Source organism: Melanotaenia boesemani, chromosome 16 (genome assembly GCF_017639745.1).
Source record: "Melanotaenia boesemani isolate fMelBoe1 chromosome 16, fMelBoe1.pri, whole genome shotgun sequence".
Taxonomy (NCBI): domain Eukaryota; kingdom Metazoa; phylum Chordata; class Actinopteri; order Atheriniformes; family Melanotaeniidae; genus Melanotaenia; species Melanotaenia boesemani.
Window position 1 is genome coordinate 8,328,219 of NC_055697.1, and position 258,143 is coordinate 8,586,361.

The 258,143-nt window shown below is 38.9% G+C and overlaps 4 protein-coding genes across 8 annotated transcripts; 2 read left to right on the top strand and 2 right to left on the bottom strand.

Moving 5' to 3' along the window:
* Window positions 1-58,593: 58,593 nt before the first annotated feature.
* Window positions 58,594-184,480, bottom strand: dntt (deoxynucleotidyltransferase, terminal). Its single transcript, XM_042009579.1, has 11 exons — window positions 184,287-184,480; window positions 175,703-175,877; window positions 169,763-169,864; window positions 150,331-150,501; window positions 147,040-147,111; window positions 146,683-146,806; window positions 143,533-143,665; window positions 130,869-130,971; window positions 112,288-112,536; window positions 111,817-111,900; window positions 58,594-60,078 (listed from the first exon to the last, which is right to left on the bottom strand). The coding sequence occupies exons 1-11, from the start codon at window positions 184,478-184,480 to the stop codon at window positions 59,992-59,994; spliced, it is 1,494 nt and encodes a 497-aa protein (XP_041865513.1). The 3' UTR covers window positions 58,594-59,991.
* A 21,100-nt stretch (window positions 184,481-205,580) lies between these two features.
* On the top strand, window positions 205,581-232,384 carry blnk (B cell linker). Of its 2 annotated transcripts, XM_042009576.1 has the most exons (23): window positions 205,581-205,818; window positions 206,033-206,095; window positions 214,786-214,832; window positions 220,930-220,995; window positions 221,469-221,515; window positions 223,101-223,141; window positions 223,253-223,367; window positions 223,606-223,709; window positions 223,809-223,881; window positions 224,829-224,854; window positions 224,938-224,966; window positions 226,652-226,708; window positions 226,822-226,849; window positions 226,928-226,979; window positions 227,190-227,250; window positions 227,439-227,466; window positions 228,737-228,767; window positions 228,851-228,926; window positions 229,079-229,107; window positions 229,216-229,271; window positions 229,351-229,434; window positions 229,530-229,685; window positions 231,422-232,384. In XM_042009576.1, exons 1-23 carry the CDS (start codon window positions 205,750-205,752, stop codon window positions 231,536-231,538), a joined length of 1,455 nt encoding a protein of 484 aa, XP_041865510.1. In that variant the 5' UTR covers window positions 205,581-205,749; the 3' UTR covers window positions 231,539-232,384. The 2 variants fall into 2 exon arrangements, with proteins under 2 accessions (XP_041865510.1, XP_041865512.1); XM_042009578.1 differs by lacking the exons at window positions 205,581-205,818; window positions 206,033-206,095; window positions 214,786-214,832 and adding an exon at window positions 220,418-220,557.
* On the bottom strand, window positions 232,194-237,662 carry LOC121655130. Of its 3 annotated transcripts, none has more exons than XM_042009570.1 (3): window positions 237,575-237,662; window positions 234,512-236,720; window positions 232,194-234,399 (listed from the first exon to the last, which is right to left on the bottom strand). In XM_042009570.1, exons 2-3 carry the CDS (start codon window positions 236,700-236,702, stop codon window positions 233,726-233,728), a joined length of 2,865 nt encoding a protein of 954 aa, XP_041865504.1. In that variant the 5' UTR covers window positions 236,703-236,720; window positions 237,575-237,662; the 3' UTR covers window positions 232,194-233,725. The 3 variants fall into 3 exon arrangements, with proteins under 3 accessions (XP_041865504.1, XP_041865502.1, XP_041865503.1); XM_042009568.1 differs by lacking the exon at window positions 237,575-237,662 and adding an exon at window positions 237,416-237,492; XM_042009569.1 differs by lacking the exon at window positions 237,575-237,662 and adding an exon at window positions 236,871-236,926.
* Window positions 237,663-241,188: 3,526 nt separating this feature from the next.
* On the top strand, window positions 241,189-249,585 carry ccnj (cyclin J). Of its 2 annotated transcripts, none has more exons than XM_042009583.1 (6): window positions 241,189-241,505; window positions 241,744-241,834; window positions 243,177-243,323; window positions 243,423-243,722; window positions 248,112-248,271; window positions 248,547-249,585. In XM_042009583.1, exons 2-6 carry the CDS (start codon window positions 241,783-241,785, stop codon window positions 248,899-248,901), a joined length of 1,014 nt encoding a protein of 337 aa, XP_041865517.1. In that variant the 5' UTR covers window positions 241,189-241,505; window positions 241,744-241,782; the 3' UTR covers window positions 248,902-249,585. The 2 variants fall into 2 exon arrangements, with proteins under 2 accessions (XP_041865517.1, XP_041865516.1); XM_042009582.1 differs by having other exon boundaries at window positions 241,191-241,505; window positions 243,113-243,323.
* The last annotated feature ends 8,558 nt before the right edge of the window (window positions 249,586-258,143 follow it).

Genomic DNA, 258,143 nt, shown 5'->3' on the forward strand with positions numbered 1-258,143 from the left:
TAATGAAGAAATTACAAGGAAAATACACGTGTTTGTAATTTAACAGTCCCATGATCAAACTGAAAGGTTTTAACAAATATGAAAAATGTTTTCTAGTAGTTGTTTAATATTTTGATATGAAGTTGTAAGGGAATTTTAAAGCTATCTTTAAAAATGTAATCATCACTCATTAGCATCACCTCATATTGGCTTTCATCTCACTTTGGTTTCTTACAAGTAATTATCAATTAATTAATGTAAGAACCTTCCAGATTATTAACCCCCCATAGAGACAATACGTTTTTCAGTTTCTGTTGGAGCTGCCAAGGACTCAGCAGGGCAGGGAACATCTTTTTCGAAGTCAGCTTGGCCAGGCCTCCTTGGGCTTTATTCCTTGCATGGTGGCATTTTAACTGCTCTTCTTGCAATAAAATAAGGAAAAACTCACCACAACAGATAACAGTGTCAGCATAAAGAGATGTTCCTTTATTAGGATAATCAAACAAATAATACATTAGTCAGTAAACAGTATATATGTTTAAAGAACATGAAAAGCACAATTCAACAGGAAAGGTTTTCAAAAGGGAAGATCATCATTAAAGAGATGCAAAACTGTAGCACCATTGTGACATTTTGACAATGACGACAGCAGTGTTTCTTTCATGTGATTTGAAGCCGGTTTGAAGCCCATACAGCTTTGCAACATTAATAATGATGATGTCATCTTCTGCAAATGAAAACCAACATGGATGAAGAGAAAACAGCAGGTAAAAGGATGAAAGCCCATAATGCGTGTTCGAAACCTGGTGAAGTAATTTAATGCTCTGGAACTGGAGAATATATATGCATGTGTGGGTGCTGTGTGTGTTGGTGTCTATTGTTTACATAAACGATAACTATTTTATGCAGAGCTTCTAAATATTTAATGGCATGTTAGGGCTTTTTTTTATATAGATGTGCTGTACATGCATATTTATTGCTTTTAAGGCTCCGAAAATGACTGTGTTGATGGCTCATGGTGGATTCAATAAAGTTGTAAATATGGGAAAGTATCAGCTTTTGCAAATGGACTAGTACATTTATCACTCACTTTCAAATTAATTTATCACTTTCACTGAGTCTATATTTCAGTCTCTGGCCTGTAATTTAAAAACATAATGCAAATGCACACATACCAAGCGGAGGTGCATCCTAACATCCTAATTATTCTGCTTGCTGGAAGGTTGAGGTTGCCAGAATAATGCAAGTCTAAGTCATATTGATAGTACAGTTAGAGACTGCCTGAGATAAACTTTCCTTTCTTTTCTTCAACAGTCGGATTGTTCACGTGGCAGAGCTGGAAGCTGTCCACAATAACTTTGATCACTTCTATAATCGTGGCTGTGAAGGAATTGCTAAACGTGAGACGTTTGTCCTGCAGTTTTCCCCTCATCCCTGGAAATAAAAGAAGGTAGGGTAAAAATGAAAGAGTGAAAAGCTTTTTCTTTTCTGTCTTTTTGTCTGACAGAGCTTTGAAGTTGCTTTTACCTGCAGGCAAAGAAAAAAATTGTGATAGCTTTTTCTTTGCTTTCTACTCTCTTGTAAGATTTGGCTTTTGTTTAGTTTCTTTTCTCAACTTTTTTATGCAATGTTTCATATTTTAGACATGCTGATGGAAGCTGACCCTGAGGGAGTTACAGCCTTTCTACATGCAGAGCATACTTGTTATGGTCTTCAGGTTTCATTGCTGACAATAAAATAATAATGTAAGAACAGAAATACAGCAAAGTGCCGTAGGAATGCTGCGAAACCTTCTGATTTTCCTGCAGACAAATGGAAATGGGTGTCAAATTCTGACTTAGCAGGAATAGGAGTTTCGAGCTATAGCCATATAATATTAAATGACTGTAGTTTGCAAGAAATTTCTTATAGGTTATTACATTTATAAAATAAAATAGAAGTGTAATAGCTGGATGTTTTTCTTTCTTCTGTATTGTCAGTTTATTTTTTCACCAATATCTGCAAAGCTGGGTAAACGTAAAAATACAGAACAATCCAAAATATAGGGGACGTCATATACTGTCAACATAAAAAATACAAGATCATTTACTGTATGCAAAAGCATATGTTGCCATTAGGTAAACATTTGGACTGTCGCGTTGGCCCGGGGAGTGGGCGGGCTGTCCCGGGGGGTTTTGGCTGCTGGCCCTGGGGGGAAGGTGCTGTTTTGGGGGTGGGGAGTGGGGGACTGGGGCGGGGTGGGGGGGGTGGGGGCCTGGCTCGTGTCTCCTCGCCTCCTGGCTGGGGCTGTCCCCCCGCGGCGTGGGGTGGCGGGAGGATGGTGGTGGGGGGATGGTGTTTGTGTGTGTGTGTGTGTATGTGGGGGGGGGGGGGGGGGGGGGGGGGGGGGGGGGGAGAGTGGTGTGTGTGTGGGGGGATGGGTGGTGGAGGGATGGTGTGTGTGTGTGGGAGGGTGGGGTGTGTGGAGGTGGATGTGTGGTGTGTGGGAGGGGGGGTGGTGTGGGTGTGGGAGGATGAATGGTGGAGGGATGATGTATGTGGGGGAGGATGGGGTATGTGTGGGAGAATGTATGGTGCAGGGATGGGGAGTGTGTGGGAAGATGGATGGTGGAAGAATGGTGTGTGTGCAGGAGGATGGATGGTGTATGGGAGGGAGGATGGTGTGTGTGTGGGGGAGTGGTGTATGTTTGGGAGAGTGGGTGATGGAGGGGTGGTGTGTGTGTGTGTGGGAGGATGGGGTACGTGAAGGTGGATGTTTGGTGTAGGAGAGGGAGGACGGTGTATGTGTAGGAGAATGATGTATGTGTGGGAGGATGGGTAGTGGAAGGATGGTGTGTGTGTGTGTGTGTGGGAGGTGTGAAGGTGGAGGATGGTGTATGTGTGGGAGGATGAGTGGTGGAGGGATGATGTGTGTGTGGGAGGATGGGGTAGGTGTGGGAGAGTGTATGGTGGAAGGATGGTGAGTGTGTGGGAGGAAGGATGGTGTGTGTGTGGAAGGATGGATGGTGGAAGGATGGTGTGTGTGTGTGGGAGGACAGAGTATGTGAGGGTTGGATGGTGTATGTGTGGGAGGATGAATGGAGGAGTGGAAGGAGAGTGTGTGTGTTTGTGTGTGTTGGTCTGGGGGGGGGGGGGGGGGGGGGGGCAGGACTGGTTCTCGGGGTGTGGGGCTGGCCTCTGGCGGTGGCCGTCTGGGCGGGCCGGGTCCCCCCGGGTGGCGTGCTGGCCCTTGGCCTGTGGGGGTGGGGGGTGTCCCTGCGCTCCTGGGCCCGGGCCCTCTGCCCCGTCTGTCCCGGGCGGCCGGTGCCCGGGGGGGTCGGGGACTGCTGGCCTCGGCCTGCCGGGGCCGGTGCCCTGTGTCCGCGGGGCGGCTCCTGCTGGGGTCTCCTGCTGCTGCCTTCCTGGGCGGGCGAGTGGTCGTCTCTGTGGACCGGTCGGGATCTGTAGCCTACGGGGGGGCTGGTGGCCTGGGTCTCGGGACCGCTGGCCTGACTCTGGCCTCTGTTCAAGTGAGGTGGCATCTGCATGATCACTCTGCATGGTCACTCCTTCCTGAACGTCTCCACACAGTCTTTGCGTCGCCGTGTGGCCGAGTTCTCCAGCATATCCACACAGGTTTCTCTGCGCGTGTTCTTGAATACAGCAGTTTCACTTATATCTATTATCATATTTTTTTTTTCTTTTTTTTTTTATTATTTCTGTTCTTATTATTATTATTATTACTCTTACTCTTATTATTATTACTACTACTATTATTATTATTACTATTATTGTGATTATTATTATTGTTACTATTATCAACTAGTTGTGTAATGACCTACTGGCCAGGATGATCTTAGCTATATATGTTGCAAGTAGTATGGATTACATGGTTTTCTGTATAATGTTTTAAGTCCCCACCCGCACTCCCCACACCCTTTCTGTCCCTCTCTCTCCCCTCCCTCTTCTCTCTACTTTCTTTTCTCTCTCTCTCTCTCTGTCCCCTCCGGTCGAGTCCAGCATTAAGAGTCTGATTTAATAAAGTTTTTCATGTCATCAAGAGGGACTTTATACATGTAGTATAAATCCCTGCTTGATAGAGTAAAATTGCCCAGCACCAGACAGCAGCCAGACAATCATTCTGTTTGCAACGATGCTGGACAAGACAGGTTAAAAAAAAAAAAAAAAAAAAAAAAAAAAAAAAAAAAAAAAAAAAAAAAAAGGTAAACATTTGGAGGCCCCAGTAAATCATCCTCTGGGAACTGTGAATATTTATGGCATTTGATTGAGTAGTTGTTGTTGTGACCCCTAACCAAACCTAAACTTTGACCTCTATTTAAAAATGCTGGTATACTTTATAAAAATTTTGTTAAAATTAAAATTTTAAAATGAAAATTTTGTGATAATTTGCATTTCATGATGTACTCAATTATAAAAACATGTTATAATTGTATATGATTTAACATTGTCTTGCTGAAAAATGCAAAACCTTCTATGTAAAAGACTTTCTCTGGATGGAATTCTAAGACTAAAACCCGTCAGCAGTGGTGTTGCATTTCCACATGTGTAACATGTGTTTAAGAAGCACCATCATATTTGAACTGGCATTGACGACAAACTGGATGGTATACACACACACACACATATACATATATTTCTACTTAATGCTGAATCTCTGCTCATTTTTTATTCTTTTGGAGAAACTCTACCTCTTTAAGGTGTTCTTTTAACACCATTATGCTACTTGCCTGTTGATAATTAATCTGAATGGTTGCAACTTGTTCCTCCAGGTGTGTGTTTTTTTTTTTTTTTTTTTTATGTTTTTTGTACCACTCTTTTCCCGATCCCATTTATTTTTTATTTTTTAGATGCACATTTACCACAACATACTAGGATTAAACCATATTGCTTAAGGAGATTTGCAAATCATGTTTATTATAGTTCCCAACACTGTTTTGTTTCATTTGTTTTATTGGAGTGATAAGGGGAGTTTTGGAAATCAGAAAAGTCTATGACATAGTTGCTGACATAGCCAAGGAGAAACTGACCAGCATTGCCTTTCCTGGAACCGTGTACCAAGCAAGACTAAAAATATGATCAGTCTCATTTGGGTCATGCTATCTTGAGTGTTTTTCATTTCAATGTTCTATCAGTCATCTTAATATATTAAACATAAACCAATACAATATCTCTGTGTCTCTCTATAGAATTTCACTATATATTAAGTGCATATAATTTTTTCTCTGGTCTGTGTCCAACAAACTGCAATATTTTGAATATGTAAATTCAGGAGGAGCAAATTGGCAGACCATCAGAGTTCATTTTTAGTTGATTTATTTTCTATGTGCCAGTTCTGACCTTGCTTTTGTCCATCCAGCAGGCAGCAGCAACCAGTAAGTTTACTGTCTAGACTGTTACTGTGAATGTCAGTGTACTTAAATGATCTGTAATGACTTCATGTGTTTGAGTATGAAAGGTTCACTTTGCATAATCACAATTAAAACAGCATACTTTGTAAAGAGAGTTTTTCAGCAAGAGGACTCAGTTAAGCTGCAGCTAAGCAAAATAAATGAGCTGCACTCTGTGCTGCATGTATGCCACCACTGAACCCATGCTGCGTCAACTTAGAAGGTGCATTCATGGCCTGCAAGCCTTCCAATCGAAGTTCTTTCCACAAGTTTGATCTATTTGTAGTTAAAGCTATTTTTGCACTCAGAAAAGAAACATAATTGCACTACTTTCCTAAAGGGCCATTGAGACTTTGGGGTTTGTGTGTCTCAGTGGGTTATTTGGCACTCCATATTAAACAGCATTTTCTGAACGTACTTGTGTAACTGCTCTCTTTGTCAGTGGTGAGTGTAGGTGTAGTGGGTGTAAATGTATTCTTTCTTTAATGACTTCTAGATGTGCTGTGTAATCTATTGGAACATTTGTGTTACACTCACCAGGCATGTATTACTGAACAGACCTATAGGGAACAGATGCTCTGAAGTGAGTTTCAGCATTCTTGCTTGAAAACCCCATTGCTACACTAATAGAAGAGATGTCTAACCATTATAGGTCTTTAATGCCTGTTTGTTTTCTTAATATTAAAGCTGTACAGAAAACTGTTTACTGCAGTGCTATTTGTTTAATATATAGCTACAGTGGCGAGGTTGAAAGCTGCTCACAGAATAGCTCTGCCAAAAGAAAATAGAAACATCATTTCAGGTTTTATTGCTCCATATTCTGTGTCTACACGTAGGTATACTATACTGCAAGACAGCTTCTCTTTATCTCGAGTGTAAGGAAAATACTGAAGCTAAAGCTCAAGGGAAACCAACAAGCTCAAAGAAAGGCAAAGCTGCAAACAGACCTCATACTAATAAAAAAGAATGTTGAGAAGCCAATATGTAAAACATACAAACCCTGAACACAGAACTACTAGAAAAGTATTGTAAAAGAAAATCAAGATCATTTATCAAGATCAGACTGAAAATAAAGTCATTGAAAATGACAGAAGTGAACAAAACGTAAGCAAAATAGCCAAAAATAGATGTTTTTTGTTAAAAAGGGAAAAATTATAAATGCATGATTTGTCTGTTTTTCATTGTAAAGTCTTTTTCCTTTATATCCCATAAATGTGGGTCCACTTTCCTAAAATAAATAAATGCAACCAAAGTAGTTTTCAGAGCAGTGCTAGCAAAATAAATATTGCTTTTAGCTTTTACTATACAACAAAATAGTTTTTTTTCTTCTTTTTTTAATGCATCAAAATGTGTAACTCATATACAATTAAATTTATTTGAACCTTCGACATGGCTACATTATGACTAGTCATTTAGTTAGTTCTAGATTAGCTTGGCACCTATTGTAAATCTAAATAGGAGATGCTTATTTCAGGCCAAATTCCTGGAGGTTTAGATGGGGTAGAGGATTTGCTGACTCGTGAACATGCTCCGTTCAAGTAGTCGGTCAGCAAGGTGCTGTAATTCTTGAATAAGGCTAACTTTGACACACATGCTGTGTTTTTTAGCACAACAAATCTCAAATCTAGCCATATATTTGAGCAAGAATACATGTGCAGAACACAATAGTTAACAAAACGTATTTATCAAATATGTTTCTTAACCAAAGTTATGCAATATTATGTAATTATGTTATTTTTCAGTTCACTTTAATCAAGTTGCTGATTGGTTAAAAACTAGCTTGAGACAATTAAAGCTGGGAGGGGATGACAATAACTTTTGTTATAACAAAGAAGACGACGCAACAACATAGTACAAATAGCAAAGAATTTCAGGGCAAGAAATCTGATAACAGCTGCAGTGGGAATTTTCATTATTCATATTTAATTTCACTCCACCACAAAGCAGATGCATGTCCACACCAAAGCTAATGGAGCAGTACAAATGCATGCTTCAGATATTTTTCAGACTGCCCTCAAGTGGCAGCAAAGGATGGTAACATTTAAACAGTTCACCAGTCCATCACAGATAAACAACCATATCCACCAAATGGCTGCTTTAAAATCTTGGGGAAAAAACCTACAAGGATGCAGATTTCAGAAGAAGAGATAAAAGCCAGATTATAGGTTTTAACTAAGACATTACTGAGAGGCACCAGAGCAATTTTCCTGCTATGTTGTCTCATGTGATTTTATGTAACATTTGATAATTTTATCTGATTGTCTCAACCCAGTTTTTGATGTTTTAATATCCTTAAGGTCTTTTTTCTTTATTACCTTGGTCTGGGTGTTTAAATCATGTTTCTGACATGTCTGCATGTCATGTGGCATCTTTGATGCGCTAACTTCATTGCTTGAGTATAAATTATTGCAATAATAACTGCAAATGACACATGTACAACATTTATAGTGTTTACCATAAAAATGTATTAAAAAAATATTTTTTTGCCTGTGTATAGTGAATGATAACTCACACAGTTTTTTTAAGTAAAGAATCCTATAAGTTAATTAAAATAAATAAAAGCTTAATTCACTCTTTAATTTTCTATACTGCTTATTCCAATTCAGGACTGTGGGGAAGCTGAAGCCTATCCCAGTTATTAGCAGACAAGACGCAGGTACAACCTGGGCGGGTCTGCAGTCCATCACAGGGACAACACGGAGAGACAATCAACTATTCATACTCACACCTAGGGAGAATTTAGAGTGGCCAGCTAACCTAACATGCATGTCTTTGGATGGCGGGAGGGGGCCAGAGTACCCAATTTGCAAAAAGGCCCCTGTTCAAACCTCCCCCCAGCTGAGGCCCGAACCAGCGACCTTCTTACTGTGAGTTAGTCAACTATACAACAGTGTTTCTTTGTTAAGTTTCCTATTAATTAATTATTATATAAGCTCTGGGAAGTTGTATTAAACATGGTTTTTCATTAATCAAATTTCACCTTTAAAACTGCAGAATTCAGTGACTTCCACCAACCACAGAAATAGGCTGTTCAGATTCTTTTGAAAGACTGAAGTGAGGGGGTTTTGTAGCTTGAAGATTTGCATGAATACACTAGGGATGACTACAAAAAAGTCAGAAAAGCATTTGACTGATGAAGCGCTCAGTAGCAAATTTAAGCAATGAATCACATGCTTGATTTAGTTACATCAAGAGCACTTGTTATACAACAGACCGGCACTTCTGATTGTTTTGATTGGGTTGTAGTTGAGGGAACAATCACTCTCTAATCAAGTGGATTATATTTTGTGGGAGTCAGTTTCATTTGAAATGAATTTTGCATGATAAGGAATCAGTTTCTCAGCAGGGATAAACCGTTTGCACAAATTACTAATCACAGTTTTCACCTGATTTACCAAAACACATGAACATATTCTGTGCTAGTAAAGCTATTGCAGATTGTGACTGAAACAATCTGCTTGTTTTTTTCCAAATAACCTGCAATACTTGAGTTATTATGGGCCTTTTACACTTAATTAGCTTGCTGGGATGTTCTGTGCCAGTTTCTTTATTAAAATCCAAGCACAGCCTTGAATATAAGTCCACCTGACATCACTGGTGCAGAAGGCGCTGCTCTGTCAGGTGCACTGGGCTTTACAAATGACCCATGCAACAATAAACCTCTAATACAAATGAAGCAGAATTACAAATGCAAGGCTCTTGGTGTATACAGTGCCAGTTAAAAGTGAATCTGAATATTTATATCTGAATGTTAGCTATGGCACATAGCTGCAACTCCTACCAAACATCTTGTTTCAATACGTAACACCAGTAATATTTTTTAACAATTGCGTGATTTGCAGATTTATCAGTGTGTCAGTTCACACTGCCACCTTACTGATTAGCTTGTTGACAAAGGTGGTTTAAGTCACATTTTCAAGTTTATTTGTCTGAAATTTTTTACATGGTCTTTGATCTCCAGTTTTGGATTCACGGACAAAACTATTGCCTTGATTTCTCTATGTTGGTTAACTTTTGTGTGTGATGTCCCAAAACCACACAGAGGTTACTTGGCTTTAAGCATTGACAGTTTTATTTATTTATTTTTAGCATTAGTTTAGTTTCTAAAACTTTTAGAGTGCATTCACACCTGGGTAGTCCACAAGCCTTGGTACGATAGGGGTTGCAACATTCTTCCAGATCGACTTTGCTTTCACATTGTTCACCTTTAGCCACTGAGAGATTTATCCAATCTCTCAAGGCTAAATATTACCTTGATCAAACACCAGCCCCCTGCCATTTGCAGGATAGCTTTGGTATAATGTAAGCTACAAATAGGATACCAGTCTGTGCTAGAGGGTGATCAAAACTTAATCGGGGGGGGGGGGCATATACTAATATAGGAAATGATTGTGTTCCTTGCTCAAATAAACTGCTGTAACAACTGTGGTTACATTAGAAAGACACAAGAAATGAAAAATCTTTACATTAATATGTAATTTGGATCACCAAGAAATATTTGCAAGACGTTCAAAAAAATCCATAGAAAGGTAAGTTGGTTGTTTTGGGGAGCAGTGGTGCTTGATGTGATACTTCCTGAGCATCTTTATAGTTTATTTTCAGCTCCAATGTGAAATGTAGTCCCTAAATACACTCACTGGAAACTAAATATATGACATAGTTCCCCCACATTATCTTAAAATGAATCTAGTGCTGCCATATAACTAAATTATCTCTGCTACGTGGCTTCAGGCTAACATTAGGTTTATAGCCTTACATAACATTAGTAGCACTGGGGTAAAATAACTTCTAGAAACATGAAACTAAATGTAATTTTTTTTATTATTATTACTTTATTTTACCTTTATTTTACCAAGTAAAATGTTTGAGAACCAATTCTGATTTGCCAAAATCAAATCAGAATTGATTGACCTCGCCGAGAAGACCCAGTAGAGAGAAAATACAGAAATGCAGATATATACGAACACATGAACATAGCAAACATTTTTAAAAACTAAGAATGTATATCAACATAAAAATGGCAAGAGTAAGAGGAACATTTACTGAGGCAGCATCAACAGAAAGGAAGAGAGAAGAAATGTCTGTAAATATGCATGCACGCATGCAAGTGAGATCTGGGATGATTACCAAGAGCAGTGATCGCTAATAACCTGCAGTTTGAACTTGAAAGTGCTAAGAGATGTCAAAGGTGTGAGTTTGATTTATAAATTGCTCCAATTAAAAAAAATAAAACAGTTTTAAAACATGAAGAGTTAAGAAACCACTTTAAAATTTACTTCAGGCTGGTGTAGTGATCCTGGTCATCTGTGTCTGAGAAGATGCTTCTGTCCTCCTCCAGTGACCTGTCAATCACTCAAGGTGGCACCTGGGGTGCCTAATTAGATTTCAGAGGTGGCCAGTGCCAAACCTTTAGCTCCACCCCTGTGATTATTTTTATTATTTCATCCATCCATCTCTTCCTCCATTTCTATTTATCAATGTGGGCTTGCAGGGACTGGAGCCTAGAGGTTGTATTATTTCAAATAATGCTAAGAAGAAATGTACTATAGGTGAAGGATGTAAAAGCAATCCAAAAAACAAAACACAGATGGCATTTTGGTGCCCACTCACACACACACACAAAAAAAAATCTATCAGGCTCACCCTGAAGCAGATCAGTTGTATCCAGCACAATTTCCAGAGGGTTCAATTGATGCATGGAGTAAAATTTAAATTCTGCTTTAACAGATTCATGCTTAAGCAACTGGTTCATCAGAGCAAAGAAAAGGTTTCTGGATTAAAGATGCTTTAATGTTCAACAACGCATTTTCCCAAGCCACATTGAATTTTACACACATTATAATTTAGCACAGAAAAGCATCATCAAAGCCTCCGGTTCTCCTCAAACAGGAGACTCTGAACATGAACAGGATCAAATTTAAGTTGAAAGTTATTTAATCTCAATAATCTTCTCCTTTGACAGTGACAAAAATGGAATTTCCTTCTCAAACGTGCAGAATTCTTTTAATCAGTGATTGTAGGACATGTCCAGTTTGCACTAGCTAAAGCAGTAACATTGAATATTGCATAAAATCTGTCTAAATTTCTAAGGGAATTGTGGATTCATAATTGTGGCATTATAGTGTATATAGTGCAATTGCATTCCTCTTATCAAATGACAAGAAAAGTGTCTAACCTTTTGCCAAATACTATAAAAGCTTGATTTAATGCTGTGTATGTTTTATTATCATTTACTCAAAAGCTTATGCACACTGACTTCAAACTACTCAATGTTACTCACGCAAACACCCACACAGTCAAATTCAAATTAACAGATGCCAATAGCCCCTCAGGCTATCTGCAGAGGTTTCAGAGTCCACCTGCACAAAGCTCCTAGGTTTTGAACTCTACGTGACACCAACGTGTGAATGCGCCTCAGCATTCATGCCTGAATAATTCGTGTGCTTCCAGCTCAACCAGGTCCAGCCCCTCAGAGATGCACTCTGCTCTGCAATCTCAACTGATCCACATTTCATGCATCTGAGACTGCTCTGATGAAAGAAAAACAAGGTCATAAAGCTGCAGCTGCATGACAGAATTTTTTTTAAATAAATAATGCTATAGATGTTTCCCAAACCGTTCACGTTAACTGACTTATGCACATGCTCTTGACAGATTCAAATCATGGATCTCCACAAGTGGATATATAATTTGTTTAATGCTGCCAAGGGAAGTAAACATAGGAGCTATGTACTATGAAATGTATAAACTCTCCTTTGTGCCTTGTGAGTAAAATCACTTTGTACCTCTTAGCCTCACTGAGAATTATATGTATATAAATTAAAGATTTCTTTGCAAAGCAAAGATTCTCTGCTCTCTGACACAAGCACTGTATCTTAGCATTTAGAAAAATATACAATGTTAAAAACAACAACAAAAAAAGATCACAGGGAAATCAATAAGACACTGACAGAAAAAAAAGGAAAAGTGTTTCAGGGTAAGGCACCAGAGTTCTCCAAGGCTGTATTTTCAGCAATAATAGAAAAAGCTGAAAGATTTTAAATCTAAAAATCAATATTTGGATATTCAACCTGTTTATTTTCAAAAATGTGCCCTTATCTGAGGGTAAAGACACATAAACATGAGTGTTTTTAAGAATGAGTTTGTTATGGTCTGATGGGAAATGGTCACTATAGTCACTGGTGATGATAAGTTGGATTTTATGCTGTTGGACTGTTGTTTTACATAATGATGTACTCAATGATTCCTTTGACACATCTGTTCCTCAAAATATTTGGCGAGTATTTGCACATTTAAGTGAAACACATAAAAAGTCTTGTTAGTATGTCCACCACTGCCATTAAGCCAAGGAGATAATGGTGGTCAGGCTAATGTCACAAACCAAAAGCCATATTTTTCTAGTCCATACATAAATGTTACAGTAAGGGTCAGTGAAAGTATTTAAGGCATTTTTCCAAAATGTTCATTTTTAGTGCTGAAAAACTATTTGTATTTGGCCAACTGCTTGTAAGGCCTGAGACTGAGTCGTTAAAGCTCCAGTCGAAAAGTGAGTTGAGTTCTATTTAATTAGACAAATTTACATGTTTTCTATAAAAAATAGAAAAAAGTTTGTTGTCCCCTTCCATGAAGTATGTGCTGAATCAGTTACTTTTGCGTTGTTGGCCCCATTACTGATCTGAAAGTGGTATGTGTATGAAGCGTAAAGCTCATGGGTACTTTGATCTCAGACAATATTTAATCCAAATCTTACTACCAATGCAAAGTTTTGTGGTTTTATCTTTTAAGACTGGAGTGACACACATGCAGCATCAACATTTTCAAGACTCACCAACTAATGATTAAGGATTTTTTTTTTATTTTGAAGTTTTCATAAAATATGAGGTTAAAGTTAACAATTTGCAATTAAAGCGAAAGGTTTGACCACGCCACTGGTTTTTATTTCATGTTTCTTCAGAGGCTGAGGAATAAAAAGGTTTAGTGGACAGCGTTGAGTGTTCCGGAAAATGCTTTGAAGCTCAGACTTAAATTATAAGAAGGTTAATTAGGGAGACAGCACTCAGTTGAGCCGCTTTACTGCATGTCAGAAAACCACAAACACCTGCTGACATCTAGCTTTTCCAATACAAAAGGCTTAATTAACCAATCAGGTCCATGTCAAATGACTGCAGTAGTTAAAAGTTGCATTGGTGCACACACATTACCAACCATTACATCTCACATAGAGGCTCTAAATTTGACAGCAAAAGAGACCCAGCAACAAAGCAAAAGCATAACCCAGTGTAATTTACTATGGACACTAAAAATGTTGTTTTAAATTGAAGGGACTGGCAAAATTCTGTGATTGGTTAAGGGTTTGATCATACAGACACATCTTTAAAAATCACACAGGCCTTTAATTCTCTTTTGAATTTATTGCTCTTTGCAAAGATCAAGCACATTCAAGCACATACAAATCTCAGAAAATGCAAATTATCAAAAGATTTGGGTATTTATGTGAGATACGCCTTTGAGTAAACTATAATCAGGTTCTAGTTTAGCTCCATTAGGTATACATCACAAGGAAAAGGGGTGGTTGTTATATGCCTAATAACTTAGAGCATTAATAGAGGGGGGCATTAAGGTCACTATTCCATGATTGACCATGTAGAAACAAGAGGGTGTATTAATTAGAAGATGGGCTAACACGGTTGTTTGGATGCTAGCGTATAGTGTCACAAAACTTAGAAAAGAATTTTGTCCTGAAGGTCAGTTTGCCAGAAATCTACATAACTAATTTTGGGGAAAAACCTTAAAACAAAATGGAGCTGACCAGTCTATAGTTTACTTTCCTACTAGTCTTCCTTTACTAATGATAAGAAATCTTTAATTCCACAACCAACAACATGAATTGAGCTTACAGTGTGTGCAGAATTATTAGGCAAATGAGTATTTTGATGACATCATCCTCTTTATGCATGTTGTTCTACTCCAACCGGTACAGGTTTGAAAGCCTACTACCAATTAAGCATATCAGGTGATGTGCATCTCTGTAATGAGAAGGGGTGTGGTCTAATGACATCAACACCCTATATCAGGTGTGCATAATTATTAGGCAACTTCCATTCCTTTGGCAAAATGGGTCAGAAGAGAGATTTGACAGACTCTGAAAAGTCAAAAATAGTGAGATGTCTTGAGAGGGATGCAGCACTCTTAAAATTGCCAAGCTTTTGAGGCGTGATCATCGAACAATCAAGCGTTTTATTCAAAATAGTCAACAGGGTCGCAAGCGGTGTGTTGAAAAAACAAGGTGCAAAATGACTGCCCATGAACTGAGGAAAATCAAGTGTGAAGCTGCCAAGATGCCATTGGCCACCAGTTTTGCCATATTTCAGAGCTGCAACATCACTGGAGTGGCAAGAAGCACAAGGTGTGCAATACTCAGGGACATGGCCAAGGTAAGGAAGGCTGAAAAACGACCACCACTGAACAAGACACACAAGATAAAACGTCAAGACTGGGCCAAGAAATATCATAAGACTGATTTTTCTAAGGTTTTATGGACTGATGAAATGAGAGTGAGTCTTGATGGGCCAGATGGATGGACCCGTGGCTGGATCAGTACAGGGCAGAGAGCTCCACTCCGATTCAGAAGCCAGCAAGGTGGAGGTGGGGTACTGGTATGGGCTGGTATCATCAAAGATGAGCTTGTGGGACCTTTTCGGGTTGAGGATGGAGTCAAGCTCAACTCCCAGTCCTACTGCCAGTTTCTGGAAGACACCTTCTTCAAGCAGCGGTACAGGAAGAAGTCAGCATCGTTCAAGAAAAACATGATTTTCAAGCAGGACAATGCTCCATCACACGCATCCAAGTACTCCACTGCGTGGCTGGCCAGAAAAGGTCTAAAAGAAGAAAAAATAATGACATGGCCTCCTTGTTCACCTGATCTTAACCCCATAGAGAACCTGTGGTCCATCATCAAATGTGTTCCTGTTGAAAATAAAAAGGTGAAATGGGTATGTATTTGGTTTTTGTTAAGTTGCCCAATAATAAATATGCACAGTAATAGTCACCTGCACACACAGATATTCTCCTAAGAAACTAAAACTAAAAAGAGCCCCATTCAGCTTTGATTTTTATGAGTCTTTTGTGTTCATTGCAAACATAGCTATTGTTCAATAATAAAATTAATCCTCAAAAATACAACTTGCCTAATAATTCTGCATACCCTGTATGTCTAAGTTTAAAAAGAGGATCTATTCCCCTGTGCTCTGGTATTTGGGCACTTTATCATGCTATGCATTTTCACTTCCATTTTCCCAAGCTACCAAATTAATTTAATCCTTAATTCTGCCATCACAACTTTGGTCCAATATTCTTCTTGCTTGTTACATTGCGACCCATCAGTTGCAGCTCTAAAAAAACTTCTGTTTTCCCTCCAGGCTGACAGCTTTTCAGTTGAGCTCTCCTTATTAAACTAAAATTATTCTTACACTTTTGTGCAGCATGTAAAACCAGCTATGTTCTTATTTGTTTTACTACTCTTAGGACGGAATTACCTTTTAAGCAGAGCAAAGCTTGTTTTTACACAATACAGTGACATTTAAGGGATAATAAGGGAACCTTCCGACTCTTTTTGCTGCAGCATGTACACACTCTTTTAATTAAGGCTTGTAGACCAGTTTCAAGTCTAAACATTTTGTTGAAACTCCAATTAATACATTTGGAAAAATAATGCCAGCACTAGTCAGCTTCGTTAAAACCCTAGATTTTATGCTTCTTCATGATTTCCCTTGAAATTGAACATTAAAGCAATAAGTGTCTTGTATGATAACATATTGCATGTTACCCAGACTGTCTTTATTCTTTAAATATGATATAGTTCTATATTATCATTACTTATTGTCATTATTATCTTTTTTCTCTGAAAGAAAATATGTATTTTTTTTAAAAGGCTATGGACAAGAAACATTTTCTTAAGCTATCCGAATGAATTGTTAAGCTATTCATCCCTTTGAAGTTTCTGCATGACAACTTCTTGGAAATCATGTAAGCATGTATTTATGCAAAGACTTACACAGAGGCAAGGAAAGCCAAGAAGAAGCCATGGCTTTGCAGCATTCAGCAGCCTGAGTCAAGCATGAGCCACGTACTGTGGCAGGATTTGTTCTTCGTACAGAAATCACAAACTCCTAAATTGTTGCTGAAAAAGACAGATTACAGCATTAAAACATTAAAAGTCTTAATATTTTACACAAAACAATCTTCTATTTGATATGCATAGCAGGCAGTTGAAGAAAAATATAATCTTTATATTAATTACATCAAAACTAGAAATGCTGGCAGGAATAAACCAGGCCACACAGTGTTTTCAGAGGGGGGTGGTGGTACAAGCTAGTTTGCAAGTAGTTATAATTCAGCAGAAGAAGTAGTTGTCAAAGAAAAGAACAAAAACCATACAGGGTGTGCAGAATTATTAGGCAAGTTGTATTTTTGAGAATTAATTTTATTATAGAACAACAACTATGTTCGCAATGAACACAAGACTCATAAATATCAAAGCTGAATATTTTTGGAAGTTGGAGTGGGGCTTTTTTAGTTTTAGTATCTTAGGAGGATATCTGTGTGTGCAGGTGACTATTACTATGTATAATTATTAGGCAACTTAACAAAAACCAAATATATACCCATTTCACTTATTTATTTTCACCAAGGAAACCAATATAACAACTCAAAATTTACAAATATACATTTCTGGCATTCAAAAACAAATCAGTGACCAATATAAGCACCTTTCTTTGCAAGGACACTCAAAAGCCTGCCATCCATAGATTCTGTCAGTGTCTTAATCTGTTCACGATCAACATTGCGTGAAGCAGCAACCACAGCCTCTCAGACACTGTTCAGATAGGTGTACCGTTTTCCCTCCCTGTAGATCTCACATTTGATGAGGGACCACAGGTTCTCTATGGGGTTAAGATCAGGTGAACAAGGAGGCCATGTCATTATTTTTTCTTCTTTTAGACCTTTTCTGGCCAGCCACGCAGTGGAGTACTTGGATGTGTGTGATGGAGCATTGTCCTGCATGAAAATCATGTTTTTCTTGAACGATGCTGACTTCTTCCTGTACCACTGCTTGAAGAAGGTGTCTTCCAGAAACTGGCAGTAGGACTGGGAGTTGAGCTTGACTCCATCCTCAACCCGAAAAGGTCCCACAAGCTCATCTTTGATGATACCAGCCCATACCAGTACCCCACCTCCACCTTGCTGGCGTCTGAGTCGGAGTGGAGCTCTCTGCCCTGTACTGATCCAGCCACGGGCCCATCCATCCGGCCCATCAAGACTCACTCTCATTTCATCAGTCCATAAAACCTTAGAAAAATCAGTCTTATGATATTTCTAGGCCCAGTCTTGACGTTTTATCTTGTGTGTCTTGTTCAGTGGTGGTCGTTTTTCAGCCTTCCTTACCTTGGCCATGTCCCTGAGTATTGCACACCTTGTGCTTCTTGCCACTCCAGTGATGTTGCAGCTCTGAAATATGGCAAAACTAGTGGCCAATGGCATCTTGGCAGCTTCACGCTTGATTTTCCTCAGTTCATGGGCAATTATTTTGCACCTTGTTTTTTCAACACGCTTTTTGCGACCCTGTTGACTATTTTGAATGAAACGCTTGATTGTTTGATGATCATGCCTCAAAAGCTTGGCAATTTTAAGAGTGCTGCATCCCTCTGCAAGACATCTCACTATTTTTGACTTTTCAGAGTCCGTCAAATCTCTCTTCTGACCCATTTTGCCAAAGGAATGGAAGTTGCCTAATAATTATGCACACCTGATATAGAGTGTTGATTTCATTAGACCACACCTCTTCTCATTACAGAGATGCACATCACCTGATATGCTTAATTGGTAGTAGGCTTTCAAGCCTGTACCGGTTGGAGTAGAACAACATGCATAAAGAGGATGATGTGATCAAAATACTCATTTGCCTAATAATTCTGCACACACTGTAGTGGACATTTACAGTAGGAAAATAGAGGAAGCTTTTTCACAGGAATTACTTTGTCTTTGAGGAGTATCTGGGATATTCTGTCATTTCTGGGAATAAACTATTCAGTCAAATAAGTATCAAGTGCTGGCTAAGACTGAAAACAGGGGCTGGGTCACTTCATTTTGGTTTTTTGCCAACTAAGACAGACATCTAAAAGCAGTTTTCATGCCTCATAATGTGTACAGAAAAGAAAACCTCAGTCAAGTGTACATACTTTTTTTTTAGCATTTCCGTTAACATTTTTTTTTTTTTTTAGATTTATTTAACCTTATATCTACTAAATCTGAAACAGCGATGGAAACTTTCCACCCCTTGAAACATCGGAAATATCCTTTATCACAATATGTTCTAACCAAGTAGCAAAAGTATTGATTTATTTAAGTTTTTATTGGATAAAATATCTTGAGAAAGGAATAGTTAGCCTGAGTCCGAATAAAATCAATTGACTGAACATTTAGGAGATGTGGGTGCCAGCTCTTCTAAGGAAGATGAATCTTTAAAAAGAGCTTCTTTTTTTTTTTGTTTGTTTTGTTGTTTGTTTTTTTTCTGTGTGTGTGTTTCTGCTTTTGTAAAAGTTGTAGGAAATGTTCTGGTATGTTCATGTACAGGTGTAACAGTTTGTTGTCTGGTGATGGTGTGGATTGAAGGGTCGTTTTCCTTCTGTCTGTGATCTTTTTGTCTCCTTTCTTCTTTCCCTTTTGCTCTTTTTTGCTATTTTCCATCTTTTTCTGTCCCCTCCGGTCAGGTCCAGCAAGATTACATAGATTCCGTGATTCAAAGTAAATAAATAAATAAATTAATCACATTATCAAGAGGAGCCTTACCCATAGGCCTCCCCTTGGCAGAGCAAATTTGTTCAGCACGATATAGCAACCAGATTATCATTTTGCTTGCTATGATGCTGGACAGGACAAGTTAAAAAAATAAATAAATAAATAAAAAGAGCTGGACATCCCATCACTATGATGAATGAAGCTAACCACCACATTTCTCAAATAATATTCCATGGAGTATCATACATCTATTGGCTGCGTGCTGACTTTTGCATGACAGGCATCATTTATGAGCTTTTACCTGAACAAAGTGCAGTTAAATGAGGAGTAAAATCCAAAGGAAATAAGTGATGTGTAGAACAAAAAAATGAAAATGTGGAGTGACTGGATGTGTAAAGAATGAGGGTGGTTGGTAACTGGTTAGTAAATTATTTTGTTTCTTGCTGGAAAAGAGAATGTTGAGAATTTAAATTTAAAAAAAGTCAATTAGACCAATTTGAAAAAAATGGATGACTAAAATTAATTCAGTAGCACTTACAATCTTTCTGATTTTCTTCAAAAACAACAAAATATTGTATAGTGGACATTCTGATTGGCCGATAACTTTAGGAATCCGCCAGACAAAAAAATGTAAATTCAGAGCCCCATGACTCTGTCGATTTATGACGGTCCTGGTAGTTTCCTTGAAGATGGAAGGAGCTTTATAGTAAAGTATTCACTCTTGTTGTCATATGCAATCTTCTTTCTGGATCATTGTGGTGTTCCTTAGGTAATTTTCAGGGTTATCCCTTGATTCTCCTAATAGAGGTGTTGATTATCAACATCGGCTGATAGGTTCTTGAGTTATTTACCTGCATATCTCTTCCCTTAAAACATCTGTAAAAGTATTTAGGTTCACTTTTTGGCCTGTTGCACAGTTACTTATCAAACATGACTTTATAAATTCAGATACTATCCTCTTGGTTTCACTGGCAATAATGTGGTTTTCTTTCAGAAAGAGATAACCATTTAGGTGGATTTATCACACATGTTTTGGCTTTGTTTTGAGATCAAGGTTATGCCCTTGTCATGATGAAGATATACTTTATTTATTCTGGGTGTGTAATTAGACTGGAGGTGGACAAATAGGCCCCATCAAGAGGTGGTTAAACTTCTCAGTCTTGTGGGTCAAACAGTGATTTGCAACATAATACAGTCCATTCTGCTCATCAGAGGTACTGAATATTTCCTCATTTCTTGCTTTGGAACAAACAACAGGCCCAGAGTGACTGTGTGCATCTGCCTGCCCTATAATACATAACATTCCCTGCATTTAGGTCCACATGAAAATAAAATTACACAAAAGTCCTATTGCTGTACCCCACCAGAAAAAAAAAACAAAACAAAACAAAACAAAGAAAAAAAAAATAATCCTGTAGCTAATTTATTCATGTTTTCCATTTCTCCCTGCCACGACATCAAGAACTGAGAGAAGGAGAAGACAGAAAAGCAATTTTTTTCTTCCTTTTTTATGGTTTTCTATTAAAAATGAATGGTCCTCTGTTATGTTGAAAAGAGTAGTCAGCCAGATGAAGACAGGCAGAGTGACGTCATAATGAGTCCAAGTTAAATATCTTCTCCTTTACTTTTGTTTCTGTTTAAGGCCTTTCTGGCAAAATGCAAATGCACTCTAAAAAACTCTTTGAATTAAAGGCTGAACACGTCCTTACTTTCATCTGTGGCTAAGAGCGAGGATACAGAGGACAACAGCAGATTGATTTTTATGTCTCTTTTAACAGTAAAATTGTCCCACAACCATGTTAACACCACTCCAGTTAAAATCTCTACCAAATATTCATTTGTATTGTCAGTGAAAAGCCAGTAGATCAGTTACAATTGTCCCAACAGGCTTTGATTAATTCTGCTTTGTTCTAAGCAACACATAAAACTGTTTTATCTCTGGTGCACAGGAAGGATATCCAACATTCAAAATAAAAATAACATATTAAAACACCATATTAGCCTGTTTTATTCATGCAATGTTTGCAACTGACTGAAACTTCTGCATTGCATCATCTGGAGAAGATCAGTTTTAGGTTGAAATTGTAGAGCTTAGAACATTTTCTCAAGCAAGTGCACACAAGTTATTTCACAAACTGGGGCACAACATGGTGAAAGAAACTGTGATCAGATACTTATATCTGCAGTAATTACGGGTACTAGTTTTGCACTTGTGGGCTTCAACTTGGCCATTTTTGTTCTGTGATTCCACTTGAGCTGAGGTCACCACGAGGCCACATTTCTTTTCTCTATTAGTTTCTCACTTTTATATTTAGTAAAACCATGCTTCTTCTTGTTTTTTAGTTTGTTTTTTGCATTAACTTTTGTTTCATTTTCATCCCTCCTTATTTTTATTGCAAATGAGTTCTGGTTATAAGTGACAATTTAGAGCCGTGTTAGCTAGTATTATCAATCTGTCTAAAAATGGGATTTGAAATCTAGTTTGTAGATGATTTTTAGATGAGGGTTTCCTTAAAGGTACAGTGTGCAGCTTTTTTTTTCTTTTTTTTTTTTTTTTAGCAAAAATCGAGTATTGCTTTCATAAATACATATTTTACCAAAGTCTAATCACAATCACATCCAAGGAGGGGGCGGGGGTGATGTAAACATGCCAAGATGGCTGTGGATCATTCAGCTTGCCAGTTTACACTGAAATGGAGGACCATCCATACTCTTTGCCCCACAAGACGGAGGAAAAAATAGCCAAGAAAAGAAAAAGAAATAATAACCGGGAGAAAATGAGAGTGTACATCGGTGGAGCTTTTACCAGATGGAAGCAATTGATGAAGGAGAGTGACTCCAAAACTAACAGGGAGGTTGCAGGCTTTCTGCTGGATAGGTGAGTTAATTCCATCAGTGAAGTTTATTTTGGTGTTATGCTAGAAACAGGGCAGGGTAGTCCAGCAACTACTTTATCCTCCCATTTAAGTCAGATCATTTACTATTACTTGCTATATACAACGGCAGAAACGACTAATTTGTTAGTTTGCCTACAGTAGAAAAGCTCCGTTGCAACAGTTTTCAGTTGTTGTGACTCTTCAGAGAAGTCATACCAGTAGGCAACTGTGCACTTCTGTCAGATGTATTTTTTGAGAGCTTTCCCTCGTGTTTCATAATTTATTTCAGCTGATTTGTCAATGGGGTGGGGGTAGTTGTCCTCCTCCTAGTCACATAAAATAGACCAAATTAATACCAGTTTCTCGTTGTGATTTAATCACTAGAACCGCAAGCATTCTGATGCAAAAATATCTCTTAGATAATAATTATTTCAAATCAATGCATCTCCCACCTCCCTTGATAAATCAGCTGAAATACATGTTATTAAAACAGAGTAATGTTACAGCACGCGATCTTCCTCTTGCAGTGACAAGAGAGAAGCAGTCCGAGGCTATGTCCACATGCACATTTAGCAAAACTCAGTATTTCACTTCCTTCATCAAAGAAAATCACAGATTTTCAAAGATGCATGCCACACAGGTGGACACAGTGCAAGCTAAAAACACAGGTTAACCTGTCCACACATATATGCTATAGCCAGATTCAACATGGAATGTGTTTTCCTGCAAAAATGTTTTCATTGCCTCAAAACTATATTGCCCTGTAATGAGCCTACATGGCCTATGTGCATGCAGACAGTGGGAGTGAGAGCACCTGCATGAAGGGTAAAAATCATGTCCATGATGGTAATGGTCAACTAGACTGGAAATGTCCTATAGGGATGTAGTCCATTTATGACTACGGCTGGATAATGTTCGTGGTCAAGTCAAAATAATAAATTAGCCTATTTATCTCAGAGAATCTTGCTGTTTTTAGAAACTGGGGTCCAACACAGCCTGCAGGCTACAGTGTAAGGCCATCCCTTCATGTTGTCATAGCTTACAGGCTTATAGCCTGGGAGGTAATGGTAGTTACTGGACCGTTTCTTCACTCTTACCCTCAGGGCACCACAAGTAAACATGTGACTACTGGCACTGTGAGAGGGTTTTATAAGCTTATTATAGCAGATATCCAGATAAAACATAGTATTTGGTGTAAATAAAGTATATCTGTACACATCCCTCGAGCAGTGCCCTCTGAAACAGATTATGAATGCGTGAAGTGATTTTTACCAACACCAAGACCAAAAAAGCACACACACAGTCATCCACATACCCATACTGTATAATGACAATAAGATGCTGCTAAAGCATGTTTACAGCAGTGAATAATTCATGTATTTGAAGATTTAATGATGTGTACAGTAGTGGACGGAGGATTCTTGGTCAACCAAGGTTCCAAGCCCATCCTGCATCGGGACTGAAGCAGAATGCCAAACAAGGCTGGCAGAGTTTTGATGAATATGCGTGAGTGTGTTCATGTGTGCATGGCACTAGGGAGTGGTCCTAAGATCACAGGCTGAGGGATGTGAGGAAAATGCATCTTTAATTCTAGCCCTGTTTATCTTTACCCTTTTTAGAAGTGCAAAAATTTGAAGATGTATAGAGCCTCAGCGATAATTACTCTCAATTTCAGTTGATGCACTGAGGAAATTACTCCCTTTAAATCCTGAAAACAATCTTTAACACCCTCAGAGAAGAGTGTTTACATCAAAGCAGCATCAATAAATCCTGCCAGAGACTAATTTCCTTCAGGTTACACTTGTGTTTGTCCCTGACAAGCTTATGGCACAAAGCTAAATTACACAGGAGGAGTAAATCATGACAAAGTGTATGAAATATTAGGCAATTGTGTAATTTATTCATTCCAATCTTTCATGCAGGCAAACTGAGATGCAGTCTTACAGTAGAGTATGTATTAAATCCTTGTTCAGTGTCTATACAACGAGTGGTATGTAGAGAATGCAAAAGCTGAAACCACTGTGCTTTTCACTGGAGTTGCACTGCATTTGCATGAGCCTTTTCCACACTACATTAGGCAGAAAGTTGAGATAGGCCTAATAATGGGAGCCCCCTCTTTTATTGCTGTGATGAGCTAATTTCACCCATTCCCCTTGAGAAATCTTTTTCTTTATTACCTTTAAGGAGGGTTTGCTGAGCAGGCATGGCACTTTTTAAGTTAAACTTTTTGCCACAGGAATCTAACATTTTGTCTCTTGGCAAGAAACTAGTGAAAGCACAATGACAATTATCAAAGTGTTCTTCTTTAGGGGCTTTTCTCTAAGGGCTAATGTGATTTTCAATGATTAACAGAATTTTATTTTATTTTAGTTTATTATTTTTTTTGGTTTTATAAAATTATATTGTTAATTTATTATTTTGTTTTGGAGCGGTATCAACCACACCATTTGTTTTGTGCTGGCCTGCTGTCTATTTGAAGTGTTTTTAGGTGGTTGACTAATAAGGAGCATCTTGTACAGTTCGTGTTCCACATTTTTGGTGATTGTCTACACTTGGATTTGGTGATGGAGCCTTGAAATAAAACTGCAACTGAATATAAAATTACAACATGTTCAAAAAGTAGAACATTTTTAAAAAGTTGTTCAAGATATTTCTTTATTTATGAGATGCAGTATGGAATATTAAATGTAGTTTTCATTTCTTAATTACACATGAAAAAGAAGTACATCATATTTCAATTCTAAGGTTTTGATCAGGGTGATGATTAAAAATCTTCAGACGGTCTTATAAAAACATCTTCATAAAGACATCTTCAGATGACCAACAACACAGGGCATGTTACATGTTAAACAGAAATAAAACAAAAATGCACAAATGCATAAAAAACAAAGTATAAACCACAATTCAGTAGCTTGTGGAAAAATGTTTAGAGACAATTACTTTAAGTAAATATTTCCTGTTTGATGTGTTTTTCAGTGTTTACATGTTTTCTTAAGGACTTAGGGTCAATGCAACACTTTTTTTTTCATTTCAATTGAATTTAAATCAAATCGATTATTATTTATAAAGCACTTTATATACTAAAACATTCACACCAGGAGCCAGCCCACTCAAGACCACAGAGTCCACCACCACTGGAAACCACCCAGATCAGGACAGGCAAAGGTCCACACTACAGCCAAAGGGCTGCGGTGCAGGACCCCCCCAGCCACCCAGATGAAGGGGATCCCCATGCAGACTGGGCAGGCAAAGCCTGAAGGATCCCCATGAGGAAACACCAGAGTTAAAGATTGTAAACAATAAGACAAATTAACTGGTATAATATATGAATAGGGTTCATTAAAACAACGTACTTGGGTAAAACAATAATAAATTTTGGATCATTGTCTTGTTTCATGACCAGTTTCAGCCCAGCTTTAGCTGTGAGAGAGATATGAGATAACACTGTGTTTTTGAAAACTTTGATATACAGAGGAGTTTATGACTGCAGTGTTCAGGTCCTGCAGCTGCAAATCCAAACTAAATCATCCTTCCACTACTGTGCTTGACAGTTTGTATGAAGTGTTTGTGCTGATATGCTGCGTTTACTTTTCTCCAGACATGGTGCTGTGCATTATGAACAAACACCTCTAGTCTAATCTGTCCAAAGGACAGTTTTGCAGAACTTTTGTGGTTTACTTAGATTCAACCTTACAAGCCTAAGCTGTACCACATTGTTCTTTTTAGAGAGGAAGGGTTTTCTTTTGTACCTTCCAAATACATGATAGTTGACGAGTCTTTGTCTAATTGTACGTTCATGAACTTTGACATATAACAGCCTGTAGAGTCTTAAATGTAGTTCTTTAGTTTTTATTGCACAGTCTTACATTAGGGTAAACTGGTAGGGATGTCCACTCTTGGCAAGATTGATTACTACCATCAAGTGTTTCCACAGGTAGATAATTATAATTAAGATATGATAAAGGGCTAAATAAAGAGTTCCAAATTTTTTTGCTCAATTTTTTTTGGGTCAGGAGTTAAAGGGTTAATATATGCCTGAATGTTCCAAAACAGCAAATAGAAAAACATCTAGTTTTTTTTAAAGGGATTCACATTTAATGATGTTCAATTAATAAAAATTTTTTAAAAATCTATTTATTAATGGTGTACTCAGATTTTCAACATCTGTATTTGGCCTCATGCTGATGCATAAATACCGACACGCTGTAACATCCCATGTGATCATGACCTGCTACGAACCTTGTGTTTGAAAGAGGAGCTACTTGTTTTTTGTTTTTGTTTTTTTTTTAGATGACTGTGTTGCTACAGTGTTTGTGTGGCAGAACCAATGAGGTATGGAGAGGGCCAGTGTCTTTCAGTGCATGGACACACTACCAGCAGAACACCCACACAGAAACTCATATACTCTATGCTGAACATCAATTTGCTAGATTCTTGCAGGTAGTTTTCAAAGGAACCAGATTGTGGCGAGGATTTACAATGAATATTTGGAATTGGTATAATTCAACCTTTTTAGACAGGCTTCTCAAGCATCAAAGTGGATGTATACTTTGAGAAGTAAGAAACTGAGTATGAGTTAAAACAATGCCAAAAGCTGCCAAATAAAACAACATACTGCATGCACAGTATGTGATGTGAAGAAAAAAAAAACTAAAAAAAACACACAACTTACAAACAAATCTTATTGGGAACATTCAGTTTAGATGAGAAGCATGCTGAGCCAAACTATGTGGCAGCACAATACCTGACTAACACCCTTATTTGCCAATAAACTGTAGTCTTTTTACACTCAAGTTTTCTCACACTGCAGCTCTGAAGATATCATTCATGCTCCTGCTGGCTTCATCTTCTCAGTCTTTATGAGAAGGACGCTCGACACTGAAATAAAGCTGAATGGAACAGAACCAAAGTCACCGCTTGATTAGGGGAATAACTTCTTTTAAAGCTCTGTGCAACTAATTAAAGTGACAGATTAAACCAATCTTAGCAACTGATTGAATGTAATGGAAAGTAACAGCATTCAGAGATGCACTTATCTTCATTCACTGAGTGCAATTTGAAGCTAATGTTTAATAATTGCATCGTTACATACCATCTGTTATTGGGAGGGGAAATCAAGGAGGTTTTTAAACAAATTTTCCCCCACTATAAATAAGTATCCTGTAATTCCCCAAAAGCCCTCATCTGACACTATGTCAAATGAAGTTCTGTTTGGATGGGGTCAGTTTAGCGAGTAGGAACACAGGTGATGTAATCAGTACCAAAGTCTGAAATTACATTCCTGTCTAAGCAAGAAAAAGTCTAATTTCTTTTCATTTTAACCTGCTGAATGATATCCAGTGAAATTACCCGAGGAATTGTAAGTCTAGTTCAAAAATGATATCTCAGAGATTGTTGCCAAAAATTGGGTCATTTCCTTTGGGAAAGGGCTCTTCTGTATGTTTAGTGTACCATCTGCTCAAACTGGCAGCAGAGTTCCACCAAAAGAGAGAGCTGACCCAAAGTGTCAACTTTTGTCTGGCTGTGACTCCCCCTACACGTCATCCTCAGAAAATTTCATGGTCTGGCTTAGCGGATATCATCTTGCAAACAGTGAACAGATTTGAACAGTTAATAAAATCACAAACTGTGTGTGCACAGCCCTGTTTGAGTCTGTGTAATAAAGCACACAATGCTGGAACTTAATGGCTTTATTTTTTCCTTTTTTTTTAATTTATGTTTTTTGTGCACACATTTTCACCAGGAGGTTGACTCCTTGAAAATTCTTATGAGTCTAGACAGATATTTGATCAAGATTAAGTCAATTCAAAGCAGGACTTTCAAAGTGCTTAAAAGTCATTTAATCTGACAGTGCTGGCAACACAATGTACTTCAAACTCAGTAAACAGATACTATATGCTTATTACTGAAAACAACATTACTGTCATCATCTCACTTTAATCTAGAGTGTCATAAAGGAACCCAGAAGACGCCTAGCTGATGTTTGTGGACAGTTTAATGCCTGTCAAATTGACAGCCAAATATGTAATTACTTCACTTAAATAGTGTGCTGCTGCTGAATTAGAGACATAATGCACAATGAAAGCTGCAAATGCCTCTCTGTTGCACATCAATATCAGATAAATGCATTGTAAGTGGGACACAGTTTTGAAGAGGCTGGTGAGTTTATTGCTATCACTGCTGTGAAGATGTGTGTAAACAGCAATAAAATCACTGATTATTCTTCTATCGCCCAATACAGCAGGCTCTCTGTATGATAAAGTTTATCAAAAAAATATTAAAAAGCCACCATGCATCAATACGGTGCATCAGTATGATCATGTTTACATGTTTTTGTGAAGCTTCCATTCAGTGGTGTCATATTTTTTTTCATTCATCCGGTTGTGCATTGTAGTTCAGACCAACTGCACACATCATGCACAGAGCATAAAACAGAATTCCAATATTTTTCTTTTTATTGCACCTGCACTATCTGTGCATATTGTTTTTAGCAAACTGATTTGTTCAGGAAATCTAACTGTCTGCTCAACAGAAAACATGTTTTTTATTTATTTTTCTTCTATTTAAAAATGTCAAAAAAGAAAGACGAAGGAAAAGAATGTGTCAGTGAGTTTCTAACTCTAGTGTGTAGTGAATCATCTTAGAAAAAAATGGATTCTGTTAAAATATTCTCTTTTGGAAAGGTAGCTAAAGGCATGCCTCCGATCTGGACCGCACAGATACAGGAATCAAGGTAGAAGTCATTTCTGACTTAAAAGCTCCGCAGACTCAGAGAGATTCGCAGGTGAGTGGGCTGAGGGAGCAAAGACAAGTGAAGAAAACAGGCTGAATAAAATCATTCTCCAAGAAGCAACAAGGTCCCAAATTGCCAAAAGAAAGATGGGAAGACATATCATACTAATGTGTCTCCTTGCTTCTATCATTCTTAACGCTTCCATGTTTCTTGGCTCTTCTCACTGAGCATGCCAAACTTAGGTGCCAGAATAAGACACTCTACACCTGCTTTACCCTGTTTGGGTTTTTGGGTGGGGGTGACCCAGCTGCTCTGGCTCACACATGAAGACAAGTTTGTACACACAGCAAAGTAACACTACTAAATATCCTTTTTACACTAACATAATAACACATGTCAACCTGAGCTAACGATTTGAAACGTTATTGTTAAAGGAGTACTGTTGAATTTGGGGGAGTTTCTGCATTTTGGCGCCCTCTAATGAAGGCTTGCATCCTGTCTCTGCTCTGAGCTCTTTGTCTTGTCTCTTTCACTTCCTTAGTTGTTTTTCCTTGCAGTTTACCATTTATATGACAGATTTTGTTTTTATGTAAAATATTATTTATAATTACAAAGTTTTCATATAGATTAGATTCTATGATTAAGTTATTGATTAGGCGGTCCATTCTATGTCCATTTTCACCACAGGTGTATCTAGCTTTTAGGATCAACCAATCACAGCTTTTGAAACAACAGCAACAAGGTCAACTACACCTCTACGCTAAGACAGGAGTTTCTGTCCATTCCTTGCTCAAAGTTCTCTAAAAATGTTCTGGAATAACTCCTAAGCTAAGACTCCTTGCTAGGAATTTTTAGGCAACATTAGGAGCTCTCTGAGAGGATTCTCAGAATCTTTAGGAATACCGGACCAGGTGTTGATATCTACTGTGCTGTAAATTAAAATGTAGTCATCCCTTAAAGCTCTGGAATGGGGAAAAAAAGACTATTTAGATTATTTAGATCTATCTGGTTATTGCTATTTTCTGCTATACTATTACAGTTTCCTTTCTTTCAGAATAGTTTTACCATTATGGGACATAATACCTTTTCAAATATGTCTTTACAGGACTGGACTGGACAGGACTAACATGTCTTCGTTGCCCATCTGTGTTACATGAAAGAGCGATCTGAGGAGGCATAATGAGGTGGTTGAAGTTAATTCCCCATCAATACACTTCTGAACTAGCACATTATACTACTTAAACTTGCCACTCGGGCTAATGGTGCTGTCTTATCTCAGCTGATTCTGCAACGCAAGTTTAATCTGTGCAAGCAAAACTGATACAGGGTCAATCTGAAGAGGAACCAGTGGCAGGTTAAGAAGATATCTTTTTTTATCTATTTCATGCAACTCATATGTGAAAAGAGCAACATATAAAGGAACTTTCTAAATATGTTTTCTTCTTAGTTATTTCACATACTGTATAAGCTGCTATTACTTTCTGCTAAATGACTGGCTTTCTGCTACAGGGAGATAGAGAGCAGCACAACAACAGTAAGGATCTTCTCACTGAGCTTAAATTATACTACTGCACACAGATGACAGCACAGACTCAAAATGTGGTGCATGTCTTCATGTCTCATGTGTCTCTGTGTTGGGCCTGTGATGGGCCAGCAACATGTTGTACTTGGGGTTCAAATTACACAGTGGCTTCTGAGCCTTATTTACAGGTGTGTACCAGGACTTCCCAAGTTACATGTAGACATATATACATATATTACTGCATGCCAGCATGGTCGAAAACAGGGTTACGGCCAGAAACTGTTTGCTACTACTGTATGCAGCTGATTCAATCAGAAACATCATTTATAGGGACAGAAAGTTCTTTTAACAACCACAAAAAGCAGCAAATTAGGTGGTTGCCTTCTGGTTAGCTCACTGCACACAACAAACAAACAAACAATGCTGCTGTCCACAGTGCTGAAGAAAATGGAGTGGATAACTTGCGTCGCTTGGGAAATTTAATGTATTAAATGAATAAACACAATGCTGACAGATAATACTATTCTGCTGCATTATTGCTATTCTTTTCATTTAAGAACCATCTGGAACCTTATAGAAAATAACCTGAAAGTGGACCATTTTACTTCCCCTAAGTGTCTTAGGCATGCTTTTCAGGAGAGCCCATCTGCTATTAGCTCCTCCTTTAGCTCCTCCATGATTTGAACCATGGTTTTATCCCACCTCTCGCCTCACTCAATGGCAGCTCAATTACTATGGCGAGAGCAGGTATAGAAAATGGAACATTATGTGTTAAATCTCTTGAAGTGTAAAATTAATCAGTTGGGTGAGGATTTAGGATGACCAGTAAAGGCAGCGAGAACCATCAAACTGCACATATAACAAGACTAAATGTGATTAAATCAGCAGACGAATTAAATTAGGGCCCATTCTGCACTGGTGGTGCTACAACTTGAAACCGGAGGACAGCCTTTTCTTCCATTTTGTGCTTTCATGTTAGATTATTATTGTAACATCCAGTAAAGAAGTCATGCTCATATTATTAAACTTTATCGAGTTCTCCCTGGTAATATAAGAGCTTTTTTATCCACAGCAGCGTGGACTCAGAAAGGTATTAACAATAAATATTTGACTTTGTAAGTACACTGTTTTTTGTATTGAGCGTGATGAGAGTCCAGGCACTCCATGTGCAAGGTCGTGTCCTCCTTCACCCTCTGGATTCCCCTCTCCATCATATTTCCAGCCTATCCATCACTCTACCTTTCAGTCACCTCAACTGTTGTATGTGTTTCTTCACTCTATAGGACATGGTGTGTTTTCCTAATACATTATTGTAGGGTTGTGTTTGTGCAAGCTGGTGATGCGGGAATCGTTTGATTAATACATGAGGTGCAGAAATTTGTCATTCATTTGCACCGCCACTACAGCAATATCAACTGCATACATGGATCCCCAAAGGAATCAAACTGCAGCAGCTCAAATGATGTAAATTGATTTTCACACTGTGGAAAATAAATCTAAGGAGGTTTTTACCACATAAGTAACAGGCCCAATTCATCTGTGCCACTTATGGCTTCTCTAAATAACTAACATGATTATCTCAGCACCTCAGATTGCCAGTATTATCTGTTAAAAGTCACTCAGAGCCAGGGTAACTGAGTCAGGTGCAGTATAATAATGGGATGAATGTGCTATACTATTACAGGCATCATAGTAAGAAATTTGTTTTTCACCTTTGCTCTTGGCTCTGATTGTCAAACTGTTCCATTATGGCCAGCCTCTTGTATCCTAGTAAATGAATCTATAATTTTCACTTGCAGGTGTCTGAACAATATCACATAAATAGATCACTGCTGCATTCAAGAAGGTGTTGTTATTCCATCCACATATGCAGCCACAAAACAGTGCAATCACCATCAGTCAGAAACAAATGCAATTCACCTAAATGACCCAAAGAGGTCAGAGGCTGAATTTATGTGTGAAATTTTAAAAACTCACTTTTTAAAAAGCGTAATGTGGATGATGGCAGAAATAGTTACTCCTAATTACTGAGGATTTTCTTGCCTCGTTTTCATTTTCTGGGCATTTTTCTTAAACTTGCCCTCTCTGCCCATTAACTTCTGACCCCGGCTATCGGTCATGAAATATCTAGAAATTATGTCAAAAACAATTATCAACTAGCCAGCCAGATAACCTTTAAAAGGGTCATGTCATTAGGAGGACTAACTGAATAAATAACACCTGATAATTGCTGTCCAATAACCTTAAAAAATGACATTCTAAGGCTCCTGGGGAGCCTTCTGCAAATAAAAGCTGGACAAATAACTGTTTTTATATTAACCTATAGTAATGTATGTGAAATGAGTCGTTAGTTTAAATGCAGTAGTGTCATCTAAGTGAGTGGGTTTTGTCACATCGGTAACAATGTAATGGAGCAGAACTGTGTTGTAAATGAAAAAAATTAGCCTTAACAGCTCACTGAAATTGACAAATCATCTATTTCAACCTAAACCATGAACTTCCCTTAAATTAAACAAGTAATTCTGGTGCTTAAACTTGCACAAGTGACTCTATGATAAGTGTGTAACATAATGGGGGGGGGGGAAGTTGGCATTTTAAGTCTTGCAGGCAGCAGATGGATCGTTTGTAAAATTGTAGTTTTTATGTCAAGCTTCATCCATACCTATTACTTTTTTATGTGAACTTTATGACCACTTAAAATATAAATCATAAAATTACAGAAAGAATTCTATTCCAACCTTGCAGGTACCATTAGCTGCAGCACAACAGAGGGATAATTGCAGGGATATATATTTTTTTTTATTTCTTCAGATTCCTCGTCTCATAGCTCTTAATTTATAGTGGCAGCAAGCAGCTTGTTTTCCACAAGTTCCCACCTGTAAGCTTCCACCAAACAGTAAAGTTAGTAGCTAATTTGTAAACATTTAATAGAGCATTTAGCTGTTGAAATGCTTGATATTTTCCAAAGCAGTGATTTTCTTTTTGATAAAGACAAAACGACAAAAATGTTTAAAAATGGACAGGTGAACGAAAGCAAGACCTATGTTTGCCATGTCACCTTTATGCACTGTTAGCTAACAAATCAACCTAATTATTTGTCATTATTAAATAATAAAACACTGCTTTTTAGAACAAATTTACCTGCCCCAAGAGGCTAAAATATACTATTAGACTCTTTAGACAAATGTAATATTTAATATCATTAGCAGTAGACACATACAGGGAGAAGATTTAGATTTTTCAGCCTTGTTACATGTTCCTCTAAATATTGCCTATCCTGAAATCTTATACGGTTTTCTTTAGAAAATGAAGTAAGAGCTGTCACTATTTCTATAGTCAAATATCCATTTGGATGTTGGGAATATAAATTAATCAAACTGAATCTGTACGCCTTGTGGAGAAGTCACTCTAGTATCAGCTTGACCTAATGCATACCCAGGCAACCTCTCATGTTAGGTTTGCTAAAGGAGGCTAGCAGGGCTGGGCAAAACAGCTAAAAAAATAAAATCTCAGATATTTTCACACTAAATTTGGTTTAGAATTTTAATTGATTTATTTTTTAAAAAGAGATTAAATTTAAACAGCATTAAACTTAATTCGTTTGCAAGTTAATGTGCCCTTTCTGTATATTTGTAAATAACATTAGAAAAGCCAAGATTTTCCCAAAGGCCCCATAGCTTTAGTGATATGCCATTCAGCAGCATTTGTAGTTACTTTCCACTGGGCCCTTTTATCATCATACAGGAGATTGGTTGGCTCTTTGAAGGAAATTGTAGGTAGCTGTTGTCTTCTGCATGTCGTAGAGAGCAACATTTCTCACCGTGGTTAATGGCCAGCTATATTCCAGCAGCAAATGATGGTTCACTTGACTGTGTATTGTAGTGCTTACAGACAAGACACAGTTCTGGCTACGATTTGTTTCTGGAGTCTCGGATCCTTGGTGCTTTCTGGCAGACTGGTCTGTGTTCACACCAGTTTTACCAAAACCAAAGAGGGAGGACTTTGCAGAAGAAAAAGAAAAAAAAGAAAAAAAAAACTTGGAAATTTTGTCCTGAAAGTTGATAGATAACGTCATCAGGCTCCATTATAACCTACAATTTACCCAAAATACACAATATATTCAGACAACTACGAGAATTTCTTAAGTGTTGGCTCAGTTGACCACAGTTATTTCTCTCACTCGGGGGCATGCCTATTAAGGAAATTAGCTCTTCTTCGCTAGCTGCCATGTTTAGTTTTGTTTTGTGTGTGTCTCTGTGGGAAACAAGCGGAGTGGGGGCTGAGCCCACTGTTAACTTCAAAAGCCCAAACACGAAAGTTGGCAGTGGATATTAAAGGGAAAAATAATCCTGATTTTCATAAGAATAAATCATCATAAATGGCTAATTCTAATTAATCAGTTAAACTGATTATCACCCAGCAGAGGCTGGCTAAAAAAAACAGCCTTCTAGTAAGGTGTAATAATTGTGAATTTTAAACTGTAAATGATTTAGTAACGAAGATAAGGCTTTTTGTTGACTTTAAAAAGAAGCAACTGTTTTGCTCGACAGCAATGAATCTGAGGAGTCACCTGTTTGCTTGCCACCTGATTCATCTGACTGCCTGCTGTCCTGTGGATTCAGCTACAGCAGTCACTTGTCAATGGCTTATGAAAAATACAGTCGTTAACCATGTCTGCTGAGTAAAGACCTTTTAGTCATCTCTGTGGCCCCTGGATGTTTTACCATTTCCAATTAATTTATATTCAAGTCATCAACTAATAAAGATTGCAAACCCATGAAAAAAAACCTGTCCTGACTTGAAACACCATCTCACTTTTACTGATTCTCATCCTAGTGACATGCTTCTGTTTCCTTGTCAAATCATTCCTTTTCACATCCACTGACAGCTACATGCTAACCACAGAATTACTGTCAGCAAGACACTTAATTATGACTCAAATCATGCAGGTAGCAGAGTCAGGAAGTCCTGCTGGTCTCAGCATCTAACACTCTTCCTTGTAGAGAAACTGATTATGACACTTGTCAAAAGACTAGTCTCCCATGTTACTCAGCCCACAAATGTACCATTAGCTATAGAAATCAGAGGAGATTAATAGAATTATATTTAAGGATAATTCACAAGCTAATCACAAGTTGATTGCACAGTATGTGGCAAAGTACATTCAAATGAAAATCAAAAAATGTCATAGAAATTCTATTATTTCTTGGAATTGTGCAGATTTCTCTATTATATGATCACAATTTCTTATTGTCAAAGAGAGTCCTCTCCTTCCCAAAACATGCCCATGTTGTATATGTACATGCAGGCACATATAACCTATGCTCTATGTAAATATATATACATGTATGGTATGGACGATAAGCTGCACAGTGGTGTGCAAGTTACCTCTAAATTAACTCTAGGAGTGGGTTTGGATGGATGGATGACAGTTTCATAGTAAAAAAGAATTTATTCTAGCTTTTAAGCCGTCCAGGCTTGTACAAAGTTCAGAATTTAACTATTTAATTCAGTTCAGTGAATGAATTTGAATTTAAATTAGAATTGACTCCACTCCATTAGATGTTGAATTGAATTTGAATTACAGGAAGTTTAATTTAATTAACTGCAATTCAGAGAAATTCATGTGATATACGAATGTGATAACTTTTTGTTCTGAATATTGTAATTGGCCACATCATCATCATCATCATCAACATTATCATCCCAGACTTGGCTAATATTTTCAGCTGTATCTACCTTTAAAACGTGGACAGCTCAGTATTATGCTCTTCAGTTGTTACGTTTGTAGCATTTCCATCTACAGTGTTGATCACTAACTTTTTGGCTATTATTAAGTGTGTTACCTGCTGGTAGCAATCAGGTAAAGTAAGTTTGGGTTAATTCCTTTAGTTTGACCGTTGCTCACACATTAACAATCAAACCAAAACAGATAACATTTCGGTTTTATTTACAGGTTGTGGCTCAGGATCGGAAATGTGGTCCTTCATTTAGGAACAGACCCTCCTTTCAGCAAAAGCTTGTACACAAATCTCTCATTGTATCAGCCCCCTTTCATCCAGCAGTCTTCGGTAAAGTGCCAGTCTCAATTCTGGCTGGTTCACAAAAACAAACTTCATTCATTGCTGTCTAACTGTTGTTTCATTCATGAATTTGAATAAATGTTACTTTCCGTCACAGCTGAAGAAGCATTTCTTGTGTCACGTGTTGACACTGAAAACATTGTCCACCGTGGTGTCTTCCTTCTTGCACTGAGCAGTGAAGGTGGGTGTGCCTTTCGTTTCGTGAACATGCACAGTTTGGAGAAAATGACCAATAACTGAATCAACTGCAGAAAACTGCAAACTACCCACCTTAAAAAGTGAAATTACACTGCCTGCAATGGATGGCCACTTGCTGCTTAGACCATTTAAAACTTTGCAAACTTCTAGGTTAAAGGTTAAAGGTTAATTCAAAGTTACAAAGAAGTCGCGACTTAAAAGAAAGACTGCACTGTAATATTATACCACATAAAAATGTCAGTTTGTTTAATTACTATTCTATTCCATTCTATTCTATTCTATTCTATTTTACAGTCATTTAGCAGACACTTTTCTCTAAAGTGACTTACATCTGAGTGTAAGAACAACACAAGTAAGAAATCAAAGTGGTAGTCAGACTGCTGTGAGTACAGTGCTGTCATGTAATGCTAGGGTCAGTGTTTTTTTTTCCTCCTTCCATCCTTATAGTAGTCCTTTGTTTAATTACGAGATCATGATTGCATCACACAATAACATCTTGAGTGTAAGTGCATGTAGCTTATTCAGTGCTGATAGAAATCAAAGAGCTGGATAAAAGTCTCTAACTCATTCCAACGAAATGTTCTTTAACAGCCGACTCTTTAGCTTGCTCTTACAAGTAAATAAGGTCTCTGTGGATTGAACATAGTTCCGTGGATAATTCCACCACCAGGAAAAGAGTCTAGCTTCTGATTTCATGCCACATTGTGGTGGGAGCACTAGGCGTCATTCACTGGCAGAGCAGAACTGTTGAGATGAAGTGTAGATCTGAACTAAGGAGTGAAGGTAGACAGGAGCCATTTGGATTATTGTTTTGTAAGCCAGAAGCAGAGCTTTGAATTTGATGTGTGCTGCAACTGGAAGCCAGTGAAGAGCGATTAGCAGCAAAGTGACATGAGATCTTTTGGGTTGGTTGAAGACCAGACTTGCTGCTGCATTCTGAATCTTTAACTGAGCATGCAGACAGGCCTGGCGGTAAGAGCCTGAACCAGGAGCTGTGTCGTCTGTTCTGTCAGGCAGGGTCTGATCCTCCTGATGTTGTAGAGAGCAAATCAGCAGGACTGGGCAACCAAGGCAACATGGACCTCAAAGATCAGCTGGTTGTTTACTATGACACTAAGATTCTTGGCAAAAGACGTGGGCACAAGTGTGATAGTCGAGCTGCACACTTATCTGTATTTCCACCCTCTTAACATGTTGAGCATATGAGCCTAATGTTCCAGTGAAATACAGTTCTTTTGAAGTTATACTATGACAATGATACAAAACTCATGTTAATCAGAAAAACTTTTCTGTCACGCAACAATTTTGAATTTTCCAAGAGTTAAAATAAAGTTTCAACCTTCTGTGTATGAATTAACAAAACTTTTGATAGTCATACTTCACTAGATGGATGTGTAAGTATCTGGGTTATGACATGAAATGTTTGATGATTGATTTATTTGTTTATTCACTTATTCACTTGTCATTTCTCACACAGGACCATCATGAGTGGCTCTCCATAGGTGGAATCGGCAGAGGGAGGCAACACCTCTGTTGGCTCCATTTACAATAATGAACAAACACATAATGATGGCTCTTCAGCTGCCAGGAGTTCAGTTGAAAGAGTGTGAGCTACTGAAAACCTACCTGCTGTTCACATAAATGACATTGATGGAGTCGCTGCTGGCTACAGCTTCCTCTGAAGGATGTGTAGAATTCTGAGCTGCCGTGTTTCTATACAGGCATGTTATGTTGTGCAGTGTGATCATTTAATGTTTTTATTTCCTGATGTTTTATCAAAAAGGAAAGAAAGAAAGAAAACAAACAAACTGATTAGCTGTGTCCCAGTTCAGGATCTACGTACTTTGAAGTGCAGGTTCGTTGGCTACATACGTCACAATGTCGTGGCAAGCACTGCTTCATCTGGAAGGCACCTCCAAATCCACCTTACAAACCCGCACCCCGTTTGGCAAGAAGTGAAGGTGAATATCTGTTCTTCCAGATTTCATTTCACACAAGATGGTGGTGAATATTTTGAGTACGTTTTTATGTGTATTTCGTTTGCCTCACTTAGTAGAAATGTGACAAAACTAAATACATGTTTGTTAAACGGTAGCATTAAAATCGTGTAATATTCTATGTTCGTGGATTTTAAGGGGTTGGTGAAGTGTCTACTGGCTAGAAAACAATTGCTTCAGAGTGCTTATTTTATTTTATCTATTAAATTTTTATTGTTCAGTTAAAAAAGATAAGATAGAAAAACAAACAAAAAAGATAAGATAGGACCAACTTAGTCGGTCTTAATGTTCACTAAAGTGTTCTGTGATATGCAAAACCTAGAAATTTCAGAGCTTAAGTGATTCAGCTGTTATTTAGCAATAATTAATCATTTTAATAGCATTTGATATGATTATAATAATATTGTGGTATAATTATACTAAAATTAATTAAATTTTTCCAGATTTTTCTTTTAAAGCAACACTGTCATCTGCTATTGAGAGCTGTTAGAAGGGTTTGCACATGCAGCTTAATGAAGGGTTGAGGACATGGCGTTACTGGTTCACGAAACATGCATATTGGTTGTAAAATCCAAATTAAAATGGTGGCATTTTCAGATTTATTCGCTTTTGCCCTTGTTCCACCAAGGGGTCTGGCTCAGCACGGAATACTGTAGGGTAGTATGGATTTTTTTTCCATTTCCAAAGGAAGAAACTTGGAAGGGAGCCAGAATATCCAATCTGACCTGTCCTACCATTTTAGGACCCTTCCACTGGGGTCCCAATCTTACCGATCTGACCCTAAAGGATGGAGCTTGACACACTGCAAAATGTTGATTGGTTGAAACAATTGTCACTTCCTGTGTGACTCAGCAATAAGAACAAAGCAGGGATAGTGCCCTGTTTAAATATGCCATGGATTTTTTTCTTTCTTTGTTTTGCTTTTTGTTTTTGGATTAAAGCCATATGCCAAGAAGAAAGATCTTGAACTGCTGGATGCCCACCACTCTCGTCCTATGTCACATCGTTCGAGATTATAATTTAAAGAAGGCAACGCACCACCACTTTTCTGTAGATAATGCATTTATCACTATCCAGCTTATACCTCCCATATTAGAAAACGTGTTTCTGTTAGCTGTGGAAATGCAACAAAGATCAGTGTTTACCGCACCAAACTGTCCCAACAAATTAAGATCCATTGATGTAAATGGGGCATTTGAGACCTAGTTTACAAAATTACTGTTTCCAGGCTCCAAAAATGCCAGTTCACTGTGAACGAAACTTCCAACTAGACATTAAACGTTCCAACTAGATTCATCTCTGTGTGGACATAGCCAGAGCAACTGCAGATGTATGTGCTGTCCTGTACCACCACCGTAGGGGTCAACCACACAGAAGCTTTCCATGAGCATACAATCAGTTAACTGCACATTTGTGATGAGGTGTGGATAACAAAAAGTCTTTCTTTTCTTTAGAGCAAAAAAATAATCAATAGCATTTAATTGTATTTATGTAACAGAGCCTGCATGCACATTACCAGTCAAATAATGGGGTAAACAAAAAATAAAAACTATCTCAATCTGATAAATTGGAAAACTAAAGCTGCAGCTCTGATACAGCATAGATTACAAGAAAAACTTTTTTTTTTTTTTTATTTTAGGCTGTGGGTATCGACTGTGTATTCCTGTCTTCACACATGATCAATACTGGTATATAATGTCTGCTCTCCACCGCTCTTGATAATGAGCCTCAAATACAGCCAAATTCTCATTTTGTTTGGTTTTGAAAGAAAAACAAGTCTGTTAGTTACAAAGGTTATATTGATTAATATCTCTTCTCACCCATTGGTGGATGAGTTATTTTTTGTAATGGAGCATGGTTTGCTGAAAGAATCGATTGAGGGTCATGGAAGTGATGAAAAACTACCTGGCAAGTAACAGAAAAGGGTATATTAGAAGACAATTGCTAGTGAGGCATAGTGAGCTTCTGGTGTTTTTATATGCATTAACTTGAGGGAGTAGAAACAGACATAACAAGCCAGCTGGGATAAAGAAAAAATAAACAGAAATCACGCAACAACATCTATTTGTTGCCAAAACTACAGGAAAGCTACACAGCTTTTTGTAGAGCTGCCATAGAGTTTGATGTGGAAAACTGCAGTGTGTGTGTGCAGCTTGTTTCCTGCTTAATGACATATTTGAGTCATTGGATTTTGGCCAACAGTAATCATACATGTGGCAGAAGCCATAGTCTGTACCTTAAAATGAACCCTCTATCGTGCGTTAGCTTTAGCTGAATGAGTGACATTCTTTAAAATAAACAGAAGAAATTAAACTTTTGAGCTATTTTTGTAAAAGTTAAAGTTGGCATCCATGTAGCATTCCTCTGGAGGTGAGAAGAAGATGTGATCATTTAATCCCCACTTCCTCCTCCTGTTTTTTGCGGTTCCTACCCATCTCTGTGACTGAGGCAAACACTGATGGAGTGCCAGATGGTATGTGTTACACTTGTTTTGCTGTTGTGCGGCTGTTATTTATACGCCACAGAGGCAGCAGCAGCAGCAACGGGTCCCCTCGACGAACTCTTTTGTTTTCCATGCTTGAAGAGGGAGATAGAGAGTGGAGAGAGTGGGAGACAAAAACAAATGTCCCTATTAGATTATCACCTCAACCCCTGTGGAAAAACTCTCCAGCCCTGTCTTGTATGTCTCTGCTTTGCAGGCATGGGCATGTGTCCCTCCCCCTGATCTTCCCCGCTGCCGGGAACAGAAAACAGCAGTCTGAAATCTCAATATCAGTGGTATTAGCCCGGGAAAGAAGCCATGGATCATTTTAATGCCACCCCATGTACAGGAAGCCTCGGGTAGCAGATCGATGATACATGTCCCCTGGCGTCCCATGACACCTACCAGCCAAACGCACATACATCCCTTCATCCTGCCTTTCTTTTTTACTGTCACACAGAAAAGTGGAGACACCCCTCCCCTGCCCATTCAATAAACTGAGAAAAAGCAATATCTCTGGTGCAGGCAGAAGGATATGATTAAAGCTCTTGTGCTGCCATTATCATCCCATGAGCTGTTAACAGTGAGCTAAACGAGGCAAAGTGAATTACCTCCAGCTGTCACCCTGTAGCCTGCAGGCCCACAGTCAAGGCCCTGTAATGTTCAAAGCATTTTTGACTTTTATAATGCCATGAAGCAGTTAGGAGAAGCATATTGAACTTCTACAAAAGAAATTGTTCCTCTGTGGTGAAAGATTTCTGTAAGTGAGAAGTTACAAAGAAATAACTGACCTACAGCTTTAATTGTTACTGTATAGACAAATATGATGACATTGAGTGCTATAATCCACATGTCAAAATTCTGTTAATAATTGCTACACTAATCAAACAAAACAAACAACAAAAGAAGGAAAGAGTGGACAGAAGAGAAAAAGATAAAGGAAAGAGAACAAAAAGGAGACAAAGATACAAAAGACAGAGAACAAGCAATACAACCGACAACAGAAAACCCAAATAGTTATTAGTTATACTCTACCTTCACTTTTTTTTCTTCTGATCATATGATGCTTGGAAAAGTCAATGAATGATCCTTAATGACTATATTTCTTGGACGTGATCTCATAAAGTTCTCATAAAAGAACCATTCTAATGTCCTTTGAAAAACCTAGCAATCTGTTCAGTGCCATTTCATTTAGTTTCTAAGTTTCCTCAGTGTTCTTAAACCACACAAATTTGTTTTATACGTCAAATACACTGCCTAGCTCAAAAAAAAAAAAAAAAAAAAAAAAAACTCACTGCATACGTACGGGCCTCCTATTAAGTAATCACTGCAGGATGATTATTTTTCAGCTGGCAACAAATTTTTTAACTTCAACTGATGCAATGAGTAGCGTCTTATTTATAATACAACCATGTTGACACATCAGGACATCTTGTCATGACATGTTTGTCTGTTTAAAGAACTACTCCATAAATTTATGACCTCAAAACTCTGCGTTCCAGACTCATATGATGGCACAGTGATGTCTATTATGTTCATTTCTGGAGCCATCTCTGCACAGTAGAATCCAGAGGCTGAGAAACCGCATTATACAACTTTTTCATTCAGGATGCTGCATGACATGGCAGCTGAGTTTTGCTTTACACATCCTAGCAAGAGGATATAAACACAGCGGCCATTTTGAACTCACATTGTGGCTGATTTAGCAAAGAAACGCAAAAAGATATTATCAGATGATGAAAGGAAAAGAAAGAGATAATGAGACAGAACAAGAGATAAGACAATAGTCAAGATAAGTCTTTTACTGTCTGGAGAGAGCTCACAGTACAGATAGGATGCATGCTAAATTAGCCGTCGATTGGGGGAGCATCTCTTAGAAAATGTCAAAAGTTCTGTAGTGCGTCTGAAGAGTCAAATCACTGGCATGCATCAAGCAGAGAAAACATCTTAGGAGATGCATAAACAACTAAAACTGGGTTAAAAGCTGTCCAGTGTATTATTAAAAACTGGAAGGATAGTGGAGAACCATTGTCTTTGAAGAAGAAATGTGGTCCTGAATGATGGTCATCAGTGATCACTTAAACGTTTGGTGAAATCAAATTGAAGAAAAACAACAGTAGAACTCGGGGTTATGTTTAATAGTGAAAGTAAGAACATTTCCACATGAACAATGTGAAGGAACTTAAGGGATTTGGACTGAGCAGCTGTGTAGCCATAAGAAAACCACTAACAAGGGAGGCTAACTGGAGAAAAGGGTTTAAATTTGCTAGAGAGCATAAAGATTGGACTCTGGAGCAATGAAATAGGTCATGCAGTGTGATGAGTCCATATTTACCCTGTTCTAGAGTGGTGGGAGCATCAGGGTAGGAAGAGAGGACGATGAAGTGATGCAGCCATCATGCCTAGTGTCTACTTATACAAGCCTGTTGCGGCAGTCTATGATATGGGGTTGCTGCAGTTGGTCAGGTCTAGGTTCAGGTCTAGGTTTAGCAACATTATGTGTCCAAAGAATGAGGTCAGCTGATACTTGAATATACCTAATGAGCAGGTTATTGCATCTTTCCTGATGGCACAGCCATATTCCAAGACGACAATACTAGGATTCATGGGGTTCAAATAGTGAAAGAGTGGTTCAGGGAGCATGAGACATCATTTTCCCAATAAAATCCATTGAGAATCTATGCTGGAGAAGGCTTTGTGCAGTGGTCAGACTCCATCATTGGTGGAAGATCGTGGTGAGAAATTAATACACCGTTTTGTTGTTTGTTTGTTTTTTTTTTTGTTTGTTTTTTTTTTGGTGGAGACTTTTTTAAAAATTTTTTTCTTTATATGGCAATTTTTCTGATATTAATTAATAACATGAACTGAGTTATTGAGTTCTGCGCTTTCATTTCATTTGAAAAGTAGTGAGTCAGTTGCGAGACCAGGCCAGGGCTGCTCACTTTGGTCCTACAAGGGCTGCAGTCCAGCAGGTTTTCAGTGTATTCATGCTTCAACACACCTGATTTCACTAAATAAATCTAAGAGCCTATCAAGTTCTCCACAGTGAGTCATTAATTTGAGTCAGATGTGTTCGAGCAGGGATACATGGAAAACCTGCTGGATTGCAGTTCTTGTAGGACTGAATTGAGTAGCCCTATAGGGCACATTTGCACTGGCACTGCTTGGTCCACTTTAACCAAACCCTTGTTGTTTTTTGGTACTTGTGTGTGTGTTTATATTTAGTGGTAATGCTATATAAAGGAACAAACACTGAATGGAAATAATTAAGACTTCACCACACCAAAAGTGGACTGAGTGCCACAGCATTTTTTACACATATTTAGGCTTACATTTTGTTTAATCTTTGCCAAAATAATATATATATATATATATATATATATATATATATATATATATATATATAGGAAAAGTTATTGTTTTATGTGGGCAAAATACATGTGATTGAAAAAAAGAGATCAATGCAAAATAGCTAACTGGCCTCAATGTTTTTAAAGATTATTAAAGCTATTTATCATTCTTTAGTAGCCTGTAACCTGGACACATTTTTATCTGGCCAAGTGATTCATGCATATTGAACAATTTGTTAATTGTTCACACATAAATACCCTACAGTGACATAGTATTAATGAAAAGCACAGTCTGAGGCCTGTTGGGTCAAATGTGTGTTTTCAAAATTTGCTGTAATATCATTATCCAGAATGCTCTTTATTTGTTGGTGTGCAAACAATGACAAACTAACAGTAATGCTGTCATCAGGAAATATTTACCCCATCCTTTTAAAAAGCAAAAGATTAGAAGTAAAATATTTGTGCTTACTGCTGCCCTAATCAGTTGATGTAAAGAGCTGAATGGAAACTCAGAGAAGAATAAAGAAAATGAGATAGAAAGTAGGAGAAGAGCAAATAGGAGACTGATTGGAGGCAGCTGTCTGGTTGCTGTCGGTCTTCTTGTCTGATTGCACTCTTGTCATTGTGCCTGAGAGCTGCTTTGTTGGAGTTGATGGACTATGTAATGGTTTATTCTGTGATCTGCACTGAATGTAGGAAATGAAATGGTGCAGGAAGAGACGTCTTGTCAAACCTCAGGAAACATTAAAAGTAGTGTGTAGTAGTGTGTGGGCAGAAAGCAACATAAAGGCTGCAGGCTCCCATGTGAATGGGAAGCAAGTGTGTTGATAAATTAAGTCAAATAAATTAGGACAGGGGCTCATTTTGAGCCAGACTGACAATTAAAGATGCCTTGGGATTCATCCAGTGATAGCATCCATTTAACAGGGAACAATCAACGAGACTGACACAATGAGTGCTCATGAAAAAAGACCTTATGACATGTTGGAAGTTATGCTCAGTAATCTAGTTTAACCTGTTTTTGGTCTTAAGAAATGTCCTTTGGTTTTAGTTAAACAGCTTACTATCAGCTGAGCATCATTTCACCACCACAGCCTACCTAAGTATTATTGCTGTCCATGTCCATCCCTTTATGACCACACTATACCATCTTCTGTTAGCTACTTCCAGCAGGATAATGCACCATGTCACAAAGCTCAAATCATCACCAACTGCTTTCTTGAACATGACAATGAGTTCACTGGCCTCCATTGGCCTCCACAGTTACCAGATCTCAATCCAGCAGCTTTGGGATGTGGTGGAACGGGAGATTCTCATCATGGATGCAGCTGACAAATCTGCTGCAACTGTGTGATGCTGTCATGTCAATATGGAGTAATATCTCTGAGGAATGTTTCCAACACCTTGTTGAATCTATGCTACAAAGAATTAAGGCAGTTCTGAAGGCCACAGGGAGATTTGACCAGGTACTAGCAAGGTGGACCTAATAAAATGGCCTGTGAGTCTAAGTCCTCCAGATTATGTTGGAGTATATGGAATTTTTAAAGTAAAACTGTCTTGTGGTTTGACCTCTGCAACTCATTCCTCCTTTTAGCAAGAGGCCAGAAGCCTTAGATAACATCAGCCACTACAAGCAGTGCTGCAGAATAACTAAAAGAGCCCAGAATGACAGAAACATCTGGTAGAGGCAACTGTGGACAAAATAATATATCAACTTTAGATAGATAGATAGATAGATAGATAGATAGATAGATAGATAGATAGATAGATAGATAGATAGATAGATAGATAGATAGATAGATAGATAGATACATATATATATATATATATATGTGTGTGTGTGTTTTTTTTGTTTTTTTTTGTGGGAATGATTTCCTGAACTGTCTCCAGTGTCTCGAGGTTGAGTCCAATGATCTTACCAGCCTTATAGATCAGTTTATTGATCCTGTTGGTATCCATGGAGCTGATGCTGCTCCCCCAGCACACCACAGCATACATGATGTTCATCACAGACCATCTCTAGCAGTTTGCTGCATTAAAGGATCTCAGGAAGTAGAGTCTGCTCATTTCCTCCCTGTACACAGCATCTGTGTTAATCCTGAAGTCCAGTCTGCTGTCCAAGTGCACACCCAAGTATTTTTAGCTGTCTACAACCTCACCAAGGATCCTGATGGACTGGTGTGCAGGTTTCCTCCTCCTAAAGGCAATAACCATCTCCTTCGTCTTGTTAATATTCAGAAGGAGACTGTTCCTGCTGCTCCAGTCCATAAAGTTGTTCAACAGCACCCTGTATTCCTCCTCCTATCCATCTGTGATATATCCGCCCCCCCCCCAGAGTCGACTCAGTATTTCTGCAAGTTGCACGAGTCAGAGATGTATTTAAAATGTATTTAAAGCTGTTTCTATTTTGTAAGGCAACACACCTACTTAATCTCCACTGTGCAAAATGTGAAATTAACAACTACACAGAGAGGCTGCCAATCATCTCCCAATCAAAAATTAGATTTTCAGTTCCACTGAATCTTACAGTTTCACCTTTAACATCCAGGAGAAATAGGTTGTAAAAGAAGAGAACGGTCAGAAACACTTTGGTCATGGCAGTAACTTGCTGTTAGGAAAAGTGTGTTCTGATTCAAAAGAGCTACAGGTAGTACTTATACAGACTTCTTCGAGCCTGCACCATAAGACCTGCTTTTGCTGAATACTTTACATTTTCATTTTTTGCTCAGTCCACTGGGAAGGGATGGAGTTCGGCCCCCTCGAGTGTGGTCAGACATAGGTGTTTATTTAGCATGAAATGAGGTGAAGCCTAAAAATACATGGAGGTCATGAGGAGTACTGTGTGGGGTTAAACGGTTGGCCTTCCATTCAAAGAGCCCTAGAATGAACAGCGCTGCCTCATTAGCAGCCTGATATGGAAGCAGGTCCATCTGGAACAGCAGGGAGAGCAACTGTAAAGGCTCAGGCTCAGCACCAGGGCCGGTTCTAGGAATGCATACATGAGGGGGCAGGCATAAATTTGAAGGGGGCATTATGAGTACATACTTCAGCATTTTCTTGTTGTTGTTTTTTAAGTGTTTCTTTAACGGAACTGTGCTGTTAGTGGAGTCCAACTTCAAAGAAATGGATTGCACTTTGTCAGGCCTCTACTCTAAGACCTGTCCAGCTTGGGTGTCCCACCTGAAACCAAAGCTCCTGCTGGTATAGCTCTTAGAGTCACTGAGGCACGCAAACCCCCTGACCACAATAAGGTGGCAATCCCTCAGGGGGGGAACAGAAAATATCAATAACAAAATGAAGTAAGAAAAAAGAAAAGAATGATCCATTATCAAAGCTTTAACAACCAACAAAATAACAATTGCCCTATTGGACAGCCATTAGATGTCTAAGCATTTTGAATAAATTTGAAACTAATAACAATAAACTCAACTATCTGTGTGTTTGTTTCTGTCTGTATATAGACCATAATGATTAAAGAATCATAACTATCAAGCACAACAATAACAGAGCAAAAAATTAAACCCCCTACCAAAATAAGGCAGTGAACCTTCAGGGGGAAATAATGATAATAATAAATGAAAATGAGTAAAAACTAAATGATCCTTCATCAAAATTTTAAGAACCAACAAGGCATACATGAAGCTCTGAGCTGAACTGCTGAAAGCAGCGGGAATGTAGAGTGAAACTTTCTGTTATTTTTTTCTTCAAACTAGCATGCTGAACTAAAGGCTGGGCGGAGCTTGAGGGGTCTCATATGCGCAGCTCGTTTTCCCTCAGTCTAGTACCGAGGAGGCAGTCACATCTATGGCCCGTGCGTGATTGATCACTGCTCCTACTAACAGGCGTAGACACGTTTAAATAGAACAGAAACAAACCCCAGTTGACAGAATAGATGCAATAAATATGTCTGTTATTATAAGTATTTATTCAGTATCGCTACAACACATTTAACAGAGCTTTACTCTATAAGTTTTACCGCTGGAGCTCAGCAGCCGCTCTCTCTACGAGGGGGAGAAATATGACACCGCAAGATCAGGCTGTATGTCAACTCATTTGCATACTAAACACTGATTGGTTGTTTTCTGTGGTGGTGGGAAGGACTTGTTGAAGACAGTACAATGGATCCTGTGAAGCTCCGACACACAGCGTTCAGTACAGAGGGGAGAGAGCGTTTGGAGAGATTTGCCCATTTCGGCGCATTTGATTGAGGGGGCAGAATGTTTGTTTGAGGGGGCACTGCCCCCTCTTGCCCCTGCGTAAAGCCGGCCTTGCTCAGCACGGAGACGAACAGGTCAGAAAGAGCTAAAAGATGAACACAATGACTGTGACACACACCAGTGAAAGTGCAGAGGCAATGAAAGAAAAAGATGGTGGACAACTGCATATTGAAGAGTGTTAAAGTCAGACAATGTCAAGACAATTCACATCCAACGCACAACATGTAGCTGCTAACAGACAATAAAAGCAAACTGATACTTCAGCTAAGATTGTACTTGCTGCACTGATGACTGTGCATGCCAGTACAGTGATTTAACTGAAAATACTCTTACTTAATGCATGCTTACATCAGTGCTGTCTAATCTTAAAGGTATCCTGAGGAAAATACCTATATCAGTAATAAAAGAGGTAATGTACAGGAGATAATGAGAGACCGCAAGAATATATTTTATGGATATAAATGATCTAGAAAATTAAAGCAAATGTGGAGGAGTCTGTTTATTGTTGTAATAAGTTATGCTTTGAATCAGTATTTTTTTTCTGATGTTTAATTTCAACATTGTGCACCGTGCTTTTGGGCAGGCTAACACTATGATTAACAATTGTCTATGCTATGGATCAGATCAGTAGATCCGATTACCTACGGTTTGTCTGTTTTAAACAAGCAAAATGCCAATAGCCAAACTGTAAAACTTGATTCAAAATAGGAGTCTGCAAATAAAAGCTGTGCTGATATAAGCAGATATGGACCTACCACCATCTTGCTCATTTTGCCTATGAATGTGCACACCAAGTTCCCAACAACTGGGAAAAATTCACCCATTCAAACCACACCTGCAGGCACCCACAGTAGGGTTTTCATTTTGGCAAAAGCAAACATAATTTTAGTTTTTGGTTATGTTAGATATACCATAAGGACATCTAAAGTTAAGGACACATCCTTCATCACATCCTTCCCAGCTGGGAAAAGTGCATCCTTCCATTTGGAAAAGACATAGTCCAATACAGTGGGCACAGCAATGGCTTCACTGTCAATTACACACCCAATGGTTGGAAAACTGATATGACCATTAAAGAGCTGGTAGCTAAGAGCTGTTTCCATCAATCATCCATACTTTGCTATCATTTGATGCAACATATAACAATGTTAACAAAATTATAGACATCACAGAGAAAAACAAAATATTTAAATGCATATAGCACCAACTGCAATCCATCTTTCCATCTTTGATGTGCCCCAAGGATCATGAGTGTTTTGAGAACACCAAAGCACTGGTAAAGTGTGCAGATGAGTAATAAAAAAGCATTTAAAAAGACCTCATACCCTCCTTTGCTAACATCTTTCCCTTGATGTTATTGGAAAACATTGCAGGGTTAAGGAACAGTGATGTCTCTAAAATGAGAATCCAACCACCCTGATACTAACGCTGTAGATACACACTGTGTGTTCAATAAATAAACAAAATGTGCTTCAGATACTGAATCTATTGCAATCTTATTACAATGTTACGCAGAGAATACACATCATATAAGTTAAAAAATTGCACTTGCAACTTCAAGTTTCATAAATGAGGAAAAGAGTGAAATGTATTCTTGCTGTAAAACTGGCCAGTTGAAATCAAGCACTGCTTCAAGAGTTTTGGCCACAAGGAATTGTTGACTTGGATAAGCACCTTATGGAGTCCATTTAAATATTGTTAATGCCAAAAATGAAAAATACATGATTCCTCGAGTCAGTCCTTGACTTCTTGTGTAAAATCACAAATGGTGCACTGCATTTAATGTGGACTGATCTGTTGCTAAAGTGTATGCAGATTTTGAATGGATAGACTTCAATGTATTTCTTATTTGGTTGCATCAGAGCCTGAGTTGCTTACTATACTTTTTAAACCTTTAGCATAATTTCAAGTCTGGTATAGCTGTACCATAGTAACTGGATCTTATATGAAAACAGGACATCTGTATTTGTACAGCTGTCACTTACCCAGACACAACCAAGATGAATTGTCATGACAGCATGTATAAATCCCCACTGTTTTATACAGTAATGATGCAAACTGTACATGCATATGGCTCAGACATGTCTTCTCTCTGACTGCTTATTTTGACAAGTAAATACTACATGATATACTTCCAGGAGTACAAAAGTCAATGGGATGCACCCCTCATACTAGTTCTTAATGTGTTGAAGGCCCTCATTGATATCCATGTTGTTCCAAAGTTTTCATAATAGAGCAGCCAGGCAAGAATTAATGACTCCATAGGTATCTTTTCTCTTGAGGATACATTTTCTTTTAACATTGTGTTTGCTAATGTCAAAGATCTGTCCCCACATCTTTTCCTCATGCAGACTGAATAGCTACAGTAAGATTTTTCTTCACCTTTTGTACAAGTACTTTATAAAAAGAGCATATGCTTTAAGACAGGTGACACATGGGCAGGGTTATATAAAGATTGCACAAGCACATGGAACCACACACAAACATTAAAGCACCTTTTAGCCGCTGGATGGATGCAACTATCACACCATACAAAGACAATTGGGTCAAATCCTCTCCTGCTGCTGCTTTGCTACAAAGCAGAAAGCACAGAATAAAATGGAGAGTGGTGACATGTTGCAGCAGATGGCCAATCTCCTCCTCCTCATCCTCTTTGATTCTTCCTCCCACTTCTCTGCCACCTGTGGAGGAGGACACATGGGCTCCGAAACCACCCATCCTCCCTGAAATCAAGGATGTAGGTCATTTATCATGAAAGGGGCAGGTCATCTCGAATTAAAGTTTGCTGGGAGTTGGTGCACAATTTATCTCCTGCTCTGTGCATCACTCCCAAATTTGCAAATGGACTCTGAAAGTCATGCGACACCAACTGGGTTCATGAAATTATTCCTGAGATTCATTTTCAACATCTTTGCTGATTATGCATGTCTGTGGTTTCATTTCTCGTTTATAAGGATGGGTCATGTTTTATAGACAATTTTGTAATAAATTTTACCGATATTTACTGATATTTACAACATCTGTGACAATGAGATTTTTTAAATGACCATTTAAAGCAGGCATCTCTGTTCTTTTTCACTCTTTGTTCTTTTTGCTCTTGCGTCAGTTTCACTTCTCTCAGGTTGATGTTGTGACATGTCTTGAGAGGCATGCACAGTGTCCTTATTCTGTCACTTTCCCCTATTTGACTGGCCCCAACACTTGCATTCAGGCCTCTACAGCACAGCCAATAAATCACTGTCTTCTGTTATAATAAAAGAGAAAGTTTGTTGAAGGAGCTGGGTTCAGACTTCATCATCGTTTGCTCTCCATCTGTTTTGGTCTTTTCCATTTTCACTTGTTGGATGTGTTGACATGGAAGAATAAATATGCTAGAGGTGAAAACTGAGGTTAAATGCTGCAACAGTTGTTGGTTAATGAACTGTCTTCGTTCACAGATGCTTGCTCTCACCTTTAAAAGAATGTATCCACACAGTCATTCACATTGCACACATACTCATAGTTCACCATGACCCTTGTTGATGTAACTTTGAGAGAAAAGGGGCACTTCATATTCTATCATCAGAGCATCTCTAGAGAAACCTTATGTCTGATGTACATTCCCTCAGGTACATGTGTCCTCCTCAAAGAGTCACTCATTAATCTTTGAGCGCTTCCTATCAATGCAAACCTGTCCTCATATCATCAGCACTCTCAGTCAACCTCATAACGCAAGCAGTGACAAATTGACAGAGCTGTAGAATGACCTCATGTCAATTTACATTGTAATGTATCCATGGATGAATTATGAGACATGAAGCAAAAAGGTTCCACTTCCCACCTTTATAGGAGCGACGTATTCACATAGGTTATTTTCTGTGCTTTAGAGGTTGTTTTTGTTTTGAGTGCCTGCATTTGTCATTCTAACATAACTGCTGTTATACTCTACTTGAACTGATAAGATTGGAGGAGGCTGAATTTCAGCATTTGGCTGCCCTGCAACTTTGATTTAACCAAAGATGGCAGATGATTTGTTTTTTTATGATCAAATGGGAAGTTGTGAATTATTTCAAAAAGAGCAGGTAGTTATAGAAAGTACTCTGCAGCAGTCTTTTTTTTTTCTTTTTTTTGTTTTTTTAACTTCAGGATATTTTTGTGACCTGCGGTTAAACTGTCCTATGTCTTCTAAATACAGCTCTGCCCAAACCCAATTCAGCTGGTAAGGATCTATCAGGCATAGCTGGTAAAGTTTTATTTATTTTTTTTTTTTATCTATTTATTTTTTCAATAACTCCATGTCAGCAGAAAGATGGTCAGGCTGCCTCGTGTTCAACAACTTTGATTTGCCCTTTGATACTTGATTGATGTTAGTTTGGGGGTATTGTTAGGTTACATTTTAATGCTGGACCTGACAGGAGAAAACAAGAGAAGAGGAGTGAGGAGGTAGGAGAAGAAAAAGAGACCAAGTACAACCAAAATGGTGAAACTAAGCCCACCAGCAGCCACTACAGAACTCATGAAACTTAACCAGCTCAGCCCAGCGGTGTCAATACACCCACCCAGATGATGGTAGTAAGTAAGGCCCTCTGGCCATGAAGAAAAGGGCCCCAGAGGTCAGGGACACCAGCGTTGGGCTCCTCTGGAGACTGGTGCAGGAGTAAGTTGGATGCAAGACCCAGGACCCCACAAGCCCAAGAACAACTAGCTAGATTACAACTAGCTTAGCTTGTGCTAGCTTCTCCCAGTTTAAGCAAAAGGCCCCACCTAGCAAGTTGTAATTGGTTCTTTTGGTATTTTATGTTGGACACACAAGCTGTCTGTCCTCAACTTTCAAGAGTGTAAGTGGTGTTCTGCAGATTGAAAACAGAAGTTCTGGGTTGGTTCCTGATTTTGATTATACAAAGCATTCTTTGGTTCTGAGATAAACCATGTATACCGTCATGCTTGTTAACCTTTGTAGGAGCACTTGTTGACCATTGTCATGCCAAAACCCAAACCCCAACAGCCAGTAATGGAAGCTGTTTTGGTTGACTTAACTGGCACATTTACTAGAATAGAGCTAGCAGCATCCAAAATCAAATTTCCTTATTTGCAAACTGGATGATAATTTAGTTGGTGCCAAAAGAGCTATTAATACCCTTTTCAAACAAAATGTTTCCAGCACTGTTCCAGGGCTGGTGCTAAGGCCAGTCCTAAGACAGTTCTAGCTAAGAACTGGTTAGGTCTTATACAGCCAGAGAACCACTATAAACCCTCTAAATCATTTCAAACATCTCTTCTAAAACCTGTTTGACTCTCCCTCCAGTGTATTCTGAATATCTGTGAAAGACCACAGTGCAAGGAACAGTTCATCTTCACAAAAACAACAGCTCATGATGTCTGTCTTGGTTTTCCTGTAAGCTAAGCTACTGGTGCCTCACTATGCTCCTTCCGCTCTCTAAATGAGGACGAAGTCTCTAAACTTCTAGTCAGCTCAAAACCCACAACCTGTCCTCTTGATCCTGTTCCCTCTGACATCCTGCAGAGCATTTTACCTACAGTCAAATCTGCAGTAACTCATATTATCAACTCCTCTCTTAAATCCGGTGTCTTTCCTTCTGCCTTCAAGCAAGCTCGGGTTACCCCGCTGCTGAAGAAACCCACACTCAACCCAGCCCAGGTTGAAAACTACCGGCCGGTCTCACTGCTTCCATTCATGTCTAAATTACTAGAGCGTGCCGTCTTCAGTCAGGTCTCACAGTTCCTCCAGGACAACAACCTGTTAGATCCATATCAATCTGGATATAGGCAAGGTCACTCTACTGAAACTGCTCTCCTGTCAGTTACTGATTCCCTACGGCTTGCCAGATCCACTGGTCAATCCTCAGTCCTTATACTGCTGGACCTGTCGGCTGCCTTTGACACTGTCAACCATCATATACTGTTCTCCAAACTCTTAGAGCTTGGCATCTCAGGATCTGTCCTCTCGTGGTTTACATCCTACCTCACAGGGAGATCATTCAAAGTATCTTGGCGAGGGGGCGTGTCCAGATCACATGGGCTAACAACAGGGGTGCCTCAGGGCTCGGTGCTCGGCCCTCTTCTCTTTTCACTATACACCTCCTCACTCGGTGCAGTCATTAGCTCTCATGGTTTCTCCTACCACTGCTATGCAGATGACACTCAGCGTTTCCTTTCTTTCCCACCTGATGACACAACCGTCTCAATGCGAATATCAGCATGCCTTGCTGATATCTCTGCATGGATGAAGGATCGCCACCTTCAGCTAAATCTGTCCAAGACTGAGCTTATTGTCTTCCCAGCCAGTCCTTCTTTACCGCCACAGATAAGTGTGCAGCTTGACTCAATCACACTAGTGCCTACATCTTCTACCAGGAATCTTGGTGTCATGGTAGACAACCAGCTGACCTTTAAGGACCATGTTGCCTCGGTTTCCCGGTCTTGCCGATTTGCTCTCTACAACATCAGGAGGATCAGACCCTACCTGACTGAACACACGACCCAGCTCCTGGTCCAGGCTCTGGTCATTTCACGCATTGACTACTGCAACTCCTTACTGGCTGGCCTGCCTGCATGCTCAGTTAAACCTCTGCAGATGATCCAGAACGCAGCAGCACGTCTGGTCTTCAACCAGCCCAAAAGAGCTCATGTCACTCCGCTGCTAATTGCTCTTCACTGGCTTCCAGTTGCAGCACGCATCAAATTCAAAGCTCTGCTTCTGGCTTACAAAACAATAACCCAAACGGCTCCGGGCTACCTTCACTCCTTAATCCAGAGCTACACTCCCTCTCGAAACTTACGCTCTACCAGCGAAAGACGCCTAGTGCTCCCACCACAACGTGGTGCAAAATCAGTAGCTAGACTCTTCTCCTCTGTTGTTCCCCGGTGGTGGAACGATCTACCAAACTCCGTCCGATCCGCAGAGTCCGTATCCACTTTTAAGACCAAGCTAAAGACTCAGTTGTTTAAGGAGCATTTCCACATTTAGCTTAACTAAATGAGTCAGAAAGATTTGTCCAGCTTTTTGGCTCAACCAAGTACTGAAGAAGCTGTGTGCACTTATGCCCAAGATGATATTGTGTGATGAAATCATGCACTTATGCCCAATTTGATATTATGTGATGAAATCATGCACTTATGACCTAGTTGATATTGTTTGATGAAATCGTGATCCTGTATTTAAATAAAATGACTAAAAAAAAAAAAAAATTATATGCACTGCACTAGCACTACATGACAGCACCTGGGTCCAACTGGACTCAAAAGCGGTCTGACTATCACTTAATTATGACGTCCCATCTTGTTTGAATTCATGCTTGTGTTGTTCTTCCTCTCAAATGTAAGTCGCTTTGGATAAAAGCGTCTGCTAAATGACTGTAGAATAGAATAGAATAGAATAGAATTAATGTCACCAGTCTAAAATTTAAATACAATTTAAACAACTGGTGCTTGTGAAAGCTCCCAGTAAAGCAAACCAGCAAACCCCCTGCCTTACAGGGGGCATCAAATGCTGATCAGTATTTATGCACAGCGATACAATCGCAATTTATTAAAGCTGTTTTCAATAGGACTAATAATAATAATAATAATTTTTACTTTATTAATCCAGATTTAGAAATTCAGTTCTGCTTTTGACCCATCTCTAGATATACTAGAGAGCAGCGCCACATTTCAGTGCTCAGGGAGCAGTTGGGGGGGTTTAAGGGTCTTGGGCCCTGGTGTGTATTACAAGACAAGCTGACTCTTAAATAATCTAGCTATATAAACTAAACCGCAAATATTTAAAAAAAAAATTCAGCTGCTAATGATGAGCTTGTCTTTCTCCTGCTGCTTTGACTTCACATCATGTGGCTCAGTCATTTTTTTAATCATTCTTTCTTAAATCAAGCAGACTAAAAGCTAAATCTGCTCTGGATTTTTGAACGCAGCAGTCTTAAAGTTTAGCCGGTCTGGTTGCTCTCTTTAATTGGTCCCCGCTCAGCCTCCAGCATAAATGATTCTTACCTCTTGCCCAGCAAAGACTTGGTTGTTGTGTAGCACTAGATTTCCAAAGCTGATGTCATTCCGAGTAAAGCTCTGCACTGGAACCAGTTTAGCGAAAAAACAACCGGGACATTTTACTTACTATCATATTTAATGTTTTTAAGGTACTTTTGTGTCCTTTTGTGTAATGCATTGTATTAACTAAAACATAGTAGTTTTTTTGTTTTTCTTTTTATGTTTGTTTGTTTTGTTTTTTTGTTTTGTTTTGTTTTATCAACCCCCCCATTTGTCCCCTTTGGAGTGGCATCCAGTTAGCCCAGTAGGTAAATCGTACTTGTATGTTTGACAATGCTTATGTATACTAAAAGGTCAGAAGTGAGGCTGCAAAGCTGCAAACGAGTGAGACTGAGTTGACATATACCATCAAGATGTTCACATAAGGCTTTTGTGTGAAGTGCAGTAATGGATCCACCTGAGTTAAAAGAATGGATATCCACTGTAAATGATTGAAAGCTTTTGGCGCTGGGATGTCATTAAAAGAGAACTGAGGGAATGGAAATGATTGCATAGGTAAAAATGAAAACTGATTGGATGGCAAAATACATTTTTGTCAGCAAATCAAGCACTTTCATGCAAATTCCTGCAAGCAATTTTTCATTTATTCACACATCTGTCATCTCAGTCAGACCTCAGACGTCAAGTATGCAAAAGAGAAAAATGGCAGTGGTTGCAAGACAGAGGAGCCAAAGGCAATGCTTTGCATAAAAAATGGTTATGTGTGATTGGCTGACAGTGATGGATAAACAAATGAGCTGGATCTGAGGTCTCTGCAGCATCACCTGCAGAGACCGGTCTCTACAGGTGATGCTGAGGTTATTACAAATTTAACTTCAGGACTTGAGTTGTTTTATGCAAGAAGTACAAAAGAAGAATTATTGGAATTTTTAGTTTGTTCATTTGAGTGACACAGCTTAAAAAAGCTTTTTTTTTTTTTAATTTTTCAACTTTAAGAATGATGATATACGGTTATGAATGTTCTCAATTCATAACATTACAAAAATCATTAGGATAATCGTTTATTTAGGAGGAAAAAAAAAAACTTGATCACAGTCCCTGAATAGAATAATTTTGATGATAAAGTGTCGCATGTTTAGATATTCTGTCTGCTCCAATTACATCATAAGTGTAAAGAAAGACCCAGGTGCTGCTGTGGGCAAATTTTATGACTCTACTAAAGTCAAACGTTCATTTTTGGTTTTTCTTGTTGTTAGTTTTTGCTCTGACACACAAGGAGCTCATTCATTTTGTGAGCACACTGTGTACCTGAGAATTTAAAATATGGATCGCTGCCAGAAAACGTTGCTACAGTTTAGGTTTTTATTCTCATGAGGACGACATTTCTGGCGCTTTATCCAGGTTGTAAATAAAAATGGTCGGAGTAGTACAGAGTTGTAGCTTTCCAGCTAGAGTTTATTTTCAACCAGTCACTCTTTGTTAAGCACAATGCATCAGCCTCGCGGGCTCTGCATTGTTGGCTTATTAAAGCATGTGCGTTCACCCCAGAATCTGCACTTTGAAGCGTGTGTGTACCACCTACCACAGTTGAAATCATGCAAGGGTTAAAACATTTGTTGCTGACTGAAACACATTAATCACTGCAGTAATTTTCAAGTGGGAGGCTTTTACCTATTTGTTTAGTCAAATCTAGGTAGTGACTGCATTGTTGTTTTTTTTGTTTTTTTTTTCGTCGTGTGCTGTGTGTCACTCCACAGGGATTGAGCTGCAAGAATTGAGAGCAGAAAGGTGCATTTAATATTTGATTATATGGTAGCACTTTATAAAACTATAGTTTAAAAAAAAGGTGTCAATTTTTCAAATCGTGTCAAAGTATTTTTGTCTTTTCTCACTTGTGAATATTTTGTGAGAATGCAAAGACAGAGCTCGAATTTGCAGTGGAAAAACAATTAGGGAAATAGAGTAGACAAATGTAAATGAATTGAGGTCAGCTTGATTTTATTTCACTTTGGAGAGATCTCACTGGAGAATAATAATGATAAAAAAAAGACTGTTTCTCTTATTTAAAGTGAAAACTTGAGATAACCCAGGAGATTGGGGTGCAGGAGCTCACTCCACCCGGTGTAAATATTACAGCTCAGAAGCTTTAAAGTTTTGTTTTGTGTCGGCATAAGAGAAAGAACAGCACGGCGGGAGTGAAAGAAAGACATGCCAAAAAGGGGGGAGGGTGGGAGTAAAAGGCCTGGGTCAAGTCCTCAAAGTGCTGGACTGTTCTAGTTAAAGATCTTTAAATAGGGTGATTCACTAAAATGCTTTACTCTCATCTGTCTCTGCTGTTGTTGAGGTACCATGGGATAAAGTGAGGGCTGAGCATCATGGGAAAGTAGGTTGGGGTGATGACAGCAGGGCAGATCTTGTCATCGCTGGATGAGCAACTCAGCCTTACTTGTGTTGCCCAAAGGGATCAACAACGTTGCCTTAATAGTGGATTACTGTCCTGAAATTAAGGACACACGTCATGATAAGCAACCGTCATGCATTAAACATTAGCAAAGTCAAAGCAGTAAGATAACTGATGCACTAGAGCTGAAGTTGCTTTGAATGCCAAGATCCATCCATGTGGTTAGTGGACTCATTTACCTTCCATCTGAATTCGTCACAATTTCCCAGTGCAGCTGATTACCTCCAATTTCAGGAGACTATCTGGGGAGGGGGATTCGCTGTGGAACGATGAGCAGAGACTATGGTGTGTCTGGATTGTTGAATGCCAGTTAAGTGATCTCTATTGGATGTAGACCTAAATGGAGGCTAAATGGCGATGCAGACGCTCCTCTATCCGATGCTCATTACCCGCCTCTCCCTTCCTCAGAGACCTGGCTCAGCTTCACATTGAGCACTTTCCTGCCAGGAGGAGGGTGATTAAAACATTTTCCTCAACAAAAAGCCCCCTTCCCCCTCGCTTTCTCTCATCGTTTCCTGTTTTCTCCCTCACCCTCCTTTTCTCTCAGTGGTCACCTCCTCCCTTTCTGTCTTACTGCTGTGTTTCTTTTTTCTCTCCTGCATGTCGAAGGCACTCCAGGCAGTACCTACCGTATGTCAACTGATTTGTCTTTTTTGTCCAGCCTGTGATTGCAACACTTAGATGCAGGCAGGCTACAAATGGTATGTGAGGATGTTTATATGCTGGCAGACAATGCTGAATGAGATGAATGATGAATCGCATATCATTGTAATCCAGACGACAACAGCAACAATATTGGCAACAACAACACAAAATTTTGGAAATCAAAAGCTGTTTGAAAGTGAATCACGGCAGAGCCTCAAAGCAGCAAGCAGATGGGATAATCGCTGATGTACATGCAGGGTATCATCCATCCGGGGAGGAGCGCAGGCCTACGCATTTCTCTGCCAAGGCTCGATGTACTCGAGACCCAGATGGGCAAAGATGTCCTTTTCAGTCTTCGCTGCCAGGAACTCCTTCTAGAAAGAGGAAACAAGCAAACACAAAATCACCAACCTGTGCAGGAATTCGAGAATTTATGTCCATGACATCAATGCAAACCCATCATTTTACAACTTAAGGCCTCACTATTCCAAGAAATGTAGTTCCATCTGAGTTCATTGCTCATATTTGGAGTCCTGCATCCTTTGTAAGCTGTCAATATAAATCTAAGATGCTATTCATCCAGTCCGTGCCAAGGATCAGGCATGTCATAATGGTGGAGATTTACATTTGAGCATCCACCTACCCTCCACCCCATAAACACCTTTACCTTGCTCTAAGTGATTGCTCTCTTCAGCAGATGAGTATTTTCCCTGACAAATCATGACAGGGCTATTAACTGCTGGCCGTCTACCAGCACAGTGCGATGGGTTATGTCTCTATAGGAGTGGTGACGAGGCATGACTCACCTTGGGAGCGAGACAGCCCAGAGAGAGAGGGGGCTGTGATTCTGACATGGCCTGCCTTTAAGTGCTAAACTGGACTTGACACAAGAGCTTGTCAGCTCCGACTGCCAGCCAAAGGCAGAAATAACTGAGAGCAACTAGTAGGCAGGCAGGAGAGGGGAAAACCACTACAAGGCACGTCTCCCTTCATTCCGACTTGTTATTTTTTAATGCAAATGACGGGTAGGCCTTGCAGGGCGGGGGAGTTTTGGGTACACAGTGCAAGAAGCTGTTGTTGTATCAGACCTTCCAAAATCTCTTTCAAGGGAGATTGGGTTGAAATAAATGACAATTTATATAATTTGTGGTTTTGGTTGTGATTTTAATATTATTATATTATATATATTATATATTATTTTACAATTATTTTATGTTAGCATTAAGGAAAGTAACAGTTATGGAAATCTGAGAAGATTGCTGCAGTAAAGTGTGGAAACTGTGTTCCCACCAGGAAAGCACATCAGCTTTCTCTAGAATGCTGCATGATAATCAAATCAAATTTTATTTATGAAGCACTTTTTATACAACAAGAAGCACAAAGTGCTTTTCACGACAAAAAATTAAGAAAACTTTTAAAAGTTATAAACACGAGCCACTACAGGCTTATGTTTATTACAGAGCAATTTAGAAAACACACAGACACAATCATACTTTCTCTTTCTCTGTCTCACACACACACACACTAAGCACACATAGAGCACATTTGTATGAACTGTACAAAATTCTCTGTCATCAATGACAATAAATATAAAATATAATTTAAAAGAACGTTCGCTGACTTTTGGTCATCAGGAGGTACTTTGCCGTAAAGCTGTGTATCATCAGCATAGCTGTGAAAATCAGTGCTGTACCTCTTGATGACCTCTCCAACATGTACAAATTAAAAAGCATTGGGCCTAAAACTAATCCCCACACTGATTTTTATGGCACCTTGAGGAGCATGCATCCATACTTAGCACATATCCATCCATCCATCCATCCATCCATCCATCCATCCCGTCCGTCCCGTCCACCCACCCATATTTGAGGTTGGGTTGCAGAGACAACAGCTGAAGAAAGAAGCCCAGATGTCCTTTTGCTGGCCAGTTCTACTACCTTTTCCTGGGGGGATCCCAAGACATTGCCAAGCCACGTCTTGGTGGGACATGCCTGGAACACCTCCCCTGGGAGGCATTCTAACCAGATGCTCAAGCCACCTAATCTGGCTTCTCTCAATGTGGAGACACAGTCACTCTAGTCTGAGCCTCTCCCAGATGACTGCGCCTCTACCTAATCTCTAAGGAAGAGCCTTTCTTTTTCAAATAAAGAAGAAATAAAGAAGAAACAAAGTTATTTTAAACTATTTTGCTGTCTCTTCAGTAATAACATTTATTTTTATTATTATTATTACTTAAGCCAAGGCAGAGGTGTTCTGCACTGTAACTTTAGTGTATGTGTAATCCTTTAATATTCTCACTGTGTGCCCGCAGTAGGCAGTGAGAATGTTTTACAAATAGGTGTCATTCCCAAATTAAAACTGTGAGTCTTGTAATATTGAATTGCTATCACTGTAACACTTTTAATTGATCTTGTCTAGATTGTCCTAAGCTGAAGTTTTGAAGACTAAGGAGATCAGTCAATACACTGACCTTTCATTTGTCTATTTGTTTGATCTTAATGGTTCTGGTAAATTCTGTTTTGTTTTTTGGTTTTTTATCTATTTAATAGTAGGAGTAATAGTGTAAATGTAGCTAATCTAATTTAGTAAGATTAACTTCTCTTACAGTTGTATGGTGTGATTTTGTGATACCGGTGCTACTGGTCTTGGCACTCATATGGCTAGGAGCGGCCCTGCCTCAAATACACCTCTAACCACCTGGAGAGTTGGTTCAACCACTCAGAACTATTAATATGTTTTCATTCATCCTCTTTCATCCATCCTTCCCTTCCTTGTCCATTCATCTATCCTCATCCCTCACCCATTCATCCTTGCAGCCTTTCTCCCCAGCCATCTGTCCTTTCTTCCCTTCTTCATACCTCCTCTCTTCCTCATCCTTCCTCTTCATCACTCATCTTTTCCCCTATCTCAACTTTTTCTTGTGCCTCTTAACAATATTTTTTTATGTTTATTCTTGTTTATCCTAGATAAATAAGAAGCATGTTCTCTAAGTAAAATCTGATTAAATTTTTTGGGAGTAATAGTAGATGACAAAATGAGCTGAAAGCCATGGACCCAATTTTAAGTTGAAAACAATCTCCCAAGATCAATCGATTCAAAAAGAGAGATAAACCAACTATTTTTACAGGAAAGACCTACCTGGTATATGCTTGTCATGTATTAATAAATTAAATATATTAATATTTTTTTCTCTAAAATTTCTAATTGTATTGGCAAAATTATATACAGATGTAGCTTTACTTATATAATATAAATAGGTACAGATAGCGTATCTAGTTAAAGCAAAGAATATAATTAAAATAATACTTGTTTTCACATTTTAAATCAATATTTGATATCTGTGTTGATATTTGGCATAATATGTAAATATGAAGATTATCTATAAATATATTTAGATACATACCCTATATATTTCTACATAAATAAGTAAACATGTACAATTAATACATGTATAGCTGCTCATATTTTTATATTTATATTTGTACTTTGTATATTTTATTTGATTTAAATTGAATGAACCAAAAAAAGCAGCCAGACTTAAGTTTTTAACCTCTTTCTACTTTTTTTCTTGTTGTTTTGTGATTCTTTTATTGTTTTGTTAGTATATCTAATTATTTTAACCACTATTAATTAATATGAAGGAACACAGCAGTGTGTAGCCTATGTTGCAGACAAATTATCTTCCAAATTTTTATTTATTTTATTTATTTATTTACATATTTTTGCAGGGACAGTACAATTTAACATTATCACCCATTAGGTAACAGATGCAGTGTACACAAGGCTTCTAGCCAAAGGCTAATTTACAGCCCCTGTCCCTGGTTAGGCTTTTTGATCTAGATAAACAGAGTTAAAAGTTAACGACAAAGGTAAAAGTACAGTCCATTTACAAGTTACATTTAAAGTAAAATACATGGATAGGAAAAACATCCAGATTAGGTTTTCAGTGTTCACAGTGTTGTTGTTGTTTCAGCCAATGCTTCAGTTTTATAGAAAAGAGCCTCATGTCTGACAGTGACTTTAGATCCTGTGGTAAAGTGTTCCATAACTGTGATCCTTTGACTGAGAACGATGATTATCCCAGAGTGGTTCTGCACCTTTTGACTCTACAGTTCCCACTCACGCCAGCTCTTGTTTTTTGTTTTTCTTATTATGAAAGCTAATGGTGAGACCACAAGCATCACCATGTTAAAAAAAAAAAAAAAAAAAAAAAAAAAAAAACAAGACTGGATATGTTGAAATTACCAGTCTTAAGTCACTATGCATTTGTTCTCCAAACAAAGTTCGATAACTTTCATTTTTCAATTATCCTATTTGTGCAGTGCATACAAATCTATCCCTTTCATTAAAACAGTAAACCCACATTGTTTAAGTGTGATATTTGCTTATGATTATAAATCCTAACAATACTTGAACTACATTTCCCATCCTCTAAGATCTCATTTTGCATAATCTGCAACTATAAATCATAATTGTCTTCATTTGATTGAATTTCCTATGTTTTCTTATACTGTAGAAAGACGACAAGATCAGTCCCGAAGGCTAGTAATGTAAAGTAATCACTATTAATGCTGTCCATGTGTTTACATAACCAGTTCAAACAGCACTGCATATTTGTGTGCACCAAATATGTCCTGTTTAGTTCTATCTACATTTAAAAAAAGAAAAAAGTTAATCTTAGGCACTGAATTCATATGAGTGAAGTGAACCCAGAAAAAATAAATAAATAAAAACTTTTGCATCACTTTAAATGTTAGAAATATCTCTTTTGTCAGTCTAGGAGCATATTTTATTAGTTAATTTATTTATCTATCTATTTTTTATTTATTGATTTATTTTAGTAAAACTGATCTGTTTTCATTCATGCAGTCTGAACAGTAATTATTTATTTAGCAATAAAATATTTAATTGCCCCCCCCCACACACACACACACACAATTTCATCACCCTCACAAAGACAGATTGAGGTGGATGGATTTTTTTCTCTTGTATAATTAAGTAGTGTCATTTGGTTTTCAGCTGATATGCTGATGAAATTCAGTGAGCAGCATTCAAAACAAGATCAGTTGGGCTTTCTGTCAATGACTGCCAACTTTGTCATTCCAGAAGGATTTCCACTGTAATATACTCTGTAGTGGAGTTTGGATGCTTTGCAGCGAAATGTCTTTGTGCATTCCACTGAAAAAGCCCTGAAAACGCACCAGAAGTCGACTTTAGACTCACTCTGCTGTTGAATCTCATCCAGCGCTTTGCTGAGACTTTGAGTTCACAGATCCATGCTTCAAAGACAGGCTGCAGAGCAAAGTCCTGCATTTAGATAATTCAAATGACAATTACAATCAGTAAATTTTGCAGGGAGTTAGCCAGTTAGTTAGGAAGCTGTAGCAGATGGTCACATCCCCTCACTGGTTTTATCCTTTTGTTCAACTATTTTTGTCAGCATTTTAGGATTTCCAGCTTCCATAAATCATAAATCATTCAGTCTCTTTTTAGTCCAGCTTAATCTGTGAGGGGACTGGTCTCAGGTGTCAGTGTTTTTATAAAAAAAAGGTTCCTATAAACTACAACAACATTTTGCTGCACTAATTAGAAAAAAAGATGAGTCTTTTAGAGATCTCCATCTAAGGTAAAAATGTGAAAATGTGTGGTTTATACTTGCATGTCTGTCACTCTCTTTCCAGTGCTTACATCTGACATAATTGATAAAAAAAGCACATAAAACAAATACTGATGATGCAATATTGGTGCAAACTGTTCTGCTTCAATGCAGCTTAGAGATTAAAATCTGTTTATTGTCTCGCTGCTTACGTCCATGTACTTAATGTTGCATTTCACTGGGGATGGCAGACAGCAATGGCCACAAAAAAAAACAAAGAAAGAGAGGAAGAAAACCTGGGTGCAATAAGCCATAAAACCCCTTGTGATGAACGGAGTATCTCAGATTATCCTTTGCACTCATTTTCTCTTGCACACAAAAATGTTCCATCTCCACTGTGAAAGGGAGTGGTATCTCTCCTTAACACAAAGGGTGTATTGTTGGTAAAATGATTACATTTGACTGGAACCATCCTGAGGTCCATTAAGCGGTCTACCAATGCCTGTATTTTTCACTGCTCTCATAACCCTGAGCCCATTTATTGCCTTAGCCACTCTAAACACATTAAATACAGACACACAGCTGCAGTTTATGACGTGGCAAGCTGAACTGTATTAAACATGGACGGGATAATAATTGGAGACAGAATCAAACAACAGAGGAATCAAAGAATGCCAGACAAGGGCAAAGTGAATCAAAGTAGATATAGATTTTTATAGAAAGGCTTATTGTTCTGAGGAAACAGGAGACCACTCAAGAGGTACAGTTAAAGGAGAAAACAGTGCACAGATAGGATTCTCAGCATTACCAGTTTAGTCATTGTCCTGGATCAGAGCTAAAGCCCTCTGTCCCACGCACTTACCATTTTTCACAATGCCTACAGTTCTTAACATGCCCTCAGGTAGATGCTGCTTTATTTACTGGCTACAACACAGCATGGGCTCTGTGGGACATAAATCCACAAACCTTATGTACCTTTGAGTTCTCCCCTGTAGGCATACAAAAGAAGACTATGCTTGAAATGGCTAAAGCAGCTTTGATTCTGGGGCTTTATGGTGTATCAAAAGGAGCTTAGAGTTGAGGAACAGAGAGGCCGTTAATGAGAAAGAGAGGCTATCTGTCTGAGACACTCATGTTGTCAGCAGCTGGCAAACCGTCAGCACCACAAGCCTAAATGGCAGCAGTGTGTGTTTTTGCGAGCCTGTGTCCTTGACTTAATAAGGCGCTAATCAGCTACATGTTGCTCTGTCCGCCATGTAATGACATCCCTCATGGAAGTGAACACATATCAGTTCCTGCTAAACATCTGCCCCTTCCCTGCTGCCCGTCATCCTCCCTCTGCCACCCGGCTCACAGCTTGATGGATGGAGCTGATGGACATGGCTGCCTGCCCGACTCAACTGACACATCAAAGAGACAGAGGGAGACAGAGATGGAGGGAAAACCTGGTTCACTGTTCAACCCAACCCTGCCAGGAAACACTTTGAGGACATAAACATGGAGGAAGCTCAATATCAGCCCCAGCAAGTTTCACCCTCAATAAAGAAAAAGAAAGAAGGAGGGAAAAAACAGGTAGTGGGTCTGAAACTTTTAGGAGGGAAAATGGATTTTAATTGTTTAATAGTCATTTAATAGTAAAAAAGAGAGAATTTCAGCAGCTACTAGGCAAAAAGCAGAGCACACCTTGGAGAGCCAACCAGTTTCACATGTTTTTACCATTCAGTCCATGCATTCAATTTCTAAACCTGCTTAACCCAAAGCCAGATCACAGAGTATTTTCTGGAATAATTGTTGTTTTTAGACATTCCCAGGAAGGTAAGGACTATAGGTTGTGTTGATAACTTTCTGTTAGCTAACTCCAAAAAGTTTTCCTTGTTGTTACCCATCTACATCTTAGACTTAGATTCAGATTCACCAAGTAGTTAGCTCAGGCTAACTGAATCTATCAGTTGGTAAAATTTCTCTTTATTGCAGTTTGTTGCATGGTTCCACACAAGCTTAAAGACATATTAATTAACTTTTCAACCTTAAAACTTCGCGTTCCAGGCTTGTTTGATGAGACATTTGCATCTATTATGTACATTTCTGGAGCGTTCTCTACCTAGCAGCGTCTCGAGGCTGAGAAACTGCAGTATACGACTTTTTCAACCAGGATGCTGCTTGACGTTGAAGCTGAGTTTTGCTTTATGCGCCGCAAACATGCCAGCATACGGATATAAACACACCGGCTGTTTTGAACGTACACCGTGGCTAATTCAGCAAAGAAATGCAAGAAGACATTATCGGAAGAAGTAGGGGGAAAAAAAGAGAGAAAAGACAGAACAAGAGATAAGACAAGAGTCAAGGTAAGGATGTCTTTTACTGTCTGGAGAGAGCTCACAATACAGGAAGGATGCAAGATGGATGCTGAATCATCTGTCGATGGGGGGCGCGTCACTGCAAAATTGCAAAAGTTTAGTTTTTTTCTTATGAAACAAACTGTAATTGTTATCAATTAAATAGCTTAAACAATACAACATGTGGAAAACAATTTTATATACAGTAAGACTGCAAAGTCTAAGACAGATATTTATTTTACTCTTGAGAGATATCTATAGAAACCCAGTGAGACAAAATGAAAAAGAAGTCTGCAAATGGAGCTGAGCGAAAGGTCACACAGCTAAGTATGCAAACACAGCTCTAAATCCATGCAAATTCACCATGCAAGCTCTCGAGCAGGAAAGTGTATCTGCACATAAATTTCACTGAGTGCTGTCATCTCATTTTCAGTGCTGACTTTACTTAGTAACAGCAACGATGACCAAGCAAAGATTGAGAACCAAGTATGGAGGTCAGAGTCCATAGCAAACCCACAACAAGCTGAATGTTTTACCTTGTTGTACTGTTGTGGATCTGCTGAAAAAAGAAACAGCATTCAAGTTTAAGCACATTCACTTTTAGTACAAGATACATTTCCATCAGAGAAGGCTGAACAAAATCTGTTTTATTTTTTTTTCACAGGAATTTCATGTTATCAAATAAACTAATATCATCAGTATACTATTTTTTTATTATTATTATTTGTGCTTTCTCCTTCTCCTTGACAGTTAGAAATAGATTACCTTATCACCAAGAGATCAAGAAAAAAAATCCTTTGATTGTCTGTAAGTTAATTTGGCTTTATTGCAGCGCACAGGAAAGGGCTGACAGGAGCAGAAAAAGTGGGAGGTCGATTATGCCCCTGTGTTTTCCCTCTGCAACAATCTGCTGCACACCCACTCTTCCCCCAAGCTCCGGTCTGCAAGAGTTGGGCTCACAGGACAGCCTGAGCAAGCAAAGACGGCACAGACACCTCACTAATCACACCAGCAATTAGTGCAAGCATCATAAAGCACTGCTGCCTATAAAAGAGCTATTGAGTTTAGTGTTATTGTCATTACCTGTCCTTCTCCAGCTTGCTAATCAGCCCATGCGCTGGGCAGAGAGGCAGACAGGTAGAAAATAATGATTTCCCTAATCAGAAACAATAAGATCCTCACTCGACGTCCCTCGTGTTATGGCGCTTTGCTCTCGTGGAGGAGTAAACATTTGCAAATCACAGTTATTTAGCTGATTAGGCTGCCCAAAGGCACATCAAAAAGTCTGACTGAGGTGTAATAAAGGTAGAAAACATTCTCGCCAAAGCAGCAGCATGATACTTTCATTCATTCATATTTCATTTTGCAAGTATTGTCATTGATTAAACGAGCAACAGTGAAACAATGACAATTTACGACAGTTTGATGCAGCAAGTCATGCTGTGCAATTTTTATAATAATATATGCAGGGGAAATGGCTATATGACACATTTCTATCTCTAACAATATTCAATATTCTAATATAAAACAACCTTCAAATGTTCTCAACCATTTGCATTTAAACTTTTTACTTTTTTAAAAAGCTTTTTTCATAAAGATTAAATATTTACTAAAAGGTTGGTTGGTGTAATAAATATTACATTTGCATTTGCATGACCTGTGCAATACAGTCTGATGTAGCTATTTACTTATGCAACGCACAGGAAAATGTCACCTAATACATTTGTGTGTATTAAAATGTTTAGAACATTAGCATTTTTTTTTTAAATGGCTTCACTGGATCATTTTGTAGATGAAAATGCAAAAACAGTATGTTGTAATAATATTTAAATATCAGTGACTTTTGTTAATATCTTTCTAGAGGCAGAAATAGTTGCTCATTTATTCATGTAACATATACACTGTGTCATAAATGATCCACATCTGCCCTTCTGACTCCCCCCGTGCTTCATTTCTCTCTGTTAAAAGCTGAGTTTTTCTAAAATTGCTCTTACATCAATGTTGTCTGTGGCACAACTTCCAAGCACACATTGAAAAACCTAGATAACATTACTGTTAATGCTAACATCTGCTTAAAGTTGGTACTGAAGGCTAACTCAGGACACCAAACCCATTTCCTAGCATTAACTTTTGTATGATGTAAAACTGGGTTTCATGTTGTTTCTTTCAGAGGAGGCGGGGCTACTTTCAGAACAACACATCTGGACCACGAAGGCTCATGGGAGATGCCAAGTGAGCAAAAAATTAACATTTTGATTGCTGAGCTATACATTTGAGTAAAGTGCTTTACTTCCTGTGTTATGTTTACAGTGTTGGAAAGTTCTGCTCTGTTTGAATTTTAAAGTTGGTACCATGAGTGAGATTATTAATAGTGTGTACGATACAGGTCTTAAGTAACTTTCGGACATTTAATTTGGAATAACTGAATGCTTTTAAGTTGACTTTTTATGAAATTGAGTCAGTATAATTTAGTCTATTTGAAGGAACTAAACGATTTGTGTAAATCTGACTCAAGAGTTAGTTCAACCAACTAGGGGGTATAACAAAAATGAGTTAAGTGAACTACTGGGTTTGAGTGAAGTCTAATGGTCGTCTATGTTGGTAAAACTTGGTCTGTTAAGTTTTAGCAAAAGTTAAAACTAAAGTGGTTGAAGGCAACAATTTGTAACTCAACTAATCCTGGATTAGAGTATGGTTAGTGAATGAGATATTTATCTGCTTTCGATACCTGTGGACTCCATTTTAGGATAATGGCGGGACTGAAGTCTATCCCAGCTGAGCATAAAATACCACTGTTACAATGCTTTTTATTTTACCTCCAACCTAGTGTTCTTTGAAGGAAAAGAATCTCCAACGTCTGGCTTCTTATCATCAGTTACATTTTTTCCCTAACAAGAAATTTGTTTAATCTCCATCTGAGTGGCAAATTTCACCACCATGGATGTTATGTGTGTAAAAGTCATCAGTCATGTGGGTGTTGTACAGTTTGTTATGAGATGGTTTTAGCCAAGGTTTACACATATGCATTTCAGATGTCAATAGAATCACTTCTCATTTACTTTAAATGGAGTGACGTAATATGTAGCCTACTTGAATTCTGCAATTGAGGTATCAACCAATCAAACCGCCTGACTTTTTATGTGTCTGAACGCATCATCAGTCCTGCTAGCTGCTGAGCTTTATGGCCTCACAGTCATGTGAATAGAAATCCTTTAACAGCTGTCTACAGTCATTTGTAAAAAAAAAAAAAAAAAAAAAAAAATGTAAGTTACAGAAAGGGTCTTTAAAGTTGGAAAAATATTTTGGATTAAATTTTATTGTAACCACGACAACAAATTTGTTGGTTACAAGCTAATTAGTATGTATAGCATTAATGATTTCTATTCAAGTTGAAATAACCAGTGAAAGTTGCATCATGTAATATGATGTGATTGCTTTACTGAATTATGTGTTGATCCTTTGGCAAACTATGGAAAACTCCATGTTGCTGTTTGGAGGATTCCTCTAAAAAAAAGCGTCCCAATCATTTCACCCTACCACTCCATAGTACACATTTAACAAGTTGGCTTTACTGGTAAAAACACATATGCAAATTTGTTGTTTTAGAAACTTGAGTTAATGGGAACAATTTGAGTCTGTGGAAATTAAACTCTATAAATGTTGGTTTGTTGTAAACACAGGAGGCTATGGAAGAAATCCAATGTGATCTGTGTAAATTAGGTAATGGTAGTGCTTGTTGTCTTTATAAGTATTCCTTTATGTTCCCCCAAGAAATTAAGTTATCAGCCATGTAACTAAACAATTTAATAAAGTAGTTCATTTATAATTAATATGTCGCAATTGTTAAGAAAAAGTAGCTAAAACCTCCAAACATAAACCACATTTCTAAGCATTCAGTTTTCATGAAATTACCTAAAGGTCTTTCAGTTTTTCTTCCATCTTTTTGTCTGAAGTTCATGAAGTGTCTTAGAAGGTGCTGCTGTGCAAGTTTCCTAGATCTGCAGAGACTGAAACTGTAGCTTGACTCCTGCCCATATAGACTCAAACAGAATGGTCTTCTAATGATTACAATAAATTCACTTTCTTTGCTCCATTGAAGCCCATAAATAATTAATTGGTTTGTAGAAGAGGGGTTAGTTTTGCATGACCAATTTGCTTCCTGCTTCAGACATTGTGATCTGATGCTGCAATGTCAGCCATCTTCTCATTCTGCTCAATTAAATACAGCATTGCGACTAAATATGAGCCCCAGCTGTGAATTTTAATGTCACATTTTCACACTATTAGACCCAGGATCTTATTAGTCTTTTAAAACAATGGCTGAGCTAAAGAAGGTTTTCAGAGTGTATAAATCATTTCAAATTCTTCACTTAGCTGCTGTTTAAAAAATGTGCTTCTTTCCTCGAAGATTTCAAAGACGTTCGATTTCAAACTATTTGGATGTTCAATAAATCATTTACATTTTATTTATAAAGTACTTTCATATATGTGTAGCACAAAGTGTTTTACACAATCAAAAGGATTGCACATTGAAAAGAATATAAAATAACAAAACCCACACCACACTTTCTATCACACACACACACACACACACACACTCAAAGCATGCCCCGCTTTGGCTTATAATTTGGCTTAATGCTGATGTGTGAAAACTATATCTTGGAGATCCGTCCGCATCAGGAGTCCACACTGCAACCATATGGTCTGCAGCCCTGAGGTCCTCAGGTAGACCGTTCCAGACAAGGGCCGTAGTGGTAGAAGGAGGCCTAACCTAGGTTTTAGTTCTGACCTTAGGAACAACTGAAAAGCCGGTACCAGAAGACCTCAGGGTCTGCGAGGGCTATGAGTTCTGGAGTAGTTGTAGACTTATTGGAACAAGAGGAAATTACAATAATCTGTTCAACTAGTAATAAAAGTATACATCAGCACCTTTGTGCTGGCAATAGAAAGAAATGGGCAGACTCTGGCAATGTTTTTAAGATGATAAAATCCTGTCTTTGTGGCATTTCTAATATGTGGAATAAAATCCAGCTCCGAGTCATGTTAAGAGAGCACATCCATTCAAGTCTTTGCAGAGTTGGTCTGCTGGGTTCAGGCACAGTCCACGACTCGGTCAACCCATGAGTTTTGTACAATTACTTGATTTCACTCTTATGTTTTCTTGGCAGTATGCTTGGAAATAATCTTTTGACCTGAGATCCAGATAATTTTGGAGAAGCTCTCAGTCCTTATTGCGGAAGAGTAAACCTATGTCAGGCTGCTGCCATCACCATTTTTAACTCATGAGGAATAGTAATGAGTAGCGTTCAGTGCTTGGTTTGCTTCACATGCTGGTGTGAATTTTGATGAAATAGTGTAATCTTTGTTTGATCAAATCTGATAGTGCAAGAGTAATTCTTGTGCCTTTTAACAAGCTCCCAATGAGCTGTTAATTAACTTTTCAGTACTTTTACAATAAGCTCACAGTTGGCCATCAGGCACATCTGAAGCATAGAGGGATAGATAAGACCTTTATCCGTCCCCTGTGGGGAAGTTCTAGTGCACCATCAGCAAGACAGAAGGATCAAAAGTAAAAGTCTCAAAAGAAATTATAAATAAAACTAAACTGTTGAGATATATCCTTAAAATAGAAGAATAATAAGATATAAAAATGAAACATTGTTCATTATTTACAACATTTACAATAATATTTTGTGCTGTCTTTGTGCATTGTGTGTTTTTGGTCTGCTGGTGCAGTGCTTGTTATACAGTCTAACTGCTGCAGGAAGGGCGCTCCCGCACACATTTAGGGTGAAGGAATCTGTGGCTGAAGGAGCTCTGCAGTGCTGTTAAAGTGTTCTGGAGGGGCTGAGCTGTTCTTTAACATGGACGACAACTTCCACTTTTCTTCCACCATCTCTACTGGCTCCAAGGGGCATCCCAGTACAGAGCTTCAGTGAAAGTCTGTCTTGTCAGCTGTTTTTGGTCTGTACAACACATCACCATTTAAGACTCAGCTGACTTATTCTCCAGTTTTATATGCAGGAATGACTTCAGTAGGGTAAAAATGGTTGTCCTCTGCAACGTCTTTTTGTCCTTATCAAAGAATTCTGGATTTTATTCATTGCAACTGTAAGGTTTATATAGACAGGTGTGAACGTGGTCTAGTTAGGATGCATTAAGAAGAAGATGAAGTGCAGAAGTTTCTAATAGGAGTAGGCTATATCCAAAGTCAGTTGCATGTGTCATAATAAAGGTTTAGAATACTTTAGCAAATTGGGCGTTTTTAAGTCATGTATTCTATTAAATGTATAAAAATTATTTTTTCTGCCCTGTACTACTCACTTCTCTCACCCACACTCCATTTCTGAAATGATAAAACATTTATCTTCTAGAATTTTTAACCATAGCTAAAGTAACACCTCCTAAATTTAATTACTATGCAGACTGTCACATACAGCCTACAAATGTTGGACAAATTCACATTTTGTCATTGGAACTCTGGTTCTGGGAATAAAAACAAAAATAATTTAATCTGAAGGGACTGTGCATGGTGTCTGTCATAAACCCAAATAACTGTGATGTTTGACTCTGCAAGAGAGCTATTTTTGCAATGGTGCACTGGTGGGCTTTGTGAAGGTATTTTTGTCAGATGCGCTTTTTTTTTTTTTTTTTTTTTTTTTTTTTTTTTGATGGCACTCACCTTGTATTTTGGTAACTCCCTGTGGTGGCCTATGTGTCATTAAGGAGTCAAAGATGCCCAGTACTGTGAGCCAGTACTAATCAAGGTGTGTGGGGTAGTTTTTGTATGAGGGCTTACAGAGGTTCGGGCTTTCATAGCAGCATTTTTACTGGAAACATGTATTTTCTGTTATTTCCATGAATGTATTAAGCAGTGTAAACATCAAGAGACCCTAAGCCTCTAAAATAAACATCTGTGACCTTTTTATCTTTATATCATGCAACCAATAACTAAGTCGACAAATAACACCCTCAATCTATTAATACCATCCTTCTTCTTCTTCTGTCCCTTTCAGCAGTTTTTTTCCTAGGAAAATGATTCTGTTGGGAACGCTGCAAGGTTCTTTAATCAGTTCTTATGTGACTGTGAAATTTGTGGAAGTAAAACCTGCGATTTGCATGGTGGTGTGGTGTTAGCACAATGACCAAGAAGGTCGCTGGCTTGAGACCTGGCTGGGGAGGAGTTTGAACAAGGGCCTTTCTGTGTGGAGGTTGCATGTTCTCCACATGTATGCATGGGTTCTCTCTGGCTTCTTGAACCAAGCAATTCAAACTGAAATTAGCTTTCACAGTTAAAAATGGCCGTGTGAATGTACATCAACCAGTAACTCAGCTAATGTTAGCAATGCTACACCGGTGGAGTTAGCCAGCAGCTATGTAAACATAAGCCTGACAATCACGCCCGCTCTGTCCCCCACCCCTGTAAGGATGCTTGCAGGGAAGGAGACGCTGCCTTTTCGCCAACAACTAAAGATGCAGGTACAGCTTCTGATGAAGACGTCAATTTTTTTTTTTTTTTTGTTAGACCTTGTAAATGCTCTTAAAACCATGTCAGGGGTCGACAGTCACGAATATACAGTAGCTACAGTTACATTGTGTGTAACTGACCGTTTAGGATGAAAACTGAATAAAATAAAATGGATGACAATTTTACACGTTGAAGAGGTTTGTCATTGTTTCTCTCATTACATTTATAGCCTGTAATTCAGTCATTTTTATTGTTTTTCTGTAGACATCAATACTGACTGGCCAGACCTGTGGACTGTCCAACAAAAAGATTTTAAATCCAAGAACACCTGTTTGGGATCCAAAACAAAAATTTGGGTAAGTTTAGATAGTTGCTATTTTGGGTAACTTCTGAAACACTGGACGCTGAGAAATGTTGTATGTTTGTGTGGGTGTGTCCATTTGGATGTACTATATGTGGGAGAAATTGACCCTATGCAAACAAATGTGGATACAGTAGTTATATTTGCAGTACAAACTGCTCCTGATCAGGTGAGAGAATAGTTTTCTTCCAGTAATTCATTATCTACGTGCATAATTGTCTCTCTAGTCTCTGTGACAGTATTGGTTTTGCAATTTTACAACCCCTCCTCCCTGAGATTGAGCAACAGAAATTATGTGACGAGAAGCAAATACTTTTGGGGTAAAAAGAAATTAGAGTATAGTCTCACATGTAACTTTTTCTTAAAAGGTTTTTTTCTAAGCTACTATAAAAGGGTAAAACATTAAGAGTGTACCCACTTCTCGGGGGACCACTACACCACTGCTTCCCACCATCCAAACACATGATTGTTAGGTAAACAGGTCTCTTGTAAATAAGACTGTGTGTTTCAATGGTACTACCTGTATAAATAAAGGTTAACAAAAGTTTCCAGTAGGTATGGCATTAAGAATTACACATTTCTGTAGTATTTCCCACAGGGTTATTTAAATTCCTTCTTTTGAGTTTCAAAGGACTAAAAACTGAAATGGACCTAAAGAGAGATGTTGGGGACCTTACTGCTTGTAAACATTTAAACCATTTTGTCGTTTGGAGGATTTTCAACCATTTGTCATTGAAAGAGCGTCTAGTTGAGTGATATTTGTGATATGGTTTGCATGCACTCTTCTTTTATCAACAGTCAGGGGTTTATGGCTTTGAATACATCCTCGGAAATAGTCCAAATATAGATCTAAATGAATCTAATTAAGGCAATATCCCAAATGAATATCAATATAATATTCAGTTAATGTTACTGTTTATATCTTGTGAAGCATTGTCTGATAAATAGTCCTCCAACATTTCCCTCTGTACTTGTCTGAAGTCTTAAATATATCCGCAGAACACAGAGTATTAGACAGCTCAGGATACCCCAAATATGCATTCTTTTTTTTGCAGCAGCTTTCCTTGTCTGTGCTCAACTCTGCTGGAGTCAGAATTGCAAGAACTTGTGACAGAAACAAGAAACTTCATAAGCCAAAAACAAATAAAACAAAACTTGTATATTAAAATCAGATCTACCATCTCTGGAGCCCAAAGCATGCATGTTGTTGTAGATGTATTTCTCAAGATTTAATGAAAACTTAAATTTAATTAATGATCAGTAATATGATTAAGGAGTATATGTGTCTGAATGATGAAGCTGGGATCAGCATACTCCCAGCTCCAACAAGTAGCTTAAATTGAATTTTTCTCACTCCAAATATGACCTTTCTTCAGGTCTTCAAGTCTCAAAGCTTCACTGCTGAACAGATTTTCCTCACTGAGGTCCTGTAACAAAGGCAAATTTTGAATGCATTTTGTATCCTGTCTCTTCTTTGAGTTCTCTTCAGCCAGGAAAAGTCAGCCCAATGTTGACCCTTGTCTTATCTCTTGCCCTGTTCTGTTCTAATGTTTCCTTCTCTTGCTCTAATGTCCTCTTATGTTTCTTTGGTGAATCAGCCACAGTTCGTTTTCAAAACTGCCAGTGTGCTGAAATCCAGCTGCTGGTGTTTGATGCCATGAAAGGGAAATTCTCATGTAAAGTGAGGCTCCTAGACGGGAAAAACAGTTGGGGACTGAAGTTTCTCAGCTTCCAGGTGCTGCAGGGCTACAGGATGGATATAATGAATGTCAGTGTGCCACCTAAAGTAATTAGAAGCACACAGTTTTAAGGTTAAAATTATGTAGTCTTACTTTGATATGCTTCAGAATATTGCTGTTAATATAAATACAGCATGTAACATGAGTGCCAAACCTTCAGTTTACACCTATCGAGGTGGACCATATTGAATTTAGAGGGGTGGTTAAAGACATTTTTATTTTCAGAAGTCATCCTATTTCCTATTTAGCTTTTGTTGTTTGTTTCCCTCTCCAAACACTGTGATGTTTATGTCCAGAACTGCTGGACCGAATCCACAGATAACACCCTTTTTCCCTCCAAACCCACTTTTAATTCTTAAATGGACCAGGTTGTTAGGGTGCAAATTGTGAAAATTGATGTTGAATTTTGTGGTGAGAATACAGGCTTTATTCTGATTATTCTCCAAGAAGGTCAGATTTGCACACTTGAATAGAGTTGCTGGGCTTTGATTTGCTAACTCAGCAGCTGTACAAGCAGTACACTCAGAAAGTCTTTCTTGATCTGCTAACTGCTATTTCTTAGTTAAATCACCAGCTTTTGGACCAGCTTCTGGTGTGCAGTCTTTAAACAGCTTCCCCCTGCTTTGTGAAGAACAATTATTCTAAATTGCAGAGTGCTTTGCGGCCTTAAAAGTTGCATCACTTGGTGTTTCCTTAGCACTGCTTTATTAATAAAATTTGATTTGACTGTGAACAAGTCATCACACTAAGTAGCTAGCATGTGTCAGACTTTGTTACATGGATATCTTGGAGTGTCCACTTTTGAAAGAAGCTGATTTTTTCCACTCACTTTTAAGCTGTTCAAAAACAAAATATAACTGCCTAGTTTTAGACCAAAATTCAAACTTCAGGAGTCCCACTGGGAAATGTTTTCATAGCTCTTGTGGTAGATTTTTTTTTTTTTTTTTTTTTTTGCTCTGAACAGTATTCTGCATCAACATTTTAACTTTGATTGCTCAAAGCAGACTGCAATTCAAAGGAATAAATACAAACAATCATATGTGTGACTAATGTCAAAGCCCACGCAGGCTGATTAAAGTATTCCTGCAAATCACGCCCCCTGGTTCCGGTCGTGTGTCATTGTGGCCACAAGGTGACAAGTCATGTCATGTGAGCCTGAATCATTACAAAAACAGAACTCTGGTTGAACTACCGCATCTTATCTTTGTTTTGCCCCCTTGTCTTTTAATGCTGGAGGGCTCCAATCAACAAGCAGCACTCAGAATAGCTCAGATACCAGCATTTCTTTTTTTTTTTTTTTTTCAGCTGATAGACTGAATCATCCTTTTATGACATCAGCTGATGACAAGTTGCTAAATCGACATCTTTATTTGAAATATGTGCTTTTTTAAAGAAATGATTTACTTACTTTATTTACTCTTATTATTAGCTGCAGCCAAATTACTCAGCAATGGTAAACACTGTATGTTACATCACCACAGCTTTAAAGAATCTACTCAAGTGCAGAGTTAAAACAAAACTTTATTTACTGCATCAAACATGTGGGATTTACTTCAATGCTCTGTTATAATAACACATTTGCTTAGTTTTTTTTTTTTGTTTTGTTTTGTTTTGTTATACACAAAGAAATGAGCCTCATCTGGGACTTTTATCTGGAAAGGAGACAGTTACAGATGCTTCCCACAGGAAAGCTCAAGGAGGCAGCTCAGCACTGCTTTGCCAGATGTAGAAGGTTAACAAGACATGCACCTGCCAAAAATAAATAATCAGTGCTCACTGAAACTTTTCCACAGCAAAACCAAAGTATAAATATTGAAAACAGTGGGGGAAAAATGAAACAAGGAATGATTTTTATTAAGTAACTATCTTGATGCAACTCTCACATTTAGCTGAAGATTGCTGCTTTCCAATCAGCAGGCTTGGTATATTGAAATGAGGTTAAAAAAGAATGACACTACTCTTAACGACTGGTCTACTTAATCTGAAACATTTTAAATCTTTGATTAATCCTATCCTATTGCTGGGGAGCTTGAATAAACAACAGCATGGGTCAGACCTTGTGGGAATCTGCAGTTGGAAGCCAGAGGACGGTGATAAACTTAGACATACTTTTCTTTATCTGTTAAACACTCAATGATACATCTCAATCATAAAATTCTACTTCATCCTACAAACTTTTGTCAATTATCTTATCTGTTTTAATAACATGAAAACATGCCCAACTCTAGTATGTTCACAATGCTAGTGGCTGCTGTACAAGACATGTTTAAATTCCTCATTGCCAGGACCGGTGTCAGGGTGTCACATATTCTTACGAATTAAACATTAAACAAACATACAGGATCAGATTTTTGCATTTTGACACAAAAAGTAAGTGAAGACTTCAGACAACATTTCTTCTATCAATTTACTGACAATTATTCTCTGCTTTCAGCGAAGGGCGGCTATCCTCTTGATATTTTAAATCATCTTCATCAGTATTTTTAGTTTTAATTTTTCAGTTATCTGAATCGTCATCCTAGTTGTGGAGCTTGGTTGTGTCAAACAAATCAGGCTGAGCACTGCTGTATGCCCCTTGGTTATGCACACACCTCTGATGGTGTTACACAAAAGCCCATCTGTTGATACTGAACTTTTCCTTGGTCAGACATGTCTCATTTAAAACATCAAAATTTGTCCATACATGCCAAGGTAATATGACTCGTCTCATACTCTCCAAGAATTCTACAGTACCATCTAATAGACTAATAGACCTCAGCCAGCCCAATGACTGCTCAGTGGAGTGTTGCTGTAAATAAATGAATAAACTGAAACAGGAGTCTTACATGGGCGGGTGCCAAAGCTACAGCAAGAACTGTGTCAATTAATGTTACATGACAAGAAGACACAGCTCAACACCAGGTCTTTCTAAAACCTTCTGCCATTCGGTTTCATCAATAATTGAGCAGGATTTGTCCACCAAGTCAGCTGATATGTTCTGGTTCAGCCCAAGCCCCAGCCCCCCACCCCACACATTTCTCTAAATATGTTTCCTTTGTTTGTCTTCTCCTTCTCCTTCCATCTTTCTACTTCAGACTCAGTTCACTTCTCCTTTTAATGCTGTAATTCCAGAAAAAAACAGGCTGCAGGTGGCAGGATCCAGAGGATAATAACCTGCTATTGAATTCCATTATTTAGTGATGCGAAACACAGGCTCAATAGAATCTATAAATACTTCCCATCCTTTATTTCAGCCATTAAACACTGATAACAGGCAGTGTGTGGGTGGATGAGAGGATGGAGAAGTGGAGAAAGAGGGACACTGGTTAGGTGGGGTTGGTACCAGGGGGATAAAGAGATTAAAGAATGTAAGAACATTAGGTTAACAGATAGCATTCATGCAATTAGCTCAAATGTGCTTTTCTCCTTCTAGAGACTTCCCCTCCTCTACATCTGTCCGTCATTCTTTGGTCTATAATTTCCCTTAATTTCAACCTATTTTTCAACAGCTCCACATTCCCTCTCCTATCATTACCCCCCTTCTGCCAGGCAATAGCTGTCAATATAATTGATCATTGATGCTATCTTATGAAGTTGTCCCACTGTGAAGGCTGATTAGATGATCATCCTGCTGGTACAGCAGAGTCAGAGACTACAGTTTGAGGGAAGGTTGACAAAGCCATCCATCCCTTTATGTGCCAGTGCCTCGCTTTGCTTTGTTTTATCTCTGTTTGCCATCCATTCAGCATATGTTGACATTAAATATTATAGCCTCAAGCTGGTCTTGTATAGCTGCACAGAGAAACTGAAAATAATCTTGTCCTGTTATCATATAAACTGCAGCTCATTTTGATTCTACAGAATTGCCTTATTTGAACCAGACAAACTGAGATATTAGTCAGACAAAACTGTCCTGACCAACTGGGCATGATGAATTAGAGCAATAAGAAAAAAACCAAAAACATATATTTGGTTCATTCAGCAGGGAGAAATACTATATCATATAAATGTGGAAACCAGCCCTGTTTTTTTCCTTTCCTTTTTCCATTTTACCATATGTCATTATTAATTATGTCAAAGAACATTTTACAATCCAGACAGCATTTTGCTTTGTGTCTGCAGATTTATATCTACATTATCAATTGGCCCAATAACACATTTTCAGCCTGTTTAATAGAGTCAACTGGCTGCTTTACTATTTGTGATCCCGGGGAGATGAATCCCCATGATCTAATAGATTACGTGATGCATTGGCATCTCTTTTTACAACCTTGTTTGATTTTGAGTCAGATGTCTTAACAAAATTGATTGTCTTGAAATTGGATACAGACTATTTATCTGGATTCCCCTTATCTTGCCATGAACGGTTCAAATTCTCACTTATTTCGTGAAATATTAGCTTTTAGCTGGATTGATATTGAGCTATTTCTTCTGGGAACCTCCTCTTAGGGCTTCTCTTGAGGCATTTTAGGGTTGAGATTTGCTGGACATTATTAAGTCATCATCATCATCATCATCATCATCATCATCATCATCATCATCATCATCAGTGTGGACTGATCAATGAGTAGATCTTTGAATGTTGTACTCAAAGCTGACTTTTTAAGTTATATGTCCTTTGTATGTTGTGATTTGTGGCTTTTGTGATCATAATAACAGGAACATAACATCTACAAATGTAAAATGATGATTAAACTTTCCAATAACATACTAAGGCTCACTCCACATCGCTAAAATAAAAAATTACAACACCTGCTAACATCTGGATCTTGAGTAGTGTTGTAATCAATTAGCATTCACGCTATCAAATATGAAAGGTTTAAATTCACTTTAGCTAAGCTTAGCATCAATGGGAACATAACACCTGAGTGGAAAAGCTTTTTCACTAAGGATGCTGCTATTGAAGCAACAGAAATAGATATATAAAGTTTTTTATCATTATTATTATAATTATTTATTGTCCATTCAGCTGGGATTAAAAAGAAAAATAATGTATCCCCTTGTGGTGAAATAAATATACTTTACAGTAAATGGCGTTTCTTACATCATGATTAGTTTTGACTCATCATTTTGAGTTAAAACTATATGTAATGTGTACAAGTTAAAATTTGTATAATAACTTTATAAACAGGGATGCAAATCTCACAAACTTTAAAATCAGCACTGCTGAATCATGTATTGAAAAAGAACTCTAATGTTATAACAGTTAGTTTAGCCATTGCGGCAGTGGTTCCCAACCAATTTTCCCTGAGGACTTCTTAATGCAACTACCAGAAAGCTGCGTACCCCCACCCAGCTTGAGTTGAAACCATGCTTGCTTTTATGCTTTAATTAGCTGCTTCTCACTATAAATGAGGCATTCTAGCTGACTACTTTCCTGTGATAAAACCAAAGTTGCTGTTTGCTAAACCAGAAACAGAAATAAAAAAAATGGAACTCTAAGACTGCCGCTGGTAGCAAATCATTATCGAAGAAAAAATGAAACCAAATGAAGTGTGCCATCTTTTAAACAAGCTCTACATCACTAGCCATACTCCATTTTTACAGCAGCCCTCCCACTTCACACTCCCCAATCATTCTCATTAAGGTCCCTTAATTGTTTCTCTGACCTCTCTGTGAAACAACCCCATCACATAGCAACAGTATCCTGAAATTAATGTCCATATTTGCATTGTTCTTCTGTCATGGGAGTATCATTTCTTGGTGGCTAGAGCCAACAGACGCATTGTTCAAGGGAAAGGAAGACATAAGAAAGCTTTTCAAACACAGCAACATCAAATTTAAAGATGAGAATGAGAGATTTATAAATAAATAAAAGTAAAATAAATTTTAAAAAAGTCTAATAAATAACCTCTGCTTCTAATGGAATATTTAGCAGCACCATGCGTTACATTGTCATATTTTCTGTAAATAAAGAATCCAAAAGCATACAAGTCAAAATCAGCTTGTAGTGGAATCAAACGTCCCTGCAGAAAACACCTTCACATTACAGTAAATGAATGCCGCCGCTGTAAAAGCCATGCTGCATCCACTCTAATTTACCTGCCTGCAATCATTCCACCCACTTTTACCGATTTACTGTCAGAGCCTTTCATGACATACTCAGGGACAAACGAAAGAAAATGTCCAACCTTGCATGATCAAAGCAAATTCCTGAAATAAAAAATGCCTTGAATGGTTTTTGACTGGCAGATAGCAAGAAAGAAAAAGGAACATGTAACAGGCTTTAATGGTAAGCCAACAAACTAGTGTTGGTAATGCTGAGTGACAGTTTCCTCAGAAGAGTTTTTAAATGCAAGCAAAATAAAAAAAAAAAAAAACTCAGATCAGCTGCATAGCTAAAGCATTAATAAAAATGTAGTTAAAAAAAACTAAGAGAAGAAAATTGCAAATAAACACTCACTGGCCACTTGGCATACAAATTGGTAATCAGCCAATGACATGGGAGCAACTCAGTGCATTTAGTCATGTAGACATGGTCACAATGACTTGCTGAAGTTAAAAATGAGCATCAGAATAAGGAAGAAATGGGATTTAAGTGATTTTGAATGTGGCATGGTTGTTAGTGTGGGGTCCTTGGCACAATTCAGTATAATTTCAGTGCCCCAGCCTAGCTGAGTATTGTTGCTGACCATGTCCATCCTTTATGACCACAGTGTAGCATCTTACTTCCAGCAGGATAATGCACCATGTCACAAAGCTCAGATCATCTCCAACTGCTTTGTTGAACTGCACAAGACGTTCACTGGCCTCCAACAGCCTCCACAATCACCAGATCTCAATCAAATAGAGCAGCTTTAGGATGTGGTGGAACCAGAGATTTGCATGAATGTACAGCTGACAAATCTGCTTTAACATGCTCATTGTATGCACTAAAATATTCCTGGTCACAAAGTTCTAAAGATAAAAGGGGGTCCAACCTGGTACTAGTACCTAATGAAATGGTCATGAGCATGTATTTGTCACAGAGCAGTATCTATTTTTTCCCAGAAAAAAAAACATCTTTTCTTAGATGTAACAGTCATTTTTATCACTACTGTGAACAAGTTAAGAAGCCCACTTCATAATCTAATTTTTTTTTTACGTATATGGCATGTCCAGATCAGAATGTTAATGACAATCATTGACCAGAAAAAAGAAGTGCTTGACTCATAAGATTGGTGATATTCTATTGCTTACAGATAACACAGATAAGATTTAAAAAAAAATATTTCTTCCCCAGCTGTGCGAGGTCTCTGACATCAGGGAGCGATGAAGGCCAGGTCAGACTGGCTGTTATGGTCCATGTGTGTTGTGCTGCTGTCTCACTTCCTATGACCTGATCCGTCTGATCCTTTTATCACATTCATCTTCAGCAAACCACAAAAGTGGCATTTAGAGACTGCTACCTCGAAAATCCCAAGCAACTCCAAAGTGTTCTGTTACTCAGACTTGCCTCTCTGGTACACATAATCCAGACTTTATCTGCTGGATCAGTCCACCCAGACACAGTGATTAACTTTCTTTTTATTTGGAAATTGTAAACACAGATATAGGCGTTTGTTTTTTTTTGTGTTTGTTTGTTTGTTTGTTTTTAATGTATTTTCCTTTTTTTAAATTCTGTTTCATTTAGTGTTACGCATCAAAGCCAAGTTAAAGAGTCTACATCTGTGTGAAACAAGGCCAACAGCCGAGCCATTCCTACAGTTAGTTCCAGATATACTTGGACAAATACATAATTTTTCATTTATTTTAGCTGTTTACTAAAACATGTTTGCATCCCAGTTGTATAATAAGCTTGAATCCGTCTCATACAGTAACCCAATAGTCTCCATATGAGAATGTGTTTTGTTTCCTCAACACTACATCCTGTTTAAAGACAGTGCTTAGGTTTTGTCTTTATCAGGTCCTACTCATTCCAGATAGCCAGGAGAAATTAAAAATGCACACAAAATCAAAGCTAGGCCCTTTTGTTCAACCCTTAATCACTGGTCTCCCTTGCTCTAAAAAAAAACACATCCACACAAAAACAATTGTCCCTTTCTCATCTTTTGCAGATAATCACTACCTAAACTCTGTAACCAATGGACATTAAAGAATGAGTTTCTTTCTGTATGATGATTTATCAGCCTCTTCTGCCATCAGCTGACCGACTCAACTACAGCTGAACATGATTAAGCCATATCTGCTGGACAATAGACTAGTACAGATATTTTTCTTCCCACTGGGTGAACAGCCTGTAGAAACCTGCAATTCATGTATCACTTTAAACAAAATATTGTTCACAATGTTTGTTCAGATCTGAGTAAGGGATCATTAATTTTCAGTATACCCCCAATTATTTATGTCTGTATTGTCTGAACATTTTTTTATTATTATTTATTAACACATTTTTTGCTCACATGTCCTCATTATTTCCAATCCTTCATTTTCTTCCTCTATTTATGTTTTCCAAGCGTATTTATTTGTCTATTTCCATTTTAAATTTCAGTATGCATTTCTGCCTCTGGAAGATACTCGCCTATTGGTCAGTCAACACTGAGCAGGTCACAGGCTGTCAGTGCTTGTTTCAAATGACTTTAGGCTGGTTTTTTTGTAAAGTCACTTGAAATATCGTCAGTAGAGGGTTGTGGGGTTTTGGGCTTGTTTTCTTAAGTGTAGTTGCTTATTTGGTCTTGTCCTTATTCTTTCTCAGCAGTCCACAATAAGGCAATAACCCCTGGCTCCAGACTGGGACACGCGAATGCAACAGTTCTTTTTTTTTCACTTGTGTCCACAGGCCTGTTTCCTTGGTAACCGTAGCTGTCCCATCCAAGCACCCCTAGCCACTCACAGATGCACATATCTTTACCTGAGAATAAATAAGGACACACACACACACACACACACACACACACACACACACACACATATATATATATATATATGAAACTTTGACATACAGAATATCAAAGTTTAGATTCCATAGTTTGATATTAACTATGATAAAAGTTTAATTTATTTAGAGTTATCTCATGAAAAGATATACTAAAATATTTGCAGAAATGTGAGGGGTATATATATACAGTCATGGATGAAATTATTGGCACCCCTGGAATTTTTCCACAAAATACACAAATACTCCCAGGAATTGTTGCAATTACAAATGTTTTTGGTTTAATTGTGTTTATTTCCTTCATGTGCATTGGAAAAACAAAAAAGCTGAAGAGAAAAGCCAAAATTGACTAAATTTTACACAAAATCCAAAAAATGGGATGGACAAAATTGTTGGCGCCATCTTATAACGGGGGTAAATAATTTTATTTCAATTAGGTGATGCTTGTTTAAACTCAGCTGTGGCACTTACCAGGTGCTGGTAATATAGAAATCACACCTGACACCAGTTAGAAGGTATAAAAGTTGACTTAACCTTTGTGTTGTGTGCATATGTGTCACACACCAAACATGGAGAAGAGAAAGAAGCGCAAAGAAGTGCATGAGGATTTAAGAAGCAAAATTGTCGAAAAATATAAACAATCTCAAGGATACAAGACCATCTCCAGAGATCTTAAAGTTCCTTTGTCGACTGTGCGTAATATAATCAAGAAGTTCATAACCCATGGAACTGTGGCTAATCTCCCTGGACGGGGACGGAAAAGAAAAATTGACGAAAGGATGCAACGCAGGATAGTTCGAATGGTGGATAAATATCCTCAGTCAACATCCACACAAGTTCAAGCTGTTTTGCAGACTCTGGGTGTAGAAGTTTCAGCTCGGACCATACGTCGTCATCTGAATGAGAAGAAGCGCTATGGCAGAAGACCAAGGAGAACCCCGCTGCTGACTAAGAGACATAAAAAAGCCAGAATGGAGTTTGCAAAAATGTACCTGAGTAAGCCTCAATCCTTCTGGGAGAATGTTTTGTGGACAGACGAGACTAAGGTAGAGCTTTTTGGAAAAGCATATCATTCTACTGTTTACAGAAAAAAGAATGAAGCCTACAAAGAAAAGAACACAGTGCCTACAGTCAAACATGGTGGAGGATCAATGATGTTTTGGGGTTGTTTTGCTGCCTCTGGCACTGGGTGCCTTGACAGTGTGCAAGGAGTCATGAAATCTGAAGACTATCAAAATGTTTTGGGTCGCAATGTAGGGCCTAGTGTCAGACAACTGGGTCTGCGTCAGAGGTCATGGGTGTTCCAGCAGGACAATGACCCAAAACATACCTCAAATAGCACAAAGAAATGGCTAAAAACAAAGCACTGGAGAGTTCTGCAGTGGCCATCAATAAGTCCGGATCTGAATCCCATTGAACACCTATGGAGAGACCTCAAAATTGCTGTCGCAAGAAGGCACCCTTCAAATCTGAGAGACCTGGAGCAGTTTGTTAAAGAAGAGTGGTCCAAAATTCCATCTGAGAGGTGCAAGAAACTTGTTGATGGTTATAGGAAGAGATTACTTTCAGTTATTTCTTCCAAAGGGTGTGCAACCAAATATTGAGTTGAGGGTGCCAACAATTTTGTCCATCCCATTTTTTGAGTTTTGTGTAGAATTTTGTTAATCTTGGCTTTTCTCTTCAGCTTTTTTGTGTTTTTCCAATGCATAAGAAGGAAATAAACACAATTAAACCAAAAACATTTGTAATTGCAACAATTCCTGGGAGTATTTGTGTATTTTGTGGAAAAATTCCAGGGGTGCCAATAATTTCATCCATGACTGTATATATATATATATATAGAAGAATATTCCGAATTGTGATATTATGAGTTACTATTGTTTAGATGATTTAGCTAAGATAGCAAGTGTCATAATGAAAACATGACAAAGCCATTAGTGTAGCTACGCTCGTGAACTTTAAACCACAGAATAATGTACAAGATAAAACAGTTCATATTGATCTTGTACATTATTTTGTGGTTTTGAGTGATTTCCCCATCCAATCATAAATGCTTTCCCTATGTCCAGCCCAGACAAGTTCAGGGAGAGAGCCAGACCAATGTAGGCAGCCCAAAGACTGCACCACCTGAGAGGGAAAAGGCTGTAGAGAGATCCTGTAAAGTCTGTTAAAAAAAAAAAAAAAAAAAAAAAAGCCGCATACACATTTGTCAACTGGACAAACATAGAAATCCAAGAGAGAGATGACACGGACATTGAAGTGGAGGCCACACTGCCACAAAAGAGGAAGAGCATGAAGAAAGTCTTGCCTGGAGAGATGGCTCAGGATGAGACCCTGGATGATTCTATGAGTAAGTAGTATAAATATTATGAGGTTAATGTGCATTATCGGATCATGGACACAGCAGTTTAAGCCATTCATAGGCACTTTTTAACATGAATATGTGAAAGGCTTGATCAAGTGATATTAGCATATAAGCATGAGGAAAAAAGCTGACCAATTTATTATGAACGCTGTTGGAAAGAATTGCTGAAATAGAATTCAGAGTGGAATCAATTGCTTATATCTGAGATTTTTGATGCAGTCCGTTATAATCCGATACTTTTTTTTTTTTTTTGTTTGTTTGCTTGTTTGTTTTGTTTTGTTTTTTTTGGGCAGAAATCGGACCTATTTCCGATATCGTATCGGGACGCTCACATCTCACAGGTTCCAAAACTGTAAGTTTCATCTTGCTATGACCTAAGATTCACCGAACCAGAGGCAAAAGAAGGCCCAATTTATGCTTCACGTTAGTCAGAAAATGTCTTATGTTTGCCATCTTGCCTCAAAACTTATATCCAACAGGCTAAAACAGCATTTAGTTTTAGTTTTATTTTTGCTCATCTGCATGGGTTTTGATGGACAAAGAGAAATTATGGTTCTCTTTCTTCTTTCTTAAGTTCCAGACAGAAAACGTCTCTTCATTTTAGCAAACCCACTCTCTCCTGATTACATCAGATGCACCGCTGCAGCAGGATGAGACACGGAGGAAGAGACGTTGACTGCAAGCCTCTGCATGTGGTCTTTCTGTGTTCAGAGCCAGTATGCAAGAACCTTGAAAAAAAAAAACTGCGCTAACGCGGATAACAAAATTAACGGCTTTAAATAATGTGTTAATGCGATAACGCATTAAAATGCCCAGCCCTAATAATATCATATATGCTCTTTGAGCTGGTCGCTTGTTTTTTTCACAAGATCTGGCAACACTGTGTGCAGCATGCCTGGCTCTGTGGCTTTGGGAAGGAAATGAAGGTTTTAAGCCATTAGATCCAGTGAGAAATGGTTGATAGGAGAATGTACAGGATCTTTGGCACATTGTTATTTTAGCTGAAAAATCACACAAACACTGATGACTCTTGGTGTGGATGCAGTAACTGCGCAGCTGTTCCAGCTGCAGACATGCACAACTAACAGGCTGAAGGTTCTGGAAAAATGTGGCTGTGATGCTTAGCGAACATTGCCTGGATCGTTGAGATGAAAAATTTATGTATATGTCTGCTGAAGGTCGCAACACAAATTTAAAGAACCTTCCCTGAACCACCATTTCCCTTCTTCCTGTCCCGGTCTACCGCAGCCGCTGCTCCTGAAGAAAAACTTGCTCCTTTCGGATTGTATAGCATATCCGAGCTTTCCTTTAATTCTATCACCAAAGAAGTTTCCCTCACTTGTAAGGACAAATACACAGGAAAAATAAATTAATTGAACTCCTTTTTTGTTATTTTATTTGATTGATCAATACAGTTCTCATTGTCAAGTACCAGCGGTCAGGGTAGGGCCGACTCACTGAATGCACAGACCAGTTCCTGCATTTCTCTGCTTTTCCCTGGTCAGCTTGGAGCATCATCTTCTCAGTTTTGTCCCATCTATTTCAGCTCTACATCATTCAGCAGCATTATCCATCCATCCGTTAGCTGTACTTGCTTTATACAGTTTAATTAAGTGAATAAAAATAGTTCTCACAAAACGCGACTGGGTAATGTAATCTTTTGTGAAACAACTGAGTCATTTTTATTCACTTTACTGAACTGAATTAAATAAAAATGACTCAGTTAGACAACTCACAACAGGGCTCTGCGGTACGCCCTGAAACGCATCTTGGAGGCTGTGAATCAGCGCTGGCATGGTTGTTAGGGAATACATCCACTAGGGGGCGGTGCAGAGTTTAGTTATGTCTGTTTCAAAAACAATATACTTTAGCAAACATGGCAATGGTGGAGTAGATCATGATAATACAGTCACAGAACAAAACATAAAAGAGGCATCTGTGTGGCCTTTAAATACATCACAACTTTTTTTTTGTTCTCTACATCTACACGCACCAACCACTTTATTACCTACGCTTTGCTAGTGCCAGTTTGGACAACGTTTTGACTTCAGAACTGTCTGAAGTCTGTATTGTAGCCTCAGTTTCCTGATCTTAGCAGACAGGAGTGGTGCCTGGTGTGGTTTTCTGCTGCTGTAGCAAATCTGCTTCAGAGTTCCACATGCTGTGTTCAGAGGTGGCATTTTACATACTTTGGTGGTTACAAGTAACGAAAAGTTACTGTTACCCTTGTCTCGTCTCCAACCAGTGTGTCCAGTCTTCTCTGACCTCTGACATAAACAAGGCATTTTCATAGAAACAACTGCTACTCACTGGATATTTTTTCTTTGTTGGACCATTATTTGTTTACCATAGAGATGGTTGTGTGCACAAATCCCAGCAGATTCTGAAATACTCAGAGCAGCCCATCTGACAGCAACAACCATGCCATGTTCAAAGTCACTTTCTTCTCCAATCTTCGATTTGAACTTCAGCGAATCGTCTTGACCATCTCTACATGCATGAATGCAGTGAGTTGCTGCCATGTGATTGGCTGATTAGCTATTTGTGTTAATAAGTAAGTGTACTTAAAAAAGTGGCAAGCAAGTGCACATGTAATTGTCATACCAGAGGAAAAAGCCAGTCATGCACAGGATATAATAATAGCATTGCTCCTACATCCAAAAGACAAGTTTGTGTCTACTGTTTCAGTGTGTGTGCTGCAGCTATGCCCTTATTTATTAATCGGTCTCAGAGCATTTTACTTATCCACACTGGCATCTGTTAAGTGCTTATGTTTTAATTCACTTTTCTCTAAAAAGAAAACAAAATGTGCACCTGCAGAAATTTTACTGCTTGGCATAGCAGCGTGGTTGACTTGACTCTGTCACAGCGCATTGCAAGAATGCACATGGCTGCAACATTCGAGATGGTCCAATTTTACAAATCCTATTTACAAATCCGAGTGACTCGTGTAATCCGTCATTTCCTGTCCTTATCGCACCAGTAGGTGGAAGCTTCCCTTGGAAAGTAAGACAAGGTATTATAAGAGAAATCTGGAGCGGATGGCCTGAAAATATGAGATATGCTCAGATTTTTTAAATCCTGCAGTCTGATCCCAGCTTAAGAAGCTATTCCTCATCCACCTCTGCTCCAAGATGTCTTCATGCAGCGTACTGGTCTATTTTTATAACTGCCCAATTTTTCCCGGGCAGTTTTTGTCACATCATAGAGCCCTGTTTTTGTAGGTCTCTTATTGACTCTGGGGATGATAATTGGCCACTTCACATGTGACCAGGAGAGGAGGGTATGTTATTACCCGAGATAACGTCTCTTCCCACAGTGATGACATTGACACCTAAGGTGGTGACATTCCTATCTGCTGGGATAATGTTGCACTTGCAGCGATAACCGCTCCGCCCACTGTTAGGCTGCTTCCACTCACAATGACAGCTTTGCATCCCAACTTTTGATGTTATTCATTTTGGAGGAGTGATGTTTGATTTTGCACAGTGATGAGTATTAATTGACTGAAACCGCTTCTTGCTATTTGGTGTGGTTGTTACTGGCTGATATCATCAGTTGCAAGTTGTTGACTTTCTAAATAAAAATCTTAATGAAAAAAAAAGAGTAAGATACAAGAAGATACAGGCCTTTCAGAGGGTATTTCTACATAATACACTGCTCAAAAGATAAAGGGAACACTATAATAACATCCTAGATCTAAATGAATGAAATATTCTTATATAGTTGAACGTGATGACAACAAAATCACATAAAACTTATCAATGGAAATCAAATTTATTAACCCATGGAGGTCTGGATTTGAAGTCACACTCAAAATTAAAGTGGAAAAACACACTACAGGCTGATCCAACTTTGATGTAATGTCCTTAAAACAAATCAAAATGAGGCTCAGTAGTGTGTGTGGCCTCCATGTGCCTGTATGACCTCCCTACAACGCCTGGGCATGCTCCTGATGAGGTGGTGGATGGTCTCCTGAGGGATCTCCTCCCAGACCTGGACTAAAGCATCTGCCAACTCCTGGACAGTCTGTGGTGCAACGTGGCGTTGGTGGATGGAGCAAGACATGATGTCCCAGATGTGCTCAATTGGATTCAGGTCTGGGGAACGGGCGGGCCAGTCCATAGCATCAATGCCTTCATCTCGCAGGAACTGCTGACACACTCCAGCCACGTGAGGTCTAGCATTGTCTTGCATTAGTAGGAACCCAGGGCCAATCGCACCAGCATATGGTTTCACAATGGATCTCATTCCGGTACCTAATGGCAGTCAGGCTACTTCTGGTGAGCACATGGAGGGCTGTGCGCCCCCCCAAAGAAATGCCACCCCACACCATTACTGACCTACTGCCAAACCAGTCATGCTGGAGGATGTTGCAAGCAACAGAACGTTCTCTACGGCGTCTCCAGACTCTGTCATGTCTGTCACATGTGCTCAGTGTGAACCTGCTTTCATCTGTGAAGAGCACGGGGCACCAGTGACAATTTGCCAATCTTGGCGTTCTCTGGCAAATGCCAAACATCCTGCACGGTGTTGGGCTGTTAGCATAACCCCCACCTGTGGACGTCAGGCCCTCATATCACCCTCATGGAATCTGTTTCTGACCGTTTAAGCAGACACATGCACATTAGTGGCCTGCTGGAGGTCCTTTTGCAGGGCTCTGGCAGTGCTCCTCCTGTTCCTCCTTGCACAAAGGCGGAGGTAGCAGTCCTCCTGCTGGGTTGTTGCCCTCCTACGGCCTCCTCCACGTCTCCTGATGTACTGGCCTCTCTCCTGGTAGCGCCTCCATGCTCTGGACACTAAGCTGACAGACACAGCAAACCTTGCCACAGCTCGCATTGATGTGCCATCGTGGATGAGCTGCACTACCCGAGCCACTTGTGTGGGTTGGAGACTTCGTCTCATGCTACCACTAGAGTGAAAGAATCATCAGCATTCAAAAATGACCAAAACATCACCCAGAAAGCATAGGAACTGAGAAGTGGTCTGTGGTCACCATCTGCAGAACCACTCCTTTAGTGGGGGTGGCTTGCTAATTGCCTATAATTTCTACCCGTTGTCTATTTCATTTGCACAACAGCATGTGAAATTGATTGTCAGTCTGTGTTGCTTCCAAAGTGGACAGTTTGATTTCACAGAAGTGTGATTGACTTGGAGTTACAATGTGTTGTTTAAGTGTTCCCTTTTTTTTTTAGCAGTATATTTTATGGATATACATCACCAGCACAATCTATCTGCAGCCAATAACTCATAAAGACTGGGGTAGTTCAAATAACTCAAGAAGCAAGAATTAAGTTTCTTATTTAGACCCTCAATTATGGCAAAAACAACAGCCTGACTTATTCTGAAGACACTTCAGCTAACTAACTTGTATGTTTCACTTGCTGTTTAAGGGCTCTTTTGCACAGCAGAGAAATGTCAAGAAACCAGCGACAGACTACCTTCTGCATCTCCTCAAGCAGGGGAAGAAATGCACATTAATACACTGTAAGTATGACTAAGTGCCTAGTGTGACATTTAATATGAGCGTGCACACCAGGATAGAACTTTGAAGTTCAGAATGAAGCTGGAGAAAAAATAAAACCCTGTTTGTGTAAAGCTGGATTATAATTTCTTCAGCTTTTAGTATCCCACAGAGTTCTCGCTTAGACATCTTTCAAAACAAAACTGTTTTAAATTAAAACAATATGGATTTGTTTTGTACATGTACATTTAAATGTATATTGTGTAAGAATTACTGACATTAGTGGTAAAGATGGGGTTATAAATAACTTCAAATTACTTCAACAGTTGTGAGAAAATATGGATCCATATATATATATATATATATATATATATATATATATATATATATTTTTTTTTTTTTTGGTTCCTATTGAGAGTCACCTTTTTACATTTTATGTTTTTAGCATAACTATGACACACAAATCTATATAACCATCTCACCAAGAGACTACAGTTTGATCCAAACACTGGTCAACTGTATTGATCAAATTAAAGATTGGATGTGCCAGAAATTCCTTCAGTTAAATGAAGACAAAATTAAAATTGTAGTTTTTAGAGCCAAGGAATAAAGATTAAAAGTCAGCACTCAGTATTAAAAAGCTAAGTTCAAAACTAACAACCAAGCCAGAAATCTGGGAGTAGTCCTGGACTCAGACCTGAATTTTAGCAGTTATATTAAGACAGCTGTGAAGTCAGCCTATTATCACTTAAAGAACATATCGAGGATTAAAGGACTGATGACTCAGCAGGATTTAGAAAAACATGTCCATGTATTTATCCTTAATAGACTGGATTACTGTAATGCTGTCCTCACAGGTCTCCCTAAAAAATTCCATCATACAGCTGCAGTTAGTCCAGAACGCTGCTGCTCAAGTCCTCACTAAGACCAAGAAAGTAGATCATATAACTTCAGTCCTCAGATCTTTACACTGGCTTCCAGTCGCTCAAAGAATTGACTTTAAAATTCTGCTGTTAGTTTACAAAGCACTGAATGGTTTAGGACCAAATACATTCAGGATCATTCCTCAGGTCATCAAAGTCAGGTCTACTTTCTGTTCCCAGAGTCAGAACTAAACGAGAGGCAGCTTTTATGGTCCTCACATGTGGAACAAACTCAGAAAACTGCAGGTCTGTTGAAAGTCAGCAGTTTTTAAATCAGGGTTTAGAACTTTTCTATTTGCTGCCTTTTATCAGAACAACTGTTAATTCCTCACACTGGAACTTCATTTATTGCATTTTATCTATTTTATTTAGCTTTTTCTGTTTTTATTTAATTTATTTTTTTAATTTATTTTTTTTAAGTTTGTTTTAAATGTACTTTTTGTGGCTTCCTGCATCCCGCTATAATGCTTTTAATGTAAAGCACTTTGAATGGTCTTGTACATGAAATGTGCTATACAAAAAAACGCGCCTTGCCTGATGGTGATTAAACAAGTTGGATCAGGTGAAGAAGGAATGTGTAGCTTCCAACTAAACCAATGGTGTTTTACACGCTAAAAACATTAAAGATATTTTCAGTGATGCCTCAGTTTTAAACGTTTCTGACAACAGACTTTTGGCTTGATGTAGAAGGCCTGAGTCATACACACCGAGGAACTCTGTGTGCCATTATTTCTTCAGTCGTAACCAGCCTGAACCGCACACACAGCGACCTATACCACGCTGCAGACCCCATGTTTTTCTGTAAAACTGCTTTGTGCCAGGCATGCTCCCCGTACTGAAAGATATTGCATGAGTTTCCCCCATATTTCTATTAATGCTGAATCTCAAGCAGGTTGTCATGTTTTTCACTCACAGTGACTTTTATCGAGCTGCTCTGTTATGTAGGCCTGACTGATGAAGTCCTGCTGACTTATTCATCTCAGACGGTTCTCTGATCTCTGCAGAGGACATTTGAAGCTCTTTTACTTGATTTCATGGCTTCTTCCCTAACCAGAGCTTTAGAAATAGTGCTAGTACTACTCAATCCACAGTATATTTGACTAGAGTTTTATGATTACAAGTTTGTGAGACTATAAAAAACACCATTAACATACTGCATTCACAACTGTTTGACTTTTAGACTACAGCACAAGTGGACTTAAGATAGAAGTTTACCTTTAAGTTTGTATCATAAAATCAGTTATTTGCGGTATAATTTATAGTCTTGCTAATGCAGAATCATAATGATGTTCTTGTGTTCTTGTGCTTATACACCTTGCGCCACCAATGGTTCTGAACAGTTTATGATTATTATATCCATGCAATAAATGCTTACAAGTGAGTGGCTTTATTCAGTGTATATACCAGCTCTGAAAACCTCTAAACGTAACCTACCGACTTCAGCACATTCCCATCACAAAGTTTAACCTCAGTAATATTTTTTCTTATCCTAGAACAGATTTTGTTACAGTGTGTAAATGACACAGAGTCTAAAGCTGCACCGCACACAAGCATTTACTCCTTATATCTCACCTCTGTACTCCCTACAGCACCGGGTGATTTTATGTGACTGGAGAAGAGTTGAAAGCAAAACCAGAGAACAGTTCAATACTGAGGGGAGAAAAACCAACCACTAACAAACCACACACTGTCTATAACAAAACATACAATCCTTGAACAAGAGAAAGTCTAGAGGAAAGAAAGAAAGAAAGACGGAAACTTTAAATCACTTTTTGTTCCGGAAAATAGATAAGCCAGTGTAGCAGTTACGAGGGCAATGTTCCTGAAATACGCTGCTTCCACCACAATAATGAACAATAACAATAATTCAACCTGAAATACACCAAGTGCTCCTAATGAAATGCTTCATATTGTTTGTAACCATGTAAGACAAAGAAAAATTCTCTCAACCTCTGACTCTTACTTGATTATCTACACTCAGTCGTCCTCAGTTCTATTTTACATGTGAGGACAGAACAGAGTTATTGCATGCTTTATTTTATTAATCTGACTCTTGCACTCTGCACCAATTTGTCACTCCAAGGTTTTAGTGTCTTATATTTTAGGTTGGGTTATGTGAAGCACGTTTAGTCGTCAGTGTCTTTCTCTACTGCCTTACTTCTTTCAAACAAGGCTGAAGCTGGATTCTGATGTAGTGAAACAAACCTCTTAAGGAGTTAAAGGATTATTCCTTCTTTCTCCTACAACTTAGGATTTGTGATAGTAGTCAGTATTTGTTACTTGTAGTAGACAGTGATCAAAACACTCACAGTTTGGAGAATCATGCAACTAGGTCACCAGAGGAGCAACTCAAACCTCAAACCTTTATTATATATATATATATATATATATAATAAATATATAATAATAAAGTGTTTGGTGGTTCAGTCATTAGGACTTCTACTCTATGTCTGCTTAGGAGGCAGAAAAAAACACGAGTAGAGTTCTTATCCTCTTTGAAGGCTTCTTATTTTTCCAATAGTATGATATTTTTTTCAAATTTTTTTAATGAAACTTTAAAAAAGAAAATAAATGAGTTGGTTTAAATACTCTCTGATCAGTAAATGAAACTAATAACCACACACTGAGGACTAAAGTAGACCAATGTATGACCTTGAAAAAAAAAGCATCACAGTGCATTTCCCTTCTTTAAAAACGGCAACACTTCTATTCATCTACTTCTGCTAATTAAAATTCATAAGAACAGACATGCCACCAAGGTCGGGAAGAAGCGTTTGCAAATGTGACTGCGAAGAAAAGGATTCACAGCCTTCCAAACTCTGCACTTGTCTCTGTTCAAATGGCATATTTCCCAGTTCTGTAGCTGCCTGCCAGCAAGAGGACAGCCCCGCCCCCACAACCCCCAGTTTGACTCGCTTGTCTGTAACAAAGTATGCACAGATATGTATGTGTGCTACTCTATGTGACGCCCAGAGCGTATATGAGCCACCATCCGCTAAATTAAACCTCTACTCCCACTTTTTCTGCTGGAGACAGGAGGGCCTCCTTCCAGCCAGCTCCCCTGTCCCCAACGCAAACACCCGCCAACCAGTCGACCACAGGGAGCATTCAGAACCACTGCTCCCCAAAGCCCAGTGCAATTGCCCTGTAATTGTCCACTCATCCACTGCTCAGACGGTGAAGGAAATTGGGGGGGGGTTGCAGGCTGGTGAGTACCTTACATGCAAGATGTAGTAATTTGACAGTGAGCTTTGTATTAAATTCTGCTCCTACCCCTGTGGTCAGGACAGGAAAAGTAGTGCTGGAGCACACTGCTCGTGCCTGTAGTATTTTTAATTTGTAACCACATTTAAATTGAATATTTTATGCTTGTCAGGGAACAACCCGCAGAAAGATTTTCATTTGGTTATGCATATAAAATATGACTAAAGGAGTCTCCTGTGACATTTCAGACAGCTGTGGGTGTTTTGATTTGTGCACAATTCTAAAACAGATTAGCTTCTTTTCTTTTTATTTTATTTATTTCTATTTTCTCCTCATAAAAATGAAATTACCAGAAGTTTTTAGTTTTTTTATGTGTATTATATATATATATATATATATATATATATATATATATATATACATATTAGTGCTGGGCACGTTAATGCCATTAATTCTTTTTAATCATGCGTTAAGTTTTTTTTTCTTTCTTTTTTTTGGGGGGGGGATTTGGCCGCTAACTTTGCCCACAGAAACATGGCAGCCATGTCTACCTTCGCTGCTGCAGCGGTGCACCTGATAGCCATACTGGTCTCCTCTAAGAACACTTTTCTGGTGGTCCAGTACCCTGCACGTGGTAACTTATCTGAGCCTGCAAGTTTCTCTCTCTTTTTATGGAATCGGAATAAGGTGGTGTGACAGATGGCAAAGTCCTTGGCCACTGCCCTGACTGACCTGCCTTCATCCCTGATGATGTTTGATGCTTGTTCCAAAATACTGAGGGGAACCCCTCTTTCAGTAACCCTTATCCTCACTCGTGGCATACTGAATACCAACATAATACATTTAAAATGATTATTTATTATTATAATTATTATATTATACTATTATAAATTATTAAATATATTATTATATTATTATGTTCCCAACCTGACAACTGTGACAGAACATCATTTGCTATCTAGACACACTGTCCTTGACACATGCTAACAATGTGACTGAGAAGTCAACAAAACAGTGATTCAACCTCAGTAAGTTTTGATTAATTCACACAAAAGACCAGGGGTCTCATTTATAAAACTGTGCGTAGGATTCTTACTAAAAGTGTACTTACGCCCAAAACCGGAAGTTGGCGTACGCCATAAAATATTCTGATTTATAAAACCGTGCGTACGCACAGGTGCAAGCAATTTCCCCTTTATAAATCACACTTGTCCTTGAAGTTTGCGCAGGTGAATTTGGCTCATGTTCCGCCCACTACACACCCACTTTCCACCATAAATGGTCAATGCAAAGTACCTCAGCGTGTATTAAAATGAGCCAGCTGATCCATGTTGTGATCCATGAACAACGGCAACCGCAGGGAAGCGAACCAAAAAACGCAACTTCACAGAGGCAGAAATCGATGCATTAGTGAGTGAGGTGGAGAGTCGAAAAATTATTTTGTTTGGTAGCCACAGTAGTGGCGTGACAAATAAGAGTAAGTGTCGTGAGTGGCAACACATAGTTACCTCAGTTAACTCTGTGAGCGGGACAGAGCGGACCATGGCGAGATCAAAAAGAAACCATCAATGAACTGAAGGAAATCAGAACAACACTGCATAATTTGTGTGACATTATGTTCGACATTTCAAACACATTAAAAGAGCTTGTGAAAAAGTGAACCTTATTGTCTGCTTAATCGCTGCATGACCTCCTCACAGAGCCGTGCCCCGTGTTGGAACTCCCTGTGTCTGGGAGGGGGCTGTGGGTGAGGGTCGGCATTCCGAGGAGGGGGGAGGCCAGGAGGTAGTTGGATGCCGTGCCTCAGTGCCAGGTTGTGCAGCACGCCACACGCCCTCACGATCCTGCGCACCTTTTGGGGATGGTACAATAATCTACCCCCTGACGCATCCATACACCGCCACCGGCATTTTAAAAGGCCGATGGCGCGCTCTACAGTTGAGCGCGCACGGGAGTGAGCGGTATTGAACAGGGTCTCCTCTGCGCTCTGGGGGTTTGGGAAGGGGGTCAGGAGCCAGCGCCGGAGGGGGTAGCCACTGTCCCCTGCATTTCAATGAAACAGTGCATCAGTGGTCTGCATCTGGCTAAGCTGGTTGTCAATATAAAGTTATTGTCTTACCAAGAAGCCAGCCATCACGTACAGCGCCCGCCTGCAGTCTCTTCTCTACACTGCTTTGCACTAGGATGTAAGAGTCATGTGTAGAGCCAGGCCATCGTGCAACTACATTTGTCAACATCATGTTGGATTGACATATGACTTGAACATTGATAGTATGCACATGCTTCCTATTGACATACATGAATTCATCGACATATGGGGCCCTTATAGCAATATGAGTGCAGTCAATTGCGCCGATTACATTAGGAAAACCGGGCATTGCTGCAAATTGCCTTTTAATGTCGGCCTGTTCTCCTGCAATATAGAGAAATTGGATGTGGAAGAGTGTAGCAGGACGCATAGACAGCGGAGACGGGTTATGAACTCTTGCCGGGTTGAAGTCATGCACGCTGACCAGTGAGCCGAAATCACATCTGCGGTCATACAGCCAGAGCGCAAAATTAATTGGAGACATGGTGACAGGACCCCACGCTGCCACAAGAGGACTCTGGATGCAGTGTGTTGTTAATTCCCCACCTCTCCATCTGTGTCGCCAATTCCCCCAGCCTCCAAAACCAGCGTACGCATGGGTCAGAGCTGCCGTGAAAGACCGCACATTTTCACGTCAAGTTTGTTTTTTATAAATCACAACCTTTGCGTGAAAAGAGGCGTACGCCAGTTTCAGGCCCCATTTTGTGCGTACGCAACGGTTATAAATGAGACCCCAGGACAGTATGACAAAAGTACAGTAAAAGAAAAAGATTACTTTCATACCTCCAAAACAAGTTTTTTTCCATAAAATGCAGCAATAGATGTTAAATGTGACTTCTGTGTTTCTGGTGGGGGGAGAGTCTAACTGAGCATGTGCAGTATGAGTGTCATCACTGTAGCATGTTTCTGTATGGAGGAATAAGACCGTCCCCAGTTGTAACTGACCCCAGTCTCCCCTACTTGGCTTTTGAATTGTTCGTTGTCTTAACTGTGTTTTGTGGTCATAGAAATGGTTTTGCTGAGCTGGTAGATGAGATTCTGGACTTTCTGTGGATACCACACATGTTTATAGTTACATCTACAGACCTGATGCTACACCCGAAAACAAGATCTTAACCCCTTAACTCCTGGTAGCGGAGGCTGCAGGTGCAGTCAAGCTAAAAATTAAAGTTTAGAGAATTTATAGGCCAAAAATCTTGATAATGAAGCACTGAAGGTGCATGGATGGAAGTTATTGTGCATATTGTGAATATTTCTCTCTCCTCACCATCTAGAAGCTGTGAGATTCTAATCCTGCTTTCTGTCTGTTCACCTGATGCTGATATTCATCACATATTGTTCCTTCTGTGTTTAGAAGGAAGCAGCTTCACAGCTTTAAATTCATCCTGCTGACTTTTTACCTTTTAGTTAGTAAATCCTGAACATGTCATCCTTCTTTCTCATAAATATTTGATTTTATAAATATATATGAAGAAATATTTTAACAGTTGCTGTTTAAAGAGAAAACTGCTGCTAAATCTGTTTAGGTGTTTAGTGCAGGGGTCTGCAGCCTTTACAATCCAAAGAGCCATTTTTCTCTCAGCCGGCTAAATAAAACTTCTTAAGAGACGCAAATGTTAGAAGACTTTTCAAAAATGCAACTTAATATTTTTTTTAATGAAGAGCCACCATAGGATATTTGTTATTTTTGAAAAATCACATTTTTATTTCTGTTTTTAGGTTTTAAAATAAAGAAAAACATTAACCCTTCATAAAAAGAGGATAAATAGACTTTCTTCTAAGGGATGTAAATATTTGTGGAAAATTATGTAAAGTAAAGAAAAAGTCCCTGGTTTCCAACTTAATGACGAGAAAGATAGATTTAAAAAAAAAATGTTTTAGCCACGTATTTACAGGCATTGTGGAAGGTCCAGAGAGATGCTTGCGGCTCCAGAGTCGCAGGTTGGAGACCCCTGATGTCGTGTTAGTAAACCAAAATTTACTGCATTTTCTTTATATAGCTATAAGCCTTCTTTTAAAGGAAAGAGCCATTTTACGCATTACAATGCGATTAATCACACTAATATATATATATATATACATATATATATATATATATATATATATATATATACCTGTCGTGCCTGCTCCAACACTTTTTGTATGTACTACTGTTTTTCTTATTATTTTCTCACTGCAAATCTGTCACTGTTTTTGTTTGTTTTCGTTCTTTTTCCTGTTGTGTTCAACTGTGTGGAGTTAGATGCACAAAGCATTTCATTGCTGAATTTGAATTTGAAACTGAAAATGTTGATCCTTTATTCCCCCCCATGCCAACAAAACAGGTGTTATTCATTATAGAAAGCGCCAGTGATCTCTGGTGAGTTCTGCAGGTTTGTGGATGTAAGGAGCAGATTTGAGTATTGTATTTGCAGCCTCGTACAGATGCTTGATGATTGGGTCGGAGATCAGGGGAGTTTTGTAGGATCAATGACTTGATTTTTGTCATGTTCCTCATCCTTTCCTAGACGGTTTTAATCAGTCTGTGGCATTTATAGTCGCCTTTTTGTAGTCTTTTATTTTATTTTAGCCAACTTCATATAAGTTTGTTCCTAAATCTGCTTGTGTTTAGATATCAATTATATGTCTTTATTTTAGGAACAGATACTCTTTCACTCAAAGTTTAGATAAGAATTTTTGTGAGCCATTGATTCTCTATAAAAGCCTCAGTTTCTTTGTTTACAGCATAGTGTTGTATGGTGTTACACTGACAGTGTTCTCTTTTTGTTTGACTCTAAGTTAACAAAGACCTAAACAAGAATGTGGTGTAGAGCCGGAAGGTGTCAGCTAAGAAGACGGAAAATATAAATGATCCTCTCATATCTGTACCTGTGCTTCAGGACCAAAGCCAGGACATCCATGCTCACAGCCTTTTGACCAGAGCCTCATTAATCACACTCCTACATATGACATAGAGTAATTACCCTCTGAGAAAGACACATATAGATACACACACTCAGACTTAAAGCATAGAACATACTCCATGCATATAATTCCTGAAAGTATGCATAGATATTCCCAGCACTTGATAATGACTTAATTTACATGAACATATCATTAACAGGTGTACTTTGGTTTGCTTCTTAGGCATAGCTGAGCTGCACCATTAAGCATTCACACACAGTTTCACACAAACACACACAAGTTTCAAGGGTAGATCCAGCAGTGTATAGAGGGTTGTGTTTTTTCAAGATGTTGGGCAGGGTCACGGAACCCTCTTGCCCAGGGAGGGAGTCAGTCTGTCTAGGAATGATGAAATCCTCCACCTGTCCTCATTCATCAAGCTCACTAAACATATTAATTATCACAAACCTTCAGACTACAGCAAAGGACACGCACACACACACACACGGAGGCCAACCCACCTCCTTTTTACAGCTCTCTACCCTAGCGAGCACTGCAACCTTAGACTTAAACTTCAGTTAAAATTCAGCTATTTTTGTCAAATACTGATGGTTTTGCTAAGTACTTGTGGCACTTCAAATAAGCTTAGCATAATTTGAAGACAACTAAGGTATGGAAAGTAGGGTATCCCAACCAAAACTGACAAAACAGATGCAGACATATTGACCACACAAGAATATCAAATATTCCTAGGGAGTCCAAGATCAAGTCTGTGATCTCCACCCAGATAAAATCCTTTTAAAAGAATGTCTTACGAGGCAGCTGAAAACTATGGTTTTAGATTTGGAGGTGCTTCCCATTTTCCTTTTGCATCCCACTCCAAACTACAAGTCTATGCTGTAAAGCCTTCTGCGATTATACCCAAAAGACTGTAGATTCTCAGTTATCCAGGTCATTGTAATCTTATGTGCTTAAATACGGGGCAACCAGACTTATTTTATAGGTTATTGATGACTTTTCAGCTCTTATTCAAAAAGCCTCTTCAGTTTTAACAGAATATTGAGTTGCTCCAGGTTTTTAACACTTGTTGGGGAATGTCATTGACCAACGTAAGCATCCCATGGATGTTTTGGGTTTTCATCTGGCTTGCTTACTTACATACACACACACACACACACAAATGGTGATTTGGTAACATAATTCAAGGTGCAAATGGGTTAAGTCTTGAAGGTCCCTCCAAAACATGGCCCACATTTTGCTTGAATAACATTCACCACTGCTGGTAAATACTAAATATTATTTTTTTAAAGAGAATTCAGCTCAGAGTCCAACCTTCTTCAACCAGCCTCCCCCACCACTGGCATCCAACAGTGGGTCCTTGGGTTGCCACCACATGATGTATCAACAAGCTGTAGACCACTGATTTAGATATCACAAAGGACGTCTGAAGGAGAAATAATTTTGGACCCCATTTCCCTATTGCTTTTGGGACATGAGAAAATCTCTCTTGGAGGGGTGAATTGAAATGATTACAGGAAAATTATCCCCTAGCAGACACTGGCAACTAATTTGGGTCCACTAGGTCTGTCTGGCAGTATCCTCAGCCATCTGATCCAACTCACCACCAGATGGTGATCAGTTCTGTTCCTATTTTCATTGTCCAAATCAGACAGCTTCAGATTTGAGTTAAAATAAAGAAAAACAGAAGCCAAACAATAGATCCTAAAACTACAGGATGCCCTCTGATGATACTGCCTCCCTTATATTTAGGTAACACATTATTTCTGAAAAGGACATTTCACAGTTTTACCACCTCACTGCTTCTGTCCGATCTGTAAATAAGCAGCTGTTTGCTAGCAGAGTCCCAGACACCTGAATAACGGAGCAGGTCATGCAAATGTTTCTCCAGATTAATAGTCAATCTTTAATCTCCAGCAAAGATATGACTTTCCTACCTACCCTACTTTTTCTTAATTATATATCAGCCTATTAAAAATGTACTTTTTACGCAGTGAAAAACTAAAAGAGAGGCATTAAATGTGACACGGAGCAGCACGGTGCAGCTGTAGCAACTATTGCTTGTTATTCAGACCAGTCAGGGGAACTGGTATTTTTGGGTTTTGGAATTGATTTCCATGCATGTTGCACAGAGAAATCTAAGTCATCCTTTGTTCTCCAGAGTCCCTCTTGAACTACAAAAAGTTATATGTTTGCTCCATCTCCTTTCACAGTGCAGATGCAAGCTGGTATGAGCTGGTTTGGTACAAAGACAGACGCAACTTTGTGTAAAAAAAAGATTACTATGCCACATAAATTTTTGAATATAAAGACTTCAGTTCTGAAATCTAGTCACAAATCAAAATAGCTCTTCTCTCCTCTCTATCACCCCCCCAATGTATGTTCAGGACAGTGTTTTTCTTTTCTTTTTAAAAACACACAACTGACATTGCGGTGTTCCTCAATTAAACTTAATCTGGATTATCTTTTCTCTGAGCGCTCTTCAGTCGGTCTGATGTTGACTCTTATCTCTAATCTCTATTTCCTCTTTTTATTTATTTTTTGCTGAGTCAGCAATGGTGCATGCTTAAAACGGCCTGTGTGTTGACATCCAGATACTGACATGTACTAATGCCGTAAAGCAAAACAGTCTCAAGACTCTGCAAGGCATTGATGGCCCCACCAGTGACCCACCAACACGAGTCTGAACACAGAGTTTTAAGGTTGGAAGCTTCTGTAGTGTCGCTTTAAATAACATTTGCTTATAATTATAATTAATAACTTTGAATTCAATTATAAGGAACTAGATTTAATTGGACTGGAACTGGAACTGTTTTGAGTTTATCTAAAATAACTACTGTTGTGAATTGGCCCTATACGAATTAACTGATATGTTAATACACAGTTACTGACATGTATCCTAAATCAAGCTCTTAAATCTACAAAATAATAAAACCATTTTTTGAAATAAAATCATATTTAACACAGTTTTTTTTTTCATAGAAGAAGTAACATTAGCTTTTTTCCCCCCAGGATTACATCACTTTTGTGACTTTAGCTGACAATGGAGGGCACACATATTACTTAAATAAATAAAACACCTTTCATGTAGGTCAGCTTTTGGTGCCCTTTGCTCTTCAATTTCAGTCATGAAAAATGTAAATATTCATTAAAAATGCAACTTTTCAGGTCAATAAGACAGCTTGGAAAGTCTGCACCTGCAGCACATTCAACAATAAAATCATGTTCATGCGCTGGGATTTATCTTTAATTCATCATGAATAGCTTCATGTGCCAATGTGTCAGAGGACGAGTCTTTGTAGTCTCATCAGCTAACATAACAGATGATATGATAAAATCCAAACAAAACAGTACAACTTACGTCTCTTCCCCATCAAAACCTTTTCAACTTTGCCAATTTAATAATTCCAAAATATATATTTAAACATCAAAGAACATGCTGGAAATCTCTTTCCATTCTTTTTCCAGTATTAAAACAAAAGGAATAATTCAAAAACCTGTTTGTTGATGTTTGCAGTATTTTTCCATCATTGTATTGCAGGTCACAATGATTTGCCTTAACACGCACAGAGCAACATAACCCCAACCTTTTATCTTTGGGCTGTAAAGAAGAGTTAAACTTCTTACACTGATCTTTTGGAAAAACCAGATACTTGTATGGCAAATGAAAGGAGAAAAAAAAAAGAGAAGGCAAAACAAACATAGCTTAACATCTCAGTAAAGCTGAGTTTTTCCATCAGGAAGCAGGGCACACAGCTCCTCGGCCCATTTTCTTAACGCAGGTTGCAGGTTGCAGGTTGCAGCTCTGCTTGCTGCGTTATGTGAGGCTGGATGAGCATGAGGGGCTGCAGCGGTTTCAACCTGGGAGCACATTTGGTGTGAAGGAACACAAAGTCGGTGGGTCTCTGCCTGGCAGTTGTCAAACCCCCTTCCCACATGGTGATTCCAGGATTTCCCCTGAGCCTGTTCTTAATTGGGAGGAGATCATTAGTATACTGTAGCCTTCTTATCTTTTTTTAAGCATTTTATAATAAGACAGAGACTAGCTTGTGTCCATTGAGAGTCTCTCAGAAGCTCGCAAGATTAAAGTCCTCTAAATGACCGCCTTTGGTCCTTAGCTGAGATGTTTCCCCTTTAATCAGACATCAGTGCTCATCGCTCCCCTGTTTCTCCGACACCAGTCACACGAGCAGCGCAGAATCTTTCCAAAACTGTTGGCCAATTTGAAAGAACACAAAAGAGATGAAAGCCCTATTATCACACTGTCCTCAGCCATACGTTGAACCAATTAATGATGGTGAATGTGGACAAAAAAAAAGAAAGAAAATGGGGCGTGTATTTCCTTTCCTGCCTTAAGGCAAAGAAAGAACAAGCAGTGTTGTGTGAAGGCGGTGGCAGGACAGACATCGGGACAGTTAATTGATCTTCATTATGTTAATTATGGCTGTGATGTGGAGCGTGGGATGAAGAACGGGCCAGACTGTTGCATCATTCTGACTGAATGTGAAGCTTCCTGCTGACCTTGAAACTGGAGACTCCTTAGCAGAGGGCTGTGCAAGTATCGAAGTAGCTTAACTGGTTTTGATGGACTTTAAAAAGCCAGATGTCTTTTGCAGCCACCTTCTCTTGAGGATTAACTTCTTCTAGAAAAATCAGCCTGTACCTTCTTTTTTTGTTGTTTTTACCGGTGCACGCAAGGTTTCTGCAAGAAGGACTGTGTTTGTGTTTGATTCCCTGCTGTCCACTTCACAGTGCACGGATGGCTGCACTGTCAGCAAGCCTGGCTCTGCCTTGCATTTGAATAAACACATTCTGAGTTGGCTGGCTGTGTATAATATCTGTCAGGGAGCTGCCACCCAGTGATCTCAGGGACTCTGACCTCTGTCCCCCAGGGAGCAGCTGACGGGACACTGCGGTGACAGGGTGTCTTCCCTGTCGATCCGCGTACTGATACGCCTTACACCCTTGTCCCATCTCAACCCGGAACTCAAGCAGCTCGCCTGTCTGTCCTAGGCATTGTAAATTAGCTGGGGGGGGAGGGTGGAGGAAGCGGTGAACAGTCAGGCAAACAGGAAAAAAAAAACAGGGGTTTTAAAGATGCCTCTCACTAAGATGGATGGTTTCTTGGATTTTTTTGTACTCTTGTCAGTATTATAAACTTTTCCTTGCTGAATAGTGAGTCCATCAGCTAAACAGTCTAATCAATCTTTTTTAGATTTTTGCTGAGGAACTCTTACTTTCAGGAACAAGCTTTAGTCTGACAGCTATAGATCCGAGACTGGCAAGAATAAAGAAAGCAAACCATGTACAGCATAAAATCACTCTAAAATGTACAAGTCCCCTCACAAATAAACACACTTTAAACCTATTTTGGTTGTCAGCAAACTACCAAATAACAATGTAAAAACCTTTTTCGTCTTTATGATGTTGCAATTCCTTCTTATAACACTTAAAGGCATTCTGTCATTGAAGAGTTTCAGTTGTCATTTTGTCACATTTTCCATCCATTTATTCATCATTTACTCATTTTCTGTACCGCTTTGTACAATTCAGGGTCGCAGAGAAGCTGGATTCTATCCCAGCAATTAGCAGGTGAGGGGCAGATAGACCCGGACAGGTTGTCGGTACATCACAGGCGAACAGGCGACTTTCTTGCTGTGAAGCTGCAGTGCTAACCATCATACCACCACACAGCCTATGTTCTATAAGATATGCAAACTTTTCTTAAAGTGTGTTATCAGGTTTTTTTTCTTTTTTTTTGCTTAAAAATTCTCCAGGTCTGGATTTCAGGCCAGTACATGTACCTTTTTTTTCCCACAGTTATTCCTTTACAATATGTGCAGAATGTGGTTTTCCTCCGGTTGGAAAATGAAAGATGTCGTCTTGAAGGCAGAATAAGGTGCTTTAAAATCTCAATGAACTTTTCTGCATTGATGCTACCGTGTGAAAGAACTTCACAGAGGGTACTGGCCAGGGCTCACCAACCAACTCACCAACAATGATTCAAATTCAGTTTGCTAGGTATAAATACAGAAAGTACTTGCCACGTTGGCAGGTGATGAATGATGTAGGATCAAAATGCCAAAATCAAAAAAATATAAAAAATGGCTCAATAAACAAATTGATGTGTGAAAGAAATTGTACAAAAAATATTGGAAACATTTATTTGATCTGGAATGCTGATTCCTCTGACCACTATGCATGTCTCCACTGTGTGATGGTCCATCCTAAATGCCTCCTAGTCCAGAGAAGCTGATGCCACCTCTGGACAATGTTAACAAAAGGCTTCTTTCGTGCACAGTAAAGTGGCACTTGTGAGTGTAACTCTGTACAGTAATCCCTTGTCTGTTTTTTTTATCAGCTATAAATAAATGACAGATACTGCTGCAGTGTAATTTGAAAGACTGACGATCATTTGTGTCTTTACCTTTTATGCACTTAAATACATTATGCATTGTAAAGGGGAAACATGCAAATCCCTTCCATTATATCTTTGAGAAAGATGATTTTTAAATTTTTTAAACTATAAATGCTGTATAAACATTTTTTTCTGTATCTGGGACTGAATGTAAACATTTAAATGTTTAAATCCCTTGTTTTAGCTGTCTCAGTGGAATCTTAAAATGAACTTCTAGTGTATTTTCAGCATTAAAAATGTAACTGTGCTCTGCGCCACCTATGCCCCTCAGCTCATCACGCCGAATGTCAGAGCTAATTTTCACATCTGAAAAATAACTTCTCCGCATGGCTAAATGCTTTTTCTTATATACCCAAATGGAAATCATACAATTATCACCACTATATGAGACATGACATGAAAACACACCTGTCTTCTTTAACCTTTCTGTGGCTTATTAGTATTTATTACACAGTTCTATTAAAAGAACAACCTCCCAACAAACTCTAATTAGCTGTAACACTGTAGGTATGCAAAGAGTGCATGTGTTATTCTGTAAATAGGTTTTCTCCTCCTCACTGTGCAGTTCTATGAGGTAAGATGTGATTTATTCATTTTGGGTCTGTGTTAGGAACCCTGAACTCCCCTCTGCAATTACATTAACAAGCTTTTGCCTTTATATACTGAAACACTAAGATGTGTTTTGCTATCTCAACTTGCTCTGATGAACTCACACTGTGTATTCGTTTGTGTTTGTGTGAGATGCTGGGAGAAAGCCAGACCCTGCCCACCTCCTACTGAGCACTGTGCTATAATTAAAAATGTCGCAGCCGCACGGTATCATCTTTCTACTCACTCGGAGGAAACACACATCGTAATGAATAATTTAAGTTAAGTTTTCTTGACGGGGGCCGTGATCTTTTCAATAACCTCTGAGGAGCAGGGGTTTGCTTGCAATTCTTAACTGTGAGCCACAACCAGGCTTCCTGCATGTGCTTTTTTTAAATGCTTTTTTGAGGGCACATACTGTATGGTGTATGTGAATGGTCATGTGATGTGTTTTGATGGATATTAATGGGAACAGAGATCATTTCTAAAATGGTGCAAAGACATTCATCAGGATGAAAATCTTCTTGTTAAAAGCACTGTGTAAAAATAAAGGAATGATGCAAGCTTTCCCCCGTGTGGCTGGACTCTTCATGTCTTCTTTCTCTAAGAGACTCCCTGGTCTCTTTGCTCCTCTTTTTATAGCCAAACATGTGACATTTTGTGTTGCCAATGAGCCAAATTAGATCTGAGATGTTCAAGTGCGAGTTGTTTATCTACTTATTCATTTTCTGTTTTTATTCTTTCTTGTTTTCCAGCATTAAAACATCTTTCCCTCCTTTCGCACCAGATTTAAAATCGCCACAAGTATTTATTTATTTTTATTATTCAAAGTGGAATTTCTGATTTTTTTCCCCCTCTTTTTTCATTTCATTACTCTGACTTTCTTATATGCAGTTTGGAATATTTTGGTGCATCTGATGGCAAATTATAATACATCTACATTTCCACACGTTTACAACAAGACATCCACGTCTGCTTCTCTTAAGTAGGACATCAAATGTCAGGGAGCAGATTCTTGGATGGGAATATAACCCCGAGCTTCATGCAAGAGATCACTGGTTTGAGGCCCATCTTTGTCGAGTTTCTCCTCACCTTGTTTGCTTATCCAATTCTGCTTCTTATTTTTCTTACTACCACTCACTAACTGTTATTAAATAAGAATTTAAAATGTACATTTAGGATAGTCATTGTTCCAAATGGTGACGTTTATGTGTTACAAAAACAAGGCTGGATTTAGAAAATTATCCACTGTGACAGAATATGAAGTTTTATGCTAATTGGTCATGATTTTCATCACATGATGTGGTGCCACAACAAAAAAACAGCTGCCCAAAAAAACAACAATCTGTCATCTCACAGCTTTGATGCCTAGATAGTAAAACCACAACATATTGTACGTGTCAACAACCACTAAGATTTCTCCTTCTCTGGTGAGACTGAGCTGAATATTTATTGGCAGCTTGACTCTCTTGTATAATATTTTAGCTTTGTTATGCACTTTTGTAAATGAGAACTAAAATTTAAATTCAGTTTAACAATCACTGACTTAAGCAAAGGAAAAATCAAGGCCTCACCTTTTAAAGGTTGCAGCAGGAGCATTTTTTTCCCCAACTAAAGATAAACTTTCTGGTACTTTTAATGAGTCAGAATGAAGAGTGATTTAAAGATTTATTGAGTATAAATGTTATAAAAATCCAGTACACTTGTCCTAATAGTCTTGAGGAATATTTTTCCATGAGTTCTTGTTCTTGTTTTGCAAATTATAACATCAGCTGACTGAGAGTCAAACAATGAATTGTTGTTTGGGAACATAAAGGAAGGCAGTACCTTGGTTTTGTCATACAAGGCATGGTTGTCCAGCAGCATCCGCCGCTCCGATCGAGCAAACCTCCTTAAGTCTCTTTCAAACTGCTGTGGAAGAGGGAATCAATAGTCTGAAATCAATGATCTGCTTTGCTCGTCTGTTTTATGGATTTGAGGAAATTTGTGAGGCTTTAATGCTTAGTCTTCATGAGGACAGGTATCCCTTTTATGTCATTAGCAAGGTGATCTTAGTAAAGACAGCCTTACAGATAATTTAAGTTAATTTCAACTGAACATCAGATAAAAAAGAAAAAATATTAACCATCTAAACAGATGATATTTCAGATACTGCTTTAATATAATTTAAAGTAAATTTTATTTTATGGTTAAGGGCACAAGCAAGAAATGATGTTCAACTAACGAAGGAATGAAATTCAGTGGCTGCATGTACAAACTCTCTTTGTTTTACTTATCAGTCAGTATGATTCTTCATACCCTGGAGCCAGTCCAGCCAAGAAGAGTAAAAGCGTAACGATCCATAGGTGGTGACACCAAGTCCACGCGTACAGCTCTCCAGTCCCGTTTGTCCTCCTCACCCATTTGAAGACCTCCCTCCACTAGGCTGCCCTTCAACCGCACAATCAGGAAGCATTTTGCATAGTGGTCCATGGCCTCAAACCTGTGGCTGGGAAGCTTTGACATATCAAAGGTGGAGGTCTGGTGTTCGCAGAAGAGAAGAATGCCCTGATGAAGAGAACAAAAACAAGGGCTTAAAAATGCAATACAGCAAATCAGCAACTCTTGTTTGTCCAAAACACAGCAGTCCAGCAAATATTATGTACCCACTGATACTAATATTTTGAGACTTGACATTTAGGATGAGGCCTGCAATTAAAATTATTCACATATTTTACATGGCTTTTGGCAAGTAACTTAAAGGACAGCCAGTCTCTCCTTTTCAAATGAGCAACCCAGGGCCCCTGAGATGGAAAGCCTGGTCACCTTTCATCTTTGGTCCAGACTTGTGAGCATCCAAAATGAGAGGAGCAAACTCAGAGCAGATCAAAAATTCTGAAGTGCAATTAAAAGCACTGTCATCTGGAGGGAAGATGTCAACTAAACCTAAAAGGTTTAATGGACAATTATGGTTCATTTTGTCACCAAATCTCAACCATAGAATGGAGTAAAAGTAGCATGTGCCATAAAAGCTACAATAATAGGAAATACACCCAAATTTATTCATTATTATTTATTGGAAGAGTCATTTCAAGGCTCTTCAAAAGGTACAATCTAATCCAATTTAATCCAATGAAATCCAATCAATCATTTAATTCACATTAGCCCAATCCTAGATGAAAGGTTTTAAAAAAATGTAGATTTGACCATATGTTAATATAATCGTGTGTATACCATAAAACGTTTTATTTCCTATAATACTATTCAAATTTAACTTGGATCAGAATGCACAACTATATTTATAGTGTTTATTATTGGATCAACTGATTCACTTTATACAAGCAATCAAAACTCAACATCAACTTGCAAAGTAGTTCATTTCTCTTAAAAAGATTTAACATAATTGTGTGCAAAGTCTCTGTAGCAAAGATTATTCACATCTTTCCTGCTACTCTGACCATGATGAGAACAATTTCCCCATAAAACCAAACTCATATTTGCAAACCTGTGCAACGTCAAGATCATTCAGGAACAAATGCTGCACTTAAATGCAGCAGCCCTATCACAAAGCGCCACCCTGCCTCCGAAATCTTCACAAGTTTATTAAAATTTCAACACAGGCAGTGAAGCAGTTCTGTCAGAAGCCTGACTTCTCTCTTAGAAAATGGTATTACTTTCCGCAAGCACAGCGACTTGCTTTAGAGCCAGACTCTGCTTAATCTCAGAGATAAAAGGCAGCTTAGACACAAGCCTGGAGGTATTGAAAATGGTTGAGTCAAGGTTATGTTTCTTCAAATAAGCCTGGATATTTGCCATCTTAAAGTAGCGAGCTGAGAAATGAGTGTAGTTTTCTGGGGATGATGTCAGACTGGTGGATGCTCTGATTTCAGGTTAATTTGTACTTTTTCTTGTGGGAAGCATACAGATGAAGACTCTGCACCCTCTTGATGACTATACAGCTTCCAATAAATGAGTAACAGAATGAACTGGTAGTAGTTCAGAGCAGGGGGAAACTTTAACAACTATCGAATAAATATGAAATTTGATACAAATTCTCTTCCAGAGGATAAATCAATATAAATTTGATCTTCAGACTTTTTGAAACGTCTGGGAACCCTCAGTTCAAAAAGCTCAACAATGCCACCATGCACTTATGGTTTTAGGCAAAATACTACTGGGTGGCCAAAAGATACTTCTTACAAAGCCGATACTTATGTTACCCCCATTATTAAGCATGTCAACTTCTGTCATTTTCTGAGTTCTGTAAATTGGACCAAACACAAAAGGTTTTAATGATAACATGTATATGTAATGCCTGGGACAAACATGGTGGGACTGTTGACCAAGACCGACCATCCCTTGTCAGTTGCCGATTGTTAAAAAGCTGGAAGGTGCCACGTGTAACAACATCAAAAGTCAATAACAGAAAATTTAAATATATCATTAAAAACTGAGTTCATATTTTTTAATCACTTTACAAACATAACTTATGTTTTAATTCTCATATAATGAGCCATTTACATCTACCTGCCATGGGTCCACATACATGGCAGACGCAATATTTGTGCCACCATTTTTACTACGTGTCTCTAAATGGACAAACAACTGTCTGTGTGAGGTGAGAACCCTCTGAGTGCTAAAACTGCAGTACCAGCTTTGAAAATAGTTGCTAGAGCAAGAAACTCGGGTCATTAAGGGCCAGTATCCTGCAGGTTTTAATGTTTCCCTGCTCCAACATACATAATTCAAATCAAAAGGATCCAACAGCTTGTGGGGTTCTGGGCAATGAGCCGTTCATTTCAATCAGGATATGTTAAAGCAGGGAAACATCTAAAACCTGTGGGACAGCGGCCCTTGAAAATTGGAGTTTGACACTCCTGTGCTAGGGCAACATTTGTGATAAATATCTCCGTAAAAAGGCACAGAGAAGAAAACAGTACACAAGTACACAATTTTGAAGTATGAACCTGTAATGCAGTCATGGCTGTATCTGAGGCCACTGGATCCACTCGCAGGTGAAAACATGTTTGGAAAATTTTGGACTACTAACAGCCATCGTCCATTCACAACTGTGTTTAGCTGCATTTTCATTACAGTTTTTTGCTAAATAAAAGCAATATTTAAAATTTGTAATTTGAAGGTGTTTCTACAGAATGGTGTTTTGCCCATTTGTCATTATTCTCATAAAATCTCGTCCCGTGAGACTCAACTTTGAGGAAGAAGGAGATTTTTTAATTCTTTGTAAAACTGCATTTCGCTGTTGTTTGCTATCATGGAAAGCAGTTATAAATTTTTCTTTAATTATAAGTAAAAACATTTCTGTCTTCTGCTGCGTCTACTCACACTCTCTCCATCTTTACTTGAAATGAACTGGTCATGTGACCCTCTACGTCACATCCGGGGACGAATAAATACAAAAAAAGTACTTCCATTACACTTTTGCATTATAAATAAAAACCAATTCATGATAGCATAAAAACTTTTTAGCAAGTTTTTTTTCAAAATGTAGGTGTTTCCATTACCATTTTTTATTGCGATACTTAGGTTTGCGCAACTCTAGGGGTAATGGAACAGCACCTTTTGGTATTTGTAGTCATTTGTAGGCCTGTTTTTACCACTTAATGCCAGTAATTCTTACACATTATACCTATGAGCTTGATGAATGTTTGCTTAGGTTAGGTTATGTTTGTTTATATTTAGTCTGTAACATTGTTTGCTTGCTCCAAGAGGCAACTGAGGTTTCCCTGGTAATGCTGAATGCAAAATTTTGGCTCATGCTGAGAATTTACTCAACATTGCTTTTGAAAAACCTGCTAAAATCAGGTTGAAACTGTAACTCCTTTGAGCCCTGCAAGGTATTTGTATTTGTGATTGAAAAAAAAAAGTAAATATATAAAGGAGTGAAATACAGAGTAAATTTTGGTCATTATCTGATTTACTGTTTAAATCTAACAGGCAGTGAGGTGGTTTCTTATTATCTTGAGACTTCTAGCTTAGAAAGCCCAAGATAGTTGGCCTGGACATATTGGCAATTAACCACATGCAGCCACAACAACCTGGTGCCTCATTCTCATGCTGGTCACCAGCTTGGTCCCACACTGCTGTGGGATGGCATCCCATTCTTCAACCAGTTTTTATTGCAAGTCAGTAGTTGTGTTGGTCACTCTGGCATGAACAGCATACCCAAATTCCATGAGTTCAGTAGAGGTGATGTTATGGCTGCAGGCTGATGCTCTGTGGGGATGAGTGATATCATATTGGAGGATATATTCTGGTCCCAGACTGTGGAGATTTAGGATTGCCACTGTTGCAGAATCTTCTCTCAATATCCCTCTGCACTGAGATTGCCTCCAAAGATAACAAGCTTTGTTTATCTAGTGAGGGAGAGGCGTGATACTGCTTCCACAAAAAGCCGTTGTCCAATGCAACAATCAACGCAGCATTTTTACATGTTTTCTTCAAACTTTGACTCTACAATACAATTGCCATCAGCAGAACCTGGACTTATTGCTAAAGATAATAGTCCTCCACATGTCCAGGTTCCAGACACCACCACTTGAATATGGTAGAAGGGCTCAGTCCAAATCATGCTGTAACTTGGTTTTGCAGAACATTAGCTTTAAGTAGTCTGATGACACGAACTGTATCCCAGGTGTGTCCAGCTCCAGTCCTCGAGGGCTGAAGTCCTGGAGGTTTTAGATATTTTTCTACTCCAAATAAAATTGCTCTCCTCAAGACCTTGTTATGAAGAGCTGCCCAAAACAGTTGATCAATTAATTTTATTCAGGTGTGCTGCAGCAAGAAAAATCTAAAACCTGCATGCCAGCAGTCCTTGAGTACCGACTTTGGACACCCTAGCACTATCCAGATGGATTTGGGCAAACACCAACTGATTGCTGCAGCAGGGTCCATGTTCACAGGTGCTGCTAATCAAGCACCAATCAGGAAACTCAGTGTCAGCACCTGGGATACTAGAAGCTCAAAACAAGACTCTGAATCAGAATAAGTTTTGCTTTGGTGGAGAAGATTTTCAAGTTTTTCATGGGTACAACTCACATTTATCTCTGCTGCTGATCGGACAAAAGCATTTTCCTTACAAATATGACACCATTTAAAAGGGGAATACAGAGACCTCCCAAAAGTATAAGATTGATTGCCACAAGAAGTATAGTTACAGCAGAGAAATAATCCACCAAACACAAATTCCCTCACCTTGTTTGCTAAGTTGAGTTGTTACACTTGCAGCAGCTGTATGAAAGAGGCAGGAATGTTCCTGTCTCTTATTGTCCTGCATACTTTATTTATATAGCAAACCTAATTATAAAAAGTTGTGTTTTGAGTAAATGAGGTCCCAGTGGTCAAGCAGATCTTTATGACTACAATCAGCCCTGTCAGTGTGACTTTAATAAGGCTTTAGCTTTTTTCTTAGTATGCAACATTATGAAAATAAGCGGCTAAATACTGAAATCTGTTAAATGTATGATTACTTTATATAATAAAAGTTTACAATCTGGCTATAAATAAACTTATATGTATGCGATAGTCATCTAACTTATATTCTGTTCTTTTTGTTTTCAAACCCCTCAAAGTAATCTGTGCTAGTAATGCTGCTTCCATAAAGCAAAGACTGGAATGAATCAAGATCACTCATTAAATATGTTTAAATGGAAATTAAATGGAAAAGAAATGCTTCACAGTGAATATAAGCAGCAGGAGGTAGATTTCTGATATGGTCGTAAGGAAACATGTGGACAGTGAGTCCCATATGGACAACATGTTTAAAAAAGAAGGCGGCTCTACAAATAAAACATACAGTATCTCTGCCAAGTAAGACCTCAGTATGTTGACGAGCAAGAAGATGAGTGTCACTGAAATTAAAGACAAAGCCATAAAAAGGAGGGTGAAATGATGCCAGTAAAACAAGAGAATAAAAAGTTCAGCCTTTAAGAGAAAGTCAGATATGTGTGAATGAGCACAAAGACTGAGAGAGAGAGGGAAGCAAAAAACAGAAAGTCCATGAATCGATTACCTCAGGGCCTTGCCCCAGCTGATTACGCTTCTCCCTGGAAGTTGCAGAGTTAAGGCGATTAAGATTACAAATTGTCAATTTTCTTCCTGTGCCTTGCGTAATTGTTGGGCTACTGCTCCTCTCACAGGCTATAAATCTGCCTCACTCTCCTAAAAGAGCAATAATTAGGGGAGTGAATCCTGCGAGCAGCCACTCTGCCTGTCCAGCAGATGAGTGAGGTTAATCACAAAACATTAAACACATTGTCAGCATAGCGTGAACTGTCTCAACTGAACAGTGCTTGCCTAAGCAAAGGTCATCAGATGAGGATGTTTCTGAAAGGGCTTTGTGAAATCCAAGCTGCTGGCGGTTAAGAAAACTTGAGTGGCACGTGGGAAGTTGAGCTCAAAGAAATCACCAAACCTCTCCTTGCTTGTTCCTTCTTTAATTATCTTCAATAATGGACTCCTTTCTTGTGCAAGTGCAGGCAAACATTCTCCGTGTTACCCTTGTCTGCACCCCTGGTTTGCTCTCCCTCTGCAATCACAGATAACCATTCACCTTCCCATAATAGGCAAGGATAGTGATTCTTAAAGTCTGGTAATAACGTGGCTAAAGGCGGTGACAGCACCCACTTAGATGAGTCCAAAATGACTGTGTAAAAGCACTTAAATACAAATAAATCTAACATTTAAAATCTCCCTGAGCCATTAAAAGAGACAAGTTGTGGGAGAAGGTCTGCGTTTCATCTGATACATGAGGCCAGAAATGTATCTGTAGGTCACTTTGCAATCCCAGTTACCATTTCAGGTCTTCTCACAAGTGGATTCAACCTTCAGTCATACTGATCAGAGGGAAATATTACCAAGTGGCAGAAATGTTGGCAAACCAATCGCTGAATATTCATATGCAGAGATATATCTACTGGCTACACTGGAAGCCACAAAATTTTGGCAAGTTACCCTACAGCAGGGGTGTCAATGTATGGCCCAGTGGGCCAAATCCTGCCCACCAGAGTGTCCAATCTGACCGATGGGATAAATGTGGTAAATATATAAATGACATAATAGACAAATAATGGCCAATTTTTAATGACAGTATTTCTAATTCCTCATTTGTTCTTGTGATGTTAGATTTTGTTTTGTGTTTAAATATAAAACATTTTCAAAGCAGGAGGAGAACTTGTTTATCTTTTAAATCTTTCTAATTCTCGCTTCAGTTTGTATAATTAAACCTTCTAGAAACAACAACCTGCGACTGTGTCTACCTGTTCAGCGTCAGATCTTACAGTATTATGAGATGAGTCAGTTTAGGTAGTCAGAAGTACTATACAGATGTGGAAACATTCAAGTATGTACATTTATAAATTCACTTTTAATTCTTGGTAAGTTGCTCTAATCATAATGTGAAATACAGTATTTTTTCAATTCCAGATCCCTGTGATTAAATCTTAAATGTGATTTTGTGAATGCAGTGTGATTTGTTAGTTGTAAAACGCATTAATGAGTAAATGTGTAAATGTGTAAATGTGTAAAATAAAATATATAGTCAAATAAATATTACAAATACAAATCAATATATATATATATATATATATACTGTATATATATATATATATATAGCCAGTTAATTAAATGTATATATTTATTTAATTATTACATTATATATAAATACATAATATATCAAATATACATTATAAAAAATAAATAAATATGTACAAGTGCAACTGAGACAATATGTTAAACCTTTACCTATTTTTCTCTAGAAATTTCAGGTTGTCATACATCAGCTCTCTCATGCTTCCATGCATTTTTTTGCCATGGTTGTTAAGTCAGTTCATCTACTAGTGGGCAGTGCTGAGTTCAGAATTCACTTCTGGGTTCTGATGTCAGTTTCAGACACTGGTTGGTGGCGGTAATGCGTCGCTGTAAATTTGTTTGCAACCGCCCAACATCCCTGACATGCACACTCACATGGCCTTTCTTCACAAGCTCCTGCCATCTCTACAGTTGTTGTTTTTGATGTCTTCTTCTTCATGTTTCTTCTCTTCTTCTCTGGTTTGTTCCTTTCATGGTATTGCCCTATTTGCTGAGTCAAGCAACGGATCCGCAAGGACCCCAACAATCTACCAAATTACGCACATAAATGATGCAGGAAATGGACAAAAGTGTCCGTCCATCTGCCTATCTATCATGAAAAGACATTTAGGATCAGAGCCCCTGATCCCCCTGGACTAAAATTAATTTGACACCCCTGGCTTAGCAGCTAAGCTAGCAGACAATAACTGATGGTTTCCCAATTGCTGGTAGCACTTGCAGAGACCATTAAGAAACTAAATGAAGATCCCCTTTTTTCATTGAGGTCTAGCCTCCCAACCTACATAAATGCAGAGCAATACTGTAGCATGTTTTTTTCTCAATTAAGGCAAGATGTCATGATGATCCCATCTCAGCATTTCCTGGGGCTGTTTAAACCAACAGCGGCCTCTAATCATCTCTTACGCAGCAGGTAATGTCAGCAAGCATCTGAGAGTAAGCACATTCCACCAGAACTGTTTACAGAAGGAATTACAGAGGAGGACAGCGGGAAGATAATCTTTTCCCCAAACCTTTACCTCTAAGCACTAAAAAAAACAAGATTGGCATGAAAATGACTCTTGAAATGATCATCTAAAAGGTTGAGCTGTATTTGTGTCAATTTGATTATTTTCTCTGGGACTTTCTTTGAGAGTGTGATTAGAGGTTGTGGTGGCCTCCTGCATCCAGAAGACGAAGCATGGTGTTGTCAGGGACCATGGGGCACTTAGATCTTATCTTCAATTCTCTCTGACACACACACACACACACACACACACACAAAGAGAGACTTCAAAACCTGCCTTCAAGTTGCAGATTAGTCCGTGTTAGCCTGGACCGTTTGAACTGTGCTACAACCTTGACACGTAGCTGTGCCAGAATGAAAGAGCCTGATTACAGAAATGAAAGTTGAGCATTTTGTGTGTCCCTCTGTATAAACATCTCCTCAGCAGCATTCAAAGTAGCCATCACTGATTTTATTTTTGTTTCAAAGTGACAAACTTTGTTTGACTGTGAAATAACTTCAGCTGTTTGGCCAGCTTTTTTTTTTAAAGAAAAGAAAAAATCCTGTCTCCATTACCTGTTAACTCAGGCAAAATGAGAAACAATGAAGCCTAAGCTGAATAGCACTAATGACAGTGAAATGTGTGGAGCTCAGCCTTCAAAAAGTAGTGCTTATACAGTATTTAGAGACAGAGATGATAGATGGCCTTCTGAATTGCTCTACTGCTATTAGCAGGGCCAAGTTGAATCTCATCTGTCTCCCTCTGAAGCTGGTGGCTGACCTTGCCTCTGCCCCCAAGTTATGCTTTCTGAATATCAGCAGTAGATAGAGGATGGGGAAAAAATGATGAACCCCTTTTTACAAGGACATTTCTAGATAGATGTATTTTTAACTCCCTGCAGGCTGGAGAGGAGTGCTGGATGGATTGGGAACAGGTGGGGTGGGGGGGTTTGTGTGTCCATGGGCTGCCTATAATTTTAGGCCTCAATGAAGACATTCTGGCCCAGAGGGACTTGATTGCAGATGACAAGGTTACACGACTTAAAGTCAACCTTTGCTACCTCCATTTAATCACCGTCTCTTGTGTCCTCATATCTCTTGTGCTCCCCCCTACCCGGACCTGTTGAGAAGAAAGCTTCCAGTCATATCATTATGTCCCTTCTTAGACTCCTAAAGCCTTTTTATCACCTGTGCTATCCTTCTAATTCACTGTCTCACATCCATTCTGCCTCTCTGTCCACACCTTCACTCTTGTCCTGTCTACCTTTGGCAAATGTTAATGCTAATGGTGGGAGCTCCCATAACAACACACAGTAAGTAGGAGGTAATTATCATCAGGATGGACTTCTGATGGGGAGCAGGGATGGGGATGTGTGGATGACAGAATTTATTTTTAAAACCCATTGATGACAAAAGCAGTCAGTGACTACACAGTATGATTGTGCTCTTCATAAAGCACTTATCGCTTCTCTCCAAACATTCACAAAGTCCTTCCATGTCCTATCCTCCACCCCCCACAGAATGTCATGACTTGTACATTTTTTATGCAAGGAATGCTGCCTCTAATGTATTTTTAATGGCCTTCTGGTTATATACTTTTGGCTATTTGAGCGGCCTGTATCTGTCTGCATATTAACAAGAACTTTTCCCTGATAAAGCTTTTCTGAACGCAAACATAATGGATGGTGTGTCATCAATGCAGCTTTGACAGTGAGAAATCTTCCCTTTGTATTTTAACAGACAGTGTTTCAGTTTATCGAAAATAAAACTTTCCAACTTTCCAACAGAACTTTCTAAAATAAAGAAAAATATACATTGATTAGTTTTGCTCAGGTGGTTAAAGCCCTATGGGCTTGAAGGTTCATGTGCGGCTATTGTCATGCAGCTCTTCATGGCAGATAAGGGAGACAACAGAATCCATGCATACACTGGGAGAACATGCAAACTCCACAAACTCAATAATACATGAAATTAAGACTTTAAAAAATATATATATCTCAGTTGTACCAACCTTTTCCTGGTCAGTGCGCCTGCCTGAAAGGGCGGGTCAAAACATTTCTTGATAGCTTTCTTGCATAGCTGACGTATAAATCCTTTTTACCACGAGTCGACTACTTTGATTGTGAAGGGTCCTGCTCTGACTTTTAGAACCTGTTCATAATTTCTCTCACCACATTCATGGCCCACAAATGATCAGCCCTGTGTCCCCCAATGTCTGCACAGCACCAATGAGTTAGTAAAGATGTCCCCTTGCTTCCTTTTGCTGTTTCACTCTCACTCAAGCGGAACCTCGGCCGGTAAAATGTGAAGCCTATGCAACAAATTACAGTTCACCCGCTAGGGGCTTGTACCGAAACAGAGTCAATCCCCATAGACTCCCATGTTAAAAAGACCAACTTTACAGCAGAAATAAACATGTTTAAAGCCTGGTACAAAAAATCCATTTTAGGATTAATAGGTCAAGTTTACCTTCATGACAAGTGTGAGGGGGGGGTGAATTTTTTTTCTAACTCATCCGTTTGGATGTTATTTAATCTTGAAATTTAGCATAATTAGGGGCGTGACCTTTTGATTGACAGGTATCCAATATCCGCAGCAAGAAGGGAGAATGTAGCACAAACGCGTTTTTTAACCGGCTAACAACATGCCTTAGCTTTAGCCTGCCTACCTCCGTTAGCTGGTTAGCTACAATTAGCTCCAAGTTAGCTCGGTTAGCTCTTAGCAACAGGCAGCTCAGAGTTTGATGGGTGTCTGTCATCAACCCCCACCTTCACAGTCCCCCTCTCAGCTCCATCTCTTTGCCCATTTTCAGATTTTCCGGGACTGATGACACACGTGACACTGCCAAGAAGGCGATGGTGGGAACCACCCAATGAGCTTCAATTCAGCTCTTCAGAAACCTACGGGTAACGTCATGGAGGCTCCGTCCATCTTTTATATACAGTCTGTGGACTCACTAGATATCTGAACCTGATCTATCTTCATAGATGTGTGCATTGCTGTCCTATGACTAGCAGATTTTACAGCTATTTCACTAGCAAACCTCATTAACACTAAAACAAATTATATGAAATAAAGGCAAACAAATCTAACTGAAATAGGCTGCTGTTATCAGCATGTTTCATTCTTCAGCTTCACATGACAGTGACATGAATCTGAATGACATGAGACTGATAAATGTAGCTTAGTACTTTAGCTAGCATGTCCAAAAACAATACTTTTAGGTAAAAATGTGCCAGTGTGAATCATGAACTGCTAGTTGCCTACTTCTCAGCTGACTGATAAACAAACACAATGAGCTAGACGATGCTAGCAACAGAAAAGAAGATCAGCTGATGACCAACAGTTGCCATGATTCACAACAGAAGAGGGAGGGGGCGAGGAGGAGGCTTCCACGCTGTGCTGTACAGACACAGAGACGACCGGAATGATGTTGGTTCATGGAAAATCTTGTAGATTGATATTGTGACAATCTGTGAGGGACACAACTGTCATTTTATGACTGTGACCAGAACTGTTTTCACAGAACACTGTTATTTTAAGGTCAACCTCTGGGTACAATCTGAATACAATTGTAAAACACATCAAAGGACCTTATTACCCTCCTACTGTGGTAGGTCAATGTGAAACCTGACTCTGAAGTTCTGCACCAGCGGATGAGACAACAGTTTCCCAGGGGGGATGATGGGGTATATAAAGAAGTGTCCCGAGTTGGAAGCCAGTTTTTCAACATTGTCAGCTGGCCTGTGTTCAACTTGTCTTCTGGCTGTGTTGTGAACTCCTTGCAAGTAAAAACCAGCTGTGCTTCTCATCGATCTGAGTGTCTGATGTTCATTGAGAATTTTTCTAACATTTGTTCAAAACTACGTGAAGTGTTTTTAAGAAATGAGGAAAAGTGCTGGTGTTGAACCCGTTCATCAGAAAAGGTGTGGGTGCTAAAACATCCTCATCCCAAATGGGTGAGAGTCCTTCAAGTCCAACCATAGAGTGAGTCAGCTCACCTTTAGTCACCTTCATGTCTCTGCTTCATAAACGATGGATGCTGCGCAAGAGTTAAAAAACTCATTAAATTACATAAATTAGTTACCACCATTATTGCATTATTTCTGACAGCCATATAACCAATAGTAACTTTGAGCTTTAATTAGCCAGTAAAAGAATGTTTACATCATAGTAGAGAAGCAAGCAGTAGGGACAGTGAGACCATGGATGAAGACAATCTAAAGGTGTGAACAGGTATGGATGTGGAGAAAATCAGTAGGTTGTGGATAGACTTGGAGGTGAGCAGTAATATTTTGAAGTGAGTGTGGTAAAGAGCCAGGGGAGATGTTGCAGTTGAGGTGTGGGGTGATGGGTAAATGGGTTCCTAGTGATGATGCAAGCTGATGAATTCTGTGTCAGCTGAAGTTTATGGAGGATTTTCTGTGGGACACCAAACAGAAGAGAGTTGCAGTAGTCAAGCTGAGAGCAGCGGTGTGAGGTGTGATGGAGGGTTGCAGGCAGTCAATAGCCCTGTTTACATGTACAAAATTTCTTCAATTATGTTACAATTCCGATCAGACATGTGCTGTTTACATGGACCCTAATAAGGTTATTCTAATTATAACATGAATTTACATGCATCACATGTCAGAATGGAATAAATCTTTTTGACATGTGCAGAATTGTACTGCTGTCTGACTTTCCAGAAACAGCAGCAGAAGAAGAAACAATTATTTCCAATGTAAACTATGAGTGATTATACTTATTGACCAGAATGAGTGTAATCGTATCAGAATCTTCTGACTGGTATGTTTACATGGTTTGTAAATTTTACAGTGACCCCAGGACAGGACAGAGGCACACCTCTGGTGACTAAGAGTAAGTGAGAAGTGAATGTTTTCAGTTGCATGGACTGTGTCGCTAAGATTTAAACAGATTGAGCGGTCCATCTGTTATGTAAATACTGAAAAGTCTGTTCATGCTTTCCATCCCTTGAAAAGAAAAAAAAACAGTGAGATGCTAGTTTATTTTCTGTTGACTGAGAAAACTATTCTGTCAAATCAGTTCAATCTAACTTATTCATGTGTCACTGTAGTGGCATTATTTGCATAGCTTGCTAAAGTAAATGATAAGAAATGTAGTAAATGAACTCCCCAAGCCCTGTTTGCTTGTTTTGTCTTTAGCTTTGATTACGACACAAATTCACTGTAGCATTGTTTCAGCAATGTCACAAGATTTATTTCCATCCAATGTTGCATTACCAACATGTTATATTGATGATGGTAGAGTCCGACCAGTGTGCAAAGCCTTTGATAGCACATCCCAAAGATTCATTGGGGTTCAGGTCTGGACTCTGGGGTGGCCAATCCATGTGTGGAAATGATGTCTCATGTTTCCTGAACCACACAATTTGAGCTCCATGAACCTTGGCATTGTCATCTTGGAATATGGCCATGCCATCAGGGAAGATGTGATAATCTGCTCATTAATTATATTCAGGTGTCAACTGACCTCATTCTTTGGGTACATAATTTTGCTGAACCTAGACCTGACCAACTGCAGCAACCCCAGATCATAGCAGTGCTCCAATCGGCATGTACAGTAGGCACTAGGCATGATGGCTGTGTGGTGGGTGTGCGCAAAGTGAGGAAGAAAAAGGTTATGAAGTCAGTACTCCTGTTACTATGCCGTTAGTGTCCACAGTCGAGTGCTTGGCGCTTAGATGTGGGAACCCAATATTAATAACACTACTTTTTGTCTACAGACCGCCCAAACCCCACCCTGCCTTCATCACAGAAATGTATGATATGCTTATTTCTCTTTGTTCAACCTTTACAGATGTCATTGTTCTGGGAGACTTTAACATGCATGTCGACTCCCCCTCTTCTCCCTTGGGAGTAGAAATCCTGCAAATGTTAGACTGTCTTGGTCTACAAAAGCATATTGGCATTCCCACACACACAAAGGGTCACATACTGGACGTGATCATTACAGACTCCATTCCCATTCACGATCCGCAGGTCTATGATATGGGTGTGTTAGCCCATAAGGGCATTTCACTGGGCATAATATCTGATCCATTTTCTAAACCAAAACATAAAAATTCAGTTCAGAAGCGTTGCTCAAATCAACCCAGTTACATTGTCTGAAGATTTAATAAATTTCACCATTTTCAGGTTAATGACTGTGTTGAATACTATTACAGCACACTTGGGGGGATTTTGGTCAAACATTGCCCTCTTGAAAAATAGAACTGTTTACTTTACAGCTGTTTACTTTAACGGTCGGTCCTGTTCTTGAGCAGTATTTTAAAACATCTGCCCTGACCATCCATGAAGTTGCTCACTGAGCACAAAAAAACATTATGCAAAATCACTCAAACCGCTCGTTCTCTGTACTACTCCATTCTGATAAATGGAATTCCTAGAAACTCCAAACAGCTATTTTCCACTATAAACCACCTCTTGAAGCCAAAGGAGCTTGCCAGCACTTCTGCCTCAAAGAAGCAGTGCAATGAATTTAGTGAATTAGTATTGTTCCAAGCAATACCCAGGGACTGCTGCTATGCCATTGAGTCATCAATAATTTTAATCCTTTATTTTTTTTCATCCGGGGATGCTGTGTGTGTGCATGTCCATGTGCACATACAATTTTTCTAATCAGTTGCTGATCCTGAACTTTATTGATCTCCTTTTCTAAGAGGACACATCTGTCCAATTACACCATCAAACTTAAATTTGCCTCATTTTTAAATACAAAAGCTGTCAGCTTAAAGGCATCAAAATCTACTGGCAAATTAAAGAAAAATCCCTAAATAAATTTGTTTAGTAACACAACACATGCAAATCTTGGGGAAGGGGAATTCAAAACAACATCTATTTTCTTTTTTTCATCCATTTTTTTCTCAAATGAATTAAACATCAGTATGAGGTTATAACGGTTTGCTGATACTTATTTAATTTTACTACTACTAAAATAAAAAGCTCTTCCTCTAATCTCAGCTATACCCCAATTCAAAAGCTTTTCTCACACAGCAGAAAATTTAAAAATTATTTATTTATTTTATGGTTTTTTTTTATTATTATTATTTTTATTTATTTATTTATTTATTATTTTTTGGAATTACCAGCTCTCCATTTATATCTAGATGAAAACTTGATTGGCTGACACGTGAGCCAGTCAGGCAGTTATCTCACTTTTAAGTTTTGCATATAAACTGGAATTTGCCATACTTGTCAAATGTGCAGATTAGTAGCAGTGACAGGCAAGATGTCTAAGTAAATACAATGCATACAGAGGGCTACATTTGAAAGCACAACTGTGCAGATGTAAAACAGCAGGCCTGCAATTGTTTTTCTAACTATTAACGGGGTCTCATCTGTGCTGACAACTCAGCTCTCTGAATGTGGCAGTGTGCAATATAACATGGAGTTGACAATAAAATGCTTTTGTGTGTAGGCTTCTGCATGTCCAATCAATGCACACATTCACTCCCCACTAAATTAGAAACATTCATTCATTGCTTTTTAATACAAATAGTTATTCAGCCAATCACACAAAAGCAACTCAGTATATTTAGACATGTAAATATGGTCAAGACAACTTTGTCCAGGTCAAACTGAGCATCACTATGAGGGAGAAAGTAGATTTAAGTGACTTTAAACATGGCAGGGTTGTTGGTACCAGACGGGCTGGTCTGAGTATTTCAGAGATTGCTGATCTACTGGGATTTTCACTCACATCCATATCTAAGGTTTATAGAGAATGGTCTGAAGAAGAGAACTATACATTGAGCAGCATTTATCTGAACCAAATGTCTTGTTCATGTCGGTGGTCAGAGAACAATGGACAAACTGGCTGGATATGATACAAAGGAATAACTAAGTAAAACAAAAAAGAAAAACACTGGTTCCAACCAAGGCATGCAGAATATCATCTTTAAACACACAACACTTTCATCCTTGAAGCAGATGGGCTACAGCAGCACAAGACCACACCGGGTGCCTCCTGTCAGCTAAAAACAGGAAACATTTCATACACACTCAGCAAAGATGTACAATAGAAGACTGAAAAATATTTCCAGGTCTTCATTTCTGCTCCACATTCAGATGGTAGGGTCAAAATTCTGTGGAGACAACATGAAAACATGGATCCATCCTGACTTGTATCAACAATTCAGGCTGCTGCTCGTGTAATAGTGTGGGGGAGATTTTCTTGGCACACTTTGGTCCCCTTAGTACCAACGTGGCCTGGTTTAACCACCACAGCCTACCTGAGTATTGTTGCTGACCATGTCCATCTTTTTATGAACACAGTGTAGCATCTTATGATGCTACTTCCAGCAGGATAATGCACCATGTCACAAAGCTCAAATCATCTAAAACTGCTTTCTAGAACATGACAATGAGTTCACTGGACTCCAACGGCCTCCACAGTCAACAGATCTCAGTCCAGTAGAGCAGCTATGGGATGTGGTGGAACGGGAGGTTCTCATCATGGATGCAGCTGACAAACCTGCAGCAACTGTGTGATGCTGTCATGTCAATATGGAGCAAAATGTCTTAGGAATGTTGTTGTTTTTTATATTATATTATATTATATTATATTATATTATATTATATTATTAACTTCCTTACCTCTCATAAGAGGCTATAAGAAATGTCAATTAGACACTTTTCAATTGAGTCATTTGAAGTAAACTTGACTGTATAGCACCACAAAGGCTGGGAGTCAAGCTAGGGTTTCCAATTCAATGACAAAAATTTAGTGTCATCTCAATCCAGGAGTAATTTGTCAATCACTGGACTTAAAACTCTGCCAGGTTAGACACATTTTTGGGATGACCAAATGGTTTGATTGTGCCACAGTGCTGTGACCTTTGCAGTCACCAGATCTCAACCTAAATGAACACTTATTTGACATACAACCAAAGTCCATCAACAAACACTACATGAAAGAATATCTTTTTGGAGAAAAATGTTTCATCCCTCAAGCAGATTTCCAAGAAACCAAAGTCCTATTTCCTTTGACTTTTGACTTGTCTGTTTACTTATTATGTAAAAATGTTTGATTGTCATTGTATTTTCTGTTAATACATCTGTTCAGTGCTCTTGGGTAAATGTCTTCATGCACTTACTTGCAAATTGGACACTTATGTGGCACATTAGTGAGATATTAGCATCAAATAATTGTCATCATTTATGCCCAGCCATTAATGAAGCCATTAAGTGTATGTAAACATAACCTGTTGTCTGTGTTTTATCTGTCACTCACACATTCTCACTCTTCTCACATTTTACAGGCTTTCACACTGCTTTCATCAACTGTGATCTGTCTGTCTCTTCTGCATTCACCATCTCCCTCTTCATGCTTCCACCCACCTTCATCTGAGGATCTATTTTCCATTGAAGATTGTCCAGAGCCATCAGTGGTCCCTAAAAGCTCCACTGAAAATATGTGATGTAACCAGTTGTACTATTTTTCTTTTATTGGATTTACTCACCTATTCCTAATTTCTTTCATTTACACACAACTACAGCAGCAGAGCACTTCTTTTCTTTTATCTTGAAGTTTTACAAAAAAAAAAAAAAAGCTGTTTCCATGGATACTGCTGTTAATGGTGGTAAATTGGCCAACTCTATTCACCACGCTATTGAATTCAGGCAGCATGGTCTCTGGGCCACCTTGCAACATGATGTAGGTTGGATTTAATTAAAAATTGACTGATTATACATTCAGGATATGGAAAGGCAGATGGTCAGATGGACCACAAAGTTTTAGTCTGCTGAAACTCAGAACAAATTTTAATATTTTCAGGTAAAGCATTTTATAAGCGTTGCTCTGAGCTCCTATTTGCCTCTCCAAAGCTATAATTTAATACATTTTGCCAAGAATGTGTTTCCCTCTAAGGTTTTATTTTATTATCTGCAGAACTGTGGCTTTGCAATTCCCTCCACTGATAAACAGATTTATCCAGGATTTAAAAGTTATTTTTCAAAAACATACTGAATTTCACTGGCTTTGTTTTAATTATTTTTGCTCCTTTACCAGGAGTCCCAAGATAATTTCACCACATCACTGTAAAAAAATATAACCGACAAACACCAGTGTGTCAGAATGCTGACTTTAATCTTTGAATTCTGATTTAAATCTCAAAATCATCAATGTATTGTATGTTATCTTGGAGGTTGTGGCTCAGACAGGTGGAAAATTGCTGCTCTGGTGGACTGTTCTATTCTGCTGCTTTTGTAGTTGATTTACAAACTTACATATTTCCATCTTTGACAATGGATGCCCAAACCTTTGCATGTCATTGGAAGTGACAACTTACTTGGTTTTCCAGTATCTCAATGATGTTGATGAGTAGACTATCCTCCCTCCCCACCTCTGGTGTGGACACTATAAAGTCTACATCATGGCCAAACTCCTTTCCCCTGGAAATAAAGACACAGCATGTTTACAAAACCCACTCAATGAGTCCTGGAAAGAAAATCTTTTAACCACAGTCTTAACAAGAAGATGGTAGATGGCACTGCCATCTTGCATCCTACCTTTACTCCAGAGGTGTAAAGTAACAACGTACAAAGTACAATTATATTACTTAAGTAGGAATTTCAAGTTTAAATCAAAATGATTCCACTTTTAACTTGGACATTTCAAGTAGCAGCAGTGATCAATAAAACCATATCTGCTGACATGTGCTAATAAAGAACATAAATATGGTCCAGAATAAACCATTTTTATTCAAAACTGTTTTTTTATTTTCACTTTGTTCAGTAGAGCTGTAGTCTTCTTGTGGCTGATAGGTTCAATCTCCCAAGGAGAACATCTTTCCACTCTTCTTTAAATTTTCTGGTTAGGTCTTTCTCAAAAGCCAGCTTCATCAGGTTTGCTTTTTACCTGTGCAGCATCCTGCTTCTGTGTTCTAAATAATCTTTCCTCAGTGTAGAAAAAGAGTTTTTCCACATGGCTGTGGAGGCCCCAGATGTCAGGGCATGTTTTAATGAAGGTTGAAGCCACAGGCATGGTATCCAAAGGAAATGGTAGAAAGAAGTAGCCCAACAGTCTGTGTTTCAGCAGTCTGGACACCATACCAACTTCCAACAATACAATCGATAATCCTGGAAAACAGCCTCCTATTCAATTTCCCACTCTTGATGACCGAGCGTCTCCTCCACCACCATTGATGCAGTTGCCTGACGCTGTCGTTTGGGGGGTGAATAGCCCCTGAGTTGGCCAAACTTTTGGCCCAAATTTTTAGAAACTCGTAGAATTTCAGATGTGCTTTTGATGAGCTGAACTGCAGTGATGTAGTCAGTATTTCAGCTTGGAGCATTTTGGTGGATCCATCAGTCCTAAAAGCTTGTGCCTCACAGAGGCACAAGCTTGTCAAGGCTAACTGTATCCAAATCACAAATGGACCATTGGATATAGAATCAGCCTTACTTGAAAGTAATGTTCTTAAAGAATAATAATTCTCTTCACCGCCTGCCTCCTCAGAAATCCATGTATCCAGTCATTTTGCAAGCAAAGAGCATCAGACAAACAAGAATCAGATTGAAATGAAAAAGATGGTGTAGATAATACACACTGAAAATTTAAAATATCTACTTACTAAATTGATCATTGAAATCTAAAAGCCACTAGCAACCTTTCAATAAACCCAAGTAGTCACTTTATCAGAGTAATTCCTCAGTAATTCCTCAGTAGCTTGAGAACAACTACAACCTATAAACTCAATTTTGTATTTTATAAAAGCAAAAATATGTTCTCTAAACAAAATATTGATGTTACCAGCATCATAAATGTCATGATCTTATTGTGCATCCACATATATTTATGCAGGTTGTATAGTATTTTACAGTAAGTCCTCGGAATGAGTTCCTCTTTGACTTGGAGCCACCATGGAAGGAAGCCACATGAAGTCCAGTAGATGGACAGGCATCTCCAGAACACCTTTTTTTTATATTATTATTTGATTTTTAAAAAACTAGAATAAGACCTGTTAATTGGCACAATATTATATCAGCATCTCAGATTGCAGGAATACATTTGTTAAAATTGCCAGTATCTCAAAGTCTGTATCCAACAGTCATGATAATGCAAAGTCTCATTCTTGACAAACATGTAATTGGTGTAGATTTTGCAGTAAATGTGTCTATATGTCCTGCGTAGGACTCACCACCTGTACAGTTTTTCCCTGGTCTTTCACTCCTTTCTTACGAGTTGCAGAATGACTCAAAACAGCAGCCAATGTACTGACAAAAACTAAAGGTGGGCATCTTTGATTATAGTAAATTTTACTACTACAGTGGCAAGTTTTTAGTTAGTTTTAAAAAAAAAAAAAAAGTTTTCACACAAACACAGCAAACCACAAGCACTGAAGTTAGCCCTAAAATAACAGAAGATTCCCATTGTCCCAACTAAGGGGGCTGCTGCCTCAGCTTAGTTCTACACCAGCACTACCTGCCAAAAGGCACAGCATCAGTGCAAACTGATCATTACCCATGTACAAATGCATACAATCCCTTTGATAAAGAATAGGCAAAATCCTGCAGTCATAAGAACTAGTGTCACCGTTAACTACAAAGCAAAATGACTGAATGTAGAGTGAATGTAGAGGAGCAATAAGGTAGCTCTAAAGAAGCCTCTGCAGCTGCAGGGCTCTGTGTCTGATCTTTCTTCGGTGCTCGTGACAAATGAGTGACGGCAGTCAAAGTGAGTATTATTAAAGGAATGAAGAGAGGCTATAAAAGGCTTGTAGGAAAACTTCAAAGGTCACAGTGGCTAATTCAGAGAGAGTATTAAAAAAAAGACTTCATGCAGCATGGGTATGGACCCTTGAGGCATCACAAAATGAGTTCATGGGTCACAGGCTCATTTTGATCTGCATTTGGCTTTACACTAAAAGTTTTTTCTTCTTTTTTTGTGTTTATTTTTTGTAATATTTATGCAGGTGTTTGTATTAAAAAAACTTGAGACTGCTTTAGTAATTTGACTGGTAGGACAGATATTTGAAGAATATAAAGATACATCACAACTTTCTGTCTGCTGAATTTGCACCTTTTTCCCAGCTATCTCAGCAGTCTTAATTGGCAATGCTGAGATACCCAAACATTTACAACTTGTAACTTGTAAGTTGTGAGATGAATCCTGCTAGCCTGTGCTGTGCTGGCAAAACTCACTTGGTTGCACGTTAACTGTGTGCCATGAACAACAAGAAGAACCAAAGAGGGAGATGGATGGATAAATCATAGGCATGAATTTAGTTCTTATTTTTATTAAAATGTACTCACTGTACTTCACGCTTATATATTCTCATATATTAGGGGGCTAAATAAGAAAATGGTAGTTATTTGAGAACATGACAGCATGCCATTATACTTTTTCTTCCTTGGAATATAATGGCACAAATACCTCTTTAATTCAACCTCAATAAATAGACAGCACATTATGCTACAGTAAAATTATTCAATGTACAATGTAAATTAGCATTACCTCCCTACCTTGTGCTCCTCAGGTAATATTAGTGTATTGACAGTATAACTTACACACCAAAAAAAAAAAAAAAAAAAAGGCTTTCCTTGCCACTCTTTCAAGGTGTGAACTTTCTGAAGTCTAAAAAAGAAAAGAAATAGAAGAGAGAAAAAAATATTTTCATTCATTAGCTACAAAATCCACGGATAAAAAAATAACTCATTGCACCAATGAAAACTGCCGTGACAGTCATAGTAATGAAACGTTCGGGGTAACAAAAAAATGTTGATCTTCAGAAAACTGTTGCTCGTTGTCCTGCTGCAGACATTTAGCATGCTAAGTAGCCAAACTGCACTTTGCCTTGATTAAATGCAGCACATCAAAACCTAAATAACTAATGTAGTTATCAAAACACAGTAAACTTAAAACAGTACAAATATTACCAAATGCCCTAAAAAAATAAATATTACACATAACAAATAATATTTCTATGTGGCTCTAACACTTAGCTTAACATCCTTTCAGATGACCCTTAACTTCACCAACATAGACAGCACCCTGTTTATTCTACTCTGGTCACACCTCAATATTTCTCAGTTTCCGCAATAATGTTAGCAGTAAATGCTAATGTCAAGCCTTGTTTCACAGCTAAGCTAGTCAAACAGCTAAACTTAGCCAAATTGGCAACTAGAATAGTTTTATTGACAGCAATGGCTTGTTTTTTTTTATAAAGTCAGCAGCAGCTTGAAAAGTTTATGAGCCATGATAACATTCACTGGCGTGCACAGATAGAGCCTTGGTGGTACTGAAGCACTTGCCCTTGCCGTCAGGGTTGAAGAAGTGCCCTTTTTCAGAATTATTTTTTATAAACTGTATGCGGCAGTGGCCCACTATGTTGAAACCATCACACACTCCTTACACACACATGCACGCACGCTTACGCCCGTTTTATTCCCGTCGTTTCTTTGGCAACAGCGCCAACGAGGTACATTGTAAGCATGTGTATTGCAGCAGCTGGACCATCTGCAAAGTTACCTCCCACCGCTCACGCCACGACTCAGGTAACGCTGAACTATTTTGCTCTTAAACTAAGCCTGATACCAAACTATTCGTCCCTGTTGTAAAGTAGCTTGTCTGTCTCATTACAGCCTAAACGGCCGAGTAAAAGTTATGTCATGTTAACTGTTTAAGGCCTTTTAATAATTAATAATAAATAATAATTCCTTATGTTTCTATAGCGCTTTTCTAGACAGTCAAAGCACTTTACAATGATTGGGGGACTTCAGGTTTTTAAAAATTAACTCTTCCACAAATTTTATTGAACCATGTAGAAGTGTCCACAATGTGGTTTGGCAGTGCCAAAACTCGTACAAGCTATATTAGCCCACAAATATAAGTTGTTTCCATGTACCTTACAGAATTCACAGTTATCTTGAATTTACGATTGAAGGCTAATAATGAAATGTTGAACATCATAAATACCCAATTAGAATTTGTCTGCACAACACAGCTAGTGGCAAGGCATTGCAGTCAGACTGGTGTTAGTCTTGTAATGCATTGACTCTTGTCACTAAGCAGTCTTACTCAAAGATGCATCACTCCATTCTCTCTGCTGTCCCACTGTAGACCTTCTACCAGCATGGAAGCTGAGGAAGATAAGGAGAGCCACATCAGATCAGTACCAGGTTCATGTACAGTAACATGTTTCAATAAATTTGCAAGTACATAAAAGGTTGTAATTTTTTTTTTCACACTATAATTAAACATACGTGGCAGTTCCATGCACTCTGCAAAGTGCCCTTTTTCTTTAATCTGAGCACCTGCCCCTCAAAATGTCTGTGCACGCCACTGATAACATTTAATATGAAAATGAAATATATCTAACCTCTTAATCTTTTTTTTTTTTTTTTTTTCAGTTTAGTTTGGGATCTGCCAAAACACAATGACTCATAGGTAAATTTCCTATTTAGTTTAATGCGAGGTAATAAATCTTTAAGGCCTGTAAACAGAGGAATAAAAACAGAGAAATAGAGACATTTGTTTTATCACCCAAATATTAAGATAATGTTTGTTTCACAGCTAAGTTAGCCAAAGCAGCTAAATCTAAACTCAAAGCTGTAACTAGTTTTAATGACAGCAATAGCTTGTTTTTTTAAAGCCAGCAATAACTTAAAATGATAAAAATTAAAACATTTCATATAATAATGTAATATATTTAAGCTTCTTAACCATTTTGGCTTTTACTTTTAGTCTGGGAACAGCCTGAACACATGTGACTCAGTTTATCTGCCTTTCTGTTTGGTCCCTCCGTCTGTTTATTGGGAGGTGATGAACCTTTATGACCTGTAACGACAAACCTCGTCCATGGCAGAGCAGAGGTTTGCATGGGGCTGTGTCCATGTCTTGATATGCTTAACATGTTGCATAGAATTATGTGCTTCCTCACTTCCTCAGCCAGCTGTTCCTCAAGACCATTAGGTTGATCTTATTCTCGGTTCATGCAATATGACATGCACTTTAACATCTTTAACTTTAACTTTCTCTGATGAATTTTATTGAATCTTTTTTTTTTCTGGCATGCACTGCCCAAAGAGAAACTTTCTACAAATATTAAGCTGGAACAGAATCTTTGATGGAACATTAATGTAATGTTCACACCAGCAGATTTCTTTTTGTTTAGTGCAACAGACCGGAGCTGTATATCTCCTAAATAAAATCCTGGTGTGAACTGAGCAAGTCTACTCTTTTGTTGCGTGACAGAAAATGGTAAATAATTAAGTGCTCTGCACAAAGCCTATGAAATATACATGGTTATTTACAAATTTGTGTGGACGACAAAGCGACATGTATGAATAATACAGACGTGGGAAGTGTTGCTGCTGCTGGAAAATCCACAAAATGAAGTCATCTGTAGGAAGGAGAGAGTTGGGCTGTACTTAAAAGTATAGGTTAAGAAGAACAAACAGCATCTTTTGTCAGTATGCATCATTTCACCTTCTATCACCCTTCCATCTAAAAGGCAATGGGATAATCAGGAAGATAAAATTAAAACAACAGAAAGCATTAAGCGTGTGCTGGCTGTATGTAGAGACCAGAGAGCTTGTTTTGCTCTTCCTTCTTGTTAGCTGCTAAGAGAGATGGTTTTAACAATCATGATACCCTGAAATAAATTGATAAGGTGTACTTATCACAGCTGTTGTTCAGGGGAAACAAAGCAGCTAGCATCAGCCCCTGTTTGAGGATTAGAGAGCAGACACCACTGGCCCCCTCATCAGTGTCACTTTGAGTTTTATTCCAGACAATCTGATGTTAAATAAGATCCACAGCAGGGACTTTCTGGCTTCATACTGAAATAAATATGCTTCTCTGTTGACACTGTGTGAGTCTCAGCGGTGGTAGGAGTTGTATTTTCACGCCTAATCTATTTTTAATCCTCCCCCCCCTCCACAAAACCGCTTTAAGACTTGTCACCCGCCTTCCACAGCTGTCCTTTCAATAAGGCTAATGTCAGTGGCATCAACAAATCCTCACCATGCTGTTTCTCTCTGAAGTGGATGACAGATTTAGCTTATGAAGCACTGTGCTTATTTTCTGAAACTTTTGGGAGCAGATATATCTTTTGTGCATCTTATTTGCAGATGAAAGCTCGGTTGAAGCCAAAAATATCTATTTAAAGAAAGTATATAGTATGTCTGTTTCCATTTTTGACAAGGGCTATCGGCTTTAAAGATGAAGCTAATGAGCAAGTCATCACACTAGAAAATTATAGGTAATTAAATTGAGCTTCGACAGGGCTTTAAAAGGAGAACATTTTCATATATTCAAATATGTCACAGTGAAGAGAATTAGTAGATTATTAATGATGCTGCCAGCATCTTTAAGAGCATTTGAACTATTTTGTTGTGATAAGTCTCATTATTGCCTCTGTGACTGGAGAATTTTCTATTCGACATGATAAAAAGGTAAATTACTTTCACTGACTGACACATAATGTACAAGTCATCTGTCTTCAATTACAGCTCTGCATGACTCCAATTAGTTCCCATGTAATGCTCCCCAAGTCTTCAAAAACATGAACTGAGGTAAATGTGCTTCATCTTCCATAAATACTCTCTCACAAGGTCCTTCACACTCTGAAGTCACTCCTGACCCATAAATCTTGGTCAGTTACTCCTCTTCAGTTTTGACTGTCTGTGATGCTTTAATCACCCTCTTCATGTAACTTGCCACATTTCATCCTTAAGGAGCTGATATTTACGTAATCTGATATCTGCCATCTCTCTTTTTTCAAATTATATATATAATCATCTTAATTTTATTAAAGGCAAGATAAGTTTTGAGGCAAGATAGCAAAGATATTTTATGACTATGTTTTACAAGCGTGAAGCATAAATTGGGGCCTTCTTTTGTCTCTGGTTCGGTGAGATGAAACTTAAAGTGTTGAGCTGTGAGATGTGAGCTTTCAGTAGAGGAGCCATTTGTCCATGTTCATGGAGAGACATCATCTGTGTTTGCGTATTTTTCGGACTTTGTGTACCTGCTCTTTTAAGTGTTTGTTGTCTTAACTGTGTTTGTTGGTGATAGAAATGGTTTTACTGAGCTGGTAGCTGAGATTCTGGACTTTCTGTGGATACCACACGTGTTTATAGTTAAATACCTGATGTTACACCCTAAAACCAGATGTGAACCTCTTAACTTCTGATAGCGAAGTGTGCAGGCACAAGAGGTTAAGCTAAACAGTCAAGCTAAGAATGCAAAGTTAGACAATTTATAGGCAAGAAATCTGGATAACGAACCACTAAAGGTGCGTGGATGGAAGTTATTGTGCATATTGTGAATATTTCTCTCTCCTCACCATCTAGAAGCTGTGAGATTCTAATCCTGCTTTCTGTCTGTTCACCTGATGCTGATATTCATCACACATTGTTCCTTCTGTGTTTAGAAGGAAGCAGCTTTTAGTTATTAAATCCTGAACATTTCATCCTTCTTTTTCATAAATATTTGTTTTATATACTTTTTCAGGGAACACAAATGGGTTAACAATTTAAAGCTGTTCTGCAGCAATGGAGGGGGATCAAGCCTTGAAAGCTGGTGCTACTAATTCCTACAGGTGTTCCAACTTTGCTGGATTACGTACAACCCCGTCTGTCTGCATAAATGTAGTGCAGTGTGGTACCATACCTTTGTGAGCATCCATTAAAAAGTCTGTACTGTAGAAAGTAGTGTGTTGCTACAGAAATGGCAAGAAAAAGGCAATTAACAATGGAGGAGAGACAGACCATCATACCACTTAAAAATGCTGGTCTTTCCTACAGAGAAATTACAGAGAAAGTCAAGGTGTCAGTGAGTACAGTTTTCTTTACCATCAAAAGGCAGTCAGAAACTGGGGCAAACCCTGAAAGGAAGAGGTCTGGGAGACCCAAAGCCACAACTGAATCAGAGGACGAGTTTCTGAGAGTTAACATATTGCGTGATAGGCGGCTCACAGGACAACAGACTAATAGTGGTCGTAGTAAGCAAGTCTCAGTTTCAACTGTGAAGAGAAGACTTTGAGCTGCAGGTTTGACAGGACAAGTTGCAGTTAGAAGGCCATTGCTAAGATGTTAGAATAAGACAATAAGGCTTGCCTGGGCCAGGAAACACTGCCACTGGACTACTAAAGACCGAAAGAAGGAATTATGGACTGATGAATCAAAATTTTAAATGTTCAGTTCATCACAGAGGATCTTTGTACGGCATCAAATAGGCAAATGGATGGTTCCACAGGGTGTGGCATCAACTGTCAAACATGGAGGAGGAGGTGTGATGGTCTGGGGCTGTTTTGCTGGATCCAGGGTCGTGTGACTTGTACAGAGTGAGAGGCACCCTGAACCAAAACAGCCACCACAGCATTTGGCAGTGCCTTGCAATAGCCTCTGGTATGCGCCCTGTTGGTCAGGGGTTCGTCCTACAGCAAGATAATGCCCCAAAACACAATTCCAAGCTGTGCCAGAATTACCTCAGGAAAAAAGAACAAGATGGTTAGCTTGAAATCATGGAGTGGTCAGCACAGTCTCCTGACCTAAACCCCATCAAGCTGGTTTGGGATGAACTGGACAGAAGAGTGAAAGCAAAGCAACCTACAAGAGCCACACATTTGTGAGAACTTCTGCAACAGATGTGGGAAGAACTTCATGAAGAATATTTGATTTCTATCGTAGAAAGAATGCCACAAGTGTGTTCAACTGTTACATTTCCCAAAGGTGGCTACTTTGATGAGTCAAGAGTTTAAAATACATTTTGGTCTATAAATTGACTCCATGATTTCTTTTTTAACTCTTTGTACTATGCTTTCATTTCAGAGTGCGGTTAGACATTAAACTGTATAATTTTCAATAAATAACTGGAAAAACTGGGGTGTTTAAAACTTTTGACAGGTAGTGTATATTAAGAAATGTTTTAACTGTTGCTGTTTAAAGAGAAAACTGCTGCTAAATCAGTTTATTTGTTTAGTACAGTGGTCTGCAACACTTACAATCCAAAGAGCCATTTTCTCTCAGCCAGCTAAATAAAACTCATTTAGAGCTGCAAATGGTTTTTGAAAAAAGACAACTTATCATTTTAGATAAGTTGTAATCTACTACAGGAAATTTGTTGTTATTTTTGAAGAGCCACAATTTTTATTTCTATTTTTAGGTTTTAAAATAAAGAAAAACATGAAACTTTAGCAAAAGCAGGATAGATAAACTTTTTTTCAATGGGATGTAGATACTTGTGGAAAATGATGTAAAAAAAATCTATATATATATAAAAAAAAAGCCCTTCATTTCCAACCTAATGACGAGGAAAATTGATAAAAATAAATACCACAGGTGGAGAAAATGCAGTACATTTTGGTTTACAAACATTAAATCAGGGGTCTGCAACCCACGGCAACTAGCTCCCTGGACCTTCCACAATGGCTCTTAATACATGGCTAGAAATGCTAAAGAACTAATTGTTTTTAAATATAGACATAATCACAAATGCAGGTTTCTTAGCAGTTTTCAGTTTTTATCATGGAATAATTGCATTAAATTTCCACAACATAATGACACAAAGTACCTGTGATATTTCTTTTATCAATTTTTCTTGTCATTAGGTTGAAAATTAAGGGCTTTTTTTTCCATCATTTTCCACAAATATCTACATCCCACTGAAAAAAGTTTGTCTATCCTGTTTTTGCTAAAGTTTCATGTTTTTCATGTTATTGACTAAAGTGTCACAGACTGTATGAAAATACATTCAAGACTGCACAGATGCTGTTTCCAACTTACTTGAATGGTGATTTTGTCAAATGATACTTTGGTTCATGATTTTATTGGAACAAAGGGAAAATCAGGAAACAAATTAAGCTTCATTTTAGTTACTATAAATCAGCATTTAACCATCTGACAAAATAAACTAAAAACTATTAATAAGAGCGACTTTTTTGGGAATTTGGATGCATTAACACATATTCTTTAAATGTTCTTACAAAAAAAATGCAAAATGATGGCATGGGACTCTGAACAATGTGCAGAATGTTTAGGCACATTTGAGTCTAGTACATGGGGGAGTTGTTCAGCCATTATTTGCATTGTCTGGATGTATTGTCTGGTTTTAAGAGCTGAATTCACACCAGCCCTTCTGATTCTAAATGTTTCAATTTGCTCAGAAAGTCTGCTTTGTTTGGGAGGTTCGAATGCACAAAAGAACTCTGATGATGATCCAAAAGCAAACTTTGGTCCAGTCTTGAGGTGAGCCAAATGCAGGATGCGAACTATAAAGTAGGGCATCATGGGTAAAACATAGAGCACTGTGCCAGACAGCTAATCCTGCTATTGACTCCTGTTTTGGATCGTCATTTATTGCATTGAATGATTGAAGTCTGGAGAAATAAGACGTATTTAAAAAACAGGGACCTCAGTAGCAGAACAACAGACAGCAACAACAGCCTGGAACCTCCTCATGCTGGTCACCAGCTTATTCACATGCTGCTGTATGATGGCATCCCATTCTTCAACAAGCATTTGTTGCAAGTCATTTAGTGTAGCTGTGCTGGTCACCTTGGCATGATCAGCACACCCAGGCTGATCCCACAAATGTGGGAAGGGTTGAGGTCGGGGCTGCAGTCAGTCATTTTACTCCCAAATTCTGGAGGTATTCACTAATAAACCCTGCTCTGTGGAGATGTCATCATGGAGAGTTCAGTCCCAGACAGTGCAAATATGTGACTGCCACTCGTTGCAGAATCTCACCTCAGTCTCTCTAAGCACTGAGATTATCTCCAATTATGACAAACCTAGTTTTTCCAATGGAGGAAAATGCCATCCCACCACCCCACTCTACAGCAAAAGCTGTTACCCTGCCAGTGCAGCAATCACCAGCACATGCCCATGTCTTCTTCGCACTTTAACCATATGATGTAACTGCCGTTTAGGCAGTGCTGCTAATCAGGCACCAATCAGGCGCCCGATTGTCACCAGCTGGAGCACCACTAATTCAACACAAATCTTAATAGCAAAATACGTGGAGAGATAACTTGGCAAGTTTTTCATATTTAACTCTGCTGCTCATCATACGTGTACATTTTCCTTACAAATGTGGCCCCATTTAAAAGAGAAATAAACTGGCTTTCCAACAGTGTAAGATTTATAGCCAAGAAATATTGTTAAAAAAAAAAAGACATAATCCACCAATCAATAATTTCCATTTAGCATATAACATACTGTTTTATCAAAAGCTATTTGGTTTAAAAAACCCTTGAGTACCACACCTTGGCAAATGCTTATATGTTAGATTTTTTTTTACACTTCTATTGTGCTTGATAGCCAAAGGGGAAAAAAAAGAATGAGTTCTGGTAACATGTGAAGTTTGTAGCCCAGGCACTAATAAAGGCCATCAGCTATGCTGTGGCAGCTCGTTGTCCCTGTTGAGAGGCAAGCGTCTGTCCTCACTGCCAGACTGCTTTTGAATTATTTACTTCATACACTGCTGGTTATGGCTGGATTTTTACAACACCACAGAGCAGAGTACCACACGCTTACTCGGGCACAAAGCACTGCTAACGGGGAAAAAAAAAAGAGGCATGGAGGGAGGTGCCATCTGTGAGCAAATAGTTGCACTCAGCAGGCTGCAGTACAAGAGTGCCTGCTGTGCACTCTGTTGTTGACAATGTAATGCATTTGAGTGACTTGATGTTAAGGCAAAGCATGACTGGACTGCAGTTTTCTGTCAAGATGAAGAACAAAGAAAGGAGATAAGGATTATCTGTAGCTTTGAATGTAAGATTAATACATTAACAAGATCCATTCATTGGATCAAATCATTTGCAGGCACCAACTCTGGCAGTAGTTGACAAGGAAAAGTCATATGGAGAACAAACAGATCTCTTGAGATTTGGGTTGTTCTTGTGCAAAACATATATGATTTGAACAATAATGAGAGAAAAGAAAAAAATAAAAATTATGTTCTCTTTCATCAATATCAATGCTGAAAGGAGGAGACAAGTCTTGTACCTGCGAAAGCCACCTGTCAGTGCTAGTATGGCATCCGGTGTGATCGCACGGACAGCTTCGTCAATAATGTTCCCCAGGGCCCAGGCTTCCGCTTTACTGACAGCCCTGGAGATGTCTCTATAATGCAGAAAACCTGCAGGGAAAGACCATGTGGTTATTAGTCTGACAGCCAGCCATCAGTCACAGCCATTTGCTCTGGGGAAGTGGAGAGTCAGGGTGAATTAAAAGTAAGGTAAAAATGCAATATGTTCCACTGGCTGATAGAAGGAGACTACTGCTGTATGCTGGTTGCAGACATAGAAGGATAAAAGTCTGCAGAAACTGTGCTCGATGATGATTGATGCATTGATGAGTATCTCCCTTAGCATTTTCTCCCATTTTGTGCCACATAAAAAGCAGTAATTCCCTTTTATTCTTCCTTAAATGAACTGAGGTGCACTTCCAATTAATTAGAAAACCTTTAATGACGTCTCTGTCTGCGCTTTAGTAAAATTAATGGAATGACTCCTGTTTCTTGCTTCAAAGACATTTCCCATGTCAAAACATTCACATTTTTTCCTCCGCTCCTAGTGGAGACCACTGTGCTCCAAATGATGGATTATGAGCAGTTTGATGGACATGTCTCACTATAATACACTAAAGAACAGAGTTTGAAACTGAAAGGACTCTTTGAACAGTGAAAAGAAAAGTTTTGATTTACAATCCTGTGCAGTTTTTATTTATGTTAATCCAGCAAAATCCTCATAAAAAATAAAACAAACAAATAAATAAATAAGACATAAGAAAAGCTACATATGTAAATTTAATTTAAATGTACATTTAATTTAATGCTTTTGGGGGGGGACGGGGGGGTTGTTTTTTTAATTGACTAATCCTCTCAGATTCAGATGAATGTAAGGATGTATGGATTGATGGGCTTTCATGAAGGTGATTCTCTGCTTGCAAATACTGTTATTCCCTCGCAGTGCAGAAATATGAGGGGCCGTTTGAGACATTATTCAGAATTACCCTCTCACAGACACATGTGAAATTTAAGTCATTCACACATTATACTGAAACCTCTCATATATCATACTGAAATCATTCACACATTATAGTAAAACCTCAGTATATATAAGAGCATTTCAGCATAGTGTATGAGAGGTTTTACTTTAATGTGTGCATGATTTCAGTATAATATAAGAGAGGTTTCAGTATAATGTGTCTGTGAGAGGGTAATTCTGAATAATGTCTCAAACTGCCCCTCATAGTAAACACCGGGCGTTTTCATACGCAGGGTCCGTTTTCAAGCGCGTCTTTTGGAGCTAAAGAAACCATAGACATGTCTATGAAAGAAATGCCACACCACTCTGCATGCTGTGTTTACATGCACGCCATAGCAGAGTCATTGTTGGGAAGCACTGAAGTTTCTTATGCTAGTTACTGTGATTTTAAACACATGTTGTTCACAATGTCTAGTTTTCATGGTAAAACATTAGGTGTGTCCCCAGTATGCATCGATAGTGAGTTTACTGCTTCCTTCAGATTTTAATGTGTCAGGGACGCAGGACATGTACCTAACAACATCACTGGAACAGTAACAAAAAATCTGCATAATACTGGCTTGAATGGAAGAGTTCCAGGAGGAAACATTCTCTAAGACAGGCCCATCAAACTCTGGTCCTCAAGGACTACTGCCCTGCAGGTTTTAGGTGCTTGCCAGCTCCAACATACCTGATTCAAATAGTATGGATCCAATAGCTTGTTGTCTCGTTTTTCAAAATGACTTAATAATTAGTGTCAGGTGTGTAAAAGTGGAGAAACATCTAAAACAGGGATCACCAACTCTGGACCTCTTGAGTCGGTGTCCTTCAAGTTTTCAATATGTCTATGCTGCAGCACACCTGATTCAAATAGTGAGTAGTTAAGAGGCTGATGCAGGCCTTAACAACAAGCTGTTGTAGAACTGCTGCGTCCCTGCTGCAACACAAAACCTGTAGGTCACTAGCTCAAGAGGTCTGGGGTTGGTAATCCCTGATCTAAAACCTGCATGACAGTGGCCCTTGAGGACTGGAGTTTGAGATCCCAGCTTTTGAATAAACATGGCTGCACAGCTTAGATTTGCAAATTTGCATCAAACTAAACTTATATCTTTTGTAACAGTGGCCTTTGAATAAACAAGACCATAGAAGAGATCTTTCACTCTAATTCACAGCACCAAGTTTAGTGAAACCCTAACTGTATTCCAGTACAAATACCTCATACCAAGTGTCAAGCATGGTAGTGGTAGGGGGATGATTTAGGCTTCTTTTGCAGACACAGAACCAGGACACCTTTCAGTTGTCTATATACCAAAGTATACATAGGAGCATCAATCTGACAGCTAAAGCTTCATTGAAACAATGTCCAACTGGACAATGTTTCCAAACACAGCAGCAAATTTACCGCAGAGTGACTGAAGATGAAAAGAATCAAGGTGTTCTAAAAGTCCAGACCTCTGCCTGGTTCTACTGCTATGATGGGCCCTTTGGGAGATCTGGGCAATAATCAGATGCACGTGATGTAAAGAAGGGGTAGCCAGAATTGTTCCACAATAATACATGAGACCAGTAAAGTCAAAGAAATCAATTAGCTCAAATTATTGCTGCTACAGGTAGCTCTACAAGCCATTAAATCATGGAATATGTTTAGATTTTATTTTCTTTTTACACACCATTTCTGCATTTTCATTAGGTTTTTCTTACATAAATAATGACAATATGATCTGTTTTGTGTTCATCTTAGGTTGCAATGAGCTTTTTTCATGGTATGGTGAGGACCAGATGATTGTTTTTTTTTATTATGTCCTCATACATTTAAACCAATCAAAACTTGGAGTTAGCAACTTCTAATGGCTTTCACATAGCCCCACTGCTTGATGAGATGTATGCATTTTCTGTTGCATTTCTTTAGTGCAAACTTTGCCATGTCTCATGTTGTTTAAAGGCTACACACTGATTTAAAACCATAGGAAGCTGCCTAAGGGACAAAAATAAGGCCTAAATGACGTGCAGTTTTCCTGGAAATTGAACAGTTAAGCCTCTAAGTGTCTCTTTAAAGCAAGCTCATGTTGAAGTTTCCAGTCTATAATTTGTGAAGTGGCTGAGTGAAGATGGAAAAATGTTGATGTACCACTTTGTTGCATCCGGTTTAGATGAATGCTGGGCTCTGCCAGAATGTCGCTGAATGAGCGCATCCCTCTGCGGTACCACTTCTCGGCTGTCTTAGGTCCAACCCCAAACACACTTGTGAACAGCTGGCAGGAAACGAGGTAAGGGCGTAATCAAGAAGACATGCACTGAAATGACAGGCTCTTCTCAGAAGGGGGTTAGCATTCAAAGATTCAAAGAGCTCTGTGTCCTTAAGAGATAGCAAATGCAGATCCTTTCACTGCGATTTCAAAGCTACACCACTGACAAAACAAATGATTGAGTTGTTTTCTTTTTTTTGTTGTTGTTGTGTTTTTTGTTTGTTTTTCCATCCACTGACCTTGAGTGTTTGATACCTTTCATCTGCGAGGATTTTCTCGACTTCAAATGAGCGGCCACATTGAAGGATCTCCTGGAATACATAAAAGTAGATGATATTAGCGAGGAAAGTTTTGACATTGACATTGACATGTGTTCCCTGGTTTCTGCTCCATCTGCTATCAGCAAATGGCCCAAAATTGCTGCTCATTTGAAAACCATTTCAACTTAAATCAGGTGTCCTCATTTCCATTTCCTTTCCAGAGATAACGACTTTGTTGTTGTGAAACCTGGGATTAATACCGGTTTAATGTCAATCATTAAAAAAAAAAAAAGCCCAAGGTAATGTTTTCCCAAGATTTCTATTGTTTGCTCTGAAAATACCTTTAACTGTCTGCGTCAAGCCCCACTAACTTGCTCGTCACATTTTAACTGCCGTCATTAGGTGAAGGTGTAAAATAAAGCAACAGTTATCTTATTCATGGGGGAAACTGTAAAAGTAAGAATAGGTCTCTGTGAATTTAGATGAAAGTCTGTACAGATGAAGCACTGCTCCCAAGCTTTAGACTGTGAGTACAGTAGAGTTTGAAGCAGCCTTCACTGCTCAGCGATGCATCCAGCCGTCCAATTCTGCTGTTCAAGCCTCCAGCTAAGGCCAACCTCAAACGCAAGGATCATGCTTCACCACACTCCTTGCTCTGGGAAAGACACCCCCCTCCCTTCCCTCCCTCACACACACACACACACAGACACAGAAAACGCACACTGACTATTCATCCCCGACTCTGCTTCAACGCTTGCAGACTTTCATGTCAGTGGGTTTATATCCTCTCCTCACTTTGGATGTTCAGTCAGCAGCGAGCGGTTCGGTCGCCTCTGATAGTGTCACTCTGATGTTCACAGGCGCATCAAGCGTTTTGTTTTTCCTCTGTTTGGTTTCACTTTGTTTTTCCTGTCATGTCATTTTCTTGTTTTGAGCAGCAATCTGTTCAAAGAGACAACCCAGCGAAAAGAAAAACCCCACCGCCGGGCGTGCATCGGAATCGCGAACAAACAACGAGGAGGAGAGGTCACAGACAGAAAGTCTGCTTTGGTCTCGCTGGAACATTTATGTTACTTTGTTTAATAAATCTGACTCTGCACTGACAGATTAGACAGATTTGGAGACCGGCTTTCAGACCTGCCATGTGGATGTCAGGAAGTTGGCTTGCAGGGCTCACCTTTGTTTTCCTGCAGAGAGATTTCCTGACTTTTCCTGTTATGAGCTGCTGTGATTCCTGATCTGAGCTCGATGAGGGTGATGAGATGAAGTGACCTAATAAGATAATAAATTTCTCCTCTCAAAGACAATAAATCTGTCATTGTGTGCTGCAAGTGTATGAGAACTTTTTATAAAGCACCTGTCTACATAAAATTCAACAACTTCTTATGTATTTTTTGGAAAGATTTACCAGAATTTTTCTTTGACCTGCCTTCAGTATTTGACAGCAGATGAGCTGTGCGGCAAGTGTTTTTGATGGCACAGTAAAATATTACCAACAAAATCCAGAGTACTCAGAAGATTTCATTGTGTGATTTAGTAATTGGCTCGATACCGACTGGCCCTGAAATAAGGACCCCTCTTGTGTGGTGCTTCCCAAGGATGAAGATAGTTTTCTACTGACTTTATTCATGCCAGGCTTTAATGTAACTCCAGTTTCCTTTTTAGTGAACTTGTGATGAATGTGCACCACTTTTTTCAAAACCCCTGAATAATCTCCACATCTACACAATTTTTCTTTTTTTTACATATCTACATATGCTGTGTTCTTTTTTTCTTTTGCTTACTTTTCTTTTGCAAAACTCTCAAAAATCTGTTGGGATCACTAGGAGACCAATCACAGTCTCATTCATCACAATAGTTTCAGTTCTTATTTTCCTGACAAGGAAGCAGAAAGTTAAAATCCTGACCCACAAAATTATTCATAAAACCATTGGTTTGAAATAAATTCCATAAAGCTCCAGCTGTCTTTTGTCACCAATTATGCTGCCAACAGTAGAGAGTACAAGAGTCTGCAAAAGTTGTTTGCCATTCATACTTCCTCCGTAAGTGTTTTAATCTGTCCAAAACCCCCCCATGAATAAATCATTGCATTAATATGAATATATATGTATATGAAAATGATTAGGATATAAATTCCCCTAACAGAGTGAATAAATGAAAGCTTATTGGCCAGTTTGTGCGATCACTACATTTCCCAAGAACACTGTTCCATGAGAAATCATGCATCCAATGGCTGCATGCTTACTGTAGCATACGTGGTGTCATCACTGCCTGAACAAGGTGCAGCTGAATGAGGAGCAAATGTGACGTTTGGAAAGTAATACAAAAATTTGGCTAAGTATGGACGCTGTAAAGAACGGGGCTGATTACAAGAAGGAGAAAAGGAGATAGGGGAAAGTGCTAATGACAAAAGAAGAGGTGAAAGCCATTGAGAGCTGACATGAAACAAGTCAGATCTCAGAACAAGAACAAGTATGATTAAATGCATTCAGTTGTACTTATAATCTGGATTATTTTCCCTGAAAAATGTGACTAGTGGAAATTGTGATTGATTGAAATCTAAACAGGTTTATTTAGACCTCTGTTAGTTAATGATTACGGCCTTTAAAGTTTATTACATTAAACATTTACACTATCATTTTCACCTTATTCACATTAGTCCTTCATGCCCATTTCATCTCCCTCCTCACATTGCTTTCTGACGCACAGGAAACTGCTTTACAACTGCTTACTGTCAGTAATCTTTTGTTGTGTTCTAAGGAAAGTAACAACAATAAACGGTGATATTAAACTTGAGTCTGCTGTGCTGGTCAGAGTTAATACAGTGTACAATAAAATATATTTTGTGGCAGAAAGATTTATTCCCTATTACCATGGCAACACATCTAGCCTGCTCTTTTATCTTACCAGCTCAGGAAACCATGCACGTCTAAAAGTGACACTGTGGTGACACCTTCAGCATTCACAACCAGCAGGCCAAGCATGAAGTTGGGAGTGAAACTGCTGAGAGTTTGTAAGTGAGGTAATCAATCACAATGAACACATCATTTATTCTGACTTTTTCATTTACGAGAGATGTTAGAAAATCAGTCCCAGTGGATAAAAACAGAAGCCATCACTGACTTAAACTCATGAAAAGAATTTAAAGTTTTGTTTATCTTCTTTTTGGTGTGGCTGAATTTGATTTAGCTTTCTTCTCTTGACAACACCTTAAGACAAAGTGGCTTTTCAACAGCTGGACCCTCCCTGCATGTTGGGTCTAGGCATTACCTCTATGACAGCATTGGTGTGTTCACCCAGGCAGGGCAGGTCCTGTGTTGCCCTGAGACAATGCACCGCCCAAGGCAGACTCTTCAGGACAGACGCAGCTCTTCTGAAGGCCAGGCATGGACCATCAATCTCGTTGAATTCATAGCTCTCTGCTAGCACTTCGAATGCATCCTACAAGGAGAAGCAGATGAGGACAGGTGAATGCAGACGGAGGGAAATTGTTGGAAAGATTAGATTTCCTCCTGTATATGTGATAAGCATTGCATGTCCAGCTTACTGGCTAAGTCATCAATTCTTTAAAGTATTTAAACAGAGGGAACGATGAGAAAAGGGGACAATGGGAGGTCAAGTGGAAGTGTTTCATGTGTGCACTCACATGTGAGACGCATTGAGCCATAAAGAAAAAGCAGACAGATACAGGAGCTCTCTCCATTTCCCTCCTTCAACCTCAATCCTCCATCTGTGTTCCTGTCCCTGTACAGGACCTGCAGCTTGTTGCTTCTCTTCTGGATGACCTGACAGCCACATTAGATGCTGCACGCACCAGACAAGAACCTGTCAATTTTCACTTGTTTGTAACAGGCACCCCAGGGGGCAACAATGGATTTTCCCTTTTTAAAGGTGACATGCAGTTTTTGCTCCAACAGGCAGCAACCAGAATTTTGGATGAATGAATACCCTTCTAGCATGCACACAGATAACATATAACTCTATAAGCCACTTGCTAACCCACCCTCCTCAGATGTGATAGGGTAATGTGCTTCTTGAGTCTGAGAACCAGACAAATCAGAATGTCCTCATTCAAATGCTGAGCCAATCCCAACCATCTACCTACAGTACTGTTACATGGTTTCTTCCTTGGCCTTCATGGTGCCTATTAATTTGAATTCAGAACAGGTGTGTATACACTGAGATCATGTGACACTTTACCTATTTTAATTAATTATGTGACCTAAGAAGGTAAATTGTAGTAGCAGAGCTTATATAAGGTCTTTATATCAAAGGGACTGTATGCATGTGCATATACCATTCTTGGTTTGTTTTTGTTATTTTTTTTCATTTCACATCACCAGTTTGTAGTGATGATGTGATGAAGCTTCGTGAAGCACCATTCTTTAGTGTTTAAACTGTTTTAGTTTTTGATGTATCTTGATCAGGAGATGTGGAAAAATTGGCTTTCAGGCAAAAACATCTCTGGACGCTGACTTGAATAATAAAAAGCAGTTTATTACAAAAGTTCAGACATCAAAACAGTTTTCTGCAGCAAAATCTGGAGGTCCCAAAGCCAGAACGAAGACCTCCAGACCTGATGTGTCGTTCTGTCTTATATAGGGTTTAAACAAAGAAAATTCCTCAGTCCTGTGTCCTCCAATCATAGAGTTTGCCTATAGGATACTCATTTGCATGGAATGCATGTTCTTGTGTCAATCCAGTCTGTGGGACAGAGAACCTTATATGGTAAAGACTTAAGTGTGTACCATACAAATGCTATGCTTAGATACCTCATTTTCATAAAAAAAGAAAAAAGGGAGAGTAAACACCATTTAATACAGCATCAGAGTGACAGTGTCTATTAACAGAAGCTGGACAGCTTCACGGTTTCTGCAGCTGAAGTGATGAGCTATTGTTGCAGAACCAAGTGAAGAAAATCATGGCACCACAGGAGTGGTGCATCATCATCATCATCATTGTAGCCATTCACTAACTAAACAAGTGGTTCTGTCATATGTGTTATGGAAAATGTCTGTTAGATGGAGTCCATTTGTGCAATGAAGAATAGAGCAGGCAGGGGCAGTAATATAACTTCTAATAGACTTAGTATTTAGTATTGAAGCAGCACAAATTCTCTGAAATAGGTCATCAAGTTTTCTTCTATTCAACATCCATCTTAAAGACAATCCAAAGTGTTTCAAGGAAGAAATGGCTTAGAGAAACAACAGTACAGGAGGATATGATCTACTCAAGCTCTACACAAATACGCATAAAAAGAGAAAAGAAAAAAGAAAACAGATCAGCACACCTGAAAAATCCTGGAAAAGTAATGTGGCTCATTATAGATGCAACAATGTGTCAGTGCCCTCCAGCATTTTCTGTTATGTGCTTCTCAATGACAGAAATGTGGTAATTGCCTTTTTTCATCAAATTGTTCATGTATAGCACACCATTGTGGTTATTTGATTGGTTTTACTTTGTTGCCTCTAACAACAATTCTAAAAAAAAAAAAAAAAAAGTCCCCCTGTGTTATTTCCTGTTCTTATTAGAAAGCCCATTATCACCAGGTGTTTGCTTCTTTAAACCCAGTTTGTCTTCTGGCCATTTTTTTCATAACCTGAACTCCTGTTTTTCAAAGCAGATTATTTTTCTTGTTATATCAGAAAAACACAAGTGTGGCTAATAATACCAATATATTGGTTCTTTTCAAGTGTCTCAGTGAGAAAAAAGGACCCAAATGCAGGAATGGTAAATTGTCTGTATTTATATAGCGCTTTACTGTACCTGTAACGATGCCCAAAGCGCTTTACATCATACATCACATTTACCCATTCACACACACATTCATGCACTGATGGCGGAAGCTGCCATGCAAGGCAGCTCAACCACGACCCATCAGGAGCAATTAGGGGTTCGGTGTCTTGCCCAAGGACACCTCGACATGAACTCGACTTGGCTGAAGATCAAACTGGCAACCATCGAAGTTACAAGACAACCGCTCTACCTTGCTGAGCCATGCCACCCCCCCAGTAGTGACAGCCCGACTCCTCTGACACACAAAGTTCTGACACATGCACCGTAGCGCATAAAGCAAACAAACCAAAGCACTGAGCTGATGTTTGGTCTCATCATGTGACATTTGGAACAATTGAGCAATGACAGAAGCAGCTGAGTCCGTCTGATTGGTTTAGTTTGTCAATCAAATGTATGTGATGGAGTTTTAGTTGTTAAAATTTCATAGGAATGAATGGGTGTGTCATGGGGAGGGTACCTCTCTTTATTGGTGTTAATGTGGCGTTTTCTTTTTTTTTTTCTTCTTCTTTTTTTTTTTGTGTGTGTGTCTTGTTTTTCCAGAGTTGGCTGGTTTGGTTAAAATGCAAAGAAATTTAGTTTATAAAAGCTTATAGCCAGTTACATACCTTTACTCTGCTCTCAAAACATGCCCTCTTTTGTCACACACCTATAAACTTCAACCTATAAACTGCAAAGTGAATTTGCACCAGTCACATGTGAAAAATCGCAGTCTATATTTGTACAGCACCATTTAAATGTTTCATTATGTAGTTCATATGGAGGTACAATTAGATATGACAAATAAAGTCATTATCCATATTGCTGGGACTTGATTAAAGGTAAAACATGTCTCAATTGCACTTTATTTTATCAACCATTAGAACCGTCTCATTGAAAACCATTTTTTAGTGAAGTGTCAAAGCTTCAATGAGCCATCACTACAAATGAAACAGAAGGAAAATGGACATAAGAAATGACTTTTAATAGAACAAAGGGCGCCACCAGAGTAGGATAAAACAGCACATTAGTTAACAAAAGCTAAAACTAAGAAAGACTCAAAGGGAACAACTCAGAGGATAAGGTAGGACAATGTGAAAGGAAGGATCAGGCCAAAAACAGCAAAAACCAGGGGTATGTATTAACTGAGGGAACTAAAGATGAGACGGGGAGAAGGTGGGTGGTAATTAGTTAACAGAAACCAGGTGAACCAAAAGTAAACTGAGCTGAAGCAACAACGGAACAGGCTCTACTAAATAAAACAAGAGTAAGAGAAACTAGAATATTAATCAATTCTTAAAACAGCTAAAGACAGAAACAGAACTGACACCCACAGATCATGACACCTTGAAACAAAATCAGCTAAATAATCTTTTTTCTACTGTTTCCATCTATCAGGTGGGCAGATTGGAAAAACAAACCCTATCCACTTTATAAATTTTTCAAATCTGTCATTTATGCCATTTATAAGTTCTCCAACTTTGATTATCTTTGATTTTATTTTAACCAATATAACAATATAAAATTCAAAATGTAATGTCAACTACAGACACCACCTAAAACATAAAACAAAGCTAATTTTTCTGTGGAAATTTGGAGTCATTTGTATATGTCTATTGTATTTCTGTCCATCTGAGATAAGCTCCTGTCCAGAAAACCTGGTGGGATTCCCACACAGAGTTCACAAAATGGCTTCCTTCTGAGTTGAAGAGTTTGAGGTAAAATCTCTGAATGTAGCAGCACACTGTGTTGAATGAAAATGGTTTTTCAGGGTACTCATGCAGTGCCATTTGAGGACTCGAGGGTCCTACGCATCCAAGTGTGGTTCCATCCTTGGCCATTTTTTGCACTGAGATTTTTCCATATTCTCTGAATATTTTTACAGCATTAGCCTCTGCAGATGGTGAAAAAAAAGGCTATTCCTCTTACACTGAAGAATAGTTTTTAAAACTCTTCACTAATTACAAGGCTAATTTAAAAGCAGAAAATGATAAGCCATGACCCATCCACTGTTAGAATAAGTCTTTGGTAGATGCTCAATCAGTCTAGCAGCTTTTCATGTAAACTGCAACTCAGTATGATTTATAAAACAATAACAAAGCACAAGCAAGAAATAAGAAAATAAATATGTATTTTAAAAAAAGTATTTATAGAATCAGTCATTTAAAAAAGGCAAAGTAGGGTTAGAAAAGTAAATAGTGCACGTTAAACATAAGCTCTTTCAAAGAGATAAGTTGTAACTAGTCTTTCAGATAGAAAGGTTGTGTGTGTTTTGCACCCAGACTGGCAACTGGTCCAGTAGAGGAGGAGCCTGAAAAGTGGTTTTGGACCTGGAAATTCTTTCCATCCATCCATCCATTTTCTGCTGCTTATCCGAAGTCGGGTTACAGGGGTAGCTGCCAAAGCAGGGAAACCCAGACTTCCCTCTCCCCGTCCACATTCACCAGCTCATCCGGAGGGATCCCGGGGCGTTCCTAGGCCAGCCGAGAGATGTAGTCTGTCCAGTGTGTCCTGGGTCTTACCCGGGGCCTCTTTCCGGTGGGACGTGCCCGGAACACCAGGGAGGCGTCCAGGAGGCATCCTAACCAGATGCCCGAGCCACCTCATCTGGCTGCTCTCGATGTGGAGGAGCAGTGGCTCTACTCTGAGCCCCTCACCGAGCTTCTCACCCTATCTCTAAGGGAGAGCCCGGCCAAACTCATAACAGTTATGAACAGAATCGGTGACAGAGGACAGCCTTGGCAGAGTCCAACCTGCACTGGAAACGATTCTGATTTACTGCCGGCAATGCAGACCAAGCTCTGACACCGGTCGTACAGAGACCGGACAGCTTGTACAAGCGGGTCCAGCACTCTGTACTCCAGGAGTACCCCCCACAGGGGTCCCCGGGGGACACAGTCGAATGCCTTCTCCAAATCCACAAAGCACATGTAGATTGGTTGGGCAAACTCCCATGCCCCCTCAAAGACCCTGAAAAGGGTGTAGAGCTGGTCCACTGTTCCACGACCGGGACAAAAACCACACTGCTCCTCCTCAATCCAAGGTTCGACTATCTGACAGACCCTCCTCTCCAGCACCCCTGAATAGACCTTACCGGGGAGGCTGAGGAGTGTGATCCCCCTGTAGTTGGAGCACACCCTCCGTCCCCCTTTTTGAAGAGGGGGACCACCACCCCAGTCTGCCAGTCCAGGGGAACTGTCCCCGATGTCCACACGATGCTGCAGAGGCTCGTCAGCCAAGACAGCCCTACAATATCTAGAGCCCTAAGGAACTCTGGGCATCCACCCCAGGGGCCTTGCCACCGAGGAGCTTTTTAACCACCTCAGCGACCTCAGCTCCAGAGATGGGAGAGCCAGCACCAGCTACCCCAAACATGTCTTCCGATGCTTCCACATCTGAAGATGTGTTGGTGGGATTGAGAGGGTCTTCAAAGTTTTCCCCCCACCGCCTCAAAACCTTTCCGAGTCGAGGTCAGCAGCCCCCCATCCCCACTGTACACAGTGTTCATGGAGCACTGCTTTCCCCTCCTGAGCCAGACCAGAATCGCCTCAAAGCCATCCGGAACTCATTCTCCATGGCCTATCCAAACTCCTCCCATGCCCGAGTTTTTGCCTTAGCGCCTGCCGAAGCTGCGCTCCGCTTCGCCCACCGATACCGATCAGCTGCCTCTGGAGTCCCACAGGCCAAAAAGGCCTGATAGGAGTCCTTCTTCAGCTTGATGGCTGACTGCGGGTGTCCACCAACGAGTTCAGGGGATACCACCACGACAGGCACCAACGACCTTACGGCCACAGCTGCGACTGGCCACCTCGACAATAGAGGCACGGAACACAGCCCATTCAGACTCAATGTCCCCCGTCTCACCCAGGACATGGTTGAAGCTCTGCCGGACATGGGAGTTGAAACTCTTTCTGACAGGGGACTCTGCCAGGTGTTCCCAGCAGACCCTCACAACATGCTAGGGTCTGCCAGGCCTGACCGGCATCCTCCCCCACCATCTGAGCCAACTCACCACCAGGTGGTGATCAGTTGACAGCTCCACCCCTCTCTTCACCCAAGTGTCCAGAACATGCAGCCGCAAGTCCGACAACACGACTACAAAGTTGATCATCGAACTGCGGCCTAGAGTGTCCTGGTGCCAAGTGCACATGTGGGCACTCTTATGTCTGAACAAGGTGTTCGAAGTCCAACAACAAAACACCACTCGGATTTAGATTAGGGGGGCCGTTCATCCCAATTACACCCCTCCAGGTCTCGCTGTCATTGCCCATGTGAGCATTGAAGTCCCCCAGCAGAACGAGGGAGTCCCCAGAAGGAGTCCGCTCCAACACCCCCTCCAAGGACTCCAAAAAGGGTGGGTACTCTGAACTGCTATTTGGTGCATAAGCACACACAACAGTTTGTGTTTATGCAGCAGAGGGAGGCTACCCTTTTGTCCACCGGGGTAAACCCCAACTTACTGCTTGCCACCTCTCACCGGGAGCAACTCCAGAATGGAAGAGGGTCCAGCCCCTCTCATCGACAGTGGTTCCAGAGCCCAAGCCATGCGTCGAGGTGAGTCCAACTATATCTAGCCGGAACCGTTCAACCTCGCGCACCAGCTCAGGCTCCTTCCCCGCCAGAGAGGTGACATTCCCTAGAGCTAGCTTTTGCAGCCAAGGATCAGACCGCCAGGGTCCCCGCCTCTGGCAGCCACCCACAGGAGGGGAGGCCCATGTCACCCTTTTGGGCTGAGCCCGACCCGGCCCCACCTCCAAGCCTGGCTTCAGAGGGGGGGCCCCGGTGACCCACGTCTGGGCAAGAGAAACCTTGCCCGGAATGGGGTCCCCGGTGACCCACGTCCAGGCAAGGGAAACCTTGGTCCCTGCTTTCTCATCATCATAGGGGTGATTTGAGCCGACCTTCATCTGGTCCCTCCCCTAGACACCTGTTTGCCATGGATGACCCTACCAGGGGCATGAGCCCCCGACAACATAGCCGCTAGGATCGTCAGGACGCACAAACTCCTCCACCACAATAAGGTGGTGGCTCAGGGAGGAGCCTGGAAATTCCAGGAAGCACAATATATTGTGTCCTGGCTGATTGATGTGCCTTTTCTCTCATATCAACACACACACGTGCACATGCAGCATATGTACAGTAGACTTGGATAAAAAAGAGCAAACACCCTGCAGTGCAAGGCCTCCAGCATGTTGACAACAGAAATGTCACGGATGAACAGATGAGTGGATATATATAATATCTGTCTGTAAAGAGTTCTTTTGACACGCTGTAGCTTATATCCTGTCTGTTATCCGAGCTCCTTCAAGCCGGAAAAAGTCAGTCCAATACAGACTCTTGCTCGGTCACTTTTTCTCTTTCTTTTCCTTGCTTCCTCTGATAAAGCTGTGCTGTGAAGCAAAAGACGGCTGTAAGGTGATGCCCAGGGTGGAAAAGAAAAGTTGTGAAGTGCAGTTTCTCAACCTCAGGATGCTGCAGGGCAAAGACGGCTCCAGGAATGTGCATAATGAATGTCAGTGTGGCACAGAGTGTTAAGGTCAGAAACTCAAGTAGTGTAGCTTTAAATGACACATCCTTGTGAAAGATTATTCCAAGGTCCTTCAAGTGAGGTGGAAACCAAAGTAATGCCTTCCAGCGTGATTCTTTGCTCTTTTTATAACTCATTCTGACACCCTCACCTTTTATCACTTAATATACTGATTACTGTTACTTTTATATTTTATAAACTTTTGTGTCTTTTTTTGCTTCCCTTTTGTCTCCACTATTTTCCATTTGAGTGTGCAGTCTCATCAAGGAGCTGAAAATGAATCTATAAATAAACAAAACATAAGATCAGCAAATGTTCGATAAAGGAAAAAATTTGTTTCATCATTTATGTTTTACATAAACAGGTAAATAATTATAAAAAGAATGTGAGTAGAATGCAACACAGCCTGTCAGTGCAATGTATCCAAAGGACCAACACCAAAAACTACTATAAGGCCTTAAGCTTAGGAGTGCTAAATCAAGGGTTTGAGCTTAATGCAGCTTAGTGCTCGCAGAGCTAGACTCCAACACATTCCTGCCTTCATTTCCTCTCCTCCAGCCAAGCTGTGAGCTGAGGTCACTGCACCACCCGTCGTCCTGTGTAGACATGCATCCTCAGGTCAGTGAACAGCAGACTTTTAAGTCCAGCTCACCCAGGAGATGCACTGACCCGTTTACTGCAGCACATGGAAAGGAAACGACCCTATATATATCACACAAACAAACACTCATGAGGACACAGCTGGGTTCTCCTCACAGCATGCAACAAATAGGAAAAGCAAGCTTGTGACTGGATAGGTTACAGGGCATGCTTGTGTTGTGCAAGTGTTTAGAGAGCAGAATGTGTTATAAGAAGGTTGGGTAAATGTGTTTGGATCAGTGGTTTGGAACGCCCAGAAAATTTAAAAATAACAAAAGCAAGGGGGTGAACTTTAGGTTAATTAGAATATAAAGAGATTGTACTAGAAGTAGTACTAAAGAAAATATATTGTTTTTGCCATTTCTTTAACCTTTTAGCTAGAATAACCAACACTTTCCAGACTAACATGAATGTGTCATTATGTCGGAACATGGCTGTACAGCAGAGTACAATCATACTCTTCATATTCTAATTACAGCCCCAAATTATGGTGTAGGCCAAGTGAACAAGACCTGTGTTTACCTGACCAACTCCAATTTTCATTTGCTATTCAGGCTGAGGGATTCCACTCGCTGTTGCGATCAATTTGTTGAAGCAATCAGTGTGAGGCTGTTTGAGGATATTCTGAATTAAATAATTTGAAGGGAATGCATGTTCAGGGATCTTCCCTGATAATGATGCCCCAATTTCTGAGTTGGCTTTTTTTCTTCTTCTTCTTCTTCTCAAATTCATATTGGAATGATGAGTGATAAGAGCCTACAAGTGGAGGCTGGAGTGATGGAGGGAGCATATTGTGCTGCAGTGCAGGGAGCAAGATGGGAACTTTGCTGCTTAATCACATTGCTCAGATTGGACATGGGAAGCAGCAGCTGCTCGAGTTTTCTGCTTAAACTAGTTTTATTAGTTTAAGGCTCTATTATTTAAGCCTCTATTATTTAAGCTTTATTATGGCCCACATCTACAGTTTTGTTTGGCCCATATTTTTCCTTAATTTACAGCATTGACTCCATGTGAGTGTAGCTGCCAAAACTCAGCCACAAGACCACCACGTGTGGACCACAAGGAACTTCCTGTAATCTATGTCTAGGCTGGCTCCTCAAACCTGCTTTTTATATTTTCTAGCTAACTGATTTATTGCATCCATAACTCATGGGAGAGCATAGCTGATATGCATCTGTACTTTGCCCACCCTGCCTCCCAACACCCACTGATCAATATCAATAGTCAAAAAGCCCAAAACAAAGCAAACTAGCTAATGTGGTGGTGAAGATTTGGACCGTTGTGTAAGGGTCCAAAGTCCTGGCTCCAAACAATTGAAAGAGTTCATAAGAACAACTCCTAACGGCCTAAAGCAACAAAATATGTACTCATCACTCTGCAAATGAATCTGCAATGTCAGGAAACAGTTGTTTCCTCTGTATATCTTGCAGTAACAGCAAATATGTTTGAACTATTGTATTTTAATAAACTGCACAAGAGAAGACAACACAAAAGTAAAAATCTTTTTTCAGATATGTCAACATTAAATATCCATGAGCGTTCGTAGGAAAAAAATGAGTGAACGCTACAATCATTGTTTAAAAAAGAAGTGTGTTTGCAGGATTTAAGAACAAATTGGTTCTTAAGAACTATTGGTCAATGACACCCAATGACATGAAACCACCTACAGCAGCACCGATTACCAGCTAAAGGAACATTTCTACATGTTTCGCAAGTGTTGCCTTTGTCAAAGTTCCTCATGAGGAGGAAGAAAGTGGGGGGGAAACAAGTTTGAAACCACCATATTATAACTATTTTTGTAACTCTGACTTAGCCTCAGTCAGTAAACACAACACTTCACTAAAATAATGGTCACCTACTGTCTGGGTTTAGACAGAATCATGATTATTCGGGATAAAATGTATTCCTTTTATACTGTAGCTTGGTGGCAAGTAAACATAGCAACACACTGCTACTAAACTTTCTGGCAGCTTTAACCCCTTAATGCCTGGTGTCATAAATTTGTAAACCACTTCTAGCCTTTGTTTATTTTATTTCTTTACAGCCAGTTAATGTATTTTATATCTGTATTTGCTTGTATTCACTCTTATGTGTTTTTTTCTTTTCTTTATTTATTATTAATCTTTATTCTTTATTAATTAATTTAATATTAAACTGTTTTTTTTTTTAGTTTGTTCCAGGTTTGTTTCATTTTTGCCATTTCCCCCCTTACATTTTCCCTGTTTTCATTTTATTTAAAAAACAAACAAACTGTAAATTCAGGTAATAAGGGGTTAAGCAGGAAAAGATTAATTTCTGGATAAAAAACAACCCATCATGTTTTTTGGAGCTGGATAATTTCTGCAGAAATGAACATTAAAAGCTGGGGAAGGAGGTTTTTTGTGAACAATTTATCTTATGAGTTCGGATCCTTGATTTTACAAAAATAATGGATCTGGAAACCAGAGGAGTGAGAAATAACATGTTTGTGGTAATGTTGCTTCTTTCATTGAGTCATCTATCTATCCTGAGTGTGTTCACACCTGTATTTAGTATAGAGGTTCCTCTGCTCTATCTGCCTGCCTTTCACATGGAGCAAATTAAGCAGTCCCATCCTAGCCAGGATTTGTGAAGACACTTTAGATGCCATAAAATATAAAAGCTTTTCCCCGAAGTCATCGTCTAATAATTGAGATTATTTAAAAAATAAAATTTAAAGAAATGATATATTCAGTAGAAAAAGTCAAATAAGTTGACCCCTGACAGAAAAGTTTCCGAAACGTGTGAAACAAAAACAAAACAACGATCACATTTAATAATCTAATTTGTAGAAAAACAAAACAGTAAGACCTCATACAAATGAACACACACACACACACACAACATGCCAGCGAGTCTATCAACTGTCATGTTGTCCTAGAAGCCGTGTGGAGTCAGCGGTCTGAGTTGGATAATCCACCATGCATACGTGTTCATCTAATTAATGAGGAGTTAAAGGCTGGTAGAGGGACTTACTGTGCGGGGACGTTGATATAGCACGTCGATTTACCCCCCACTACCAGATATCATGGACATGCCTGCGAGCAGTGTTCGCACAGCAGCCCGTCTCGCTGCATGTGCAAAAAGAAACCAAGAAAGGAGGTCAAAGAACCCACTGAGAAGAGTTATAATGTGGTTAGCATCCTGGAGGTGGCTTTTATCCCTCCTGTGTCTGATAAATGAGTTGTAGATATGCTTCTGGATCATCTGTTCTTTCCTTTTTTTACATAAAATATGAGGAAAAAGATGTAAGTAGCTCTGTTCAAACCCCATCAAAGAAAGCTGAAGGCATTCTGATATGAAACTTGAGTGAAAAGTGTTTTAGAATTACACCTTTCCACCAACTCTTGATTCAAAACACCGGCAGAAACAAGCTGCTAAACTTTTTGTTTGCTGCCCCTTTGGGTTATGACCTCCACTTGGTGGAAGACTGAATCAGTTTGATGCACTGAGAATCAGTGCTCTTCCACTCATCTGCTCATCCATGACATTTCTGTTGTCAACATGCTGGAGGCCTTGCACTGCAGGGTGTTTGCTCTTTTTTATCCAAGTCTACTGTACATATGCTGCATGTGCACGTGTGTGTGTTGATATGAGAGAAAAGGCACATCAATCAGCCAGGACACAAACATCGATTTTTGTGTTTTTGTATGTCAGACTTATGGTAAAATTATGACTGAAGACTCGAGGCTACACAGACAAAAAAAAGAAAGTGTGGGTGTAAGACTGACTTATGTTTATGAATGCAGTGTGGATTTCCTGCTCACATCGACAGTGCACAGTATGAATGGGTATGTGGAGGTGAGGTGTTGTTAGACATGACAAAAGGGCAGGCAAAAATGATAAGGGTGTGAAAGAGAGGCAGAGAGGGATAAAGATGGAGCAGGGATGTATAAATCAATAATGCATGGCTGTGGAATGAAGGGCCACTTGCTGCCAGTGTGTGATTGACACCTCACTGGGGTGCTGTTGCTGAAATGATGCTCGTCCACCTACAGTGTCTTGCAAAAGTAATCACCCCCACTGGCATTTTTTTGTTGTGTGTGTTACAAGATGTCAATTTTGATGATTTTGAGCTTTAAAATAAATACATTAATAAAGTTAACTAAGATTTTTGAAAAATTCTAAAATATTAAAAGTAAACATTGACTCACGGTTACAATATGCATTAACTCCCTTTGAGTTGAAACCCTTAAATCTGCTTCGATTATGTCACTTACCTTCAGATGGGACATTATTACTTAAGTATTGCTCACTTATTTGCGATCTAAGAATCACATGATCTCAATATATACACCTGCTCTGAAAGGCCCCAAAGTCAGATTAAGGGGCACCACCGTCCAAGTGACACCAAAAGCTAGAAGCTATCAAAACAGGTCAGGAACAAAGCTGTGGACAAGTCCAAATCAGATTTGTGTTATAAAGCAAATTATCTGAAACTTGGAAAATCCCACAGAGGATCATTAAATCCTGATGGACTTAATGATGCTTTGCATTTTAATGATGAAGGATGACATTAATGAGAGAAGCAAAAACGAGACCAAAAATAATCCTAAATGAGCTGGAAAGGTCTACAGCAGAGACGGGTATATTAGTCTATAAGCAACTAAAAACATTCCACACTAGTGGCCAGAAAAAAAAACAAAAAAAAAGCATTGCTTACAGAAATGTTCTTCAAAAGGCATGTGGCAGTTTCTCCAAACATATGGAAGAAGGTCCTCTGGTTTAAAATTGATCTGATGAAACTAAAATTTAACGTTTTGGCCATTAAAAAAAGGATATGTCTGGAACAAACTAAACCTTGATCATCACCAAAAGAACAGCTTCCCCACAGTGTAGCACGGTGGTGACAGCATAATGCTGTGGGGACTGGGATACTGGTCGGAATTTAAGGAATGATGGATAGTGTTAAATACAAGAAATTTCTTAAGAAAAATCTTTTGTCTTTCAGAGATTTGAAAGTGGGATTGAGGTTCACATTCCAGCAGAACAATGGGTCTCATTCATCAATGTCTTCTACAAATTTAGGAAAATTTGTAGAAGACATTTTCTATGAAATCCCTGTCAAATTCACAAACATGTTCATAGACTGTTAAATTGTTCTCACATTTTTTCTTAGATTGATGAATCTAGAAGCATAAGATACCGAGTAAATAAAGGGCTATTATTGTCAAAACCAATCAACATTTTTTTAATAGGAATGCCATGATTAACTTGTTAATAAAAAGACATTAATTGGGGAATTCTTTCTTTCTTTTTTTTCATTTTTTTACAAACACATTAACAACAACATTATCGTTCATGCCATAAAAATCTGAATTTGGCATTATCTCTGTTAGAGAAGCTAATTCTGAGCATGATGGTACTTTGTCACAGTGGTGAACCGAATCATCCAATAACCACTTTATATTTAAAGTTAAGGTTAAGGGCCTTGCTCAAGGGCCCACAGTGGTTCATCTCAGAGTGCCAACAGAGGGCCCTTGAGCAAGGCCCTTAACCTTAACTTGAGGATGAAGTCCACTGCTCTCTAGTACAACTAGATGGGTCAAATGCAGAGCCAAATTTTCCACTTGGAATTAATAAAGTTATTTAATAATAATAATAATAATAATGATAATAATAATAATAATGATAATAATAATAATAATAAAGATTCTGACTGTTTCAAGCCTTACTTTCAGAGGTTGGCCACAGGCTGACCCATTTAATGCATCACAATTTACCACTCAGTTGTCACATCTGACATTGTGATCCACGCTCCTTACCATTTGTAAGGTGGTGTGTGTACTGTTGCCCGGTGCCTGTTAAGCCTAGTTTTCACCAACAGGTGTGGGCTGGAGTGTGACGGTTAGGGTATAGATATGGTGTGTAAATTGTAATCTCACTCTCTTCTCATTACCTGAGCAGCAGAGTATCAGCTGGATAGCGATAGATGCCTCAGCTACGTAATATCATGACGCCATTGCAGCACAACACCTTCCATTAAGTACAACCAAAACATGACTCAGAAAGAATGGAGGAGAATGGCAGTTATCCAACAGTTTGTATTCTGTCTTCTTGGCAAAACTTTCTAATGCCCTTTAATCAACAAAATAAAATCTGTTGCTCTAAACAAAGAGCAAGAGAGGGAACTATTTTTTCAGCCAATCAACGGATTGCAGTGCTTCAATCTCCACCCTTTCAGGTTGGATCGGTTGGATTGGTACACCAATGCATGGGCGTTGCACCCGTGGGGGATGTGGGTGTCGCACCTGCACTTTTCATAGTGAGAGGGTCCAACACCCACACGTTTTTTTTTTGTTGTTGTTGTTGTTGTTTGTTTGTTTGTTTATTTATTTATTTTACTTTTGTCCAAATTTGCTGCTCCAGTCGCTCTGTGTCTCTGTCAAGCGGCAACCTCCACCTGTAAAATGTGGAGCCTATGCAGAAATGCAAAAAAATTAGGGCCTGGCTCCAAAACACAGCAAATCCCCATAGACTACCATGTTAAAAAGATCAACTTCACAGCAGAAATAAACATGTTTAAAGCCTGGTGCAAAAATCCATTTTAGGATTAATAGGTCATCTTCATGACAACTGTGAGGGGGTGATTTTTTTTCTAACTCATCCTTTTGGATGTTATTTAATCTTGAAATTTGGCATAATTAGGGGCGTGTCCTTTTGATTGACAGGTATCCAATATCCGCAGAAAGAAGGGAGAGTGCAGCACAGCCACGATTTTTAGCCGGCTAACAGCATGCCTTAGCTTTAGCCCGCCTACCTCCGTTAGCTGGTTAGCTACTATTGCTCGGGGTTAGATGGTTGTCAATCATCTACCCCCACCTTCACAGTCCCCCTCTCAGCTCGACCTCCTTGCACATTTTGGGATTTTCCGGGGCTAATGACACACGTGATGCTGCCAAGATGGCGACAGTGGGAACCACCCAACGAGCTTCACTTTTGATCTTCAGAAACTTACGGGTGACTGTTATTTACAGTCTATGGTCTCTACGCTGTGCAACTCTCTCTCCTCCCCCTCCCTCTCCTGTTGCTCCTTGAATCATGAAGTGACTGACGTGATCAGCAGATCGACTTTTCGGCCCGTCTCTCTTGTTGTTTGTTGATCATTCAGCTAGTTGAGGAGGAGGAAGCTAGCAGGATGACATCTAAAGCTTACGCTAGGTGAAGGTTAGTTTTACTACAGACTTAACTGTGCCCCCCCACCCACACACACACACACACACACAAACCTGTGTCTGAAATGGACTTCAGAACACAGCAACTCATAACTCAGCACTGTTCACTAGTGGATGAATGAACTTAAGAACTCTGACTACGTGAAAGACGTATGGAACTATGAGGTCGGTGACCTATGACTACATTTAAAAAGGGACATACCTATTTACACGCAGAAGGGAAAATAAATGAGCCTTTAGTCACCACATCACCACAGTGATGCTATTTTGACAGAAAAGACTGTCAACATCTGCAAAGAAGCAGCAGTAATCCATAACTGGCCAGTTTCGATCTTTGTGACAAACACTACTTGATAGTAATGCTCCCATTCAGCAAATGTGATCATTCTCAGACAATTAACCAGTGATTTCTTTATGAAAGAATCATTACTCAAGTTGAAATAAATTACAATTCATCTTGCACAGAGATCAACTAAAATGGCAGAGATCATTTTCAAGATCTTAAATTTGCCACAGCATCGGGAAGAAATGCACACACATGCAGTGAACCAACAACAAAAGCATCTAAAAATGTGTTACAAATATATACAAGGGGAAGATTTACTCCCAGTTCCCTCAAAGCTTTTTCATTACACATGTATTCACATGAATAACATCATTACTATGTCTTGCAATCAAGCAGACAGTTGGATAGATGAAGGATTGCTTTACCAGTATGGATCAATTGCTTGCTTCTCATTAGCACTGCCACAGTACAGTATCAACTGCCACATCTGATGCTTGAATGGCTCTTTTTCCCACATAGCGACTCGGTTTACAGGCAAAAGGCGATGCACCACATTTTCTAGTTCTGTCTGACGTGGATAGTTGTAGTAATTGCTTTTTTCTGCCTCAGTAAAGCGTTTTTACCTGTGGTTTTCTCAGGTTTGCAGCTGGAACAACCACTTACTCAAATCAGAAATTCTCCTTTGATGTGGCTTTATGCGAAGATAATGAGTTAATCATGTGGATAGAGAAACTGAGCGGGATTTGCTAATTAAGGAGTTAATGCTGTGGAAAGAAACGAGGGAGAAGAAACTGAACTGCAGCCTCCCCCACGTGTGAGGCGTGATGGTGCGCACATCTGTACCAGCTTGTCCATGTAGACCAGCTCGTGTTGTGTGCTCGCCTGTGAGAGCTTCAGTGCATGCATGTAAGCACACATGGACAAATATGCGTATGTATGTGTGCTTCTATTATAAACATTTAGCGTCACCGAAAAGTAAAGACTCATTAGCAAACAGATGCCTCACAGGCCCTCCTAAGCTGTGCTTAATAGGTCTAACAAAAACTCATCAGCAGGTCTCCACACTCCCACACACAGAGGATTGCCAGTCAGTTCACAGGAATATTACTCATCTCAGACCTCCAAATTCATTTTTGTGGACAAATATAGGATCAAGACTAAGCTTCCAAGGCAGGTTACGAAAGTAAACTTGAAATAAATGTAGTTTGGTATGTTATCTGCTTTTACTCTTCTAGAAATATAGGAAATATTCTTCTGTCACAGCAGAATTATTAAACTTACAAATAATTATTTGTTATGTTCACAATGGATTGATGTATTATTTCAGAGTTATTTGGTTATTTGGTCATAAGAAAATATCACAAACTGAACAAAGAAAGGGGAGGAAATGGAATTTAAGTGGTTTGAACTGGTTGTTGGTCCAGGCCGGCTGGTCTAAGTATTTCAGTATTTCAATCAACAGAGATTTTCATGCAGAACCATCTCTAGGGTTTACAGAGAATAGTTTGAAAAAGAAAATTTCCAGAGAGCAGCAGTTGTCTGGATGAAAATGCCTTGTTGATGTCAGAGGTCAGTGGAGAATGGCAGACTGGTTTGAGATAATAGAAAGTCAACAGGACCGAGCCACTGTTTACAAAGGTATGCAGAATACCATCTCTGACCACACAACACATCCAACCTTGAAGCAGATGGGCTACAGCAGCAGAAGACCACACCGGTGCCTCCTGTCAGCTAAGAACAGGAAACTGAGACTACAATTCACACAGACTCACCAACACTGGACAATAGCAAACTGGAAATAATTTGCCTGGTCTGATGAGTCTCAATTTCAGCTGAAACATTCAGGTGGTCGGTCAGAATTTGGTAAACATAACAGTATTCATTCAATCAGTCTTGTACCAACGGTTCAGATTAGTGGTGGTGTAATGGTGTGGTGGATATTTTCTTGGCACACTTTGAGCCCCTTGTTTGTCCACTGCATGGATGTGCAGCCAGCAAATCTGCAGCAACTGTATGACGCTATCATATCAATGTGAACCAAAATCTCTGAGCAATGTTTCGAACACCTTGTTGAATTCTTACCACAAAGAATTTTTACCACTTAAAGTCTGTGGTATCATATTTGATACATACTGTCTCTGAAACCTTTGCTTCACCTTACGGTAAAAACTTTCCTCACAACCCTACTGTCTGCATTCTGTCGACAACTTCTCTTCTGCCCCCTGGTGGATAGCTTTTGCATTACAACAATTTTAACATAAAACAACACATAAATGCAAATTATTTTTGCTTTTTTTGTTAAAGAGGCAGATAAAGACTTCAGTTTATTATTATTATGATTATCATTTTTTTTTTTTTTTTCCACTATTTCATGGGTCAGGAGTCAAGGGATTTTGAAGTCAAAAGGTGATCCCGTTTGGACTGCAGCCCATGCTCAGGATGGGGGACTGAATCAAAGACAAGATTTAATGCAAAACAGTGGTTTCCTTAGATAGGCTATTACTTTTCATGAATTGACTTGTATTAACACAGTTATTGTAAATTGGAAAAAATGTGGATTTGTTTTAATTGGATCACAGTGAATTGATTGTCTGTAAAGTACCTTGAGATGACTTTGTTGTAAAGCTGGATTTAGCAAAGTGTATCTAAAGTGGATGGTTTTTATTTACTTATCCCAATTCCACAAGAAAGAAAAATGTTTTATTAAAAATAATTTAAAAAGAAAATGGCAGCTGCATCACGCTCTCTTACCAAAGTGAGAAATAGACAGGCTGTTTTTCATCTAGTTTCTGCCTCTGCACCTGCAGTTATTGTGAACTGGCCTTAACCGTGCTACATCGTTTTCCCCTTTCTTCCATGATCATCAACACCCAAGTCAATTAACCACTTTGCTGTTTTGTGGGGGGGAACCTGAGTGGCCCCTTCCTCAGCTGCTCACTCTGCCCACCAGATGGCTGAGAAAGAGATCCATCATTCCTTGAGAGGGGTGTCACGTCCATCGCCCATCTTGGCATTGCGTGAAGGCGCCTCAGGGCATGTCTATGCCAGGGATCGCAGACATGTCAGCTGTTACGCCTCCAAACGTGCCGCAGCTGCAGATGCTACTCATTTGCAGGTTAATGAATTTTGGGAAAAGTCGTGTCGGGGTGCTGGTGAGTGAAGGAAGCCAGGTATCCAATTAGAGCAGAACAGATTAGGGAGCTTTTTACACGGCAAAGTGAGAGGAACAGCATCTGGTGATTGAATATGGCTGTGTAGAGTGAAGTTAGAGCAGCAGTTTCTTACTGTAAAAATCCTGTTGTTGTTTTCTATGGTTGTCCTTCTCTGGCAGGCATACTGAGAAACTGTGGCCACAGGTGTAGGTGTAGCAACTTCTGGCAAAGCTTCCTGTGTTAAAAAATAACCAGAGTCTCACAGTCAGATGCAGTTATGTAAGAAGATAATACACCTTTCTATTTTAAGGTTTGAATTTACATTTCGGGACATAAAAAGAATCATCTTGATCTTACCAGGTCTTTAAATTTAGATCTCAGAGAAACTGCAACATATAGCACATTAGCCTATGAGGTTATTTATCAACAAAATACAAGCCAGAAGGCAGAAGCAGTGTGTGGAAAACTCAGCAAATCTCATGATTCAGTGGTTTATAGAGCCACCTTTAGCAGCAGTTTTTTATGAAGTATTCCTGTAATGTTGCCTCAATGACCTGAAGTAATGCTGTAAGGTTCCCCTAAAACATTTCAACCAGGCCTGGAGGGCTGGACTTTGGCTTTACTATTGCAACAAATTTATTCTTTTCTCTCTCAATCATTTTGTTGTAAATTTGTTGCTGTGTACAGGATCATTGTGCTGTTGCATGACCCAATTTCAATCAGGATTTAGCTGTCAGAGAAATGCATTCTCAAGGCTCATTTATGATCAACGGAGAAGACGCAACAGACAGTTTGTCCATCTCCTGCATCGGTTTTTTTGGTCCAGTTTGGTCCATTTTTTGGAGAGCTTAGCTATCTGTCGCTTGACGCAGAAAATGGGCAAAGGGGCAATGTTGAGCACAATAGTGGATATGCAACCATCGAAAGAAACAAACCAGAGAAGAAGAAGAGTAACAGGAAGGGGGGAAAATGTAGAAGAAGAATGACACACTTTTCACGTTGAAAGGGTTCCACACCTGAACTTTTTTTTTTTTTTTTTTTACTTTTTCTGCATTTGCACAAGCAGTGGCTGGTCTAGTGTCTCTCTGGTCCTTTCTGTGTATGTAGCACAGCATGGCTCCTCATCTTCGTCTCTTCTTGTTCCGTGAATCATGACTGCTGACGGTGATCAGCTGATTGGCATTTCTATCTCTAGCACTGTCTCTCTTCATACGTTTGATTTTAGTTCAGCTGAGAAAAAGGAAGCTGTATGTTCATGGTTCACACTGAGCCTTAGTGACAGTTGGAAATCTGATGTTTATCCAAGGGAAGGTCAGTTAACAATAAATATTTGTATGCACTGGCTTTCAGTAAAAATGGACATATATCAGTCAAATGGTGATTAATCGTGATTAATCAGGATTAATTCATTTGTAAGCTGTGATTAACTAAAAATTTGAATTATTTGACAGCCCCTGTCTTGAATTGATTTTGTCTGTAAAGTGCCCTGAGATGACTTTGTTGTGAATTGGCACTAAGCTGAATTTATTTTAATTATATGTGATTATAAATAATTACACAGTCAGATTCAAAATAAAAGCTTAATGTAGGAATTGGGTAATTAAGCATCCTTATTAAGATGTGGTGATTGCATGCATCTGATGAAATAAAACCTCCAGGTAAGTCTAAAGGTTGGTCAGTGGTGGTACTAACCACACAGCCAGGGCATAATTTCAATTTCCTAATAAAATTAATCATAATAATAAATTAAATATAAAAGTAAATTTTAATTATTTAAATTTAATTAAAGATTAGATTCAGCAGGCAGTTGAGAGTCGCAGGTGATTTATGGGGTGTGCTCCAGCAGTTTATGAAACTGGTCTGGCGAGGATGCTGTAATGTGCTCGTGTGCAGTCTATTGCACCAATGGTTGTGGTTAGAATGGCAATAGAAATAAATCTGTCTTGACTGAGACTTGTTTCTTAATTAATAAAAATGAGTTTTATTTGCTTTAATATAACTAAATCCTTTGTGAATGACCAAGTTATTTTTGACAAAACATGACAGTTGTAATAAAATGGACAGCAGAAGACAACACAAACATTGACTTTGTTTAAACATGCTGACACTCAAATCTTAGTAAGAGTACTCTTGAGTGGTGGATTCTTTCTTTGGTAAGAACAAAGAAAAAGTCAAAGATACAGAATGTTCACAAATTCCACAATCTCCATAAAAAGTTAGTCAGTAGGACTTTTTGTCATTAATAAATTTGTTCGTACGAATGGTTGGTGACTGAGGCTCATTGTTCCAGAAGTCTAGATGTGACAGTGCAAACCTAACCTGTGCTGTCATGTTCTTTCTAGGTCCTGTTTCCAGCACAACACTGAGACAGTACAACGCAGACGTAGACACGTTTTGTTGTGTTCTGGCTTTTCATTTAAACGGTAACAGAATGGGGATAAAACCACAAACAACCTCCGGAGTGAAATTTTTCTTGTAACGCAAGGCGAGTCCTGTTGAAGATGATGTCGGAAACGTCATCTTGCGATTGTATACTTAGACCCTGCCTAACCTGCAAAAAACACAACAATGGCGGACCTCCATATCATGTTTGTGCTGCCGCATCTTTTTAATTTATTTGGTTTGTTGATGAAAACGTGTCTGGATAAGACCTGACAAGTTGCTGGTGGGACAATTTTGAGAAAAGCGTTGATGAGCCAGCATGGAGGCTGACACACAACACTGTTGTTCTGTTGTGTTTTCTGGTCTTATGAAGATGCTGTTCACACCTGGGTGTGTCATTGCAAAGTTCCACTGCCCGCTAGAGGCCTGGCATGTGCACCACATCATTTCTAGTTCTATTTGCATTTTCCCCTGCATTCCACTGGTGGGTAAATGCGATTTTTTCTTCCTCCTGGCAGCTCTCCCAATAAACCATAAGTCTTTTTCTACTTGTACCGTCATGAACTCCAACATTTAACATGTTAACTGAGACCTGTACAGTCTGCAGTGTAGTTCTTGGGGAAGTTCCAGTCTCTCTGAGCACTGCAGGGTTTGACTTTGACACGAACTTACGGCGACAACTGATAAATGTCATAAATGTTGAGCGGAGGCTCATTACGCACCTCTTCCTGACCTGACGTGCACCCGTGCTTGCAGCGCGGTTACATAGAAGTACTCCATTGTAACTGGTTGCTTTGTGATTACGTGTTTCCGGATTTCTGGAGCTTCTTGCTTAATTTGTGTGGTTATCGCAGAGGAGGAACTGCAACATGAGGCCATAACCATTTACTGAAGTGCGAGTTGGCTGCCCCGACACTACCATACGCAAAAGGGTATAAATCCAGCTTGAAATGTTTTACAGTTGTGAATAATCTCAGCCAGTCTGTATTAAAGGACTCCAGATTCTTTAGAAATGGCCTTATAATTCTTCTTAGATTAATGGGTAGCGATAATTGTTTCTCTAAGATCATTGCTGATGTCTCTCCTCCATGGCATTGTATTAACACACACCTGAATGCTCCAAACTAGCAAACTGCGAAAATGTCTGCGTTTTTAAAGGTGTGAGTGCTGATAATGATCAGTTGAAGTGTATTTGATTTGCAGCACCTTTCTGTTACAACAACTCTTAACTCCTGTTTTTCACACACTGCTTCTGTAAGGGTCTGTTTGCTTTTTTTACTTCAATTTAAATTGATATAGTATTAAGTCATATTCATGTGAGGTTATATTTATCTACCTTTAGGACCTTGTGAGAAGCAGATAAGTATTTTCCATTTAATCCCAAGAATTGACAGAGGCTATACATGATCTTACACACATAGGCTTTACATATGCATATGTAGTCAATCTTTTCCTTAAACTAAAAGGGTAACAGGCTAAATGTGAAAATGTGTGAGGCCATTCCTGATGAGCATAGTGCCAAGAGTTCAAATTGAATTACATAAATAAAAAAGAAGTGCCTTGAAGAAGTTATTTTTATGACTGTGTGTCTCCAGGGCAACAGGCTAATGACACTCATCTCACAGTCTGGTGGCATCCAAATCCATTACACCATCTAACCCGTGGCATTACAGATCTGCTTGCCATCATCCAATTTGCCTCCTGTAAATTGCCTTTTCATTCTATGAAGAAATGGTTCCCCATTTGTAATATATGTGTCAAAAGGATTACCAGTGCAATATTAATATTCTTGGAGACAATTAGGCATCACAAAATATAGAACTGTATTTGTAAAAAATTACCCACAGATTTCACCGCAGATACAGAGAGGGGAGGAAAAGGAGAAAGATATGATTGTCACCTCTACTGCCAGAGGAACACGGGTGTCTCACATATATGATAAAAAGAGCAAGCACATCTCACACTGCTGGACCGATTCAATGAGTAAGTGATTCTAAAATGTTCATTTATTATCTGCCAGGAGCCTTTTCTGATCCCAGAAATATATTTGATGGCACCATTTTTATGCCAAAAGTAAAAACTCCCTCTCTACATTCATTTTAAATACAACTGGGGGGGTTCTCTGTCACTTTTCTACCTCTGCAGTTTGTTTAATCTAATATGACACTCTATGTCCATGGAGACAAACTCCTGTGCATCAGCATGCAGAGGTTGGTTTTCTCCATCTGGGCTCATTTATTATACAGGCATAATGTATAACTGTGTGGAAGGTAAAGATCGCAGACTGCTCTCAGAGGTAGCGTATCCCCTCCTGGTCTTCTCTCTGGTGTCCTCTCCACCTTTACTGTATGACTTAGATGTAACTAAGCTAATGAGCGTAGTCTGCTCGCTTGGGCTTCATCTCTCTCATGCCATATGCTGAAATGAAAGGGTATGGTTTCTAGACACTCCCAGCTTGTATTTCCCTCCGTGTTGATGCCTGTCATGAAGATAGAGGAGTGGAAATCATCTCAGGTCACTGAGCATAGTAAAGGTCGGTGAGATTCCACCTCCTTAAGGAGGCTGCTTGGTCCTGCACCTACTCATATCACCCAAATAAAACCAAGACTACCTGGTTCCAAAAACACACACTTGGTAAAAAACTCAGTTTTCATTCCTTTCACGTTGATTATTTGTGCATCTTTGCTCATTAACACTTACACAGGCTAAACAACCTCTCTCTACAAGGTAAAAAGTAATGAAAAAAATACATTTCATTGGGTTTATTACATAAAATTCCTCCTGACTTTCTGCGGAATATTTATGATCCTAAAACATCTCCACATTAACATAAAAAGCAGCAGGCATATGTGTGAAGAAGTAGCCTATGTCTGCATGATAGCTCCTTAAATAGATTTAATCACTCATAAATAAAACCTATCTAGTGTAAGCACCACATCATAAATGCCACTCCACATTTCCATGTTTGATTCAGAGAGTGGCTGAATCAGACAACAAGCAGAGAAGTGGGCATGTGGTTACCCAGGGAGATGGGTCAATAAATGTCAGCATGACATTATTAGCCTCATCCGCTAATCATGCATCCAACAAGCATGCCACTAATGTTCTACACATTTACGCTTGAAGGAAATAGATGGAGTCTGGCAAACTGGGAAAACCTGAGGGTTTCATTTTTTTCCCCTCTCCACTGTGGATGAAGACAAAGGAGACAAAATATTTCTTTATTCTGTGTCCATATGCTGCCAAGCTCTCATATTGTCAATCACATGGGAAAATGTGTGTGCATCTGAGAAAATGTGTGTGTGTTTCTGTTAGTGGGCTGCTATGAGCCCTGACATCCAGTTGATGGGTTCATTTGACACTCCCACGCAATATGGAGGATGTTTTTTTTTTTTTTTTTTTTTTTTTGTGTGATCAGTGAGGTGAGAAGTAAGAACAAAGAGACAAAGTCAGTTAGACATGTCTTCTTTTTAGGAGCCTGCTATCAGGGGGTTGACGTTATATATTAGCAAATGGAGGAAAAAGCATACATAAGTGCAGAAAGTGCAATATATACTTACAAAATACTCATTTATTTGAACAAAAACTATTACATGATTCTGTTAAAACCTTCCCATTTGGTTTGTAGTGCCATCTAGTGCTAACATTCCTCCGTTCTTGTTTTATCTGCTTTTGTTTATGAAAAACAAACCTGAATGAGGTGTCTGGTCTCCACGGTAACGGGTCTGCCTTCTCTCATGCTGTCAGTGAACCAGCAGATGTCCAACACATGCATCATGGACAGATTTCTCAGTGCACAACCCTTTAGCCACATCCAGAGGCTTGATGCTTGACTATCCTCTGACACCACATGAGTGACCGCATCACTGTGGAAGAAGAGGGAAACAAAAGAGCTATCAGCTCACTCTGACATCTCTTTTGGTTTTATTCACCTCAAAGCGCAACAGAGAGTAAATGGTGTAACTCCTAAAATCAGTTGAACATTTATTTCATCCAAATGAAAGTTTAATAAAGCAGACATTCTAAATAGAGATATTTTATTGGCCAACCATTCACCTTTAAATAAAGGATGCAAGCAGCTGAATTTGTAGCCATGGTTAATTATTGTCACAATTCATCATGATAAACTGATTTTGCAACACTAAAAAAAACACCCTGTTGTTGCAGCTTCAGTTAGTTTAAGACGTTACTTCATGTCTCTGTCAAATTTAATAATGCTGTCTTCTGATTTATTTAGTTTAATAGTCCTTACGTAGATAAGTTTGTATTCTTACCACTATTCAAGACTTTGGTGTTGTGTGTTAACATTTTGGGTATTTAGCCATGATGGTAGGACTCAGGAGCCATTAATCCAAAAAAGATTTTTTGATGCAATTTATTATCACATTTTTATCTATCATATCAGCACAGACTAACCCAACAACATAGTCCTCCAGCTGCCACCTAGTTTTAATTGAAATCTTCTCCCTAATCGGACCATGACATGCAATGTCACTGTCTTAAAACCAAGGCCATTTTTTTATATTTATTCTTGTCTAGCACAAACATTTTAGTTCATTTTATTCTACTCTGATTTATTGTACAAACGGGAATGTGGGCGAGTTATGAGCAACACTGTAAGTCACATGCCTGCATGCAGTGAGACGGCGGTCACGCCTATGTACTATCTGTCTTCTGAAAACTAAAATTAAAATTTTATATATATGCATTACAGGGAGAAAAAAGCTGCCGACATGAAGATGTAGCTCTGTCTGGTTCAAGGGTGCAACATAAACATGATCAGTGTTATCTAAGCTGTAACAGGAGAATCTCTCCATGTCTCAGTCCAGCATGAAATACAACTTAATCACATAAACTAGAAGCACTCAGAGAACATAGACATCTGCCAAGCCTTTATTTTTTATTTTAATTATTTATTTATTTTATTTTATTTTATGTTTTGCTAATGATTGTCTTTTCTTCTTAGATGAACAATGTCTTACCCCAGACACCTTGGCTATACACAGATTTCAAGTTGCCCTCTGGCTTTTTTATATTTCCAGACTAAAATATATCCAAATTAGTGACATGCTACATTTGCAAAGGCAGCTTATTGCCTGTCAGATTTGTCAGTAGGGCTGGGCAGATCGATCCAAATACTGATAGTAACGATGCCAACGTTAGTATCAGTATCGATCGATACCAGTATTATAAGATTAATATTTTTCTTGCAGAGGGTTTTGGGGGCAAAAAGCCAAAGAATGTGAATGAGAGTCAAACTTTAGTAGGTTTGCTTTTGTTTAGCTAATTTACACTGTTGATTTAATTTTTCATAAACAATTGTGTGATAAAAGGGAAAACAGTTATTTTATTATTTTGTTACATTTTGCTGTTGTTATTTTATATTGTTTACAAACAAAAAAGCTTAAATTTCTCAGTTCTGCTATTGTTTGTTAATTTTTTTTGACAAAAATCTTTGTATAATGTTTTATTATGATCATAGTCATGATCAATAACTAAAGTCAAAATCATTAAAAGACTGAAATTTCAAGCAAAAAGTATCAGTGTCAGCGATACTTCCACTGGATTTACTTGGTGTCCAATCAATACCAAAAACTGCAGTAACACTCAGCCCTGTGACCGCATGGCTCAGTGGGTAGAGTGGTCGCCTTGTAGCCCGAGGGTTGCCGGTTTGAACCTGCCCTGGAGAGCTCATGTCGAGGTGTCCCTGAGCAAGACATTGAACCCAAATTGCTTCTGATGGGTTATGGTTAGTGCCTTGCATGGCATCTTCTGCCATCAGGTAAATACTTACAGTCAGTGCTTTATAAATACAGACCATTTACCATTTGCTGCTGCATATGATCTAGAAACTCAGAATAAAACACTAAATTATATATAATTATTTTTATATATGAGTTCTAATTGAAATATTTCATGAACTGATTCTACATCATAATATTTTGTTTGGCTTAAACCTGCAAAACACCCATAATTTGTAAACACAGGGCTTGAAAACTCCATCTGTACATCGGTGGAGTGGATCAGGGAATTCAGCCCGATATCCGGTTCTTGAATTATGCCGGTATCGGAGCCCGATACCAGTATTGGATGTGGTTGGTCCCAGCTCTATGAATCATCATGTTATATCATCTTATATTGATCACTCGCTCCTGAATCAAATAGAGAGATTGAATAGTTGTCCATTGAAATGATGTATTGTATCATGATAAAACTTGTGACTTACACCTCTGGTGAGTATATTAAGAAGGTTAACTTGACTTTTAGCAGAGGGGGAATTTAACAGCTGTGACCCACAGGTGGTGATGTAATTAAGTAGCAATGACAAGTTTAATTTTTTTAGACTGAACTGTCTGAATGATCCTTTATTGCTCGATTTAACAACAAGCACATTCCTGCGCTGGTCTCAGTAGAATCCAGGCATGCACTTTGATGCTTTTGAAATGCATCTCAGATCACAGCATCAGAGTCTTACTTGCACTGTTTAGGGATCAGCACTGGGTAAACAACAATTACCACAAATTCTCAGTGCCTCCCCCCAACATTTTGATAGCTGAAGTCATTCAACCAGTGCCTCATTCATCTCCACAGAGACTTTCTGAACAGACTTTTTATTTCAGCTTCTTCCTCCTGCTCCCTGCATCGCATAAAAGTACCATACCCAGTCAGGGCATTCAGCCGTGCATAATTACCCCCAGCATGCTCCTCCTCCTCCTCACTCTTGGCTTGGACAAATCAGAGCAGAAGCTCCTTATGGGAGGTCCCAACAGAGCTAAGCCTGAGCATTAATTGGCCAAATCACTGGTGAAACTAATCCTCTATCTGCTCAACATGCTGGTCTGGTCATCAGTAGGTGGTCTGTTTTTTATATTTTTTCCCCCCTCAAATTCCTCTACAGCACAAAAAATGTGGACAAAGACCTTTTCAAAGAAAAAAAAATATGTCCGTTTGTGCTATCTAAAGGCCCCATTATTGCCTCACAATGCTTTATTTGCTTAAGATGGACAGTAATTTACCGAAGATTGGGTTTCAGGGTGTAATTCCATGTAAAACTGTCGGGCGTTGTTACACTTAAATGAGTGTGAAGATCACAAAAATAGTTTTTACTTGCGTCATATTTACTTAATATTAATTTGTCCCCCAAATTTAGATTCTTAACATAACACATAGCTGCTCAGAATGTAAAGCAGCAGATTGACATGCAAATGAGGAAGAAAGAAAATCCAACACCACATTTTAATTCCCAGAGTTAGTGAGACTCCAGACGCAAGGACAAGCTAAAGTCAGTTGACTGGGATATGAAAAACTCTCCATTTGTCTCTCGGCCCTGTTCCCATCAGCCCCTACACAGCTTCTCCTTCCAAAAGTGAAATCCAACAGATTGATCAAAGCTTGACTATGTCCAGAACAGATTTCACACCATGACTGGTTCTCATCTGTTTTCTCTTTTTGCAGCAGCTCCTTCATTTTCACAGAGATCTAAATGATCTCTGCAGGTGGTTAAATATTTATCATTGCAAAGATATGGATGTATAAATTGGCTTACATTAAATTCACTCACCACATCAAAGATAAATAACATAATGAGGTGGTCAATAGGCCATTTGTTAAAAGCTCCGCTTAGCAGGAGTTGTCTTATCAAAGCAGTCAAATAAATGTCTTTTTAAAGGATCATCAAGTAAGGATGTGAACATAAAAGCAAGTTTATCTTTAGTTATATTATCTCAGTAAAATTTAATCCAACGTGAAGAGTTTTTCCATTTTATCCAAGGTAATGCTAATCTAATTAGCTAGCTAGATACAGGTGATAAAATGTGTTAGTGATAGTTACCTTGTCCAAGTCAGTTGTCTAAATTTAGGAAACATTGTTGTCAAAGGATAAGAAATTTGTATAAACATACATCTTAAGTACCAATATGTTTAGTTTAGTAAAGATCTTATATGATGCGTTACAAGCTGAGCTAACGGTAGGAAACCAACAAAGACTTCCAGTTTACTGTGCAGGTGTGGTTGACCTGTTTCACTAATGAGTACATGTAAAAACTGACGTGTGTTCTGTAGTAAAATTCATCTTTACCAAAACTGATCTGTGTTGCCAGATCACATGAGAACAAAGTAAATGTGCTTTTTACAACAATGTGGGTTCCATATTTCCTTTGAAAACTGCTGCTAGTGATGGGACGTTCTTAGAGGCGCCACATACCAACAGGCAAACCAGGCAAACGCTTGGTGCCCCAAACCAGAAGGGGGCTTCCGAGGGCCAACCAACTTTGAATCAAAGCAGAGCAGTGACAAAATAGATAGTTTGCAATGACAGTGACTGACCACTACAGAACTCCCTAAAGGGGCCCCATCTACACCTCTCAGTCTTTCCAGGAGTAGTGGTTAATCTTATGTAAACAAACAAGAGAGAGCAGGTTTATAATAATGAGAAGTTTCTATCTAGAAGTGACAAAAAAGAAAAAACAGGAAGCTTAAAGAAGAGAGCAAGACAGTGGTAAGTAGTGCCGGTAATACAGAAGCTAATTTAGCTCAGAGCTCAGTCTGTCATCCTGAAGACTACCTGGGAGTCAAAAGGTTGAAAATGAAAACAGATAACTTGGACAATATCAAATTAAAACTATCTATTTCAGCTAAGTGTTAAATTATGGAATTCACAGGCAAGTAATCTGATATGTACTACTAAAGTTCTTGGATGAAAGTTATTGTGTTCAAGTTCTGTTTACATTTTATTTTCCATGTCCAGTTGACTTTATGCTTTTAAAAACTACTTATGTCTGTGCTGTGTTAGCTGTACATGTAATCCTAACTAGTCAAAATGCAGTTTTTAGCACATAGTGAATGCATTTTCACATGAGTGAATGTAAGAGATTATGATCAGGAGGGTGTTTTTAAATTAGTTATGTGTTTATGTGTTTTTATTATATTATATATTTTTGTACGAAAAAATGCTTAATAAAATTAGATTTGATGTGATACAGATGGAGGACCTTACACCTGGTAGACTAATTCTCAATCTCATATTAGATTGTCAAAATAATCCGTTAAATACAGTATTTGTACAGTAACAAAAGACATGTCACACGTCTCATTCAAATCTAACTGGGACATGTGTCCAGACCATAGACTGTGTATAAAAGATGGACGGAGCCTCCGTGACGTCACCCGTAGGTTTCTGAAGTGCAAAAGTGAAGCTCGTTGGGCAGTTCCTGCCGTTGCCATCTTGGCAGCGCCACACCTGCCGTCGCTCCCTGAAAATACAAAAATGGGCAAAGTGGCGGACCTGAGAGGGGGGCTGTGATCGTGGGAGTGGATGATTGACGTCTAACAAACTCCGAGCTGCCTGTAGCTAAGAGCTAACTGAGCCAACTCGGATCTAATGTGAGCTAACCAGCTAATGACGGTAAGTGGACTAAAGCTAAGGCGCACTGTTAGCTGGCTAAAAACCGCGTTTGTACTGCACTCTCCCTTCTTTCCGTGGATATTGGATACATGTCAATCAAAAGGTCACGTCCCTAATTGTGCCAAATTTCAACATTAAATAACATCCAAATGGATGAGTTAGAAAAAAATACACCCCCCTCACAGTTGTCATGAAGGTAAATTGACCTATTAATCCTAAAATGTTTTTTGTACCAAGCTTTAAACATGTTTGTTTCTGATGTGAAGTTGGTCTTTTTAATATGGGAGTCTATGGGGATTGACTCTGTTTTGGAGCCAGCCCCTAGCGGATGAGGGGTGAACAGCAATTTTTTTGTACTTCGCAAAGGCTTCACATTTTACCGCCCCAGGTTGCCGCTTGGTCCAGACTTGACTGGTCCTGCATATCAACACAATTAAAAGATCTATTTAATGATTATCTATCCAATGCAGGGTTGCAGGTGGGTTGGAGTCCATCCCAGCCACAACTACTTAAATGGAAGGATACACTCTGTTGTATCTGTATGTCAGAGAGATAACAGACCACTCATGCTCACACTTACCCTAACCCTAACCCCCCTAACCCTCCTAGAAAAAATTTAGAAACATCAGTTAACTAAGCAAGCATGTTTTTGGACTGTAGGAAGAAGCCAGAGGACCCACAGAAAAACTGGAAGAACATGCAATTTCCACAGAAAGTCCCCAGCCGAGGTAATGAGGCAAACCACCACATTACCATGCAGCCCAATTAAAGAATGCTTCATAGAAGCATTAAGCTTTGCATCCTCACAGATCAAACAGTAAAACAAAAGAAAAAAATGTATTCCATCTTCACCTAACAAAATCTGGTTTTATGGTAACAGAGCATAATTCTCTATACATCACATTTAGCTTTTTTTGAATGGAATAAATGCAATAACCCAGAATGATGTACAAACTTGGTGTTACAACTTGATCACAAACCCCAAACAACAAGGCCACCATCTGATCAAAGCTAAACAATGAGCACTTTAAATGTCTTTATTCTGATCAACATGCTGTACAACAAAGCTGAACCAAAATTTGAAGCTACTCCTTCCCAAACATTTTTTCTAAAATGTCATTTTAAGTCTTGCTCATTCTTTATGTTAACAACATTCAAAAATATAAAAAAAACCCACAATCTGACGATCAACTTTAAAGTTGAGAAAGTGTATGATCGCACCCAGTTATGTCTTTATAAATCTGAAAACACAGATTAGATGTATTGATGTATTTAAGACAGTTATAAAGATCAAGCTAAAGGCAAAAATAAATAAATGTAACTAGTGGTCACAATATAAACTTACAGTGAGTGTGACTTAATAAGTATCTTGCTGCCATTTGAAACAGCCTTAATGCAGCTCATCAGTCAACTAAGAAAAACATGTCAACATCTGTCAGATGTATCAGGCTTTAAATTTGACCAGGAGATAAATGCATGTGCTGCGCTTGTGATCGTACATGCATATTTCTTTGTGCTGTGTATCTGAGCATATGCTTGAGGCAGTCTGTCTGTAAGTTCTGTAGGACTAGATGCAGGAGGTGTTGCTATCAGACTGCAGCTGATGTCAGTTTTTTCGGCTTGCAGAATTAATGTCAGTTTGAGGCAGGCATGCTCTACTTCCTGTCGTTGGTTTCAAACAATTGTATCAAGCCAAGTGTAACCGTAGGAGCGCTCAAGCTGTGTTTCTGGGAATGCTGCCATGGCCAAGCTGGCGTATGGCTGGCAGGCGCACTAAGAGTTGAATTCAAACAACTCGTCCCCTCACACACAAACACTCGCATTGAATAGACCAGACGTATGGGGACAGCAGTTAAATCATGAGCTTAAATTGAACTTTGGTTATTTTTTACCTATAGATCTTCAAATTCCTCTAAACAAAAGTAAAGAAATGAAGGAGAAACTCACCAAAGACACGCAAAGTCCACATTAAATAAAAAAAAAAGAAAGAAAGAAAGGAGGCTGTATCAGGAGTATAACCAGCCTCAAAGGGAACTGACTCTAAAATGTGGCTGATGTCAAGCAGAAGACTTCTGCTGTGCTCACAGTTTCTGATTTAAAGATGTTTTCAGAGACGAGGCATGCTGCTCACATAATTACCACACAACAGACGATTCATCACTGCAAGGAACAAGCTCCACAAAACCTCTTCTTAAGTACGACTTGACAAAGAACTTTGGCCAAAGTCATTAAAAAAGTTTTTTTTGCTCTGTTACCTTTCTTCTGGTGGAGTTTTCTCACTGCCAACAAGCTGAGGCTGGTTTAGTCAATTTCTTCCCCTTCCGTAAACGTATTTAGGTTGGAGCTGTGACTTATGGCTGAAGGTGAAAATCAGATAAGGTGAAACAGGGGTACGATGGATGCCCTAATCCTTTTTAATTAGGAATTCATGACTTAGGAGTGGCTCCATTACTAGCTAATTGAGTCTCTAACTTTTTAGAAAGAGGTAAAAGTTTGTGAGAAAATGCCAGGATATCTTTTCAGTAACTTCCAGGCATGTTTTTCGCAATCACATGTGGAATGCTGGTTTAACCAGAATCCAGAATTCTCTGTATAAACATTGATAACATCATGTTGTGATGGCTTTTACAAATGAATATTAATTCATGCATGAATATGAGTCTTCTGTCTGCATTTATAAGCTGGCTTTTGGACATGCTAAAAGAGGTCTTTGATCACAATCTTGCCCATCCTTTTTACAAGGCTTACAATAAAGGTCATGAACATAAATAGAAAAATGAAAGAAACTACTTTGCGTCCACTGTCTTAAGAATCACATTCAGGAAAAAAAAAAGCTTTTAGTCAGTGAACAGCAAGTACAAGCTTTTCCAACCTGAGGATGTCCTCCACAATGAAGCCCTTTGACCTGGCCAGCTGGGTCAGAAATGTTCTCCTGCTGCTTCCCATTTTCCTCTCCACCAGGAATATTCTGACATCCAAAAACTTTGCCTCGTCATGCCTGGAGATGCTTGCTTCCTCTGGCCTCGGCCGTTTCCTCGGACGAGGCATGGTAGAACTGTGAAACATGAGATGAGCCGTCCAAAGTTTTTTCTGCACCTCTAGGAATTTCTGCTTGTATGATCTTTGTTATTATGTCTAACTTTCCATCAGAGTAAATTACCCACATTGGTGATGGCACAGTTGTTTATTTCACACTTATAGCCGTCTTTTCCTTTTTTTTTTTTTTTCAGTTAGAGTTGGTGATAGTTGGCATTTGAAAAGGCCCCCGGCAACAGGTGTTGAGGATTTGGTGTTTACCAAAAAAACCACCTGCTATGATCAAATGATTGAGAATAGAAAGAAAAAAAAAAACACCCTGTTGGCATGGTATTATTCACTTCCAGTAAAAGTTATTCAAGCAGAGGGAAATAAACACTGCCTGATCCAGTAGCTTCTTAAAGAGCTGCTCAGAAGTTTTCATGGAGTTGTCATCTTTCTCCCTCTCGACATGAGCAAATTGACTCCTGGGGAAATGTCTAAATTCTGGTCAACTCACAAACCCTTCACAGCTGTACTGCCATGTCCGGTTCGTCTCGCCACTCACCGTCTCATTATGTTCGGACCAAGTCTGCACCATCTGCTCCATGGCTTTAATTAGCTTACTACCTAAAAGAGAGAAATTTTGTGGGCATTTCCCTAGAGAGCCCTGAAGCTCCTGCACAGCCTTTGCACTCATCTCAGGTAACTGTATGTGCAAGCCGTTGATGATTTATAGAATAGAATAGAATAGAAATACTTTATTAATCCCTTCGGAGAGCCCTCAGGGAAATTTATAGCCTTTATTAGAAGAAAATAACAGAACATGCAGTGATCAGGAGCACAGACTGAGTCAGTTTTCATCTTTTATTTCAATCTCCAGATGTGCAGTGGAATCAACAATGGAAAAGGTTTAAATGTAGCAGCATCAGCAGAACAGGCAGGAATGATTTGTTCGTTTTGGCAAAGGAAATAAAGTAATTAAAGGTCCTGATTATCTTCCACACTTTAATAAGCACACCATGTTTCTGTCTTACAGAAATTATTACACGCCTCTCATTAGCGTGGAGTTCTGAGGGTTAACAGGTGTTAAAGAGCAGATGCGACTAATTGTTTGAGTCTACACTTCCCCAATCATTCAACTGTTTATGAGGGTGCTGGCCCCCATCCAAACCTCCTGACCAATGAAATTCTTCCATCACTGAGATAAATGAGTCTCCTACTGCCAGCACGAATCACCACAAAAGCAATGAATCTCTTAGCCCTGAACGTGCGTTAGTGTTTGTTGCTTAAAACTACAAATATATTCAGAGGTTTATACAGCACTGGACTTGGACTGGAAAATATGCTAAATGAAAACATTTTTATCTTTATCATCTGAAAGGTGCTAATCTACACTTCTACAACTACTTTATATGTTGTGTATATTTTGTGTTAAAGGCTGAATAATTGGGATTTTTTCCTTAAAAATATTTTAAAATGTTCTCATTTGCTGCGAGAGATAAAAGGAAGCTTCCCTATAAACAATCTGTGTCCTACATCAACAATGTCTTTGTCAAGTTTTTCTCATTCAAAATAAGAGTTCTGTGCCGGAACAACTTGGGTGCAATGTGTTGCTCTTTCCAACTTCCTGGTTCCTTAACCAATCATATGCGACTCCCCACGGTTGCCTAATAACAACAAGGCAGCGTTTTGTATTTTATGTTGGCAAAAGAGCAGCAGCTTGGAGGAATGGAAGCAAGTAAAAGAACCGGACCATAAATAGTTTCAGAAAAACCTAAAAAGCCTCGGCATCCTGCTAAAAAAGCAAACGACCAAAAACGGAATAAAACGAGGATCAATATTGGAGAATCTTTTGAAAAGTAGAGAAGTCTGAGATGGCAAAGTTTCTCCTCCACAGGTAAGCACCGGAATTTTGCTTAAATTAACTGAAAAGTTTATCTTGATTTACAAAGATTTTAGTCTAATTTATTTCTCGGCACTCATTAAATTAATGTGTGACTGTATGGATGTATTAGTGGAGTAAATTGGTGGCCTGAATGTAACAACGAATGTAATGATGTTTGAGCCAAGTGAAAACTGTGTTTGTCCTTATAAACTTATGAAATTACTACCAAATTAATTTATTATGTGAGACAAAGGGAAAACTGCTGCTGCGTGGCATTTGTTGATTAATGTAGCTTTTGTTTACACACTATTTTATGCTAACGTAAATTAGCGCGTGAAATTAGCACTAGCATTGCAAAGCAACTTACTGTGTGTGTGAATCATCTGCACTCCTCATCATGATGTTTGCTGACGCTATGTTCTCCATCCTACATAGACTATAAAACAACCGTCCGCTCACAAACCGACAACCTGCGCGAAACTCTCCGAGGGGGAGGTGGGAGGGCAGGAGAACGCTCTCCGTGTTTTTCTCTTTCGACTGCACTTCTGATTTGAAACACTAGGTGTCAATGCTACTTATTTTGCCCTTAACACTTAAATATTTTAATTTCTGTGCTTCAAATTCTATTTTCACAATAGTTTAATTGGTTCTCTAAGTAGAGGTAGTATTTTGATTGTAATCTTAATGTAAAATATTAAGTGGAGAAGTATTTAGGCTACTAAAGGAAAAATTGACAGATGTAATATTCGAGTTGTTCGATCTTCTAGGGCCAGTTATTCAAAAAATTTAATCCAGATGAAAGCTATCCGGATTTGAGTCCGGAAGTGTCGTCATTTTTCTTTTTTTCTTTTTTTCTTTTTTTTTTTTTTTTCATTTACAATCAAAATTGGGAAAACAGAACCAATTTCTTTTCCCCTATTCCCAGAAATCAAAGACAAAAAAAAACCAAAAAACAAGAAAACCCTAATTAAAATCCGTCCCATTTTGTGATTTTGGTCATTCATTTTTTATGTCCTTTTCCTTTTTTGTCCCCTCGGGTCAGGTCCAGCAAGATTACATAGATTCCATAATTCAAAGTAAATAAATAACAGTAAATAAATAAATCAGATTATCAAGAGGCGCCTTATATCCACAAACCTCCCACAGCAACCAGACTATCATTCAGCTTGCTATGATGCTGGACAGGACAGGTTAAAAAAGACAAAAAAAAATGTACAGAGTTATGTAACGGCCGGCCATGCCGAGGTGTTGAGGGGATCCGGTTTGGTGGCCTCAGGATTGGGTCTCTGCTCTTTGCGGATGATGTGGTTCTGTTGGCTTCATCGGGCCGTGATCTTCAGCTCTCTCTGGAGCGATTCGCACCGAGTGTGCTAGCCAACTAAGCACAAGTACTGGTTCAGGCGCAAAGTCACAAACGCTTGAGGTCTTCATGAAAAAATCAGCTTATGCATCTGAATCTATGAATGCACAAGACCTCACTGCTGCCATTTCATACTTCATCGCCAAAGACAAGATGCCATTCAGAACTGTTAATAGGCCAGGTTCCTTGAGGCTGATGAAAGTGACTGTGCCACAATACAAAGTGCCATCACGTGCTTTATTCTCCCAAATACACATTCCCAAGTTATATAATGAGGTCAGCGCTAATGTAATGAAGAGTCTAAATGAAGGCACTTTTTTTGCTGCAACCTCTGGACAAGAGGAAGTGGAGCTGGTGTACCATACATCAGCTTCACTGTTCATTACATCAAACAAGACTGGCAACTGGGATCACAATGCGTGGAGACCCAATTATTTCCGACTGATAACTCTGCAGAAAACATCAGGAACTTTTTTGAGAACATGCTTAAGGAGTGGAGCAAGAGTTACTTGATCTCCATAACCACAGACAATGCTACAAGTATGGTCAAGGCTTTCAAAGACTTCCCTGATCTCTGGCTTGGATGTTTTGACCGTGATTTGAACCTCGCCATCTCAAAGGCTATTAAACTCAACAGAGTTTAAACAGCAGTCAAAGCTTGCCGAAATGTGGTTCAAGGCTTATCTCGGAACTGGAAGAGGAGGAGGGGACTAGCAGAAAACCAGGCTGCCCTTATTTGCCACAGAAGGCTCTGATCCATGATGTGGTGAGAGAAGATCTTACCAGCAGATACACAGAGAAGGCCGAGTGTCATGCAGATGGCTTGTTTCACTGACTCCAGGTTCAAGGTGAGATTTTTAGATGGGGCTGAAGCTGAAGTTGTTGAGAGCTGTGTTCAAGAAGCCTTGAGGCTGAAACCTGCTGTCCAGGTTGAGGAGGAACAACCGAGCACAAGTAGTGCCTCCACAAAGACAACAGAAGGAAAAGGCTTGGCTGGACTGCTGAGAAACTAACTTAATCAAAGCAGCAGAAAGCTGCAGAGGATTCAGCTCCTATCACACCAGAAGCTACAGTGAAGGGGGAGATCAAGGTCAACTTGACTCAACCCTCCATTCCAGAAGATGATGATCCACTGCAGTGATGGAAGGACCATGCATCAGAACTACCCCATCTTGCTAGGACTGCCAAGACGTTTTTGTGCATTCCTGCAACCAGTGTGCCTTCGGAGAGGCTGTTCAGTGCCAGTGGGCACATTTCTTCTCCTCAAAGTAGACTTTTGAAACCAGAAAAAGTAAATGTGCTTACATTTCTGCATTTCAATCTTGAATGAACATAGATACATGATGCAAGATCAGCAGTCAGCCTAGTGAGCCTACATTATGTCTTGATCAGGGACTTAATAATTAATCAGAGTTCTGTTAACACTTGAATGTTTGGATTTGTCCACATTGTCTTTTAACTCTTAATCTCTTAAGTGCATGTTTTTTATTTGCACATTTATATTTATTTAAAGTTTAAAGTTCAAAGTTTAGCTTAATCAGTTTGGTTTTAAGTTGCACTATTACTACTTGCACTAATTTTCTTGAATAGGTTTTCTTCCTAATTCTTTACATATTTAGCTGACTGTTAAAATGCACCAGACAAATAATCTTTGTTGCTGTAATTTGTTTACATATTTGGTTCATTGAAAATAAATATTTCTGTTGCTGTGCCAATTCGTTGCCCCTTTTTTGTCTTGTACATGAAATGTGCTATACAAATAAATTTGCCTTGCCCTTTTAATGTTAAAGTTTAATTTTAATATGATATTTTGGCTGTTAACATTTTAGTATGATAAGGAAGTTACAAGATTTAGTGAAATTATTTCAGTGCATCTCATTTATGGACATTTTACAACACTTACAAAATATCAAGATAATATTGTTAACCGTGATAATTTTGTCACTATAATCGAGATATCAAATCTTCCAAATCGTTACATCCTAGTATGGAATAAAATCAAGGAAACAATGGGGTTTGCTGCCAACATTTACACGGTCAGTAAAAGAAAATGCGAGAAGTAAGCTTCAGTCATTCATTCTTAGACCCAGCAGACTGGAAGCTGGAGCATCTAAAAGTGATGCAACGCTTATGAAACACACGCGGAGGATTTCCTTTTTTTTTTTTTTATTTATTTATTTATTCTTACATAACACTTTTTTATTGTTGTCCAAATTTATGTCAAGACAATCTCCTTTTCTCACAACTCCTTGACTACATTGTTAGCAGCGTTGATCGTGTCCCTCTGCACCTGCAGGACGTCCTCTGAGGACACGGCTGCAGCAGTTTCTGGCCTCACCCTCTCCAATCACAGCTGCAGCACCACAGACCCACCTGGAACACCCAGGAACTATAAAGAAATAGTATTTAACACTAAATAAACCAGCACCAATTTCAGATGTATCTGTACATATTTGCCATCATCATCATATCATTTGGATGAACCACTATCCAAATGATATGAATATTTATTACAGGCTTTCACCTGACCTTTTATAGCCACAACATGGGCGTGGGAAGGTGCTCCCTCACATGCGCCTGTTTCAGAGTTGATTCTGATTTATAAACGGAAACAGGCGTGGAACGCGTGTGTGCGCGCTTTTATAAATCTGAATGTTTTTGTGCACTGCATTTCTGTCAACATTTACATACTGCAACATCAAAAAAGTTAAGTACCTGTTCTCTTCTCTAAATGGATTATGGTTGATACCGATGTTTGGTTGTACCCATTGTCTGACCTCCCTCATGCTCATACCATGGACAAGAACATGGTCAATCACAGTAGCTTTGATTTAATCAGATATTACTGTTCTTTGTCTTTGCTGATCACCTCGACCACCTCTCACACAAATTCCTTCTCCTCCTCGAGTTGTTGCGTTCAACCTGTGCTTGTGTCTAAACACATGAAAAGTCCTTGTGATTTTGCCAAAAGAGTGACTGATTCAATCAGTACGTTCAGGCAACTGAGTGTTTGGTTCAGACAACAGGATTTAGTGTTTTAACAATTGAAAGAAACTGTAACCGTTGCCCACCGCTAATTATTATTGTGTAACACGCGGGGGACGACCCGGATCGTGACCAAGGACGGGATCGCAAGGGTCCTCTGGTAGACCTAACCAATTTCTGAAATAAGGTCTAGAGCTCCCTATTATGAAATGCACAAGTATGTTCAGGATACTGATTGACAGAAACAAACAGTCATACAAAAATAATTTCTTTATTCACATTAAATTTATTAAAACATTCCTTTGAGCAAACGGGAATTACGAACATAAAGAATCACTGCAAACAAAAGAAAATAAAGAAAACCCAACAATTGGTAATCAAACTCAAACAAAATTAGTAAACTAAGTGCAAACTTAAACTTATCAAAAGAAAATCCCTCATCACTCAAACTCCTAAAACTCTTGTGCAAACCCTCCACGCTAACCCATAAATGTGGGGGGAAAGCCGAATAAAACTAAATGCGCACATAAACCGCGGGGCAGGAACGACCATGCCACCCCTACTGCTCAAGCTTAGCCAGAGTAGTCTGTTAACAAAACGAGATGTGGCGGGCAACAACTGAAATAACAGAGCCTAGCGTCACGCTGAAGATGCTCAAGACGCTAAAGATGCTAAAGAACATAGCAGGGACAGGGGCAACCTGTAACACCAAAGAACAGAATTAGCCATCCACCCTGTCCATCATTATACATGTTAGCATCTGCTCCGCATAATTCCTACCTGCACACAGCTTCCTTCAAGCACCCATACGAGCACCCCTCAGCACAACCTGGTGAGGAACAGTTAATGTCAGCTTGATGTCAACAACCACACACACTGCCTTTAAATGCCAATGTCATTTACCTTCACCAGCCAGACTGGGGGACATCCGCGACTCCAACGGCAAACTCCACAGTTCTGCTTCAAACCCACACTGCCAGAACCCCGCAGCGACGCACTCAAATGCTGCATACAGCCGAAAAACAGAGAGCAACAATGCGGCTACCCCTTGATCAGCCAGAGCGGGCAACACGGAGGCGGAAACACCCCCGCCATGCCTTCACAGTTGCACATAGCGTCGGAAACATCAGCCTCCCTCACTACGCAGAACCACCTGGATACAATTGTTCTTAAAGACCCACTACAAAAAACTTTTGCAGATTTTCTGACTGACATGCCCCCTATCGATGGTTAATTTGGAATCATACCTGTACTGTTGGCTCTCTTCAGTTAGTAAATGTTTTATCTTGACTCTTGTCTTATCTCTTGTTCTGTCCCTTTCACTTTTTCTTTTCCTCTCTTCCTCCCATAATGTTGGGTTCTTTGCTGTATCAGCCATGGTGTGTGTTCAAAACAGCTGGTGTCTTGATATCCACATGCTAGCATGTGATGAGGTATGTACAGCAAAACTCGATGCAATGTTAAATCCTGTCCTGGAAGAAAAGTTGTGAAGTGGGGTTTCACAGCCTCGGGATGCTGCTGGGCATTAACAGCCCCAGAAATTTGCATAATAAATATTTCACAATGACATCAAAATGGGTCAGGAATGCAGAGGTTTAAGGTCAGAAAGTTACATAGTGTGTCTTTAAGGAGATTCTTTGTCACCTGCTAGATCCACATGATCTTTCCAAATTATAGTCACTGGCAGAGGAAGCTGCTGGATGAAGCCCATCCAGCCCATTGCTAATGCTAACACACCACAATCTCACAATGTCCAAACCATTTAGATCTTAGAGAATATGACTCAATGCTGCAGCCCCAACAATAGTAGTAAGTTGTCTCTGTGCTCAACCTTGCTGCAGAAAAATGCAGTTTAATTCAGCTGTGATATTCATGCAAAACATGCTGCATATGTTTTTGTAACTAAGCTTTTGAATGCATGACTTTATTGTATGGCATTTTTACAGTTGGGTATTGTCATTTGTTTTTACCCATAATTCAGCTGACTAGTATTATTTGTGACATGGATGTTTTTGCTCAGTATTTGCATAAACATTTGACTGTCAATGCATTTTTAGCAGCAATTATCTGGTGATAGTGATGTGTTGAGCTTTCAGGCAGGTGTTCAGATTTCCTTCAAGATTTCTGTGCATTTACCAACCTCATTTTTGCCGTTTCTCTCCATGTAGGAGGATGAATAGATGTCTGTAAAGGCTACCTATCCAGGGAAGAGAAACATAGAATACTTAATGAAAGTATTTTGATTAAGAGAGATTAAGACTTTGTTTTTTTTCTTTTTTATTATGGACAAAACCTTTTTCAGTTCTTTGTAAAAACAGAAAAATGTTAATTGAGATAAATATTTAGCAAAATTTGCCAGCCCAGGCAGACAGATGCATAATAAACAGGGTTGCAGATCTACACAAACAGTTTACATAAGAAAAAAAATAAACTACTAAATCATAATGGGGTCAAGAATTTATTCACCAATATCAGGGATTAAACATGAATGGTTTGATCAGTAAAAACATTTGTAAGTAAATGTGTTACATTAAAAATCATTTTAATTCATTAAGATCAGGTTTGTTAATAAAAACTTTAGCACAGTGATGAATATTCGAGCAGCATTCATCGGACTGTATGTTTGAGAGAGAAAGAAAATAAAAAGAACAGACATGAGAAATGATGGATCGGAAGAAAACTGTTCATAAACAGTCTCTGCTGCTGCTCTTCTAACCTGGACATGTCAACCAAGTTTAAATGGACTGCACAGTCATGCCTAGATTTATTATATTCTCTACTAAGGAAGCTAACAGTTGCAAGAATATGATATATGGACAAAAGTGTAAATAAATAAACAATGTTATATTGTTTCATTTCTGTATATTGTCCATAAACACCTACACAAAAGCCGCCTGTTACACATTTTGTCCCAAAAGTATCCAACTATCAGCCCACAACCAATAACAGATAGGAGGGAATTTGAAATTTGCTGACTCACTGTTAATGTTAATGAATAATGGTTAAAAATCATGTTCTCACTTTCAATAAGATGATTTAGTTCAGAAAAAAACTAAATTTAAGATCTGCTGTTTTGTAAACACAGCCAGTTACCCAGAGGGGTATTGCACGAAACCAGAATAAAGAAATCCAGGATAATTAAGCAAGCCCAGCTTGACCTAGCTTGCGCGGCCTATCCTGGCTTAATTGGTTGCACGTTTGCTGAGCCAGGATGAGAAGGTGCGGCTAGGTTAAGCCAGGTGAAGATAGCTGGGATAAGTGCGTGTGCACGGCATACTGAAGCAGACCTCGCGATCGCTCACAGAATCACCGATGGGGAAATGGATAAAAGTCGCGCGTCCTACGTCACGGCTGCTGAACAACAGCTCCTGACGGAGTTCTCTGACGAAGTTAAGGATATTATAAGGAAAAAGGCAATACCAATGCCATAAGTAAAGAACGCGAGAGAGCCTGGCAGACAATAGCCGACCGGCTCAATGCGTAAGTGGTCAAAAACTGTACAATTAATAAACAGTGCTCCACTGGAACTGTCATAATTAGGCTACAATTAAAGGCGTTACTTTTCAAATCCACTAACTGTTGTATACTTTAAGAGTGACAAGCAGGTGCATGTTACTCAGGAAATGTAGAGCAAACAATTATCCACAATGTGTCATTTAATCTATTTTCCTCATGTAACGTTTTTATCTATTTTATCTTTCTGTCCTTCATAAAGGACAAACCTGTCTGGCCATAAAAGGACCTGGCAGCAAGAAAAAATTAAATATAAGAATATTTTGCAGGCTGGTAAGTGACTCCAAAGTAGATAACCGTGAACAAATGAGGTGAATAGATGAGGTGTCTGCTGACATGTTCAATGTCTGTATGATTGTAGCAGTTAAAAAAAGGCCTATAGAACTGGCACAGGGGGCGGCCCACCAAGCCAGGATGTGACTCCAGCAGAGGAACTGGCACTCCATTTAAATAAAGGGAGGCCAGTGATGGAGGGGATCCAGGGAGGGACAATAACTGACTCTGTCCCAGCCACAGAAACTGTCCGCTTCATACAAGGTACACAAAGTACTGCAATTCTACTGCACATGGAACACAATCAAATATAATATAGTGTCTGACTTTGGATAACCTTGCAGTGTCTGGGAACACAATTACACTTTTGGAGCCACCAGAAGATGATCCGGTTAGTACAGTGTCTCGAAATCACAGGCTTGGTATGTTCTGTAAATTCTTAATCCAAGTTCTCTCGCTACATGAATACGGCAGGGGGAAGGCACATCTGCAGCTGCAGAATGCACGTCTGCAGATGAGGAGACTGTGTCAGTGGAGTCCAGAAGGCTTGAGGCATGTCAATTTTATGGGATTGGCGTGCTTATTTATTCCATGAAGGATATGAAGTCAGTGATGTGGTGCTAATAGAAAATGTGTAGCAGGACCCGGATGCTGCACAGTCTCCTAAGCGGCCTGGTAACATTGTGAGTATTGGCTAAAGTACATCTACGTTATGCACAAATCCTGCTGTGCTAACTGACATTTCCTTTACAGACTTCACAAACTGTCAGAACGCTTTATTCAGGGCACCTGGAGAGAGAGAGAGAGCTGGCAGATGTTAAAAGCTGACTCAAAAAGAGCAGGCTCCAAGGAATGGAGCTGGATCTTGAGATTAAACGCCGGACACTCAGAAAACTGCTGGAAATCCAGTAACCGAAAATCTGTATCTCTCAATGACACAGTCATCTCCAAAGGTCAGGGGATCTGACCTGTCCCTGAAGACTCGTTCACGTCTGAATGCTCTTCTGAGGATGCGGGCTTCCTCGTCCAGCACATCCTCCGATAAAGGGAAAGCCATTATGAAGAGGGAACAGGTGAAGGGGAGTTGGACCTGAATATTCTACATTGCCCTCGTCACGGATTTCTTTGAATACACCTTTGTAACCTCATCCGCTGTGTTTTGTAATCTCAATTAATGCAATAAAATACATATTTATAAAACCTCTGACAGCAATTTGACGAGCAGTCTTCATTAGCATAGCAATATAACACTTGGCCTGATGAAATCATGCACTTATGACCAAGTTGATATTGTGTGATGAAATCGTGATCCTGTATTTAAATAAAATGACTAAAAATAAATAAATTATATGCACTGCACTAGCACTACACGACAGCACCTGGGTCCAACTGGACTCAAAAGCGGTCTAACACTTAATTATGACGTCCCATCTTGTTTGAATTCATGCTTGTGTTGTTCTTACTCTCAAATGTAAGTCGCTTTGGATAAAAGCGTCTGCTAAATGACTGTAGAATAGAATAGAATAATAATACTACAACTCGAATCCATATAAAAAGGCTGTTGCGATTACGAACAGATTTCGATTAAATGTAAAGTGACTGTATATGTAATATTTTAATACTGGATGATTAAAATGACACGCCATACTTAGGAAGACCATGGACATGCTGTAAAACACATTAATTCCTCACAGAATTGACGTTGGACATGCAGGTGACTCACTAGGATTAATCTTAGCCTGAGCAGTTAGCCTGGTCTGGAGCAGGTTAGCTGCAGCGGATAAATCACCACAGTAACTTGGCTGGGATTAGTTTGAGCTGCTTTCATGCAACTGACTTAAGGCTAAATTCAGCCAGGATAACCAACATATCCCGGCTTACTCCCTTATCTTGGTTTCGTGCAATACCCCTCAGCTGTTCTGCTGGTAGAAACAATAATGTCATCAATTAATTTAATAAATGCAACGAGTAGGGGTTGGATTTTAACGTGTTAATTACAATTAACTAGTTACAAAATAATGAACATGTTAAAAAATTAACGCATTTAAACACAGAACGTTTGTCAATGCACGAGTTTCCGGTACACCGATTAAACTGATGGACACGTCAGATGTCAATTTAACTACTATGAAGCTATATTTAGCGAGTTTGCAGAGCTAGTCATCTAATGACTCTTTTCAGACAAGCGACTAGCAACATATCTAGCACATTTTTCTGGTTGTATTGGCGACTCTTGGAAACTGACGTGAAAGCACGTTTACGTCTTTTCAATAAGCAGCTCTTCCGCCCCTCCCCCGTCCATTAGCGCCATGGATGTATTATGGAACTGGATAACGGACTGAAAATGGCGGCCCATTCATTTCTATGGAAGTTGCTCATGTGGCTGCCAGATCTGTATTTCTGCCAGATTCGTATTTTTGTCGACTGCGCATGCGCATCGCGGCGGCCATCTTGGACGCTGAAATACGGCAACACCGTCTAGTCAAATCTGTGTGGTAGACGCTTTTTAGCTTATGGTGAACAACTTTTTTTGCCTCTTTTTGCAGCTTCGCGATGAGGGGATTTGTCTTCTTCAACAATGTTCAAGCCTTCATGGCTGATGGCGTGTTTCATCCCAGCTTGGGTCCAACAGAAAAAGCCGACATTCGGCGTGTTGTTGACAACTTTTTAATGAAAGGTTTGTACCTTAAGCTAACAGTTAGCTGCAAACAGGTTATGCACTTGTTATATTTTGGTCCTGAGATGTGAAGTTACCACACAGATTTGACTAGACGGTGTTGCCGTATTTCAGCGTCCAAGATGGCCGCCGCGATGCGCATGCGCAGTCGACAAAAATACGAATCTGGCAGAAATACAGATCTGGCAGCCACAGCTCACCCAGCGCATACGCCGAAAAAGTTCTCAGGCTTCCGGGTTACTTCCGCATATTGGGCCCATAGAGCATGCGCAGTAGTGTCACCTCCCATCATGCTTCATTCGGCATGATGGGAGGTGACACTGCCGAAGCATGCGCAGTAGTGTCACCTCCCATCATGCTTCATTCGGCATGATGGGAGGTGACACTACTGCGCATGCTTCGGCAGTGCATGTGCACAGCCGTGACGTCACCGGAGAAATAGAGACTTTTCTGTGGCTTTTATGGCCTTTTGAAAAATAATTGACGGATTAAATGTCCATGAATTAAAAATATTGAATAGAAAGATTAGTAATTAGCTGTGTTTAAAGCTGAAGACGTCCTGTCAACAGTTTTACAGCCGTGTCTTTTACCATTGTGGCCTATGGGAAAAATGCTTTTTGGGCCCCATGGGATTTTTTGTTGCAGTACCACGAGTGGCCACTGGGAAAAATCGGCGTGCCGCCATTTTTCAGTCCGTTATCCAGTTCCATAATACATCCATGATTAGCGCCCACAGCTGCAGTCAGAGCAGGAGACGTTGACCTCTGCTCCACAACCAGACTGAAAATAAAACGTGTAAAGCTGCCGCTGCTAATCCGGTCCTGGCATACTGTCAGATATTAATAAAGAGTGTGGACTAAAACATTTAAAAAGTTAAAAGTATTGTAACACAATGTATACTCCAATTAGAGAACAGCTGCTAGTTAAAGTACTTAAAATGACACTTTAACTTTAGGTCTGTTCAGTTTGGGCCAGGGATATTTTCTATTACTTTTTCTACTGTGTGATGGCTGCATCTACAGCCACACAGGAGTGGTAATCTGCAGTGGACAGTATTACACACACACACTTATATATTTCATATTAGATTTAATTTACAGAGCATTATAGGATTTGGTTGGACATTAGTTTAATTTCATAAGTGACAGCACGTATATTCTAGAACTGGCGCGCATTCTTGATTATATTGTGGTGTTATAATTTATATTCTTTAGTTGTTTCAGTGGCTCCAGTCCTTTGGCATGGGAACCAGCAGGTGGCCACGGGGTGGAGCCAACTAATTGGACCATATTACACACCAGCATCAAGAGGGGGGGAAATTGGGTTTTCCTTTGTTAGCTTAGTTAGGTTTTTGTGTGTTACCCCTTTGTGTTTTTTGTTTGGGCTGATCAGCCACTTTAAGTTTACCCTTGTGTCTCAGTTGTCAGGTCAGTTTGTTTCATTTGTTTGCTCGGTTTGTTTGAGTTATTTTTGCGACAAGTTCTTTAAGTAGAGTTATGTTATGTTGACCTCTTTTATGGGTTAGATTATTCATTGATTTAATAATTGTTTGGATGACTTCTTTTGGGGTGAAAATAAAACCCTCTTTTTTTGAACTTTAAATCTGTGCCTGATTGTCCTTCACTGCTCGGTCCATCACATTTGGTGTCAGAAGTGGGATCTTGCAGTGTAAGGCACAGATTTTCTTTTTTTTTTTTTTTTTTTTTTTCCTCTACATTCCCTCCCAACATACTGGACTATGCAGAAAACAGGAAGGAGTGGCAAAGGAGCAAAAGGAGATGGTCAAAACCTGCCTGTTGGAGAGGAGCTCACTCATGGAGGAGAGAATCATGGAGCCTCTGGGGGGGTGGACAGCACTGAAGGCCAAGGTAGGGAGCCAACCATGTCAGAATTGGTGTCTATTCTCAATTCTCATGGCCGTCAGCAGGAGGCTCAGGAGGCAAGACGGAAGGAGGACTTTGCCCGCCAGGAACAGCGTTTTAGAGCACTGCAGCATCAGTTTCAGCTCCTGCAGATGGAAGTGCAGGCTCGTACCTCCCCAGTCTTAGAAGCCCACGAGGAAGAACCATCTGAATCTGATAATCCTTCCTGCGCGGACTCCTGTGGTAAGGAAATGCATGCTCCACCAGGTCAGTCTCGGTTTTGTGAGCCCAGATTGGAGAAATTAACGGACCACGATGACATTGAACATTTTTTAATGACTTTTGAACGCATGGCTCTGGCTTGCCGGTGGCCGGACGAGGATTGGGCTTTTCACCTGGTTCCGCTACTGACGGGGAAAGCAAGAGGTGCGTATGTTCACATGGATATGGATGATTCCTTAGAGTATGACAAAGTCAAGGCAGCCATTCTACAGAAGTATGATGTTAATCCTGAGACGTACAGACAGAGGTTCCGTTCCCTGGAAGTTAAATTGGATGAAAATCCAAAAGAACTGTATGCACGCTTGAAAGAGCTGTATGGGAAATGGATAAAACCAAAAGGAAAATCTGTACAAGAAATCAGTGAAATAATTATTCTGGAACAATACTTGAGAATGCTGTCTCCTGAGTTACAGGTCTGGATCAAGGAACATAACCCAAACTCTGCAGCGGAGGCTGCACAGCTGGCGGACGTGTTTGTGGCAGCACGGAAAAAAGGACAGCCTTGGAGTAACACAGCGTGGCAGGCAAAGGATGGTCAGAAGGCCACCTCTCATTACCAGAAAGCGGGTGTGAGTAGACCTCCAAGGAGTCAGCCATTTAATGGGCCCATGAGATCTTCAGCCAAACCAGTGATTTGTTACTTGTGTGGAATGGAGGGTCACACAAGGCCAATGTGTCCCAGAAATTCTGCAAAGATAACACAAGTTTGTTTTGTGCCCCGACAGAGAATTCAACCAAAAATTGAGTTTGATAATGGGTTAAAGATGACATCTATTGAGCTAAATGGCAGAACAATAAAGGCTCTTATTGATTCAGGAAGTACGCAGACTCTTGTGCACAGAGATTTTGTCCCAGCTAATAAAGTTAACATTACTGACCCAATCCCTGTTCGCTGTGTTCATGGTGATGAAAAGCCATATCCGACAGCCGATATGTACATCAAGGTACAAGGACAAACTTACCTTTTAAATATTGGGGTTGCCGAGAACTTGCCATTTCCAGCAGTGCTGGGCCAAGATCTACCTGTGTTATTTGACTTGCTTAATTCCAGTCATGCATGTAATGTTGCAGTAACCAGAACTCAGGCTAAGAGAAAAGAGGAATCTTCTTACACACTCGGTGCCCTGCCCTTTTATGACGCAGACTTGGAGACGATGCCCGGGAAGTCTCGTAAGTCACGCAGACAAAGAAGGACAGAGAAATTCCAACACACTGCTAAGGTATCTTCTAACGCTGAACCTGAGTTGCCTTTGGGTTTTAAAATCCCTGATAATATTGGTGAAATGCAACATGACGATCCAACACTGGCACCTCTCTTTGAGAAAGTTGAAAAAGGGCCAAAATCTGATCGGGATATCAGCACCAGAGAGGAGTTCTTGCTGAAAAATGGTGTGCTTTATCGTCAACAGGGGTCAGCATTGCAGCTGATTGTTCCTAAAACAGTCCAGGAGGTTGTGTTAGCACTGGGGCACTCCATTCCCTGGGCTGGCCATCTGGGAAAGCACAAGACCATGGCCCGTATCAGGAAATATTTTCACTGGCCTGGATTACGGACGGATGTGGCATTGTTCTGTAAGAGCTGTCCTCAGTGCCAAAAGTCCTCCCTGAAAATCCCCTCCAGAGCTCCACTCCAGCCTTTACCACTCATCAGCACTCCATTTGAACGGATAGGAATGGACGTTGTTGGTCCTCTGGAGAGGAGTAAAACAGGCAATCGTTACATGCTGGTGATAACAGACTATGCTACTAAATATCCAGAAGTTTATCCTTTAAAAGGCATAAAAGCAAAAGCAGTTGCTTTATGTCTGGTTCAGCTTTTCTCAAGGGTGGGTTTTCCACAGGAAATTCTTACTGATCGTGGAACTAATTTTATGTCCAGTCTGTTGAAACAGGTGTACCAGCTCCTGGGGATCAAGAGTTTAAGGACTACTCCGTACCATCCTCAGACTGATGGACTTACAGAGCGTTTCAACCAGACGCTGAAACAAATGTTACGCAAGTTTGTCAATGAAACCGGTACAGACTGGGATCAATGGCTGCCCTACCTCCTCTTTGCATACAGAGAAGTACCCCAAGCTTCTACTGGTTTTTCACCCTTTGAACTGTTATATGGCCATGAAGTGAGGGGTCCCCTGTCTCTGCTGAGAGAGATCTGGGAGGGTCATCAAAAAGGATCTGAAGCGATTAACGTTGTCTCTTATGTTGTCCAGATGCAGGAGCGGCTGGAAAAGATGACAGAGCTTGCCCAAGCGCATATGGCCAAGGCACAGCAGCACCAGAAGGTCTGGTATGACCAGTCTGCTCGGCGGAGGTCTTTTAGTCCTGGCCAGAAAGTGCTGGTGCTCCTGCCAACAGATGATAGCAAGCTACTAGCTAAGTGGCAGGGGCCATATGAGATTGAGCAGAAACTTGGGCAGACTACCTACCAAGTAGCCATCCCAGATCAGCCCCGCTCTCGCAGAGTGTTGCACATCAACCTGCTTAAAGAATGGATGGAGAGACCAAAGACTGCAGATGTTTTATTGATCCAGGATGTTCCAGAGGATGAGGAAGTGGATGAACAATATTTGCCGGCACCCACTCCTCAGGACCTGGACCTCAACCATCTTTCTGGAGAGCAGCAGGCTCAGGTGAGAAATCTGTGCAATTCACCGGTGTTCCAGGAGAATCCGGGCAAAACTGACATTGTGGAGCATGATATTGTGCTGAAAGATGGAGCTTCTGTGAGACGAATGAGTTACAGGATACCTGAGCGACTGCTGGTTGCACTGAAAGAGGAGGTCAGTTTGATGCTATCATTGGGAATAATTGAACCATCAAGGAGTGAGTGGTGTAATCCGGTGGTCCTGGTTCCAAAGAAGGATGGCAGTATCCGGTTTTGCATCGACTTCAGGTATCTGAATGCCATATCACAATTTGACTCATATCCCACCCCTCGTATTGATGATATGGTTGAGCGTCTGGGGAAGGCCAGATATCTTACCACCATAGATCTTTCTAAGGGTTATTGGCAGGTTCCACTTACAGAGCGCTCCAAAATGCTGACCGCCTTCCGGACTCCATGGGGCCTGTTCCAATTTACAGTTATGCCTTTTGGACTACACGGTGCCCCAGCAACATTCCAGAGGCTGATGGATCAGGTACTGTTGGACATGTCTGATTTTGCTGCAGCATACCTTGATGACATTGTCATTTTCAGTTCCACCTGGGAAGAACACCTCAGACATCTGGAGGCGGTGCTGGCACGTCTTCAGTCTGCTGGTCTGACAGTTAATCCAGCAAAATGTGCCTTCGCCAAAGCGGAAACTGAGTATCTTGGGTTTGTCATTGGAAATGGAGTTATCAAACCACAAGTGAATAAAGTTGCTGCCATAGAGTCCTGTCCCCTGCCAGAGACCAGAAAGCAGTTAAGGTCATTTTTGGGGATGGCAGGATTCTATCACCGCTTTATTCCTCATTTCTCTGCCAGGGCGGCGCCTCTGACAGATCTGACAGGTACCCGCAGCCCAAATAAGATCTGCTGGACTGAGGACACCAGAGCTGCATTCCAAGACCTGCGACAATCACTGAGTAGGAGCCCAGTTTTGCATAGCCCTGATTTTGATGAACTGTTTGTTCTCCAGACAGATGCCTCAGAGAGAGGACTGGGAGCGGTTCTGTTGCAGGGACCACCTGATGAGCGCCATCCAGTGGCTTTCATTAGTCGTAAGCTGTTTCCAAGGGAGGTCCGATATTCTACAGTTGAGAAGGAGGCACTGGCCATCAAGTGGGCCTTGGATTCCTTCAGGTATTATTTGCTAGGACGGGAATTCAGGTTGGAAACGGACCACAAAGCTCTCCAATGGATTGAGAGGATGAAGGACACTAATGGGAGGATTACCCGGTGGTACTTGGCAATCCAGCCATTCCGGTTCACGGTGAACCACATTCCCGGCAAGGACAACTGCACGGCGGACTGTCTCTCTCGCTGTCCCAGCGAGCGATTTGAAGAGGGGGAGTGTGTGATGGCTGCATCTACAGCCACACAGGAGTGGTAATCTGCAGTGGACAGTATTACACACACACACTTATATATTTCATATTAGATTTAATTTACAGAGCATTATAGGATTTGGTTGGACATTAGTTTAATTTCATAAGTGACAGCACGTATATTCTAGAACTGGCGCGCATTCTTGATTATATTGTGGTGTTATAATTTATATTCTTTAGTTGTTTCAGTGGCTCCAGTCCTTTGGCATGGGAACCAGCAGGTGGCCACGGGGTGGAGCCAACTAATTGGACCATATTACACACCAGCATCAAGAGGGGGGGAAATTGGGTTTTCCTTTGTTAGCTTAGTTAGGTTTTTGTGTGTTACCCCTTTGTGTTTTTTGTTTGGGCTGATCAGCCACTTTAAGTTTACCCTTGTGTCTCAGTTGTCAGGTCAGTTTGTTTCATTTGTTTGCTCGGTTTGTTTGAGTTATTTTTGCGACAAGTTCTTTAAGTAGAGTTATGTTATGTTGACCTCTTTTATGGGTTAGATTATTCATTGATTTAATAATTGTTTGGATGACTTCTTTTGGGGTGAAAATAAAACCCTCTTTTTTTGAACTTTAAATCTGTGCCTGATTGTCCTTCACTGCTCGGTCCATCACATACTGTTTTGACTTGAAATGCAATTAAGTGAATTTATCCAGATGCTACTAGAGCTTGAGTTTACAATATTAATGTCTGTGTATATCATTTGATTCAGTCCTCCACTAAAATACATTTAAATAAAAAAAAAAGTTGCTTTTTGAGGCATATATTGTTATGCATTTAAAATGTGATTAATCAAGATTAATTACAAAGCCTGTAATTAATTAGATATGTTTTTTTTTTAAACAAGTCCCACCCCTAGTATTAAGATAAACTAATGTGGCATTAAAACTTCTATTTTATTGACATAGTAACTTTGTAAACAACTAGCATGTTCCCTGCTAACTCACTCATATGGATCAGACGTTTAATCGGTTTACTCAGAACAGCAGTGCATCAGTGCAGCTTACCAAAATCATCATCATCACCATCATCCACAACATCTGATGAAGGTCCTGTTGTGGCAAACATGTTGATTGTTTGTGGAAATTTGACAGCATCTTTTTTAGTGGGATGTGTCCGTCACTTTATATGCCTTAAATGAAAGATTGCAGATTTTCATACTTTCTCACCACTAACCTTTTCCTCATTAACCACAGCCAAATTCATGAAAATCCCACAATATTTGTCAGACACCAAATGAGAAAAAAAGTTCTGGTCAGATATGCCAAGAACAAGCTGAGAAATCCCCCCAAACCATGGCTACAAGAAATAAAATTACATTTTTTTTTTTCTACCAGCCTTAAGAGAAAAAACGTTTCTTGGGTTCTTGCAGAGAATGTACAAACCTTTAGGCACCACATTCCCCACACCCAGATCCCTTGACAGTCAAAGGAAAAGGTAAACATCCTCATTTGTGAAATTATTCATAAAATGAAAAAAATCAAGAGATGGTCAGCGCAGTTCTCCTTCTCCACCCCAAAATGTCAAAAGTCAGATTGATCAGAATAAGCAAATCTGAGGTATGAGAACAGAGTTGTGGAGGTCCGACAGAAACTCTTAAGTGTATGGAAGAATCTCTTGAGCTCTTGAGCATGCATAGCAAGGCCGTTTACACATGGGGAGCTGCTACTGCACACAAAACCAGATTTCTCTCATGCGTGTAGCTGCTTATTTCTGCACCTGCAAGTAATAAAAAATGACTGTATGAGAACAATATAACCAGCACGTGAGCATGTTTATCTTGAGAATTGACACAAATATTACACCATACCTGCATCACTGCATGAATGACAAAGTTGGCATCATTAGCTAACTTTATACTTTTAGATCTGACTTGAATATTTGCTTTTTACTCACCAGTAAACAACAAAATTAATTTCAGCACAAAAACTCCCACCTACTATAAATGACTTTTTGTTTAGAAAGTACAGCTGTTCACAGTCTTTTCACTTTTATTCTTTTGCAATCTAACTAAGTCTGCAGCTTGGACAAGGTTACACCCTGATAAAGAACATCAGGGTGTGTAGAGATATTGAGGATGTATAGACTGTGAATAGAGAATAAATTCACAGTATATTCCAAATTTAGTTTGATAGTAAATCAGACATGCCTGAGCTGGGAGGCGACAGTCATGTTCCAGTATTATGACTCGTTTGGTTTCTTAATGTTTAAACATAGCGTAACTTTCAGGAAGTCCCTGCTTCCTTTTTGTTGATTGCTAAACACAATCTAGGGCACAATTTACAGCTTTTTTAAATGGGAAGAGTGTTTTGGTTTTAATGAAAGGATCTTCCTGTGTGAGCTACTCTCTGCTGAAGCTAAGCTGGTGTGCCAGAGCTTCGGTGTATGACGGTTCATTTTATTACTGTAACTTCTAAAAGGCGCACCCTTGCTTAGAGGCTCCGTGTAGAGACAGAAATGAACCTGCCATCTAAACAGGAGTGTGAGGGGTGGGACCAGATACAAGTGGCCCTTTTAATGAGCAAGGTAAGTGTGAGAAAAGTGAGACTATATCAGACACTGTGAGAGTAGAAACTGACCAATTTTATCCTTTATGATTCTGTTATTTGTGCTTTTAGTTCTGTAGTTTCAGATTTTTAGGCATCAAATCAGACAAGTGACAAGTTTTTTTTTTTTTAAATTTACTTAATCAGAGTGTAAATATAACAGAAAGCTAAATCGATATGTTTAACATCCTCAGAATAAGATGCAGGATTGTGCTGCCACCGTGACCAAATTGAAAATTAATGGACAAAGACTTCTGGTGAGTTTCTCTCTGACACCATAAATTTTTACCCAGGAAATTATTCTGTCTGTCTTGCAGTTAAATTAACTACTAATCCTTTCAGGGTCATGTCAGGGATGCTGTCAGTTTGTTATTATAATTGCAGAAAAAAAAGATAAAATCCTGGCAGGCAATTATTATTCTAATTACAGCCTTAAATCAGCCTTTCCTAGAGCTGTTTTAGCTATTTTTTATTAAAAAAAAACAAACTGCTGGACACTGTTGATAGTTTTTGTTAGTTTTTTTTACATTATCATTCTTCTTTTATGATTACTTCTACTTTTTTCTCTGTGTATTGACAAATACCTGGTATTTCCAGAGAAAAAAAAAAGGTTACTCCTTACTGTAAAGCTGGACGCAAGTTCCCGGAGTAGAGAAACAGAAGAGAGTTTGCAGGATGTGAAACGTTAAATGTGTAAACACAGTTGCTTGCTTTACTTCCCAAAACCTAAAGCCCATTTAATATGGAAGTTGATCAGTCTTCTGCAACTTCTGCTTTAAGATTACTTTAAATGTTTTCTCTCTATCATCTACATTAAAGCGGGTCTCTGATGTTTCAGAGAAAGACATTTTGAGTGCAGCTCAAATTATCTGTGCGTGTGCAATTCCCTCTAAGTAAAAATATTTAAACCTGCTTCTGTCATGGGGATAAAAACAATTTAAGGAAGATTTTTTTAGCAGCAAATAAATGAAGTCTTTGTATTTTGGAAATCTTAATAAGAAGCCAGTAAAAGCTTGTGTACATCAGCAATCCTGTAACACTTTTCATTCATTTGCATTCTTTCAAAGCTATTCAGACAGCAGTTTTTGTTCCTCTATAAATGGGCAAAACTAAGCTGAGTCCTGTGTCTCACAAGTTTATTGCCCCAAAAAAATACTCAATAGGGGATTCAATCAGTCGAAAATGATGAATGTTTTAGAGCAGACTTTGATGTGAAGGGTACCAGCACCAATCTGGAAAATGCACACACACACAGAATGTGTACTGACTGAAAAATCCTGTGGCTGGACATTTAGTTGGTACACCACCCATACTTGTACTGAGTAGCTGTATTGTATTTTAGTTTTACCATCTTCAAGGCTGCTATACTTAGTCAGTCATAGAGTAATCTGTTCACAGTTGGAGTTGTGGGGACTTTTATGTTTTTCATTTTTAGCCATGATAACAGAATGGCTTACAGGAAATCCTAACTCAAATGTGTGGACAGCTTTGGGTTGGTTAGGTTTTTGCATTTTGGCCCTACTTATTCTTTGTGTGCTGCAATGAGCCCTGCGTTTGTGACTCTAGCAAACTGAGTAATCCTTTGAGCAGATGCAGTGCTTACATGCTGCACATTGGCCTGTTCACGACCCCCTTGGATGATTATCTGACTTTTTGTTTTGTGTAACAGACTAAGATTTGTAGCTATTAAGTGACTTGTCTCAGCTTCTTTGGTACAGATTGTCGACAACATTTTGTATGGGCAATTCCGATTCCCCAATTATTCATGCTAAGATAATCTACTGCCTTCTTCTGTGACAAATCTCACAGAACAAGGCAGTCTTCTGTGACAAATCTCCAATGGAATATCCCCACAATAACAAAATACCTGCTGTTATTCAGCAACATGGGTTTCATGCTGTGACAACACCAGCATGCATCTTTCTGTGTCCTTGTACCTCATCATTATCAGAGCAGTATTTCCTCTGAATCCATAAACATACATGTTTTGACTTCAGCTCCAAAAGACTATGTTATTCCTCTGGTTTAATGTTGAAACAAAATCACCACAAGGGGGCAGCACTACACGAACAAAAATCCATGCTGGAAAGCTTTTAACATAATTTTCTCAAGATAATAAGCCATGAAGCAAAAAGAACACATGCATGCTTTAACTTATTAGGAGCAACAATTGCTAATTAAAAAAGAAAAAGGTGCTAATCACTCATTTTCAAGCTCCCTTTGATCATCTCATGAGCTCAAGAAAGCAAAGCTTGATAACCAGTAGGGGATTATCTTGAGAAGACAAAAGATCAATTTAATAAGATAATGAGGAAAAACTAATTTATCACCTAAAAAAAAAATAGGTTTGTCATCTCAGGATAACTAATTAACAATTTGAAACCTGACCAAAGAAAAAATGGTGACAAAATTCAAATTATACAGATATAAATATATATATATATATATATATATATATATATATATATATATATATATATATATATATATATATATTTTTTTTTTTAATGGGAAGTCTTCATTTGGCCCTTTAACAAAATGTAAAAAATTAAAAAATAATTTTTGTACATTGACCGTTAACCATGTCATGTCAAAATTATTGTGGTACAAAAAATATCCATGAGGAGGCAGAAGAAGGGTCTTCAGCAAAGGTTTCACCATAAAGTGAAGCAAAAAATCTCAGAAACCATATGTAGCATTAAAGTGTTCAATTAAACGCTAACCACTTATTTTCAAACTTACTTTGAGCTTGTGTTTTCAACCTGGGCCAGCTGCATTGAGAAGCATTCAGAACAGCAACAGAAGTTGCCCTGAATGAGTGCGCTTTCTTTTTTGGTGTGTCCCGTCTTCTTCAGTAATTTCATGCTGCAGCGCTGCCTCTGGCGAGGAGAATTTCTAGGTTGTTTAAATATGCAGCGTGAACGAGTCCACAATCGTACCAAGTCTATCGGATTAACCTGATGTGAATGCATCATTTATACCCATTTATGCTCCCTTTATATAAATAAATAGGTGTGTCCATTTTAAATGTCTTGTCCTTATATTTCCACTCATCCTTTAGCATGGTTGTTAGCCAGTACATGTAGAGGGCAGGGCTGAGTTCAGAGTCTGTGCAAACATTTAATACGTCAAAGCTTCTTCTTCATCTTTGTTCCTTTTGTGGGTCACACATCAGCAACACAGCTCAAAACTGTCTCTACTGTTTCTGGAGGTACTACTCTGTTTGCTCCTTCAGAGTACATATCAGCAAGGGCTCCGAAAACAGACCAAATTTACTCAAGTAAAGGATGCAGAGGATGGACATAACGTTATGTAGTCTTAAGTCTCTGTATATGGCGTGGCCATTCAACCAAATGAGCTAAACACACGAAAATGAAGTCGATTCCTGCTGTGTTTGGAGTCAGTGGTAAACCTGGACAGTCTCTGAGTAATCATAAAAAAACTTTGATCTGATATAATTATTATTAACATTTTCTTGAAGGCACAATTCAAACTATTTTGATAAATTACTATTGAAGTAAGTATTGAAGTGATGTAAGTCTAGACACTGGAACAACTCAAATCCCATGTAGTGGAGCATACGGTATAACAATTAAAGTCAGCCCATCCCCAAAATATCTCACCTGAGTATATATAGACATCATAGGTTTTGTTTTCCTCAGTTCTAATTGTTAATAGTTAATTTTTTTTATGTTTTAAACTTTTTTTAACAGAGCACCTTTCAACTCCTTTTACAATCATTGATTAACCCCATACACACATTTCTGTTCATTAAAATAGGATGTTTAGAATTTTTTCCAATATTTTCGTTTGCCTTAAAATGACCTAAATATGTCTGTGCACTTTTAATATTCACTGATATGCAGATTGGTCTTCTATCACCTCTCGACCACTTGCCTGCAGCCCTCCCCAATCTTCCTCTGCAAATACAAAGAAGCCTGGTCTTCTGCTTCACTGGGCTCCAAATAGCTACAGTCAGCACTGCTCAAGTTTTTTTTTTTTTTAGCAGGAAGGAAACTGTCGTGATTCATTTGTAAACCAGTAGGTTTTAGAACATGGTGAGGGCTCTTTGTTGGGAAGCTTTCATTTCAACAGATCAGCAAAACAACAGTGGAGACTCTCATGGAGGGGAAATGCAACTGCATGTCTGTTCCCACAAATGTGATCTTAAGCCTAAGTCCTGATCACCAGACAGATGACAGGATAACAGGATTGATTCCTTTAGTTTAATTTAAATGGTCTTTTTTAATACTGGTTTTTGAGAGACTCACTGGTTTGCTGCAGTCCGACAGCAGAAATACTAACTCATAATGTTGATGGTTTCTTTTGAACATGATAACCTCCACCTTACAGCATTTAAAACAAGAAACACATGGGTACAGTAACAAGGGTTAAAAACTTGATTTTTACTGGAAGTCGTCTTTAGAAAGGTACTGTATATTTTATAGCTTAGCAGATGGTTATTTTTGTCTTTGTCTTTACTTCTCCTATCATAAATGTTTCTGCTCAGTGTGGCTGTGTGTCCTCTTCCATGCTTTGACAAATGGACAAAGTTTTCTTCTAGTAGTGAATTGTCACTTCCAGTATTTTGCAATACAGAAGCACATGCATTCAAACCGGATGAAAGCAAATCACTGCCCAGGATGCATGTGTGTTGTATTGAACATCTAGAGACTTATTAATTGAGACATTTTTTAGAGGAAAATTATTCAGAAACATAATGTCTTAAAACTATTTCCTCATTTGTTCAATTCAAACAAACTGAATGTCCTTATTGCTGCTTGTTGTGCTGAGATTGCAATAGAAAAGGAAGCAGAAACATGTATAAAGAGTTTTTGTGTCTACGGACAGAAAGGGGTTGTACTGTGGGTTTTGAATGTCATCCAGCATGTGCTGCGGCTGAGCAGCGCCTTTACTTTGCATATTCATGTGTTGCTTGTGCTGTAGGTGGAGCAAAAAATCAGAAAAATACCCAAATAAACAACTACAAGTAAGCAGGCAACATAGATCAGAATTGCTTACATATGACAGCATCGGGCTCTGCTGTCAGGCACAAAAGTTAGCCTTCCTCTGTCAGATTAGTGTTTGCTATGAGAGGTGAAGAGAAGAAAAAAAATATAATTCTGTATACTGCAGTAAGGCTGGGAATGACAGTCAGTCATCAGAGTGAAGATAAAGGTAATCTCTGTCTTTTTGATGCCACTTTTGCTCACACAGGTAGACAAGGTAAAAGAGATATGTAGCAGATCAAAAGAACTGTCAGGCTCCATCTATGAGATCCCGCCTGTGGTTGGTGGCTGTGTGAGGAAGTCACTTTCAGCTTCTGTGCATCACGTCAACATTTCAAACTAAGGCCAGTCAAAGAGGACAGCTTAGCCACACATCTCTGGCACACACAAATACCGTTAGAATCAAACATCTGCAGCGACATGTTGAAATGTAAATGATGTGAGCTTCACATGGAAGATTTTATAAAACTTCTGCTGGTTACTTTTGAATGGAAGAACAAAGATTTGATCAATTTAAGAAATATTAGTCATTCAGACAACTTACGCTTCACTAAATCAAAACTGAATGTTGACACGGTTTCATTGTAATGGACAAAAGCAGAAACAGGCCAAAGAAGAAAAACACTTCAAGTCAGAATTAGCTTGTCTTAGCTTAGCTAGAGAGTTTGTGCAGCTGCTGTGAAAGAACCAGGGGTAATCTTGTGGACATGTGGTTGCAAAGCTGTTCTCTCTTTTGTGAAAGGAAACTCATTTCAACTTTAACAAATCTATCAAAGACTCTGCTGGTGTTTGCCTCTCTGACAGCAAACCACACATGAACAGAAACAACACTGGCAACCATCCACGTGGCTGCCTCTGGGTGAAACTGAGATTTCACACTGAAATGACTTCTTCTTATTGTAGGTTTTATACTATAAAATATGTAAAAGCCACACTGATTTTTTTTAGCCACTGGGCTTTAGGTCAAGTGGGAATGACGCATGTATGATGAAGTCAGGCATGGGAACATGATCATTTAGCCACTATGGCTGCTTTAAACGTGATGATCACATAACATGATGTAAAATGCTTATCTGCAGGGGACAAAATGAGGAAAATAGTAGTTTAATAAAAATCTTATCTTACTAACTATGATGATGATCCCCCATGAGGTTGACTTTTTTGTTCTGTAGCATAATGTCTCATTAACTAACTGATGGATTAGCATTAAATCTGGAAATGAAATCTTTGGGTCTGAACTCACTTCTCCTTGTGCTGTTGCAGCCCATCAATCGGGGAAGGGTTGCAAGACTATTTCCAAACAATTCAGAGCTCATCATTCTACAGTGAAATTATTCACAAGCAGAAAACATTTAGGACAGTTCTCAAGAAGTTCACTGCAAGGTCAGGGTGTGCAATGCTCAGAGACACTGCAAAAAAAAAAATCAAGTTTAGAGAAACCTAAACACTGCATCTCACCCAACTGTCAAACACGGTTGTGGAAGACTGATGATATGGGTTTGTTTTGCAATCACAGAGCCTGAACACCTTGCAGTCATTGTTAATTCCTCCATGCATCAGTGTAATCTGAAATCAAATGTGAAGCCATCTGTTTGACAGCTTAGCTTGGCTGAAACTGGCTCATGCACCAGGTCAATAAACCCCAACAAAACCAGTAGAACTACATCAGAATGACTGACAAAAAAAGAAAAAAATCACGGTATTGCAATTGTCCAGTTAAAGCCTATAATTCTCTCTTGTTTGAAATGCTGTACTGACATCGCATTACCTGCTAACTAAAATTAGGAAACAAAAAGCATTGTACAGAAAACAACTGCTTCAAGTTCTTCTACAAACTTGAATCATGAGGTGTGCTGTTCAGACTCAACTCTGCATAGTTTGACATGAAAAATGATATTCTGTAATATTCAGCAAAGCATCAAGGACCCCAAGACCACTTAGATGGGCAGTGAGTGCTGAGAGAGTTGCCAACTGCGTGCACAAATCCAGAGAGCTCTTCTTAAACCTTTGAAGTTGCATTGCAAGGTTGTTTTTTCTTAAAAGGAACTGACTTGTCACCATGTAATGTTTATCCAGTGAGACAAGACTGAGAAAAGGGAAGTGGTGGAGTTTCCAGAACCTAAATCGGAAAGCAATGGCTGTGGAAGCACACAAGCTGTTAGCAAGCTTCACAGCCTCTGCAGTGTTTCTAAAACAATGTGTTTTGTGGCTGGATTGAAACCGTATTTTCAGCAAGCCTCCTTTTAAACTGCAAAATGAGTGAAAATCATATTGTTGGATTATTGAAAAAAATGCCCTCATACTGAAAACGTGATTGAATGGTTGCTAAATCAGTTTGTCACATCAGTGGCGGAATTGTGAAGTACGGTTTGCCCCCATCTGAAAGTGGTATCAACATTTGAAATGTTAAAATCCTGCACATGAGAGCTCCAGGTTTACTTCACTTCTCCAAACAAAACATCCGGTCTGTATTTGACTTTCATATGTATTTTACATCATCTCAGGAAAGAATCCATAAAAGACCATAGAAATAGTATTTCCTCCTCACCTTTTGGACTTTATGTTAACTCCAGCAGCATGTGAAGCGTGAAGATGTGACTGAATGTGGTTTTCTTGTGAGAGAGGTCTCCAGGTCTGTCATACAAAGGAGAGGCTGCAGCTTGTAGAGTTGTTGTGTCTCATCTGAACAAGCACAGACACTCCTATAAATAATTCAAAGTGAGGGGGTTGTACCTGAGTATCCACTAGGGTGGACTATTTGATATTTTATTCCATGTCAAAAGGCTAAGTCTGATTTTATACAGATGAATTTTTTCCTCCTGTAAGTCGCTGTGATGATTAAGTGTGTATCTATGAGGGCAAGGTTCAGCTCTTTGTAAGAGGTAAAGCCTTTCATATTAACTGATCTTGCTCTCTGAATTACAAATGATTAAATCACAAGATGAGCTTTAAAGGGCTTCAGCAATGCTATGGGCTTATTCCTAGAGGTAATACTGTATACTGTTACTTTTGTTGCAGGTTCTGTGAGCTACATAATAAAACTTCTCCATGTGAAACATCACATATAAATTCTAAACAGCAAAATAGTGTGAAATCAGTTGTGTGCATCTTAATGGCACGTAATCACAAATATTAGTAGGTTTGTGTTTGCACAGATTGGGCCACTCACACACACACACACACACACACAAACTCATATATATATATATATATATATATAGAGAGAGAGAGAGAGAGAGAGAGAGAGCTTGTGTGACGTCTAACCTCCAGATATTGTTGTCGTGGGTCTTCATTACATTACTGCAAATTAAAAACAGAAGAGGGAAAAGAGAGCAAGTAACGACTTGAAGCAATGAATTATGAATGAAGGGGGGGATACATAATTTAGTGGGATTTGTTGCATATTTTATGGTAATCGTCTTCTTTTCATTAAGGAATCACTGTGGCCTCACTGCATCAGATATACTAAAATATGACACAGAAAATGTTATATAATGGGCAGGTAAACTCTTTTTTGAATTTTTAATGATGTTGGTGGTGTTGCGTTTTAAGGAAGATGAGCTTCGCCTGAGGGTCAGCGTTTCATGTTCACAAAAGTAAAAGCTGGCAACGGCACAGGAAACATTTCTTTTATTCATCATTTTTAGGGATACAGTCCTTGAGGATGACTTTTTTTTTTTTAGCTGTCTTTGTATTTTTCTTTTAGCTGAATGGCTGCATTAAGCAGGTAACAAACACACCGTGTGTAACCATCTCTGACCCTGCAGTTTCCAGTGTGAGTTGAGTTTATAGAAAACACTTGTTGTGCTTCTTAAAATGCCTTCAGTGATATGCTGCCATCTACTGCTAGTTAACAATCATTGCATCTCAGTCCCATGTGCTTGTCGTGTGTCTAGCACTGTTTTACCCGAGTTCACAGCTCTGATATTGTTTTGCAGAACCTGTCTGACAACGACATCAGCAAGTTCAGTCTCATCCATCAGCCGTAAGTAACACTGTCCTTTCATTTCTTCTATCCTCCTTCAATTCTTTGCATCACTTCAATTTCCCTCTGGGATAAAAAGTACTGTTATTATTAAAAGTAAAGTATTTTAGCTGAATTGATTCCTTTTTGTTTTAGTAGTATTCACATTTGAGTTAAGATCTTCAGAAAAATAAATCAATTAAAATGTAGAACAGTTAATATATTATATTTGGTACTTATTGTTTCTAAGACTTATTGCATTAGTTTGTTTAGAGACTGTTCAAAACCCTGTTGTATACAATATGATACTTCTTCTGGCCTCTATTGGATACCTTATGGACTACAAAATTTTCACATTTTGTTATGGGGCAAAATATAGACTTAAGAGTTTTAAAAATTAAATTAAATTGAATTGAATTAAATTAAATTAAATTAAATTAAATTAAATTAAATTAAATTAAATTAAATTAAATTAAATTAAATTAAATTAAATTAAAATGCAGAAACACTACACTTTAGGTTGAGACTTGTGGACATTCATTTATGCACTGTTCTTTAAAAAGCAGTGGATTCAGTGCAGGCAACATGTCCAGCTTCTGTGGCTGCAGAACAAGCCAAAAAACATGCTTCTTAGTAGGTATGCTGTATTTTGTTTTCTCCAAACATGACTGGTATGGTCAAACATGTCCATTTTAGTCTCCTCTGTTCCAAATGGCAAAACGTGGTGCTGTGCATTATGAGTAAAGAAAATCTCTTTGTGTTGTTTCTTTATCAAAAGCCACTGTTGAAGAAGATTTGAGGTTGGTTTGGTGCAGTTTTGCAAGCCTAAGTTGTGTTGCATGTTTTTTTCAGAGAGAAAAGGTTTTCTCCTGACAGTCCTTCCAAACAAACCATACTTGATCAGCCGTTTTCTAATTGTAGTGTCATAAACTTTAACACTTAACATGCTACTGAGGCCTGTAGAGTCTGAGAAGTAATTCATGGGATTTTGCCACTTAATGTAATGCATTTATTTAGGAGGACTTTTCTGCTTCTTACCCTCTTAATTAAAACAGTGATGATGTATTCAGCGTTTCTGAATTTTGGCTTAGATTTTTTAAAACATATAATGGCATAGTATAGGATGTCATGTGTTCATCAGAAGTTGTATTCACTTCATTTTAGGACACGATAAGCACCAGATGATTTTATTTTCTTCTTTTTTTTTTACTTTTATTACCAGATACATAAAACTGTAGAAGTGGAAAACAGTGTACTTTCTGTTTCACATAGTTTAATATCAAGCAATGGATTCCAAGCATTTGTGACTGAGCAAACCTTAAACCTCTACATGTACTTGAAAACAAAAGAAAACACAGACTAAAGATCAGTGTATACCATGTGTTTCTGTGGGTGTTGGCAGCTGTGTGAGCTCGTATTCAGCTGTTTTTTTCTCATCTACACATGCAGCTTGACTTGTTTGTTTGTGCTGTTGTGTGTTGTGAGGCCTTTATGCCTGATCGCACATGCACATGCAACTGAATTTGCCTGTTTATGTCTGTGATGTGTGTTCCTGCTTATGCACCCCTCTGTGTGTGCATTTCTATGTAGAGGTATTAAGTTGCAATTGGTCAAACTGCTTCCTATATGCAATATGAATGGTTTGCGCAATAGTAGTGATCAAATAATTGATGTCATTAAAATAAAACTGAATTTTGATTAAGAGTTCAACATTTTTGCTGTAATATGAATGAATATTAAAACTTCTTTTAGTATAGAAATTTAATCCAATTCCGACAGCTCCAACTTTAAAGGTCCCATGTTATGCAAAATTCATTCTCTAAAGGTTTTCTAACAGTCATATGTGTCTTCATAGCCTGTGTATGAGGCCCAAAAATGAGAAAATTACGTCTCCTCTCTCACCTGCTTGCTACACCATCAGACTCCAAGCTGCCTGTAGGTAAGAGCTAACCGAGCTAACCCTGAGCAATGGTAGCTAACCAGCTAAAGGAGGTAGGCGGGTTAAAGCTAAGGCGCACTGTTAGCCGGCTAAAAACCGCGGTTGTGCTACACTCTCCCTTCTTTCTGCGGATATTGGTTACCTGTCAATCAAAAGGACACGCCCCAAGATTAAATAACATCCAAAAGAATGAGTTAGAAAAAAAATTCACCCCCCTCACAGTTGTCATGAAGGTAAACTTGACCTATTAATCTTAAAATGGATTTTTGTACCAGGCATGTTTCTGCTGTGAAGTTGGCCTTTTTAACATGGGAGTCTATGGGGATTTGCTCTGTTTTGGAGCTAGCCCCTAGTTGATGAGGGGTGAACTGCAATTTTTTTGCACTTCCACATAGGCTTCACATTTTACAGGCGGAGGTTGCCGCTTGGCTCAAACGGGTGAGTCTGAGATCTTTACTTTTGTGACCGCAACAAAGGGAAAAAAAACACTGCCCCGTAGGGGATACTGCCACTAGCAATGTCATGTTAAACCTTGTGAGCATGACCTAATCTCATGTATGCCTTATTGCAGAACCTTACACCAAGTATTGCAAGAAATGTAAATGTTGTGTTTTGCCAACATGAGTCATGATGTATTAATGATGTTCCTGTTTTTTTCATGAGAATTTGGGTAAAAAGAAGAAAGCAGTGATTACAGAAAATGTAGTTTCGGCTGAATTCAAACTTATTCAGATTTAACACTGATCACTGCCAGATTGCCACATCACCAGAACTCAACACAAATACTGGAGCTCCACAAGGATGTGTGTTGATTCATTTCCTATACTCTAGGAGAATAAAATAGGACAAGAAACTAAAAAACACTTAAGGACAATAGAAGCTTAGGAACAGAAAACACCGAAGTAAACATCCATAAACCATGACACATCCTTGCTCTCCTCACAGATAACCCATCTGTTATCTGTATATCACAACACCATCAGACACTTCACCTAGTGGTGTGACAGCAATCACATTCACCTCAATGTGACCAAAACAAAGGAACTGATCATCAGCCCTCCCACACCCCAGCGCCCATTTATCATTGACAACCAAACAGTAGATACCGCTGACAGTTTTAAATACCTTGGAGTATCATTGGACAATAAACTCACATTTGATTAGCAGATTAGAGACATTAAAAAACAAAGTCACCAAAGACTATCAGCCATCATCAGTAAACTTATGTGTTGCTCCACATTTTCTTCAGTCACTGAACCAAAGCATCATCCAATCCATCCTATTGTACTGCTCCACCTGTTTTTATAACATGCTCTCTGTTAGTTTAAACTGACATTATAACCAATACTGCTGCAAAAATCATTGGTCTGCTCACATCCAACCTCACTGAACCCAATAAAAAGGCCACCACATGCACAGCAACCAATGGCACAGGACTACATGGCTACCCCACCTCAGGGCATGGATATAGGACATTGCGGTGCAGGAAGGCTTGTTTTGGAAAAAGCCCAGTGCCTGCAGTCATAGCTGCCCTAAACAGGCCCTGCTGAGGATACCATGGATTATGTTGTGCTCTGTGCAGCTTTGTCTACTTGGTGATGGGAGTCCAGGGGCTTGGTCTGTGGAGAAGAATTTCCCCTTAGGGACAAAAAAGTCTGAAGTCTAAGATATTATCAGGTGCTAGTCGTGTTTGCAGTCTCTCAAATCTATCCCTTTAAATATCAACTACAGTTCTCTTTAGTATCAAAGCTGTGTTTAAATATTTTATGTTTTGTAAAATATCATCTTAAAGCTCACCACCTTCTTTACAATCTGAAATTGATCTGTCAAAGTCGACAAAGTAAACTTCCATTTTTATACCACTGTGTTTGCATATTATGTCCACACTGAGTTCGGTTTCTAGTTGCCCATGGTCCCTTTCATGTGGTTCATTTTCCTGTAGAAACCCTGAAATTCAAAACAGTCTACATGACAATTTAACTAAATAAGTGACACAGAAACATGGAATGAGAAGCAAGAAACCATTTCTGACTGTGTCTCTATTTACAGGGTCAGAAATACTGAAATCATGGAGTGTTGTGTAGTTAGTCATTATGTGGAATTTTTTGTTATCACTGGTTAGCTTTTAGATGTAGTTTGTTCATCCTAAAATTATGATTGATCATTTTTATAAAGTATATAAATAACAAGAGCAAGTCATTATGAGTAAAATAGCCACGTGTAATGGCTGTGGCGGACATCTTCTACCTGCCAGTGATCACAACACCGCTCTGTCCCTTCTCACAAATAGCTTCAGCGCTGTATTTCCAGTCCCAATCTGTTCCTGCTTCTCATAAATCTACATCTAGAGTCATCTCCTTGTGCATTATTCTCATAAACTGCTAACTTCATTCAATAATTTATGCTTTTCAGTCTAAAAGTCATCACATGTCATTTAGCATATGGTGTTACTCGTGAAGTTTCTGTGCCTTATGCTCTCTTTTCTGATGAAGCTCAAACCCATTTTCAAGTCCATTTCACATCAACATACACCTTTCTACTTCTTATTTTGATGTGATTAACTGTGGCCTAGTTCAGTGGTTCCCAACCTTTTATCCTCGGGGACCCCTTCATACATGTACTAAAATGGTGTGGATCCCCTGCTCCACCCTGTGCTGAAACCATGCTGGTTTTAGGCTTTTAAAAGTGAGATTATCACCATAAATAATGTATTCTGGTTGAGTCCTGTCCTTTGATAAAGCTAAAGTTAAATGAATAACATAGGGCCTTACTTTTTTCCTTAAAATATGGACAAACTGTGGACATTAATCACAATGGCTGTAATGTTCAAAGCCTCAGGGACCCCCTGTGCTCCTTAAGGGACCCCGTTGTGGGGTCCCGGACCCCAGGTTGGGAACCATTGCTCTAGTTGAACCATGAAATTCCACTGGAATGTCTTTTTTATTATATGGTGCCATTTGGTGTAACTACTAAACTGCTAAAATCTAAACTTTTTTTATACAGCAGCACAGGAATAACACAACATTCCCTGCTGTTTTACATAAGGCTGGATAAAACAACAACAACTATGACGTATATACGAATATTTGTAACATTTTGCTACAGAAAATGAACTGACGCTAAGGAAATTAAGACATCTAAAGTTAACCATTGCACCAAAATATTTCATAACACAGCCACTAAAGGCTTTTTTTCTTAAAGTGAATCATATACAGATTCTTCCCTAAAATACAGAGATGTCACATGTCATCATTCTAATAGGAAAGGCTTTTTATTGTTTCTGTTTCTTCATCTTCCTATATATAGAAAAGACTTTGAATGATGACAGAGGTATTTTCCATGAACAGCCATGATCAAACTGGTATCTTTCCCATGAATCTATCTGCAGATGTCACTTCTTAATAATTTTTTTCTCTTCCTGTTGGGTGTTGTGAATATTATTCTAATAATTTATTCAAGTTTAATTTGTCACCTTTTACACACTGCACATCTCGAGATGTGAAGGTCTTAAAACGACAACATCTGCTGTCTAGAAAGGGTCCAATTAAAGAAACTCGAGACATGTGATGCAAGAGTATGTGATCAAAAATGAGAAGTCTTTTTTTTTTTCGGTGAAGGCAGCTGGAACATGTGCCCTCCCCTTTTTGGTGAAAGACAAGCATAGTGTTCATTTACGATTCTACCAACAAACCGCCAACACACACCTCATGCATGAGAGGATTAAGGTGTGAAAATGCAAACTCTTGGATTAAATATGAATATTGATACATTAAGTAAACTTGCTGCTCCTGCCACAGCAAAGATCCGGTAAGAAAATGGCTTTTAATTCAGCTTTTGATTAGATTAATCCATAGATCTTGACATTTATTTACCTAATATAAAACAGAGAGCACAAGGGGCACAAAAATAGAGCTTTCTCATGTTTGTCCAGGAAAATAAGGCTTTTTTTCACGTGTGATAAAGGGGATTATATTTAGACAACATTTTCATGTAATTCTGAGTATTTCTGTGACTTTATTTGCATCAATATTTACTTTAAACTCTTTGTGCAAACTGTTATTAAAGAGCAGTTAAATAAAGTCGAGGCTTGAATAATATTTCTCGTTTGGTAGTTTCACCGTGTGGTTCAGCATGTTTCACTTTCTGAAGGCTTATTTCTGTGTGATGATGTGCTTTCAGGCAGCTACAGAAACTTGTTCAAGATATCAAGAAAAACGACGGCAGCTTACTGGATAAAATCAGAAGGTCAGTTCCTGAAATGGCATCATTTTGTACTTTCTGATTTAATGGAAAGAAGACATGCAAGTAAAAACGCACCAGTTGAAATGCATGTGTCTTAAATAGAAGACAGGTTATCTAAAAATTCTCTATGTGGTTTGTTTACACGCATCAGTGGAAAATGCCAATTCCTCTTTCACAACCGTTGGAATAAGAGAAAGACACAGACCAAAAATAACTAAAACAGATGGCTGTTCTCTCACTTTCCTTTCCTGAAATGAATCCTCTGAAAGACACTAAAGATGGATGTCGACACATGTTACAGCAGCTATTTATTCTCATCTGTCTGCCAGCTGTGGCTATGCTAATATGGCTATTTTATTGTGTCTACTATTAACCAAAGAACATTTTCACAAAACTAAAAAGTTGTTAAATAATTCCTCTTAAAAGTCTAAATCTTAATTTCTACATTAATCATTGTCAATCTTTCCATACGATAGACTGAAAAGCAAACCACGTCCAAATGTACCTGCAAGAGACTACAGAGGTAAGAGTCGCTAGCAATGTTTCCATGTATAAATAGTACAAATCAGCCTACTGAGATTGCTTTTTTTTTCTAAAACCCAAACGCCCACATGTGTCTGTACACTGAAACACTGACTGTTGGCTGTGATTCATAATCTTAACTCAAAGTCCAGCTGCAGGGTTTTTTCATGCTTTCTTTTCTCAAATAAAGTGAATGTGTGGTTCACAAGTTAAAAGTGAGGGACAAAAAAACACTTTTATAGCATTTAAGGTTTGAGCAAAGTTAACTTTAACTAACTGTAATTATGAAGTCTTATCAACTGTTTTAATAGATTAATGCTTTTGATTTACAAAGGTACGCCCACGAAAGTTCAAAAGTTTTCTAAAACTTAACAAAATACTTAATGTAGAATTTAATGGCAGGACACACATTTAAATAAATGCAGGGTTAGAGGCATGTATACCACTGTGTTACATCATTCTTCCTTTTGAATTACACTTTTTTAATCTTTTGAAAACTGAAGATACCTACTGTTGCAGGTTTTCAGAGACATCTGTGTCCAGTCGTACTGAAAATAGGATTTTTGATGCTCAACAGTCCATGTTCTCTACATCGTCAGTAGGAAACAGATCTGAACTGCAGGCAGGCCGGTCAAGCACACATACACTCAGCTTAAGCCACTCTGGCTTCGTCCTACTATAATAATCACACAGAAAAAATTAAACATCTTGATAGCTCGCCATAATTTTAATTTACTGTAGCTTGCCACACTATTCAGTCCACTTGATCTTTTTCTTCATCTTTATCTTTACAACTAGGAGTTTAAGGGGTTTTATGTTACAAAAAAAAAGTACAAACTGGTATAGTGAAATGATTAAGTACATTTTAAAAGGGCCAGAACTGAAACACACTGATCTATAAGATTTCAACATCCAGTCACTTGGATTTTTGTCCATTCTTCAAAGCAAAACTGCTCCAGCTTCTTCAGTTTGGACAGGTTCTACTGGTGTGCAGTAACCTGGAAGACATGCCACAGATTCTGAGTTGGAGTGATGTTTGAGCTTTTACCCTTCCAACATACTGTTTAGGGTAATTGTCCTGCTGGAAGGTGAATATCCTTCCCAGACTCAAAGCTCTGAAAAAAACTAAATCGGTTTTCCTCAAGAAATTACCTGCATTTAGCACCTTCCATCATCCCCTCAATTCTGACCAGTTCACAGTCCTTGCTGAAAAACATCCCCACAGCATGTTTCTGCCACCACCATGGCAGGAATTCATATGCACACACCATTTTTTGTTTCATATTTATTTATTTATTTGTTTGTGTAGTTATTTAGCTATTTGTTTATTACATTTATTACATGTTAGTTTGTTGTTAGTTTTTTTGGTTTTGCTTTGTTGTTTCTGTTTGTTTCCATTTTGCAACTTATATTTTTTTTCTCTACATTTTTTTTTACATTTTTTTTTATCCATTTAAATCACAGATTATAACACAGAAAATAGCAGATAAAAAAAGAAAGAGGTGTGAATGCTTTTGCAGGCTTTTAAAGTGAAAGATTCATTTCTGCTTTTAATATATGATATACTTATTTCTGCTGGTTTGCAGATGACAACAGGGAAGGTGATCAATTCTCTGAACCAGAATATGTAAGTAATAATAATAATAAAATAAAAAGTGACGACGAACAGACAAAATAGTAATTAAGTCAGTTGGTTTTGTCTGAGATCGTCTTTTGAAGGATTACATGTTGTTGCCAGGATAATGGCAGTGACACATATGAAGATCCACATGACGATGACAGCTATGAGCCTCCTCCAAACCAAAGAGTCTTCAAAACTCCCTCGGCGTCTCTCCCAAGGGGGGAGTACATTGGTCAGTATAGTTTTTTATAACTTCTTCATATGAGGTTCCTCTAATGATGCTGTTTAAAATTCCCACTTATTGAATCCTAGCCACACAATGGGTTTGAAAGTTTTCTACCAGTCATCAACTCTGCAGAAGCGTAATTAGTTGTTTCTATGCTGTTGACCTAAAACCACAATACACTGCCGACCTCAGAACTTTATGCAAATTTGGATGTGTTGTTTCTGTTTCTGCTTCTGCTTTCCAGACAGCTGCCGTAACCGTCCCAACCAGCCACCCAGGAAGCCCCTTCACCCAGGCAAAGCCTCCAAACAGCTTCCGCCTGAGCCCACCCACCTGGGGAGTGATGAAGTAAAACAACTTTGATTTTCTTACCTTAGTAAAAGCTCTCGTACATATTGGTAAATACCTTCTAGAGAGTGTGGGGACATTGTCTTTGTTATTTTGCAGGACAACTACATAAACCCAGATGCCACTTCTGATGATGACAACTATATAGAACCTGCAGAGAATACATCTCCCAGTAAGACACATTTAGAATATATATGTATAGAATATATAGAAAAAAAGACTTGTGATTTTTGTTTTATTTATATATATATATATATATATATATATATATATATATATATATATACATCAGCACTACAATGATAAAAAGGAAATTATTTGAAAAAAAATATTTAATATATGTTTTTCATGCCTCTTCTCATACTCCATGTTGCATGGTGGGAAAAGAGCTGGAGGGGACCGTCCTGTCTTAGATCGTCCCAGTCTTGGTGGTTACATGTTGATATTCACCACAAATACATGTTAAATATCAAATTTGAACATCTACTTTCAACACAAGAATGTAATCAAATAATACCAGTACTTGAAAAAGTTCAGTCCTCTACACGAAGTATCTGTATCAGAGGGACTGGCACTTTTATGCTAACTTTGAATCATGGTAATTTAAAATATATATTTTACCCGCTGTCACAGATAAAACAGCTAATCTTTGTAAGTCTCTGTCATTAGCTTAGTGATGGTGGCTTAAACATGCTTATATGTTCACAATGAAAATGCTATTCTAACTTTTTGCAGGTCTATTTCCTTTGTAATGGAATTTTTCACATGCTAACGCTTGCTAATCAGCACCAAACATGCTACACCTGGGGCTAAATGGAGTCTGATTAGATTTCCTGTGGACATTTGACCATACTTGCTCTTTAAAATACATGAATATTTCTTCCAGATTTCATATTAAGGATTTTGAGTTAAGGGATAAATTGCTAAATCTGTTTTGTAAGATAGCTTATTAGCTTGTGTAGCCTATAATACAAAGAAGGAGAGAATTTTGTTGAAACAAAGTTGCCTGAAAGCAGAAAACATGACATTACTGAAGACTGAAAGCAGGTCATTCTAGCATTAAAGGAAGCTCTTTCTTCCCCTGCATGCCTAATTTAAGCTTTGCTTATTTTTTTTCAGGATTTTATGAAGTCCCTGACAAAAAGGTCAGCTATTTTTATATAAATAAGACCAAATATAAATTAGACACATTAATGTGTGCAATTCAACATGTTTATTTATTTTACAGAATAACTCTTTAACTCCTTCAGCAAACAGGTCAGTTTAAAACTTTTCTGAAAGATGATTCAGATATATCTTTAAAACTTTACATAACATACACAAGTACCCTGGAATTATTTTTTACTGACATCTCATTCAAAAACTAATAATTTTCTATTTCAGTTGCTCAGCAGTTCATGGTAATCATGGTCTTATTCTGCCTTTCATGACACATTAAACATTTTCAATAGGAGACAGATGTTTGCTGTAGGCTGGCGTGTCAAGCACACATACATACGCTCTATGAAGCCACATAGGTCTAAGTTGTGCAGAATTAAGTCTGGTTGTTCATCTTTGGCACTTAAATTTGGATATTCATCTTTACTAGAAGCGGCAAAAATGTGGTTAATTTGACCACAGAACATGCATCCAGTGTCTTTTTATTCAATCTAAAGATGGTTTTGTAAACAGAAGGTCATTTCTGTGCAGCATTGATGTGACTTGTTAAAGTGTTACAATCCCATCAAGAGGAGTAGGACCCAAATGCAGGACTAACAGACAAGAAGCGACATAAAATAAAATTGACAAATGATTAACAACTGAGAGTGTTCTCAGAGAGGAAATACAAGGAACTAAACTCAAAGCTATTTAGAACAACAACGAAAAATCTGATGAAGGCATAATTGGCTGACATGAGGAAGGTATGACAAGGACCTGGCAGTGACCAATGAAACTAAGAAGCAAATAACCAGGGAGGGATGATTGATGACTGAATGCAGGTGAGTAAACGAGGATAAGAGAACAGCTGGTAACATGTCATCTCAAAGAAAGCAAATTAATGCAAGGATCAGACTAGATTAAAAATCAAAGAACTAGAACACTACTAAGATTAAGGAACAAGAAACACGGCAATACAATGTTTCACAACCTAAATTTTTTTTTTTTAAAGTCCCTAGAAGATAAAGAAACAAACAGAAGACCTTGACAGCAATGTAGTGTCAAGTTATAATACCATCTGATGGCGTGAAGACCACACACATCCAACAGCATTTTCAATCATTGACCTTTACACAAAGTGCCCTTAGACACCCTAAATCAAAGTAGATGTTAAAAACCATTTTTTTGCAATTTTGCTTTGAGAAATATCTTTTGGATGATTCTCTAGTTGAAAACTGCACAAAGTGCTGAGCTGCAACCTCTCATTGCTTGGAAAAACCAAACCTATGGTAGCTCATTTTTTATACCCAGTCATGGCACCCTTACCTGCCACCAACAGTTCTACTGATTTTAGCCTTTTTCATGTGTATTTTCTTTTTCTCTTTGTTTATATTTTCTAAACACAATGAAGTTGGCCAGTAATAAAAGTAAAAAGTGGAATCTATTAAAGGCTAAAACAAAATGCAACATCAGAAATGAAGGCTGTTAGCATGTTTTTAAAATTTTTGTGTTGCATAAGGTTTTGATTTGTACTGTACATTCATTTGACAACTTAACTTACAGGATACTTTGACAAATTGTTTGCTATAACTTTAAAAATGTAACAAATGACATAGGGTTGGGGTCACTTTTAACTAGAGCACTTAACAGTGAAATGTCAGATAACATCCAAATACTTACACAAAAATATGCTTTATGATTATCTTGCTGTACTTTTAAAATACTGAATACATTCTCTACCATTGTTTTGTATAAAATGACTTTGCTTTGGGATTAATATACATTTGCTTACATCTATCTCATAGAGTGCTTCCTGTTCCTTCTAAACAGCCTCAGTCTTTACCACCTAAACCAAGCCCCAGGTAGGACTAACAACATTTTAAAGACCTCTGAATTACGAGTTTTATTTGAAATTCCACTTTGTCAGTATTTCATATCAGTTGTTAAGCCTTTATTATGCTTTCCTGATTTTTAGGGTTAACATGAGGAGATCTCCGCTTCCTGTGAGTTTTTAAACATGTGCAAAATTTATTTTCAAATGTGGGATTTGTCATACATTTATCCATTCGCCTGTAATGCAGGTCCAGGAGCCAACAGGTGATGATGAATATGAAGTTTGTGATCCAGATGATGGTGAGTACTAGTTCAAAGAGCAAAATAACTGCATACAAAATATTAGAAGGAAAAATAAACCGGTGAATAGAAAGGCCTGTGTTTATTATTCACACATGTGTGCCATCTAGAGGCCAGCTAGGCAACACTTGACTTTCTTTTAACCGTGCTAAAAAAGAACTACCAGGCACATTTCTTACTTCACATTGCTTACTTTTTGTGCTCTTTTAGATTCCTGTGATAAACCTGCAGGTGGTCGTCCTCCTCGTTTACCTACACCTTTATCCAAAGAGTGAGAATCAATCCTGTCACTTTACTTTTATTATTATTATTATTATTATTATTATTATTATTATTCAGATTTAAAGTTTTATTTTGGGTTTCTTTTGTTTTTGTTGCTTTTGGGGGGTTTTTTTGTTTTTTTGGGGGGGGGGGTTTAAAGTTGATGTCTGAAGAACTGATCTGTCATTGTCTTCCCAGGAGATCACTAAAACCCCCAACATGCCTGGTAGGGGATTTTTTTTTTATATATATATATATATATATATATATATATATATATATATATATATATATATATATACACACAAAGCTAACAAAACTATAGCACAAAAAGGGAAATTTGGTTCTGTACTATATAGTTGGAAATCCTGAAATGTCACCTTTACAACAGGGTAAAACCTGTAATGATTGTCATTCTGTGGAATGAGCCCCCCCAAATTATGCCAAATTCCCCTGCAATATTTTCCTGTTGGTGTTGCAACTGGTTCTGAGTTGCTTGTTACATTGGGTGATTTCACTCTCCCACAGCAATTAATACACAAATAAAAAAAAAAAATACCTATGTTGGCCATAATTACGCTTTATTCATTTTACACTTTTAGGGATCACAGTAGTGTGTAGTAGATCCATGCACGGCCACAACAGCTTGGCATCTCTTCCTCATGCTGGTCGCCAGCCTAGTGGTTACAGAGTGGGGCTTGGGGCTGGCAACCCAATATTCATAGTGTAACTAGTGATAGATTAAAAGCAAAGGACTCATTTTGGTGTTTTGTGAGAAATATCTATATATACAGTATATACAATTAAAGATTCCATCCATCCATCCATCCATCCATTCAAAGCCTCAACCAGGAGTTGTTGAACATCAACAAGCATGGTTGTGTTGGTCACTCTGGCACATACTACACATACTACACACACATACTACATGCCCAAGCTGATCCCACAAGTGTTAAATTGTGGCCTGGACTCAGAAACAATTGTTCTATGCTATCCACTCCCAAATTCTGGAGATGCTGCATGGGGGAGACTGAGATTCTAGAGGGATGAGATAACCACTGGCTCCAAAATCTCATTCCAATATGTTTGGCCCCTAATTGACAGTCAGGTGCCAGTCATACATCTGTGACTAGAAGACACCTGCAGCACTTGAATGTCAAAACGACAAGAGTAAATACTGACGGAGGAATATTGCAGGGGATATTGGTTTATTTTGGGGGGGCACTACCCACAAATTTTGCTGTGTGTATTTAACAGAAGTACAATCCTTACAAGTTATACCACATTGTAAATGTGACTAATTCCAATATTCCTTTCCAACTATATTTAATGTTACACTGGTAGCTTTAAAGTGGAGAAATAATTGGCCAAATACAAATTTCCTTACTTTTTGTAGTAAGTTTATATAATTTTGCCCACTATTTTTAGCATTTAAGATTGAATAACATTACACTGATGCTGAAGTCAGTGACTACATTTGTTTCTTTCAATTGCAGAAGCCAGATTTAAAACCAAGGGAATTTGAAAGTAAGTGAATTAAGTCTATTTAAGAAACTATCAGTGCTTCTATAACCAAAGTTTTCTGCTTAAAGCTTTTTTTTTTTCCAAAGGCAGAATGCTGCCTTCATTCTCCACTGACCAGAAACCTGTAACAAAAGCTTTCACAATGGAATTCAAACGACCAAAGTAAGGCATTCAGCACACAGTTGCACACTACATTGTGTTTATACTGTGAATGTGCATTTCCTGTGCTGCTTAAAAGTTGAATATTGCTATGAATCCCTGTGTGTTGCTGTGTAATTTATGCTCTCTGCCCTGATCCTGGACTCCTACTACAGAATTCCTCTTCCACAGTTGACCTTGCCCAGTAAGTATGGATCCCTTTTGGGTTTTACAGCATATTTTTTCAAACATTTGCTTGGAAGTTTTGTGTTTTAGAATGAATTTCTGCAAGTTATTATACATGTTGTTCCAGAGCCAGCTGAAAGAGGAAGTGTCACTGCTGAAAGTGGGTCGTTAGACGAGGACAAGGTGCAATCTTACACCATAAGTTAAATAAATAGCTGTACTTTGATTGAAATGTAGCTGATATGAACTCACCTCATTTCAGGGTGCTGACCTATACAGAAAGCCCTGGTATGCGTCCAGATGTGATCGCAAAACTGCTGATGATACCTTGTTACGCTCAAATAAGGTGTGAACAAGTGTTTTTCCTCAAGCTGAGCAGCACATGCATTATTTTCCATAACGCCCACCATGGTGGGTTTGACCGGGGCTGTTCTGTTACAGGATGGAGCATTTATGGTGAGACAGAGCTCCGGCCATGATGCACTGCAGCCCTACACGTTAGTGGTGTTCTACAATGGCAGAGTGTACAACATCCCAATCCGCTTCATACCAAACGCTCAGCAGTATGCCCTGGGAAGAGAAAAGAAAGGAGAGGAGGTAAAACTGGGAACTTTTCCAACTTCATTCATTGTTTATAAATGGGATTGATGTTTGGTTTTGTCCAGTTTGTTTAGAGCCATTCCCTGTTTAAAGCATGATTCTTTCAGTTCTATGGTTTATGTAAAACGACGTAAAAACACATCACTTTGTCCTAATAAAATCTGAGTTTTAACAGAAGCCAAGACAATATGCAGAAGCAGAGTGTCAAAATTTCAGTCAGGTTGTGGTCTAGACTTTGGATCACTGCAACTCTTTGATTCATATATTTTTTTAAGCCATTCTGTTGTAGATCGGCTGCTCTGCTTGGGATCACTGTCCTGATGCATGGGCCAGTTTTAGCCAAGCTTTAGCTGTCAGACAAATGGCTTCACATTTGACTCGAGAATATTTTGGTATACAAAAGAATCAACGATCCACTCATTGACTGCAAGGCGTCCAGGTCCTGTGGCTGCAAAATAAGCAGCTCTCCTCCACAGTGCTCTACGGTTGGTATGGGGTGTTTGAGCTGATGTGCTGAGGTTTTTTTTTTTTTTTTTTTTTTTTTTTTTTTTTTTTTTTTTTTTGGCAATGTGGTCAAACATCACAGCTTTTGTCTCTTTATTCCAGAAGTCTTTTGTTTTGTTCAAATGCAACTTTTCAAACCCAGGCTGTGCTGCCATGTTTGTTCTAAAGAGAAGAAGCTTTCTCCTGGCAACTCTTCTAAAACTATACATGTTCATTCTTGTTCCAGCTGTGCTGTCAAAATCATTAACATGTGCCAGGCAAACGCCGTTTCTCTCAGAATTACACAGCCTGACATTGGGCTGAACATACTGGGACATCCACTTCTAGGAAGACTAGAAACATTCTGAAATATTTTCTATATGTATATAATCTTTCCTGCTTTAAAACAATGGATTCAAATTGTTTGGAAATTACATCTACCCTTCCCCAGCACCAACTGCCTCCCTCCTAACTTTCCTCGTTGGTATGGTGTTAACTCACACCAGAACGCTCCAGACATTCAAACTGCCCAGATCTTCAGGTCTTAGAAAGATGCTCACAATTACTTTTGTAATTCCTGAGGAAGCGCAAATGGTGTGCCTTTTCATCCACTCCTGAGACAAGAAATGTTCTGAAATGTTTCTAGTCTGAAATGTTTTTGTCATGGATTTTGTTTTGTCTAATCTTTAATAAGAATCGTAAACATTAATACATTGATCCAACTTACAAAAACGTATTACTTATTCTTGATAGACAGACCATTTGATCTTACTCTCTTACCTTTACCTGGGTCTTTTAAAAAAAACAAAAAAAACAATCTTATGTCCTTGATGAGTCTGTCTGCACGCATATACACACATACACACACAAAAACAAGCGTTATAATGTTAATGGGCATCTAGTCAGTTAGCTAGTTAGTAGCACCTTGGCTATATAAATTTTTTTTTAAAGAAGATAATAAAATCTCAAATTTTAGGGGTGCTGGGATTCAATTTAGGGTTGCTGCAGCACCCCCCAAAAATGGGATAAAAACACCTATGTCCCCTACCATTTTAATGACATATTACTATATTTTCATTTATATTATTCATAAAAGACCATGCCAGTGTGTAAAATAATTCTCTAACTATTTCTAGGATCCATCTCATATATTCATTTTAAAGTAATTTGTGTGAAATTTCAACTTTTCTATCATAACACTTCAAACATTATTGTTAAAATTCTTTTTTTTTTTCTCTCCATTATTTTAGTACTTCAGCAGCCTCTCGAAGATCATTGAGAACCACCAGAAGAATCCTCTGGTGCTGATTGACAGTCAGAGCAACACCAAGGACACCACCAAGCTGTGCTACCCTGTAAAGCCATAGACGACACCCTCTCTGACTGCAAACAGCGACAGCTGGAGCTGAACACCTGTCCACTGTTTTTACTGAAGACTCCTGCAATGTCACTTAGCATCTGTGTTGCTCAGCTGCAGTTTTTGAGTGGGGGGGAGCTTCAGGTGAACATTATAGGGGTTTAAATTACAGCTGTGTGGTAATTAAGACTTTGCTCCATCATCCAAACTGGAAAAAGAGCCATTTAGGAGTATCAGTGTGTGTTTAAACCATAAGTTATGTGTGATTATTTAGACTGCCATCAGTGGTGATCTAATGACACACTGCAACATAGTGATATATATAGGAATCAGCTAATTGCTATTATACAACTATGCGTTGCCTTTTAAAACCTGCATAGATATTATGCACTGTTTATATCTGTCTGCAGCAGTTCAGGGGTTTTCTACAGGACATCTGCCAGATTCAGAGGAAACCATAGGTGCAGCTTATTGTAACTCAAATATGGAATTGCAGTGATCATGTGACCCAGAAAACAAGTCCAAACCCATCCTTTGCCTTAAACCTAAGCAAGGTGGGCGCCAGATAAACCCAACCATTGTCATATGCTCATCTCCTCTAAAACAAGGTCCTTTCAGCAAAGCATGTGCTGGTCTCACAGAGCTTAAGTAGCACAGACTCACAAGACTTTAATTCATGTTTTTATTAAGTTTTTTTTTCTCCAAGTCAGTAAACAGTGTATTAAAAGCAATGCAAGGAATGAGACAAGTGTTGTTGCAGCAGAAAGAAGCAGGGATACCTTTTTTTGTTTAAAACATCAGGGAGCACAAAAATACAAAATTGTACATTTCGTTTTAATAAACCTCTTGAGTTAAACCTGCTCATGTTTTCAGTCACAAGATGCCACCAGAACAAAATGTTTTATTTATTATCTGTTTAATAAGTAATGCTATCATACTCATGCACATTTGTTGCATAATTACCAGGCACTTAGTGAAAATTCTCAGGTAAGTTTACAGTACCTCTAAAGGGACTATGTACAAATATAAATCCTTTATCCAAACTGAAAAAGTATTACTGACCCTCCAGAAACACGGATTTGTGTACAGTTTAGGTATCTGCCCAATGGTCCTTGACTGTCTAGCTCTCTCTCACACGTAATCTCACACACACACACACACACACAAACGAGCCAGAGGTCCCTTTTTGTGAATACTGAGGGATCATGGCTGCACAAGGAAATGTCAAGCCACAATAGGACACTGGTTAAGATTGTCATTGTAGGCGAAGGCCTGGCAAGGTGAGGTAACGGGAAATATAAATCCTCCTTTCATAGTGCAATTAAAGATAAGATTATCACTTCAAGTCAAAAAAAGAAACCCACAGAGGGAAAGAGGGAGGGTTTAAAAAAAAAAATCTAAAATTTCTAAATCCAGATTTCTTAAATTTTATCAGTTTAGATTATTACAAAACACAGGCTTCGATTCGATTTCTTACAACTCGTGTTGGCTTCCATTCAATTAATGCAATGCAAATATAACTCTCACAGTTAATATACATGTTCTGAACATATTTTGGAGTTCATACAAAAGAATCTACTAGTACACCGATTCCTCTTAACAGCACCCCCCCCAAAAAAGAAGCATAAAGGAAGCATATAAAGGATGAACCTAAGCGTCATAAATAATATTGAATAAAACACTTTTTTTCTTTTTTTTTAAACAGTTTTGGTATATCTGAGTAAATTGTGGGTCTTTGCGTCCCATTAAAAAGAAAAAAAAAACATAAATATGACAACTACCACTGTGTATCCTACCCGTACATAAACTGATCCATAAGTGAAATGGTATGGCAAATATACATATTACAGTGTTCTATAAGATTTCATATGACAGTGTACTTAAATCACCTTAAATAAAGCTATTGCGCAGACAAAACACAAACAAAACCAAATTATTAACACCCCATTCTTGTGGCTTTACAAATAGTTACTCATCAATAGAGTTTGCATCAAGCTACTCAGACTGGAAGAGACAAAAAGTAAATGTTTATTTATCCTGAGAATGTGAACGCTCCAGAAGTAAAACAAATTTGATTCTTCTCAAAACTAAATCACAATTAAGACTTTAAAAAATATAAATGCTTCCATTATTGCTCTGTTTTTATTGCAAAGAGTCCATTTTCCAGGTTATAACTTTCATCCAGTGTGCACGACATTTATGAGTTTTCACAGTTTGGGCTTTTCCACTCCATCAGATGTCGCTGCCGATGGGCCATCATCGTTTCCTGACTCGTGAAGACCCTGCCGCAAAACCAGCAGGGAAACTTAGACACAAAATCCCTGGAGGGGGAGACTGCACCCACGATTTCGTACTTTTTCCTGTTCAACCTGCGAAATTTCAGCCTCAACGTAAACCTCTCCTGTACAGATGGATTACCCTGCTCAGCAGGGGAATCAGTCGGCTCGTCTGTTTCAGGTACCTCGTCGTTTAAAGCTGAGAGGGCGTTCAGAGTCCTGCGGGACAGGACGACTTTCTGCACCTCTCTGTGCCTGTTGACGATCTCCATGATCCGAGCCACCTGGGGGATGTCGGCATCTGGATGATTAAGCACCACGACAGGCTGGTCTCCCGCTGGACGCTTTACCAGCTGAGAGGGGTTTATGGCTACTAGCTTCAGGATCCTCTCCTGGTGTTTTGGGGCCGGCTGCCACCGATGCCCAGAGGCGGGTGAGGACTCCTGCTGGATGGCTTTACCTGGGGGTAAATATATGCTGCTGAGGAGATCAGGACCGGAATTTGCGGCCGGTTTTCCGTTACTTGTCCCTTCAATAATCTGATCACTCTGATGTGCAATAGGTTCAAGGCAGGAATCTTTCTCATTCATCTCACCTGTAAGAAAAAAAGAAACTTTGCTTTTGAATGCATTATTTTACCAGAAGTTCAAATGTCAAAAAAATGTCATTGTGCAAATGCTGCGTATGTATAAGATTAGTCATCTTACCCTGTGGTGGAGAAACAGGGGAAGACCTGCCGCCATGATGAGTCACTCTATCCACAGCTGGACCCTTCTCATCTGAAACACAACAATCAGCACCACTGAGGGATTTCTGGAGCTGCTCAGTGTCGTGGGACGTCCCTTTCTCAGCCAGTGATGCAGGACTCGGGTCTGTCTGGCTCGTTCCACCTGCTGATCTCTGTTCAGCTCCAGCTTCCAAGAAACACCGCAACTTCTCTGCGTCAGCTTGCATTTCTTGGTCTTTGAGAATGACCTGTACATTTCCAGTCGCATCTTCCAGCGCTGCTGGCTTCACAGAGCATGTGCGAGCAAGTTCTTCCCCCGGCTCTGGTTGTAGAATTGAAGTTATGGCTTTAGACGGGTCAAAAGGGTCTGCGGTGGAGCCCTTGGTCCAGGTCTTTTCTCCCAGCTGCTTATTATGTAGAATCTGTACCGTCTCCTCCTCTGCTCTACGTGGAGATGGGAGTCCAGGATGGCCATCTATCACACCACCTCCACATGGAGATAAAGGGCTTTGTGAAACAAACTGCTTCACTTTCACTGGATTCTTCTTCAGAACCATCTTTAAAGTCTGCCCTTTTGATTTTTTTCCCGCTTTTTTAAATCTGCTCCTTCTTTTCCGCCACTGATTTTGCGTCTTACGCCTCGGCAAGGCTCGACGTACGGACATCTTCTCTTCCCCCTCATTTGTCAGCTTCGTATCACAGGTGACGTGCAGCCCATCTCTATTTGTAGGCCGCTCCAGTTTTTCACTTTGATCCTCAGCTTCCTGATCATGCTTTATTTCCTGGTTTTCTCTGTTTTCCTGCATTCCAGTGCACCGAGACGGCTCGTTGTGGACAGATATTGAGATGTCATTATGGAGTTTGCTTTCATCCTGCAGACAAGGTGTTACATCTTTTAAATTTGACTCGCATCCTCTCTGGTCTCCTGCACACTGAGCATCACTAGCTGAACTTTCAGGACAAGCGCTTCTCTTTTCGGTGGATGTCATCACTTTTAACCTTTTGGCATAAGTAGCACCATTCTGGGCTACAGTTATCTTGTTCTTGACCGTAAGGACAGCAAGATCCGATGGGTTTGACACAATGCCATTTTCCAGTTTCGGGTGAAGATTCACATCTTGAGGAACGTTTGACAAAACAGTTTTAAGAGCCTTGGTCCATTTCTGGTCATCGGTTTCCCCGGCAACAGAGTTCATCAAGAACTGCTGAGTCTCCTCTAGTGTTGTTTTTGGATCAGAAAGATGGCAGTATTTATCCAGGAATTCTCTCCCTGGCAGGGAAAGGCAGTCCTGCGTTAGCCAGCACATACCCTTCACTGCACTTCTTGTTAATCTGGAGTTCATTGTGGGGATTGACTCGTTTGGTTTTATTGCTATGGCATGAATTCCCCTCTTCTCTCTTTTCTGGCTACCATTCTGGCAGACGTGGACAGCTTTAACATGCTTCGTAATCAACCACTTCCGAGACGCTTCAAAGCCACAGTACTGACAACGTGAAATCTGAGTGGATGACAGCTGATTCTTGTCCTTTCTGAGCAGCGGCTGATCATCAGCTTCTTTCAGATCAAAAGTATGTCCATAAATGTGCTCTAAAAACACTCTAACGTCACCTGTGGAAAATTTCTGGCAAATTTCACATGAATATTTGCCATTTGGGCAGTGATACTTTGCTAAATGTGCATTGAATTCAGGCCATGTGCGTTGAATGTTGTCATTGCACAAGCTGCAGCTAGAAAATGTGTCCTTGTGGCGTAATAAATGAACCTGAAGGTAGGAGAACTCATGTGTAGTAAAGGTACACATATAACAGGGAAAAGCTGGTGGGTTCCCTCTGTGTTTTTCCTCAAAGTGTCTCACTAAGTCTTTTGGTACATATTCCAAGTTGTCCTTGCATTGAGAACACGTGAACCTGAGTGTCTTTCCGCTGTCATTTGTCATGCACTGACTCTGCTGTACTTCCTGGTGAGGCTTCTTTGATGAAGGCCACACTGTGGTCTGCTCCCACTCCTCTGCTATCTTCTTTGGTCCATTCTTATCTTCGCTTTGCATAGCTGGGGGCTGTACGACGCTCTTCCTGAGGTGGAGCCGTTTGTGCCAGTTTCTATTCTTCTTGTTGACGCGCCGTTTATTATCTCCCGTGGATGTGGCTGCACAAATATCCACAGAATCCATGGCTTTCTTTTCAGGTTTCTGAAAGTAAAAGAATATTTATAAGTTAGATTTAAAAATTCAAGTAAATGCAATAGCTTACAAACTTCTAATTAAACAAAGCATGTTTGTTTTCACTTAAAGTGTGGTTTGATCATTTAACAGCAAAGCCCATAAAAAGAAGCTGCAGACTGTCCAGTTCTGCATGTTATTTTACAAGTCCACCTGTTGCTGGCCATAGCTGTAATTGCAATATCATTAATACGGATCCATCACATCCAGATTAAATTAAAAACATCTACTTCGGATAATTATCAGTAACCAGGTGCAGGAAACAGTACTTGAGCGATTTGTGAACCTCATACCCTTCATAAAAAAACACATGAGCGCACTATAGTGGGCGGTGCAATGAAAAAACATAAAAAAAAAAAAAAAACTAACGGATTACAAGTGATATAAATCGAGCTAGGACTTCTTTTTAAGCTGACGAAGTGGGGGATCGTGAATCCATTGTGCAGTTTTGACTTAACCACAACAAAGTGATAAGTCTGGCTGTGTAACGAGCAACGACAGCTATTGGGAATTAAGTTACGATAAAACTCAACACCCGCGTGGAAAGCGTGAAAACATTTTTGCTGTCGCACTTTAACGCATTTCGCTATTTAAGAGCTAAGCTAACTGTTAAAACTGAGATAGCATGCGAGTGATTTGAATTAACGTGACGCACAAGAGCTTACAAAGACGAAATAACTTGAAGAATACAAAGCGTGGCGACAAAGTTGGACCGCGCAGCTCATTTTAAACGCTGTATCGAGTTATTACTCTAGACAGACCTGCCATGTGGAGTAAATTAATACTAACTATTGAGTTGTTTAAGTAGTTGTCTCGGTTTTTACCTTTTCTTTTGTGGTGAGCTTGACAGCTCAGCGAGTGGCAGCCATGATGGTTTCATCCGGGGATTACAGCCTCTGAGCTCCTTTAGCCTTTAGCCTGGTGCCTCCGTGTTGTCCCAGGCCTGCAGCTAAACACACAAACACCGAGTCGTTTCAAGTGAAAACTGCTATTTGTGCCTTTGTTGTGTGACTGTAACAATAGTTAACTTCATTCTATATATGATAGAATGACTTAGAAACGGAGTACAGTAGAATTTTTGAAAATAAATTAGCAAATTTAAAAAAACTTAAGTGTCTGTACCAAACAAAAAACAAACAAAACATACATAAATTCTACGTTTACTTTATGAGATGAGTACAGGACGCTAGGTAATTGCTCTTAAATATTATTAAACGTCCAATTGAAACAATGATGAAAACGTGTCCTTGTTAAGTTAAAGAACAAAAGGCTTGTTAGTTACAAAAGTGGGAATTATTTACACAATATGTTTTGTAATTAATGGTCGGCTTTGATTGCTTGGTGTGTAATTGGAGATATTTTTCACTTTTTTGTGGCTTTGTAACTCATTTTGGTCATTCATTCCTAAACTAAATTCCTAATTCATCATAACTTCCTGTCAGAATTACTGCTGTAGTCCTTCCCACTGTTTCCAGATTAAGTCCTAAACTGGCTGCAACATGACTGAAATTTGGCTACATAATCCTGTCAACACGTCATCTATTCTGCTCTACTGGCTTCTTATAAAACCCTGTATATCATTTCCCACCCTACCTAGACATCATGTCATGTTTGTTCTCTTTGTACCAGGAAGAGATTGCAGACGGTTCTGACTCCAGATCACTACTCTGAAACTCTCTCTGGATATTTGGTCTTAAACTGCCATCTGTTGTACTTGTTAAACATTTCAATTTAAAGCAGTCATTTTTAGTAGAAAAAAAGTTCCACTTTGCTATTACTATCCCTGTACAACCAGACAGGAACATCAGTGGGTTGTTTAAACTTCTGGGCAAGTCAGTGGCTGCAAGCTGCTCCTTAGTGAGGAACTGCACGACACCAGAGAAAAAAAGAGGCTTTGAAAGGACTGCAACGAGCTACATCCACCCTGAACGTCTTTTGTTTCCCCTGCAAGACACTTCCAGTCCATTAAGAGTGAGCCTGCCCTCCACCAGTGTCTACCATAGAGTGCTTAGTATTACTAATCCTCTTAACACCCACCCCCTGACTGCAGCCGTCCTCTCTGCCCTGTGGAAACACTTTGATGTAGTCATTTTTTGCTTGTTTCTTTTATTAGTTGCAATTAAATGTGTGAAAGTGTAATGTTATTTATGTTTAAATGGCTGTTTTCACTCAACTAATTGTGTTTATTTCAAAGGTTTTGTGACTGATCAACTGTAAGTGTGAAACAGCTGGATATCATAAATGTGCCTGTTGGGAACCATTGAGAGACAAATATACTATTCTTAATTTACAATGCACTAATTTAATTTAAAATCTACACTGTTGCAGTCTATACATTTTGACCAAATAAAAACAAAAATGTAAATACAAAAAAAGAGAAGAACATTAATTGTAGAGAACCATGATGTGCTTGGTCCTTGTTACAGCAGAAGTGAAGAAGCCTCAGGCTGAAGTCACCATTTTGAACAACAGTAAGTTTTTAGAGCCACACACAGCACAGTTTGATCTCAAGTGGTCCGGAACAGTGAAAAAGCAGCATAATTGTTAAGTACAAATTCATCATCATGATCTTTACATTTAATGAAATATCCTTTAGAAAACATCACAAACAACCTGACATTTCTAGAGAAGAAAACATGCAGTTTCAATAATATTTTGCTCCAGTTACACATTTATATGTTTTATTGGCATATTTGAAGTTTTTGGTACTTATTTGTATTTATTTTATTTCATATATTTATATAAATATGTTTTAGCTGGATAAAACATATCTATACTTTTAATTTATATTTTATATGCAAAAAAATTATATTTTCATATACAGAAATGAAAATGTAAATTTATAATATTTATATAAAAACATACAGATACAATTATATGTTAAATCTTATAGATGTTATTGTTTTGTAAATGAAATCATTATTTAGAACATTTTGTACATTTTTAGTTAATATATAAAATATATATTATATTTTTATTACATACATTATATTTCTATTTATATTTATTTTATTTATATATTCAGTCTAGTTTATATAATTACACATTTCCATAACATTTACTCATTAAACATGAATTGCAACTTGCAGATCAAAATGAATTTACAAAATCACAAAACATTCAATCGCAGGTATCTGGATATGAAAAATACCATATTTCTTATTCTGATTAAGTAACTTGCCAAGCACTAGAAGTTATTTTAAATATACATACCTGCACATTTCAATACTGTGTGGTAATCCTGACCACCTGAACTGACACACCTCCCAAAACAAATTAAAGTGACATCTATTAAGTAAGAAAGATATAAAATATATAACAATATTTTATATTTAACCATAACGACCATAATAACGGCCACATACGTGGACAGCACTTTATGGAAATTCAGAACATTAGTCCACACATGTGGACATAATTTTTCTCTAAAAGTACATAACATCAATATATGAAGCTTTGTTTTTATTCTAATTTGGTTCAAACAAGCCCAAAAAGCAAAGAAAAATAAAAAATGCATGTAAAAAACTGCTTGGGCCTTAAGAGGTTAAGATCTCAGAGCAAGGCTTTTGGCGTGTTTGACACATATTTGACTCTTTGGGAGCCTTAACCAAGATGTTGTCAGTCATTAACAGGAGTTACCAACTATTTATTTATTTATGTATTTATTTATTTGTTTGTTTGTCCAATACTGAACCGCTTTCAAGCCATTTTCTGATTGTCCCTATTCATAAATTATTTCCCAAAGGATGGGGAAATGGGTTACGGGTTTGAAGATCATGTGTTGTATTCAGCAGGTTTTTATCCAGTTGATTAAAAGTTAGAAACACATCAAGGACAAAGTTGGGTTCAGTATGTTACCCAAAAATACTTTGACAATGGAACTGGGAAAGCTTGGGTTTAATCCAGCTACCTTCTGAGCCCAAATAATGCATAAAAATACCCCATTCTGATGTCAACTTCTAACCTTTTTTACATTTCCCTATAGTGCCTTATAGATGCCCTTTTGGCATAATTTGTTAAATAATTTGCCAACAATATCTACCTTGGAAATGTAGCAAAATTGCTTTGAACAGGCTGGGCTTGTCAAAACATTATTTCAAGAAAAGTATGAGAATATTCTTAGTTATGTGCAAAAGTGCTTTCTTCATTTTAATCTTACACTGTAAATCCAGATTTAAATGCTTTTACAATATCAAGTCACAGTCAGACAAATCATGCTTAAGAAATCTGAATCCTTACAAATTGTATTTTGGCATTCCTCTCTATGGACTATTGATAATATAATGTATAATCCAGACCAAAGCTGTCTAGTCTGTGCAGTGATTGGATGTTGACTGTTGTTATACTTACTTGTAATTGGCTGCGTCCTGTGGATCTAGTTCACTACTGCGGGCAATGGAGTGATGCTTTCAGGTGTAAATCAAAAACTCACTGACTTTCCTTTGGAAGATGCAGACTGAATATCTCTGCGGGGAGTAAATACACATGAATCTAAAATTTCTTCAGGTCAATATTCTTACAACAATATTATTTTTCGTTCGCTCCATGTTCGCTTCGATTCAGCTGATTTTAGAGTAGAGGTTTTATTTCCGAGCAGCTTTTGAACGCACCTGTAGAGTTTGATGAGCTCGTGTCGCTGAGCCGACAAGGCTCGCTAACTACAACAATGAGTGGGAGCAAAGCTTGCCTGGCTAGTTTAAATCGAAGTTTACTTCAGTGAAACTGCCTGTAATTTTCACTACATGTGCTCATTGGGTGAGTTTCCACACATGAAACGTCTGTAATGACGCACAGTTACATTCATTTCACGTCCCAGTGTTAGAAAAAAAAGAAAGAAAAAAAAAAACAAGAGAACCGAAAGGGGATTTATCAGGATACCCAGTGGTCGCTAACGTGAACAGTAGTTGCGCAATTTATTTTTAAGTGAAGAGCATCATCACTACAAAGTGTTAGTTAGTTAGTTAGTCACTTTTACCAATGTTTTGCATTTCAGAGTTTCCAAAGCACTGTATTAAATGGAGCTAGAGGACCAATGGTGGAAAGGACAACTCGCTGCAGATATATACCAGGCGCTGAGATACAAAGTGAGTGCAACAGTAATTTATGCTGTCACATCTCAGTTTTGGCATCCTGATTCATGCTCTATTAGATTTTTATTTATTGATTAGGGGAAACAAAGTAAATATAGGCTAAATGGTGAGTTATTCTATGAAACTGGTGCCATTTCCACTTTGTAATTTAAAAAATTTCATCCAGGGCAAAAATTATTTTAAGTAATCCACAATATAAACGATAGGTTTACCCCCACCCCCCCGAAAAAAAAAAACATATTTTCCCACCTCAGGTATAAAATATTTTAATATTACCTGTAATATTAAGATTACCCATATTTATTCAGACGCAGGAGTCATTCTTGTACCACTCTGTCACAGAGAATATGCGCACAATTACGAATAATACGTTAAATAATTGATAAAAAAAAATCATGCGTTTTCCTACTAGTAAATTGTCCTTTATTAGAAATTAATATTTTAAAACCTAATTCAATTTGAAAACAACTTCACAGGTGTTTATGCTTCATAAATACCACCCCTTTGACGGGGGTGGTAAATTTCAAAATAAGATTTCTGCCAGTTCACTGCATGGTAAGCTTGCTGACTCAGCATATCTGATTTCAATCTGAAATATGTTCTTATTTCCATTAATAGTGTTTTTTCTTTAAAAAAGTTTTCCTGATCTAATTTGCTGGGGTGGTTATATTAAGCTTGACAGACCCCATCCAACCTATAAAAAAACCAACTAAACAATGTAAAATAGTGTGGGAACTTGCCTGCTTATGAACTTGGCTCGTACAGAGGCTCACATGATGCCATTTTCTGTTTGTGATGCTATCTAAATATATATTTATTTAAAGACAAAAAAGTAACTGTGATGGGGTGGTATGTCAAACTAAGGGACACACTCAATATATAATAGTTTTGTTTAGTTTTTTTTACTAAAAATAATCTTCTTTTAATAAATACAGTTCATAGTATCAAGGATATCCATTTCATCCCAAAAACAATAAAAGTTTGATAAATAAAAAAAAAGAATTTGTTTATATGTTACATGCAAATTCCTTGTTGGTCATTGCAGACATGGCAAAATGACTACGTGCTCATTGTATATTTTTCTTTTAAAATAGCATTATTTCTTAGTATGTGACTTAACAGCCTAAAACTTTTGAAATACAGTTGGACACATTTTTATGGATTTTTAATCTCATCACATGTTGTGGACTCAAATGGCCCCCCTTTCATAGAATGACCGTGGTCAGTTTTAATGACTTCATAACAATTAGTGATCAATATGTTGTCTAACAGGAGCTCAAGTTGCCTTCTTACAAAGGTCAGTCCCCTCAGCTCAACTTGAGACGATACTTTGCAGACCTCATAGCCATCATCAGCAACCGCTTCAGGCTTTGTCCTGCAGCCAGACACCTGGCCGTCTACCTTCTGGACCTTTTCATGGACCGTTATGATGTCACAATGCAGCAGCTTTACATGGTTTCACTCTCCTGTCTTCTTTTGGCGAGTAAGTATGCTGTTGATCTCTTACTCCAAAAGCCAGACTGTTGTTTTTTGGTTGTTATTTTGTGTTTTTTTTTACAGATCTAATTGTTCTTCTCTGTAGGTAAATTTGAGGAAAGGGAGGATCAGGTGCCAAAACTGGAAACCCTGAACAGCCTGACCTGCATGAGCTCCATGAACCTGGTGCTGACCAAGCAGGGTTTACTGCATATGGAGCTGCTACTTCTGGAAACCTTCCAGTGGAACCTGTACCTCCCGACAGCTGCTCATTTCATAGAATACTACCTGTCTGTTGCTGTTCATGAAGGAGATCTGCATGATGGCTGGCCTATGACCAGCCTGGAGAAGACTAAACTGTACATGGCAAAGTATGCTGATTACTTTCTGGAAGTTTCCTTGCAAGGTATGTTGCGTTTTATGTTTAGCCTGTTATCCTTACTGCTGTTTCTCAGTGGACGCCAACATTTATTGGTTAAAGCCGCACTACGGAACTTTTTCCAAATTTACACAGTGCTACTTTAAGGGCCTTTATTCAGCTCATTTACATATTCAGAATTTTACAACCCCAATCCCAGAAGTATTGGGATGCTGTGTAAAATGTACATAAAACTGAATGTGATCATTTGCTACCTCATGAACCCATATTTTATTCCCAAAAGAACAAACAACATATCAGATGCTGAAACGGAGACATTTTACTATTTCATTGACAATATTAGCTCATTCAGAATTTGATGGCTGCAATGCATCTCAAAAAAGTTAGAGCTGGACACAACAGAAGGTTGAAAAAGTACTTGGTACAGATCAAAACAAGATGTGCATCTGACAACTAATTAGGTTAATTGGCAACAAGTCAGTGACATGACTGAGTATAAAAGAAGCATTTTTGGAAAAGCAGAGCCTTTCAGATGTAAAGATGGACAAACTGCACCAAAAGTTGGAGAACAATTACAGAAAAATGTTCCTTAACGTAAAATTACAAAGGTTTTGAAGATCCCATTATCTGAGGAGAATAATATAAAAAATTGAAAGAATCAGGAGGAATCTCTGTGTGCATGGCTCGCTCTGCAATTGAAAAAAGGGGGAAAAAAGCACTACATGACAGCACCTGTGTCCAACTGGACTCACAGCAGTCTGACTACCAGCTAATTATGATGTCTCCTCCTGTTTGATTTCTTACTTGTGTTCTTACTCTCAGATGTAAGTCACTTTGGATAAAAGCATCTGCTAAATAACTGTAGTAGCAGTTCTTGCATGGGCCAAGACTGAAGGCTAAAACTGGCTGCTGGTAATCCTTGGGCCCTCAGGCAACACTGCATCATAAACAGACATGATTCTCTGCTGGTAACCTCTGCATGGACTCAGAAACACTTCTAGAAATCACTTTCTGTGAACACAGTTCACCCTGAAAAATCCACAAATTCAGGTTAAAGCTCCATCATGCCAAGAAGAAGCCAGATGTGAACATGATCCAGTCTTCTTTCGTTCAAAGCTCATTTAAAATGATCTGAGGCAAAGTAGAAAAACCGTTCTGTGATCAGATGAATCAATATTTTTATTATTTTTGGAAATCATGGACGCCGTATCCTGCAGACTAAAGAGGAGAGGGAGCATCCAGCTTGTTATCAGTGGACAGGTGAAAAGCCTGCTTCTCTGATGGTGTGGGGCTGCATTAGTGTAAATGGCGTGGGCAGCTTCCACATCTGTGAAGCTCCATCAATGCTGAAAGGGACATGGAGGTTTTAGAGCAACATCTGCTCCCATCCAGACAACGTCTCTTTCAGGGAAGACTTTGCAGGTTTCAGCAAGACAATGCTGAACCACATCCTGCATCCATCACAACAGCATGGCCTCACAGGAGAAGAGTCCAGCTGCTGAACTGGCCTGCCCACAGTCCAGACTTTTCACCACTGGAATACATTAGGCATATCATGAAATTAAAAATCTGGTAGCTAAGGGCTGGAACTGTTGAACAGCTAGAATCCTTAATCAGACAAAAAGGGACATTCCTCTCCACCACAACTGGTCTCCTCACTTCCCAGACAGCTGTTAAAAGAAGAAGGGATGCAACACAATGGTAACCCATGAAATGGTAAAATGTCTCAGTTTCAACATCTGATATGTTGTTTACCTTCTCTTGGAATAAAATATGGGTTCATGAAATTTGCAAATCATTTCATCCTGTTACAATTTACACAGCATACCAACTTCTTTTTTTTTTTTATTTGGGTTGTATTGTGCTGGTCTACTATAACAAACATGTTTCCCATATGGTGCATTACTGTCCCCAGCATGAGACACTGCTCTCATCTCTTTAAACGCTCCTTAAACTAAACTAACATCAAGAACCAGCAGCAGCAAATGACAGACTTATGTACTCCTTTGCAAGTGGAAATAACTCTCCCTCATATTTATTGACTAAAAATTACAGTTATTAGGTCTGTATAGAAATAATAACTTTTTTGTGGGACAGGATTGTCTACTTTAAGTTCACAATGAAAAATCCAGTCTTCCCTGTCAAATAATAAAGGAAACATTGAAGCTCTTTTTTTCCTCAACATTCAGAGAATCCAACCAGCTCGTGGCTGCTGCTTGGATACTTCCAGGTCATTTCACTCAATTAAAACCTTCCTAAACAAAGAAAACTATTCGACCGCACACATTGACCCAGTAGTTGGCTTTCTGTTGTCACGTCTGCCTCCCTTGTAGTGCACCCAGTCACCATAATGCATGAATCACTTCACCGCTGGTTCAACATGCTGACAGTGCAGGAAACAACAAAAAGATAAGCGATATGATGAGGTTTTATTTATACTCATGGATAAATTCATGTTTCAGTACTAGTTATTTAAAGTAAAGTACACACAGACGTTACATGTTCAAGCTACAGTATACACAATAAGTACCTCTTCACCATCAGCATACAATAGTTGTAAAATATACAAAATAAATATATATACATTTATTGTTAGTTAATAGAGTTTCAAATTGAAAAGACAGCAAATGTTCATCGTTCCAGACAACCAGGTGTTTGCCAGGTGTGTGCTGCATTTAAAGACCCCTCCTCCTAACAAACTGTCCCAGGACAACATATCGTTTCATTGCTTTGCAGATGACTTACAGATTTATTTGCCCTAAACACGGGGATAGATTAATTTGATCTGTTGCGTGTTTTTTTGGATGTTTAACACTGGATGTTCGCAAATTTTGTAAAATGAAATGAAGACAAAACAGAAATGGTCATTTTTTAAGTCTGTTAGTCAGGGTATAGATGCTGCTCTGGGCCTTTTACTTTCTTACTGTAAGGCAAATGTAAAAAACCTCGGCGTGTACCTTGATGGTTCCTTTTAAATTGTGTAAGGAGTCCATTCTGGCTCTTTCCATCTGAGACAGCTAGCTAAGATAAAGCCATACCTTCCAGCTAATGTCTTTGAACTTGTAATCCATCTGTTCATCACTTGCAGATTGGATTACTGTAACTCCCTGTATATCAACCTTTCTGTTCATCATCTCCAGCTGGTCCAGAATGCAGCTGCTCGTCTGCTGACTGGTACCAAACAGAAGGAAGCACATAACACAGGTTCTGGTATCTCTATATTGGCTTCCTGTTTCTTACAGGATCCAATTCAAAATCCTGCTTTTTGTTTTTAAAACATTAAACAGCCGAGCTCCTTCTTACCTGCCTGAGCTCCTATTTATTCATGCTCCAGCAAAATCCATGAGCTCCCAGCTGATGTTACCCATTCCATGGACGAAATTTTAAGTCTCAAGGTGACGGAGCCTTTTCTGTGGCAGGTCCCAGACTGGATCAATCTCCCTCTGAATTTTAGATCTGCACAATCACTGGAACATTTTAATCCCTCTTGAAGACCCATTTTTATCGACTGGTTTTTATCACAAGTTGACCTAAACATTTTTTATTTTTAACTGACTTAGCCATTGTTGTCTTGGTTATTTTTCTTATTGTATTTCTTTATTTTTATTGCACTAATATCATGCACTTTTATTATTTTAGAAATTTTTTATTTTGAAGTATTTTGGGCAGCTGAAACTGTTGGAAATGTGCTATATAAATAAACCTGACCTGACCAACCTTTATTTCATGCATTTTTATTCTTTGTATATACGACATAATACAAAACAGTAGCTATGCTTAGTTTGCTGCTTTTGGATGCTCAGGAAATGAAGAAAATGTGCTGTTTAAAGCCATTTTACTTCTAGCTCATCACAAACCTGCAGTAACTCAAACAAAGCCTGCAGTATTGTTTAACAGAAGTATCCCCAAAACACCACTTTTGTAGGTTTTCCTGACCAGGCACTGAAACAGTTTCAGAACAAGTTGCCACTGCATTATGGAAAATATCAGCATAGCTTTCCACAGTGAAATAAGTTCTGTTTTGTGTTTTAGTACTTATTCATATTCAAGTAATTTTATTGGCTAACTACAACCAAACACTCAGTGCATAAAAAATACAGCAGCACAGTTGTTGAGTGATACAGGAAGTATTAGAACAATGATCTCAATGCTTCAGTCAGGTGTCTATCCCCTACCCCACTTGATAAGTAAGCATGGTAGAACAGTATTTTATTGTTTGCAGTGTGAATACATCATTTACCACTGTACAAAGATAAGTTGCAGTATGATGGTAAAGAGGGACCTCATTCTGTAAAGCTTACAGCTCTCGACTAGTGGGAAGGAGAATATTGGAAATGCAACAAGATTATGTGTACATGTATGTATTTATCTCTTTAAATCATATTTCTGTAGTAACTGCTTTGTTTTTTTCTTTAGATCATGTGTTTTTGTGCTTTGCACCCTCAATGGTGGCTGCTGCCTGCGTGGCCGCTTCGCGCCTCATCCTCCACTTGTCCCCTACCTGGCCACCTCGACTACAGTGCCTCACTGGCTACACATGGGAAAACCTAGTCTCCTGTGCAGAGAGACTACTCATGTGCGTATCCTCATGTTGAATTTATTATGCACACTTGCATCCTTGTTCATGAAATATTTGAAAAATGGTTGTTCCATAGATATGATTAAGTAGAGGAAAATATTTTGTACAGTTACAAATGGTACACAAGCACCATGGCACAACTCAGACACAGTACAGGAAGACAGTAGCTCATGCGTTTCACACTGGACGTACAAAATAGACATCAGTGCTAATATGATAGCACTCTTTTCAGTAATCAACAGTGCAAGTCTTTGTCTTTTTTTTTTCTCCAGTGCACATGACGGTGATGTCAAAGAGGCCAACAAGCAAAAGTGTCAGCAGCCCAGCCAGCAGCAGCAGGGCCAGACAGTGTACCACAGTTCCGGTCAGCCAGCCACTGTGGCACAGTACCTGCACCTGCCCAGCATGCAGTACCCTCATCAGGGTCAGCAGTCTGGCTTAGCCCCCCACTACAGGCCATCTTCCCACCTCAGCCACTCCACCACCAGCCTGCAGGCTCCCAACGTTCCCCAGCATAGCAGCACCCAAGCCATCCCCACCTCACTGGATCCAAAGTCCAACCTTCCCTACAGGCCTTACCAAGTCAACATGCACTTCTCCTGTGCTGCTCCGTGCTTTGACAGATGAGGGTCTTGCAAGGTTTAGTCATTTTTGGTGGAAGAGGAGATAAGATATGTTTCTTTTTGATGCTACAGAATTACACTGAAGAAAAAACAAAACAAAAAAAATGTTTTTAATTTAAAGAGACTCAAAGAGATCAGTGCAGCACTTTAAACCGTGAGGTGTGCACGTTGTGCAATATGCCTACTCTGCTGTAGGTTTCTGTGCAGATCCTGCATGAAGACTTTTTCTTTCTAAGATGTTTGAGATATTGAGTATGAATGTAGCTGTGAAGTGCTTAGAGGCACCGTTTGCACCTGTCTCCACTAGTGTTACTGCATAATTTAGCTTCAGACCAAAAGTATTGCATTTATTTAAGCTAAAGTTTATCTGAAGTATTTAATGCACAGATACGTTGTGCTAAGAGTCATTGTGACTATTGCTATGCTAAGTTAAAGAGGTAGTAACGAAAAGGGATTTATGTCCATTTGTGGTTGGGGAAAAAAAGCTTGTATGTCTTTTTGTTTTTTCTTTCAAAACCATTTTTTAAGTTATTTTGGCAAATGTCATTTGAAAAAAAAAAGTGTGTATCCTTCTAGTTGTTGCTATGCACAATATCAGCAGAGAATATGACTGCTGCTTTAAACACAGGATTTCTGTCAGTGCTGTCCACATCAATGGTTATTTTAATAAAATATAAACCTGTGTTAATGATACTGTTGCTCTAATTTTGTATTGACCTAGACTCATAAACTCTGTTTTTATTCCTTTTTCACGTGTTTCCCTGAGAAGACTGGATACAATAACTTGGTGTATTTATTTTGGTTTCAGTGCTTTGCAAAAGTTTAGAACCGGTTCTCATTTCTTTAAATATTAGCAGGAAACAGGAAATAGATCCAGAGATTTAATGTAACATGCAAATATAAATGGAAATGCAGGATAAAAGGCTATTCTAACATTTGGTTTGTGCATCTTTCACTCTTCAACATAGCCTGAACCCTCATGTACATGTAATTTCTTTAAGCTGTTTTCAGGAATAGTTCTCCACGCTTCCTGAAGGACTTCCCAGAGCTCTTCTTTGGATGTAGGCTGCCTTTTGTTCTATTCTTTGTAAATGTGATCCCACACTACTTCTAAAATGTTGAGGTTTACATTCTGGTTAGAATTCATTACTCCATAAGATCTGTTGTCTCTTTTTGGTCCAGTTCGTGCATCATTTGACATACCCAGGCTTTTTCTCCCTGTTGCCTGTTGCCCTTCCTTAAAAAAGGCTTCTTGACAGCCAACACTTTTCTGATGAGGATTTTTTTCCCTGTTATTTAAGAGAATCACTTTCAGGTATTGTTAATTTCCTGTAGATAGCTTTTGTTTTATTCAGGCATGTCCACTTAGATTGTTTGGGTTTCTGCACATCAGACAGAGGCCTCTTTCTATTTTTAGCATCTTTGGTAGATACAACTAAGAAAGAGGTCAAAGATACTACTGGTAACTGGTCCCATCCCTCAATCTACTGTCCAGGTGAACATCCAGGCATGAGACCATCATCACAGTGACAGTAAGTCTGCTGTGGTGCTCCTGTGCCTTAAATCACCTTCTCAGACTTCATGTTGGGAAGAGAATGAACCTCAGTGTTGCTTTCTTTCTCCAGATTAAAATGACCTCCTTGAATTAGGTAGATGTTGGCATCCTAAACATGATTTTAAGTAACTGAATCAACATTGAAAAACCAGACTGTATTTGGTTTGCATGATTATCTATCATGCTGTGGAGCAGAATTTCTCTCCCAGTACCTGACCATGCAGACAATGAGCTTCACTTCAATCTACTCCAACAGTAAAATCCTGTTGTTAATAGTATACATGTAACAGTAACAGCTGCGATGGACTGGTGACCTGTCCAGGGTGTACCCTGCCTCTCACCTGTTAATGCTGGGATAGGCTCCAGCTTACCAGCGACCCTTAATGGACTAAGCGGTTCAGAAAATGAATGAATAACAGTAACAGAGCCCATCCTTCTGAGTTGAGTACTTTCAGGTATTTTATGTAATCTTCTCATTTCATTTATTCTTCGTAGTGAGTACAAAAAACTCCTTCAAGAAACTTGTCAGGGTCAGTTCTAAAATTAGAAATACAACATATGGTGATTCTGACCTCACCTTTCTGAGACTGAATGCAGTCTGCTAAGAATTTATAGAGAAAATATTTGACCATAGCTTTTATGACTGATTTAGCTTTTGTGTTGTAGCAAATAAAAAGCATCTTATGAACATGTTAAATACTTGATTTCTAATGGAGAGGGTTGCCATGATGCCCAGAGTTTAGTTTCCTTTCTGAATTTCTTTCTTGTTCCCTTCTTTCTTTCTGGCTCTCTGGTTTTTCTTGGTGTTGCCTTTTAGTTTTAGTAATGGCTCTATGGTTTTTTCCTTTTCCATTCTCTTTCCCTGACTACTCCTTTGTGCTGTTCTCACTATTTATTGGAAGTCTGTCTCTGTATAAAAGCCTGTTTGCTTCTCATACCTGCTAAAGCCTCACTAAACCTGCTGCTAAGCCTGGTGTGGATGGAAGCATTACTTTGTAAAATAAACCATTAAAATTGTTTCAGTGGTCTGGGACCAGGGATTTCACTGTCCCATATGCTGGATTAAATCACAACAATGATGAATTACAAGCAAAAAATAGCAGCCTAGTAAAAAAGGATAGTTAGTCCCAGGATGTCCATAAGACATTTGCAATGTCCAATGCTGACTTCCATTACAACGCTCTAATGTCAGCAGGACTATTGCAACCCATAATACCTTGTTGTTTACTCTCTGGCTGAATGAGCAGTCACCAACTTAGCAATGTGTGAGGACTGTTAGAAACCTGTTTATCTGCATGACATAGTTATAGTTTATTTCCAAAGTCCCCCCTTAATTACTACCTGTTCTCTGACAGTATTATTATGAGAACAGAAAAAGTCAAACTGTCTTCTTGGACCTAGTTTTAGGAGGGGAATCCTTCCTTTTGATCCAGGCCTGATTTTACCTTCGTTGTTGTTCTTATGTGTCAGTACATGAAACACTGTTCTGAACTTCTGTGGGTTCATGTTGATGGAAGAAGCCAAAGACAACAAATAACCTGCTATAAATGGAGGACCTGCTCTACCACCTGAGCTACCGCCAGTCACATGATGTGCAATAAAGATCTGTATCTGATTCTGATTTGACCATAAAGGGATCTACAGCAATCAATTTGAAGAAACAAAAAGGAAAATGTGCTATCTGCTGTATCTGTCAGTTCATTAGTTATCAGTTTTATGTATGTTTTTTCTTTCAGTCCTCTATTTCACTGAGGTAAACATGACTGAGAGGAGACATAAGTGCAGGACTAAAGGAGAAAGAATGAGGATGACCAAGACCCAACTTTCCTGTTTTAAATCTTCAGTTTCCATGACAACAAAGATAAATGTGATAAGTGATGTAAGGTAGGGTAAGTCCTTTTCAGTGATACAAAGTCAAAATAAGCTAAGGATAACATTATAAGCTGCATTTAGCTTATATTATCTGATAATATACAGAAAATATTTAGAACTCTAAAGTAATAACATAATAAAAACTGGTTTGTCACCTTTAACTTTTCATTTATCTTTCTGATCATACAGAGTCTGAGCAACTTATTCTGTTCCTGAATTTTTCCAAAGCATTGGGGCAGTAAAAGATCTCAACTCTAAGATCAGTCCCTCCAGAAGGTTTGCATTATATGGACTTCCTTGTTGTGATTTGAAAGGTCGAATCTCTTCCCTTCCTGTTACAGAAGTGAACTTTTCTACCTAAAAATTTTTCATATATCCATGGCAGGATATTGATTATTAATACATAATGAAGATTATAACGTTTCCAAACCCCCTCTCCTTCACTAACAATGTCTCCCAGCCTCTGCAAGAAGCATTGTGGTCACAGCATAATCATTTTCTCCTCAGCTTCATCTGGAAAGCCTCACTTATGTTATCCTGGATTAGAGCTGGCTTATTGTGTACTGTTGATGACTTAGAGCAATACAGCTCTAAATCATCATGGAGTCTTCTTCAACTCATGTCTGGGATTATGTTGCCTTCATGTAGTTTCCTCTTTGACCACAGGTAGTATCATGAATCTACTAAACATATTTCCAGGAGCCTTGTGAGATGTTATGGTGCTCTTAATATGATCAGTAGAAATAATGAAAATATTGAGTTTTTTTGCTTTTTAAGGGCAAAAAATTAAGAACATCTTAGCTAGCTAAAACTTAAATCTAAAAAAAGACTCAGTATACATGCTTCTTGTATATACTACCATACTATACTTCAAAATTCTGTTGTTAACAAATAAAAGTAACATTTACAGTTTTAAAATATCCATTGAAGGAAAGTGTTTAGTATAAGATAATTTTTGTCTAAGACACAAAAGCATTAGGCTATTCTCGAGCATGTTTCACTACATGTTTGTTAAATTTGAGGTTTGGTGTTTTGTAGGCATGACAGCTAAGTGGGGAAAAACAGCAACTAATAAACACTTTCATTCTTCATTGTTCCCTAACTTTAATTAATTTCAGTAGTAATCACTCTGTTCAGTGTGCTTGTCTTTCAAACTGCTGAGAAAATGCAGTGAATTAGGAGCTACTTATTCAGGGTTATTATGCTCTCAGTGATCCTGAAAATGGAAACCCATTTTTGCTATTTTTTGATTCACTGACATGATGGAACAATGCACTGCACTGCCTGCAGGAGACAGCATATGCAACATTCATGTTTTTCCTTCCCTTCTCTTTGGCTTCTTGCCTGCTTGGTGTTCTTTCATGCATGCTATTAAATCGTCACTGCTATTTCAGAAACCTGACTTAGTAATATTAAGTCTACATATCATAATGCTCCTTCTGCATTATTAGGTTTTTAGAAGGAAAATCCTTTATTTTCCCCCTTGAAAACAAAGTGATCCTCTCATTCACAGATTATCAGTCGTACATGTTGAATAACCACAAAGGTTTTCCTCACTTACAGGTTAAAAAAGATTAAGAAGCAAAATACAAACCATTAATTCTGCAAGGGTTTTGGAGCTTTTGGAGGCTGTGAGACATCCTTCCTTCTTTTAGCATTTGTTTTACTTTTAAGTCTGGAATTGCTACTGCTTAAAATAAAATGACTCTAATCAAAGTAAGTTCCTGTTATTAAAACAATGTGGTTAAACCTGAAGCATGGACCTCCAAGTAAATCTCTAATGTAATCATGATGTCTGAATGTCATAGTGTTAACAAACCTTCTAAAATAGCATTTCCTATCAGGGGTTGTACACAGGCGAAGGCTTCCTGTGGAGGAGGAAGCAGACTGATGAAGCTAGTGATGAGGACTTTGCTTGCTCTTTATGTTTCCCTGCTCCCCCTCACAGTCTGTGCATATAATGTTAGTCTGCCAGACCAGTAGGTGGGCTCTGATTGATGAAGCCCTTCAGCAAGTTTTACCATTCTGCACAGTCTAGTTTATACACTACATTCTCCAGTACTCAGGCAGTAGAGTCGCAAATAACGTACCGTTTATATGTCATTTGCGGTAAGGGTGAAGTCATCTAAACCACGTGGAGGATAGAGGAGTCAGTACAGACAGGATGAATTGTGTCTTCAAGGATAACTCTAAAGTTTCAATATCAAAATTAGATAACTTAACATTATTGAAATGTTCCATGTGAAAAACACAATATCAGGGTGATGAAGCATCATTAATGAGTTAAATGCAGAAACTGCCCACTAAAAAATGACTATGAAGAGCAGATTCCGAATAAAGTCTAACAAACCCCCCGAGCATTCTTATGTAAGACCACACATAGGATACAGTATAATTTATATTTGAATGGTTTGTTTTCAACCTTTTTTTTTTTTTTTAAAAAAGCATTGTCACAAGAAATTGTGCAACGTCTACAATTAGACTAAATATATAAGTCTATTTGTTTTTATTCATTTATATAACTTTTTCATATACAGTTGGTCCCACTGAGACCCAATTTCAGTGTCATTCTCATTCAGCCTTCAAAGTGTAGAAATTGTACAATATTCGTCCATCTTTTGACAGTTCATATTACTTGCATTGCCTATTTGGACTTTGTGGTGTGATAATGGACACAAGGAAATGCTCAAAAGAAAAGTACATTTTTACCTGGTAGTTTCAGTTGGAGGATTTGGCAACAAAAACTAATTCAGCAGAAAAGCTTTGATCATGGGTGCTGTGTAGCTCATCTAGTTGGTTTATTTTTATTCTTGGGTACTTCCAGATTAGCTTTGCATCCATCATAACTCCAAATGAATTGTAGTTATTCAGAACAATGGGGAACTTTCACCTGGGGGAAGTGGTTTGAAAAAGAGGGGATTTTAGGAAAGTGTCTTCTGACTAATCGGAATGACTGAGTAGGCAGACACTGGGGATGATGGTGACTCATATGCACATTTGCCAGTCAGCAAACTACTGCAACTTATAAACCATACTTTTGACAAACACATTTGAAAGTATATAATCACCTCAAATCCAGTTGTACATGCCAGAATATAAAAAATCAATAATACGAAGATGAGCTTCACACCAAATGTTACAGCAAAACAGCCTTGTTTGGTAAATGTGCTCATTACCTGCAGCTGTGCAACATTACAGATTACATTGTCTTTATGGTCCTCACCACATATGTATATTTTTCTGTATGCGCCTTATGTTAATGGGAACAAATGTGTGAAATTTGACAAAATGCCAGAGGCAGAAAACATCTGCTTTTAATATGTAGAAAAGTAATGTTGCTATTACCTGAAGCTAAGTTGCTAATGGCTACTGTTTGTGCATGATGTATTAGGTGTTTGGAGAGTTGTTAAATGCAAACCATGGTTACTTATGTGAGTAACCTCATGTTTCTAAACCGCTGCAGAAGCAATAAATATTTTCAGTTGCCTAATGTATCAACAGAAAGTACTGGTAACTCTTTAGCCGTTCAAAGCCATGCTCACTCAGCAGGACCCAGACCTAGCTAGCAGCTAACACATGTCCTGGTAAGAAGCCCCCAGCTGTTGCTGCCCCTTGTCTCATAGCATGTGCTAGCTTTTTTCATTTCATTCATACCTCAGCATATGCCATTCAGTGTCACCCTGTGATAGTCAGGAGTTTTCCTTGCAGAACAAAACCTGTTTTTTAAAATGGTGGATAAGATGCACATTCTAGCTGAGTCACTGTCTGAATTGGAGCAGAAAGAAATACAGCAAGAATGACATGATAGTGGCTAAGTTGCTCAAAAAAGTCCCATAAGTTTTGGGGGATGTTTAATAAAGTGGAAACAACATGAAAAAAACGTGTGATTGGCTCTTTAATAATAATAATAATAAGAAGAAGGATTTATGTCAGTGGTGCTAAAGCAGAAGTATTTGTATACAATCACTTCTTTTGCTACTAGCGTTGCTAGCTTTCAAAAGGAAAGCCCTGTTAGCTGCAGTAGGGATGTAAATAGGCATAGTTTTGTTTGCTTTAGACCTCGATGCTGCTACTCTGCATCTCTTTGTATATGAAAAGCAGCAGACAGGCGCTGGTCAAGAAATTATAGGCTACCATTGTTGTTGCACTGTTGTTGCTCAAGTCAACAGGAAAAATTGAGTAATTTGGGCAACAATGAATGTGCTTTAAGTTACTGGAAAGTAGGACAATAATTACTAGAAATTATGTCAAGAAAAGTATCACTGTGAAATACAATAGTATAATGAGACAGGAAACTTCAGAACAGCTACACAATTCCAGATGGGTATTAAACAAATCCATGCTGTTGAGATGGCTGAAAATTTACTGTATTGGTCTTGCAATCTTCTGTAATAATCCTCTAGCATGTTGAGGTAAATACTGATTGTTAAGTCAGAAGGCTTTGCCTCATTCACACAGTCAACTTGCTGATACCTCCTGATTGTCTCTAGTAACATTTAAACTGATTATCTGAAGATGAACTAAACTGTTTGGGGATTTGCCAAGTCACGTCTTTATATTTCTTTAAGGGGAATTCAAAAATATACCTTTTATATATTTAAGGTAGCACACTAAATGAGCTTAATTCTGACTTTAAGGTCATTTTTGGAATGACTTTATATTAACAGGTGTTTTATAAGAAAAAAAAAATTTGATCTTCCACCTCCAAATTCTTAAGCTCATTCTTTGCCTGTTAATGCTGTATTACTTTGTGAAGGAAGAATAAAACTATTTTATATATATATATATATATATATATATATATATATATATATATATATATATATATATATATATATATATATATATATATATATATATATATATATGGGTTACATCTGGGTTACATCTGCCTATTTTTTTTATTTGGGAACTGAAGATATGTATTGTTGAATTTACGGCAGAGGAATTTGGTCCATTCCTGCTAAACAAGATTTCATGCTGCTCAGCTGTGTGTGGATGTTGTTTGATTCTCCTCCCTCCTCCTCATAATACTCCATACATTTTCAGTGGGAGATAGATTTGGGCTGCAGCCAGGCCAGTCAAGCACACACTGAGTATGCATGAAGTCAATCTATTGTTAGTCATGCAGAAAGAAATCTGGCATTGTCCTGCTGAAATAACCACAGACTTCCTGTGAATAGATGTGGCCTCGATGGAAGCATATGTCTCTCCAAAATTCCAATCCAATTTCTATTTTTAAGGTCCACCTTGCTAGTACCTAGAAGAAATATCTTTTACCATCAGAACTTCCTTAATTCTTAGTGTCATAGATTCAACGCAGTGTTGGAAACATTCTTCAGAAATTTGACAGCATCACACAGTTGCTGCAGATTTGTTGGCTGCACATCCATGATGAGACTCTCCCGTTAGCTTTAAGAGGTCCAAAGAGTGCCAAGAAAGTATTTCGTCCCCATTCTGATGCTCAGTTTAAACTCAGTCTACATGACTAAATGCATTGAATGCTGCCATTGTTAACTGATTAGTTATTCATATCAACAAGTAATGGTCTAATAAAGTGGCATAGTTTCTGCATCAATGACATGCTCATACGAAAATCATATATGCTATAGGCATTGATGCACTTCCTCCATAAATTCTAATGAATTTATTTTGTTTTAGTTCAATTTTAGAAAAGTTTTTAACTTTTCTGGGAACTGTGTCAGTATATGAAGTTAATGTATAGCGTAATGATGTTATAGTGGCTTGAAACATTATAAATATTCAGGATTACATCAGGATAGCAAGCCTCTGCTGTATTGAGATTAGATGGCTCATTT

What these genes read in the sequence shown, in the direction of transcription:
- blnk (XM_042009576.1), top strand. Translation starts at nt 205,750, where the DNA reads ATGAACCTGCCATCTAAACAGGAGTGTGAGGGGTGGGACCAGATACAA. An exon ending in CCCACCTGGGGAGTGATGAA is followed by an intron (nt 223,710 to 223,808) that starts GTAAAACAACTT and finishes GTTATTTTGCAG; the next exon opens with GACAACTACATAAACCCAGA. An exon ending in ATGAAGTCCCTGACAAAAAG is followed by an intron (nt 224,855 to 224,937) that starts GTCAGCTATTTT and finishes TTTATTTTACAG; the next exon opens with AATAACTCTTTAACTCCTTC.
- ccnj (XM_042009582.1), top strand. Translation starts at nt 241,766, where the DNA reads ATGGAGCTAGAGGACCAATGGTGGAAAGGACAACTCGCTGCAGATATA. An exon ending in ACCAGGCGCTGAGATACAAA is followed by an intron (nt 241,835 to 243,112) that starts GTGAGTGCAACA and finishes GTTGTCTAACAG; the next exon opens with GAGCTCAAGTTGCCTTCTTA. An exon ending in TCTGGAAGTTTCCTTGCAAG is followed by an intron (nt 243,723 to 248,111) that starts GTATGTTGCGTT and finishes TTTTTTCTTTAG; the next exon opens with ATCATGTGTTTTTGTGCTTT.
- dntt (XM_042009579.1), bottom strand. Translation starts at nt 184,480, where the DNA reads ATGTTTCACAGTTCTACCATGCCTCGTCCGAGGAAACGGCCGAGGCCA. An exon ending in AGACCAGACACCTCATTCAG is followed by an intron (nt 169,865 to 175,702) that starts GTTTGTTTTTCA and finishes TTTTTAACACAG; the next exon opens with GAAGCTTTGCCAGAAGTTGC. An exon ending in CTGACAGGTGGCTTTCGCAG is followed by an intron (nt 130,972 to 143,532) that starts GTACAAGACTTG and finishes CTTTATTTCCAG; the next exon opens with GGGAAAGGAGTTTGGCCATG.
- LOC121655130 (XM_042009568.1), bottom strand. Translation starts at nt 237,475, where the DNA reads ATGAGCTGCGCGGTCCAACTTTGTCGCCACGCTTTGTATTCTTCAAGT. An exon ending in CTTCAAGTTATTTCGTCTTT is followed by an intron (nt 236,721 to 237,415) that starts GTAAGCTCTTGT and finishes TTTTACTTTCAG; the next exon opens with AAACCTGAAAAGAAAGCCAT. An exon ending in CCCTGTTTCTCCACCACAGG is followed by an intron (nt 234,400 to 234,511) that starts GTAAGATGACTA and finishes TTTTTCTTACAG; the next exon opens with GTGAGATGAATGAGAAAGAT.